The sequence below is a fragment of the Salvelinus fontinalis genome, chromosome 24 (assembly GCF_029448725.1).
Source record: "Salvelinus fontinalis isolate EN_2023a chromosome 24, ASM2944872v1, whole genome shotgun sequence".
NCBI classification, from domain to species: Eukaryota; Metazoa; Chordata; class Actinopteri; order Salmoniformes; family Salmonidae; genus Salvelinus; species Salvelinus fontinalis.
Window position 1 is genome coordinate 21,248,332 of NC_074688.1, and position 288,358 is coordinate 21,536,689.

A 288,358-nucleotide genomic window follows, 5' to 3' on the forward strand; every position below is an offset into this window, starting at 1 on the left:
CTTCTACTGTTTTGCCTGCACGTGACATCACCACCTGATGAATTTTCCCACACCTTTCTTGGGGCTCATCCGAGATATAAGTTAACAAAAATAGACGTGTGAGGACGAAGATAAGGACAGATTTCTGGAAGTTTTTTAATTTTTTAATTTTTAATTTCACCTTTATTTAAGTTGAGAACAAGTTCTCATTTGCAACTTGGCCAAGATAAAGCAAAGCAGTTCGACACATACAACAACACAGAGTTACACATGGAATAAACAAACATACACGCAATAATACAGTATAAAAATCTATATACAGCATGTGCAAATGAAGTAGGATAAGAGAGGTAAAGCAATAAATAGGCCATGGTGGAAAAGTAATTACAATATAGCAATTAAACACGAAGTGTGCCTCTATCAAACAAAATAGGCTTCATGGGGACTGTAGCCACCTTTCCTAGGCGGCTGTGGTTAGACCAGGATACTGCTCTTAGGATGGATCATGTAAGCTTACACCAACACTGTTGGCAAACTTAGCGTCTAGATACAAAGATTATAATAACATTTTCATTACTCACATGAGTAAATGTGGTATAGAGATAGAGAGGGAGAGAGTGAATCAACAGGTAAGCTAGTACAGAATGGGGCTTTGTGTATCCTGGGGCAACTGTAATACGGTCCTGTTTGCTGTTAATTCAGTAATAAATAACAGCTATCCTCTGACAGGCGTTGATAATAACCCCACACCTCTAAATCCCTCAGCCAGCAGACTCACAGTAGCACAGGGAAGAGAGTAAATCAACATGAGGAGAGGGACTGAGGCAGGCCTCAAGATGTGTCTGAGCACTCAGGGGCAGCTTGTGCTCACCAAGACCCTGTAGCTAGACCACACACACACACACACACACACACACACACACACACACACACACACACACACACACACACACACACACACACACACACACACACACACACACACACACACACACACACACACACACCTTGACATAGGTGTATGGACAGCTAACAGTCTAAAAAGCCCACTTTACAAGAAACAGTCAAAAATCCCAGCCCCTCTGGAATAATTCATCCGAGGCTTATGGGGGACATTACGGAAGTGAATGAGTGAAGAGGGGCAAGTCTAAGCTGTTATGTATGTTTCACAATGATAGTCAAGCACTGTAAATCAATCCCAGACCTGGGCCTCCCAAATCAGCACACTGTGGGTGATCAAGCAAGATAGCAAGGTAGAGCCGCCACCCTGTGAAATAAGGTTGATGCCCCCCCCCCCCCCCACACCCCACACCCCCACCCCAAGGCACCTGCCTGTTTCTTCCCAGTAAGCCAATCTCCCAATGTCTCAGTACTGTGCAGATAATGTCCATCTATGTCTCTCACATGCATTTGTAACGGATGTGAAATGGCTAGCTAGTTAGCGGCTAGTAGCGTTTCAAACAGTTACGTCACTTGCTCTGAAACCTAGATGTTGTGTTGCCCCTTGCTCTGCAAGGGCCGCGGCCTTTGTGGAGCGATGGGTAACGATGCTTCGTGGGCGACCGTTGTTGATGTGTGCAGAGGGTCTCTGGTTCGCGCCCGTGTTGGGGCGAGGGGACGCCGTAAAGTTGAACTGTTACATTGATGCTGTTGACCCGGATCACTGGTTGCTGCGGAAAAGGAGGAGGTTGAAAGGGGGGTGAGTGTAACGGATGTGAAATGGCTAGCTAGTTAGCGGCTAGTAGCGTTTCAAACAGTTACGTCACTTGTTCTGAAACCTAGATGTAGCGTTGACCCTTGCTCTGCAAGGGCCGCGGCCTTTGTGGAGCGATGGGTAACGATGCTTCGTGGGCGACCGTTGTTGATGTGTGCAGAGGGTCCCTGGTTCGCGCCCGTGTCGGGGCGAGGGGACGGTTTAAAGTTATACTGTTACACATTCATTCTCCTCTCTGTCACCAAGAGGTCTACAACAGAGTTACCTGTGGGTCTGTGTCTGCCAATATTTGCAGTGATCGCTGATATGTAGCCTAAAGCTGTGTGTCCGGGACCTAAAAACTTGCCACTTCAATACAGCTACAACCGGAAGTTACTTTTTGTTGCAGGTTTTTAGGGAATCTCCTGTGTGTTTTAAGTATCAAATGACATGTTCTTTCTCTCACAAATAATCGTTTTCTTCTAAAATCATCTTGAGATTAATACGAATAAGGTCTAAATTATAGTTAATTTACTCTACTGCATTCTACAATTGAGACAGCATTTACATCATTGCATAATTAATACAAATGTATCCAGATAATGTATTCTAAATAAATATTAAGGCGACCCGGAAGTTATTGCAATATTTTTAAATGGGACCCGGAAGCCGTTGGTCAGACAACACACGAGTGTAGTGTGGAGCGATTAAAGAAGCCGGCAAAAAGCTAACCTATTTACAAGCTAGTTTTCCTGCTAAAATCGCCATTCGTTGAAGAAAATATGTAAGTACTTAAAAAAAGCAATGTGTGCTTTGTTTGGATACAGTAAAAGAGAGGCCTCATCGCTGTGGAAAGATGTGTAGCTAAATTTGGCTAGCTGGCTGGCTAACGATAGCTGTTCGTTAGCCAGCCATGATGATCTAACGTTATTAGCGATAGTAACTACTGTAGCTAGCTAACATGTATTGTAGATGACCCATGTTGATCATAATAAAAATAGTAACTTATTAGCCAGCAACCTAATACATCTTTTCTTTGGCGTCTTCATGTTAAACAGTTTTCAAACTTTTTTAGCAGCTAACTGTTGGTCTGAATTAACTTTAGTTGTGTCAAGTCGCCATCATCATAATGATGTCTATCAACAATGTTTGAATTGCCTGGAGTTGAACTCTGTTAACAATGAGTATCCTCAATAATCCTTCTAGGAGCCTGTTAAATAAACCCAAGACTGAGATGACTCCTGAGGAACTCCAGAAGCGGGAGGAGGAGGAGTTCAATACTGGGCCCCTGTCTGTGCTCACCCAGTCTGTCAAAAACAACACACAGGTCCTCGTCAACTGCCGAAACAACAAGAAGCTGCTTGGCCGTGTCAAGGCATTTGACAGGTATTTATGTATTTAGGCCACTGAGTTGGGAAGTCATCCATTGGAGTTATACGGTTAATCACAAATGTCCAGCAAATAGAGACAAGATAATGTCTGCATTTTGTCATCACATGTTACCCATATCCTCCCAAAGGCTTTATCCTTAATAATTTTTGTTTTTGTTTTAGTTAACTGCATACATTTGTATTACCTTCTCAATGCAGACACTGCAACATGGTCCTGGAGAATGTGAAGGAGATGTGGACAGAAGTTCCCAAGAGTGGCAAGGGCAAGAAGAAGTCCAAACCAGTAAACAAGGACCGTTACATCTCCAAGATGTTCCTGAGAGGAGACTCTGTAATTGTGGTGCTGAGAAACCCCCTCATCACAGGAAAATAGACTGTTATTTTGCCCACCTCACCTGTCTTTGTCAAATAGATGATGGCAGGCAGTGGGTGGACTGTCATTATGTGAAAATTATGTTTTGTTTTGGGTCAGAGAGGAATCTGAGCTGTGTTTAGAATTTAGTGTGAGAAAATTATAAATTCACTCTTTGGATTGCTGATTAGGATCGTTCTTGGCATTCTATTTTGTTTAGGGCGCTCTTTTAGTTTTTGATTTTAATAATAAAAGACGAGAAGTATGGTATTCAAAGTGTTGTATGTCTACACACTCTTAGATCATACAGTAGAGAATACATCTGGCTATCTCAAAATAATTTCAGGCTCGAAAGCAAGGGATATGTTGGGATGAACAGAACTCTGACTCTTGACTCCTTTCTCTTTCCTTCTCTCCATCCTCTAGCCTGTTTCCCCTGGCAGAAGCTTGGGTGTCAGTGTTGATTTCAGGCGGCAGCTCTCAATATGTGACAAACCTCCGTTTTAAAGACCCATGCATTATAGATGAGACCAGATGTGATGACTGTCACTTCACACCCCGCTCTGCGTTCTCCGTATCATCTTGTCCCTCGCTGTGGCTCACTTTCTACTGACCACTTTGTTAGATAATTGTCTCAATAGCATCTATTTCTTCTCAAACAGTTGGCACTTAAACCAGTGTGGTTGGCTTGAGTGCCATGGTTATTTTCCATTAAGTGGCATATGTGCAAGAGCACAATCATTTTCATTTTACAGGGCTCTTAAATCATACGTCTGAATTAACAGACTGCATGTCTATAGGTTTGGTCAAAGGTCAGAGTATTCCCTGCTGGGCATAAAGAATAGGACAGTTTTTATTTTTTATTTCACCTTTATTTAACCAGGTAGGCTAGTTGAGAACAAGTTCTCATTTACAACTGCGACCTGGCCAGATAAAGCATAGCAGTGTGAACAGACAACACAGAGTTACACATGGAGTAAACAATAAACAAGTCAATAACACAGTAGGAAAAAAAGAGTCTATATACATTGTTTGCAAAAGTCATGAGGAGGTAAGGAATAAATAGGCCATGGGAGCGAATAATTACAATTTAACACTGGAGTGATAAATCATCAGATGATCATGTGCAAGTAGAGATACTGGTGTGCAAAAGAGCAGAAAAGTAAATAAATAAAAACAGTAGGGATGAGGTAGGTCAATTGGGTGTGCTATTTACAGATGGACTATGTACAGATGCAGCGATCGGTTAGCTGCTCAGATAGCAGATGTTTAAAGTTGGTGAGGGAAATAAAAGTCTCCAACTTGAAAGAGATTTGCGTCAGTTCAAATCTGGCATCAGGACAAAATGTGATTCAGAGTCACCGAATATATTTTAAGTATTTTAATTAAACTCAAACGATAAATGGTAAATGCAATTTTCGTATATACGGGTTCACTATCTCCGCGCAGGGTAGATCAGAGAACTGTGGAATGTACTCAAATAGTAGTTTTTATACTTTAACAATTTTATTCCCAACTCGTCCAGTTGGCAAATCATAGTAGAGGCTTAGCTGTGTTAATACTCTTGCTCCGCCTTTGGGGGCACCCGAACTTGTCCAAGCCCCTTGGCGCTTTTCTTTGTCCACATCTGGTTGCTGGGTAGAGTAGCTCCGTCTTGTGTCTCCCCTTAATTCTTCACTCAAACAATTCCTAATATGGTACTGAACAGTCTCTCAACCACCCTGGTTGGCCCAGAGTGATGCACCCCTCCACTCTCCAGACTGTTCACAGCTTTTATGGCCTGTGGTGGTCAGTCCTTACACACCTACACACACACACACACACCCCTCTGTACAAAACAATATTCATCTTCAAACAATATGCTAACAGGCTATAGTGCATAAACATAAATCCTAACAAACTTCAGCGATTTTTGCAATTCGTTCCAGTCACAGGCAGCAGAGAACTGTAAGGAAAGGAGGCCAAATGAGGTGTTGGCTTTGGGGATGATCAGTGAGATATACCTGCTGGAGCGCATGCTACGGGTGGGTGTTGTTATCGTGACCAGTGAACTGAGATAAGGCGGAGCTTTACCTAGCATGGACTTATAGATGACCTAGAGCCAGTGGGTCTGGCGACGAATATGTAGCGAGGGCCAGCCGACTAGAGCATACAGGTCGCAGTGGTGGGTGGTATAAGGTGTTTTAGTAACAAAACGGATGGCACTATGATAAACTGCATCTAGTTTGCTAAGTAGAGTATTGGAAGCTATTTTGTAGATGACATCGCCGAAGTCGAGGATCGGTAGGATAGTCAGTTTTACTAGGGTAAGTTTGGCGGCGTGAGTGAAGGAGGCTTTGTTGCGAAATAGAAAGCCGATTCTAGATTTGATTTTGGATTGGAGGTGTTTAATATGAGTCTGGAAGGAGAGTTTACAGTCTAGCCAGACACCTAGGTATTTATAGATGTCCACATATCCTGGGTCGGAACCATCCAGGGTGGTGATGCTAGTCGGGCGGGCGGGTACAGACAGCGAATGGTTGAAAAGCATGCATTTGGTTTTATTAGCGTTTAAGAGCAGTTGGAGGTCACGGAAGGAGTGTTGTATGGCATTGAAGCTCGTTTGGAGGTTAGATAGCACAGTGTCCAAGGAAGGGCCAGAAGTATACAGAATGGTGTCGTCTGCGTAGAGGTGGATCAGGGAATCGCCCGCAGCAAGAGCAACATCATTGATATATACAGAGAAAAGAGTCGGCCCGAGAATTGAACCCTGTGGTACCCCCATAGAGACTGCCAGAGGACCAGACAACCAGCCCTCCGATTTGACACACTGAACTCTGTCTGCAAAGTAGTTAGTGAACCAGGCAAGGCAGTCATCAGAAAAACCGAGGCTACTGAGTCTGCCGATAAGAATATGGTGATTGACAGAGTCGAAAGCCTTGGCCAGGTCGATGAAGACGGCTGCACAGTACTGTCTTTTATCGATGGCGGTTATGATATCGTTTAGTACCTTGAGCGTGGCTGAGGTGCACCCGTGACCGGCTCGGAAACCGGATTGCACAGCGGAGAAGGTACGGTGGGATTCGAGATGGTCAGGGATCTGTTTATTAACTTGGCTTTCGAAGACCTCAGATAGGCAGGGCAGGATGGATATAGGTCTGTAACAGTTTGGGTCCAGGGTGTCTCCCCCTTTGAAGAGGGGGATGACCGCGGCAGCTTTCCAATCCTTGGGGATCTCAGACGATATGAAAGAGAGGATGAACAGGCTGGTAATAGGGGTTGTGACAATGGCGGCGGATAGTTTCAGGAATAGAGGGTCCAGATTGTCAAGCCCAGCTGATTTGTATGGGTCCAGGTTTTGCAGCTCTTTCAGAACATCTGCTATCTGGATTTGGGTAAAGGAGACGCTGGGGACGCTTGTGCGAGTAGCTGCGGGGGGGGGGGGGGGGGGCGGAGCTGTTGGCCGAGGTTGGAGTAGCCAGGAGGAAGGCATGGCCAGCCGTTGAGAAATGCTTGTTGAAGTTTTCGATTATCATGGATTTATCGGTGGTGACCGTGTTACCTAGCCTCAGTGCAGTGGGCAGCTGGGAGGAGGTGCTCTTGTTCTCTATGGACTTTACAGTGTCCCAGAACTTTTTGGAGTTAGAGCTACAGGATGCAAATTTCTGCTTGAAAAAGCTAGCCTTTGCTTTCCTGACTGACTGCGTGTATTGGTTCCTGACTTCCCTGAACAGTTGCATATTGCGGGGACTATTCGGTGCTATTGCAGTCCGCCACAGGATGTTTTTGTGCTGGTCGAGGGCAGTCAGGTCTGGAGTGAACCAAGGGCTATATCTGTTCTTAGTTCTGCATTGAATGGGGGCATGCTTATCTAAGATGGTGAGGAAGTTACTTTTAAAGAATTACCAGGCATCCTCAACTGACGGGATGAGGTCAATATCCTTCCAGGATACCCGGGCCAGGTCAATTAGAAAGGCCTGCTCGCAGAAGTGTTTTAGGGAGCGTTAGACAGTGATGAGGGGTGGTCGTTTGACCGCGGACCCGTAGCGGATACAGGCAATGAGGCAGTGATCGCTGAGATCCTGATTGAAGACAGCAGAGGTGTATTTGGAGGGCAAGTTGGTCAGGATAATGTCTATGAGGGTGCCCATGTTTATGGATTTAGGGTTGTACCTGGTGGGTTCCTTGATGATTTGTGTGAGATTGAGGGCATCTAGCTTAGATTGTAGGACTCCCGGGGTGTTAAGCATATCCCAGTTTAGGTCACCTAACAGAACAAACTCTGAAGCTAGATGGGGGGCGATCAATTCACAAATGGTGTCCAGGGCACAGCTGGGAGCTGAGGGGGCTCGGTAGCAGGCGGCAACAGTGAGAGACTTATTTCTGGAGAGATTAATTTTTAAAATTAGAAGTTCGAACTGTTTGGGTATGGACCTGGAAAGTATGACAGAACTTTGCAGGCTATCTCTGCAGTAGATTGCAACTCCTCCCCCTTTGGCAGTTCTATCTTGATGGAAAATGTTATAGTTGGGTATGGAAATCTCTGAATTTTTGGTGGCCTTCCTAAACCAGGATTCAGACACGGCAAGGACATCAGGGTTGGCAGAGTGTGCTAAAGCAGTGAGTAAAACAAGCTTAGGGAGGAGGCTTCTGATGTTGACATGCATGAAACCAAGGCTTTTTCGATCACAGAAGTCAACAAATGAGGGTGCCTGGAGACATGCAGGGCCTGGGTTTACCTCCACATCACCCGAGGAACAAAGGAGGAGTAGGATGAGGGTGCGGCTAAAGGCTATCAAAACTGGTCGCCTAGAGCGTTAGGGACAAAGAATAAAAGGAGCAGATTTCTGGGCGTGGTAGAATAGATTCTGGCCATAATGTGCAGACAGGGGTATGGTGGGGTGCGGGTACAGCGGAGGTAAGCCCAGGCACCGGGTGATGATAAGAGAGGTTGTATCTCTGGACATGCTGGTTATAATGGGTGAGGTCACCGCATGGTTGGGAGGCGGGACAAAGGAGGTGTCAGAGGTATGAAGAGTGGAACTAGGGGCTCCATTGTAAACTAAAACAATGATAACTAACCTGAACAACAGTATACAAGGCATATTGACATTTGAGAGAGACATACAGCGAGGCATAAAGTAATCGCAGGTGTTGATTGGGAGAGCTATCTAAGACAACAGGTGAGACAACAACAGCTAATCAGCTAACACAACAACAGCAGGTAAAATGGCGATGACTAGGCAGAGAGGGTCGGATTAACTACACACAGAGCCTGAGTCTTCATGATTGGCATCCTCTAACCTTTAGAGTCCCAGAGGAGGAGGGACATGATACATGAACATTGTTGAGGAATTTTTGCAAACACTTCCTTTTCCCCAAAATAACAAGTTAACTTTCCCATCTTGAATGTTGTGAAGTTGATGCCATTTTCATTTAAGTTTAATTGAATGTGTATTGGAATTTTAGCATGTTTGCAGAGCAGTCAGAAGCAAGATCTCACAGTTCCCTGTATGCAATTTAGCCTAAATCTCACTCAGTCTTAAGTGTTGATTCCTATTCCATATTTCCCATTGAGGCAAGTCCTCTTATAGCTGACTATAACTATTGTGCTTCTCTATTCCAACAGCTACTCCATTCCTATTCATGGTTGTTGTTCTGCATCATACGTTTCCTGCTTTTGAGAGTTTTCCCATGCTCTTTTTGGCCCACCTAGCCCTTCAAAGCCTGGGGCTGTCCTCCAGGTCTCCCCCATACGAAGGAACATATCTTGGGCAAATACATCCTCTTCATGTTCCCCACCCCCTTTCCCTGTTAATTGCTCACCCTAAGGGCCTCTGTACTTGTGGTATCACTTTGTGTGTGTGTGTGTGGAGGGGGGTTTATTACTGCAGTACATGTTATCACCAATAATACAGTACATTCAGTCTCTTGAGTGTTCTGTTTAGTTACAAACATGCACATCTATTCATTCATTCCTATTGAGTTCTAGAAAAGGGTGCCATGTGTCTTTACGTGAGACTTCTTGAGTCCAGTTCCCAGATTTTGGGGTGTGTATCTTCAGCAGGAAGGGGGATGTTTTATTCAGTAGGCCGCTGGGGCAGAAGGCGCATAAGAGGGGAAGTGTGATTATGATAGCATTCGGGCATGTGTCGATACTCCGCGCAACGCGACACCCTCGCCCGGCATGCGTCTCACACTCGCCATCAATCGTGCCCGGTAACCCGAGCTGCCGCAGTTTGTTTCCAAGCAGATCCCTGGTCGGGGTGTCAGTGCAGTGAGGCAGGTGGAGAAAGAGTGATAGAGTATCAACTCTATAACACAGCAGTGGAGGCTGCTGAGGGGAGGATGAATCATAATAATGGCTGGAACTGAGCGAATGGAATATTGATACATTCCACTTATGCCGCTCCAGCCATTACAATGAGCCAGTCCTCCCCAATTAAGGTGCCACCAACCTCCTGTGACACACACTTGAGGTCACCTCATCCCAGTGAAAGAAAAAGTGCTGCTACCCCACACATCAAGGCCAACATTATTTAATGATTTTTTTGTTCATTTAATTAGGCCTACATATAGAAGTATTAATACATAGACATCCCATATGTTACTGGCAGACTAAAGGAAAATGTGGAGATACAATGTGTACTGCTACATGGCCAGGCCAGCTATGTTGCTCTGCTATGTGTTGTTCTTTTTCCTGTTATCAATCAGATAAAGGGGCAATTATAGACTACATGGAGACAAATGTATTTTCTGTATACAACCTTACTGGAATGTTTTTTTTCTCGAACAAAATAGTAGTTCTACACTTCATTATCAATATCAACCCATAAAACCATTCTCCTCTTAATTAAAACCTGTAGTATCTTCTGCCATCTAGCGGTGTATATTAGTAGTGTATGTTGTTTGGCCGCCCAGTAGAGGGCGTGCTTAAACTTTTTAACTACTGCAGGCTACATGAGTGCAGAATGCGGAGTAACACTCAATGTGCCGCCTGTCAAACACCACCAGTCTACAGACCGAACAAAAAGTTAAAGAGGGATAAACCTCTAAGGTTTGATAAAGCATTGTCCTCAAGAAGACAAAATTAAGATTTTCAGCTGTATATCTTCCTTAAGGTAGACCTATCTTCTTCCACTGTGCAGTGACTTACATATTTGTGCCTTATTTGTGCCTGACTTACATATTTGTGCCATATTTGTGCCTCCCCAATTCCCCTTGTAGAGGTCATAGACCTAGTCCGGGTCAACTCATTTGGGCTAAATTTCTTTAGCTTCCCTCTGCCTGGCGACCAGCCCAGATCTCAAACACATAGTGTCTCAACCCCTCCCCCGCTCTCCTGTCCACGCATACTACTTTTAACTGAATGGCATGTTATTATAATTAAAATGTCCTTATGAATCTAGGATGTATTAACAAACAATATTTTGGACATTGTGTAAGGTGAGAAGATCATTACCTTGTCTAACCTGTTTCTGAAAGTTCCAGTGGTTACTGCCAACATTTCATTTCCTGAAAAATAATCTGTGGTCAAAATAAGTCTTGCATATGGTTCTATTATCTATTATGCACAGTGAAATAATCCATGACTCATATTAATCCCTATTAAAATTATTAGTATTCAAGCCTCCTGCCTCTACCACCATAAATTTTTTTCCCCAGACTAATTTTCAATCTCTTCTCCTCTCGTTTTTGCTACAGTCCTAGACTCACTGACATGAGGGCGCACACACACACACACACACACACACACACACACACACACACACACACACACACACACACACACACACACACACACACACACACACACACACACACACACACACACACACACACACACACACACAATGTACCCGGGTCTTCCTCTTATTTCTCAGTCCAGCCGCTCTAACATAACCTTGGTCTCTACCTTAATCTAACTCTCATATCTAATCACTGGTGTCCAAGTCCATCAGGCCCCATGTGAAACTGTGCCAACTATGGAGAGAGCTGACGTCACACTGGAAAAGTGGTACAGAGGACAGGAGGGGAGAATCCTAACACTAACTAACATCCTAGCACAGTTTACTTCTGGGTGAACCACTTTCTGCGAGTAGAGGGACTGTCTTTGACACACATACGTTTTCATTTTCACCCCAGTCTTCCAAAATATGACATGCTTGTCTGAGGAAAATCTGATTATATAATTAACATGAGCTTGAAAATGTGTACTCTATTTTTGGGTGCAGTTTCAGTAGTGGCCAGCAGAAAGCAGATTGAATGGAGGGTGCTCAAATTGTGTGACAGGCTGACAGTTGCTCAGTAGATTGTAGAATAGTCAGCTGTCGTGTGTATGTGCGTGCGTGCGTGCGTGCGTGCGTGCGTGCGTGCGTGCGTGCGTGTGTGTATTAAGGCCTATCAGTGCTTCAGATGTTTACACATGCCATCGAGACGTAATGCATTCCTCCCTTTTCTGCTCCAGTTCCCTCTCCCCATACAGAGAAAATAGGCTACACTATCGCTCAAGAAGTTTTAGGAATACAGTGCAATATTTCATGGTGGTGACAACACTGTTTAATTAAGCAATAAGGCCCGAGGGGGTGTGGTATATGTTCAATATACCACGGCTAAGGGCTGTTCTTATGTGCCTGAACACAGCCATTAGCCGTGGTATATTTGCCATATATCACAAACCCCTGAGGTGCCTTATTTCTATTATACACTGGTTACCAACATAATTAGAGCAGTAAAAATAGATGTTTTGTCATACCCGTGGGATATGGTCTGATATATCACGGCTGTCAGCCAATCAGCATTCAGGGCTCAACCCACCCAGTTTATAATTCACTTGCATCCTGCCAATGAACAGTCCTTAGCCGTGGTATATTGGCCATATACCACACCTCCTTAGGCCTTATTGCTTAAATAGTCTTTCCCATTATCTTCCTCCTTCATTATGTATGAAGTTAGTAGACCTATAGTGGTGGCAGGTAGCCTAGCGGTTAGAACGTTTGGCCAGTAAACAAAAGGTTGCTGTTTTGAACACCCGAGCCAGGAGGGTGAAAATCTGTCAATGTGCCCTTGAGCAGGGCACTTAACCCTAATTTGCTCCAGGGGCACTGTACTGTACTTTCTGGTGTATGTGGAAATATAATTATTTGTTTTAGCCTATATAGAGTCTACAGCTAGTTTCTTAAACGAGTTGTTGTCTCACCATTATTAACGTTATGTGCACAACGTTGATTATAGATAGGGCAGTCTTGTTTAGTGCAACAGTCCTATGTTGCTTAAATTCTAAGTACAGTATGTTCCCAACTTTCCACCAACTGCCTTGAACACCCGAATTGGAGTTATGCCTTTCAACCACTAGGGAAAGGCAGAGTGGTGTGGATTTTTCCCAAGGTTAGTGCTATCCGGGATCCTTGGGACATGGACATCCCTAGCCAAAACCCAAACCTTAACCCACTTAAAACGTCCACTTCAATGGGGGGGTAGGGACGTCCTAAGGATACCGTATTGCAATAACTTTTTTTCTAACTACACAGAGGAGGTAACGGTGAACATGGAAAGAAAGCCTACTTCGAGTTGAAAGCTGGAGGCGGGTTGAGTTTAAACACCAATGAAATTACACAGACCGGGAAGGTCTGGAGAAGATTCACAGCATTACCGATCAAGAGTAGTTCCCACTGACAAAATTGAGAAAGAGGCTTTAGTTTGTCCTGACAGTGTTCGCTCGTTTATGGTAGTCTGTTTAGAAAGGAGAGATGAGTCTCGGATCCTGATTGGAGTTGGCAAACGCGCTCCACTACTGTATCCAGTCTTTCAACTCCTCTCTCTCCGAAACCAGGAAATCATCGAGGTGTGCTTCTCTTTATCCTGCTTGTGGGTCGTAGGCTATCCCTTTACGTGTATATAGATGTGTATCTTGCCAATATCGTCGTTTTTATTTTGTTTTTGAACCCCGGGCTTAGATCTGAGGCCGAAAAAACTGCATCGGAGAGGATCTCCACTCTCTAACAATGAGGTAAAGCGATTCAAATCTGATCGGTCTGTTCATTTTGTTTTGTGACTACAACATATCGATTTTGTGCGCTTGTAGTGATCGAGCATGGCTGGTGCAAGTTTTTGTTTGGAGTCATATGATTTATCATATTGTAACTTCGATAGATCTCGAACTGTTTTGGTAGTCTAGTTTTGACTCGAGACCGCCAGACTAAATCAACTTGTTTCAATGCAGAACACCTGATACAATGTATCACTTTGTAGACCTTTGGCATTTTGGAACGGTGATGAGTGAGAGAAGAATCAGAGAAATGCCTGCTCGAGCGGTGTCTGTCCCCTTGTCATACGGTAGTAGCCTGTTGCTCTGTCATAGTTGAACATATTGTCAAGTGGCCTAATTCCAGTACAATAGGCCTAAGCCTAGAGGGCATTAGACCGGGTAATTTGTACTTTACTTGAATTACAATTTGTGTCCCATGGTGATTTACATGTATCATGGAATCAATATTCATTGTGTCCTATTTTGGTGGGAAATGGAACTGCTATCTGTAATGGTGCCCCGTGGTAGAGCACGCTGTTGTGTATCCTAGACATGGAGTTGTCTGGTCAGCTGGCCGGCCATAGTTCCACGTATCCATGCAAGGACCCTATTCCCCCCGTAGTTGGCCAACCAGGCCTGTACACACAACCAAATTGCGCCGAGCATGGAACAAGCCAGTCTACGAATTCCACATCCTGTTGCAGCCTGTGAAGTTGGCAATTACACGCTTTGAAGCCAAGACTAGTTAGGCCTTTTTTGGAATGTTATTTTTTTCCTAACTCAAACACAATGCCCCCTCGCATATCACCTGGGCCTATGTACATTTGTATTCTATAATCTATCTGGGACTCTATCCACAATGTATATTTTTTGTGATTCCATAACCTGTGCAACAAGTTATTTATCTTGAATCTCTCACTGCTTTTGCAAAACCAAGTTGGGTAAGTAAGGCCTTGTATTGTTTTTAACCTGTTGCTGGTCACTTTGGTTTACTTTGTTAAAGCCAACACTGATTTCTAGTCCTAATGAATGAATGGACTCTGGCCCCATCTAAAGAGGTCATGTCATTTACCTTGCTTACATAATGGGTGAGGAATGTAATGTTGTCTGTCACGTAATCAAGTTCATTGTCCTCAGCATAGTTTACCATATGTGAATGTTGAGACAAGTGTAGCCAGCTGGTTAAATGTCCTATGGTTTCTCCCAATACAGGTAGGCCTAGATCCTGAGGTGACCCAAATCTAATAAATAGAAACCTCAGTCAATACATCCTAGGAAGTTTTATTACACAAAGATAACCATATTCTGTGTCCACCCTGGCTGTGCATACATCCTCCCTATAACCATAATCAGCTGAGACAGAGAAACATGGAGGAAACTGTCTCAGACTACACTGTCACACAGGAAATGCATCAGTCTTCGTTAATGGCAGCTGGAGGATTCATTGTTGTTATCAAAGCGACGCCTGCTGTGACTCGCTCCAGGTGTCTGGTACTAACTGACTCCCCCCTGGGCTGGGCTAGCATACAGTAGGCCTACACAGGACACCCTTCAGGTGTAAGGTGGGTGTGAAACATGTCACATTCGATCTAAGAAGTTGCTCCATGCACTGTGTCAAACCATTTTATTTGGTTATGTCACATGTGCCAAATACAACAGATGTAAGGTCTACCTACAGTGAAATGCTTACTTACCACGGTTGGGGTCAATTCAAATTGAAGGGAGGCAATTCAGGAAGTGAACTAAAATGATCAAATCGAAAAAAGGGAATTTGTTTACAATGACTTCTCAATCAAATTAAAAGCAGAAGCTGTTTTATTTCAAAAGTTATTTGTATATATTTTTGTAATTTTAAATTCAAGACACTTCCTGAATTGACTGCCATCAATTTGAATTGAGCCCAACCTGGTTACTTACAAGCTCTTTTCCAACGATGCAGAGTTAAATAATAGAAAACACAAGAATGACGATATATACAAGTAGTACCAATACAGTATCAATATGTAGGGATACATGGTAATTTAGGTAGATATGCACATGTAGGCAGGGGTAAAGTGACTTGGCATCCGGATATATAGTGTCTAGCAAGGAACTGTGTTTGGGGTGATGAAAGGCTGCTCTCACCAGTTACAAATGTTCTCCTTTCACTCTTACCATGTTGCGCACAGTTAAAATGTATATATATATTTTTTTTTACATTTTGGGGAATATTCAGAGGTGGAAACTTTCTGTGGGAATTAACGGGAATATATGGGTATTAATACCATTTAAATGTAGATGGTTTTTTGCATTGGATATATTTACCATATCATATGGAGACAGAAACATAAACCTTTTATCTTATCATAATTAGACATAATTGCAAATAATTAAATCCTTCCAATAGAAAAAATAATAATTTGGTTACGAATTGAACTTTAATTAAATGAGTTGACTCTTCACAGGGGATGATTTCAATGAACAACAAAAGAAAGGAAATATTGAATGATCCCCATTGATCCATTGCATCTCCCAAAAACGTTTTCTGTAAAATGATAGTCTAGAAACTCAAGCTTTGGTTGTCTTCCTCTCAGGCTTCCATGTCTTTTCCCTGGGCGTCCTCAATGTCCACCTCTTGAACATCAGATTCTGAGGCCTCATCTTCATTGCCCCTTTCCACACGTGTTGAGGATGGCTCGTTGTCAGGCTCAAAAAGCCGCAAATTTGCCCAGATGGCCACCAATTTTTCAACCATTGTATTGGTCAGCCTGTTGCGTGCTTTGGTGTGTGTGTGTGTGTGTGTGTGTGTGTGTTCCCAAACAAGGACCAGTTGTGCTCTGAGGCAACAGGGGAAAGAGCCTCAGATCCACAAAGTCCCTACCACCAGGTGGCTGGTGAGATATGTTGGCACGACTGCCATATTGCATCTCCATCCCAAAGCCCTTGCTTGGAAGTGTACTAAACCAGACTGCCAAGAACCTTGCCCTCATCCAGGTCAAGGTGGTGAGACACGGTAGTGATGATACCATAGGGCTTGTTGATATCTGCTAGAAAATAAAGGAGAGCCGCACACTCTAGGAGCTCAGATGCAAAAATATTTAATTACCAACGTTTCGACAGGCAAGCTGTCTTCATCAGGGTACAATCACAGACACTGCGGGATGACTCGTTTATATATAGTGTCAAGACACACAGGTGTCTGTAATCATGGCCAACAGTGGCCTAATATCATTGGTTAATTACTCATATTAAAATGGCATAGAATGAGCAACATACAATTAATACAAATGGATAGCATACGATCATAGACACACTAAAGACCACACAAGCCTACAAACAACCACAATGGCAAAGTCACAACAATCACAAGAATGGCTTCAGATCAAAGTCCACATTAAGACCGAAGGGAGCAAGGGTCTTTAAATTAAATATCCAAGCAGCCTCTCGTCTTAACAATAAATTATCAAGGTCACCCCCTCTCCTAGGGAGGGTGACATGTTCGATGCCAATATAACGCAAAGATGAAATCGAGTGGCCTGCCTCCAAAAAGTGGGCCGCAACTGGGTAGGTCAAGTTTTTGCACCTAATGGTGCTACGATGCTCTGAGATACGTACTTTTAATTCACGCTTTGTTTTACCCACATAATTTTTACCACAAGGACAAGTTATGAGATAAATAACTGCCTTAGTGGAGCACGTAATAACACCTTTGATTGGGATCGATGTCCCTGTTTGTGGATGTTTAAAGGATCTGCATTTATAAGTGCCATTGCATTGGGCACAGCCATTACACTTATAATTACCATCCAATAGGGGCGCAAATAGACGTTGTTCAGGAATATCTTGGGGGGTTAAATCAGTGTACCAATTGGTCTCGGAGATTTCTGCCCCGCGAAAATACGACCAAGGGAAGGTCAGAAAACACATTACCGAGACTATCATCGGATTTAAGAATATGCCAATGTTTGTGAACGATTCCCTTAATTTGTTCAGAGCGCTTTGAATAGCGGGTAGTTAAAATGCAAGAATGCGTCTTTTTGCGAGACTGCCCTTGAAAAAGGTCATGTCTCGTTTTGTTTTGAATTTTCTCAATGGCATTATTAATCTGATCATTTTTGTACCCCCTCTCCTTGAACTTTCTTTGCGTCTCAGCCGTATTTCTGTCGAAATCTGATTGTTTTTTGCAAATTCTTTTGATTCGACAGAATTGGCTGTAGGGCAAACTATTTTTCAAGGGAAGTGGGTGACAACTGTCAGCCCTCAACAAACTGTTACGATCAGTAGGTTTCCTGTAAAGATCAGTGTATAGAACATTATTTTCACACAATATCAGAAGATCAAGAAAACTGATTTGACGTGTATCAGATTGCATAGTAAATCTCAAATGTTCAGAACAGGAGTTAAGAAAATCATGGAACGCCTGGAGCTGTTTTACATCACCCCTCCATAGAACAAAAATATCATCAATATACCGTTTCCAAATAATGATGTTAGGCAAGAAAACATTTTTGAGAGGATTGAAAATAGACTGTTTCTCCATGTAACCAACATACAAATTAGCATAGTTAGGAGCCATGGGGGATCCCATAGCAGTACCCTTCGTCTGAATAAAGAAATCATTTAGAAACATGAAATAGTTGTGTGTAAGTACTATTTCAGCCAATGTTATAATGCATTCACTGGAAGGTAGTTTAGGACCAGTTGTGCTCTGAGGCAACAGGGGAAAGAGCCTCAGATCCACAAAGTCCCTACCACCAGGTGGCTGGTGAGATATGTTGGCACGACTGCCATATTGCATCTCCATCCCAAAGCCCTTGCTTGGAAGTGTACTAAACCAGACTGCCAAGAACCTTGCCCTCATCCAGGTCAAGGTGGTGAGACACGGTAGTGATGATACCATAGGGCTTGTTGATATCTGCACCAGACAGGATGCTCTTGCCAGCATACTTGGGGCCCAACATGTACGTTGCGGCGTGTATGGGCTTCAGGCAGAAGTCTTCACGATGTGTTTCAGAACTGCAGTTTCCTCTGCTTGGAGCAACAGTGACGTGGGCAGGGCAGTATGGATTTCTTCTCTTACATCTGCAAGCAGAGTCTGAACATCAGACCGGATGGAATTGTCTCCCTCAATCTGTGTAAAGGCTACTGCTATAGGTGTCAGGAGTTTCAGGCTGCTTACCACTCTCTCCCAAAATACATCATCCAGGAGGATCCTCTTGACGGGGCTGTCCATATCAGCAGACTGTGATATGGCCATTTCTTCAAGAGACTCCTTCCCCTCCAGGAGACTGTCAAACATGACAACACCACCCCAACGGGTGTTGCTGGGCAGCTTCAATGTGGTGCTCTTATTCTTCTCACTTTGCTTGGTGAGGTAGATTTGCTGCTATAACTTGATGACCCTTCACATACCTAACCATTTCCTTGGCTCTCTTGTAGAGTGCATCCATTGTTTTCAGTGTCATGATGTCCTTGAGGAGCAGATTCAATGCATGAGCAGCACAGCCAATGGGTGTGATGTGAGGGTAGGACACCTTCACTTTAGACCAAGCAGCCTTCATGTTCGCAGTATTTTCTGTCACCAGTGCAAATACCTTCTGTGGTCCAAGGTCATTGATGACTGCCTTCAGCTCTGCAATGTAGAGACTAGAGGACAACCGATTATATTTTTTCAACGCCGATACCGATTATTGAAGGACCGAAAAAGGCTGATACCGATTAATCGTCCAATTTTTATTTATTTATTTGTAATAATGACAATTAAAACAATACTAAATGAACACTTATTTTAACTTAATATAATACATCAATAAAGTCAATTTAGCCTCAAATAAATAATGAAACATGTTCAATTTGGTTTAAATAATGCAAAAACACAGTGTTGGAGAAGAAAGTAAAAGTGCAATATGTGCCATGTAAGAAAGCTAACGTTTAAGTTCCTTTTTAAATTTTTTTTTTTTTAATCCCATTTTCTCCCCAATTTTTCGTGGTATCCAATCGCTAGTAATTACTACCTTGTCTCATCGCTACAACTCCCATACGGGCACGGGAGAGACGAAGGTCGAAAGCCATGCGTCCTCCGAAGCACAACCCAACCAGCCGTACTGCTTCTTAACACAGCGCGCCTCCAACCCGGAAGCCAGCCGCACCAATGTGTCGGAGGAAACACCATGTACCTGGCCCCCCTTGGTTGGCACGCACTGCACCCGGCCCGCCACAGGAGTCGCTGGAGCGCGATGAGACAAGGATATCCCTACCGGCCAAACCCTCCCTACCCCGGACGACGCTATGCCAATTGTGCGTCGCCCCACGGACCTCCCGGTCGCGGCCGGCTGCGACAGAGCCTGGGCGCGAACCCAGTCTCTGGTGGCATTTGGTTATCATTTTGACATGTGCAGCAACCACGTCCAACACAATTAATGTTTCAAGGGTATGTGAAAATTCCTCCCGATTTTAAGACTGTCCATTCCTTGTTTGAGTTAATTTAATCCTCAGCCAGCCAGTGACCTATTGGCTCTCTCAGTACAACACCTCTTTAGCGAACTGGTCAGCTAGTTAACGCTTAGCTTAATTGCTAGTCTGGACTCTTAATAACTAACCTCCAAGGACTGCATTATGTGTGCTGCTTGGACACTGTCACAGGAATAAGTTGTTTATGGACTTTTTTCCCATGGTTCATTCAGACGTTAACGTGTGGAAAAACATGTGCGCCCATGTAGCATGCCTGCCAACCCCTTGGACTGTGTCGACGTGTGTGTGTGTTTGTGGCCTGCTTTAACATGGGAGTCTCAATGTCTAGATGTATCAATAATTCACTCCTCACTCTGTCCTCCTGAGCCCCTGCTTTCTCTCCTATTAAAAATGCATCCATTTCCCAGTCCCTTTTCTCTGCCCTCACTGTTCCATACCTGGGTGGATTGCATTCACTAAAAACAAATGTGAACAAACCTTTTTAAATTTGAATATTGGAATTCTTGCTGGAAACGTTCAACTTGCACTTCTGTTTCTGTGTCTACTGACCACGATCCACATCTCTTTCCTCACACCGTTGTCCCCAGGCAGGGACATCTTTATTTAATTTTTCTTTCTATCACTTCCTCCTTTCGTCACATGCCTTACCTAACAAACATTTAGGTCAACAGTGGGCACATGAGTGGGTAAACTTGAAAGGGTGAGCTTGTGTGTATGTATGAGCGTGTGTCTATTGTTCACTGGTCAGGCTGAGTCAACCCTTATTAGGCATTGCTGGGAGCAGGAAGTGGGCTGTGGCTACAGAGCTGTGTCACAGGAAGTGGGAGATTGTATCACAGACTGGAGAGCGGTGAAGTGGGAGAAGATATGAAAAAGGAGAGAAATGAGGCATGCTCTCTGACAGTCTGCTCCCTCTCCTTCGCTCTGTCTTCCTCTCGGTCTTCACACTTACTAGACTTTTAGCCAAAATACCGTGGGCTACACATATACTGCAATGTAAACTAGCAAACTTGTTGTGAAAGAGCAAGTAAGGCATTTTACTGTAATAGTGAACGTGACAGTAACTTGAAACTAGCTAGCAGGAGTTAGATGTGTAATGTCAGCTAATTTGATGTGTAGGGATGAGAAAATAAACCCTTTTAATTGTCTGCACATGCTTTTGGATTGTTGCTTTATTCAATATTGTAATGTTTTAGAAGAAAAGTTGCTCAGATTGTTAAGTAGTTTGCTTAGTGGCTACTGTGAAAGATAGGGCAAGGATGTAATGTGAATTGAAAAGTAGATATCTACAGTTGAAGTCGGAAGTTGACTTACACCTTATCCAAATACATTTAAAATTAGTTTTTCACAATTCTTGATATTTAATCCTAGCAAAAATTCCCTGTTTTAGGTCAGTTAGATCACCACTTTTTATTTTAAGAATGTGAAATAGTGGAGAATTATTTATTTTATTTATTTCATCACATTCCCAGTGGGTCAGAAGTTTACATGCACTCAATTAGTATTTGGTAGCATTGCCTTTAATTTATTTAACTTGGGTGAAATGTTTCGGGTAGCCTTCCACAAGCTTTCCACAATAAGTTGGGTGAATTTTGGCCTATTCCTCCTGACAGAACTTGTGTAACTGAGCCAGGTTTGTAGGCCTCCTTGCTCGCACACGCCTTTTCAGTTCTGCCCACAAATGTTCTATAGGATTGAGGTCAGGGCTTTGTGATGGCCACTCCAATACCTTGACTTTGTTGTCCTTAAGCCATTTTGCCACAACTTTGGAAGTATGCTTGGGGTCATTGTCCATTTGGAAGACCCATTTGCGACCAAGCTTTAACTTCCTGACTGATGTCTTGAGATGTTGCTTCAATATATCCACATAATTTTCTTACCTCATGATGCCATCTATTTTGTGAAGTGCACCAGACCCTCCTGCAACAAAGCACCCCCACAACATGATGATGCCACCCCCGTGCTTCACGGTTGGGATGGTGTTCTTAGGCTTGCAAGCGTCCTCCTTTTTCCTTCAAACATAACGATGGTCATAATGGCCAAACAGTTCTATTTTTGTTTCATCAGACCAGAGGACATTTCTCCAAAAAGTACAATCTTTGTCCCCATGTGCAGTTGCAAACCGTAGTCAAGCTTTTTTTTATGGCGGTTTTGTAGCAGTGGCTTCTTCCTTGCTGAGCAGCCTTTCAGGTTAATTCGATATAAGACTTGTTTTACTGTGGATATAGATACTTTTGTACCTGTTTCCTCCAGCATCTTCACAAGGTCCTTTGCTGCTGTTCTGGGATTGATTTCCATTTTCGCACCAAAATACATGAATCTCTAGGAGACAGAACGCGTCTCCTTCCTGAGCGGTGTGACGGCTACGTGGTCCCATGGTGTTTATACTTGCGTACTATTGTTTGTACAGATGATCGTGGTACCTTCAGGCGTTTGGAAACTGCTCCCAAGGATGAGCCAGAATTGTGGAGGTCTACAATTTTTTTTTTTTAGGTCTTGGCTGATTTCTTTTGATTTTCCTATGATGTCAAGCAAAGAGGCACTGAGTTTGAAGGTAGGCCTTGAAATACATCCACAGGTACACCTCCCAATTGACTCAAATGATGTCAATTAGCTTATCAGAAGCTTCTAAAGCCATGACATAATTTTGGGGAATTTTCCAAGCTGCTTAAAGGCACAGTCAACTTAGTGGATGTAAACTTCTGACCAACTGGAACTGTGATAAGGTGAATTGAAGGTGAAATAATATCTGTAAACAATTGTTGGAAAAATGACTTGTGTCATGCACAAAGTAGATGTCCTAACCGACTTGCCAAAACTAGAGTTTGTTAACAAGAAATTTGGAGTGGTTGAAAAAACAGTTTTGACTTCTCCTGTATGTGTGAGCCTTGACATGAGCCAGAGCATCGGGGAGGCCCTCACCATCTGTCATTGTCACCCTGCCAGCACCATGTCACCATGCCTGGCTCTAGGTAGTGACACTGGTCTGTCAGTGCCACTGCACATAAGCCTACTTGCGTAACACTGCAGGCCTCTGCTATAGATCGGTTTGTATTTCCATTAGTGTCTACATTTTGTTTAATTTCTCTTATATACCAGGTGCTGTGAAAGTGCCATGGTTTGTATGTATTTGCTGTTACATTTTCCCTAAGAACATGTTGCATTTACAGTGTTATTTTTCTGTCTGTGGGACTTAATGCAAAGCTGCCCCAGGAGCCTGCATGGCAGTCAGCTGTCTGTAGGGGCTCTCCCTGTGGGTGGGTGGGAGGAGATGTTGATGTTGTGCAGGTGGAAGGTTCCAGATCCTCCTCTCAGACCCGGAGCACAGCAGAGCTTCCGGTCTTTGTCAGCCTTCATTGTTGTTCCCAAACAATCTTATTTTGGATCAAACCATCTCTCCTCTTGTCATAAAATTTGCCATTTAATGGGCCCCTCCATGAAAAGAGTGCATTTTGTGTCCCTTTTGATATTTTAAGTAGAAATTGTGGACCAATATTGAATTTTAGAAGCCTGTTATATTAAATGAAGTGCATTTTAACATAGACCACATGGCGAATTCAATAAATCAGATTTTAAATATGAATTAAGACTTGCTAAAGTGCCGAAATTCTTCATTTTGACATGTCCCTTTGTGTATCCTCTTTATTTATTTAACCTTTATTTAACTAGGCAAGTCAGTTAAGAACTCATTCTTATTTTCAATGACAGCCTAGCAACAGTGGGTTAACTGCCTTGTTCAGTGGCAGAACGACAGATTTGTACCTTGTCAGCTAGGGGATTCTAACCAATAGGCTACCTGCCGCCTCTGTGTTCTAGGAAGATTTTAACCCACTTAACCCCAACATTTAACCCACTTAACACCAAGTTTTGACAATCATTGTAAAGCCCAAGTTATTTTCTTGGTTGACGAAGTAATTTCTGAAGATGACATAAATCCTAATCTGATTTAGTGATTAATTTACATCTGTCCCTCTTTAAGGCCAACCCTGTTACTTTCACTGAACTCCTGTTTTAATACGCTGAAATTATTCCTTTTTTAAATAGTATTTTCAAAGGAAACATTGAAAATCAAACATCATCGTGTAAAAGCAGGTGAGCTGGTTCTATTCTTTTTGTCCAATTTCTGCTGTTTTGTGTTGGAAAACCCAGCGGGTCGAGTATAACACGTCAACCCTGTTACTCATAGGAGGTTAGAAATGTTTTAACAATTTGAAACATTTTTATGAAGCTTACATTCAATTGCCACTCGCTGTTGCAAACAAGTTTCAATTCCTCATCACAAGGAAATTCATGGCTGATTTTAAGATGAAGTCGTCAACTCTAACGTTCAATTTGGCACTAACTATAGTAATTTTTAATTTAACTTCTTGAGATGGGTAAACATGTTTTTTATGAAATTGAACATGTGCTTTTTATGACAGATTACACCTAATTTTAACATTTGATCAAAAGTATATATATTTTTTTACCAAGTTACACTTCTCAAAAGGCACCAAATTGGTGGAATGACCCTACTGCGTTCCTGCTCTTTTACTCCCTCTGTGTCTCTCCTTGTCTGTCTGGTCTGTTTCACCTACTCTTCCTCTATCTCTTCCCACACTGTCTTCCACTCTTTCACACACACTAACATCTGGTAAATGCATCAGTGCATATATTGTCATAATACACATGTCAAGGGAGGGCCTACACTTTGACTATACACTCACAGGTGTATAAATGGCCTGTTGATTGTGATGAAGAGTAGGTAATACACCATTCAATATGGTGTATTACCTGTTGCCTCCCCCCTTCATTAAGAGTTTATTGTGCTGGCTTGCATCAGTGGGTCCATTGACAGCCATAGTGTGACAGTGGCTGGGTGAGTTTGACCAGAGCAACTGGATGATGGACTGGCTCAACTCTCAAGCATGTCTTGTTTATGGCAGCATGTGACCTGGCTAATGTTTCTGATTCTTTCTCCCCCTCTGCTCCCTGTTCCGTCTTCTCCCCTCCCTCTCTTCCTACACCACTGTACTCCACCATACTTGCCCCTGGTTCCCTCCTCCATCATTGACCCCTCCCCCAACACATCCCTTAAGTTTGTTTTGCATAATAAATAATTACATTGTACAATAACTGATTTTTCAACTCCCGATACCGATTTATTGGAAGACCAAAAAAAGCCGATACCAATTAATCGGCCGTTTTTTAAATATATATATAAATTTGTAATTAATGACAATTACAACAATACTGAATGAACAATGAACACTTTTATTTTAACTTAATATAATACAGAAATAAAATCTATTTGGTCTCAAATTAAATAATGAAACATGTTCAATTTGGTTTAAATAATGCAAAAACAGTGTTGGAGAAGAAAGTAAAAGTGCAATATGTGCCATGTAAAAAAAGCTAACGTTTAAGTTCCTTGCTCAGAACATGTGAAAGCTGGTAGTTCCTTTTAACATGAGTCTTCAATATTCCCAGGTAAGAAGTTTTAGGTTGTAGTTATTATAGGAATTATAGGACTTTCTCTCTATACCATTTGTATTTCATATACCTTTGACTATTGGATGTTCTTATAGGCACTTTAGTATTGCCAGCCTAATCTCGGGAGTTGATAGGCTTGAAGTCATTAACAGCGCTGTGCATCCCAGCATTGCTAAGAGCTGCTGTTTGAATGAATACTTACGAGCCTGCTGCTGCCTACCACCGCTCAGTCAGACTGCTCTATCAAATCTTATACGTAATTATAATAAACACACAGAAATACAAGCCTTTGGTCATTAATATGGTCAAATCCGGAAACTATAATTTCGAAAACATAACATTTATTATTTCAGTGAAATACGGAACCGTTCCGTATTTTATCGAACGGGTGGCAACCCTAAGTCTAATCTGGCAAATTAATTAGTCTTTGTTAGGAATAAATTACCTTTCAACAGTTCGCAACGAGCCAGGCGGCCCAAACTACTGCATATACTCTGCTTGCAATGAACACAAGAGAATTTACACAATTTCCCTAGTTAATATTGCTGCTAACATTAATTTATTTTAACTACATATGCAGGTTTTAAAAAATATACTTGTGTAGATTTTAAGAAAGGCATTGATGTTTATGGTTAGGTACATTATTGCAACGATTGTGCTTTTTTCTGATAAATCAAGTTGAAGTAGGCTGTGATTCGATGGTAAATTAACAGGCACCGCATTGATTATATGCAATGCAGAACAAGCTAGTTAACCTAGTAATATCATCACCATGTGTAGTTAACTAGTGATTATGTAAAGATTGATTAAAAAATAATAAGTTTAATGCTAGCTAGCAACTTACACCTTGGCTCCTTGCAGCCACAAGGTCATTTTGATGCTGCACTCGCGTAACAGGTGGTCAGCCTGCCACGCAGTCTCCTCGTGGATTGCAATGTAATCGGCCATAATCGGCGTCCAAAAAGGCAGATTACCGGTTGTTATGGAAACTTGAAATCGGCCATGCCGATTTAATCGGTCGACCTCTAACAATAACTCTCTTTCTGTCTCTCCATTAGTGAGTCCAGTATCTGCCAGGCTCGGGCCACGGTGATGATCTATGATGATGGGAATAAGAAGTGGCTCCCGGCAGGAACAGGGCCCCAGAACTTCAGCAGGGTCCAGATCTACCACAACCCCTCTACTAACGCCTTCAGAGTGGTGGGACGCAAGATGCAGACAGATCAACAGGTTGTGTGTATGTGTGTGTGTGTGTGCGCATCTATTTACATTATCTATTACTATGGGTTTAAGTCTGTGTGCGTGCATGTTTCACTGATTGTGTGATGTTGTACATCAACAGTACCAACAAGCCCTACCAGCTGTACAACTGTGAATCAGCCATTTTTCCACCTGTGGCCATGCGCAGGCAGACTAACACCACTAACTTCCTCAGTAATGCAAGCACAGACTCTACACCAGGTTCTCTGTGCTGGGTCAAAGAGCTGTGTTCTGTCTACTATAGTTCCCCCATAAGGGCCAATAGGCTAATACAGGCCTGGGTGGCATGGAGCACATGGGGCCGATCAATACTTATACCACCTCTACTGTTACAGCTTTAACAATAAAACTAGAAAACAGCACTATATATACTGAACAGAAATATAAATGCAACATGTAAAGTGTTGATTTCATGTGCTGAAATAAAAGATCCCATAAATTATCCATACCCACAAAAAGCTTATTTCTCTCTAATTTTGTGCACACAGTTGTTTACATCCTTGCTAGTGAGTATTTCTCATTTGTCAAGATAATCCATCCACCTGACAGGTGTGGCATATCAAGAAGCTGATTAAACAGCATGATCATTACACAGGTGCACCTTGTGCTGGGGACAATAAAAGGCCACTCTAAAATGTGCAGTTGTGGCACACTAGACAATGCCACAGTCTAAAGTTTTGAGGGAGTTTGCAATTGGCATGATGACTGCAAGAATGTCCACCAGAGCTGTTGCCAGAGAATGTATTTTTTTTTAGAGGATTTGGCAGTACGTCCAACCGCCCTCACAACCGCAGACCACTTGTAACCATGCCAGCCCAGGACCTCCACATCTGGCTTCTTAACCTGAGTGATCATCTGAGGTCAGCCATCCAGACAGCTGATTAAACTGAGGAGTATTTCTGTCTGTAATAAAGCCCTTTTATAGGGAAAAACTGATTGGCTGGGCCTGGCTCCCAAATGGGTGGGCCTATTCCCACCCATGGTTGCATCCCCCTGCCCAGTCATGTACAATCTATTGATTAGGGCCTAATTTTTTTAATGATTTTCCTTTTATGAACTGTAACTCAGTAAAATCGTTGCATTTATGTTCAGTATAGATACAGTAGCTCACCACCCCATCCCCCTCCCTCTTCTCCCCCTCTCCATACCATCCTCTCATTAAACATCCAGTCGCCTGAGTGTTCCCCATAGACGTATGTTTCCTGAAAGATGGTTGGCCAGCTCAACCACTTCCTGTGACAATTTTAAGGATGCCTTCCCCATCTCTCATCTCTGTCGTCTCTGTTTGCGTCTCTCTCCTCCCTCCCTCTCCTTCGTTCTCTTGCTCTCTCTCTTTCTGAGTATCTTTGTCCCTTCTCTCTGTGTCTGCGTCTCTCTCTCCCTGACTCTTTTGGCGCGGGGAGTTAAGGTGCTCTCTCCTCCGCTCTGTGGAATTCAGGGGTTGTAAAACAGAAACGATGCATCAGCACATTCAGACTGAGTCACTCAAACCCAGAGCACCGTGACTTGTATTGAATCACCAGGTTGGTGCCACCTGCTGGATGGATATAAACCTAGGGTGCATTTATCTTGTCCAAACTGGCTTCCTCTCCTTGATCTGAAAGCACAGGCTGAGTGCAATATGGAAAAAGCTTTCAATTAGGGAAGTTTAGACTGAGATGCACCCTAAACACGAACACTTAGAGCTGGGCGATATATCCTCTATACCGGAATGGATCCACATACCGGTATGGATTTTTATCACTGAGTGTCAGTATTATTGTCTAGTATTGCCATAACCAATGTAGTTCCATACAACATGAGTAAAGACAGTTCTCTTATCTAAAATCTGCAGTTTGTCCATTTCAACCTTGTGGAGCATCACCTTGTTTTTTGATAAAGAAGTGGTATCCATGATCTGCCAATGTTGGGAGTGTCTTGACTCCGACCCCCTTCTCTCTCTAAGGTGGTGATTAACTGTCCGATTGTGAAAGGCCTGAAGTACAATGAGGCCACGCCCAACTTCCACCAGTGGCGGGACGCGCGGCAGGTGTGGGGGCTCAACTTTGGCAGTAAGGAGGATGCTGCCCTCTTCGCCAACGGAATCACCCACGCACTGGAAGTACTCAATTCCCTGTCAGACGCAGGTACTATTAGAATGGCTCCTACATGCAGCCTCAATATGTTTTGCAATTATTCTAAAGGCACAGCACTGTCTGAGAAAGAATTGCGAGAGATGCATGTGTTGAAACATGAGCATGACTTGCACCTCACAGCTTTCTTCCTAAGTCATACTCTCTTTCCCCTCTCTACCTCCAGGTTACGCTACCCTCCCCCGCCCAGTGTCAAATGGACCCTCCCCAGAGGAACTGGAACAGCAGCGGAGGTACCAAGTGTGGGATATCTGGGGTGGGGGGGAAGAGTACAGTACACTCACCTTTACTTCCAGATTGAGTTGTAATTAAGGGTCAATACAAGTATCATGACAAAATATCTTTGTATGACCAGAGTCCCACTGGCCTGGTTTTACATAACCACACATGCACACTGACTCAAAGGATTTGTCGGCATTAGCCTTACGCTGCTTAGCCCTCAGCCAGCCTCTTGAGGACGGAGTCTGTAAAGCAAATGAAGGTCAACTCTTTGATGTCAAAATCTATACTTTCCCACCAACTCCTCTCCCTGTGGACCCCACACTCGCCAAGGATACACCCAGCTTTTACCCCTAATCTCATTTAGTCTAATGGGCAATATATAACACACTGGGGATACTCTGGGATAGGCTGGCGAGATTGTCCATCAAATGCTGGTAGTAATGGTCACAGATAAGATTGTCAAAATGGTACCGACGGTAAGGGGCGACATCTTACGAGGTCCAACTCATTTGCTATATAGTGACTTTTATCATGTTTATCTTAACTTCTTTTGTACAGAAAGTTCATAATATTATCACATATGACCGCCTAAGCACTTCTGGGCATCAGATCGACAGTTACTTACCTTTATTACCTTTGATTTCAACTCAGCTGTTCCACTGTTCATACCAGACCCTATTACCATTGTTCCATGGGCTACCAAAATGCTGTAGGCGTAGACACTGGAGGGGATGGCTTCCGTCTTATCGGCTCTTAACCAACCATGCTATTTTGTTTTAGTTTTTTCGCGTTATTTGTAACATGTTTTGTACATAATGTTGCTGCAACTGTCTCTTATGACCGAAAATATCTTCTGGACATCAGGACTAGGATTACTCACCTGAAATTGAGCAAGGAGTTCTTCAATGAGTCGGACGCGAGGGATATTCTACAGACACCTGACCAGGCCCAGATCCCCGTGATTCGCTGGAAAGGGAGATGTAGGTTTCGCGGAAAGAGATCCGGATGCTTTATGAGGATCAGGCGACGAGTGGCTAATCTGCCCTTGCCTTCCGTTCTGCTAGCTATCGTTCAATCGATGGAAAAGAAATGGGACTAACTGAAAGCACGTATATCATACCAACGGGACATTAAAAACTGTAATATCTTATGTTTAACCGAGTCGTGGTTGAACGACAACTACCTCTTATGGCTGAGATCGGCTAAGATCCCGTTAACGGGATCGATTTGACAACAGCCAGTGAAAGTGCAGGGTACCAAATTCAAACAGATCTCATAATTAAAATTCCTCAAACATACAAGTATTTCACACCATTTTAAAGATAAACTTGTTAATCCCACCACAGTGTCCGATTTAAAAAAAAAAAAAAAGGCTTTACAACGAAAGCACACCAAACGATTATGTTAGGTCAGTACCTAGTCACAGAAAAGCACAGCCATTTTTCCAGCCAAAGAGATGAGTCACAAAAAGCAGAAATAGAGAGAAAATTATTCACTAACCTTTGATGATCTTCATCAGATGACACTCATAGGACTTCATGTTACACAATACATATATGTTTTGTTCGATAAAGTTCATATTTATATCCAAAAACCTGTTTGCATTGGCGCGTTACGTTCAGTAATGTTTTGCTTCCAAAACATCCGGTGATTTTGCAGAGAGCCACATCAATTTACAGAAACACTCATCATAAATGTTGATGAAAATACAAGTGTTATGCATGGAACTTTAGATAAACCTCTCCTTAATGCAACCGCTGTGTCAGATTTCAAAACAGCTTTACCGAAAAAGCACATCTGAGTACAGCGCTCAGAGACCAAAACAAGCCATACAGAAAGTCAGAAATAGCATTATAAATATTCACTTACGTTTGATGACCTTCATCAGAATGCACTCCCAGGAATCCCAGTTCCACAATAAATGTTTGTTTTGTTCGCTAAAGTCCATCATTTATGTCCAAATACCGCCTTTTTGTTCGCGTGTGAGTTTGTATTTGTGAACTCAACGACTCAAGTCCAGGCGAAAGTTCAGACGAAAAGTTAAAAATGTTATATTACAGTTTGTAGAAACATGTCAAACGATGTATAGAATCAATCTTTAGGATGGTTTTAACAAATCTTCAATAATGTTCCAACCGGAGAATTCCTTTGTCTTTAGAATTGCAATGGAATGCAGGTCGCTCTCACGTGAGCGCGCGTGATCAGCTCATGCCACTCTGGCAGACCTGTTACTCAATCAGCTCTCATTTGTCCCCACTTCACAGTAGAAGCATCAAACAAGGTTCTAAAAACTGTTGCCATCTAGTGGAAGCCTTAGGAAGTGCAATATGACCCCATAGACACTATATTTGATAGGCAATGACTTGAAAAACTACAAACCTCAGATTTCCCACTTCCTGGTTTGATTTTTTCCTCAGGTTTTTGCCTGCCATATGAGTTCTGTTATACTCACAGACATCATTCAAACAGTTTTAGAAACTTCAGATTGTTTTCCATCCAAATCTACTAATAATATGCATATATTAGCAGCTGGGCCTGAGTAGCAGGCAGTTTACTCTGGGCACCTTATTCATCCAAGCTACTCAATACTGCCCCCAGCCATAAGAAGTTAAGACCATACAGCTGGCGGGTTATACACTCTGCAGGATAGAACAGCAGCCTCTGGTAAGACACGGGGCGTGGGCCTATGTATATTTGTAAACAATAGCTGGTGCACAATATCTAAGGAAGTCTCAAGGTTTTGCTCGCCTGAGGTAGAGTATCTCATGATAAGTTGTAGACCACACTATCTACCTAGAGAGTTTTTTTCGTAGCTGTCTACATACCATCACAGACTGAGGCTGGCACTAAAACCGCACTCAATGAGCTGTATTCTGCCATAAGCAAACACGAAAACGCTCATCCAAAGGCGGCACTCCTCCTAGTGGCCGGGGACTTTAATGCAGGAAAACTCAGTTTTACCTCATTTCTATCAACATGTTAAATGTGCAACCAGAGGAGAAAACCATCTAGACCACCTTTACTCCACACACAGAGATGTGTACAAAGCTCTCCCTCGCCCTCCATTTAGCAAATCTGACCATAATTCTATCCTCCTGATTCCTGCTTACAAGCAAAAATGTAAAGCAGGAAGCACCAGTGACTCAGTCTATTAAAAAAAGTGGTCAGATGAAGCAGATGCTAAACTACAGGACTGTTTTGCTAGCACAGACTGGAATATGTTCCGGGATTCTTCCGATGGCATTGAGGAGTACACCACATCAGTCACTGGCTTTATCAATAAGAGCAACTAGGACGACCCCACCACAGTGACTGGGCGTACATACCTCAACCAGAAGCCATGGATTACAGGCAACATTCGCACTGAGCTAAAGGCTAGAGGAGCCACTGTCAAGGAGCGGGACACTAACCTGCAAGCTTAAAAGAAATCCTGCTATGCCCTCCAATGAACCATCAAACAGGCAAAGCGTCAATACAGGACTAAGATCGAATCGTACTACACCGGCTCCGGGGATGTGGCAAGGCTTGCAAACTATTACAGACTACAAAGGGAAGCACAGCCGAGAGCTTCCCAGTGACACGAGCGTACCAGATGAGCTAAATAACTTCAATGCTCGCTTTGAGGCAAGTAACACTGAAACATGCATGAGAGCATAAGCTGTTCCAGACAACTGTGTGATCACGCTCTCCGTAGCCTATGTGAGTAAGACCTTTTAAACAGGTCAACATTCACAAGGCCGCTGGGCCTGACGGATTACCAGAACGTGTACTCCGAGCATGCGCTGATGAACTGGCAAGTGTCTTCACTGACATTTTCAACCTCTCCCTGTCGGAGTCTGTAATACCAACATGTTTCAAGCAGATCACCATAGTCCCTGTGCCCAAGAACACTAAGGTAACCTGCTTAAATGACTACCAATCCGTAGCACTCACATCTGTAGCCATGAAATTCTTTGAAAGGCTGGTCATGGCTCACATCAACACCATTATCCCAGAAACCCTAGACCCACTCCAATTTGCATACTGCACCAACAGATCCACAGATGATGCAATCTCTATTGCACTTCACACTGCCCTTTCCCACCTGGACAAAAGGAACACCTATGTGAGAATTGACTACAGCTCAGCGTTCAACACCATATTGCCCTCAAATCTCATCACTAAGCTAAGGACCCTGGGACTAAACGCCTCCCCCTGCAACTGGATCCTAGACTTCCTGACGGGCCGCCCCTAGGTGGTAAGGGTAGGTAACAACACATCCGCCACGCTGATCCTCAACACAGGGGCCCCTCAGGGATGTGTGCTCAGTCCCCTCCTGTACTCCCTGTTCACTCATGACTGCACGGCCAGGCACGACTCCAACGCCATCATTAAGTTTGCAGATGACACAAGTGGTAGGCCTGATCACAGACAACGATGAGAACCCTGACTGTGTGGTGCAAGACAACAACCTCTCCCTCAACATGATCAAGACAAAGGAGATGATTGTGGACTATAGGAAAAGGAGGACCGAGCACGCCCCCCATTCTCATCGACGGGGCTGTAGTGGAGCAAGTTGAGAGCTTCAAGTTCCATGGTGTCCACATCACTAGTTCCACATCACTAACAAGCACACCAAGGCAGTCGTGAAGAGGGCACAACAAAACCTATTCCCCCGCAGGAGACTAAAAAGATTGGGCATGGGTCCTCAGATCCTCAAAAGGTTTTACAGCTGCACCATCAAGAGCATCCTGACGGGTTGCATCACTGCCTGGTATGGCAACTGTTCTGCCTCCAACCACAAGGCATTACAGAGGGTAGTGCGTACGGCCCAGTACATCACTGGGGCAGAACTCCCTGCCATCCAGGACCTCTATCAGGCAGTGTCAGAGGAAGGCCCTAAAAATTGCCAACGGGGGCCTCCCGGGTGGCGCAGTGGTCTAGGGCACTGCATCGCAGTGCTAACTGCGCCACCAGAGTCTCTGGGTTCGCCCCCAGGCTCTGTCGCAGCCGGCCGCGACCGGGAGGTCCATGGGGCGATGCACAATTGGGCCAGCGTCGTCCGGGTTAGGGAGGGTTTGGCCGGTAGGGATTTCCTTGTCTCATCGCGCTCCAGCGACTCCTGTGGCGGGCTGGGCGCAGTGCGCGCTAACCAAGGGGGGCCAGGTGCATGGTGTTTCCTCCGACACATTGATGCGGCTGGCTTCCGGGTTGGAGGCGCGCTGTGTTAAAGAAGCAGTGCGGCTTGGTTGGGTTGTGCTTCGGAGGACGCATAGCTTTCGACCTTCGTCTCTCCCGAGCCCGTACGGGACTTGTAGCGATGAGACAAGATAGTAATTACTAGCGATTGGATACCACGAAAATTGGGGAGAAATTTTAAAAAATAAAAAAAAAAAAAAAAAAATTTTGCCAACGGCTCCATCCACCCAAACCATAGACTGTTCACTCTGCCACCGTCCGGCAAACAGTACCGGAACATCAGCTGTCATACACTACATACGCACACACACATGCATACCGACACAGCACGCACACACATACACACTTTTACACTTATTTGCTGCTGCTACTCTGTTCTTTATTTTACTCTTATTATATATCCTGATGCCTAGTCACTTTACCCTGCTTGTACATACAGTATCTACCTCAAGTACCTCATAGCTCTGCTCATTTTATTTGGTACTGGTACTCCCTGTATGTAGCTCCATTCTTGTGTATTGTATTCCTCTTGTTACTATTTAATTTTAAACTGCATCATTGGGAAAGGCTCGTAAGCAAATGTTTCACAGTAAAGTCTACACCAGCCTTCAGTCAACCAAGAGTGCTTTTAAAGTGTGTGTGTGTGTGTGTGGCAGCTGCAGGTCCTGTGGGTGACAGATGTGCTGGGGTAGGGGGCCTGGATTGACCCGGATTAAGGCTTCTTGGCCAAATGTGTACTTTCATTAAAGTCCTGGACTAATCAGGAGCTCCTTCACCAACCCAGCATAGCCGCATAGTCAGCACAATTTAATAACAGATATGCTCTTCAGTCTAACGCTGCTCCAGAGCCATTTGTCACAATTAGACAGTGCCCACAAGGATTGTTGGAAAATGGTTGTTGCTTTAATTCAATAATTGCTGGTACAGTTCACTTGCCATGTCATGAGTGTGGAAAGATGAAAGCCAAAATGTAATTTCTTTGCCAGGTCACCTCTGGCGTGAGACCTCCTTTTCAGGGAGGATGTGGTGCCTTCCCATTCATCCCTTCACCAGATACATTGTTATATTATTTGTGCCTCTTAATCTGTTGACTGTTTGGGTGTGTTTAGTGTATGTTTGTTTGTCTCTTTGTGTTAATCCCCATGAGTTTTATCCCTGTAGGCTGGAGCAGCAGAGGCTGGAACAGCAGGAGACAGAGCGTCAGGAGAGAGAGAGGCAGGAGTGGGAGAGACTGGAGAGAGAGAGACAAGCTGCAGCAGGTCAGAGGTCACACTGACGGCAATACAGTTAGCCTTTTTGAACACACCATTATTTGTTTTACCCATTCCCTGAACGTAGTACACCGACTGTCTTAACTTTTTTTTATTTTTAGTGCCCGCTGCACCGTTGGCTCCCCCAGCACCTCCGGGCCCTCCTCCACCCCCCGGCCCTCCTCCGTCTGGGCCCCCTCCACCCCCGGGACCTCCACCCCCAGGACCCCCGGCCGCAGGATCAGGACCCCCGCCCGCCCCACCGCTGCCCTCCCCGGGAGGAGATGGGGGCCTAGGGGGAGGTGCAGGGGGCCTGGTGGCAGCCTTAGCAGGGGCCAAGCTCCGCAGAGTGGCCAAGGTGAGAGAGAGAAAGGAGAAAGTGGGATTAGAATTAGCATAACGATAGATACAGAACTATCTCCACATTTATGCAACCACCATTCATTTCTGATTTGGACTTCAATGCCATTCATTTTGAATGTCGAGCCTCTCTTTTGCATTGCTAGCAAGAGCTAAAGTGTTGTTGTGTCGATACTGATACTCTTAACATCTCCTGTGTCTTCTACCGCCCTCTGTAGGATGATAGTGGTAATGGTGCTGCAGCTGCCAAGCCTGATCAAAGCCGCACCAGTGCCTCCATCGGTGGTGGTGGAGGAGGCTTGATGGGTGAGATGGCATCCATCCTGGCACGGAGGTAGGTGGCACTGAAGAACGCACTCCTATAAATGAACAGATCCATACGCCTCAGTCTATAGCGCTGTGTATGCCCCTCTATGGCTCTGATCTAGCTTAGTGAATCTTTAAGCGTTGCCTCATACTCTTACTCTCCTTTTATGTCCGTCTGTCTTGTTCAGGAAAAAAATGGCAGACGGTGGGGCTAAGCCACCTGCTAAGATGGCAGATAATGTAAGTATTTGTTAGTTTATTGGCCAACTATGTTGTGAATACAGATTTGAAAGATGTCCATGTAGTCAGAAAACACAAAAGTTTGGCCGGTCTAACTATGTTTCCTTTCTCCCTACAGGATGACTCAGAGTCCCAAGGCCAAAGTGGTGAGAACTGTCCGTGTGTCTGTGTGCCAGTCTGTTTTGTTTGTACCTGGAAGACAAATTTGCTTAATATTAGACTTTTATACAGTTTGGATTTAAAATATGCCTCTCTGCTTTTTAGACACTCTTGGACGAAGACCTTGGGAGAAATCAGCCACTATGCCAAGGTAAGGTTTCAGCTTCCTATGCTCTCTCCGTGTCTGTAGTTAGAGCAGTTTGTGTGGACGCATGCCAGTCTCAGAATTCAAAGAAGTGTGTGTTGATTAATTGATTGTGTCCCGTTCTAAGAGCAGTGTGTGTCTCACAAACAGGAATCACTCCATCTCCAAGAGCATGGACTCCACCTCTCCCTTGTCCCAGGGTCCCAGGTACAAAGTCCCTCCCCTGACAAGACAACAGGAATGACGCTTTGCTGCTCTCCCTAACATACCGTCCCACCTCCCTTCCCTCTGTCAGGTCAACAGGGGCACAGCTTCAGAGCGTGGTGCTGGGCCATTGTTCTGTTGACAGCACCACCTAGTGGACTGCAGAACGCTGTGACTTCTGTGACAGCTTTTATCATCCCTGCTCAAAAAGCTGCAGGATTCCATTCTGATATGTGAATTGATATTTTTTTTATTTGTATTCATTTATTTGTATCCTATAAAACAAGTGATAGACAACAATACAGATTTGTTTAAAAATTATTTTTTTAAACGGTATGGAGGTGTGGTTGGAAGCCCAAGGACTGATATGAAAACAACACCACAAAAAAACAATATCCAATACATGAGTACAAGGTAATTAGAGGAGCCAGGTAATTAGAGGAGGTAGCTAGTCTTGAGTAATTTGTGTAGGTAGGAGGCATGTGTACTGGCCCAGACAATATTACAGTAAATGAGATATCGGTAAATTTAAACTATAGTATAGATTTAGGAAGCAAGCCTGATTACCCAAACCACTATTCTTTCTGATGATACCAACAGATTTCATCACTTTGCTGCAAAAAAAATGTAATATGGTCTTTCCGGGATAACTTTTCATCAATTAGAACTCCAAGGAATCTAGTGGATGTGACTTCCATTTCATTCCCACCAATTGAGATTCTGGCTATTTATTGTTATTATTTATTTATTTTACAATATTTCTTATTCATACTAGTGAATACATTAAAGTTAGAATTTTTTAGATTTATTTTTTACATTTTAAAGATAATTTGTTTATCTGGAACCATTCAGAAAATTTGACCATGCTTAAGTTGGCTTCATTAATTAGTGAATCAAAATTCTTCTGTGATGATAAAAATCAAATTGGTATCATCAGCAAAGAGAATGGGAAGTACGGTAGAAGACACAGCTGCACGGTCATTGATATAGATTTGGAATAACAAAGGTCCAATTATCGATATCTTGACCCTGGTAGATGCACAGCCATTTGAATAAACACATTGTTCTCTAGCAACACACACCTATAAACACACACCTATAAACATAACTATATAACGAATTATACACTACCATTAAAAAGTTTGGGGTCGCTTAGAAATGTCCTTGTTTTTTAAAGAAAAGCACTTTTTTTTGTCCATTAAAATAACATCAAATTGATCAGTAAATTCAGTGTAGACATTGTTAATATTGTAAATGACTATTGTAGCTGGAAACAGCTTTAAAGAAAATGTTTTTTTATGGAATATCTACATAGGCGTACAGAGGCCCATTTATTAGCAACCATCACCCCTGAGTCCCAATGGCATGTTGTGTTAGCTAATCAAAGTTTATCATTTTAAAAGGCTAATTGATCATTAGAAAACCCTTTTGCAATTATGTTAGCACAGCTGAAAACTGACCTTCTTTAGACTAGTTGAGTATCTGGAGCTTCAGCATTTGTGGGTTCGATTACAGGCTTGAAATGGCTAGAAACAAAGAACTTTCTAATAAAACTTGTCAGTCTATTCTTGTTCTGAGAAATGAAGGCTATTCCATGCAAGAAATTGCCAAGAAACTGAAGATCTCGTACAACGCTGTGTACAACTCCCTTCACAGAACAGCGCAAACTGGCTCTAACCAGAATAGAAAGAGTAGTGGGAGGCCCCGGTGCACAACTGAGCAAGAGGATAAGTACATTGGTGTCTAGTTTGAGAAACAGATGCCTCACAAGTCCTCAACTGGCAGCTTCATTAAGTAGTACCCGCAAAACACCAGTCTCAGTGTCAACAGTGAAGAGGTGACTCCGGGATGCTGGCCTTCTAGAGGTCCTCTGTCCAGTGTCTGTTATTTTGCCCATCTTAATCTTATCTTTTTATTGGCCAATCTGAGATCTGGCTTTTTCTTTGCAACTCTACCTAGAAGACCAGCATCCCGGAGTCGCCTCTTCACTGTTGACATCAATTTGATGGTATTTTAATGGACAAAAAATTAGCTTTTTTTTCAAAAACAAGGACATTTCTAAGTGACCCCAAACTTTAAGTATTCAGACCCTTTACCCAGTACTTTGTTGAAGCATCTTTGGCAGCGATTACAGCCTCAAGTCTTCTTGGGTATGACACTACAAGCTTGGCACACCTGTATTTGGGGAGTTTCTCCTGTTCTTCTCTGCAGATCCTCTCAAGCTCTATGAGGTTGGATTGGGAACGTTGCTGCACAGCTATTTTCAGCTCTTTCCAGAGATGTTCAATCGAGTTCAAGTCTGGGCTCAGGCTGGGCCACTCAAGGACATTCAGGACTTGTCTTGACTGTGTGCTTTTGGTCATTGTCCTGTTGGCAGGTGCACCTTCGCACCCATCTGAGGTCCTGAGCACTCTGGAGAAGGTTTTCATCAAGGATCTCTCTGTACTTTGCTCTGTTCATCTTTTCTTCTCCTGACTAGTCTCCCAGTCCCTGCTGCTGAAAATCATCCCCACAGCATGATGCTGTCACCACCATGCTTCACTGTAGGGATTGTGCCAGGTTTCCTCCAGATGTGATGCTTGGCATTCAGACCAAAGAATTCTATTTTGGTTTCATCAGACCAGAGAATCTTGTTTCTCATGGTCTGAGAGTCCTTTAGGTGCCTTTTGGCAACTCCATGCAGGCTGTCATGTGCCTTTTTACTGAGGAGTGGCTTCCATCTGGCCACTCTACTGTAAAGGTGAAGTGCTGCAGAGATGGTTTTTCTTCTGGAAGGTTCACAGAGGAACTCCGGAGCTCTGTCAGTGACCATCGGATTCTTGGGCACATCTCTGACCAAGGCACTTCTCCCCTGTTTGTTCAGTTTGGCCGGGCGTCCAGCTCTGGGAAGAGTCATGGTGGTTCCAAACTTATTCCACTTAAGAATGATGGAGGCCACTGTGTTCTTGGAGACCTTCAATGCTGCAGAAATGTTTTGGTAACCTTCCCCAGATCTGTGCCTCAACACAATGATGAATCTGAGCTCTACAGACAATTCCTTCTACCTCATGGCTTTGTTTTTGCTCTGACATGCACTGTCAACTGTGGGACCTTATATAGACAGGTGTGTGCCTTTCCAAATCAAGTCCAATCAATTGTATTTACCACAGGTTTACTCCAAGTTGTAGAAACATCTCAAGGGATGATCAATGGAAACAGGATGCACCTGAGCTCAATTTTTTGTCTCATAGCAAAGGGTCTGAATACTTATGTAAATTAAGATATTTCTGTTCTAAAACCCTGTTTTCACTTTGTCATTATGGGGTATTGTGTGTAGATTGCTGAGGACTTTTATATAATCCATTTTAGAATTAAGTTGTAACGTAACAAAATGTGGAAAAAGTCAAGGGGTCTGAATACTTTCCGAATATACTGTAGAAGCCTTTTTCTTATTCAATAGTTGAGGGATGATTTTCCAAGTTTACTTTATATTATTTAAGGATTCTTGGAATTTGTTATCCCTTGATGTAGTATAGAATGGAATATTGTGTGTTTGGCCTGTCATTTCTGGACATTTGGTGGTGTGGTCAACAGTCAAATGTCATTGAAACTTTGAAAGCCATCCTTGGGTTGTCTGTTTTTCACAGAATGTGGTTTTGTATGTGTGGTGCTTCCTGAGGCCTCTCTGGTGGTGCTATGGTGATGGGTTGGATTGACAGCGTAGGTTGTCACAGTGATGAGACTATGATCGATCTTAATCAGTCCCTCCCTTTCTCTCTCTGCCTCCCCTACCCACTCGCTTTCTTTCCCCCCCATTGCCACACCTCATCCAGGGTGAAGCATGCAGGTGCTAATAATGATGCTGGAGGTGGTGAAGAGACCGATATTGAGAGGATTAAACAGGTAAATATTATTTTCTGCTGCACCTCTAATGCCAAGACTAGTAAAGACATAATCATATACAATACTAATACTGTAAATGATAGAATGTTTTGATTGCTTCCTGCAGGAGATTCTTGACGAGATGCGGAAGGAGTTACAAAAAGTCAAGGAGGAGATAATCGGAGGTGAAACTGCAGATATTTGTTTTGGGCCACAACCATGTTTCACACAGACTGATCCAATGACGTTGGTATAAAAGTCAAAATTAAGTGAGGGGGATAATAGCAAAGGCACTACTTATTTTGTCAATGTTGTATTGATTGTTTCTTGTCTCCTCTTCCACAGCCTTTATTGAGGAGCTACAGAAGAGGGGCTCCACATAGTTCTGCTAGCGTGGCGGGAGGAACGGAGGGATAGAATGGATAGAGGAGGTTATGGCCCTGTGTGGACCTCTCCCCTATCACCCCCTCCAGTGTACCCCAGGGATATTTCTTTCTCTTCCTCACACATTCACACACCTACATAATTGCACATAATTGTACCTTAACCCAGGGAACTGATTTAACAACCACATCCAAACAAAGGACTAGATCACCTGCTGCGATGATACCAGCTCTCCTCGCTCATCCCTTCTTGTATCCAACTTTTCCTTAATTTCATGACAACCACTGCAGAGCACATAATCACAGCTGTTGTTGCTCTTACTCCTTGTCATGTACAGTTGTATCTCTCCCCCCATGTATCTGTCCCATAGAAATCCTGCTCCTATTCATTCCCTTCGTCAGACAGACCATTGTATTTACTGGGGTATTCAGTAATCAGGGAAGATCATATAATTCATTCTTGTTACTGTAATGGCTGAGTGGATGGTTGGCTTTTGTAAGAATCCTCTTTAACCTGGCACAACTTCAACCTCATACTGCCTTCAAATAAAAACTTTTAGATAACCCTTGAAAGCTAGGCCAATGTTTTGTTGTCTTGGCCCATCTTGAGAATGTGGGAAGACCCTACCAGATTGTTCATGGACCCTGTGGTTGAGGGCTTTCATCCACAGCACACACTGCTCCCTGCAGGCCTGGTGCACAACAGCAAGAGCTTATACTGCCTTGAAGCAAAGTCTACCGCTCCCAAGTGGACTGTTCTGTCAATGGCCAAAAGAGAGACTACACAAACTTCAATCCTACAGACTTGGAGGAGAAGTCAGAGGAGACATGCAAAGGGAATGTGATGGACGACTGCCCGGAGTGCTGTGAGAGAGGAGAGTGCTGTGGTTCTGTGCTATGGAGGGAATCCTTGTTCTTTCTGCAATGTACTTGGCCTAGAGAAGGAGTAGCACACAAAATACACACTATGTGCCACTCACACTCTCATCTTTACCTTCTGCTCAAAAGAAGACACTAATCAGTGGTCCTAAACTGTACTGTTTTCAATTTTAGGTGTGTTTTTTAACTACATTGAAATATATATATATATATTTTAATGGCCATAAGTAAGTCAATTGGACATGACCAACTGCCTTGGAGAATAGATATAGATATATTTGTTTTGAGGGAAATCATTAGCAAAACTGTAATATTAGCAAAGCTGTTTCTATTTTAATTGAGGTGAATGGGAATTGTTTTGATTGTTTTCTTTTTAAGATATATTATTTTGGGTTACTGTTTTTTTCTACTAGAGTTTAAGCTTTTTACACTGAAATATAAATAAAACATTGTAGAGACACTGGATTGGAGATGCATTTATAGTCAAATACAGCCGCTTCTTGTAACGCATCGGAGTCTTGGATTTGACCTTTTGTTGGTCTTTCCATTGAAGTGCATTTCCATCCTTTTCAAGCCTTTAATATTTTCAGGATATTCTGGCTGCCAAGGCATTGAATTGAATTACGATATTGTGCATGTATTCAATACAGCTCAAATGCATGTATGAACATTTTAAATAGAAAATAATTAAATGTATTTAGATATTTTCAATATGACTCACAGCATAGGGGTGGGGGATATAGGAATGTTTCTCTGGTTTTGTTCCTTCCAGAGTGAGGGATCCAATGTTTTTCTCTATTAAAGTGTGATGCTTGGAACATCCCAACTAAAACGGTTGTGTACGGGTTATGGTCAGGGTTAGAGTAGGATCCCACTTATGATCAACTGGTCCAATGATTCAGACCGGGCATACATGAGACCTTATGCATGCATGCTACAGGACAGTAGCATGCATGATAGAACAGCACCTATGAGTTTAGAATTCATTTCATGACTTAACGCGTCATTCTATAGCTGAGACCTTGTGACAAACACGATATTTAAACATATGAACATGAAAATCCTACACTATGAACAGCATGCAGAGAGGACATATCCACTTTTGAAGTCAGCTGCCTCTGATGAAGCGTGAATTATCCGGAACTGACGTAAAAGGGCGAATGATGTGGCACAAATTGGAAGTCAATGTGAAATAAATAAGTATAAATAAGTGTTTGCCCTCTTAGATAAATTAAGGTTTGTTTTAGACTGTTCCATGTCAAAGATGAAATCATAGGTGGAACGATCATATTGGTTTGTCTGTCCTTCCAGAGATATCCCCAGCGGCTTCCGGATTGATAACATTCTGACAAAGATGGTGGCTAAATGAAGACGTCTAACTCAGGCCGTTTACCTTCGAAAAAAATGTCACAGTTCCGGTTTACTTAAGGGGGTGGCTCTCAATGCGATAGCAGCTGTGTCTTATTGGTTAAGTTCACTGACTGTATATGAACAAAAACAATTAGGGAGTTGGATGTCTTGCTTCCTCTTCCGTCTCAGATTTTGAGCCGTTTCCGCCGCCATTGCAGGTTTGGACTGAGATCAGTGTTTAAGACACTGCCATCCATCCATTCCGGCAGTGGAGAAAACGCATAAACATCCGGCGGCTACACTTGACATAATATTTTGGAATCACAATTTAGAAAATATTCACTGTCTGACTACGACTTGCGAATCAGTGAGTGAGGAGGTCGTAGCTAGCTCGGTGCTAAGCTAGCCAGGTAGCTTTTTTAGCTAGAATTCCAGGACTCCGTAGAAGCAAAGGAAAACCGCAATGGCTCAAATACTACCTATTCGCTTCCAGGAGCACCTGCAGGTATGAAAACAATGTAACTAAATACTAGTCGTGGCGATGGATCGTAACTATAGCACTAAACCCCTCCAGATCTTTATCGGCTGCTTGACGATTTTCGTTAACTGTTAGCTAGCTAAGCTAACTGTAGCTGGCAGTCCAACACCCGCAGCGAAATGAATGACCTCTCCCCGTTGCCATATTATGCTAGCTAGCGAAAAGACTAGCACTGACAGTGAACGTTAACTTTCTGTGGTTGCCATCAAACGTAACGTTAACTGCTTTTATATGATAGCTGCTATTTTGATTCCAATTGGCCTGCTAACTCAAACATGTCATTTTAATTAATGACTAACTACTTAACTAGATAGATACGTTTCTGTTTGACAGTCCATTCAATAACAGCCAGATAGATACATTTAGCTATTTCTGCTAGTGTGACACAGATCTTCGATTACCCCTACCCTGACATTCAAGTGAGCCAGTTGTACAGTAAGCTAAATTGGTTTAAACCACAGACAGATGCTCTATGGTTAAAACAACATAACTATCTACAATACCTAGCTGGTTAGTATTATTTATTTTTATGTATTTATTTTTATGTAGTTAGCTATATCTATGGCCATAGGATGATAACAGGGTAATGTGTTTGAGTCAGTACAAATGGATAGCTACAGTACGAATTATCATCATCATAAAATCTTAATCTCTGCAATGATCATTAACCTGTGCATGAGTCTTAATTAAGGTCGGTTAGTCCACTGAACTAAAGTGTTGGCATTAGTTCCAGGACAGGAGCCAACACGTTTTCATGTCTCAGACAAGATCACTCACTCATCATGCAAGTGTAGTTCACTGAACCACCTCTGTTACACAGTCACACTAGCAATTGTTTTTTTCAATCAAAATCTTTCTAACAATGTAATTTCATTTCCTTTAGCTCCAGAACCTGGGGATCAACCCAGCTAACATTGGATTCAGCACCCTGACTATGGAGTCTGATAAGTTCATCTGTATAAGAGAGAAGGTGGGCGAGCAGGCACAGGTTGTCATCATTGATATGGCCGACCCCAACACTCCCATCCGTAGACCCATCTCTGCAGATAGCGCCATCATGAACCCTGCTAGCAAAGTTATTGCCCTCAAAGGTAAGGACTTCCACTGAGCCTGACTTGTTTCCTTTGACTGAACTAATATGTACAGAGGCTGTATTTTTAACAACTTAATTCACCCAAACTAAGTGGTTAACTTCAACTTTATTGACTGCTGTAGGCCATCATTTCCCTATGTGTTGCTGTCCTAATATTAAAGGGAGTTTGTGTACGTACGATTTTGTTTGTCAGCAAGTTATTGATCTAGGCCTGTCACATTCTGCTTCACCTGTTAATTACCATATACAGGCCTGTCCATTTCTTTTTTTTTTTTTTAATCAGCAGTATAACTGCTTGTGAGTTGCAATTTATAGACTACATTTGAAACAATTGAACCCCTTTTGTACACTGATAAAATTGTCATACTATCATGAATGCTTTTTCTATTTTTGCTTGTTTTTGCTCTTTTCGTTTCTTAATGCTTTCTTATATGTTTGCAGACGGTGAGTTGGATTTTATATATCATGAGTTGTGGAAGTTGTAATCATGTTTGCACTGTGTTGGAATGTCTGCCCAGTACTGTATATGTTCTGTTCTGTTTACATAGGAAAGCGTGTTAGAAAGTAGAATGGAAGCACAAGAGGGTTGATTTAAAGAACAGGAGGCTATAGGGTAAATGACAAACAAAATAGGTAAATTCAAGGGAGTTCATTAAGACCTCTAGGTTTGAGGAAAAAAGGGTTAAAGTAAAAACATCTGAGAATGCCTTGTGCACCTTTTATATTGCACACTACTGTCTCAATGGCGTAGAGGTCAAGGCTAATGCACAGGCTGAGATGGTGAAACATTCCTCTGAAGCAAGATCCTTGTGATAACTTTTGGTAATGTATTATTCATGGCCCTATTATGACTATATCCATTTTGAGAACTGGTCTTGGACTATAGGCCAAAATAGTCATGGTTTGCATGATTTTTGTCAATGCATCCTGGGCTGCAGTGTAAGAACCTTGCATTCCGAGACCAAGTGTATTGCAGATTAGACTTCAGGAAAATCAGATATGCAATGCAACATTTCAATACTAGACTATCGTAGACAAATTAATTTGTGTTGATTGATTAATATTGATTTGACACTTTATGTATTCTATAATGTATTCTATTTTAATCGTTCACTTGTCAGACAAGATACTTTTGGTTATTAGTGTATGTGGACACCTGCTCGTCCAACATCTTATTAAAAAATAATGGGCATTAATATCGAGTTGGTTCCCCCTTTGCTGCTATAACAGCCTCCACTCTTCTGGGAAGGATTTACGCTAGATGTTGGAACATTGCTGCGGGGACTTGCTTCCATTTAGCCACAAGAGCATTAGTGAGGTCGGACACTGATGTTGGGTGATTAGGCCTGGCTCAGTCGGCATTCCAATTCATCCCAAAGGTGTTAGATGAAGTTGAGGTCAGGGCTCTGTCCAGGCCAGTCAAGTTCTTCCACACCGATTTTCTTCAAACCATTTTTGTATGGACTTCGCTTTGTGCACGGGGGCGTAGCATTCTCCTGGCATCAGCCAAACCCAAATTTGTCTGTTGGACTGCCAGATGGTGAAGCGTGATTCATCACTCCAGAGAACCCATTTCCACTGCTCCAGAGTCCAATGGCGGCAAGCTTTACACCACTCCAGCAGAAGCTTGTCATTGCACATGGTGATCTTATGCTTGTGTGCAGCTGTTCGGCCATGGACATCCATTTCATGAAGCTCCCGACGAACAGTTATTGTGCTGACGTTGCTGCCAGAGGCAGTTTGGAACTCTGTAGGTAGTGTTGTGGCCGAGAACAGATGATTTTTACGTTCTACGTGTTTCAGCACTCGGCGGTCCTGTTCTGTGAGCTTGTGTGGCCTACCACTTCACGGCTGAGCCGTTTTTGCTCATAGACGAGCAGCTATAGCAGGGCATAAATTTTACGAACTGACTTGTTGGGAAGGCGGCATCCTATGACGGTGCCATGTTGAAAGTCACTGAGCTCTAAAGTAAGGCCATTCTACTGCCAATGTTTGTCTACGGAGATTGCGTGTCTGTGTGCTCGATTTTATACACCTGTCAGCAACGGGTGTGGCTGAAATGGCCAAATCCACTAATTGAAGGGATGTCCACATACTTTTGTGTGTACAGTACCAGTCAAAAGTTTGGACACACCTACTTATTCAAGGGTTTTTCCTTATTTTTACTATTTTCTACATTGTAGAATAATTGTGGAGACATCAAAACGATGAAATTGCACATGGAATCATGTAGTAACCAAAAAAGTGTTAAACAAATCAAAATATATTTGAGATTCTTCAAAGTAGCCACCCTTTGCCTTGACAGCTTTTCACACTCTTGGCATTCTCTCAACCAGCTTCATGGGGTAGGCACCTGGATTGCATTTCAATTAACAGGTATGCCTTAATGCGTGTTGGGACACGGTAGGGTGGTATACAGAAGATAGCACTATTTGGTAAAATACCAAGTCCATATTATGGCAAGAACAGCTCAAATAACCAAAGAGAAATGACAGTTCATCGTTACTTTAAGACATGATGGTCAGTCAATCCGGAAAATGTCAAGAACTTTGAAAGTTTGTTCAAGTGCAGTCGTGAAAACCGTCAAGCGCTATGATGAAACTGTCTCTCATGAGGACCACTATAGGAAAGGAAGACCCAGACTTAACTCTGCTGCAGAGGATAAGTTCATTAGACTTACCAACCTCAGAAATCGGCAATTAACTACACCTCAGATTGCAGCCCAAATAAATGTTTCAGACTTGATGTAACAGACACAGCTCAACTGAATCAACTGTTCAGAGGAGACTGCATGAATCAGGCCTTCATGGTCAATTTGCTGCAAAGAATCCATTACTAAAGGACACCAATAAAAATACTTTCTTGGGCCAAGGAACACAAGCAATGGATATTAGACCGGTGGAAGTCTGTCCTTTGGTATGAGGAGTTAACCTGTGAGATTTATGGTTCCAACCGCCGTGTCTTTGTGAGATGCAGAGTAGGTGAATGGATGATCTCCGCATCTGTGGTTCCCACCGTGAAGCATGAAGGTGGGGGTGCTTTGCTGGTGACATTGTCAGTGATTGACTTATTTAGAATTCAAGGCACACTTAACCAGCATGGCTACCACAGCATTTGGCAGCGATATGCCATCCACTAAGCGCAAACCAGATGGGGACTATAATTTGTTTTTCAACAGGACATTGACCCAAAATGCACCTCCAGGCTGAGTAAGGGCTATTTGACCAATAATGAGTGTGATGGAGTGCTGCATCAGATGACCAGGACTCCACAATCACCCGACCTCAAACCAATTGAAATGGTTTTGGGATAAGTTGGACTGCAGAGTGAAGGAAAGGCAGCAAACACGTGCTCAGCATATGCGGGAACTCCTTCAAGACTGTTGGAAAAGCATTCCAGGGGACTACCTCATGAAGCTGGTTGAGAGTACAAAGCTGTCAAGGCAAAGGGTGGCTAACACTTTTATTTGGTTACTACATGATTCCATATGTGTTATTTCATAGTTTTGATGTCTTCACTATTATTCTACAATGTAGAAAATAAGAAAAACCCTTGAATGGGGTCTGACCAAACTTTTGAAATATTACTGTGTATATACAGTGGCAAGAAAAAGTATGTGAACCCTTTGGATTTCTGCAGAAATTGGTCATAAAATTTGATCTAATCTTCATCTAAGTCACAACAATGGACAAATAGTCTACTTAAACTAATAACACACAAACCATGATAAGTTTTTATGTCTTTATTTAAGACACTGTGTAAACATTCACAGTGCAGGGTGGGGAAAGTATGTGAACCCTTGGATTTAGTAACTGGTTGACCCTCCTTTTGCAGCAATAACCTCAACCAAATGTTTTCTGTAGTTACGGATCAGACCTGCACAACGGTTAGGAGGAATTTTGGACCATTCCTCTTTACAAAACTGTTTCAGCTCAGCAATATTCTTGGGATGTCTGGTGTGAACTGCTCTCGAGGTCATGCCACAGCATCTCAGTCCGGTTGAGGTCAGGACTCTGACTGGGCCACTCCAGAAGGCGTATTTTCTTCTGTTGAAGCCATTCTGTTGTTGATTTACTTCTGTGATTTGGATCGTTGTCATGTTCCATCACCCAACTTCTGTTGAGCTTCAATTGGTGGACAGGCCTAACATTCTCTTGCAAAATGTCTTGATAAACATGGGAGTTCATTTTTCTGTCGACGATAGCAAGCTGTCCAGGCCCTTAAGCAGCAAAGCAGCCCCAAACCATTAAGCTCCCTCCCACATATTTTACAGTTGGGATGAGGTTTTGATATTGGTGTGCTGTGCCTTTTTCTTCTCTTCACACAGTGTTGTGTGTTCCTTCCAAACAGCTGGACTTTAGTTTCATCAGTCCACAGAATATTTTGCCAGTAGTGCTGTGAAACATCCAGATGCTCTTTTGTGAACTTCAGATGTGCAGCAATGGTTCTTTTGGACAGCAGTGGCTTCTTCCGTGGTGTCCTCCCATGAACACCTTTCTTGTTTAGTGTTTTACATATCGTAGACTCGTCAACAGAGATGTTAGCATGTTCCAGAGATTTCTGTAAGTCTTTAGCTGACACTCCAGGATTCTTCTTAACCTCATTGAGCATTCTGTGCTGTGCTATTGCAGTCATCTTTGCAGGACGGCCACTCCTAGGGAGACTCGCAACAGTGCTGAACTTTCTCCATTTATAGACAATTTGTCTTACAGTGGACTGATGAACATCAAGGTTTTTAGAGATACTTTGTAACCCTTTCCAGCTTCATTCCAGTCAACAATTCTTGATCTTAGGTCTTTGATATCTTTTGTTCGATGCAGGGTTCACATCAGGCAATTCTTCATGTGAATAGCAAACTCACATTTTGTGTGTTTTTTTTAAATTTTATTTCAGGGCAGGTCTAAACAGCATCTCTCATCTCATTGATTGGACTCCAGGTTAGCAGAGTTCTGACTCCAATTAGCTTTTGGAGAAGTCATTAGCCTAGGGGTTCACATACTTTTTCCAACCTAAACTGAATGTTTAAATGATGTATTCATTAAATAGACAAGAAAAATACAATTTGTTTATGATTTTAAGCACACTGTCTATTGTTGGGACTTAGAGGAAGAACAGATCACCTTTTTTTTTTTTTTTTTTTACAATTTATTTAGAATTCCAGGTAATTCTCATACTTTTTCTTGCAATTCTATAATGTAAGTGATCAATGTGTCATTTCTCTTTGCGTTAGATGGGCTAGTTTAATTTTTTTAATGGAGCTCTCATTTGTAGTCCAGGTGTATAGCATTACAGAACAGGAAATGTAGGCCTATAGACTTTTGAGTGGTGAAATTTGAAAACAATAGCAGGTTCATCAAAGGCTACAGACACAGGAAATGAATGAATAGGAAACCCTTTCCTTGCTCCAATAATAAACCAGTGATTGGAAAGCCTGAAATGGAATGGTTGTCAGTCAGTGCATCCAAAGACACTTCTCGTACGTCATCACATCAGTTTGTGTTTTGTGGTCTTGCGTTAATCAGCATTCAGACCCAACCCCAAACTCCTTAATTCATCTCAGGATGAGCATGCTGCGGTTAGGAATCATGTAGAGCTGCTTGAACTCCCTGAAGTTCACCTATGACTAGGCACATACAATATTAGGACTTTTTAACAGTAATTAATAGAAGGACCTTATACAGTTCCTTCAAAGTATTCAGACTCCTTGACCTATTCCACATTTTGTTTTTACAGCCTGAATTCAAAATCTATCTACTTTGACATGCACTACATGAGGCATGGTGGTGGCAGCAGCATGCTATGGGGATGCTTTTCAGCGGCAGGGACTGTGAGACTGGTAAGGATGGAGGGAGCAATGAATAGAGTCAAATACAGGCAAATCCTTGATGAGAATCTGCTTCAGAATGAAAACAACCTTAGACTGGGGACAAGATTTATGTTCCAACAGGACAATGACCCTAAGCATTCAACCAAAGCAACGATGGAATGGCATCAGAACAAGAATGTGAATGTTCTTGAGTAGCCCAGCTAAAACCCAGACTTGAATCCCATTGGAAATCTGTGGAAAGACTTGAAGATTGCTATTCACTACTGCTCCCCATCTAACTTAACAGTGCTTGAGGGAATGGGAGAATCTCAAACTCCAGATGTGCATTGCTGATTGCTCATACCCAAGACAACGCAAAGCTGTAATCGCTGCCAAAGTTTCTTCTACAAAGTATTGACTCGGGTGTGAATACTTATGTAAAATAGATATTTCTGTATGTCAATAAATTAGCAACATTTCAAAATATCCTGTTTTCCCTTTGTCATTATGGGGTATTGTGTGTAGATGGGTGAGAAATCTGTTTACCCCATTTTCAATTCAGGTTGTAACACAACAATGTGGAATAAGTCAAGAAGTATGAACTTTCTGAAGGCACTGGTTTGTAAATGATCAGTTCACCCAGCCACTAGTGGTTGCTGTTTATTAGCCTCATGTGGATCGGTGATGTCTTATATTTTTTTTGTATTGAATATTTTCCTTCCTGAATGCGGATCTTACCACGTTATTGGTTGCCCGTCGTTGTGGTCTTGCTTTCTGCATTGCAAGTGCTGTTTTGTTTGGTCATTTGGTGGCACTCGCACCAAACCATGACTACCACTATTTCTAAATCAAGTGAAATTTGGTATTACAGTATTTTCATTTCCCCTCTAGTCTGTTTGTGTGTGGTGATTAGTAGTTTACATTAGTTAGTGGAGATACGGTGTTAGATCATCATATTGCTAAACCTTTTGTGTGAATTTTCAGCGGCAAAAACCCTCCAGATTTTCAACATTGAGATGAAGAGCAAGATGAAGGCTCACACCATGACTGATGACGTCACTTTCTGGAAGTGGATCTCCCTCAACACTGTAGCACTGGTCACAGACAACGCCGTCTACCATTGGAGCATGGAGGGAGACTCCCAGCCAGTCAAAGTCTTTGACAGACACTCCAGCCTAGCAGGCTGTCAAATCATCAACTACCGCACTGACGCCAAACAGAAATGGCTGCTTCTCATTGGGATTTCAGCACAGGTACTGAAATAGAGGGGATTGGATTTATGGTTGACGCTAGCTGTATTCTACTGAAGTGACTTGCGTATATTTAATTTTTTTAATGAGTTTGTCATAGAAGTTAATCCGTGTGAGTGTCTACACTAATGTACAGCAATACACTGACCTGATAGATGCTAATAACTTGCTTTTGGGCTGTTTTGAAGCTTGCAGAGCATTATGAAATCTTCTGCCTGATAAGGCTTAATGTACCACTGGAAAAGACTGCTGTAGCACAAGCTCTTGTACAGTATGTGTATTCCTTCATTTCAGCAAAACCGTGTGGTGGGAGCCATGCAGCTGTACTCTGTGGACAGGAAGGTGTCCCAGCCCATTGAGGGCCACGCCGCCGGCTTCGCCCAGTTCAAAATGGAGGGTAACACAGAGGAATCGACACTGTTCTGCTTCGCTGTCAGAGGGCAAGCTGGAGGAAAGGTAGGAATCTCCAATCAGCATGGACATGGAGTACTCAGGGAGGGCTGGAATGGAATGGAAAAAGAAAAATGAGCAAAGAAGACCGGGAGATGTCAAAAAAATAATTCTCCTCTGAATGTGTTTTGCTTTTCAAGTTACACATAATTGAAGTGGGAACCCCACCAACAGGCAATCAGCCATTTCCAAAGAAGGCAGTGGACGTGTTCTTCCCTCCTGAGGCCCAGAATGACTTCCCTGTAGCCATGCAGGTACTGGAATCACTTCACAGACAAGAACTCAAACCTGTTCCATATAGTCATGCAGGCCCTCTGCATTAATACCTGTTATGATACAGCTTCTGAAGCCTTGTGTCCCTGCTCTCTGTCCTCTAGATCAGCTCTAAGCAGGATGTTGTCTTTCTCATCACCAAATATGGCTACATCCACCTGTATGACCTGGAGACTGGCACCTGTATCTACATGAACCGGATCAGCGGGGAGACCATCTTTGTTACAGCCCCACATGAACCAACCGCTGGCATCATTGGAGTCAACAGGAAAGGACAGGTAGGTCTCCACTGGGTAAATGGGAGTGTTTTAATCCTTTTATCAGGAGTAACCAGATGCCGGTGGGCTGATCAATGGGTTTCCTGTCCAAAACACACAGAGCCATTAAATATTCAGAAGGATAGAAAGCTGATCCATGTCTGTAGAGCCTACTGCTCCAGCTCTCCTCCTCAGAATTCACAAACACTGTACCTAGGTGATGATGGCTTGAGAGTCCCATATATGTGTCAGTGGAAAAACAGGGTGTGTTTGTGTGGAAGTGTGCTTTTGTAAACAAAACAAAAAAACAAACAAATACCTTTTTATTTAACTAGGCAAGTCAGTTAAGAACAAATTCTTATTTTCAATGACGGCCTAGGAACAGTGTGATAACTGCCTTGTTCAGGGGCAGAACGACAGATTTTTCCCTTGTCAACTAGGGGATTCGATCTTGCAACCTTTCGGTTACTAGTCTAACGCGCTAACCACTAGGCTACCTGCCGCCCCAAATTGACGTGTGTGTGTCTGTCACTTGATGACCTTGGCTGAGGGAAGCCTTGTTTAATACTGATCTAACGGCACCTCCAGTAGAGAGCAGCATGTGAAACAGTTGGAGATCCTGTCAGGCCAGGCGTCCTAATCTCCTTTAAGCTCCTGGCTCTCTAACCCTCCAGTCTGCTGCTCCTTTACATCTTAATGTAACACACACACACTGCTCCATGGGGATGTCTATCTGTGTAGTTAATTCACAAATGCTATTCTCTAGTCTAGCAACATTATTTTTACACATTCAATTCTGAATAAAAATGTGAGTTTAACAAAGGAATTATATACCAGTTTTGTTACATTTGTCAGTACATATAAACCAATGTAATAGTACACATATTTTCATGTCTGTATAGGAGTGGACTCTCTAACCCTGTCTGTGTGTTATGTTTGACCAGGTGTTGTCAGTGTGTGTGGAGGAGGAGAACATCATCCCCTACATCACCAACGTGCTCCAGAACCCAGACCTGGCCCTGCGCATGGCCGTGCGCAACAACCTGGCCGGGGCCGAGGAGCTGTTCGCCAGAAAGTTCAACACCCTGTTCGCTGCAGGGAACTACTCTGAGGCTGCCAAGGTGGCAGCCAATGCTCCCAAGGTACTGCCAATGCACCAAAACGCCCAAACAATGAAAATCATGATCTGGTAAATGTTTTTTGTATGATATTTCAGCTGTCTTGTGTATAATAAGGTTTCTACTACTACGGTCTTCTATCTATCATGTTCACATTTTTTGAAAGTCAGAACACTCCTTTCCTCCTCCCCAGGGTATTCTGCGCACCCCGGACACCATCCGTAAGTTCCAAAGTGTGCCGGCCCAGCCGGGCCAGACCTCTCCACTGCTGCAGTACTTTGGCATCCTGCTGGACCAGGGCCAGCTCAACAAGTTTGAGTCTCTGGAGCTGTGCAGGCCCGTCCTACAGCAGGGACGCAAGCAGCTACTGGAGAAATGGCTCAAAGAGGACAAGGCAAGGAAACCATAGTTATCATATTAAACTGAGTCTATAGTTGTCTCTTACTGTTGAGTTTGGATGTTCAACATTGAGCTTAACAGTTTTATGTTCCAATTATGTGTTGCTGAATATATAGCACTGGTCTGTTCAAAGATCCCTATAACTATTGGGCTGGCTAGGACTTTATTCAAGACAGTGTTGGTTAGGGATTTACAGCTTGTAATGTGGGAATGAAAATTGCATGTGTTTTTTACAGCTGGAGTGTTCAGAGGAGCTGGGGGACCTGGTGAAGTCAGTAGACCCCACTCTGGCCCTCAGCGTCTACCTCAGGGCCAACGTGCCCAACAAGGTCATTCAGTGCTTCGCTGAGACCGGACAGTTCCAGAAAATTGTCCTCTACGCCAAAAAGGTTAGTTGTGGTGTTTCTATTTCTATCGACAAGTCCTTTCCAATATAACACTTGACTTGACACAACATGGAATTCTTTAATATGGTCAAATTAGATTGTATTCAGTTTTTAACTAACGGATGCGTTTTCCGTATTTCCCTTCTAGGTGGGCTACACTCCAGACTGGATGTTCCTGCTAAGGAATGTGATGAGGATCAGTCCAGAACAAGGCCTGCAGTTCTCCCAGATGCTGGTGCAGGACGAGGAGCCACTGGCCGACATCACACAGGTCAGATAGCCAAACGTCTTCACCACCTCAACCCTACATTTATCGTCCTATTTCCCTTACATTTTCTGAAGGGAAAAAACCTTGTTCAGTGCTGTGTTGTATACAGTAACATGATTGATGTGTGGTAGCTGATGTATTGTCTGTCTCCCTGTTCAGATCGTTGACGTGTTTATGGAGTATAACCTGATCCAGCAGTGTACCTCCTTCCTCCTGGACGCCCTGAAGAACAACAGGCCTGCTGAGGGGCCTCTGCAGACACGCCTGCTGGAGATGAATCTGGTCCACGCTCCACAGGTACACACACATCACACCCAATTCCACACAGACCCAACACTTACACAGCAATTGTATGTATTTTTTTTAGTGCCACACTCTTATTTGCTTCTCTTCCACTGACTCGTGATGTCATGGATTTTAAATTCATGTATGATGTTTTTTTCCTGCTTCAGGTGGCCGATGCCATCCTGGGCAACCAGATGTTCACCCACTACGACCGTGCCCACGTTGCCCAGCTGTGTGAGAAGGCTGGCCTGCTGCAGAGGGCTTTGGAGCACTACACCGACCTATACGATATCAAACGGGCTGTGGTGCACACACACCTGCTCAACCCTGAGGTATAGGACACTAACACAACCACAAACTGCGTGGAATAGAATGTCCTGGAGGGTTCATTGTCTTGGAGAACAGTGTGTACTTGCTGTGTTTTGCTCTTAATAAACATAAGCTTTATCGACTAATGTGTGCATACTGGTATTTCTCCTGTCTGCACTGACTCTGTATGTATATTGACTCTGTCCTGCAGTGGCTGGTGAACTTCTTTGGCTCCCTGTCAGTGGAGGACTCTCTAGAGTGTCTTCGGGCCATGCTGTCGGCAAACATCCGTCAGAACCTGCAGATCTGTGTCCAGGTGGCCTCTAAGTACCACGAGCAGCTCTCCACCAACTCCCTCACCGAGCTCTTTGAGTCCTTCAAGAGCTTCGAAGGTAAGCAGGCCATACACCTGACGCAAACCACCCAGTCTTGTCCTCACCCGCATGGAACATGGTCATGACTGTCTCAACAACCACAGTTGTTCATCCTACCTCTCTGTCTATGGTGACTAAGTTCTGTCTCTATTCATTCCAGGTCTGTTCTACTTCCTGGGTTCCATTGTTAATTTCAGCCAGGACCCAGAGGTCCACTTCAAGTACATCCAGGCCGCCTGTAAGACGGGACAGATCAAAGAGGTGGAGAGGATCTGCAGAGAGAGCAACTGCTACGACCCCGAACGAGTCAAGAACTTCCTCAAGGTAAGGGAGAAAAGTAGGCATGCTATAGCATGACATCACAGTTCAGCTTACTTCAGTCTCTATTTGTTTAATTATCCTGAAAGCCAAGTCTAGCTGTTAGTTTAATTCTGTGAGCTGATATCAATATTTCCTCTCTTCACAGGAAGCTAAGCTGACTGACCAGCTCCCCCTGATCATCGTGTGTGACCGCTTTGACTTTGTCCACGACCTGGTCCTCTACCTGTACCGCAACACCCTGCAGAAATACATTGAGATCTACGTGCAGAAGGTACATAAACTCATATTAACCTGCGTAACAGCTTTTTTGTGTATACACACCATTGTACGATATGTGAATTTTCTATAAGAAAAATGTGTGTGTCAGGTGAACCCCAGCCGTCTGCCGGTGGTGATTGGAGGGCTGCTGGATGTGGACTGTGCTGAGGATGTGATTAAGAACCTGATCCTGGTGGTGAAAGGACAATTCTCCACTGATGAACTAGTGGCTGAGGTGGAGAAGAGGAACAGGTAAGGACTGTGGGGACCGGGAGAGGGATGTCTCAGCCCAGACTGGCTTTATGCTGTAGTGCATTTAATTGTGACATTACTTCTGAAAGTAGGATGAAGGGGTGCTGTTTGACCCATTTAAAAGTGTAAATATATCTAATTTATGAGCGCCTGAAACTTGAAGCTGTGTATATATTTGTTGGCTCCAGACTGAAGCTGCTCCTGCCTTGGCTGGAGGCCCGTATCCATGAGGGCTGTGAGGAGCCAGCTACCCACAATGCCCTGGCCAAGATCTACATCGACAGCAACAACAACCCAGAGCGCTTCCTGCGTGAGAACACCTTCTACGACAGCCGCGTAGTGGGCAAGTACTGTGAGAAGAGGGACCCCCACCTGGCCTGCGTGGCCTACGAGAGAGGACAGTGTGACCAGGAGCTCATTAATGTGAGTGGGGAAATAAGAATTACATTTTCACTTGACTAATACATTGAAATGTTAATTTTACACTGTTTGCGTTTGTTTTCCCTCAAATACTGATCATCTTACATTTCCTGTACAGGTGTGCAATGAGAACTCTCTGTTCAAGAGTCTGTCTCGCTACCTGGTTCGCCGTAAAGACCCTGAGCTGTGGGCCAGCGTGCTGCTGGAGAGTAACCCGTTCAGAAGACCCCTCATCGACCAGGTATGGACCTGTTCCTGCCTGTTTGAAATGCAAACCTCATCATCCTCACTAAAACCATGGCCCAAAATGTTTTGCGATGTCCCACCTAAACGTTGCTTATATTTCTCGCGATGGTTAAATCGTTTTTTGTGACTTGTTTGGCTATAAGTTTGCAGAATGGTGACTTTTCTCTCCATTCTGGAATGACGTTTGTTGTCTATCTTTCTTTCAGGTTGTTCAGACGGCCCTGTCTGAGACACAGGACCCAGAGGAGGTGTCCGTCACAGTCAAGGCCTTCATGACTGCAGACCTCCCCAACGAACTCATTGAGCTGCTGGAGAAGATCGTTCTGGATAACTCGGTCTTCAGTGAACACAGGTACTAGGGCTACTGAAGCTCTACTATCTGTGCTCACTGGCAGACTGAGCTGTCCATTGTGTGTCTGCTCTTTCAATACCAGGCTTGTTTGGAACTTTAAACTTGTTGTTTTAGTTTGTCATGCTGAGCAGAGTTCATCTGTGTTTTTATTCAGAAACCTGCAGAACCTGCTGATCCTGACAGCCATCAAGGCGGACCGTACCCGTGTGATGGAGTACATCAACCGCCTAGACAACTACGACGCCCCCGACATCGCTAACATCGCCATCAGCAACGAGCTCTTCGAGGAGGCCTTCGCCATCTTCAGGAAGTTTGACGTCAACACCTCCGCCGTGCAGGTCAGTGGTTGAGTCTTTTGCTCTGGCAAATTGACCAAAATGTTGCTTGTTCAATTCCCATTGTGGGCAATGCTACTGTTCTGTCTGAATTCTATGGATTAAGAGGTGAACTTGACAAAAGTTATTTCTGTGTTTTTAGGTTCTGATTGAGCACATTGGGAACCTGGACCGGGCCTACGAATTTGCTGAGCGCTGCAACGAGCCTCCAGTGTGGAGCCAGCTGGCCAAGGCTCAGCTGCAGAAGGGTCTGGTGAAGGAAGCCATCGACTCCTACATCAAGGCTGATGACCCCTCTGCCTACATGGAGGTGGGCCAGGCTGCAGCCCAGAGTGGTAAGAGACAAAGAAAAGATCCACGTATTGTCCAGCATACAACCAACATTAGGGTTTTTCAATGTAGGCTTGCTATTGGAGGGGAAGGTATTCACCTGCATCCAATTTGGAAGTTGCAGAAACAAGGCTAGCAGAAAAGAGTTTAGTGAAGTAAATATAAATGTTCCTCTACTATCCTCAGGTAACTGGGAGGACCTGGTGAAGTTCCTTCAGATGGCCCGTAAGAAGTCCCGTGAGTCTTACGTGGAGACAGAGCTCATCTTCGCCCTGGCCAAGACCAACCGCCTAGCTGAACTGGAGGAGTTCATCAATGGACCCAACAACGCCCACATCCAACAGGTACACTCTGAACACAAAATACACATACTGGCGCATACACACACCGGCATACCCCCACACAGGTTTACCTGACACATCTTTCTCCATCACTGCTGACCAGTATCATACCTTTTCTTATGAAGTATTTCTCTATTCCAGGTGGGTGACAGGTGTTATGATGAGAAGATGTATGATGCGGCCAAGCTGCTCTACAACAACGTGTCCAACTTCGGGCGGCTAGCGTCCACCCTGGTCCACCTGGGAGAGTACCAGGCCGCCGTGGACGGAGCCCGCAAGGCCAACAGCACCCGCACCTGGAAAGAGGTGTGCTTTGCCTGTGTGGATGGAAACGAGTTCCGCCTGGCACAGATGTGTGGCCTGCATATTGTTGTCCATGCTGATGAACTGGAGGAGCTCATCAACTACTACCAGGTAAGGCCCATTTGGTTCAATTACTACCAATATTCACTCTCATAGCAATTGCCTTATCCTGGCCAGAGTTAAAGAAAATAATTTACCAAATCATACCATAGCATGCGATAAATGTGTTTTTAATGGTCCTGTGTTGATTGAAGATGCCATGGTTGTGTTTGTCTCTAGGACCGTGCTTACTTTGAGGAGCTGATCACCATGCTGGAGGCAGCCCTGGGTCTGGAGCGGGCTCACATGGGCATGTTCACCGAGCTGGCCATCCTCTACTCCAAGTTCAAACCCCAGAAGATGAGGGAGCACCTGGAGCTCTTCTGGTCCAGAGTCAACATTCCAAAGGTAAGCGAGAGAAAGAACGCTACGAGATAGATGTCTATATGCAAGCGGATTGAAATGATCTGCATAGTCTTTATATTTTTATATTTGTTCATATGTTATTTGAATGCAGCAATGTGTGTGATTTAGTGATTGTATCTTTGTGTGCGTTGTTTTGGGGGTGGGTGAAGATAATGTTAATGTGTGTCTGCAGGTCCTGAGGGCTGCAGAGCAGGCCCACCTGTGGGCGGAGCTGGTCTTCCTCTATGACAAGTATGAAGAGTTTGACAACGCCATCCTCACCATGATGAGCCACCCCTCAGACGCCTGGAAGGAGGGACAGTTCAAAGACATTGTCACCAAGGTAACTGACTGACTGCAACAACACACAAGCTCAGCATTGACTGCATGTTATGTTTTAGATTTGCAAACATTTCGTGTTGGTTGTTGTCATGATGTATTCATGATGTTTTCTTTGGTCATTGTATTAGGCCAAGTATTTGTCACTGACTAGAAATCCACATCCTGCAGCTGAGTGTATGAGGCTTTGTGATTCCAGGTGGCCAATGTGGAGTTATACTACAAGGCTATCCAGTTCTACCTGGAGTTCAAACCATTGTTACTGAACGACCTGCTCATAGTGCTGTCACCACGACTCGACCACACCCGCGCAGTCAACTTCTTCATGAAGGTACTAGGACACTACTCTGTCCATACTTGATAGCTTCTTGTATGTCAATCTTTGGCATTCAGAACGACCTGCTTGACTGTTCACTGACTGGACTTTTCTCTGTCCACCTCCAGACCAAGCAGCTGTCACTGGTCAAGCCGTACCTGCGGTCAGTGCAGAACCACAACAACAAGGGTGTCAACGAAGCACTTAACAACCTCTTCATCACAGAGGAAGACTATGCGGTACTAAGATCTTTTAACATAAGCTTAGTTTTTCATACTTTGGAGAAAAGAATCTGTGAAAACACTGAAATTACCATTGTGAAAAGAGAGAGTTCCTTTGTTGAAAAAAAGTGTGCATTCATTTTCTGTCATGCAGAAATGACTTTCGCTCTTGTTGTTACTCCTCTGTCCTGTCCAGGCCCTGCGTGCCTCCATCGACGCCTACGACAACTTTGACAACATCACCCTGGCCCAGGGCCTGGAGAAGCATGAGCTGATTGAGTTCAGGAGGATCGCTGCCTACCTCTTCAAAGGCAACAACCGCTGGAAGCAGAGCGTGGAACTCTGCAAGAAGGACAAACTCTACAAGGTCCAGCTTCTCCTCAACTTTATATCAAATACTAATATTTTGTCTAAAGACCAGTGATCATCAGCTCACACAGATCTTTCCCCGTGTCTCCCCTGTTTTGATGTGTATGTCTGTGGTGTATTGATGTATGTCTGTGGTGTTTTGTGTGTAGGACGCCATGCAGTATGCGTCTGAGTCGAAAGACGTGGAGCTGGCTGAGGAGTTGTTGGCCTGGTTCCTGGAGGAGGATAAGAAGGAGTGCTTTGCCGCCTGCCTCTTCACCTGCTACGACCTGCTGAGGCCTGACGTAGTGCTGGAGACGGCCTGGAGGCACAACATCATGGACTTCTCCATGCCCTACTTCATCCAGGTCATGAGGGAGTACCTCTCCAAGGTGGGTTAGTTCTGCCACGCCTTGGATGGCAGTTCACCCCATAGGGTATTTTATACAGAGTCTGGTAAGAGTTTTTTGTGCTTAGGTTATCAGTGTCTACAGTAAAAAGTAGGTTACTATTAACATGGTGAGACAATTTGTTGTCAGTTGATGTTTTTAATGTACCAATTTACCTTCTTGAGGAGGTCACCTTTTTAGGATCTTGTAAACAACCACAACTTCAGCCAATCACATCCTCATCCTGTTCCGTTTCTCTCAGTCATGTTTCCGGTAATCATGTCTTCCGTTTTGATTTGGGTTTTCATCTCTGCTACTTTTCCATACAAATGTTAACGTCAGGAGATTCATACTGCTTAGTATTCTTCCATGCCACATATATTTGTCATATGGCAAGAAATAACAGAAGTATCACTTCTTGTGATAGAACATAATGGTAGTATAGGCTATAGTCTGCTGGGATCGAGGACAAACAGGAAAAAATAGACCGCTATGTAGACCAAATGTACATAATTATGCATGTTGTATGATGCTTACTGTAATGATATTTTAAAAACAGGTCTGCTGATATAAAATATCTAACTTAAAAGTACCACATTTGTATCAAAAGTGGCTTATTTCCATCTCTCACTTTTTTCTTTTTTTTCTCTGATTCCACGTTGTTTGTTCTCTCTGTTGGGAGAGAGTTTGTTTTGTTTTTCTCCTTAAGTTGCCTCTCTGAATTCCCTTTCAGGTTGATGCGATTAAGGAAAAGGTGAAAGTCCAATCCATTTCCAGTCATTATTTTTGACCCTCTGTAGTCTGTAGTTTGGAGGAGTGAAACTAGAGGAAACTGCATGAGTCTGTCCCCTCCCCATGTCACTGCTGCTTCTGACTCCACACTCCACACCTTGACTAGACCCAGAATGGTCTGGAGTGGGGCTCTCCCACCCTGCCTCTGGGGAGCTGCTGGGCATGCTGGGGTTTGGAATGGCTCTATTAGCTATTGCTCTTTGTTCCAGGGTTGAATCAGTGACTGACCATTCAGGAACTCATTCACCCCAGCAACACCCAAACAGAGGGATGTTCCGTTCCATTGAGGCTGCCCACATAAACCAGCAAACTCAGTAACTGTCCAGGAGCAGGAAAGGAGAGCTCTACTCTGGATAACCTACTGTAGTCAGACAATACTCTCCCTTAGCCCTGTAGATACTAATGAAAAACTACCACTGTCTGTAATATCACTGATCTGTGGTCTGCTGTTGGCTTGAGGCTGTGATAATCTCTACCACTTGCCATTTAGTGGTCAACCTTGGTAGAGTACTGGGGTTTGATTTGAATGCTGAAACAGCCCTGGGACCACATTGAATGTGGTTTGACCAGAGCTTAGGGCCAACATTGTTCAATTTTGTCCTTTTATAGTGAAGTAATGTAGCCTCATATTTGGGCTATGCACAGCTGGAGACAGCTGCCAAGTGGGAGAATAGAACACATTGTGTATGGAAATTGTGATCATTCTTTGAGTACCCTCTTATGTAACGATTTATGGAATTAACTCTCAAAGTAAAAAATGCTTAGTTTTAGATGTAAATATCCTCAACAAATTGTGACGTATGTAGATGTTTTTTGCATTTGATTATAATTGTGTTCCTTTTTTTATTTGTTATATTAGTTGTAGTGTCTTTGCTACTCCAGAACTGTAAAGTGTGGGGTACTGTGTGTAGAACGCGTGTAACATACTTATATTGTATTCAGGGCAAGCATGTGTTTCCCCCTCCCATAACATTAGCAGCATTTTTGGACAGGCTTGGAGACATTGTTGTTGGCTGTGCCTGCTTCTGGACGCCTTGACTGGCCGTACAAACCATCCCTCCATCCTCTCACTCCCTCCACTGTGGCTCTCTGCCTCTCATGCACTCTTCTAAACAGAGAAATGAACCTAACTGCCGCTTCAGCATGTCTTTTTCCCCTTCAATGAACCTACAGCCTGTTAACCTGTATCTTAAAACAACTTACTGACTGTTTTGCCAGAAGGCAAGTATGTAGAGAACTGAACCCTACGTTGTGTTCTGACAGGAGAGAAGTATATTCATAGATGACTTATGGTTTTGTTGAAGTGATCTTGTGAAGTTTCAGAATGCATAGGTTGTGTATGTCTCTCATATTCAAGATGCTGCTTGCTTGAACCTGTGAATTGTCAGCCTTGCCTTTTTCTTTTATAATTCCTGCTCTAAGCTGCTTAACAACTAATCAAGCAGACCAACATGATAAAGATGTCCCTTATTTGCTGGTTATTGACAATTTTAATATAAATGTCATCTTTCCATTTAGAACATTTTATTATTATTGTTGATTCATTGAATCATCTGTTTGTTCAACTTCATGGTAGGGAAAGTTTCTTATTGGTGTTAACACTGTGATAGTGCTTGTAATCCCTGGTAGTTACATATCTGTGATGTTGGCCCATATTAGAGCTGTTGAAATGGGTTTGGTTCTCTACATACTGTCCAAACACATGGAAATAGATGCATCTGGTGGCTGGATGGTGGGACCATTTTTATTTATTTATATTTACAGTGCCTTTGGAAAGTATTCCGACTCCTTGACATTTTCCACATTTTGTTAGGATTCAGCCTTATCCTAAAATTGATTAAATAGTTTCCCCCCCATTCATCTATACACAATACCCAATAATAACAAAGCAAAAACAGGATTTATTTTACATTTTTGTTCATTTATTTAAATTTATTGAATCCATTTTAGAATAAAGTTGTAACGTAACGACGTGGAAAAGGTCTAGGGGTCTGAATACTTTCCTAAGGCACTGTGTGTATGTATACAGTACCAGTCAAAAGTTTGGATACACCTACTCATTCAAGGGGTTTTCTTTATTTTTACTATTTTTTACTTTGTAGAATAGTAGTGAAAACATCAACTATGAAATAACACATATGGAATCTTGTAGTAACCAAAAAAGTGTTAAACAAATCTAAATATATTTGAGATTCTTCAAAGTAGCCACCCTTTGCCTTGATGGCAGCTTTGCATTCTCTCAGCTTTTGCTTCATGAGGTAGTCACCTGGAATGCATTTCAATTAACAGGTGTGCCTTGTTAAAATTGTATTTATGCAATTTCTTTCCTTAATGCGTTATAGCCAATCAGTTGTGTTGTGACAAGGTAGAGGTGGTATACAGAAGATAGCCTTATTTGGTAAAAGACCAAGTCCATATTCTGGCAAGAACAGCTCAAATAAGTGAAGAAAAATGACAGTCCATCACTACTTTAAGACACGAAGATCAGTCAATTTGGAGTAAGGATAAGGAGGATGAGTTACCTGCACCTCAGATTGCAGCCCAAATAAATGCTTCACAGTTCAAGAAACAGACCCATCTCAACATCAACTGTTCAGAGGAAACTACGTGAATCAAGCCTTCATGGTCAAATTGCTGCAAAGAAACCACTACTAAAGGACACCAGTAAGAAGACTTGCATGGGCCAAGAAACACGAGCAATGGACATTAGACCGGTGGAAATCTGTCCATTGGTCTGGAATCCAAATTTGAGATTTTTGGTTTCAACTGCTGTCTTTGTGAGACGCAGGGTAGGTGAACCGATGATCTCCGCATGTGTGGGTCACACTGTGAAGCATGGAGGAGGAGGTGTGATGGTGCTTTGCTGGTCTGTGATTTATTTAAAATTCAAGGTACTCTTAACCAGCATGGCTACCACAGCATTCTGCAGTGATACGCCATCCCATGTGGTTTGCGCTTAGCAGATTTTCATTTGTTTTTCAACAGGACAATGACCCAAAACACACCTCCAGGCCATGGTAAGGGCTATTTGACCAAGGAGAGTGATGGTGCTGCATTAGATGACCTGGCATCCACAATCACCTGACCTCAACCCAATTGACATGGTTTGGGATGAGTTGGACTGCAGAGTGAAGGAAAAGCAGCCAACAAGTGCTCAGCATATGTGGGAACTCCTTCAAGACTGTTGGAAAAGCATTCCAGGTGAAGCTGGGTGAGAGAATGCCAAGAGTGTGCAAAGCTGTCATCAAGGCAAAGGGTGGCTACTTTGAAGAATCTCAAAATATAAAATATATTTTGATTTGTTTAACACTTGTTTTGGTTACTACATGATTCCATATGTGTTATTTCATAGTTTTGATTTCTTCACTATTATTCTACAATGTAGAAAATAGTAAAAATATAGAAAAACCTTTTAAATGAATGTGTGAACTTTTGACTGGTACTGTATATATATTAATTAGTGTTTTGTTTAGGCTTAGCTGTGTGTATCTAATCTGAAATTAGACTCCTTTACAACCCTAATGCTGGGCTGTTGTGGTCAAGCTTGGTAGCTAGTATCGCCAGTAGCCACTAGTAACAGTGCCTGACTAAAACCCTCCCACACACCGTAGCATGGCCTGTGTCTTGCGGCCTGTTTTTTAAAATCTTGACTTTATTCATCTCTGCCTGTCAGGAATGGTCCCATCGGCCAGCCAGTGAAATAACCCAGAGGTCAGTTATAATGGCATCTCATTTGAGCTCCCCTTGTTGGTTGTGTCTGTGGTTAACATGCTCACCTCTCTTCCTGCCTCTCAGGTCGACAAGCTTGACGCCTCCGAGTCCCTGAGGAAACAGGAGGAGCAGAACACAGAGTCCCAGCCCATTGTTTATGGTACGGTGGCCTGACCTCTACATAACCCTGCCGCTCTATTGGTTGAATATGTTAAAGGGGGGTCTATAATGTTTTGAAGTTTTAGCACCTGGGCAGTGTTAACCCTTTGGAGTGTGTTTGTATATTAGTAGTCTTGTCACGAAGCTCATGCTAGTGTCCTCCGTGTTTGTGTTGCAGGCACGCCCCAGCTCATGCTCACTTCAGGCCCTGGTCAGGCTGTGCCCCCCCAGCCTGGCTATGGAGGCTACGGCTACCCAGCAGCACCCACCGGCTACGGCCAGCCTCCCCAGCCTGGCTTTGGCTATGGCATGTGAACGCCCACCACCCTTGACCCCTGACTTAGTCACCTGTTTGTCTCTCCTTGTGTTCCTCACCAGCTTACCATGCTCACAATAGGGGATACAAACAACAAGAAAACCTGCGCTCTTTTAAATTATTTGTATTATGTTCTCCTTTAAAAACTGCAATGGACTTTTATTTGTTTTGAACAGAAATTTGACCACTTTTTTTTTTTTCTTCACATTCCATATTTGACTACATAACACTTACTGGAATGATGGTTTTTGTGTGTAATAGTTTTTTTAATTGGGTTATGTATGTAAGTGGACTTGAGAAAGAAGCAATTAACTTTTTTTGAAGTAGTTGGAGAAGCATCTAATTTGCACTCTGTCGTGAGAAGAAACTAATATAGAAACTCTTCATTTTGATGTACTGAACGTGTGAACAGCTTACATTGTCTATTCTTCTGTCTGTATAATGCATTTCATTATTGTATATTCTGAAAAAAGGTTACATATAATATTTGAACATATATTGCCACTTCAACACTAAGTAACAATAGTATATTCTGCACAGGTGTGTAGATTTATTGAGTTTGAAATGCGTACGGACGTATGTATGTGTGTGATCTAAATAAGAATTTTAATCCCCCTTGTTCTATACTGGCTCTCCAGTCAACCACAGTAGATGTTAGTCCTCCTTTGTTGGCTCCATGTGTTTAATCTAGGTGACCTTCTGTTGTGCCGTGTACAGTGCTTGTGTGAGACTGTCTGTGTATGTGCAGGGGGATCGAAGGCTGAATCTTCAGACCCGTACGTTTGTATTTACTCACCACCCTCCTTGTGCTGAGGTCTGTGTATGCCAGCTGTTGTGGTGTTCTAGGTCACCATATTTTTGTGTGTACAGAAGAACGATCATTTAAAAAAAGTGGAGATCCTGCTCGTCGTCCTCCACGGCCCTGTCCCGTTCGGTCAGTGCGATTGGCTCTGAGAACAAATGGAGGAATTGGAGGACAGAGCCGTTCTCCTTTGGTGTCCTAATGTCAACTTGTTTAGATCAGTAACACTCCTGTAGGTTATGTATTTCAATGGTTATTATGAAGAATTAGTTCAGTACTACAGCATACAGTTCTTTGTCAAGAATGGTCTGAAATAAAAGCCTGTATTTACCTTGATGTATTCCCAAAGTGCTTCGAGCTGTGTGTAATGTATCATCCTAATCTCTGAACATTCCTTTCTATTATATTAACAATAAAACATTTTCATGAAGACCGTGCTGGAAGAGAATTATAAAAGACTGAAGTCTAACCTGTAGATAAAATCTTGGTCCCTGTATGACGAAGCTGTTAGGCACAGTCAAATTATTTTATCCTACAAAGAAAACATGTCATAACAGAATTTACATTTTCACAATCACATTTTAAGTCTATATAAGCAATCAATTTGTATTTTTCCTTCAATTAGTTGAATAGTTAATGTGCACTGCTTAATCAAGGTCATGCCTACAGTAAAATAAACATTCATAGTATGTCATGTATACGGTCATCTTTATTCAGAAATTACATGATAAATAATGTAAATGTGCTACATTAGATTTCTATCCTGTACCAATTCATTTTCATTCTACCCTGTCAAAAAGTGATGGGGGTGCCAATTTATCTCCATTGAAGTCTTTCATTAGTATCAGGGTTTGTGTTGTAGTCAGTCATGCTAGTGAGCCAGAGCATGAAGAGCATGGACCCTTCTCTCCACTTCATTGCAATACTTCTCTGGAAGTCCAGCAGCCCTACAAGTAAAATTAACAAACATTAATTACAAAACTAAACCTGACCATCCTGACTATCCTCTGTTCCTCTCAATTCTACGTATCACCTTGTTCCTGTATGTAGTTAGTCCCCTCCCAGTCCCTATAAATGGTTAGTCCCCACCCAGTCCCTATACGTAGTTAATCCCCATCCAGTCCCTATACATAAGAGTTAGCCCCCTCCCAGTCCCTATAAATGGTTAGTCCCTACCCAGTCCCTATACGTAGTTAATCCCCATCCAGTCCCTATACATAGAGTTAGCCCCCACCCAGTCCCTATACGTAGTTAATCCCCACCCAGTCCCTATACATAGAGTTAGCCCCTACCCAGTCCCTATACGTAGTTAATCCCCACCCAGTCCCTATACATAGAGTTAGCCCCTACCCAGTCCAAATACGTAGTTAATCCCCACCCAGTCCCTATACATAGAGTTAGCCCCCACCCAGTCTCCGTACTTACTTGAGCTCCCTGAGCTTCTTCTCCTTGATCTCGTCGAGGCGGATGCGGCAATGCCGGGCCTCCTCGTCCAGCCGGTCTCTCTCTTTGTAGACCTCCCTGCGCAGGGTGATGGCCTGCATCTCTTGCTCCCTCACCTGCTGGTGCACCCTGTCCTCTTGACGCAACATCTTGATCCTGTGTTTCTCCTCCTTGTCCTTCTCCTTACAGATGGAAGCCTACTGGGCTCTGGGGTGAGGGAAAAAACGGTCAGTAAAACTCTACTGCTAATACAGAGGCCTTTGCTAACATTTTAAAACCTGGTTGTCCAAGACATAGCATAGTGTTAAGCTTTGATTTCTGAAACCGCCTAACTGTAATACAAGTACAGTGATTGAGTTAGTACAGTGATAACTACCCACTGGGCACAGACGTCAATTCAATGTCTATTCCACGTGGGTTCAGCGTAATTTAATTGAAATTACGTGGAAACAACGTTGATTCAACCAGTGTGTGCTCAGTGGGTACATTTACATTCTGTCATGGTGTACCTCAACGCCCTCTCAAACTCAGCCCTCTCGCCCAGTCTCGATAGACAGGAGATACTCCTTGTGTGTGACCTGCTCCAAACGAGCTGCCTTCAACCTCTCCTCAACATCCACCTTCTTCTTGAACTGCTCCTTCTCTTTTCTCCTCCAATCCCTCTCTGCTCCCTCCTGGTTCCTCCTGACAAAGTCATACACAAAACCACTGTAACCATTCCTCCATACCTTTTATGACCAATTACGAGAACAACAGGTCAGTGTGAGCCACTGTGAAACAAATTGAACTTTGGTGCTGCTCACCTGCTCTGCCTTGTGGTCTTTGTCTCTCTCCTGTAGGGCTTGCAGTCTGGCCACCTCCTTCTCCTTTCCTCTCTTGATGCGTCTCTGTTCAGCCTCGTACTCAGCCTCCCGCTCCTGTAGGAGTCACACAAAATTCTATTTGGCTGCTTTAACACAGGCAGTCCAATTCTGATCTTTTACTCAATTATTGGCAAAAGAGCTGATCTGATTGGTCAAAAGACCAATTCGTGGAAAAAGATCAGACTTAGGCTGCCTGTGTAAATGCAGCCTTAGACAACTATTTTGCCCTTCTGCTTTCTGACCCAAAAACAAGAAGGCCAAAGACCTATAATGAAGAAGTTCATAATGGAGTACCTCTTACCATTTTCTTGTGGGTGTACTCCATAGCCCGGAGGTCGGCCAGTCTCTCCTCTTTCTTGCGCTCCTTGGCCAGCAGCCTGTCCTCGTTGATACGGAGGATCTCCTGCTGCAGACGCTGCTGCTCCTCCTTCTTCCTCTCCAGAGCCTGGGAGACACACACACCACACCATTTCTGTTGTTTATTATTCATTATGCCTACAGTAACTGCATTACGATTCATTCATTAATGATATTCATGAGTTGCAAGAGCACTAACAGATCTTGGACCAGGCTAATTCGTGAGAAATTTCTAACTGAAATTCAAAGTGGAAATACATAAGCCTGGCTATAAGAATGTTGTGCTGTACAAAGAGACTTGTCTCTAGCTAATAATACTTCCAGCTCCTCCATCTGCATCCTCTCCAGGTTCTCCAGCATCTGCTGGGCTTCGTGCTCCTTCATCTCATTCTGCAGCATCCTGTCCTCCAGACGCTCCTCAATCTGGTTTATAATCAGCTGATTTCCCCTATAGACACACACAGGGAAGACAGCTGAGGTGTTACAGTATGGAAAAGAGATGTAGTGTGTGTATTTCACTTTAAATGGGCCATTGTGTGGGTGTGTATGTGTGTGTAAGCATGTGTGTCCTCACTGGATCCTCTGGTGTTTGCGCAGCTCGTCGATCTGCTCCAGGGCCTCCAGTGCTCTCCTATGGTCCACCTCCATCATGGCATTCAGTCGCCTCTCCTCGTCCTGCTGCTCAGCCAGGATCTGCTGCCTCTCTAGGATCTGGGCATCCCTCACCGCGTGGCACTGGGCACCCAGGATCAACTGTCCACAACAATAAAGTACCATACACAACACACACAAGGACACAGAGATGGGAGAGTCTGGACAGGGCCTGGGTAGAATAACTGGGTAAATGTGTGATATTGCAGTGATGTTGGGACTGAAGCTGAGATAAAATGAATAACAAAGAGTATCAAAGTAAAGAGAAAGGGTGAGCAATGAGATTATTTTGCTGTACCTCATTGAGTTTCTTGACCTCGTCCTCCTGCTCCATCCTCATGGCATTGGCCCTCTCCAGCAGGTACTGAGCTCTTTCCTTGGCCTCCAGCTCACTTAGGTCCTGGTTCTTCTGATGAGACAGCTCAGTCTGGCGGATATGGGCCTTCCTATCCTCAGCAGCATCCTGGTCAGGAAAAACAGCAACATTGGAACAGTGCAGAAGTTAGTTTGGTTTATTACTGTTACATCTCCACAAGGGTGTAGTGCTGTAGCTGGGACCCTGTACTGCCAGTTAGTCACTCAGCTTTCATGAGGGAAAGGTTGCTTACAAATTCATCAGGTACATTTGTCCTTTCTCACCATAGCTGCTTCTCTGTCTCTCCTCTGGGCTTCCAGCGTGGCCTCCAGCTCTTCCTTGGTTGAAACCCGAGTAGCTGTTGTGATCCGCTCGATCTCAGTTGGGTGGAGAATGACAGACAGCCCAGACGGATCCTTACTTGGGATCCTGGCAAAATGACAACATTGTTTTTATTATGTAATTCACCACCACTTGTAAAATGTGATTGTGGGATATGTTTATTGGTGCAATGTAGGTTTATGGAACTTGATGGCATTCTCTTTTATAATAAGTAAACCGTGATAAACACTGCCAAGTGTAGTACTGGTATGTTCACAAAGCATTAGACTTGATGATCACAATGCAACCAAATGAGAAATTGGGGTATAGACTGATACTTGCTTCAGGTCTCGGATGAGGTCCCTTGTGATGATGCGAACTGTCTCTGGTTTCTGAGTTTTCTGACTTGGAGAAGACATGGACTGGCCCCTGGGTCCAGACCGGCCACCCCTCTCAGTGTCCTTGACATCGCAGGCTGACAGCACCTTGAGTGTGAAAATCCAACATACATTTCCACCAATTCTCTCTCTCTCTCTCAAAAACACACACACACACAGACCTTGCACAGTTCAATTGTCACAGGTTACTGATATGTGTTTTATGAAATGCAGATAAAGGAGATGGCTGACATATGCCGGTTTTGTGGTTCCAAAGAACCAGTTGTGTTGTGACAAGGTGGGGGTGGTATACAGAAGATAGCCCTATTTGGTAAAAGACCAAGTCCATATTATGGGAAGATCAGCTCAAATAAGCAAAGTCCATCATTACTTTAAGATATGAAGGTCAGTCAATACGGAAAATTTCAAGAACTTTTAAAGTTTCTTCAAGTGCAGTCACAAAAACCATCAAGCTCTATGATGAAACTGGCTCTTATGAGGACCGCCGCAGAAATGGAAGACCCAGAGTTACCTCTGCTGCAGGGGATAAGTTCATTAGAGTTACCAGCCTCAGAAAATGCAGCCCAAATAAATGTTCAAGCGACAGACACATCTCAACATCAACTATTCAGAGGAGACTGTGTGAATCAGGCCTTCATGGTCGAATTGCTGCAAAGAAACCACTACTAAAGGACACCAATACTTGCTTGGGCCAAGAAACATGAAGAATGGACATTAGACCAGTGGAAATTTGTCCTTTGGTCTGGAGTCCAAATTTGAGATTTTTGCTTCCAACCGCCGTAAGACACGTCTTTGTGAGACGCGGTGTGAGTGAACGGATGATCTCTGCATGTGTATTTCACACCGTAAAGCATGGAGGAGGAGGAGTTATGGTGTGGTTGTGCTTTGTTGGTGACACTATCAGTGATTTATTTAGAATTCAAAACACACTTAAACAGCATGTCTACCACAGCATTCTGCAGTGATACGCCATCCCATCTGGTTTGGGCTTAGTGGGACTATAATTTGTTTTTCAACAGGACAATGACCCAACACACCTCCAGGCTGTGTAAGGGCCACAATCCCCCGACCTCAACCAAATTGAGATAGTTTGGGATGAGTCTGTCCGCAGAGTGAAGGAAAAGCAGCCCATAAGTGCTCAGCATGTGTGGGAACGCCTTCAAGACTGCTGAAAAGGCATTCCAGGTGAAGCTGGTTGAGAGAATGCCAAGAGTGTGCAAAGCTGTCATCAAGGCAAAGAGTGGCTAGTTGAAGAATCTCAAATATAAAATATATTTAGATTTGTTTAACACTTTTTTGGGGTTACTCATGATTCCATGTGTGTTATTTCATAGTTTTGATGTCTTCACTATTATTCTACAATGTAGAAAATAGTACAAATAAAGAAAAACCCTTGAATGAGTAGGTGTTTTAAAACTTTTGACGGGTAGTGTATGTAATTGTTAGGTCATGCAAGATTGTGGGCCTCTCTGATTCCACTTACCATGATGATCTTCAAAATTCGTCCACTCTCATCAACTGAAAGAAATAACAGCTATAATATTGACAGGAATGTCACCATTATAATAACACAACGAATATCCAATGTTGTGAAGCACCTAGTCAGCTATTTTTCAGTCTTTGTTATGGGAGAAGTGCCTGGCATGTCCTTAAAAATTAGAGATCTTTTGTTGTTGTGTATCCATGGAAACCCCCATATTCAACAGGGGAAGAGTCTACGTGGCCTCTGTGCATGCCTTTTTGGCACAAGCCATATTAATCATCTCTTGTCTTGGATACTTTGTATCAAGGTGAATCAGATGTGCTTTGATACAATGTGAAATAATATTTGGCTTCAGTACATGCATGCATGTAGCATGTGCGATATTATATACAGTATGTGCAATGCATGTTGCTGTATGGTGGAGGTGGTGCATCACACTTTATGCTCACTAAGTGGCGCTAAAGTATCTCATCTCTGCAAATTAGACTACCCAACAACCACGTAACATACCGTGGTTATGACAAAACATAGTTCATTGCATTTTCGATAGAAGGTGTATGTGGTGGCGTTGTCATTGAGTCGAATATCGGGTTTGGTGTACAGAGATTGAAAGAAATAGCCCACTGTGCACACACATCAGTCAATTCAACGTATATTCCACATTGGTAGCAGAAAACAAATTGCATGAAATTCAGAGGAAATGATAATGTATTGTACAGTGCCTTCAGAAAGTATTCACACCCCTTGACTTTTTCCACATTTTGTTGTGTTACAGCCTGAATTTAAAATAGATTACATTTTGATTTTGTGTCACTGGCAGACACACAATACCCCATAAAGTCAAAGTGGGATTACAGTATGTTTTAAGACATTTTTACAATTTCTTTTTTTTTTTATGAAAAGCTGAAATGTCTTGATTGAATAAGTATTCAACCCCTTTGTTTTTGCAAGCCTAAATAAATTCAGGTCAGGAGTAAAACAATGTGCTTAACAAGTCACATAAGTTGCATGGACTCACTCTGTGTGCAATAATAACATAATCATATCTGTACCCCACGTATGCAATTACATGTAAGGTCCCTCAGCCAAGCAGTGAATTTCAAACACAGATTAAACCACAAAGACCAGGGAGGTTTTCCCAAAAAATAATGAAAAAAAAACAGACATTGAATATCCCTTTGAGCATGGTGAAGTTATTAATTACACTTGGATACAGGCGTTCTTCCTAACTCAGTTGCCGGAGAGGAAGGAAACCACTCAGCGATTTCACCATGGGGCTAATGGTGACTTTAAAATAGTTACCGAGTTTAATGGCTATGATAGGAGAAAACTCAGGATGAATCAACAACATTATAGTTACTCCACAATATTAACCTAAATGACAAAGTGAAAATAAGTACAGAATACAAATATTCCAAAACATGCATCCTGTTTGCAACAAGGCACTAAAGTAAAACTGCAAAAAATGTGGCAAAGAAATTAACTTTATGTCCTGAATACAAAGCTTTATGTTTGGGGCAAATCCAACACAACATGTCATTGAGTACCACTCTTCATATTTTCAAGCATGATGGTGGCTGCATCATGTTATGGATATGCTTGTCATTGGCTAGGACTAGGGAGTTTTTTGTTGTTGATAAAATGGAATAGAGCTAAGCACAGGTAAAATCCTAGAGGAAAACCTGGTTTAGTCTGCTTTCCAACAGACACTGGGAGACAAATTCACTTTTCAGCAGGACAATAACCTAAAACACAAGGCCAAATATACACTGCAGTTGCTTACCAAGATGACATTGAACGTACTTTAGTGACCTATTTAGAGTTGACTTGAATAGGCCTGAAAATCTATGGCAAAACTTTAAAATGGCTGTCTCGCAATGATCAACAACCAACTTGGCAGAGCTTGAAGAATTTTCTAAATAAATAATAATGTGCAAATATTGTACAATCCAGGTGTGCAAAGCTCTTAGAGACTTACCCAGAAATACTCACAGCTGCTAAAGATGATTCCAACATGTATTGACTCAGGAATTTGAATACTTATGTCAATTAAATATTTCTGTATTTCATATTCAAAACATTTGCCAAAATGTTAAAAAAATAAAATGTTTTCACTTTGTCATTATGGGGTATTGTATGTAGATGGGTGAGAAAAAATATAAATTGAATCCATTTTGAATTCAGGCTGTAACACAACAAAATGTGGAATAAGTCAAGGGGTATGAATACTTTCTGAAGGCACGTGTGGTTCCCACCGTGAAGCATGGAAGAGGAGGTGTGGGGGTGTGGGGGTGCTTTATTGGTGACACTGTCAGTGATTTATTTAGAATTCAAGGCACACTTAACCAGCATGGCTAACACAGCATTCTGCAGCAATACGCCATCCCATCTGGTTTGCACTTAGTGGACTATCATTTGTTCTTCAACAGGACAATGACCCAAAACACACCTCCAGGATGGGTAAGGGCTATTTAAGAGTGATGGATGGAGTGGTGGAGTGCTGCATCAGATGACTTTGCCTCCTCAATCACCCGACTTCAACCCAAATGAGATGGTTTGGGATGAGTTTTTACAATGTAGAAAATAGTAAAAATAAGGAAAAACCCTTGAATGAGTAGGTGTGTCCAAACTTTTGACTGGTACTGTATATATAAATCAAATCAAAGTTTATTTGTCACATATGCCGAATACAACAGGGAAATGATTACTTACAGGCTCTAACCAACAGTGCAGAAAAGGTATTAGGTGAACAATAGGTAAGTAAAGAAATAAAAACGACAGTAAAAAAGACAGTGAAAAATTACAGTAGCGAGTTTATATACAGTAGCGAGGCTATAACAGTAGCGAGGCTATAGACAGGCAGCGGTTAGTCGGGCTGATTGAGGTAATATGTACATGTAGATATGGTTAAAGTGACTATGCATATATGATAAACAGAGAGTAGCAGTAGCGTAAAAGAGGGGTTGGTGGGTGGTGGGTGGCGGGACGAAATGCATATACCCCGATTAGCCAATGTGCGAGGGCACTGGTTGGTCGGGCCAATTGAGGTAGTATGTACATGAATGTATAGTTAAAGTGACTATAAATATATGATAAACAGAGAGTAGCAGCAGCATAAAAGAGGGGTTGGGGATGCACACAATGCAAATAGTCCGGGTAGCCATTTGATTACCTGTTCAGGAGTCTTATGGCTTGGGGGTAAAAACTGTTGAGAAGCCTTTTTGTCCTAGACTTGACACTCCGGTATCGCTTGCCATGCGGTAGTAGAGAGAACAGTCTGTGGCTGGGGTCTTTGACAATTTTTGGGGCCTTCCTCTGACACCGCCTGGTGTAGAGGTCCTGGATGGCAGGCAGCTTAGCCACAGTGATGTACTGGGCCGTACGCACTACCCTCTGTAGTGCCTTGCAGTCGGGGGCCGAGCAATTGCCGTACCAGGCAATGATGCAACCAGTCAGGATGCTCTCGATGTTGCAGCTGTAGAACCTTTTGAGGATCTGAGGACCCATGCCAAATCTTTTTAGTTTCCTGAGGGGGAATAGGCTTTGTCGTGCCCTCTTCACGACTATCATGGTGTGTTTGGACCATTCTAGTTTGTTGGTGATGTGGACACCAAGGAACTTGAAGCTCTCAACCTGCTCCACTACAGCCCCGTCGATGAGAATGGGGGTGTGCTCGGTCATCCTTTTCCTGTAGTCCACAATCATCTCCTTTGTCTTTGTTACGTTGAGGGATAGGTTGTTATTCTGGCACCATCCGGCCAGGTCTCTGACCTCCTCCCTATAGGCTGTCTCATCGTTGTCGGTGATCAGGATATGGAGGGGACCGCGTACTCTCATCATATCAATATCTGGAGAGGTACCAGTGGCCCTGAACACATGGCAAAATGAATTTTGCAAATCGCATGCACGTAAGCAGAGTTAGAGCATAACCGGTAAACCAATGTTATCCTATGGGAGAATTCTGCTAGCACGTCGTGGAACACACCTTCCCTGCCATTCATTATTGTCAATAGAATGCATAGCCCCTCGTTAATTAACCCTTATTTATTGTATGGATCATAAATAGGGTGAATTCAGAAAAAGTGGAACACTGTTTTGCATTTCTGTCATCTGTAGCCTCTTTCGACATCTATCCAACATATTAGCCCAACCAACACATAATAGCTACATTTCTGAAATACTCACGATATTTCCTAAATCACACAAACAGGGCAAATGTTAATATCATATTCACAGGAGGTATTACACACTGATTTGTGTACACTGAGCCAAAACCCTATTTTCAGTGTGAGTTCGGTAAATTGGGACCACAGGTTAGATAAACTGGGACACAATTTTTATAGTCCTAATTGTACCCCAATGATAACTAAATTCATACTTTGTTGTTATATTATCATCTTGAAGATTTCAGAAATGTATCATGTGTTGGGCTAATATGTTGGATAGATGTCAAAAGATGTTAAAGAAGACGCAAATGCAAAAAAGGAAGACATCACCCTACTATTAGTTCTGTTTGGTGCCATTATACTCTGGAAGATATCTAAATTAACCAGGATAACAGTACCTCAAAAACCAGAGCCCTGCCTTGCAGTATGAACCTGGCTGGGAGTTTAGGCCCCATTATTGCAACATTGATGGCCCAGAGCTACAGCTGGAGGACGACCCTGTCCATCTCAGGCCTCTCCTGTTGTGTGGTCTCCTTCGTCTGCCTGCTGTTGATCAGGAACGAGCCCAAGAACGTGGGCTTGCCCAACATCGACACTGGGGGGACCAAGAAGGTCAAAGCAGGTCAGAGCTTGGAGCTAACCTCATTTGGTTCTGTGGTTGAAACATTTAAAAATGTGTGTGAATGTGATATGCACAAGTTTTCATTTGAACACATGCTTTTCTGAGTATTGTCTGCATGTGAAATTGTGTGTAAAATCAGTGACACTCTAAGAGAATTTACTCTGCACCCAGTGTTCAAGATTTTATTTAACCTTTACTTAACTAGGCAAGTCAGTTAAGAACAAATTCTTATTTACAATTACGGCCTACCCCGGCCAAACCCTATCCTGGATGACGCTGGGCCAATTGTGCGCTGCCCTATGGGACTCCCAATCACGGTCAGTTGTGATACAGCTTGGAATCAAACCAGGGTCTGTAGTGACACCTCTAGCACTGAGATGCAGTGTCTTAGACTGCTGCGCCACTCGGGAGCCACTCTCTAAGTGATGTGCTAGTGTGACTTAAACCTCTTTCCTTTCCCAGGCTCATCCAGTGATGAGACCACCTTCAAAGAGTTCATCCTGTCCTCCTACCAGTGGCTGCTGTCTGTGGGCTACCTGGTGGTGTTCGGGGTGAGACGGCCTGCACATTAAAATAGACATCTACCTGTGTAAAACAGAGGGACAATGCCGGTGTTAATGTATCAGACTTCCAAACCAATGAGTGTTGACTGCCCCTTGATGAGGAAGAGCTGGGCCAGCTCTTCCTCATCCGGGACAAGGGGCAGTCAACACTCATTGGTTTGGAAGTCTGATACATTAACACCGGCATTGTCCCTCTGTTTTACACAGGTAGATGTCTATTTTAATGTGCAGGCCGTCTTCACCCCGAACACCACCAGGTAGCCCACAGACAGCAGCCACTGGTAGGAGGACAGGATGAACTCTGATGACTATTTTCATGTCTTGTCCTGGAGGCAGAACAGCGATTTCCCCTTAGGTAGGCCAGCTGCAAAGTCAGAATGTAGCTATATTGTGAAAATTCATGAAAACAAAAATGTGCTTTTTGGTATTAATTTAAGGTTAGGGTCAGGCATTATGGTTAGCAGTGTGGTTAAGGTTAGGTTTAAAATCAGATTTTATGACTGTGGCTGTGCCAGTTAGTGACCACTCTGCAGAGCTGCCTCCAGAACAAGATGCATGACGCAAAACGCTAACCTGCCTGTTTTACAAGTGTGCAATAGCTTACTGTTGATAACTCAATAATAATTGCTTCTTGTTAGGTTTGCCTAAATGCAGCTCTTTTTCACAGGCAGTTCCTACATGAGTGCCCTGGAGGTTGGAGGCGTTTAGCTGCAGGATACTTCACTGACAAGGCTGTGGCACAAGTGGGTTGACAGTGGCATCATACATTAATTCAGAGATCTATAAAAAATTTAAGCAGTGTTTGTAAGGTACTATATTAATTTTTGTACAGCAAGGCATGAAAAGCCATGGAAACCCCTGTCATTTTCTCTTGATCTCCATGATGGCTGGGATGTTTGGTTCCATGTAACTATTCCGGGTCACTGTCACTCCAGACAGCCCAAAGGTATAGTAAAGACACTATGCTACTCAAATCTCCTTTCAGAGCCAGCACACTATCAGTCTATGTTTGTTAGTTCATGGTTTTCTTTTTTATGTTATAAATTCAGATACGGATCCTCTTCTTAGGGGCTACTTTTGGCTTCTCATCTTACGGACCAATAGCCTTGTTTGGCGTGATAGCCAATGAGAGTGCTCCTTCAAACTATTGTCGAACATCACATGCTATCGTTGCCCTAATGGCCAACAGTAAGTTTATCTCAACCTAATCGTCTCAAATTCTAATGAATGCTTTTCACACATTTTTGTGTAATGTCTTGGCTTTACTAGCAGTACCAGACATGTAGTTCAATGACTAAATCTGTATATCCTATTATTTATGAGAACCAGCCTAATTGACATCCCTGTATTTTTATCAGTTGGTGGCTACTGCTCTGGACTGCCATTCAGCACCATCGCCAAGCACCACGGCTGGGAAATGGCCTTCTGGGTAGCAGAGATCACCTGTCTCGTCCCTACCATCAGCTTCTTCTTGCTGCGGAACATCAGAACCAAGATGGGTCACTTCCCAAGGAAGGCGGACTGATTATTACACCTCATAACTCTCTGTTGCCAATATGGGAAACTTAGGATAAGAATGTACATTTTCTTATTTGTGAAGTGTTTTGGAATTGACAGGAGACATGGTCCTGTATATTCTTGTTTTAAGAGATGGTGAGACATGGAGTTGATCCAGGGATAATTTATTTTCACTGAAGATGTATTCAGAGAGTATTCAGGTACAAGTACATCAACTATGTTGTGCTACTTAAAACTATTTTCAATGCTCATGGCTTAAAATAGATCCTAGATTTAATTATTGAAAATGTGTGTCAATATGATTTTAATTTGAGCATAATCTTATAATTTGAAACCAAGGCATTTTAATGTACTGTTCATTTCTGAAAATGGCACTTGACACATCTCATTATATGGGTGCAATCTGTTTGATTCGATAAAAGACTTGAATAAAATACCTTATGTTGTGCTTGACTTTACTTCTAAAGGATTGCATTGAAAAGAGAGATGAGATATCAAAACATAACATAGTGGTGTTTAATCTTAAAGTATGTAAAAAAAAATCTTTAAAAAAAAATCAGTATTTACATTGTATCCCAGTAGAACATATCCTTATCATATACAAGTTAATCAAGGCTCCTGAGTGGCGCAGTAGTCTAAGGCAGCGTTCTAAGGCACTGCATTTAGTGCTAGAGGCATCACTACAGACCATGATTCGATCCCGGGCTGTATCACAACCGGCCGTGATAGGCCGTCCCATAGGGCGGCGCACAATTGGCCCAGCGTCGTCCGGGTTTCACCGTCGTTGTAAAATAAGGATTTGGTCTTAACTGACTTGCTAGTTAAATAAAGGTTAAATAAAAAATAAAAATAAACATTAGTTCTGAAATAGCAGCACTGCTTGGAGACATGTTGACCCATATGCTTGTACTGTAGCTTCCCAGTCATAACAAACACAATTCATAAACAACATTTCAGGAGCAATTCATCCTTGTTCCTACTCTAGATCCAGGTCCAAAGTTACCAGCTTTATCTGCTATCTCCAATGCACCCTTCAAATTCTGATCAAAGAGTTCACACCTGTAACAAGAGAGGGCAAAATATATCTTGCCATGATTGCTCATCAATGAAATGGATAACTGATAGAGACTCATGTGACAGAGGGCAGATATTTAACATGTGAAAGTTACCTGATAGGCATCTCCAAAGAGTAGAAGGTGTTCTTGAGGGCGAAGTCTGAATAGATCTCGTAAATCTTCCTCAGGAGTGCATCAATGCCAGACTGCCGGGGGTCTGTCAGCACAATGAACTTTATAGCTGAAAAATAAGTTGACACTGAGGCAGATTTCGTTTTTCAAACCAAGTGCATTGCATGTAGGCATCGCCTACAGAGACTGATTGCAGTGTTTGAATGCATGGCTTTACCAGTGAGTGTCTGAAAGCAGTGCAGTTTGAACATATCTGTCTCCAGCATCTCAATTCCTGTACTGCCAACTTCAGGGGACAGCTGTGAACCAATAGCAAACAACCTAGGGAAAAGTAAAACACAACATGTAGCAAGATCATGGAAAAGCAAATGTAACCATAGACCAAAGGATTTATCCATGTCAGAGCTGACAGTTGTAATCACCTGAGAAGTGTACCTACTTACGAGAAGTGTAACTACTTACGAATGAAAATTTGAAGCCAGGATTAGTTTTTAATTGGAGCTCAAGCGAGCCCTTCCGAACCGTATGGACAACGGATAGTTTGTTGAGTCTTTCAAGTATTCGATGATCTCCTTCCCATCCGCCGTGAACTTACCGTTGACGTTCAATCAATCGATGGACAGTAAAGCATGGCCCACTAGATTAATAGAAGTATGCGTGCACAATGTTAACAATAAATAGAAGCATACAGAATGCAACATTTGAGTTCCAGCCATGACATGTACTACCAGCTATCACTATGTCAACTTTGTAAGCACTGATGTGATCACTTGACAGTTGCGGACAACCTACCTCGGATTCCATCGCGTTGACCAAATGATACAACAACTTTATCATCGTGGATCTTTAACACCAAATCTAAAGGATAGCTGAATGTTTTCTCTGCTTCTGCTCTCGGTACATAATTGTCATACTGGTAAATTTATCCCCCAGCCTTAATTACAACATACACACTGAATATCGCCCTCTTTGCCCTTTTTTCCGCACAGCTGACAAAATTGTCACGTGACAGGAAATATTTCAGACAAAATCTAAAATAATCTTGAACAGAGGTAACTTTACATGCGTGTTCATTCGTATTATTTGTTTTGTTTAATATGGCATCTATATTTATTTTGCAGATTTGTTTATTATTCATTCTAAAACCAATCTATAGAAACAGTATAGCAAAAATAAACTACATTACCCCGAACCATACTTCCACATCCACGTGTACGGGTTCTATTAGGGGCTCGTGCACGGGTTGAACTTCCTTTCACTCCGACATCTTAACGGTGGGACATCATGGTAAGAGTATTAGCGTAATTTTTCTTTAAATTCGAGGGCGAACAAAATATTTGACTCGAAAAAGTTCAGTCTGGATAGATCGGGATGGGTAGGTGGAAAATATTCTTTGTCCGCAGCGTTCTGACCGTGATTATGGATGGAATAGCTCACTTTACGATTCCTAGTTGGACATGCTTTCTAGCTAACGGTAGCTGGCTTGGCTACGTTAGCTGACTTGCGGCTGATGGTGCACTGCGTGATCAGCCAACCACCGGTTTATGTTGCAGACAATCGGTTGTATTATCATGCCCCAATGTGTTGATATCTCATAGTCTGACCTTTCCCACACATGTATCAATTGATCAGAATATGCAAACTGCCCGCGAGTTCTCTGCAGACCACGGTTGGCTGGAGTCTAGACGAGTCAATTGTTGATTAGCTGGCTAGTTGTTAGCCTGTGACTAGGCCGTCGCTGGTTAATTTAGGTCTAACTAGATTTACAGACACTACTAAAATATGCACAGGCGTACATCCTATTTGGTTCAATTCCAATTGATGGGCTAACGTTAGTGGCTATCTGAATTAGCAAACCAACTGACGTTGTCTTCTGTAAGTTATAGTGCACTTACAAATTACCAGCAGAAGTTTGCTAGTTTTAGGGAATGTGTGGTCGTTCATTCCGCATAAGTAAGATAATGGTACTGTGATGTGGCTTATTCCAGCCTCCCAAAGACGCCAAGGGCAAGGGGAAGGATTCCGGGAAGTCCAAAAAGGACAAGGATCCAGCCAACAAATCCGGAGGCAAAGCCAAGAAGAAGGTATGTCCTGATATCCATTTATCTTTTCTTGGGGGTTTATTCCTTTGGTGTCATAAAATGGTTGCACTGTCAGGAGTGAGCAACCTCTCCCATTTCCCCTGAGCAGAAGTGGTCCAAGGGAAAGGTGAGGGATAAGCTCAACAACCTGGTCCTCTTCGACAAGGCCACCTATGAAAAGTTGAACAAGGAAGTGCCCAACTACAAGCTCATCACACCAGCAGTTGTGTCCGAGAGGCTAAAGATCAGAGGGTCTCTGGCCAGGGCTGCCCTCCAGGAACTGCTCAGCAAAGGTAAACCCTGACCCCTGCTCTGGATTCTCAACCACAGTGTTTACTTGTAGTGAATTTGCTTAAATTAAGAACTAGTCGGGTAACCAAATCTGACTATGTAAGGCAGGGCCCTAACATTAAAGTGCGGATGGTACATGTTTGTCAGAATAGGCATATACACTCTTTTGCATGGACTGCTGGTACACTACTGTCATGGTTGTCTACGATAGTTTTTATTTTTTTGGCATGCTACACTCTGTGTCAGTAGTCTGAGGACAATGATCTGGTTCAATTTTGAGCTTTGCTACAGTGAACCCCAGTTTGACTCAACAAGGCACTGACTCTTGTGGGTCTGCCGCAGAGCCAACTGGTACAGATACTTTTACAAAGCCTGTTAAGCCCCACTTACATATACCGATGTTTAGCGCTCCTCTCACTTGCCTTCCAAATGAAACACTAAATATTTCAGAATTAGAACTCTTACTACAAAATTAACATGTTTTGTAATGTTCGTAAGTCCTGTTCCCTTCAATGTCACTTCTAACCCCTGTCGGCAGTATGTCTTCCTTCGGGGGGGGGGGGGGGGGTGTACTGTCGTTTTGGTCAATATTGGCTCTGATCAGTGACTACTAAGACTGGCACTGTAACTTGATGTCTGCTCTTTCAGCATCAAGTGTTGTGTATATTGTCCTAACTTGTCAGGGCAGTGGGTGGGTCTGACTTTTCTGAGTGAGTTGGTAATGTGGGACCATAGTATTTCAATATCTGTACAAAATAAATGGCACGTTCCATTCTGCAACCCCTCTAGGCATGATCAAGTTGGTGTCAAAACACAGATCGCAGGTGATCTACACACGTAACACCAAGGGTCCCGAGGAGGAGGGTGGTGTTGTGGTTCCAGACAAACCAGAGAAGCCTGAGAAGGCAGCTAAGGCATCAAAGGCAGAGAAGGAAGAGAAAGCATAAACTGGTATGTTATGATAGTAGTCCTGATGGAACTGGCCTACATTTTATTGCGACAAACTGAATATTCCTCACTGCAATTCACTGTTGCTGGTATTATCTGATTTTAATGTTTTGGCGTTAAATATGTTACACACATGTTAACAGGCAGGTTGGAGGACTACGGCTATAAATACCATCTAAAATCATCTTGTTTTTTTCAGGTTGTGATTCCTGTGTTCAGATGTGATGTAAGGCGAATAAAATTCTTAAAGGAGATTTGCATTTTGTTTTTTTGTATTCCTTGTGATATTCTCCCTGATGTCTGTGTACTCTTAATTTTGAAGGACCTTTTAGCTCCAGATCATTTAGCTTGAATGAGTTGACACTCGATTGCATTTGGCTGGAGATCTGTGAATCTAGTTTCAGAATGACAACTCTTATTTGATATATTCTAATGTACACAGCAATTGATCTAGCAATATCCACAAGGTGCAAACCTAGACTTTGAACAAATTGGGGTTACAATATCACATACACTGTTTCCTCTGCATGAACACACTTCAACTCACTTCAACTTCACTGTGAACATCGTTGCCAAATCAAGTCCAGGGCCTCAGACCTGCCATTGACTGTTGGTGGTTTTTCAGTCTTGCCCTTGCATCAAATAAGTTTGAAAATGTAATTCGGTGGGAGAGGACAGTGCTGTGGCGTGTAACATAAAACTAAGTGGTGTGACGTGTTGTGGCGGTATTACACTATCAAAATGGTGCTTTGGGACAGAAGACGAGCGGGCTGAGGCGTCCCCTTGGAGGCACGCTGCCGAGGATGTTTACACCTCACTTAGTGTGTTGTGTTCAATTAGTATCAATGCTTCCTTTATAATGGAACTCGGCCAACCCTACATTTGTGCTTTCACTTGAGCTGTATTTGTTAATTTTGTCACCCATTAAATTCAGTAGGACCTCCAGGTTCCTGTATTCAAATTAAGGTGGATTGTTTCCGATGCATTTCTGGTAGGGTTGGAACGTAACCATAACCCCTACTGTAACCTTTTAACTTCAACTTCAATGTTGGGGGGGGGGGGGTCCCAAAGATCCCGGATAACGAGAGACCAATGTGTTTCTGCTTTCATCCGTGTTGGAGTCAGCAGTGGATGCATGTAAAGAGCTGCTACAGGCAACTGAAGAGTGAGTTATTTATTGACAAATGTCATGAAATAAATGAACTTCTCTGCTTCAGTTTAGGGGCTTGAGCTGGGGGTGGGTGAGACGCAGGGTAGCTTACTGATGGATGCTGCCGCTTGTCATTGCACAGCACTACCTTGAGCGACGATGGAAGAAAGAAAACAGTCCACGGAACACTGACTGATTCTCACCCTCATCTGCCACCATCGGGTCCTCTGGCATCACGCCTATGAGAGCAAAACAACTTTTGCTTTCCTTAATTTTTCTCCCATTACTTATTGGTTTATATGGATAACTGTATGCTGTAGCGGTTAAATGTCACATGTAATAGTCACGTGTAATTGTTTAACTTTTTGTCAAATGACCAAGAAATGTATTTAAAGTAAATATTTGACCAAGAAACAGATTAGCATATGCACTAAGCTGTTTATATTTTGTTACTGTTCCATCTCTGCTGGTAGCAATTTGCCATCTCTTCATATAATAGTATGAATCAAGGTTGAGTGAAATGATACAAAGCTCTGCATAACAAACTCCCCACACTGCTTCCATTTCAACTTCTGCTACAGTAACGCCACTATCTATTAATACAAATTGTATTAGTCATATGTATGGGATACACATTGTATATATCATCCAAATAAACGTGTGTTTCGTGTATTTGATACCATTCCACTTATTTAACTCCATCCATTACCACAAGCCCTTCCTCCCCAATTAAGGTGCCACCAATCTCCTGTGGAACATAATGTAAATAGTAGAATAGAACTAAAATGTTTTAGCGTAAGTATTTAATACATGCTCCTAGTTGTAGCCTGCCTGTCTCTTCTGTTACTGACAGCCCTCCACAAGATCGACCAGGTCTACCTGTCATACTGAAGCCGTCAAGAAGACCACTGCCAAACTCCCAAGTGAAAGCTATAACTGAAGCTTCTTAAATTAGACTCAAGCTCATGCTTTGCAAGTGACACACTGGTATTCATGGTGGCTAAGGGCACATCAGATTCCAGACAACTGATTTCCCACCTCGACACTTTTGAAAGTATTTCCCAGAGTCACAGATACCCTGCTGTATCAATGAGCGTTGGCTGCTCGCAGAGATGATTTGAGAGGGTAATCAAACTAAGAAGGGAAGCCCAAGGTAGAGAGAGAGGCACATTTGATATGCAGGAAGTGGGAGCGCCGTCTCATGGTGATTAGTTGGGGCAGTTCCATGGCTAGATTTATGGCACGCAGCTGTTGAACGCCTGACAGACATCCGAGGCAAGGGATCCACTGCTGCTACCTTTTTTACTGCTGCTTCAGAAGAGCTCTGTTTGCTACCGGAGAGGAAGCTCGTTGTCTCAGCACACAAAGGTAGGCAACATGCTCTCATTGTCATTGCTACTGTACTAGTCAGTGCTCTGTGAATATCTGCAGCTTTTGAATACTCTAGTGTTTAAACTCAAGTCTTCACAGTCTAAACTTTGACCTGTCTTGTGATTGTCTGGTGGTGACATTGGTGTCCTTATTGTTTTGCTTATTTTCACTTTTTTATTTTAGATGTGTGATTTTTTCAGAAAGAAAAACTCTTGAATTTAAATGTAAGTGGATTTATTTTCCCAGAACTATTGTTTCATGTGCTGGTAATAATATGACCATACATGGTCAAGAATATTCGAAGACAGAAAAAAGTTGACAGTTGACAGTTACAATTTAAGTTAATTTCCCTTGTTACTGTATCATACCATTCTGTTGATTAGTTTTGCTCATGTTATGTCCTGTGGCTCTTTTAAAATTTAGAACCCAATGCTATGCCCTATTTTTAGAAGTGGAAGCATTACAGCAGATGTGAGACATGGACACAGCAGCTTAGACAGAGACAAAACACTTAGCAGAGAACTGAAAGGGCTTGGCCTTCGATCGCCTTCTTTCCGACAGCTCACATTTGAGCTCCTGAGTATTGTTTTTTCCCCCAGCAGTCTTTATGTGAATATCCTCCAGCTAACTCACTATGGGGCTTTGGAAGTTCTGCTGGCACCTGAGCAGGTCAAAGTGAGGTGACAGAACATGGCAGTAATCGTAGCATCACTGGTTTGAGGTTAATGGACAAGGGCCCCAAGATAAAAAGCAATGTTAAAGTCTATAAGGTGAACTCAATACTCTTCATAATAGGAGAACAGTGAAGTCTTATTGGGCTTTTTAAATTAGTTTTAAAAGCCTTTTCATGTGATCAGGCATCATAAAGAATTGTGTTCAACTACTAGGCTTCTGTGAAAGTGACATGACTAGCATTTTGTTTCCTAAAGCATATTAGCTGAGGAGGATTCTTTCCATTGCAGTCCAGTGGTGAGGTTGTTTAAGGAATGTTTATTTGGGTTGCTATGGTAAGATTGGTCTGTGGCTGGGCTGGCACGCTGAAACTGTAGCCTGAAAACCTTAAGAAATTCTGCCACCAGGCTGCTCCCACACTGTTGTTTTAGCAGTAGCTCTCTTCCTAATGCTTCTCTTTAAATTAATTAGGGATAGAAGATTCATTAACACCTCAATTAACATTTCAGTTATTCAACCTTTATTATTAATTTTGGCACTCCACAGAGTATTATTACAGTGTAATTTTTTTTGCACATATATGCACTTTCTTAAATTCATACTGCTAACACACTGTATGGGCATCTCTAATTTATATTCTATGGTACCATTTTATAAAGAAAGGTTATAAGCCCTGTGTGGATGGTTCTTTTCAGTTAGTTATAGTTTGTATTCACTATAAGATGGGTCAAGAGGAAACCAATTTTGGGAACTGTTGCAATCCAATTTGTCATTATGATTTATTCTGATGAATCAGTCCAATTAAAAATACAAATGAGCATTGGTATAAAAAAAAAGCATACCACACAACACAGATTACCTCCACATTTCCTTGGGTTAGTTTTTTTTGCTACATCATTTGTGTGAATAAAGGTTATTTATCACTGCTAGTCTGTGGATACAGTGTGACAGGTCCTGAGGAGAGGTGGGACCTGGTGGTGAGAGATACTCTCTATCCTTTATTCCAACACACTTGCTGCCTTTGCAAGTTTGCATTTTTAAGGTAACAGCAGGAAACAAGCTGTTTGTATACGCAATAACTAGGCGTTTATCATCTTCTCTGAAACATCTCTTCCTAGGGGACGTACCCAAGTAGGGAGCATGTGTACTATTAATCCATCTACCTTTGATATAGTCACTAAGATATACCGCTGAGGGAGCAACATGGTGGTATTCAGTAAAAAAAATTGTCTTAACAAACAGAAATGAGGAGTTATAATAAAAACAAAGAGCTATAATAGTGCCACACATTGCCAGTTAACTTCCCCAGCCTCTCCAGGTAGGCCTAACCTTATTATTATTGGTTGGGAGCCAGCCAAATTACACTGAGGTGCTGTACTAGCTTAGCATCTGTTCATGTCAGGAAAGAATTATAGATCACAATGAAAAGTTGCTCCTTAAACATGGTGGAGACCATGTTTATTCCTCCAATGAGGCGGAGCATCTGTCCATATGTAAATCACCCAAGCTGCTATGTCTCCATTACACGCTGGCATGAAACAAATCAACTAGACAGTCAGTTTACCATTTGTTTTGTTTTTGTCAACAAGCTAATGTCAGTATGAAGTAAACAGCAGATCTTGGGGAAACTGGGATGATACAGAAACTATGTTGTGTGAAATAATTTGCAGTATTGGTGTTGACCAGTGGAGGCTGGTGAGGGGAGGATGACTCATAGTAATGGCTGGAATGGAGTAGATGGAATACATCTATTCCATTCTAGCCATTACTATGAGCTGTCCTCCACTGGTGCTGACAGAGATTAAATTAAATGAACAGATTAATTCATTTGTATCACCTTTATCAGTCACATTTAATCATGGTGTCTGTATATACTTTATTCACGCAGTGTTAAACATGACTCTAGGATTCAGGGTGGAGATTATTTGGTGAAAGGGCTTGTTTCATTGTCATTGTTCGTGAAAGGCATTTTTTTAGCTACTGCCTACAACTCAATTAATTTTCTTCAGGCATTGACTTGAATGAAAGTATAAACGTTGATTAATCAATTAAATGTGACACCAGCCCTGGCTCCATTCCTGTAGGGCAAAAAAGCTATGGCTTTGTGCTCAGCCCTCAGACTATATTCTCAGCGCATTCTTTAGAAATATTACTGGGCTTTTCATGTCTCTGTTTCATATCATCGATCCACCCTTTACAGAAGAGTAGAATGCTTGGAAAAAAAAATGTTAGCTCTAACTGGTCAATAATTGAGATCATTTTGCTCTTATATGACAAAAATATGAAGAAGCAGCAAAGCCTTTGCTATTTATATCTCTGGTACTGTTGATTTATATGAGTGTGCATTCCGATAGAACCCAAGAATCACGCTCTGTTCAGTTCTACAGTATATGGTCTGGACTTAAAACTAAAGCCAATGGAATGAGGAGTTCTCTCTCTTGCCATCTTTGAGATGTCAGAAATATATTCAAGTTTTACATGTGTTCTGGCCAGATATCCAGCTGATCATTAGTGACGGAGGTGTTTAGAGTAATTAGAACAGGCATTGTACTGTACATGGTTGCTAATAATATGAGGCAATTTCCAATAGATTTTGTTTTATTCAACCTTTATTTAACTAAGCAAGTCCACTGGTGATGCATGATGATGATGATTATAAATAACTGACACTTCAGGGTAATGTATAGTCAGTCAGACATGTCCATTGATCTAAACTGCCTCTTTTCTTGTCCATGTGTTTTCCCCAGCAGATGGTGAGGGAGCAGTATGTCAACACCACCCAGGACAGCAGTGTCCCTGCCCCGGTCCCTGACTCAATTTATAAGATCGGGATCTACGGTTGGAGGAAGCGCTGCCTCTACTTGTTTGTCCTGCTGCTCATTATCATCCTCACTGTGAACTTTGCCCTTACCATATGGATCATCCGGGTCATGTGGTTTAACACGGTATGTTGGGTCACTGACATGGCTCTCCAAAGACCACTTAGCTCTAGCTCATTAATAACACGTTACCTGACCTTTACTATAGACTACAGACAGATTTAAAATCAAATCAAATTCTACCTTACAGTGAAATGCTTACTTACAAGCCCTTAACCAACAATGCAGTTTTAAGAAAATAAAACCTGGGGGGCAGTGCAAATAGTCTGGGTAGCCATTTGATTAGCTGTTCAGGAGTCTTATGGCTTGGGGGTAGAAGCTGTTTAGAAGCTTCTTGGACCTAGACTTGACGCTCCTGTACCGCTTGCCATGCAGTAGCAGAGAGAACAGTCTATGACTAGGGTGGCTGGAGTCTGACAATTTTTAGGGCCTTCCTCTGACACCACCTGGTATTGAGGTCCTGGATGTCAGGAAGCTATATTTTGGGGTGGTTATATGGACAAAACGCCATATGATATTTTTCCTGAATCAATTAAAAATTAGAAATGTTTGTTAATGAGACAAAGAAACATCCCTCCAGATGCAAATGTGGATTTATGAAGATGCTCTAGAACACTGGTCACCAACCGGTCCATCGCGATCGACTGGTCGATCACCAAACATTTCTGTAGAAAAGCCAACGATAAAGGCTTTTGCGCTTCTTTATTTATTTTTTCATTCGACTGCGTTTTTTGGCGGAAGGTGCATTTGATTTAGAAGCTCTGCGCGCTGGGTACGCAGCGTGTTCCCATTTTTAACCTTTTCATTTGTCTGTAGTGACAAACTCGAATCACCGTGCTTATAGGTTCCACGACCCACAGAGTTTGATATTATTATTTAACTAGGCAAGTCAGTTTAAGAACAAATTCTCATTTACAATGACGGCCTCCTGCGGGGACAGGGCAGGGATTAAAACATAAATATAAAATAGGACAAAACACACATCACGACAAGAGAGACAACACTACATAAAGAGAGACCTACAACAGACCGACAACAGCAACACATGAAAACACAGCATGGTAGCAACACATGACAATAACATGGCAGTAGCACAACATGGCAGCAGCACAAAACATGGTACAAATATTATTGGGCACAGACAACAGCACAAAGGGCAAGAAGGTAGAGACAACAATACCACGCGAAGCAGCCACAACTGCCAGTAAGAGTGACCATGATTGAGTCTTTGAATGAAGAGATGAGGATAAAACGGTCCAGTTTGAGTGTTTTTTGCAGCTCGTTCCAGTCGCTAACTGCAGCAAACTTAAAAGATGAGCGACCGAGGGATATGTGTGCTTTGGTGACCTTTAACAGAATGTGACTGGCAGAGTGTTGTATGTGGAGGATGAGGGCTGCAGTATGTATCTTAGATAGGGGGAATGAGGCCTAAATAAATAAGCATCAACAAGTGGATCTTGCGACGGCTATACAGAGATGACCAATTACAGAGTAGTATAGAGTTCAGTTACTTGAGATTGCTGTTTTTATAAGTGAGATTCTTCTTCTTACTTCCATCTCGCACTGCAGCTGCAATGATTAAAAGGCACCGCAAACTCAATCTGACGCCTGCATTGGCTGTATGGCATTTACGGTAATACGGCTTCTGCAGAAGTCAGAGCAAACATGCGTTTTGCGCTTCGCGGTGCTGTTGTCAAGGAAGTGAGTTTGTGTTTAACAGGACCTCCCGCCCCACCTACTGTCAACCAATCATATCAATGAGGAGCTTCTGAGCCACATATAGAACAATGAGACATATATTTCACTAGAAATATAAATGTAACGCATCCGTTTGGCGTTTCTAAGCCCAGGGGCGGTAGTGGGAGAAGATGGAACGAGATGGATTTTGGCCGACATTCTACACATTTTCCCATCGATTAAACATTTGATATCAACACAGTTTTCTGTTCCTAAAACTAGAATCTGTAACGAACAGAGTGAACTACGTTTTGAAGACTTTCCCCGTCGCCAACATTTAAAAAAATTGTGTTGTTTAGAAGGAGTGCAAACGCAAATTGAGTTATTGCACACGCGCACTTCAGAGTACGCGTTCCCTAACGGAAATATGCGCATGCATGCTAAAACTCGCCAATAGTATCTCTCTAGCCCGTGCTTGGCTCTATCCCCTTCTTGCTTGTTCTGCCCACTATGACTCATTTGTTCCCGTTTGAAACGACAGTCTGTGGTCTATCTTGATTTAGTTATAAGTATATTTGACTGAGCCCTCTGCATTGTTAAAAAATGTCGGAGGCGCACGACGATTCTGTAGAGAGCTCAATTTGGTCTCTGCATTCCTCTGGAGGCTCTGCAATTGCGTCACACCAACCATACGGCGCCCCGACCTAATTTCTGATCAAACTGGCTCTTAGTAGCGAAGTGTATCAATTGGCCAGCGTTTTTATTACTAGCAGCTCCTTCTGTCTATATTAATATCGAGGAATATTTCACATTCTCTGGTCATAGGAACAACATGAATTTGTCAATGAGGCAGAAATAATGCGGTGCGACTCGAGTTTCGACATCAATGGGAGGAGGTGTACCCTCTCTGGTCACTCAACTGGAGGAAAGAAGAGAGCAGGGACCGTGAGAGGCGGATCCTCTGTTGCTCTCTCCTTCCCTCCGCTGAGACTGACCATCCAGTTCAGTAAAATAAAAAGCTACTTATTTCAATTTATGCTCAGCTGTGCCTCAAGTGATACAACAACTAATCTATTTTGTTATGAAAGCTCGAGTTTTGAAATATAATATGGTCTGAGATGAACAATATTGGCAGGCCAAGCATATAGCCAATATGATGTGATAATGTATTAGGCAAAAATGTTTTGATTAATTTTGCATTGATTTACAATTTAAGTCATGTTTAAAAAGTGATAGAAGCCCCATTTATACCTGCTTCTAACTTACGTCCTTTGTCCTGATTTTGTCCACATTCTTATTGTGCCCACATTTTTAGACAGGTGTAGACAATCAAAAGACACAATTGTGATCTGATTGTGATCAGATCATCCTGCAACCCTTCGGAAGTAGTCAGAAAACGCATTGTGTCTGGATATCTTACACGTGTAGACAGATCTGGACAGAGAAACCATTTAAATCATCATTATTCCGCCCTCTAAAATCTTAGACAGGTGTAACCATTAACTTATTACATCAATATGTGTCTTACAATAAATGCATACTATTTAGCTGTGAAATCATTTATATAAAGGAAGAGACCAGGAAATCAGGTCACAATGCAGACACAGTGGACAGATAGCAGACACATTTTAATACCATGTGTAGACACATTTCTGGAAATGAAGGCACAATTAGAATTTAGACAAGATCAGGACAAAGGACTCATGTTAGCACCAGGTATAAGTAGGGCTTAGGAGTAACTGAAACATCACAACACAACACACCCTGGGAATGTAGTGACTGCATTGGCAGAGCAAACACATAGATCGCTGCTGCTTTAGTTTGAGTTTACCCTCAGTCCTGGAGAGTATAGCCACATGTCTCTTATCCTTGGCATCCAATGGCTGCCTGGTGGGATGAATAAAAACCAACATTTGCCCTCTAGCACAGTAAGCTTAGTTTTATACACATTTCATGATTCCTCCGTCCTTTTGGAATGTAGCCTGAGAGAAGTAGTTATTAGGTGGAATTGAAATCAGAGATTCTGCTTTTCTTTCACACTGGATCATTATCAAAGTCACTATTGCCTGGGGTGCTATGAATCATATATTCACTACAGTGTGTTTAACTCCCAACACTATACCCAGCAGAGACCAGCACCTAAAATAGATTCACTCACCATCCAGAGTTAGAAACAACACATGGTGTCACAGAAATCCTTGGGGACACAGTATGGTCATGGTTACAGAGTGAATTTCTTGTAGGACCCTGTGCACTGCCTTTTCTCTGATGCCTTGCTGAGTTAATGCTTTCTGCTTGTCATTGCAGGAAGGGATGGGACACCTAAAAGTAACATCGGACGGAGTGAGGCTTGAGGACGGCGAGTCAGAGTTCCTCTTTCCTCTCTACGCCCTAGAGATCCACTCCAGAGAGGTAAGCAAACAGGCTCCTACACTCCTCCTTCCCCTCTTCCTTCCTCCTCCTGCTCCTCCTTCTCCTCAAACACTCATACCCAGTCCAATAGGGTTGTGTTGATTACAAGTGGTCTGGGTTCCCAAGCTCTGACTCATTGTCAGGAAACCATAGAAATCAATGTTGATTGTTTGTTGAATCTAGGAGCGCTTCCTGTTAAAAACACTGGGCAATTACATCAAAACAACTTTCCTGAGGTATAGTCAGATGATCTATATTTTGACATCGTTCTCTTGCGTAGTTGGGAAATGTGTCTTACTCAATAAGCTTTGGCAGTCCCTGTGGATGTACAGTGCAGCAAGTTCCTTATTTACCTCCTGGATATTTGTGGTGGAAAACAGTCAATGGTGTGCAATCGAGCAGCAGATGGTAACACTTTGCAGCAGTTGTCTACATGTTTATGGTTTTTCCTCACTGTGCTGTGTTTTCCCCCACTCTGTCTTTGAGCTTCATTAAAAAGGCAATGTATTCACCATTTATGGACTGACACTTTCATCACTGAAGTCGACAGTTTTGAATTAGATTCAGTGTTCATTATACACAACCTGCTTTTCACGACTTGCCCAAATAGGCTACATCTCTTTAGCCTATTGTAACTCAGTAGTGCTTTCTGAAAGGTATGAATGAAGACCAGATACTTGAACCTGTGAGCATAACGATGCATTTTGTAGCATTCATTGGCAATGCATCATTTTGTGTTGTGCCCCATGTTCAATTAAAGTCCTGTCCAGTGATATCTGACATGCACAGGATACTTATTGATGACCAAAGACTTTTTTTTTTTCCAGGACTCCTCTCTCTTGGTGAACTCGTCTGAAAACGTCACCCTCAATGCCCGCAATGAAAAGAATGATGTCACAGGAAGTCTCTCTGTAGGTAAGTGGACAGAAAACACACACACCTACACACATACAGCATGCTAGCAATATTTATAAATTGCACTATTCAACTGATATATGGACACTTCAGCAATTTCATTCATGGACTTGTCCTGCAGCTCTATTGAATGTAATACAAAATTAGCAATGACAAAACGCATCTCCCCTTTTATATTCCATCAGATTGCCATTAATACCCCATGCCCAGCTTTCTATCATCAGTACCAGAATGGCCTATCTGTTACACCAGGGGCCTCAGACCTACAGAGACTATTATTTGCGTACCTTTTATGGCTGGCCAGTGGGGTTCGTAGAGGAGTGTGCCATAATTAGAGGGGTAACAAACGACTAAACTAATTACAGTGTTTCACGAGACTGTTATGTATTCTTGGTCATTATGCCATAAAAGGCATTGACCTATCAATGTGACCCTCTGTGACGGAAGTTTAAGGGTTTTAAAGACCAGTTATTTGGTCTATTCCCCCTCAGACATACTGTAAGTCGTTTGGAAAGAACATCTTGTTCTGTTCTTTTATAGAAAATGGTATTGAAGTGTATTAAATATCTCACTGGCCTGTTTCTGCCCGGAGACAGTTGGACAGTAGGCCTACCGGCACCCTGGCTTTATTTCTTATGAGAGAGAGGTGACAAAGTGAACAAATTCATCCAAATTTTAAAGCTGCGTGCAAAATGTACATGTTTTAGTGATATGATACCTCAATTATGCTAAGCCTATGTCTCCCAGTCCCACAGCTTTGACTGCTTCTGGTCTCTAATAATTCTCCCTGGTGTCATTTTAGGTCCAAATGTGGCCCAGGGAAATGCACAGAACTTTGTCATCAGCTCCAACACCAAGATGCTGTTTTCTGCTGATGACAAAGAGGTGGTTGTTGGGACAGACAAGCTCCGTGTCACAGGTACAATCATGTCTGCACTGTCAGTGTCACACCACTTAGCCCATACATGTGTATACAGCATTACAGATATGAACTACAAACAGGGTTTTCATTCATTTTATTGTAATTTATGAGAGCAATGTACTGAATCACTGAGTGTTTTCTTACATATCAAAGTAATATATTTTCATTTGACATGGTAGTTACTGGACTGGAGCAGTTTATTACTTTTTCTGCGAAGTTGTCCTTGAAAAGGTATTGAAAGTCAAGCTCATTCATCTAAAAATGACAGGAAAGGTGACAGAAACACTGCTTTTTAATTTGTTGGTTTATAATTAAAGTATATTTATAATATAATGTAAATTGAAGCTACATTAACTAAGAACGGAAGTCAAACATATCAGAGTCCACCCAATTGTTTATAGACTGTATGCTCAAGTTGTCTATTTTGCCTAAATCTCTTTGTTGTGTCCAGTTTTAGTATTGATGGGAGGTCAGTGCCCTCGTGCTGTGTGGGGTAATTAGCTGAAGAGAGTGTCCTTTGATAGCTTCATTATGTCTCGGACATCTGGAGCCTGACGTACCGCTGAACGGTGACGGTCATTTCACTTTAGCAAGACACTGAGCAAAAGTTAAGACAACCTTGGCCAGAAAACCACAAACAGAACAAAGCTAAAGATGTGTATACTGTTACAATATCACTATCAGACCTAGTGAGACTCTATAGTGTGATGTCAGGTGAGCAGCTTTGCATGCTATGGTAACATACGATTGGCAAAGGCTGGTGGTAATAAAGATGTAATTAGCTAGCCAAGGGAGCTGTCAACCACAGTGATTAAAGCACTGCAAACATTCTCTCTCTCCTTCAAGTCTGGTGGTTGGAGGTGACTCTGAGCCAGTGCACATGTCATCCTCTCACTAACACCAGTTGACAAGCACCTAGGGGAACAATTGACTGTCAGGACCTGTAGACCCACTCACAGTACATAGCAGAATGAAATAGAATACTATATGTAACCTGTATCCCTATGGTAACACCAATGATGTTTCATTGTAATTAACTATCAACTTAATAAGGAGCACCTTGTGTGTTTGTTTTTATTTAGGTCTAGAAGGTGCCCTGTTTGAACACTCTGTAGAGACGCCCCTGCTCAAAGCTGAGCCCTTCAAAGACTTGAGGTAGATGCTGGATCCCATAACCATTGACATCTTGGAATAGGCCAATATGAAATTTGAACTCTTAATTCCAAGCAGTTAATGATTGTTTTATCACAGTCATATGTGGAACTGATCAAACTGATGTTCTCCTGTGTGTTCCAGGCTGGAGTCTCCAACCCGCTCTCTCAGCATGCATGCACCAAAGGGAGTCTTTGTCAAAGCACTGGCCGGGAACATCGAGGCTGCATCTAACATGGACTTTCTATTGCACTCCAGTGAAGGACTGGTGAGGCAATGTGTGATTTACTTGCTATTGACTGTCAGTACTGTACTTATATTTTACACTACATGTAACAGAGACATGTACATTTACTTACTGGCCTTGATATCTATAAATAGCAGCGATGCTGTCCCCTAGTGGCATGTAAATGTACAGTGCATTCGGAAAGTATTAAGACCCCCTTGACTTTTTCCACATTTTGTTACGTTACAGCCTTTTTCTAAAAATGGATAATATAGTTTTTTCCCTCATCAATCTACACACAATACCCCATAATGACAAAGCAAAAACTGTTTTTTAGAATAAAAAACCCCACAGAAAATATTACATTTACATAAGTATTCAGACCCTTTACTCAGTACTTTGTTGAAGCACCTTAGGCAGCGATTACAGCCTCGAGTGTTCTTGGGTATGACGCTACATGTTTGGCACACCTGTATTTGGGGAGTTTCTCCAATTCTTCTCTGCAGATCTTCTCAAGCTCTGTCAGGTTGGATGGGGAGCGTTGCTGCACAGCTATTTTCAGGTCTCTCCAGAGATGTTCGATAGGGCTATCTTCTGTATACCACCCTTACCTTGTTACAACACAACTGATTGGCTCAAACGCATTAAGAAGGAAAGAAATTCCACAAATGTACTTTTAACAAGGCACACCTGTTAATTGAAATGCATTCCAGGTGACTACCTCATGAAGCTGGTTGAGAGAATGCCAAGAGTTTGCAAATCTGTCATCAAGGCAAAGGGTGGCTATTTGAAGAATCTCAAATATAAAATATATTTTGATTTGTTTAACACTTTTTGGGGGTTACTACATGATTCCAAATGTGTTATTTCATAGTTTTGATGTCTTCACTATTATTCTACAATGTAGAAAATAGTACAAATAAAGAAAAACACTTAAATGAGTAGGTGTATCCAAACTTTTGACTGGTACTGTATATGTATGTTTTTCAGCAGTGGCGTGTATATGTAAACTCAGCAAAAAAAGAAATGTCCTCTCACTGTCAACTGTGTTTATTTTCAGAAAACTTAAAATGTGTAAATATTTGTATGAACATAACAAGATTCAACAAATAAAACATAAACTGAACAAGTTCCACAGACATGTGACTAACAGAAATTGAATTATGTGTCCCTGAACAAAGGGGTGGTCAAAATCAAAAGTAACAGTCAGTATCTGGTGCGGCCACCAGCTGCATTAAGTACTGCAGTGCATCTCCTCCTCATGGACTGCACCAGATTTGCCAGTTCTTACTGTGAGATGTTACCCAACTCTTCCACCAAGGCACCTGCAAGTTCCCGGACATTTCTGGGGGGAATGTCCCTAGCCCTCACCCTCCAATCCAACAGGTCCCAGACGTGTTCAATGGGATTGAGATTCGGGCTCTTCGCTGGCCATGGCAGAACACTGACATTCCTGTCTTGCAGGAAATCATGCACAGAATAAGCAGTATGGCTGGTGGCATTGTCATGCTGGAGGGTCATGTCAGGATGAGCCTGCAGGAAGGGTACCAGATGACAACAAGCTCAGTCCGATGATGCTGTGACACACCGCCCCAGAACATGACGGACCCTCCACCTCCAAATCGATCCCGCTCCAGAGTACAGGCCTTGGTGTAACGCTCATTCCTTCGACGATAAACGCGAATCCGACCATCACCACTGGTGAGACAAAACCGCAAACTCGTTAGTGAAGAGCACTTTCTGCCAGTCCTGTCTGGTCCAGCGACGATGGGTTTGTGCCCATAGGCAAAGTTGTTGCCGGTGATATCTGGTGAGGATCTGCCTCACCAGGCCTACAAGCCCTCAGTCCAGCCTCTCTCAGCCTATTGCAGACAGTCTGATGGAGGGATTGTGCGTTCCTGGTGTAACTTGGGCAGTTGTTGCCATCCTGTACCTGTCCCGCAGGTGTGATTTTTGGATGTACCAATCCTGTGCAGGTGTTGTTACACGTGGTCTGCCACTGCGAGGATGATCAGCTGTCCGTCCTGTCTCCCTGTAGCGCTGTCTTAGGCGTCTCAGAGTACGGACATTGCAATTTATTTCCCTGGCCACATCTGCAGTCCTCATGCCTTCTTGCAGCATGTCTAAGGCACGTTCACGCAGATGAGCAGGAACCCTGGGAATCTTTCTTTTGGTGTTTTTCAGAGTCAGTAGAAAGGCCTCTTTAGTGTCCTAAGTTTTCATAACTGTGACCTTAATTGCCTACCCTCTGTAAGCTGTTAGTGTCTTAAAGACCGTTCCACAGGTGCATGTTCATTAATTGTTTATGGTTCATTGAACAAGCATGGGAAACAGTGTTTAAACCCTTTACAATGAAGATCTGTGTAGTTATTTGGATTTTTACGAATTATCTTTGAAAGACAGGATACTGAAAAAGGGCCGTTTCTTTTTTTGCTGAGTTTGTGTTTCAGCAGTGGCGTGTATGTGTTTCAGCAGTGGTGTGTATGTGTTTCAGCAGTGGCGTGTGTATGTATATGTTTCAGCAGTGGCGTGTGTATGTATATGTTTCAGCAGTGGCGTGTGTATGTATGTGTTTCAGCAGTGGTGTGTATGTGTTTCAGCAGTGGCGTGTATGTGTTTCAGCAGTGGCGTGTATGTGTTTCAGCAGTGGCGTGTATATGTGTGTTTCAGCAGTGGCGTGTGTATGTATGTGTTTCAGCAGTGGCGTGTATGTGTTTCAGCAGTGGCGTGTATGTGTTTCAGCAGTGGCGTGGATGTGTTTCAGCAGTGGCGTGTATGTGTTTCAGCAGTGGCGTGTATATGTGTGTTTCAGCAGTGGTGCGTCTGATCCCGCCCTTTGTTGTGTGTTGTCTGTGTAGGTGATTCTGGATGCCGAGACGGTGCGTCTGCCTAATCTCCCCCTGGGACAAGGAGGTGTGTCTGGAAACGCTCAGGGACTCTACGAAGTGTGTGTTTGTCCCAGCGGAAAGCTGTTCCTGTCCAAGGCCGGGGTCACCTCCACGTGCAGTGAAAGCCAAGAATGCTAGTAAGCGTCTTTGGCATCAGATTATACCCTGGTGAATGAAAATGCCTTTATATTGGGTACTCTGAAACACTTTCATATGAATCCTCAAAAAGGCAAAACAAACAACCACAACTTTTCATATCTGAACAAAACTACCAGTTAAACTGAAGACATATCCTCTTAAGTAATTATTTCATGGTGCATTTTATTTATGGAAGTTAAATTTGAGACTATATTACTATGTAACTGAAACAGTGACATGACAACTTTATACCACAATAAGCAGTATAGTTGTTAAATCCATCTTATGTTTACACTGAGTTGAGATTGTTTATTTTATAATTATGGTATTATGGCTGGGCAATGAGGAGCTGGTTAACAGATTACATCCTATGCAATATGTTTTTTTGTGATGCAATAATATAGGACTTTGTGTGGGCCCAGTTTCCTGGACCCAGATGAAGCCTTGTCCACAATGGACAATCTCCCATTGAAAGTGATTTTTAGTGTAGGCTTAATCTGGGCGTGGGAAACCGGCCCTTAGTGTATTAATATGTTGTGCATATGAGCAGAAAAGCATTATATGATCTAGTCTGTAGATAAGCTGAGTATACCAAACATTAGGAACACCTTCCTAATATTTTTGATACACACAGGAAACTGTTGTGTGAAAAACACAGCGTTGCAGTTCTTGAAACAAACCGGTGCGCTTGCCACCTATACTACCATACCCCGTTCAAAGGCACTTATAATTATGTTGTCTTGCCTATTGACCCTCTGAATGGCACACATACACAATCCATATCTCAATTGTCTCAAAGCTTAAATAATTATTCTTTAACCTGTCTCCCCCCTTCATCTACACTGATTTAAAGTGGATTTGACATCAATAAGAGGTCATAGCTTTCACCTGGATTCACCTGGTCAGTTTGTCATGAAAAGAGCAGGTATTCTTATTGTTTTGTATACTAAGTGTATAATATAGTTAGTACAAATACAACCTAGTTATTGTCTAAGAAAGAGAGTAGAAAATAGGGGTACAGTTGAATGCCTTTGTGTTTGTGTTACACATTCATTATGCAACATTGAGCAATCTGATACATCTGATCCTGTTGCACCAGATTTTAAAAGTTACTGTTTTCCCAAGTACTTAATTTCATCTCACAGTTCACCAGCTGCCACTGTGTTTTTTTTTTTTTCATTTATGCATTTACTGTGTGAAATGTTTTTATATTGGAGTTTAGAGTATAGTCAGTCAAACTAATCAGTATTATAAGTAATAACTTTGTAATAATGGGAAATTAAAGGGATAGTGTGACATTTTGGCAACTTTTTCTACTTACCCAGTCAGATGCACTCATGGATACCATTTGTATGTCTCTGGTGCAGTTTGAAGGAAGTTGAAGGTACTTTCTGGAGCCATTGCTAACCTGTGCTGTGACTGGAAGTGTACAGGAACAGCAAGCATGCATTTTCAACACTCTCTCAAATGTTCTATATTTTGTTTATCAATACATCATTGTGTTTCTATCTTCTGTCTTGGTATAGGCTCTGAAATGAAGTAGGCTATGTCGCACTCCTAATACTATTGCACTGCAATACTGTAGCCTTCCCATAGCCTACTGTCACATACTATCAAGGCTACCGGTCTATTTACTTTCGAGCATGCTTGGCTATTTTATTAGCGATTGATAAATGGTAGTCTACTATTTGTTGCGTAGCGGGAATAATTTAAATCAGTTATGTCAGAAAAGGTGACATCCTGCCTATATAATAAAAGTAAAATAAATATTAGACGACATGCAATCTCCTTACCAATGGCAAATGCAACTGTTTTATCATTAGGCCTACATTTGAATGTTTTTATTTCCCGACCTTCATTATAATTCCTGTGCATCAAACACCTCCCATTTTCCCCAAACAAACAATAAGCCTATTTGTTGCAATACAGTTGATCAACCTTCGAAAAGTTGTGCACACGCATGGTTTGAGATTTGCGTGGAGATATGCACACTTTCCTGTCATGTTCACAATTGATAAATACCAACCTTTGCAGGAAAAAGTGGCATAAGCAAGGTTTAGAGTATTTTTTTGTGCGCACACACCTTTGATAAATGAAGCCCCTGTAGCCTGTGTGTTCTACTACTTTAGGGAATATTTATTGTACATTTAGATTTTAGCAAAAATGTTAGCTTGTTAGTTATCTTGTCACCACTTTGACTCTTACATAGATTCTAATGCATTACTGTTCGCTGTTAACCCATGTTTTATGTGCGTTTGCTTGTACTTATACAGCACGGTATGAAATATAATATTATATAATATTAAAAATTGTGAAGTTGAGGATGTTTTGATAAATTGTGGAACATGTGTGCCAGGTTTTGTATGTTTGAATAAAACATGTGATATTCTTGTAAAAAGCTACTGTCTTTAACAGAATAAAATGTATATCATTGTTTGAAATGATGTATCTGAAAATACATTTCCCATTAACATTATAAATACCAGGGGGGGGGGAGAATGTCTTTATTTGAAAAGTTCCATAATCATCTTATTATTTCTGTCTTGAGACAATTAATAGATTGGAAGCTTTTCTACAGTGATGTCCAATGCGTATTACTTTTCTTCCATAATGTATAGCAGTGATGCACTCTAGTGGAGCACCTCTGCAACAGTAGTACATCATGAAAATTCCCCAGCCATGGCTCAGAGACAAAATAGTCAAACATGCAGTATTTCCTGTTCTTTGTTTACATGTCTATAGGCAATCCCATGTCACTGCCTATAGTCACAGAATACATTCCCATACATTCTTGTTACTTCTCCAGTGTTTGTACTTAATTCCTGTTCCAGTTATAACCAATCCATTAGTTATGCTATTACAGTTCAAATGAAACAATATATATATATATATATATATATATATATATATATATTTGAATGACAGCAACTGTACCTTTAATTCTTTAATAGATTCTCACTTTTAAGGTTACCATTAAGTGTATTATACAGAGGGAGGATTGACTCAATTTATGTGGGGGAATTTATTAACTATGGCACTGCATACATCAAGATTGACAAACTTTAGCAGAGGAAAATGTAAAAGATCTCTTCAAAGGATTCCCCTTGGCATTAAAATAGATATGAAAAAAAGCATGACATTTTAATGTATCAACAATATGTTGCCTGTGGATTTCTAGTCCCAAACATCATTCATGAAAATTAAAGCACAAAAAGACAAATGAAAATTGACAAAAACAAGCACCACACAAGGATGCCACCTACAATATTCCTCTAATATGAAAAGATCAGACAACCAAATGAAACAGAGCTTGATTCAACTTCGGCAAAATAAACGTGTTACATTACCTATCTATAGAACACCATGGATCTTCGTTACGGTAATCAAGATTTTTCTTAAGGATGAATCCTTGCCCTTAATCATTTTGGTCAGCCCAATCCGTAATTAATAATTTTGACCCATGGACGTTTTCAAATCAGGTAACTGCTTTCTTTTCATGAGTACTACAAAAAGTACCTGATGTATCATACATACTCGTCAGCATACAGATAATTACAGTAGATGTAGTGTACAGTTGTGCTCCTAAAAGACCCCATTCAAAGTATGATAAACGGACAATGGTTCAGTGGAGACACGGTCAATGATGATAAGACAGAATCTAAAGTATAGATGCATGAAAGCTAGAAGTAACATTCATCATTTTCCATTCAGTCTATTTCTCCCAATCTGCTGGGGTGTCACAAGCGCTCTACAAGTGCAAGTACCGGAGGAGTTTTGAGAAAGTGCTTTGTTCATTTACAAGCAAAGACTATGATACAGAACATTTACAACTTATTAAAAATAAAAATAAACCACCCTCAAAATATAAAAATTACATTTTAAAAGTACAAATATGATTGTAATTGTGTTGGTTGATTTTCAGATGTTGCAAATAGAACACATTGCATGACAACAGTGACAACATGAGAGAATTGTCAAGAATCAATAAACTTGACTTTTTAGATGGTAACAAACAAAATACAGACAAATGGCAGGAAAAATATACTTGTATAAAAGGTCAAGTAAAAAAGCAGCATAGTTGTACTCAATTATCTGAGAGCAAATATATTCAACATGGGACTTTGGTTAAAAAAGTATTGCTGGGGCATTTGTATGTACAGCATTGCAGCTAAAGATAATTTCTGTATTTGTAGAATGGTACAGCCACGTCAAATTACTTTCAGGCAGCTTGTTGTTAGGATATGAAGAGCCATACATGTATACATTGGCCACAGAACCAATATTGGTACTGGCGTGCTGCATATCTAAGCTGCCAGCTGGATACTTAATTTTGCCTCAAAACAATAATATACTAATCAGTATTGCACACAGCTACTATAATCTTCTGTTGTTCAGTGGATCTATGCATATTTGTTTTATTTAAATGGTCTAATATGTTCCAATCACATGGCAACATTAGATTTTTTGTTGCACAAAAGTTTCAAGTTTGATGATGATCCGTGCTGTACATTCCATCACTCTCATTGCCACCTCAGACGTGAATCTGTCATTGGGGATCTGGGGAAAGGGCAAGAGGTCAGGATAGCGAGTTCTTAGGCTGTCCACACCATATCCCTCCAAGATGTTGACATCCTTGGCAAGTCCTGCTAGCTGTGGGTTGTACTCCTCCACTTTCTGTGCCAGTGATGTGGGTTTCACATCCTTGTCTGATTTTCCTCTGACAGAATAGTCGGCAGCTATCAAGGCTAGTTTCGTAGCTAGGTAGCATTTGAAACACACCCACTCATTGGCATTTTTGTGAAGGTCATTCCGTGCAGCAGAAAAGTTGGCTCTTGCTTGCCTGAGCCACCTGCGGGCTTCCATAGGATTGCCAACAGACTTGAAGGTTGGGGGCACAAAGAAGCGATTAGAATGTGACGAACCTGCATAAGTAGTGAACTGCTCCCGGAACTGCTGTTTCTCAGACTTATGGTTTGTTGCCTCTTGGTTCCACGATGTGTAAAATCTTTGAAATGAAAACTTCTCTGATTGGAAGCGGGTGGAAGAAGTTGAGAAAGTTCTCCTGGATGCTCGGTCAGTGTTCTGCTGATCTGTCAGAGTCTGCTTCTCCATCCTGTTGATTTCATTCTGTAAATGCTTGAAGACCTCTGTAGCTACATCTAGATTCTCTGCATTCTTGTCCGGATGCCACTTGAGATACAACCGGCGAATTATCTTCTTCCTTTCCGTTTCAGCGAGTTTCCAAGCTTGCTCAATAACTAAAGTCACATCTTTTAGGATTTCTGGCAATGCACTAAGTCTTATCTTTTTGGGAGATTGTTTTGTGGGAGGTACTTTGTGGTTTTCCTTTCTAGTAAAAAGGGGAGGCACCAATCGTGGACCAGGACCAGGAGAGTGACATTCTAGGGGGGTTGTTGGAGTCGATGGGGCTCTGCTATCTCGGATATGAGTACTTTCCTCTTGTCTAGAGAATTTGTACAGATCAAGAGAACTGACTATTTTGTACTCACTATATCCAATGTCAATTTGGAAGCATTTCCCAAGGAAGCTTGGGTTGTCCTCCTCTTCTTTCTCTACTTCTTGAACAATAATGGCATACGTGTACGTGGGCTGATATCCGCCATAGACATCCCCTCCTTCAGAGTCCACAAGGTAACCCACATATTCTCCTGGGTAAAACACATTCATTGGATCCATAAGGAGTATATGGTGTATCTCAGCTGGTATGGGTGTTCCAGGGAGGGGAAGCTCGAGTTTTGAGGCCTCTGTGGAGTCATACTTGACGCCAAGGTTGTCCAGCTTCTCTGTGATTCTGTAGATGTCGTTACAGCCCAGCATAGCAATTAGATAGGAGGTGTCAGATATCAAGTTGTCCGTTGCAGATTTTAGTGTCATCGCCAGCGCTAAGAGAAAATTTATGTCTTTGCTGTCTGAGTGTTGGATGTAGAGATGAATCACAGCTGTCCCGTACCTTTTCAGGAAGGCAAGTGTTTCACTCCGGCTATGTGGGATAGGGCTGCAACCTTTCACTCTTAGTGTCGTCTGGAGTTTCTCAAAACAAGACACCTTCAATCCCTCACAAAGTGCTTTGCACAATCGTATGGCTTTTTCTTCATTCACAAGGAATGCATTGTCATTTTCATGCTTCATTATTCGTATCAGTCCTGTGATGAACTGTTCTGAGGACAGTAGAAGTTGAAGGCGACCCTGAAGCGAACAGAGAGCTCCAAACTGGCACATTTTGGGAGACTCCTCATCCAGTTGCTCCTCGAGGATACTACTCAGGAGTCTTGGCCTTAGCTTCTGTGGGAGCAGCATGATCAGCTTTGTGTGGAAGGAATGGTCCTTGCCAAGATAACACTGACTCATGTCCACAAGCATCTGAACGCCTACATTACCCTGAATTCTGCTCTTGTAGTGTGGGGCATCGTCAAACACTAAACTGTTGGATTTGGTTAATCTACCATCGTGACTTGGCAGGTAAAATATAAAATCTTTGAGGCTCTCAAGGTCTTTGCGTATCTGAACTGGGTCATTCTGTAGGCTTTTGAATAGCCCTGAGACAGCCCTTTTCACAGTTCTCATTTCATTCGGATCGAGCTGCTTACCCTCTGAATTTCTGTGAATGCGGCACAGCACTTCAGCATATTGTTTTGTTGATACAACATCCTCTGTGCCCAAAAGCTTAAACATCTGATGAAAGATGCCAAGCTCTAGTGGTAGTTTGTATAGGTATGGTTTGAAGTCAGATTCATTGTCCAAGTTGATGACAACCTCCTCTGGCTTTAGAAGTTTCCAGCCCTCCTCAACCATGACAAAACTCACCCCTAGTAGCTGGAAGCGAAACTCTCTTTTATCTGCATTGAGAAATTCATAGGTGGATCTCAAGACTTTGTTTCTTGTTTTCACCATGTCATCGTCAGGATTGGATATGTTGCAGATATTTTTGCAGTTGCTTATCACTTTGTCCAAGGGGGGTTCCAAGTTGACACTTAATATCCGCAGAACTAAGTCCAGTTGTTCTTGGCCAGTCAGTGTGCTTCCCTCCTGGTCTTTAATGGCTGCTGGTGTGGCCTTCTCTGGGAGAATGGGACATGATGTCCATAGCAATTGAATGATATCAGTTTGTTTGAATTTTGGATTAACTTGAGACTCACTGAAACGTATCAGAGGGAGAGTGCCATTCATCTCTTGGAATTGAGCATGGAGCCGGATCAGCTCAGTGGGTGCACGCTCAGGACAAAGGAATGCTATCATTGACAGCTCTTTGAGGAAAGCTCCAACAAATAGGTCTGTCCTCTCATTGAATATGTGGTTAAGGAGAACATCAACAATCATTTGGGCTTTTTCTTTGGACCAGTTCTCTGTTTGAGCTTTGATGCTGACTTCTTTTGCATACTGGAGAATTTGCTGTTGAGAGACAATGTGTTTGAGACCTATATTCCTTAGGAATGTTATCCATGAGGTGAGGAATGCTGTTCCATTTTTTGGCTTTGACACTTGTTCAACCTTCTTGAAAAAGTCATTGGGTATGAATGCTTTTGGAGAGAGCATCACTTCGAACACCTTCACAGTTTGATCATAGAACATTTTGGTAGACCTGAGTCTGTTGGTGTAGTCATAGATTAATGGCAGACCTTCCAGTTTCTCATACAGCTGATCCTTCATCCCACATGACTCCTCCATTGCCAAAAGTCTCTCCTTCAGATATACAAGGTGCTCAATTTTTGCATCGTATGACAGGCTGTCAAACTTTGGAAGGAGATGCCTCAGGTAGAGTTCCAGATCATCTATTGGGAAACATCCAAGGAAACTGTACAGTTCCTTCAATTGTGGATTGTCAGCAAGAAAGGCGAAGGATGTTGTATGGGCCCATTTTTCCATATCTGCAGAGGGAATGCTTTTTGCCAGAACATAGCATGTCCCAAAGTTTGCAATACTGATGTATCTGCCACTGACTGCTTTGAAGCATGGGAGCAATTTCAGAGTTTGAATGTCCTCTTGGGAGAGGTTGATCAAATTACAGTTGAAGTACAACAGAAGAGCCTCAAAGTCTTTGTCAGTTAAGCTTCCTGTTTTGAAAGCTGCTGTCTGAATCATGTACTCCAGTGCTTTCAGGATGCTGGAAGGATTGTCTATGTTTGCTGTATGCTGTGCCAGAAAAGGCAGGACAGGATTCTCTTTAAAGCATATTTTGTTGACAGCAAGCTGAATGCATCCCCCTTTCATTATGATGTGAAAGACTTTGTCATTTTGCCCGTTTGGAAAGATAGCTGCGCTTATCAAACTCAAGGGAAGCAACACATCGTGATCAGGGACAACCAGCTTGTTGCTTGAAACCATGAATTTGATTCCTGGCAGCAAAGCCCAGTCTTTCAATAGGTCAAGTACAGTCTCGAAATTGGGTTTGATGCCTGCCTGCTCTTCCTTGACTGCAATGTTCTCACTGATGAAGTGCCACACACCTTTCAGCCAAGACTCACTGGCGTAGCTGTCTCTCCACTTCACAGGGATTCTTGTTCTGTATTCACGTGGTAGAACAGAACTCAACAGTTCCCCAAAACTGCTGATGTCGAAGACCTTTGCAACACCTGAATTAATCAGGATGTTGTTGTACTTCATGTACAGTGTATTCATGAACAGCTCTTTCCTTGATGAGACCAGTTCATGGTGTGTGGACAGAAACTTTGGTTTCTTAGAATCAAACACCTGGAGTATGTTGTCCATTGTCATCAGCAGTGGTAGCCCCTCTATGTTGATTTCATTCTCCTCTACGTCTTTGAAGCAGTAGTCAACCAGAAGCTTCAGGCTGTGGAAGAGCTTGTAATTCGACTGCTGGAGTCGACAGGGAAGTTTCCCAACTTGGCAAGATGTGTCTAGGGACGAGAATGTGAGGAGAAATGTTCGTACATCCTCTGGGGTAACATAGCTCACAGGAATGCCTGCATCATCCAAACAGAAGTAAAGACTTGCTGTTTCATCACAACTGTGGACCAAGTTGAAGCCCACATCCGAAAGCAGGGCCTTGAGTCGGAAGACGTTTTCTGCAACAGACTTGCGTGAGGAGATGTTGTATTCTGTGTTCTTCAGATGTTGAAGTTCATCCTGCAGTAAATTGTCAAAGAATGCGCGACCTTTGTTGGCAGAGGATGTGTTCACCCAGGAGATGTATACGGCAGAGTGCATGTCTGTGTTGTCAATGTGGGGAGCCCTAACGACAGGAAGGAGACGTTTCAGGTCAGCATGAATGCAGGTGTACACTGCTTTGACAAGACAGTACCAATCTGGCTGGATGTCAAGTCTGTTGACTGGGAAGAAGTACAGGAATTTCCTCAAAGTGTCTTTAACGATGTGAATTGGTGTTCCCTGTAACACAGTCATGGTGGGATCGGGTCCCGGGAAGTACTGTCGTTTCAGCTGAATCAACAGCTCCACATAGGCAGGAGCTATCAACGATGTCATCAAGTTGTTGTTCCAGTCACTCCTCACTCCTACTCCATTGTCGTCCCTCCATAGGTTTCTCCTGGCAGAATCTAATGCAAAATGCCCATTAACATGAAAGGGCAAGCCAGTCTCCATTGAAAGGGGCAGAAAGCAGAATGCTCTGTGGGGCTTCTTGTAGTTGTGGCTTACACATGCAGCCACCCCTCCACGTGGAAAGAGAGTAATGTCTTCATTTTTGTGGGCTGAAATCACACTCTTTGAGACTTTCTCTATGCAGGAGAAGCCAGATTGATTGCAGACCATCCAAGTTGTTAGATTGCCATCGGAGTCCTCTATATCCATTGAGTAGGTTATCTGCTGGACTGGAATTTGAGTGAGCTGCTTCCTTTTTGTCACACTATCCACCACTGAGGTGTGAAATTGCTTGCGTTTTAGACGGTCACCATCTGTGATTTTAGCAGTCACAGAGTATAGCACCTTCAGGTCTCCTGAGGCTTTCTCTATTTCACAGATGGAAATTTTCTCCATGTGGTTGAGGAACATGAGGAGTTCTGCCCCATCGGTTTTTAGTTTATCCAGAAGGTTTTGCACCATTCTGTCTGATGCAGGAACAGAGCTGATCTCTGATATTTTGGCCATTTCTGTTGAGCGTATGGGGAATCTGAACATTGTGCAATGTTCAAGCTTGAAATGAGATCCCAGGTAAAGATTTAGCACATCAGAGAATTGAGATCTAAAGTCAGAGTCCAAGTCCCTAAACATTCTTCCCGGACTAACAGATGTCGCCCCGGGTGCATATCGTGCATGTGGATCGAAGATGCAAAGAATGTCATTGTTTGACATGAAAGATGGGCAGTCTGTGATGTGATATACAGAGTTGAATCCTATCCCATATTGTCCAGTTTTGCCAGGGTTTGCTTCTTTTGTTCCTCTTCCTAGGTTCTGGATTCCTCTGACATCATCCTCAGTGAAAGGCTGATTGTTATAGACACACAATGATGGGCCTTGCATTGGCAACCATTTGTCATCAAATATTCTGTCTGTGGGGTGGGTTCTTGGATCAAACACAAAGTAGATTTCAGTGGCTTTAGCATCATCTGCATTCTGTAAGAGTTCCTTTAGCATTTCCTTTTCTGATGGGTAAGCGTTGAGAATACTTTTAATTCTACTTGTGAGTTTCTCTTTTTGTCCAAACTCACTTCCAAGAGTAGTGAAGCAGATATTTGAGGCATACCTTTCGAGAGCTTTGTGACGTTTGGGAACTGCTCCTAATTTCACAGCAACCTCTCTTGGAATATCTGCATGGCAATATTTCACAGTTGTGTCTCTGACTTTGATCCAAGGACAGTCATTGTAACACAGAGACTTTGATGGCTGCAGTGTAAGATGGATGTCAGGAAGGAGAATTTCCCTGTAGGTAGCTTGGCAGAATTCTTGTTTTTTGTCTCTGATTAAGCCCCATATTCCTTCACTAATGATTCTGCGAGAGAGCTGAAAGTTATCCTCAGAGAGTGCTCTTGTCCCACACTCCTGTTTCACTAATTCAAGGACAGCTGAAAAGTTTTCAACTGTGAAGCTTGACTGAACCCCAATATTCTCAAAGAGCTCACGGCAACTGTTTCTGTACTTGTTGGGAAGCTGGTAGAGATATGGTGCTGCATCAAAGTTCTGGCAGAACGCAACTTTGGAGGGCTCAACGTAAGTGTTCTCCACCAGAATGGAGCAAAAGGTTTTCAGCTCCTCATTGATCTGTGTCTTTGCTTTGGCATCCTGGAGCATTTCTTCGTGTAGGTATTTGTAGCAGGCATTGGTAATATTTTCCTGATATAAAGTAACTCCGTCAAATGACTTAGCAAGTTCCTTAAGTTGACTGACAACTAGTCCAACTGTTGGCTTTCTTATCAATCCGAGAGAGTCTTTTACAGCCAATGTGATCGGGCCACACCCTTTGAAAGATGGAGAGTTCTCATTAAGGATGGGCTTCATCAAGCACACTGTGTCCTGGTGGTCAGTCGTAAAGAGCTCTTTGGCAGAAAACATGGTGGACGGGGGGAATGTATTCCCATGCCATGGTAGTGAAAAGCCTGCAGGCTTTGTCAGAAAAGGAAGGAACTTTATGTCCTGTAGCTTCTCCAGTAGTTTACCTGCTCCTGAGTCTGTCATTTTCAGCTTCTCATCAATGAGACTGAGAATAATGCTGCTCCGAAGACATGCAGCAGTGTGATCATTTTCATTTAGATCGAACACAGATTCAGCACGATCAATCAAATCCTCCCAAGAGAGGTCATCTTTGACCATTCCCAGCTGTACTAGCTTGACCAAGCACACTGGATTCATGTAGTCTTTAGAGGTTCCTTCTGGAAATCTTCCATCATCAGCGTTGTACAGTTTTGCAACTCTTCCTTCTGGATGGATTAGTCTGGATGGTAAGACTAATTGTTGATTGGGGCCAGAGCATGGGATGCATGGAGTCTCCCTAAGAATTGATGCAAATTCCTCCAGTTTGTCATTCAAGACATAATGCATTAGGGGATTACGAAGTTTGTTGTCGATGTCTTGGATATGGGGAAAAAAGACATCTAAGAAGAACTGCTTTTCTGTCAGGGTGTTCTCTATCAGCTTCCCTTTGCATCCAGCATCATCAAAACCTTCCTTGACCCATTCAGGCAGCTCAACAGCACAGAGGTCTTGTGAGCTGCTCTTTTTGAGGTATTTTAGGAAAATCTTGAAAGCAGCAGGACCAATGTCTGGTCTACAGAGCAAGGAGTCATCTAGGAATCGGACATACTTGATTGATACCCAGGTTTTGCCATCTGAGAAAACTTTTGCATGGTCACAGTCACCCCCTTTGGCAATCTCTTGGTAGACTCCTTGGCTGATCACTGTGAAGTCATCGTGTACAACACTTGGATCAGGCCATGCTACGTAATAGCTGTAGTCAAGTAGTTCTCCACTTTCTGCCATTGAACGCAGCATATTGAGTGCTGCTAGGTATGCCTGGACAATCACATGTCTCATGAACACTGAGTTCCAGTGTCCTTTGGTGTCGGTCTTCCAGATCTCTTTGCGGTTAGATGTCACAGCAAAACAGCCGTTTATATGAACTGGCAAGCCTGTCTTGATCCTGAGAGGTAAATAGCAAAACACCTCACCTATCGGGTTGGTGTGGTTGGTGTTTGCCTTCACTGTCCATTTTCGATTCTCCTCCTCTGAGAGCAGAACAGCTACACCCCCACAAGGCACTAGTCCAAGTCGTTTTCCACTCTCACCAAGTGAAAATTTGAGAGCTTCGGTCACATCCATACATGAACAAATGAGCCAGTTTGTTAGATCAACTGCCTTTTGGGGCATTTCGTCTGTGAGTCGTCTGTTCTTTCCGTCTTTGGCAGCCATTTCAAAGTATGAGGAAGGATCCTCCTCTGAACCTCTGAAGAGGGGTGACTGGAGATCAACTATGCGCTTGAACACATTGTGAAACTCCTCCACCACAATGCGTATGATACAGCCAGACTTGGGAGTGTCAGCCGGTACCCTGTTGGTGGCTGCAACTTTTTTCATGACTTTTGCTGCAGATTTCAGGATGCTCAGAGGCCCATATGCAGCTTTGGATGACCATACACTTTTATTGATAGTAACAACATCCTGTGCTGCTGCTGGATTGGGCTCTTCATATTTCAGGTACTTCAGTACCATGGAGCCCACATGCTGCGTGAAGAGAATGAGCCGGTGGCCACATATACTGAACTCATCAACAAGGGAGTAGATGTCTGGGGTGTTGTAGTAGACACTGCTGATTTCACTCACTGATGCCTCTTGCTCAGTCCTGAAGGGGAGTCTGAACAGTGTTCCATCGTACTTGTACGGAGACTCTTGTGCAAGAGGAAGTTGGCAATTGAAGACATTGATGAAGGGTTTGAATTGATTGGGGAACTTTCGTAGCCGTTTCTGTTGTTTGCTCCAGTTGATCTTGATTCCTGGGTTTGACCGGTCTCTAATGTGCTTGCTGATGTGGTTGATGTTTGGATCGAACATGATCATGAACTCTCTGCTCATTATGATGGGGATGTCAGTGATGTGATAAACTGAGTTGAAACCAAGGCCAAATTTGCCAACTTTGTCTGCCTCACATCTCTTCATTGACCCACCTAACCTTGTTATGTTCAGAAAGTCAGTGTCAGAGAATGTAGAGTTGTTGAATGACCACAAGGAGGGGCCATGGCATATAATCATGCCAGGGTCAAGCAGGTTCTCTCGAATGTCAATATTCTTCCGCATGTCTATCAGGAAGCTACACTCTGTAGCACTCGCATCATCTGCATTCTGAAGAAGTTCTTTGAAAATATCTGCGACAGATGGATATTCTTCTAGAATGTTCTTTATTCTCACTGTCAGAGGCTCCCGTTGGCCTGACTGTTCAAAGCCAAGGTTTTCTGGGTTTATCAGTCTTGTACTCAAACATGGTACGTTAAGCCATTCTGCTGTTTTCATGGGGATGTCATCATGGACTAAGATAATGGGTTCTGATGTATCATCAAGCAAGTCATGCAGATCCTCCACTTTAATGTCGCAGTAGGTGCATTCATGAATGGGTTTCATTGCCAGTTTGCTTGGATCCTTGTAGCAAAGGATTGGTACATGCATGTCAATGTCCACAGAAATGTGACTGTTATACAGCCATCTCAGAATATTTATCAGGAGGAGGAGATCATGCTTACTTTCTTCTTGTGTCATTTCTTCCTCACACCTTTGCCTTACTGTTTTGATCACATCGAACACATGGTTTGGGACAACCTCTTCAACCGAACCACAGAATTTGAAAAGTTTGTGAAACTTTGCTATGGTCTTTGGCAAAGAGTACAGGTAGGGTTGCAAATCTAGGTCAGGAATGGGTTTAAGAACTGTGTGGCTCGGTGATGAGAAGGTCTTGCCAGTCCACACCCAATCAAATGGCAGTGACTTCATTGCCTCTCTTGCATCTTCAAGGTGTGCTTGCATGAAATCATAAATCTCAATAAGGATCTGTTGGAATTGATACCAGTCTTCCGTGGTAAATGCTTGAGATCTGTGCCAGTCATTCACTGCCTTCAAATGCTGTAACACTTGATCAATCTGTGGCTCTATAGATAACTTCAGGGCCTTCTTCATGCCGGAAGAAGTGCGCTCCACAAGTGCAACTGAAGAGCCTACCAGCACTGCATGGGATATATCGCACATTTCTGAAAATGAGCCGATGTTATGGGTGTCTCCCATCCAGGCAAGCGACTTTGGGTAATTTACAGGTCTGTCCTTGCAGACTGGCACCCATTTCAGTTTTTGCAAGGATGTCTGAGCTTCTGAAGACTTGACCAGCTTGGTTTGTCTATTCAGAATTTGCAGCAGTGTTTTCGCTTTCTGTATAACTGGTTCCCATTCTGGCTCATTGCCACCCTGTAATTCCTCGATCTTCTGTGCAACCTGAAGTACATCTTTTTCGCTAAGTTGTACTTCACTTTTAAGTCCAAGTTGTCTCAGTGAATGTAGCATATCAGGAGAGGATGCATATGTATTTGTGGGAAACCTATTCTTCTCCTCCATGTAGAACAGATTCTGTAAAATCTCCAGCTCAGGGTCAAAAATGTCTGTAGCAGCAACAGATTTCCCTGCAAATGTATGAATGAACTTCAGAGCTGAAAGCCATCCAATCACAGCTTTGTTTTCATTCTTTAGGAATGACAGATGCTTAAGGGCCCAGAGCATGATTTTAGTGATATCCTCTTTTGAGTAAAACCCTTTCTCCATGTCTTGAACAACCAACTTCAAGCATTCAGTGGTTTTCACCTGTTCCACGGTCAGCATCTTAATGAGACGAATCGATGCTTCATCACTGCAGCCCACAACATTGATGGATAGTTTGACATCTGGTGGATACTTGGCAGTATGGTGTAAAGCCCTGGCTCCTCTCAGTGAGGTATATGTTGGGATGCCTTTCTCTGAACAAGGCCCTACTTTCTCAAAGATGGTCAGCTCCAGGAGGATACGCTTCTCTTTCTCTGTGATGTCAGACAGTCCTGCCAGGAAGTCCCTCAGTGCCACTTTCTGTTTGCTAGAGAAAGATGAGACCAGGCTGGCCACTCTCTGGGTTGATGACCTGTCCATGATTTGCAGTAGCATACTGGGAGATGAAGGATGGATGTAGTTCTTCAGTAGAGGATGCTGCAAACACAGGTCCAACTTTTTCATTACTACTACTCCAAGTTTTTTCATGATTTCAAGAAGGCTTTCAGAGAGTGGGGCCTCCTCCTCATCCACAATGATAATAGGGGATGGAGTTTTGAGACGATGGAGCTCGATTGAGTTCACACTTTCCACCAGGGGCACATTTGGGATCAAAGGCATGTCTTCAAAGGTACTAAGGTTATCAGCAAAGTTAATATACAGATGCTTCCAAACCATCTTTAGCCAAGAGTGTGTAGGATGCTTCTTCTCTGGGTTCCCAGGTTCCCACTGGACTGTGAAGTCTCTGGTAGGCCAGACTGTTGAGAGCATCTCCTTTATGAGTCGAGCTGACCGTTCAGGAGTTAGCAATTGTACCTGAGTGCAGGGTCTTCCTGTAGAAGATAAACATACAAGTTAATATAAATCTTAACTTTCTCAATTATAATTTACAGGAACTACATACATTGCATTCAGAAAGCACTCAGATCCCTTGACTTTTTCCACATTTTGTTACGTTACAGCCTTAATTCTAACATTGATTAAATTACATTTTTCCTCATCAATCTACACACAATACCCCATAATAACAAAGCGAAGACAGTTTTTTCAAAAATGTGGCAAATTTATTACAAATTAAAAACAGAAACACCTTATTTACATAAGTATTCAGACCCTTTGCTATGAGACTCGAAATTGAGCTCAGGTGCATCCTGTTTCCATCGATCATCCTTGAGATGTTCACCATTTGATAAAGGTTAAATAAAAAAACTGTGGTTCACCTGTGGCAAATTCAATTGATTGGACATGATTTGGAAATGCACACACCTGTCTATCTAAGATCCCACAGTTGACAGTGCATGTCAGAGCAAAAACCAAGCCATGAGGTTGAAGGAATTGTCCGTAGAGCTCCGAGAGAGGATTGTGTCGAGGCACAGATCTGGGGAAGGGTACCAAAACATTTCTGCAGCATTGAAGGTCCCGAAGAACACAACACAGTGGCCTCCATCATTCTTAAATGGAAGAAGTTTGGAACCACCAAGACTCTCCCTAGAGCTGACCGCCCAGCCAAACTGAGCAATCGGGGAAGAAGGGCCTTGGTCCGGGAGGTGACCAAGAACCTGATGGTCACTCTGAAAGAGCTCCAGAGTACCTCTGTGGATATAGGAGAACCTTCCAGAAGGATAACCATCTATGCACCACTCTACGAATCAGGCCTTTATGGTAGAGTGGCCAGACGGAAGCCACTCCTTAGTAAAAGGCACATGACAGCCCGCTTGGAGTTTGCCAAAAGGCCAAAAAGACTCTCAGACCATTCGAAACAAGATTTTATTTTCTGATGAAACCAAGATTGAACTCTTTGGCCTGGATGCCAAGCTCCAAGTCTGGAGGAAACCTGGCACCATTCCTACGGTGAAGCATGGTGGTGGCAGCATCATGCTGTGGGGATGTTTCTCAGCAGCAGGGACTGAGAGAATAGTCAGGATCGAGGGAAAGATGAACGGAGCAAAGTACAGAGAGATCCTTGATGAAAACCTGCTCCAGAGCGCTCAGGACCTCAGACTGGGGTGAACGTTCACCTTCCAACAGGACAATGACCCTAAGCACACAGCCAAGGCAACGCAGGAGTGGCTTCGGGACAGGTCTCTGAATGTCCTTGAGTGGCCCAGACAGAGCCCGGACTTTATCCCAATTGAACATCTCTGGAAAGACCTGAAAATAGCTGCAGCGACGCTCCCCATCCAACCTGACAGAGCTTGAGAGGATCTGCAGAGAAGAATGATATAAACTCCCCAAATACAAGCTTGTAGCGTCATTCCCAATAAGATTCAAGGCTTTAATTGCTTCCAAAGGTACTTCAACAAAGTACTGAGTAAAGGGTCTGAATACTTATGTAAATGTTATATTTCCACTTTTTTGCAAACATTTCTAAAAACCTGTTTTTGCTTTGTCATTGTGGGGTATTGTGTGTAGATTGATGAGGAAACAACACAATTTTATCCATTTTAGAACAAGGCTGTAATGTGACAAAATGTGGAAAAGGTCTGAATTTTCCGAATGCACAGTATATAGAATTGAATTTTCCGAATGCACAGTATATAGAGTTGAATCTAACAATGTTTGTCCTGCAGGCATGCTAGGTGATTTATTAGCTTTACTGCACAGCCCCAGGTTCATTCCAATCAACACCACCTGTATCAACAAGAGATATTTGCATTTTGGCTCTGCAATGTAGTAGGGATCGACAGGACATTAGAAAATCAAGTTTAATAAAATATGATAATTTCTATCAAGACCATATGGGCTCAATTAGGCAAACAACAACACTTTCATTTCAAATATTTCTAGTAAATAGATTTTGATTAACTACAACACTCAAAAAATTCAAAGCACAGCAAAACATGACAACTACATTAAGTTACCATGCACAGCATGGCAAGCTTAACACACACTTAATATGCACATTTGTATTTTTTATTTATTTATCTGTTATTTTACCAGGTAAGTTGACTGAGAACACATTCTCATTTACAGCAACGACCTGGGGAATAGTTACAGGGGAGAGGAGGGGGATGAAAGAGCCAATTGTAAACTAATATTTAGTAGACTCACAATGCCACATCACAATTCTATAATGAGTTCTAACTAAATAACTGATACACAAAGATTCCTGCAATGAGCAAAGACAAAATGCGTTCCAATATGGGCACTATGAAATGGGACATTTTTCCAATTAGATGGACGGGAACATCATTTTTCAAATGCTCCCACTTTCACAAAGGTATTCTATTGTCTTTATCAATGTTGAGGCAATGTTAGCTACTGTTCACATTAAATGTATGATATAGATTAGAGTTTGCATAGTGTCCATTAAAAGCAGTGTATTGGTTTGGGTTAATGTCAAAAATGATTCCGGGACGCAACACAACATGTCGAAGTACCTACCTGAACACCCCCAAAGAAATTGTTGCACTGCAATTACATTTAAAGTACATGTTTTAAACATTTAGGTTATCACGTTGATAACCATTTCAATTTAAATGTAACTACATCCCCTGATTCGCACAAATCAAATTGTAATTTTAGTTGTATACATTTTATTTTAAAATGTAACTGTAGCCTCCCGGGTGGCGCAGTGGTCTAGAGCACTGCATCGCAGTGCTAGCTGCGCCACCAGAGTCTCTGGGTTCACACGCAGGCTCTGTCGCAGCCGGCAGCGACCGGGAGGTCCATGGGGCGACGCACAATTGGGCTAGCGTCATCCGGGTTAGGGAGGGTTTGGCCGGTAGGGATATCCTTGTCTCATCGTGCTCCAGCGACTCCTGTGGCGGGCCGGGCGCAGTGCGCGCTAACCAAGGGGGCCAGGTGCAAGGTGTTTCCTCCGACACATTGGTGCGGCTGGCTTCCGGGTTGGAGGCGAGCTGTGTTAAGAAGCAGTGCGGCTTGGTTGGGTTGTGCTTCGGAGGACGCGTGGCTTTCGACCTTCGTTTCTCCCGAGCCCGTACGGGAGTTGTAGCGATGAGACAAGATAGTAATTACTAGCGATTGGATACCACGAAAATTGGGGAGAAAAGGGGATAAAATAAAAAATAAAAAAAATGTTTTTAACTGTAATGGATTTTACTTTGAAGTACTAGTTTGCATTGATAGCAGAGGATACAATCAATCTACCAAGAGACTCTGATGATGTGGCGATTCTGAGGATGAGCCCATAAAGCCCTATTGGGTGGGGTAGGCCTTCAGGCTGCAGCAGCAGGATACAGGGCTGCAGTAGCAGACAGTCAATGCCTGTAACAGCCACTGTAGGGCAGCGATCATACAACACAGCTGAGGTAGGGGAATTCTAGTGTCTCTGGCTGAGGTTCATACAAATGCCGTTCTGCATGGGTATGTGTGAAGGGTCTATTGTGTGAGACAACCTTCTATGTGACCCACTTAATTAAGTGTAATGGGGATAATACAATCCCTGATGCATGCAGTAGCTCCCAAAGTGGTGTCCTAGCTATGAGGTGGCATTGACAGACCAGCAGAGAGCCAGAGAGGCGCCAGGAAAATGACTGAGTAGAAAGTTAGAACTGTGTCAACTCGTAAACCTAAAAGTATAAATCTGATAATGGATCAATATTATTCAGGTTTGTAGTCTTGTTCTGAAAGGCAATATTCCAAATTAATCCACAACGCTTACTTACAAAAATGCAATGGCTACAGTTAGAGCAGCCTTACCCCTTCATATTATCTACCACTGGCAGTCAGAATGATGTGTACCTCTCTGCCCAAGCTAGACCTTTCAACAGTTTCACAGACAACTAGCTCAATACAAAGAATCCTTCAATGCCATATTATGTCCAGATTATACACACTGTGAAAACGATGGTTTGGATGTGGACATGTTGTTTTCTCTACACCGCGCAGCATTGGGGCTTTAACGGACAAATCTAAAAATTCAGCATATTCCCCGACTGGCTCCTGGCCCTTTTGGCAAACTCCAGGTTGGGTATGGGAGCGAGCATGTCCAGGATCTGATAGCAGTGAGTGGAATGTGAGGCACAAAACCAACTCCCCCATCTGCCAGCTCACACACGCACTCTGCAGTTGTACAGTGGGGAGAACAAGTATTTGATACACTGCCAATTATGCAGGTTTTCCTACTTACAAAGCATGTAGAGGTCTGTAATTTTTATCATAGGTACACTTCAACTGTGAGAGACGGAATCGAAAACAAAAATCCAGAAAATCACATTGCATGATTTTTAAGTAATTCATTTGCATTTTATTGCATGACATAAGTATTTGATACATCAGAAAAGCAGAACTTAATATTTGGTACAGAAACCTTTGTTTGCAATTACAGAGATCATACGTTTCCTGTAGTTCTTGACCAGGTTTGCACACACTGCAGCAGGGATTTTGGCCCACTCCTCCATACAGACCTTCTTCAGATCCTTCAGGTTTCGGGGCTGTCGCTGGGCAATACGGACTTTCAGCTCCCTCCAAAGATTTTCTATTGGGTTCAGGTCTGGAGACTGGCTAGGCCACTCCAGGACCTTGAGATGCTTCTTACAGAGCCACTCTTTAGTTGCCCTGGCTGTGTGTTTCGGGTAATTGTCATGCTGGAAGACCCAGCCACGGCCCATCTTCAATGCTCTTACTGAGGGAAGGAGGTTGTTGGCCAAGATCTCGCGATACATGGCCCCATCCATCCTCCCCTCAATACGGTGCAGTCGTCCTGTCCCCTTTGCAGAAAAGCATCCCCAAAGAATGATGTTTCCACCTCCATGCTTCACGGTTGGGATGGTGTTCTTGGGGTTGTACTTATCCTTCTTCTTCCTCCAAACACGGTGAGTGGAGTTTAGACCAAAAATCTCTATTTTTGTCTCATCAGACCACATGACCTTCTCCCATTCCTCCTCTGGATCATCCAGATGGTCATTGGCAAACTTCAGACGGGCCTGGACATGCGCTGGCTTGAGCAGGGGGACCTTGCGTGCGCTGCAGGATTTTAATCCATGACGGCGTAGTGTGTTACTAATGGTTTTCTTTGAGACTGTGGTCCCAGCTCTCTTCAGGTTATTGACCAGGTCCTGCCATGTAGTTATGGGCTGATCCCTCACCTTCCTCATGATCATTGATGCCCCACGAGGTGAGATCTTGCATGGAGCCCCAGACCGAGGGTCATTGACCGTCATCTTGAACTTCTTCCATTTTCTAATAATTGTACCAACAGTTGTTGCCTTCTCACCAAGCTGCTTGCCTATTGTCCTGTAGCCCATCCCAGCCTTGTGCAGGTCTACAATTTTATCCCTGATGTCCTTACACAGCTCTCTGGTCTTGGCCATTGTGGAGAGGTTGGAGTCTGTTTGATTGAGTGTGTGGACAGGTGTCTTTTATACAGGTAACGAGTTCAAACAGGTGCAGTTAATACAGGTAATGAGTGGAGAACAGGAGGGCTTCTTAAAGAAAAACTAACAGGTCTGTGAGAGCTGGAATTCTTACTGGTTGGTAGGTGATCAAATACTTATGTCATGCAATAAAATGCAAATTAATTACTTAAAAATCATACAATGTGATTTTCTGGATTTTTGTTTTAGATTCCGTCTCTCACAGTTGAAGTGTACCTATGATAAAAATGACAGACCTCTACATGCTTTGTAAGTAGAAAAAGCTGCAAAATCGTCAGTGTATCAAATACTTGTTTTCCCCACTGTATATGATCTATCAGCAGTGCACCAGGTTTAATGTCCCACGGGGGCAGGAGGGGAATGGGATGACCAGGCGTTACTACTACCTGGCTACAAACCTTACACATCCCTCACAGACCACAGCCTTTGAGTTTATGAACTAGGCAGTGAAGTCAATGAAGCTGCCGTGTAACCCTTCTACTGTAAGTTGAGCTACAGTTTAGAGTGCATGTCTTCTAGAGTCATCGATCTTATTTCCTATAAATAATGTTGGTATCCAAATCTAATATTAGGACTAAGGTGGCTCCTCCGATGACAGACACATACCAGATATAAAAATAAAATGACATTCATGTAACATGTGAGTGGGGGTTTACCTCTGCTTTTGGCTGCATCCTTCAGGCTGCTCATAACTAATGGTTTAATGCCCTCCAGTATGAATCGTCCCTCCAGTCCAGGGTAAAGAGACCTTAACACAAAACAGAGAGTACACACTCAGGCTGCAATCTAGCATATTGCTGACAGTCAACAATACTTGCATTCAAATATGAGGATTTTTGTGGTTTTGAAAAGGAGAAAGTCTCAGAACTTTAATTCTGTACCTGGGGTACTCTTCCGAAGCAATGTAAACTGCATCCTTATCACTGACAGAGGAGGAGAACGCTGCAAATGTCTCATCTTGCAAAGGCAGCAGCTCTAGACCGATTAGGTCGCTGTAAATGTTGTCGCTGAGGACAAACTCCAGCAGAAGCAGCTTCTCCTGAGAGGACCCTTTGTGTTTGGCCTTCCTGATCACCTGCCGCACCAGGGGAGGGGTCACCTTCTTCACAGAGGCAGGACCAGTCACGTACGTGTTCACAACCGCATCCACAGCAGCAGGCACCGTGGCCACCTGCATCCCTGAGCTTTGGAGGTAGCTGATAACCATCTCTGTGATGTGCACATCCGTGTCCAGCTCCGAAAACACAGCCTCGTCCACCTGGATCCAGCTGTTAGTGAGAGAGTAGATGACCTGCTGCTGTAGCAAGTCATGAAACAGAGGCTCCAGTATGGGCTTCCAGCGAGGCTTGATATGGTTGGGGTCTGGCCAGGCCCCATATGCACCTCTGGGGGAGAGGGGGAAGTCTTGGTCCTTCTTGGTCTGTATCCTCTTGATGGCCTCCATGATGAGGGTGAAGTAGGCCCTGGGGATGACGGTGACGATGAGTAGCTCATTCCAGAGCGCTGCAGGGTCCCTCCACTGGTCCACCTCCCGCCATTTGATGCTCCTGCGATTGTCTGTGAGGCCGAAGAAGCCGCTGACGTGGACCGGCAGCCCCGTCAGGCTCTCCTCTCCAGGGGGGAGAGGCAGGAAGCAGAACGCTCGCCCCGAGAAACCAGACGTGGCGCCCTTGTCCTCGTCAATGCGGGTGAGAGGAAGGGCGATGCCGATGGTAGGGATGAACTTCAGGTCATCTGCCAGGGAGTCCAAGTCACTGCACAAGCCCCGACCCCCCACTCCATTACACACCAGCCAGGTGGTCTTCTGGGTCTCCTTGGCTGTCTCGTCCTGGGTCTCGATGTTGACCTGGTAGGTGGCGCACGTGACAGTACCGTTGGGCACTCCATTGCTGTAGCTGTCTGTGGCCAGGCCCAGGGTCTTTAGAGAGTTAGGACGCTCTAGCTTGTCTTCTGGGTTTTCTCCTGCTGTCACCTGGAAAAGCATGCGTTCTGTACCGTCTGACTCACGCACATGCAGGGAGACCTTCTGAACGCTCTTGAGGAAGAGAAGAACTGTGTCAGCGTCGGCTTTGAAAGACTCAAAGAGCTCCAGCACCTTCTCTTTGTTGTAGATGTTGGCGCTCAGCTGGGAGGGTTTAATGCGGAGGGGGAAGCGGAACAGAGTTCCAGAGAAGCTGCCGTCATTGATAGTTTTACCGGAGTTTCCAAATAAGCCAACGTAGGGTGCAAACTGGTCAGTGAGCTCTGTGATCTCCTTCATGTCTGTCTTCAGATTCCAACACTGCCCAGACTCATGGGCACCAAACAGCGTCTGGTGAGGGTCCAGCATGCCGATCTGTTCTCCACTGAATATACTGGGGACATCTGAAACATTCAAAAAATATTTTTTTTATTTACTGATTAAATGTAACTTTAAAAAAGTGCAGATTGAAAGATATATGAAACATAATACTGATTAATCACCTTACTCATATGCAGGTAAAATAATATTTAAAAAAAAGCCTCACCTGTTATGTGGTATACAGAGTTGAACCCAATACCAAATCGTCCAACTTTCAAAGGATCCTCTCTCTTTCTGCTCCTTGCTATCTCCTGAATTCCATTCCAATCTTCAGTCGTGAACACTGCATCATTATACACATACAAGGCCGTTCCTAGAACCAAAACAAGAAATAAGATCATCCAAATAAGATAAATCTTGATGACAGTTTTCAGATGTTTGGTAAACCAACGAAACAGCACAATATCTCACTACACTGCAACTTTTATTACTGAAAACAAATATGGCCCTATATCTGGTAAACTTAATAATCTGTGAGAATGACTAAAACCTACCTTGATACTGAGCCATGTCATGTGACCAAAGTGACTCCACTCCATACTCTTTCTCATCGTACATAAACTTAACCTCTGTGGCTCCAGCATCCTCGGCATTCTGTATCAGCTCCTGCAGAGAAAAATAGTGAGCTCATTTAAAACAACTTAAGGTTCAGGGCATTGTTTTATAACATTAAGATGCATACGTAAATACTGTATATACAGTACCAGTCAAATGTTTGGACACACCTACTCATTCAAGGGTTTTTCTTTATTTGTACTATTTTCTACATTGTAAAATAATAGTGAAGACATAAAAACTATGAAATAACACATGGAATCATGTAGTAACCCCCCAAAAATTGTTAAACAAAGCAAAATATATTTTATATTTTGGATTCTTCAAAGTAGCCACCCTTTGCCTTGACAGCTTTGCACATTATTGGCATTCTCTCAACCAGCTTCACCTGGAATGATTTTCAAACAGTCTTGAAGGAGTTCCCACATATGCTGAGCACTTGTTGGCTGCGTGTCCTTCACTCTGCGGTCCAACTCATCCCAAACCATCTCAATTGGGTTGAGGTCGGGTGATATTTTATTTATTTTCACCTTTATTTAACCAGGTAGGCTAGTTGAGAACAAGTTCTCATTTACAACTGCGACCTGGCCAAGATAAAACAAAGCAGTGCAACACAAACAACAACAGTGTTACACATGTAATAAACAAACATACAGTCAATAATAAAATAGAAAAAGTCTACATATACAGTGTGTGCAAATGAGGCAGGATAAGGGAGGTAAGGCAATAAATAGGCCATAGTGGCAAAATAATTACAATATAGCAAATTAACACTGGAGTGATAGATGTGCAGAAGATGAGTGTGCAATTAGAGATACTGGGGTGCAAAGGAGCAAAATAAATAAAATAAATAACACTATGGGGATGAGGTAGTTGGATGGGCTATTTACAGATGGGCTATGTACAGGTGCAGTGATCTGTGAGCTGCTCTGACATCTGGTGCTTAAAGTTAGTGGAGGGCCAGGTCATCTGATGCAGCACTCCATCACTCTCCTTCTTGGTCAGATAACCCTTAAAAAGCCTGGAGGTGTGTTGGGTCATTGTCCTGTTGAAAAACAAATAATCCCACTAAGCGCAAACCAGATGTGATGGCGTATTGCTGCAGAATCCTTTGGTAGCTATGCTGGTTAAGTTTGCCTAGAATTCTGAATAAATCACTCACAGTGTCACCAGCAACGCACCCCGAACACCATCACACTTCCTCCGTTATGAGACCAAATGACAAATTTCCACCAGTCTAATGCCATTTGCTCGTTTTGCTTGCCCCAAGCAAGTCTCTTCTTCTTATTGGTGTTCTTTAGTAGTGTTTTTTCCCGCAGTAATTTGACCATGAAGGCTTGATTCACACGGTCTTCTCTGAAAAGTTGATGTTGAGATGTATCTGTTACTTGAACTCTGAAGCATTTATTTGGGCTGCAATTTCTGAGGCTGGTAACTTATCCTTTGCAGCAGAGGTAACTCTCGGTCTTCCTTTCCTGTGGCGGTCCTCATGACAGCCAGTTTCATCATAGCGCTTGATAGTTTTTGCGACTGCACTTGAAGAAACTTTCAAAGTTTTAGAAATTTTCCGGATTGACTGACATTCATGTCTTAAAGCAATGATGGACTGTTGTTTCTCTTTGCTTATTTAAGCTGTTCTTGCCATAACATGGACATGGTCTTTTACCAAATATTCTGCATACCACCCTTACCTTGTCACAACACAACTGATTGGCTCAAATGCATTAAGAAGGAAAGAAATTCCACAATTTAACTTTTAAGAAAGCACAACTGTTAATTGAAATGTATTCCAGGTGACTACCTGGTTTTCGAGAATGCCAAGAGTGTGCAAAGCTGTCATCAACGCAAAGGGTGGCTACTTTGAAGAACCTCTATAAATTGTTTAAAAGGATACGCCCCTTTTTTCAATTTTCACCTAAAAGGACATACCCAAATCTAACTGCCTGTAACTCAGACCCTGAAGCAAGGATATGCATATTCTTGGTAACTTTTGAAAGAAAAAACACTTTGAAGTTTGTGGAAATGTGAAAGGAATGTTGGAGAATATAACAATAGATCTGTTAAAAGATAATACAAAGAAAAAAAACGTTATATTGTATTTTATTTTGTACCATCATCTTTGAAATAAAAGAGAAAGACCATAATGTATTATTCTAGCCCAGCTGCAATTTAGATTTTGGCCACAAGATGGCAGCAGTGTATGTGCAAAGTTTTAGACTGATCCAATGAACAATTGTATTTCTGTTCAGAATGTTGTATCAAGACTAGACTGATCCAATTAACAATTTATTTATGTTCAAAATGTTGTATCAAGACTGCCCAAATGTGCCTAATTTGTTAATTAATAACTGATCATGTTCAAAACTGTACACTCTCCTCAAACAATAGCATGGTATTATTTCACTGTAATAGCTACTGTAAATTGGACAGTGCAGTTAGATTAAGATGTCTTTGGTACATACATGGCATTCGAAAAGTATTCAGGCCCCTTCCCATTTTCCACATTTTGTTACATTAAAGCCTTACTCTAAAATGTATTAAATTATGTATTTTTTCATCAATCTACACACAATACCCCGTAATGACAAAGCAAAAACAAGTTTGGAAATTTTAGCAAATGTATTAAAAATACAAAACAGAAATACCTTATTTACATATGTATTCAGACCCTTTGCTATGAGACTGGAAATTGAGCTTAGGTGCATCCTGTTTTGATCATCCTTGAGATGTTTCTACAACAAGATTGGCGCCCACCTGTAGTAAATTCAATTGATTGGACATGATTTGGAAAGGCACACACCTGCCTATATAAGGTCCCACAGTGCATGTCAGGGCAAAAACCAAGCCATGGGGTAGAAGGAATTGCCCACCATTCTTAACTGGAAGAAGTTTGGGACCACCAAGACTCTTCCCAAACTGAGCAATCGGGGGAGAAGGGCCTTGGTCAGGGAGGTGAGCAAGAACCTTCCAGAAGGACAACCATCTCTGCAGCACTCTACCAATCAGGCCTTTATGGTACAGTGGCCAGACGGAAACCACTCCTCATTAAAAGTCACATGACAGCCCGCTTAGGACTCTCAGACGATGAGAAACAAGATTCTCTGGTCTGACGAAACCAAGATTGAACTCATTGGTCTGAATGCCAAGCGTCACGTCTGGAGGAAACCTGGCACCATCGCTACGGTAAAGTATGGGTGGCAGCATCATGCTGTGGTGATGTTTTCAGTGGCAGGGACTGGGAGAATAGTCAGGATCGAGGGACAGATGAACGGAGCAAAGTACAGAGAGATCCTTGATGAAAACCCGATCGAACATCTCTGGAGACCTGAAATTGTGCAGCGACGCTCCCCATCCAACCTGACAGAGCTTGAAAGGATCTGCAGAGAAGAATGTGAGAAACTCCCCAAATACAGGTGTGCCAAGCTTGTAAATTCATACCCAAGAACACTCAGGCTGTAATCACTGCCAAAGGTGCTTCAACAAAGTACTGAGTAAAGGGTCTGAATACCTATGTAAATGTGATATTTCAGTTGTTTTATTTTAATAAACTTGCATAAATTTTGAAAAAACAGTTTTTGCTTTGTCATTATGGAGTATTGTGTGTAGATTGATGAGTGAAAAAACAATTTCATCCATTTTAGAATAAGGCTATAACATAACAAAATGTGTAAAAAGTGAAGGGGTCTGAATACTTCCCCGAATGCACTGTCACTGGTCTAGACCAATAGTCCGAAGTTAAACAAATTCGAGTAATTGCCTTTGAGTGTGGACTATATTATTATGTATACTGGATGGACTGGTTACCTTATGCTACACTCCAACATTTCTATCCATGAGTCTGGGAGAACATATACAATGCTAGGCGATGCTGTTGGTTCATTGATTGTGCAGGGCGGCTTACAGTTAGTCTACAATTAGTGCATTTCATTTTGAATAGCATAGTAAAAGGGAATATTAACACTTTAATAATGAATTGGGGGGCACATTACCTTTAACTATACAGAATATCACGCCATCACGCGTTTCCTTCTCCCCCCTCTTCTTTTTTATTTATTTTTCGAGCACGCAGACCGGTTGTCAACAGTTTAGTAAATATGTTTCGTTGCGAAAACATGTTACTATCGATGTTCCCGAATAGATTTCACTTTGCTTCCGAAATTAAGCACTGGGTTGCTGCAGGAACAAGGTTGGAGAGCCCATGGCATACAGAGTTTGGTCGGAATATCACCTTTCAAGCAGAGAGAGCATGATCCTCAAAAAGTGGCTGATGCTTGGAGTGTAATAAGAGTTCTTATATTAATTTTTCAGCTGCTCATATTAAGTACAAATCCGCTATAAAACCGAAGTAGACTACAAAACGGACAGGCGGGAAAACGCTTGGCCTCCATTCGCGATTCGAGTGCACACAGATCACATGCAGTTTTTCCCCTGTCCATTTTACAATGGACCATTCTAAATCGAAAGTACTTTGACATATTAGTAAAGACAATATTACATTTAGAATAGTCTGATGTGAAAATATAATCACTTGAAAGAATAGCTGTGCGGCCTGAGGCAAGGAACAGAGCGCAAGCTTTTTTTCCTACTTTCTCAAATCATAAATAGCCGATAGTAGCATCATGCAGCCCATATATGTGTTTTGATTTCTAAGACATTCTAAGGTTTGTATAATTCGCAAATGAAGTTGCCAAATAGGTCATAAATGCTTAATTTTTTTGTTATTTCAAATGATCACTTTTGCGCTCAACATTGTCACTTCATATGCGCACTCACTCTGGAATGGGAAAAATACCCTTTCTATTTCATTCAGCTAAGTTAAATTATATTCTTCTTACTATAAAATCATCTAAAATAAAATAATGGCACGGGAACTTAGAAGCATATCTTGTCAACTAATGAACAAGCCTACAGCCAATGCCATGGAGAATAGACAGACAACGTAGGCCTACAGTTTAGGCCAACTCATATTCTGTTCTCTGAAATACATTTTCTTCATATCATAATGTTTATTTAGAGCTGACTAAAATAAATAATGATTTTTTTGTGATTGTGTATATTCAATTGCTTTATTAGACTTTTTTTTAAATGTATATATTCCACAGGCGCACATAAGCGGCTTGTATGAATGGAGGCATAGATATTCTAAATTGGTTATGTTAATTAACGGTCAATTTTCGTGAGACAAGCAGACCTTTGCATGACAATAACCGGTGGAAAAAATGTCATGACCCCCACAGCCAATATGTGTTCCTCTCAAGAGTATAATCACCTTTACCTGGATGTAATGCTATTAGACATGGTTGTTCATCATCACCATCAATGAATCCATGTGTTGGGCTACTAAGGACTCTTACAGGGTACAGTAAATTAAAGTCAGACACCATTAATACATTGAACTTACTTTCAAAATTTGTCCACCTTCAGGATACCTCCTTAGAATATCTTTCAAAAACTCGACCAATGGTGGTGTCGTCTGTCCAAACCGCCCTGTAAAAATAGCAGTGCAATAGAACGGCATGTAAAACATATACTACGCATGTAGAACTAAACTAAAGGATTATGAACACCTATGTGAGAAGTAAGAATGAATTAATCCCAGAACTATTTCCAGTTATCTATTATTTTTACCTCCCCCTTTCAGGCCCCTTCCCTCCAGTGTCATGGATACTTCAGGGCTTCCCCTGGGTACCAGGGTCCCAATCTGCACTTTGTCATCCAGCTTAAGTAGGGGGAGACAGAACACACCATGAGTACTATACAATATGCTTGTCCTTAAGCTTTAGTAACTGCACTGGAACTATAATGAACGTCTTGTATACAAAACCCTAAATATTAATGCTTCAAACGATGAAACAACCTGATAAATATCTTGAATTGCACATCAGATCACATTTGTTTATTTATTCGCTGCCATAGTAGCAGCCTATGATCATAATGCAAGACCATTAAATTGAACAACCTTCACAGCATCATAAAGAACATTCAACTGTCAACCAGGCTAAATCTTGGGGTGGTGTTATTGCATAGGTGTCAATGTGATACACAATCCCACTCTGCACCTAACAGGATCGATACTGAGCAGAGCAGGCTGAACGTGCACCAGCAGCAGGCAGGCTTACAGGAAGTCTGTTATCTCTCGATCTCCAAGGTGAAACCCCTCATCTGCCGTGTCACTCGCTTCGCTCAGCACTTCTGGCACACGAACAAGCAGTCCTACACAACTGTAACTGACGGACTAATGCTGATGGTCACTGATTGTCACTTTTTCTTGCTGGCCATGGTTTGTACAATATTGTGTTACTGATATGTAAAAATCAACAACTAAATTCAACACAGGTCAGGTACTAGGCCAGGACTAAATTATCTTTTCATTTAACCTTGTGAATGAGAGTTCATTAAGGTTGTTGGTCTTAACCTGCCAATGAATGTCCTTTTGTTGCACTAATGAGATGTGTATAATAATAGCACAAAATAAAAGGTGTAAAAGGTTGACAGAGAGGGCAGGGCTTTCAATCTGATTAAAGCAGGCATGAATTGTAGTATATGCTGACTGACCATAATAGGCCGGTTCCCCTCTCTCCACTGGGATTCTCTGCCTCTAACCCTATTACAGGGGCTGAGTCACTGGCTTACTGGTGCTCTTTCATGCCGTCCCTAGGAGGGGTGCGTCACTTGAGTGGGTCGAGTTACTGACGTGATCTTCCTGTCAGGGTTGGCGCCCCCCTTTGGTTTGTGCTGTGGTGGAGATCTTTGTGGGCTATACTCTGCCTTATCTCAGGATTGTAAGTTGGTGGTTGAAGATATCCCTCTAGTGGTGCAGGAGCTGTGCTTTGGCAAAGTGGGTGGGGTTATATCCTTCCTGTTTGGCCCTGTCCGGGGGTATCATCGGATGGGGCCACAGTGTCTCCTGGCCCCTCCTGTCTCAGCCTCCAGTATTTATGCTGCAGTAGTTTATGTGTCGGGGGGCTAGGGTCAGTTGGTTATATCTGGAGTACTTCTCCTGTCTTATCCAGTGTCCTGTGTGAATTTAAGTATGCTCTCTCTAATTCTCTCCTTCTCTCTTTCTTTCTCTCTCTCGGAGAACCTGGTCCCTAGGACCATACGTCAGGACTACCGGGCATGATGACTCCTTGCTGTCCCCAGTCCACCTGGCCTTGCTGCTGTTCCAGTTTCAACTGTTCTGCCTGCGGTTATGGAACCCCTACCTGTCCCAGACCTGCTGCTTTCAACTCTTAGTGATCGGCTATGAAAAGCCAACTGACATTTATTCCTGATTATTATTTGACCATGCTTGTCATTTATGAACATTTTGAAAATCTTGGCTCTCTCTAATTCTCTCCTTCTCTCTTTCTTTCTCTCTCTCGGACGACCTGAGCCCTAGGACCATACGTCAGGACTACCGGGCATGATGACTCCTTGCTGTCCCCAGTCCACCTGGCCTTGCTGCTATTCCAGTTTCAACTGTTCTGCCTGAGGTTATGGAACCCCTACCTGTCCCAGACCTGCTGTTTTCAACTCTTAATGATCGGCTATGAAAAGCCAACTGACATTTATTCCTGATTATTATTTGACCATGCTTGTCACTTATGAACATTTTGAACATCTTGGCCATGTTCTGTTATGATCTCCACCCGGCACAGCCAGAAGAGGACTGGCTACCCCTCATAGCCTGGTTCCTCTCTAGGTTTCTTCCTAGGTTTTGGCCTTTCTAGGGAGTTTTTCCTAGCCACCGTGCTTCTACACCTGCATTGCTTGCTGTTTGGGGTTTTAGGCTGGGTTTCTGTACAGCACTTCGAGATATTAGCTGATGTACGAAGGGCTATATAAAATAAACTTGATTTGATTTGATACTGGTAGTGGTGCAATATCCTACTTCTGAGCTTGGAAAGCGTCAAAGCCCATAATTCTCCAAATAATTGGAATCATTCATTGCCAATTGTCCAGGTAAGCATTTCAGCTGTAACATGTCTGTCTCTCTACTCCTTTCCCCGATCAAGATGTTTTCAGTTTACATTCAAAGTTTTTTTTCCTTCAGATGGTTAGCTAACCTTCTTAGTTCATTTGTTTTCGGAGAATCAGCTGACCCTCAGAGGCACACTGAAGAATATGTTTGGGGAGTATGGAGACCAAGACTAAACTTGTTACTGCCTTTAAGTGTCCCCCAAAGCAAGACATTCCCAAGCTAAGTATGGACGCTGGGACAGAGCCAACCCTTCAGATGGATAGCTGTGTTCATAATCAAATAAACTAGATCTCAACTTGCATGAAAGTCAGTCAGACACCCTTCTCAACTCTGTTGGACAGGACAGAGGGAGGGCTCCCTGTGGGTATAGAGTACCACAGTATGAGTCATAATACCCATAAAACCTAGCAGTCAAACAAGGAAATGGTTCTAATCGGTTTTCCACCATTCATTTTTCCCATAGGGATTTTAGAAACACTTAAAATAAGGGCTGTGTTTCGTGTAGGCTTAGCCTGGCGTGACGTTTTGATAACCGTGTAAATCTTTCTAGGACAAGGTGACTTTCATCACAATATATTCGCCTATATTTAGCCCCCCAAAATAAAATGCTAATTAGCTGCTAATGTGGCTATCATAAAGAAGTACAAATGCCATGATAATCTGGACGAGACTGCCGAATTGAGGCAAAGGTAAGAATCTCTGGATTAACTATGTAATGTTAGCTAAACTTAGTACTGAATAAATTGGCAATATTTCTTTAAATTGACAATTCTGTGAACTGTCTCGGCCAAGTTTTAAATTGACACAACAGCTGTTAGCAAAGGTGTCAGCTAGAGATGACGTACAGGAGTTTGCAGGGACTTGTAGTTTTGCATAATGTCTACCTTGATGCTGATTAGCATTTTCGAATCTGAGAGTAAATAGGGCCGAATACATTGATAAAAGTCACCTTGTCCGAGAGAGATTAACATGGTTATAAAAACGTGAAGCTAGGGTAAGCTTACGCGAAACTCAGCCCTTATTTTAAGTGTTTCTAAAATTCCCTATGTGAAAAATGAATGGTGGAAAAATGATTGGAACTATTTTCCTGTTTGATCGCTAGATTTTATGAGTATTTGAACACCTCCACTGTGGGGCTCTATTGCAGCTGATTTAGGATAGTTGTAGGCGTGGCATGTGGCTAATTTCTGAGGGTGACATCAGAGGGGCTGACGGCAGGGATCCACCTGCTCCTTTCCCTCTGTCAGTAAAGGCTCAGCAGAACAGTGGGTCCTTATATCATGTTAATTATGGCGCATTACAACCCAACATAGAATACAATGCTGCTAGGCTGTATACATGTACCTAATACAAATAATGTAAGCATTGATCAAATATATGAATAGCTATAAAATGTAATGCATAACATAATTAGAGCCAAAGTGACAGAGCAAGGTGTCTACACAGTCATTCTTCCTATAATATGAGCCAGGCCCACAGGAGGGGTTTCCATGAAAGACAGAATGGGATCTGAAACTCTATCCCATACTCCACATAGCCACAGAGCATGGTGTTCAATCTGTAGCAGCAAACACTCAATTGTCTAATCCCAACCTTAATCCTGAGTTGTGGTGGTCTAATGGAGTGTAAATACCTGTCCTTAGCAGTAGGCCTATCATACCATCTGTAGGACTTTAAACAAACTAGTTGCCTAGTTTATCAATAGGTGAGACCTGTCAGCAAGCAGCACTGATAATGTATGTGAATGTACATATCAGAATAAATGAGTTATCCTAAATGTCATATTAGAGAATACATCACAGGCTACATCACATAGAGCATACTTTTGCAAGACATGAAAAGGAACTGTGTCTGTAATCATAGGTGCTCTTGATCACCATGACTGGAATTCTATCAAGAGATGAAAACCAAAGAGCCTTGAGACTATTGAATCAATGCACAGTCCTATCAGACTGGTGATACACTAAAAAAATGTAGTACTCTCAATGATGACATTGTTAATGGTGAAGATTACGTCATTGTAATGTTGTTGTGGCAATGGAGAGCCATTAATTACTTTGGACAGTTATCTGTTGGGAAAAATATTATTAAAGGAAATATATCATGTTATTCCCTCAGCCACTGTAGTAAGGAGAAATTTGGCCAGGTCATGCACAGGATGTGCGGTAATGAAGAGGGTATTAACATGTTCCAATATTGAATTGACAATGCAGATGGACATGTGTTGGAAAGAGACAGGCTTGACTGCACAAAGAAATTGACACTAAAAACAAACTTGGATGTCATGAGTTCTAATCCTGCCCTAGCAACACAATAGGTATTTACTCAGTAGCACCGGCTGAGATACAATCCCTAAATCGCTACATTTCTGGATGTTGTTGTTGTTGTTATTATGCAGTCAAACAAAGGGGGCAATGTTGCTTACTAGTAGAACACATATTTTCTAACAATCTAACCAGCACTGATGTAGCCTACATTGACACTGTCAGGATGGAGCACTTTAACTTACACTATTAAAGACCTTTTCAATACATCACAAAACAATAAACAATGGAGGAGTATGAGTATGAGATGAGATGAAACAATGGGGTCACACAGGATGTATGCACAGACAAGGGATGGTCTCTTATCAATTAATCTTACCATTGTGCTCTCATGCCAAGCATGCCATCTACTATAGTCAAACCTTGCCACAAAATATTTGTACATGTTCTGTAATGAAAATAGCTACAATTTGTAAAATTGCGTTTCACCTACCACTTTCCCATTGTGAACCAGCTGCTGCTCGATGACAGGCAGGTCAGTTTCTTCATAGATAAGTTGCTTGATGTCCCTGACAGCTGTAGAATGAGGGATCTGGTAGGCTTTCCGGCCAATATACTCATGACGGACTGTCACCCATGGCAACCTAGAAAAAAAATATATAATAATAATAATAATAATCATTGCACTGTGAATCATAGATGGCATTGCATTGTTCATTTGGTAGATCACAAGCATAGAGCAACACCAAGCTAACGTGATGATTTTCAGGGAAGATATTTTTCTGGCAGTGGACTGATTTCATCACAAATTGAAATGTATGTGTAATTGCAACTACATGTTTACTTGGTCATCCTGAGTTCATGAGATCAGATGGCTCTTCTATTGATATGTAAAGGACACAGATTGCTGGTAGCACTTAAACATAAGGAACAATGGGTCAGCAAGGCTTGCTTGCAGTTTGTATTGATTAAAGAGAAACCTGAGTGTATAACCGTATCTAACATTTCAATACTGCTTGTGTTTCAGCTGTTTTCTGCTCTGCCTGTGAGAAATAATGTCATAAAAAAACACCAATCCCCAAAATGTTTTCAAGACGGTGCAAATAGCAGCACTTTCCCCAAAAGAGAATCGCTAGATCCTGACTTCAACATCTAGTGTAGTCATAACACTATTTAGGCTCTGTCTGAGTCATTAAATACAGAGACCTGTATGCATATATTTACTTATGCAACAAATATTGATTGTGTAGGCAGCACTAAAGATTAATAGCTTTGCCTATTCTGCAAACCACTTGACTCAAGCTACCATCTCTGCAATGTCCATAGTTCTATTAAAAAAAACGGGTGGGGCATTCAACAGGGGGATGGATGGAACACAACATGTTCTAGACAAAGGTTCACTATAATGGCAATGCGTCTTCTATAGCCGCTTCAGAAATTACATTAGGGCTATAATTAACAGTTGTATGTGATATCTCACACCAGGGTGTCAAGACAGGTAGAGAGAATAATGGTGAGTAAACAACTCAACATAGTTTGACAGCAAGTTTGAATGGGGATCTTGATGAATAGACCTACTTCAGCCCCCATGTTTCAATCTGAAATGTGTAAAAATATAACTTACCATGGGTCTCGACAGTTTGCCATCACTTCTAAGCCGTTTTTCGTGCTATGTCCCCGCGTGCACATTCATTGGACTTCTATTTTATGCTCTGAGCGCTGGGAAACTCCACCGAGAAACTGTCGCACAAACAAAGAGGACCATTATTTTCTCACAATACACCTCACAACGTTTTCACTCTATCCATATATCTACTGTAGGTTTATTGTTATTAATTTACATTCCATGAATTAAGTGCAGTTAGACAATGTTGCGGTTGTAAGAAGCTTTATTTAGCCATTCCCCCTTAACGGGTCTGCCGCTAAGGCTACAATGTATCAATGCGGTGCTCAGTTATCCGCTACTCACTTTTGTCCCGCCAAGACATTTGTTTCATGATCTTGTAATCCAGTTGTATCTTGTCAATATAATCTGCGTTTCTGAAAATTATCGATAAAACAGTCGTGAGCTAGCAAAATTGTTACTTCTTACATGGTAATTCCTTCAAAGGCGCTGTTTCTAAGAATGTATTATCAGCGCACGTGATAACTGCGTCTGTTGTCGGTTGGCTGGACTGCTGGTGGAAAGCTACTGAACTCCGGTAGTTGTAGTCACGACAGTAATACGATTAGAAACACATTGCAGTCTCTCTCAAATTTCGTCCATCTAGATACTTTCTCACAGAAACCAATATTATTATGGGGTGCAAAATATGCCATGGTTATAATAGCAATATTTTGCAGGTGATTCATTCGGTTATATGTTACACTTTCTATGTCTGCAGTAAATATATTTCACATAGAGTTTCTCATCTATTCTATAGGCCTGTTTTTCGAATGAAGTAGTTGCATATTTGTCAATATAAAGTAATCATCTATGAAAATGTTTTGATAACATTTTAGGATTTTGGTGCAGTGCAATTGGCACCAGTATGCAACGCAACGTAGAATAATTACATCATCCAACCTTTAGTCAAGGACTTTCAGCACTTTAAAATCATCCATCTGCACTCGTTAAAATATTTTATGCTTAGCATGTCAAAAAAGCTTTTCGCAAGATATGATCTATTAAAGACTGACAATGTTGTATGCAACAAACATAGGGCAGACACACATTGTTCGGCCTATTTGGCTACCCTAATCGTAAATAAACAACATCATATTCATGATGCGGGGAAAGAACAGCTTGACCCAGTTCGCTATTTTCAGAATATGTTTGATGCCGCAGTAGCCTATACCAACAGGGATACTTACATACTATACCAACAGGGATACTTACATACTATACCAACAGGGATACTTACATACTATACCAACAGGGATACTTACTTACTATACCAACAGGGATACTTACATCGGAGTAAGGTTCCACCAGAAGCATCACTCTCACGCATTGTGCGGCATCTGCCCTTTCCTCTCCACCCTCTCACATGTGCATGTCGCTGCTTGACAGTCTCTGAAAAGGGAGCCCTGTCCTGGGGTGATTACACGAATGCATTGGCCTATCCAGTATCTTTCCAACATAAATATTCAGAGAAACTGTAAATGTGATAAAGAATCCTATATCGAATGGTCTTGTCCAAACATCTCTGACAAGTTCAATACTGCAACACTCCCGCACGCATTTCTTAAAGCTACAGTATGAATGGGTGACCCGACTGCACACCAAATCAAAATCAAATCACATTTTATTTGTCACATGCCTCGTACATAACAGGTGTAGACTAACAGTGAAATGCTTAGGCTACTTTTCCAACAATGCAGAGTTAAAGATAAAGATAATACATACACTACCGTTCAAAAGTTTGGGGTCACTGAGAAATGTCCTTGTTCTTAAAAGAAAAGCAATTTTTTTTGTCCATTAAAATAACATCAAATTGATCAGAAATACAGTGTAGACATTGTTAATGTTGTAAATGACTATTGTAGCTGGAAATGGCAGATTTTTTATGGAATATCTACATAGGCATACAGAGGCCCATTATCAGCAACTATTACTCTTGTGTTCCAATGGCACACTGTGTTAGCTAATCCAAGTTTATAATTTTAAAAGGCTAATTGATCATTAGAAAACTCTTTTGAAATTATGTTAGCACAGCTGAAAACTGTTGTGCTGATTACAGATGCAATAAAACTGGCCTTCTTTAGACTAGTTGAGTATCTGGAGCATCGGCATTTGTGGGTTTGATTACAGGCTCGAAATGGCCAGAAACAAAGACGTTTATTCTGAAACTCGTCAGTCTATTCTTGTTCTGAGACATGGCTATTCCATGCGAGAGATTGCCAAGAAACTGAAGATCTCGTACAATACTGTGAACTACCAGAACAGCGCAAACTGGCTCTAACCAGAATAGAAAGAGGAGTGGGAGGCCCCGGTGCACAACTGAGCAAGAGGACAAGTACATTAGAGTGTCTAGTTTGAGAAACAGATGCCTCACAAGTCCTCAACTGGCAGCTTCATTAAATAGTACCCGCAAAACACCACTCAACGTCAACAGTGAAGATGCGACTCCGGGATGCTGGCCTTCTAGGCAGAATTCCTCTGTCCAGTCTCTGTTCTTTTGCTCATCTTAATCTTTTCTTTTTATTGGCCAGTCTGAGATATGTCTTTTTCTTTGCAACTCTGCCTTGGAACACAGGAGTGATGTTTGCTGATAATGGGCCTCTGTACGCTTATGTAGATATTCCATAAAAAATCTGCCATTTCCAGCTACAATAGTCATTTACAACATTAACAATGTTAACACTGTATTTCTGATCAATTTGATGTTATTTTAATGGACAAAAAATTGCTTTTCTTTCAAAAACAAGGACATTTTTAAGTGACCCCAAACTTTTGAACAGCAGTTTATATATTAAAAACAGAAATACTGACATGAGGAAAAAATACACAGTAAATAACGAATAACAATAAGTACAAATAACATGCCTATATAGAGGGAATACCAGTACCGAATAGTCAGTAGCAGCAGCATATGTGGTGAGTGTGAAAGTGTGTGCGCATACAGTATGTAGTGTGTGTGTGTGTGTGTGTGTGTGTGTGTGTGTGTGTGTGTGTGTGTGTGTGTGTGTGTGTGTGTGTGTGTGTGTGTGTGTGTGTGTGTGTGTGTGTGTGTGTGTGTGTGTGTGTGTGTGTAGGTAGAGTCCAGTGTGTGTGCACAGAGTCAGTGCAGGAAAGTTAGTGCAAAAAAGTGTATGTGTGCGTTGGGGTGTGTATGTGTGTTGGGGTGTCAGTGTAAATATGTGTATGTCACATCCTGATCTGTTTCACCTGTCTTTGTGATTGTCTCCCCCCCCCTTCAGGTGTCGCCCATCCTCCCAATTATCCACTGTGTATTTATAGACGGTGTTCTCTGTTTGTCTGTTGCTAGTTTGTTTTGTTTCATCAAGCATACCAGTGGTTTTCCCTCTGTTCCTGTCTCGTGATTGTTCCTGTTTTCTAGTTTTCCCGGTTTTGACCTTTTCTGCCTGCCCTGACCCTGAGCCTGCCTGCCGTCCTGTACCTTTGCCCCGCCTATCTGGATTACTGACCTCTGCCTACCCTGACCCTGAGCCTACCTGCTGTCCTGTATCTTTGCCCCACCTATCTGGATTACTGACCCCTGCCTATCCTTGACCTGTCTTTTGCCTGCCCCTGTTGGATTAATAAACTGTTGTTAATTCGACATTGTCTGCATCTGGGTTTTACCTGAAACGTGATAGTATAAACTGGCCATGACTGACCCAGCAGACCCGGGCCCGCTGCGCAACGCCATCTCTTCCCAAGGAGCCACCATCGGTAGGTAAAAATAATTGCTTCGTGACCTTAAGGGGGGGGTCCAAATGTTGGCTGAACGCCATGACCGGGCATTGGACATCTTTTGCTGGAGCAATTCTGCGGGTTGTCTGGGAGGCAGCCTACCACGGTGGTAACCTCACAGCACCTCAGTAACTCTACTGTGAGCAGAGCTGTCTCATCGGTCACTCCACCTTCTCCGGAGCCCTGCTTACCTCCCCCGGGAACGCTTCAATGGAGAGCCGCGCACCTGTCGGGCGTTTCTAGCTCAGTGTGCCCTCGTCTTCGAGCTTCAGCCATCCTCCTTCACCTCGGATCACTCCAAGTTAGCCTACCTCATCACGCTGATATCCGGGAGGGCTCTCACCTGGGCTACTGCTGTATGGGAACAATAGCCGGCCATATGCGTTAGTCTGGAGGGGTTCGTGGGAGAGTTGAAGAAGGTTTTTGATGCCCCATTCTCCGGGAGAGAAGATGTCCGGAGACTAATCCAGCTTCGGCAGGACCCCCGCAGTGTGGCAGACTATGCAGTGGATTTCCGCACGTTTGCAGCGGAGAGTGCTTGGAACCAGGAAGCGCTGATCGATATGTTCCTGCACTGCGTCTCTGAGGAGGTCAAGGATGAGCTTACTGCTCAGGAGTTACCTACGGATCTCGATTCCCTCATTGCATTGATCATCCGTATCGTTTGGCAATTATGGGAACGACGGCTGGTAGGGGAATTCGATTTCGCTCGCACGTCCAGGGATTCCACCTCCGAGTCATCCCGGAAGTCCCCAACGGTCCCGTTGCAGAGAGTCGCCGAAGACGGACAAATCACCGCTGCCCAAGCCTATGCAACTAGGCAGCGGAACGGCAATACAGGATCAACACATAGAGTTGTCTATATTGCGGGACTCTTGGTAATTTTGTGTCCTCTTGTCCTAAAAGACCAGGCTCACCGGTAGGAGCGAGCACCCTGGTGGGCCATTTGGAGAACTTTTCTGCTTCCCTTGCTCGCAACCCTTTTTATGCTATTCTGCTGTGGGGAAACAAGTCTAAATCTCTCAGGGTCCTCATTGACTCTGTGGTCGATGAGAGATTTTTGGATGCTACCCTGGCTTCCTCCTTGTTTGCACTCACGTCTACAAAGGTTCCGTTCACGTGGTCCTCTGCTGCTGACCGGGAATTCTAGGACCTCAAACACCTCTTCACCAGTGCTCCTATCTTGGTTCATCCTGACCCTTCTGTGGTGGAGGCCGATCCTTCGGATGTCGGAGTGGGGGCTGTCCTGTCCCAACGTTCTGCCCTGAACCTTAAGCTGCATCCGTGCACCTTCTCCCACCGCCTCAACGCCACGGAGAGGAACTACGATGTGGGGAATCGAGAGCTTCTCGCGGTGAAGATGGCGTTAGAGGAATGGAGGCACTGGCTGGAAGGGGTCGGAACATCCGTTCATTGTGTGGACCTACCACAAACACCTGGAGTATCTCTGCACCGCCAAGCACCTCAACTCCAGGCAAGCGAGATGGGCTCTGCTGTTAACCCGGTTGAACTTTCCCTGTCTTACCAACCGGGGTCCAAGAACGTCGAGCCGGATGCCCTGTCTTGCGTCTATAGCCCCACGGTTACCACTCCGGAGCCCGAGACCATCCTTCCCACTTCGTGCCTGGCGCAGCGGTCCTAGCCGAACCCCGGGGGGCCCAGATAACCGGATGTTTGTGCCTGACACTGTCCGCTCTGCGTTCTTGGAGTGGGCCCATTCCTCCAGGCATGCCTGCCATGTGATAGCAGAGAGAACAGTCTATGGCTTGGGTGGCTGGAGTCTTTTACAGGTTTTTGGGCCTTCCTCTCACACCGCCTGGTATAGAGGTCCTGGATGGTAGGGAGCTCACCCACAGTAATGTACTGGGTCATATTCATCACCCTCTGTAGCGTCTTGCATTTGGGTGCCTTGCAGTTGCCTTACCAAGCGGTGATGCAGCCAGTCAAGATGCTCTCAATGGTGCAGCTGTAGAACTTTTTGAGGATCTGAGGGCTCATGCCAAATCTTTTCAGCCTCTTGAGGGGGATGAGGCACTGTCGTGCCCTCTTCCAAACTGTGCTGGTTTGTGTGGACCATGTTAATTCCTTAGTGATGTGGGCACCAAGGAATTTGAAGCTCTTGACCCGCTCCACTACAGCCCCATCGATGTGGATGGGGGCATGCTCGCTCCTCCGTTTCCTGTAGTCCATGATCAGCTCCTTTGTCTTGCTGACATTGAGGGAGAAGTTGTTGTCCTTGCACCACACTGCCAGGTCTCTGACCTCCTCATTAGGCTGCTTCACTGTCGTCGGTGTTCAGTCCTACCACCGTCATGTCATCAGCAAACTTGATGATGGTGTTGGAGTCGTGTGCGGCCACAAAGTTGTGGGCGAACAGGGAGTACAGGAGGAGACTAAGCACACACCCCTGAGGGGCTCCCGTGTTGATGGTCAGCGTTCATAGATATGTTGTTGCCTACCCTCACTATGAGGTGTTCAGTCCCAGTGTCCTGATCTTGGTGATGAGCTTGGAGGAGACTATAGTATTGAATGTTAAGCTGTAGTCAATGAACAGCATTCTTACATAGCTATTCCTTTAGTCCAGGAAGGTGAGGGCTGTGTGGAATGCAATAGAGATTGTGTCATCTGTGGATCTGTTGGGGTAGTATGTGAATTGGAGACGGTCCAGGTTGTCTGGGATGATGGTGTTGATGTGAGCCAACCTTTCAAAGCATTTTATGGCTATAGATGTGAGTACTATGGGGCGATAATCATTTAGGCAGGTTATCTTGGTGTCTTTGAGTATGGGGACTATGGTGTTCTGCTTGAAACAAGTTGGTATTACAGACCGGGTCAGGGATAGGTTGGAAATGTCAGTGAAGAAACTTGGCAACTGGTCAAGGCATGCTCTGAGTACGCTCGTCGGAGGTCGTATAGTGGGATTTCTTATAAGCGTCTGGATTAGTGTCCCGCTCCTTGAGAGCGGCAGCTCTTGTCTTTAGCTCAGTATGGATGTTGCCTGTAATCTATGGCTTCTGGTTGGGGTATGTAAGTATGGTCACTGTGGGGATGACGTAGTTGATGCACTTATTAATGAAGTCGGAGACTAATGTGGTAAACTCCTCAATGTTATCAGATGAATTCTGGAACATATTCCAGGCTGTGCTAGCGAAACAGACCTGTAGCTTAGCAAACGCTTCATCGGATCAGTTCCGTATTGAGCACGTCACTGGTACTTCCTGTTTGAATAGGCCAATAGGCCTGTGTGTTAGTACACCTTAATTAACCAATCACCAGATGCAATTAAAAAAAAACGTAATTGTCCAAAAGTGAAGATACATGGGGTTATAATTTGTGGTTCAAATCAAGTTGCACCATGGTGGTTCAAACCACAACAGATTTATCAAAACATTTGACATTGTGTTAAAAACATCCATCTTATTTTAGCACACATTTCTATGGATATCAACAAATAAGTTTATTCAAAGTGGTCCCTCACACCTGAGACAAATATAGGCCCAGGCATATACCTGCATGTATTCACTTTAGGGAGCAGAGATTTTTGAAAATATGATTTAAGTTGCAAACCTCTTTAGGTCATGAAGAAGAGAATGGTGTGCCAAAACAAACTAGCCTACAGCTGAGAAATCCCCATGGATGAAATTATCATGACATTTTATATGCACTAGATGGAGACAATGTATAAACCCAAATCAACAGTCCCACAAAGAGATAATATGGAAAAGTATTGAATGATGCATTGAAACAACTTGTTGGACATTTTTATAACTACAGCTCCATAACAATGTGCCCACCAGGCTGAGATTAACACATACTTGTAGAGGTGAAAGCACCTACAGTTTTCCCTGGTTGCTATACTTGTGTATTGGAAGCAGGTTTTATGTACATGCACAAAGAGCAGAAGAGTGTTGTTTTTCTATTTGTGACTGGCTCCATTATAGATGTGTGCCTTATAGATGTGTGCCATTCATTAAAAAGTAAAGGACTGCAACCCTATAGTACACACAAATATATACAACAAATTAAATATTATAAACACAGACATATAGAACTTTGCATTTCTGAAATATGTCCCCATTCAACTTTATTATAATGCATTCAAACCAGAGATATTTGCCAGGTGCATTATTAGAGAAATAGTAAGCGAAGCAACATTCCACTGTAAAAATACTGTAGATCCATTATTTGAAATGTGGGGCAATAATGAAAATATGCAGCGCCTACCTCAAGTTTGTACAATCATGACACAAATCTCTAGAATTTATTTACAACACGCCCTGACATGTCCACAAATTGGCTACTCTGACTGCAAAATTTAACTTTTCGCTCACTCTGCCCCCTCCCTCTCTCTCTCCCTTCCCTCTCTCCCCTCCCTCTCTTTCTCTCACTCTGTGTTTGAGTTATTCCTATTTAAATAGCTTTGAAAGCAGAAATGTTAGTAGGCCTAGTTAGGACTGAAGTAGAATTATGATTTTTGGGAAACACTGAAGGCTAGGCCTAGGTGAGAAGGGGCGCTATTTGTTAAAATTAGCATTAGACCTACATGTACTATATTGTAAGAGTTCATAGGTTGTTAATAATCTCATACATTATTTACAGGTAATTTGTAAATGTTTATATGGTATTATTGGTCAGGTCAATGTTGTTGCCTTAACAATTTAGGCCTAATCCACAACATTAATGATTTGACCTTTATTGTAACAATTTACAAACGTCTATAAACATCTTATGAGCGCTTTATAAACTGGTTATGAACCCTGCATAAACTCTCAACGTAAAGAGTAGCTACTGCAGCCTATCTTATCCAAACTGTCCACTATAAAGTAGAGACAGTTTGCTCTCAGCCTCTTTCAGATTGTTAACTTTCTGGCACTGGCTTTCGCTCAAAAAACTGCAGACTGTCCCCCGACCAATCCCAGAACAGCGGAGTGGCGTCATAGCATCTGCAGTGCATTGAGATGAAAGGGAATGTTGAGGGCTGTCCTCAACTTCAAACCCAAGCCTGGCATCAAACAGCGAACCCTCAGATAAACCAAACAAACAGACCAGGGATCGCATAGAGGGAGGCGGCGCTGGAAGCGCATTTCAAAGGAGAATAACAACACAACCAGATCTCGACGCCTTGCACTTTGCAAACTCTTTGCATTTACACATTTTAATGAGCCCTCTATCTTGTATGCAATTGTATCGACATGTGAGGTTATTGTCATATGATCATAATGACCTGTTTGTAGCAGTAGTGTCCAGTAGTAGTAGTGGCGCTTTGATATAGGCCTAGTGGCCGATCAGAGATCAGATTACATGCTTTAGATCGCAGCTATCCCTGCCTTTGATCTCCGCTCTGATTTTGTCTTCAATCCGGGGATTCGCCTGGACTGGAGTAGCGCAGTCGAGCAAAGAGCACATCGCATGGCTGGAATGGTCTGGAGACCTAGGCAGAACGCACAGGGGTGGATATCTGTCTGAAACTACACTCATTCAGGCAGGGAAAGGACAACTAAAGAACCCATCAGACTACAGCAGCACATACCAGGTAAAACGTGCAGAGGGCTGCAGTTGTTTTGTAACCAATATGATTTTGAGACATTCAAAAAACTGAAACCATTAACACATATTTTGACTTTTGACAAGATCATTCTGTCATAGCCCTGGCTGGTTTGAGGAAGGATGAAGCATCATTGTCCTCGCTGAAAATATCAACTAGCTCATAAAAAACATTGTTACAATGTTACAACATAGTTGAATATGTTGCAAAGCTGGTATGTTGTGTCTATGTTGTGATTGGTCACTATGTCAACCTGTTTGGAGGAAAGTGGCTGAGAACAAATATAATTTACCTGCTCATGAGTATTGTGGTAATTTTCACTGGCCATACATTGAGCTTTTTGACAGCAATCCGAGGTTCCACAGTATTCCTTTATGTTTGTTTTTTGTTGTTGAACAGAGAAGAAATTCACATCTTCATTCTATATCTTTCTCTTTTCTAGAGTCATTCTGCAGTAGCCCCTAAAAATGGCCTTGATACCTGGGCACACCTGGTTATTTCTACTGACGTTACATGTAATATACTCATCTCTGGTGAGTTATTTCTGCTTTGAATTTACCCAACTAGTGTGATTCCAAGCTTTTGACAGGCCATTTATAGTCCGATCTGCGATCTGTAATGCCCACGTATAATAGATTCTGTAATAGTCTCCATTTTAAATGACTGTTGTCAGATCTGGCATGGACATCAATGTGTGGACGGACAGATATAATAGTCTACATAGTTTGAAGAGTAAAAGCCAGTGGGTAAAATAGTGGCACTATTGTAGGGGGATTACGCCCGCTCTGGACTCAGTCCACATGATCTCTTACTGATGAAACGCAGGAATCACTAGCTGTTCAGTATCAAATGATTATTCCCTCCCAGGTTCCTGTAACAGCGGAGGAGGAGACCAGAGAATGCAGGGAACAGGAGTACAAGGATCAGCTTGGGAACTGTAAACCCTGCAAGCAGTGCGACGCCGGGCAGGAGCTATCAAAGGTTTGGAGCCTAATAATGTATGCTATATAGACAGTAAAACTCAGACATCAATAAATTATGACCTCCTTATGAGTGCTCTTAAATGTACTGCACTTTACATACAGACTTTAAAAATCTGTGGAAAATGTAGTTGGCCCAATGATTCCATCTCAGTTGAACGAGTTTTTAGGATGCTTCATCACAGTTGAAAGGAAAACATTTATCACTGTTTCCCTTGATCTATAAAAAGGAAAGAGACTAAAACCATGATAATACTAGATACAACCAGACTACTTAAATCATGTTGTAACTTCCTAAACCTGAATAACCTCTGGATAAGATATACCCTTGGTAAAAAAACACAGCTTTTTTCTGAAAGACAACCGTTCATGAATAGAATGGATTTCAGTGTTTAGAATAGTGAATCTTATCCAGGGGACTGAGGTTATTTATGACTTCCTCTGTTTAATGGAGAAAAGGGCCAAATGGCTTTTGTAGAACACAGACCGCTCTTTAATCAGTCACACCCATACTTCGACCCTCTGTTGCTGAATGGATTCCATTGTTTTTCCCAAGTTCCCTGTCCAAGTTATTGTCTCCATTGTTTGATGGAAACCATGCATAAACGTGCTGTACAGTGAGAGGGGTATGCCTTTTACCACTATTCTTGCCAAAGACATGGTGCTCTGTGTGGGCTGTGTAGAAATGGGTTGGAAGGCCCTGAGCAACATTAGTTCAGCAATGCTTTCCCTCCTACCACTTAATCATATGCTCAACTAAGAACAGGTAAAAAACCTTCCATCTTATACTAAATTTCCCTCTCGTAAACATCTGTTGCACACATACTTGTCTACCAGTTTGCCTTTTATCTTGGTACACACAGACATGCAGTCAGTGGTGGTACGCTTCAGTGGGCCTCATGTTCCTCTGCCAGTTCAACAGTCATGAATACTGTGTGCCCTGGGGTCCTGGTTAATAATTGGCTGCCTCATTCATTCTAAGTGGTTGTGGGAAGCCATCTCACAGTGTAGGGAAGCTCCGAGCAGGTAAATAGTGCACCTCAGTGGGGAGACTTTTCTAATATGGAATGTAATTATACCAACTTCACAAACCTATTAGATCTTCGTTCAGGGAACCACCCAAGCATCAGGGAAGTCCTTTATTAAAAAGTAGAACCCCCGGGCCACCGGTGGTTTCATGTGACAGATATAGCTAATATACGATTCACTCTGACCCAAGTGGTCTCGACAACAACCGTCATTAAAGTTTTGACCAGGGCCCAGGAACTTGGAGAACGAACAGAGGATGGTATTTAACAAGCTTCCTGGCCTTGAGAGTCAGATTGTTGCGAGCTCTTCTGAGTATCACACAAATCAAATCAAATAACATTTTATTAGTCACATGCGCTGAATACAACAGGTGTAGACCTTACAGTGAAATGCTTACTTACGAGCCCCACAGCTCTCACTGGTGCACTGGTTTCTTCTGTCTATTAAATCCTCGAACGAAAGTTATAGAAGTCTTCACCTTGTCTTTCATCCAGCATTTCTTCACACTTGAGCAAATCTACAATTCCTAACAATACATACATACAGTACATACATACATACATACATACATACATACATACATACATACATACATACATACATACATACATACATACATACAGTACATACGTACATACATACAGTACATACATATTTACAGTACATGCATACATACATACAGTTGAAGTCGGACGTTTACATACACCTTAGCCAAATACAATTAAACTCCGTTTTTCACAATTCCTGACATTTGATCAGAGTAAAAATTCCCTGTCTTAGGTCAGTTAGGATCACCACTTTATTTTAAGAATGTGAAATGTCGGAATAATAGTAGAGATAATGATTTAATTCAGCTTTTATTTCTTTCATCACATTCCCAGTGGGTCAGAAATTCACATACACTCAATTAGTATTTGGTAGCATTGCCTTTAAATTGTTTAACTTGGGTCAAACGTTTCGGGTAGCCTTCCACGAGCTTCCCACAATAAGTTGGGTGAATTTTGGCCCATTCTTCCTGCCATAGCTGGTGTAACTGAGTCAGGTTTGTAGGCCTCCTTGCTCGCACACACTTTTTCAGTTCTGCCCACAAATGTTCTATAGGATTGAGGCCAGGGCTTTGTGATGGCCACTCCAATACCTTGACTTTGTTGTCCTTAAGCCATTTTGCCTCAGCTTTGGAAGTATGCTTGAGGTCATTGTCCATTTGGAAGACCCATTTGCGACCAAGCTTTAACTTCCTGACTGATGTCTTGAGATGTTGCTTCAATATATCCACATAATTTTTCTGCCTCATGATGCCATCTATTTTGTGAAGTGCACCAGACCCTCCTGCAGCAAAGCACCCCCACAACATGATGCTGCCACCCCCGTCCTTAACGGTCAGGATGGTGTTCTTCGGCTTGCAAGCCTTCCCCCTTTTTCCTCCTAACATAACGATGGTCATTATGGCCAAACAGTTCTATTTTTATTTCATCAGACCAGAGGACATTTCTCCAAAAAGTACAATCTTTGTCCCCATGTGCAGTTGCAAACCGTAGTCTGGCTTTTTTATGGCGGTTTTGGAGCAGTGCTGAGCGGCCTTTCAGGTTATGTCGATATAGGACTTGTTTTACTGTAGATATAGATACTTTGTACCTGTTTCCTTCAGCATCTTCACAAGGTCCTTTGCTGTTGTTCTGGGATTGATTTGCACTTTTCGCACCAAAGTACGTTCATCTCTATGAGACAGAATGTGTCTCCTTCCTGAGCGGTATGACGGCTGCGTGGTCCCATGGTGTTTATACTTGCGTACTATTGTTTGTACAGATGAACGTGGTACAAGGATGAACCAGACTTGTGGAGGTCTACAAGGTCTTGGCTGATTTCTTTTGAGTTTCCCATGATGTCAAGCAAAGAGGCACTGAGTTTGAAGGTAGACCTTGAAATACATCCACAGGTACACCTCCAATTGACTCAAATTATGTCAATTAGCCTATCAGAAGCTTCTAAAGCCATGACATAATTTTCTGGAATTTTCCAAGCTGCTTAAAGGCGCAGTCAACTTAGTGTATGTAAACTTCTGACCCATTGGAATTGTGATACAGTGAATTATAAGTGAAATAATCTGTCTGTAAACAATTGTTGGAAAAATTACTTTTGTCATGCACAAAGTAGATGTCCTAACCGACTTGCCAAAACTATAGTTTGTTAAGAAACTTGTGGAGTGGTTGAAAAACTAGTTTTAATGACTCCAACCTAAGTGTATGTAAACTTCCGACTTCAACTGTACATACAGTGGGGCAAAAAAGTATTTAGTCAGCCACCAATTGTGCAAGTTCTCCCACTTAAAAAGATGAGAGAGGCCTGTAATTTTCATCATAGGTACACTTCAACTATGACAGACAAAATGAGAAAAAAAATCCAGAAAATCACATTGTAGGATTTTTAATGAATTTATTTGCAAATTATGGTGGAAAATAATGGTGGAAAATAAGTACAGTTGAAGTCGGAAGTTTACATAGGCTACCCAAAACGTTTGACCCAAGTTAAACAATTTAAAGGCAATGCTACCAAATAGTAATTGAGTGTATGTGAACTTCTGACCCATTGGGAATGTGATGAAAGAAATAAAAGCTGAAATAAATCATTATCTCTACTATTATTCTGACATTTCACATTCTTAGTTAGAATAAAGTGGTGATCCTAACTGACCTAAGACAGGGAATTTTTACTAGGATTAAATGTCAGGAATTGTGAAAAACTGAGTTTAAATGTATTTGGCTAAGGTGTATGTAAACTTCCGACTTCAACTGTACATACATACGTACATACAGTACATACAGTACATACATACATACAGGAGTGACTGTCACACATATAGTGCATGCATACTGGGAACTTTGCCATTGGCAAAGAGGCAATATGTCTTTGATTTGTAGACACTAGACATTGAAAGAGTGTGGCAGTGTGTGGGGAACGTTAGATGGCACACTGCATTAACAAACTCACATTGTTTTCCGAGCTTGTTCATTACTGGATCAGATGACTGGCCCCCCTGGAGACTCTCGTGATTCCCTGCTGATCTCTCCCTGTCTGAACATGCTTTAACCCCAGCCAACCAGCTCCCTCTCTTCCCTCCACACAGCTCTACATCTGTGCTGTTTTGCTTGGCATTCTCACCAAAAACTAGATCTGGAGATAGGAGTAAAATGAGACGAGTAAGCACTGGCTTTTGTGCTCACTTTGAGGCTAGATCATCCTAAGCCCATGGAAGTAATGACACACTTGAAAGCTAATTTGCCTATACCCATTAGCTCCATTTAAATGAGACTGTAGCATTTTGTGATTCCTGGCTGCATCCCAAGATGGGATACCTTGACAGCATCTTTATTGTAAAAACAAAATGTGTTTCCATGCAATTATCTGAGATGTTTTCTCACATTAGACACCTGATCAGGTCAGGGTGTTAGACCTTGTTTTGATCCTTTGTTATTAATGCAAAAAGACTGAAATACAGATCATTTCTTGATGTTACAGCACTGCCTGGGTGGAGAGGGGACAAGTTGGCTGAGTGCTACTTTTGTTCTGTGCCCTACCCTGGCCTGTGTACGTGGCAGCCCCTCTCCTGCCATGCATTGCCACATGGACAGCGTCTTTGCCAGCACACAGCTTTGTGGGGATCAATCCTCCTAGGGCCCCTTCATCTGGAAGTGGGACGATGATCCTCCATCTAAAACCACTCTAAACAGCTCTGCTCTGACTGCTTTGCAGCGGATAGCCTTCCGTGGCGTGCACTAGGAGAAATTCAGGCTCCAGGGTTCAACATCATCCACAAATCTAAATTCAAACCGTATTTCCTTCTCTCTGTTGTCATCACGCCCTTCCCTCCCCCCCTCTCTCTCTCGCCTTTCCACTGTTCCCTGCTCTGCTGGTGTGAAGGTCCTTATATGGAGAGCACACAACAACAGCTGCAGCCCTGCCCTAGCCCTCCTCTGGCCAGAGCCCAGGTCCAATGTCGTCTCATTTGTTTGGCTGAAATGGCCAAATTCCTTTATCTTCTGCCCTGACTCTGTAGGGCCATAATGCAATCCCCTCTTTGCCTCCCTTTTTTTTCTTTCTTTGCCAGTCTGCCTAACCCCCGGGCTCCTGTGCCCACATTCCCATTCTACTGCATGCCCAGGCGGTAAAACGGGACACGGTCTAGGAGAGAAGTGCCCTGTTTGAATCTGACCTTCACGTTAATGATATATGAGCCCCCCCCCCGCCCCGCCTGGGAATGCAGTGTGGTAACAGTGGTTTAACAGTGGATGGGGGCAGCTGCTGCAGACAATAAAATGACTGATGTCATTCCAGCAGGGTCCTTTTACTTGGCGTGGGATGCGATGATAAGCAGGAATGTAAATGTTGCTATTACCATAGGAAATCAAGGTTGCCAGCCTCTGCGTGCCAAATAAATGCTATATAGTACCAAATAGGAATCACATTAACACTAGACCTACTACATACACCTCATTATATATTTTTAGACAGAACAGAAAAGGCTATATTCTCGTGTCTAGAGGAAAGCCATGAGAGTTTGTGCACAGGCTAGAATGAAAGGTAACCTGTGCATGGGAGAGAAAATAGAACTACTGGTACTCAGGCTGATTGGCAAAAACAATATAATTGTCAGGACCCGGTGCGAGAAAGTCACTAATAATCGTCAGAACCCAGAAGATGAGGCAGACACAGCAGTACTAGAGATGGTGGTTTAATAAAAGAAAGTCTTCAGGCAAAGAAACTAAATCCACAATGTCCAAAAATAAAGCCAAGAGGCACAAAATGGAAATCCTCCAAAATACAAAAGAAACTCCACAAAGTGGTAAAAAACAGCAGGGAAAAACAAACCTCAAAAGACTACTCAAATAATACACAAGAACTAAACCAGAGAACCTCTGGAAAATCCAACAAGAGAAACATCTGTATAAAACAAGGCTGGGGCTGGGTGCTAACTTACAAACACTGAGCAAGGAACTGAGGAACACACAGGGTTTAAATACTAACAAGGGAATGACCTACAGGTGCAAACAATAATTAGAGCAAGAAAAACAAAAGGTACAAAAAAGGTGCAATGGGGACATCTAGTGACCAAAACCCGAACAGTCTTGGCCAAAACCTGACAATAATGATATAATATATATATATATATATATATATATATATATATATATATATATATATATATATATATTCTCGTGTCCCCATTTATTGAGGTGTACCCATGAATCCAATAGTAAACAGATACACGCAGGTTATATAGATAATATATTCAGGGTGATAATATATCCAATATGGGTCTAGTAATATTGCCATTTTGGATTCGCTATAGGGGTTAAAGCCTGACAACTAAGCTGGTTCCATATTAGATCACTCATTCAGTAATGAGATGCTGTGCTTTTTAAGTGCAGGTCCCATTGTAGAGACCATGAGAGGTTTTCAACTTCTTACGCTTGTGCACCTCTCCATAATCCCTGCCCCCAGCTAACTGAAGCGTTGCCTACATACACTGGCCTCTCAATCACCAGGACACTCACTGAGTTGTTCCAGAAAGAACCAATCACACAAAAACCCAGCAATAAACTTGCAATAATACAACAGTGGGTGTCCCCGAGGGTCTTTTATCATTCAAATACTTGGCCATTCTGGGGCCTGCAGCGGAAGGCCCCTCATTGATTCTGAGAGAGTCAGAGGGATTATTGCCAGTGTAAGATGGACTCTCAAAAGATTCGGACCATTGTTCCCTTACGATCTTGGAAGCCAAGATCATTCTTTAATTCTAGACACCCTGGTATCCCACATTCAGAGCCTTTCTCCAGCTGCCCCCAGCCCCACCTCTCACCCAGGGGATTTCTCCTGTTAATCCCTCCAGGAATGTGGCTTTGGTTACGGAGAGGATGCCAGGTGTGTGCCCTGCAGAAGCAACCGCTACAAAGAGGACCGGAGCCTGCAGAAGTGCAAGCCCTGCCTGGACTGTGGCCTGAACAACCGCTTCCAGAAGGGCAACTGTTCCACCACCAGCAATGCTGTGTGCGGAGACTGTCTGCCCGGGTGAGGGAGGGGCTTAATCTCTTACAACTACTCTACTTCTACTACTAGTGAACTACTGCTCTGTTACTACAGATAATGGTCAAAGTATTGGTTCATTACCTCATACAATCAATTAAGCAGATTTATGAGAACTTTCATAATAATTCAATGCTATGTTGTGTTTAACAGGTTTTACAGGAAAACTAAGCTGAGCGGATTCCAAGATATGGAGTGCATACCATGTGGGGACCCTCCACCTCCATATGAGCCACACTGTGAGCACTCACACTCTCTTGTGTAACATCAGTTTATGAGTACTATCTGTAGCTTGAATGAGAAGTTGAGAACATCATTAATTGAGAAAACTATTGAACTCCATGCTAAAAGTACAGCCAAGACCCCAAGAACATGGCAGGCCATAAAGTCATAACAAAACACAATTATTTTTTTTTGCCTTTATTTAACTAGCAAAGTCAGTTAAGAACAAATTCACATACTGTACCTTCATCTAAAACATGCCATCACAAGGCCCTTAGAGTAATCAGAACCACAACCCCAATGGGTGTAGAAAATCATAGCTCATACAGTAAAGTCTCATTGAGCCAGCCAACTATGTTTATTGCTCAAATTAATGCTTAGTTTTACAACCAGGCCCATAAATGTTGACATGGATACTGCTAGCATAATAGTCGGTCTTGCCAGAACTGGATTATTTTAGCTGGGACCATACAATACGACCCATCATCATCGCTCCATTCTCATGGACTGCTGAAAACCTCTTAAGTTAACGTCTCCATCCACATATTTCAAGACAAAAAGGACCTGCAATGTTTCGAAATACACTATATTTACAAAAGTATGTGGACACCCCTTCAAATTAGTGGATTTGGCTATTTCAGTCACACCTGTTGCTGACAGGTGTATAAAATCGAGCACACAGCCATGCAATCTCCATAGACAAACATTGGCAGTAGAATGGCCTTTTTTAAATTTATTTTTATTTCATCTTTATTTAATCAGGTAGGCCAGTTGAGAACAAGTTATCATTTACAACTGCGACCTGGCCAAGATAAAGCAAAGCAGTGCGACAAAAACAACAACACAAAGTTACACATAAACAAATGTACAGTCAATAACACTAAATAAAATAAAAATAGAAAAATCTATGTACAGTGTGTGCAAATGTAGAAGAGTAAGGAGGGAATAAATAGGCCCTAGAGGCAAAATAATTACAATTTAGCATTAATACTGGAGTGATAGATGTGCAGATGATGAATGTGCAAGTAGAGATACTGGGGTGTAAAAGAGCAAGAGGGTAAGTAATAATATGGGGATGAGGTAGTCAGTCGGGTGTGCTATTTACAGATTGGCTGTGTACAGGTACAGTGATCGGTAAGCTGCTCAGACAGCTGATGCTTAAAGTTAGGGAGGGAGATATAAGACTCCAGCTTCATAGATTTTTGCAATTCGTTCCAGTCATTGGCAGCAGAGAACTGGAAGGAAAGGCGGCCAAAGTAAGTGTTGGCTTTGGGGATGACCAGTGCAATATACCTGCTGGAGCGCGTGCTACGAGTGGGTGTTGCTATGGTGACCAGTGAGCTGAGATAAGGCGGGGCTTTACCTTGCAAAGACTTATAGATGACCAGGAGCCAGTGGGTTTGGCGACAGATTAGTAATGTGAGGGCCAGCCAACGAGAGCATACAGGTCGCAGTGGTGGGTAGTATATGGGGCTTTGGTGCTAAAACGGATGGCACTGTGATAGACTACATCCAGTTTGCTGAGTAGAGTGTTGGGGGCTATTTAGTAAATGACATCGCCGAAGTCAAGGATCGGTAGGATAGTCAGTTCTACGTGGGTATGTTTGGCTGCATAAGTGAAGGAGGCTTTGTTGCGAAATAGGAAGACGATTCTAGATTTAATTTTGGATTGGAGATACTTCATGTGAGTCTGGAAGGAGAGTTTACAGTCTAACCAGACACCTAGGAATTTGTAGATGTCCACATATACTAGGTCAGAACCGTCCAGAGTAGTGATGTTAGTCAGGCGGGAGGGTGCGGGCAGCGATCGGTTGAAGAGCATGCACTTAGTTTTACTTGCATTTAAAAGCAGTTGGAGGCCACGGAAGGAGTGTTGTATGGCGTTGAAGCTCGTTTGGAGGTTTGTTAGCACAGTGTCCAAAGAAGGGCCAAAAGTATACAGAATGGTGTCGTCTGCGTAGAGGTGGATCAGAGAATCACCAGCAGCAAGAGCGGCATCATTGATATATACAGAGAAAAGAGTCGGCCCGAGAATTGAATCCTGTGGCACCCCCATAGAGACTGCCAGAGGTCCGGACAATAGGCCCTCCGATTTGACACACTGAACTCTATCTGAGAAGTAGTTGGTGAACCAGGCGAGGCAGTCATTTGAGAAACCAAGGCTGTTGAGTCTGCCAATAAGAATACGGTGATTGACAGAATCGAAAGCCTTGGCCAGGTCGATGAAGACGGCTGCACAGTACTGTTTTTTATCGATTGCGGTTATGATACACACTGCTCAAAAAAAATAAAGGGAACACTTAAACAACACAATGTAACTCCAAGTCAATCACACTTCTGTGAAATCAAACTGTCCACTTAGGAAGCAATACTGATTGACAATAAATTTCACATGCTGTTGTGCACCTGGAATAGACAACAGGTGGAAATTATAGGCAATTAGCAAGACACCCCCCAAAACAGGAGTGATTCTGCAGGTGGTGACCACAGACCACTTCTCAGTTCCTATGCTTCTTGGCTGATGTTTTGGTCACTTTTGAATGCTGGCGGTGCTCTCACTCTAGTGGTAGCATGAGACGGAGTCTACAACCCACACAAGTGGCTCAGGTAGTGCAGTTCATCCAGGATGGCACATCAATGCGAACTGTGGCAAAAAGTTTTGCCGTGTCTGTCAGCGTAGTGTCCAGAGCATGCAGGCGCTACCAGGAGACAGGCCAGTACATCAGGAGACGTGGAGGAGGCCGTAGGAGAGCAACAACCCAGCAGCAGGACCGCTACCTCCGCCTTTGTGCAAGGAGGTGCACTGCCAGAGCCCTGCAAAATGACCTCCAGCAGGCCACAAATGTGCATGTGTCTGCTCAAACGGTCAGAAACAGACTCCATGAGGGTGGTATGAGGGCCCGACGTCCACAGGTGGGGGTTGTGCTTACAGCCCAACACCATGCAGGACGTTTGGCATTTGCCAGAGAACACCAAGATTGGCAAATTCGCCACTGGTGCCCTGTGCTCTTCACAGACGGAAGCAGGTTCACACTGAGCACATGAGCACATGTGACAGACGTGACAGAGTCTGGAGACGCCGTGGAGAACGTTCTGCTGCCTGCAACATCCTCCAGCATGACCGGTTTGGCGATGGGTCAGTCATGGTGTGGGGTGGCATTTCTTTGTGGGGCCGCACAGCCCTCCATGTGCTCGCCAGAGGTAGCCTGACTGCCATTAGGTACCGAGATGAGATCCTCAGACCCCTTGTGAGACCATATGCTGACACATGCACATTTGTGGCCTGCTGGAGGTCATTTTGCAGGGCTCTGGCAGTGCACCTCCTTGCACTAAGGCGGAGGTACCGGTCCTGCTGCTGGGTTGTTGCCCTCCTACAGCCTCCTCCACGTCTCCTGATGTACTGGCCTGTCTCCTGGTAGCGCCTGCATGCTCTGGACACTACGCTGACAGACACAGCAAACCTTTTTGCCACAGTTCGCATTGATGTGCCATCCTGGATGAACTGCACTACCTGAGCCACTTGTGTGGGTTGTAGACTCCGTCTCATGCTACCACTAGAGTGAGAGCACCGCCAGCATTCAAAAGTGACCAAAACATCAGCCAGGAAGCATAGGAACTGAGAAGTGGTCTGTGGTCACCACCTGCAGAATCACTCCTGTTTTGGGGGGTGTCTTGCTAATTGCCTATAATTTCCACCTTTTGTCTATTCCATTTGCACAACAGCATGTGAAATTTATTGTCAATCAGTGTTGCTTCCTAAGTGGACAGTTTGATTTCACAGAAGTGTGATTGATTTGGAGTTACATTGTGTTGTTTAAGTGTTCCCTTTATTTTTTTGAGCAGTGTAGTTTAGGACATTGAGCATGGCTGAGGTGCACCCATGACCAGCTCAGAAACCAGATTGCATAGTGGAGAAGGTACGGTGGGATTCGAAATGGTCGGTGATCTGTTTATTAACTTGGCTTTCGAAGATTTTAGAAAGGCAGGGCAGGTTGGATATAGATCTATAACAGTTTGGGTCTAGAGTGTCTCCCCCTTTGAAGAGGGGGATGACCACGGCAGCTTTTCAAACTTTGGGGATCTCAGACGATACGAAAGAGAGATTGAATAGACTAGTAATAGGGGTTGCAATAATTTCGGCGGATAATTTTAGAAAGAGAGGGTCCAGATTGTCTAGCCCAGGTGATTTGTAGGGTTCCAGATTTTGCAGTTCTCTCAGAACCTCAGCTGTCTGGATTTGGGTGAAGGAGAAGTGGTGGGGGGGCAAGTTTCTGCAGGGGATGCCAGCCGTTGAAAAATGCTTATTGAAATTATCGTAGATTTATCAGTGGTGAGAGTGTTTCCTATCCTCAGTGCAGTGGGCAGCTGGGAGGAGGTTCTCTTATTCTCCATGGACTTTACAGTGTCCCAAAACTTTTTGGAATTAGTGCTACAGGAAGCAAATTTCTGTTTGAAAAAGATAGCCTTAGCTTTCCTAACTGACTGAATATATTGGTTCCTGACTTCCCTGAAAAGTTGCATATCGTGGGGGCTATTCGATGCTAATGCAGAACGCCACAGGATGTTTTTGTGCTGGTCAAGGGCAGTCAAGTCTGGGGTGAACCAAGGGCTATATCTGTTCTTAGTTCTACATTTTTTGAATGTGGCATGCTTATTTAAGATGGAGAGGAAAGCACTTTTGAAGAAAAACTGACGGGATAAGGTCAATATCCTTCCAGGATACCCGGGCCAGGTCAATTAGAAAGGCCTGCTCGCTGGAGTTTTAGGGAGCGTTTGACAGTGATGAGGGGTGGTAATTTGACCGCGGACCCAGTATGCACGCAGGCAATGAGGCAGTGATCGCTGAGATCCTGGTTGGTAGACAGCAGAGGTGTATTTAGAGGGCAGGGTCGTCAGGATGATATCTAAGAGGGTGCACATGGTTACGGATTTAGGGTTGTACCTGGTAGGTTCATTGATGATTTGTGTGAGATTGAGGGCATCTAGCTTAGATTGTAGGACGGCCGGGGTGATTAAGCATGTCCCAGTTTAGGTCACCTAGCAGTACGAACTCTGAAGATAGATAGGGGGCGATCAATTCACATATGGTGTCCAGGGCACAACTGGGGGGCGAGGGGTGTTTGTAACAAGCGGAAATGGTAAGAGACTTGTTTCTGGAAAGGTGGATTTTTAAAAGTAGAAGCTCAAATTGTTTGGGCACAGACCTGGATAGTATGACAGAACTCTGCAGGCTGTCTCTGTAGTAGATTGCAACTCCGCCCCCTTCGGCAGTTCTATCTCATCGGAAAATGTTATAGTTAGGGATGGAAATTTCAGGATTTTTGGTGGCCTTCCTAAGCCAGGATTCAGACATAATTTTCTGGAATTTTCCAAGCTGTTTAAAGGCGCAGTCAACTTAGTGTATGTAAACTTCTGACCCAATGGAATTGTGATACAGTGAATTATAAGTGAAATAATCTGTCTGTAAACAACTGTTGGAAAAAGAGATTTGTCATGCACAAAGTAGATGTCCTAACCGACTTGCCAAAACTATAGTTTGTTAACAAGAAATCTGTGGAGTGGTTGAAAAACTAGTTTTAATGACTCCAACCTAAGTGTATGTAAACATCCGACTTCAACTGTATCTTCAGAGAGGACGTTCTTAAACTATGTAGTGCAATTTGCTAGCACTTTCTATGTATCCACGGAGGTCTATTAAGCATTTCTTAAAGGGGGTTTTGTTCATAAAGCAGTGTATTTAATTCCAGTAGGCCACTACTACATCTCATTAGCCACCTTTTTCCGGCCATTACCAGTGGTTAAGTATAGCCTTATGATTTTCGGGCACTCACACAGAGAGAGTGGGCTAGCTAACTTATACCTTTGGTAATTGAGTGTCACTTCCTGATGCTTGTGGAGGCCACAGCTGTTCCTTGAGAAGGTTTGGCAGCCTGTGTGTATGAGCCGTCCAGCCAGGTCTAGCACCCCTCTGTTAGATAAATGAAGACGTCTCCAGGATATCAGACAACTTGAACTCACAAACTCAGTTTACATTTGCTCTTCCTGGAGATGTAAAATTGTTTGCTCAAATGTAGTATGTAAAGCTGTGTCCCACCCTCAATATGAGGTAGTTTTATTACTACCAAAATATTGATTTTCAAGCAATAACTATAAAGCATGCAGTATTAGTAAGAGAGTCTACATATGATTAAACCATATGTAATCACTCTGAACATGGGCCTTGGGACATCTAAGCTCTGTCTGTCTGTCTGTCTGTCTGTCTGTCTGTCATTTTTTTAATATGCAATCATTGTACTTTTAAATATCTACAGTTACATTTATGAACCTCTTAAAGAACTTTGTTATAAAGAACTTTAAAGAACTTTGTTTGTCCGTCCGTCCGTCCGTCCGGCTGGCTGGCTGTCTGTCTGGCTTGCCATTTTGATTGCAGAGGCCCATGAAACAAAATGGCCATTGTGTCCCAGAGAGAGCAAATCTGGTAGTTACTACAGGGAGTCTCAGTGGAATGCTTCCAAATGTTTGAAAGTCTTCATATCTCTTCCTCCGGTTTTATCTTGTGGACGGTGGTGAAAACTTAAAGGGCAGATCATTCCAGCCATACTGGCTCTGGGCTAAGCTGCAGCTGTGCAGGATGGCAATTCAGTCTCCTAGCCAGTTTCTGGAGCAAAGTAAAAATGAGATTGTGTTTAATGGACTCCTTCAGCCGCTTTAATGTATTTCCTCTGCTGTTGTTTTTATCTGTGTCATGGTAGAGTTGTATTAGTTGTCTGGCGAGAGGCCGACCATATTCCCCCAAATCCCCCCACTCCCCAGCTCCAGAAACGTTTCGCCATTTTTACTCATTCCTAACAGATTTACGCCAAAGTGAAATGGGAATTTAGTCTGTTGGTTTGGTAATAGAAAAAACAATCATTGCTTTGGCTATAAGCTGTTTTTTGTTCTACCCCCTGATATTCCTTTTATATAAGTTGGAAGCTTAACTGTCAGAAAAATATTTTTTGGCACATCAAATCAATTCAAAACGTATTTGTCACATGTGCCAAATACAACAGGTGTAGACCTTACAGTGAAATGCTTACTTACAAGCCCTTAACACTTTTTTTCTTAAAACTGCATTGTTGGTTAAGTATTTACTAAAATAAACTGAAGTAAATTTTTTTGCTACTAATTAAGGATCAACAATAAAATAACAGTAGCGAGGCTATATACAGAGGGTACCGGTACAGAGTCAATGTGCGGGGGCACCGGTTAGTCAAGGTAATTGAGGTAATATGTACATGTAGGTAGATGTAAAGTGACTATGCATGGATAATAAACAGAGAGTAGCAGCAGCGTAAAAATGGGGGAGGGTGGGACAATGCAAATAGTTCGGGTAGCCATTTGATTAGCTGTTCAGGAGTCTTATGGCTTGGGGGTAGAAGCTGCTAAGAAGCTTTTTTGGACCTAAACTCCGGTACCGCTTGTCATGCGGTAGCAGAGAGAACATTTGGACCTAGACTTGGCGCACCCGTACCGCTTGCCGTGCGGTAGCAGAGAGAACATTCTATGACTGGGGAGGCTGGAGTCTTTGGCAATTTTTTGGGCCTTCCTCTGACACTGCCTGGTATAGAGGTCCTGGATGGCAGGAAGCTTGGCCCCAGTGATGTACTGGGCCGTACGCACTACCCTCTGTAGTGCCTTGAAGTCGGAGGCCGAGCAGTTGCCATACCAGGCGATGATGCAATCAGTCAGCATGCTCTCGTTGGTGCAGCTGTAGATTTTATTTTTTTTTAAATTTAATTTTACCCCCTTTTCTCCCCAATTTTCGTGGTATCCAATTGCTAGTAATTACTATCTTGTCTCATCGCTACAACTCCCGTACGGGCTCGGGAGAGACGAAGGTCGAAAGCCATGTGTCCTCCGAAACACAACCCAACCAAGCCGCACTGCTTCTTAACACAGCACGCCTCCAACCCGGAAGCCAGCCGCACCAATGTGTCGGAGGAAACACTGTGCACCTGGCTCCCTTGGTTAGCGCGCATTGCGCCCGGCCCGCCACAGGAGTCGCTGGTGCGCGATGAGACAAGGATATCTCTACCGGCTAAACCCTCTCTAACCCGGACGGCGCTAGGCCAATTGTGCGTTGCTCCACGGACCTCCCGGTCGCGGCCGGCTGCGACAGAGCCTGGGCGCGAACCCAGAGACTCTGGTGGCGCAGCTAGCGCTGCGATGCAGTGCCCTAGACCACTGCGCCACCCGGGAGGCCAGCTGTAGAACTTTTTGAGGATCTGAGGACCCATGCCAAATCGATTCAGTCTCCTGAGGGGGAATAGGCATTGTCGTGCCCTCTTCACGACTGTCTTGTTGTGTTTGGACCATGATAGTTTGTTGGTGATGTAGGCACCAAGGAACTTGAAGCTCCCAACCTGCTCCAATACAGCCCCGTTGATGAGAATGGGGGCGTGATCGGTCCTCCTTTTTCTGTAGTCCACAATCATCTTCTTTGTCTTGATCACATTGAGGGAGAGGTTGTTATCTTGGCACCACATGGCCAGGTCTCTGACCTCCGACCTATAGGCTGTCTCATCGTTGTCGGTGATCAGGCCTACCACTGTTGTGTCGTCTGCAAACTTAATGATGGTGTTGGAGCCGTACTTGGCCATATCTCAAACCAGGATTTCACAGCATATACAAAAGGAAGTCAGTTCAATTTTGTTTGAAGCAATCCGATGCAAATTCCACAAGCGTGCAGGTCAGCCTGTTGAAAGACAATGCAGCCTCTTTTCATCTCTTCATACAATTGTAACAGTTTTCCTAGAGATAGGGCATGTGGCCAGGGCTACTCAAGACCCTAAAACTCATGACCCGACTGATATCCATCCTCATTTCTCTCAATTTGTTTATCTCATTTCTCTTTAACTCAACCTTTCATTTATTCTACTTTCCTCACTTCAAAGGTCCATGCCATGTCTCCTAACCACTGACTGTAAAAAAGTACAGCGTTAGCAGCATGCAGGAAATTATCTAGATTGATTTGCAAACCAACGCATGCCAAATGAGAGCGGTCAACCCTTAAAATCAACTCCACCAAAACAAAGTCACTCAAGAGCCAATCAAGACTTGTGACGTGTTTACGCTCAGACAAACAAAACTCCTCACCACTGCCGTAATCATGTATCCTTGCAAATGTATAAAACCACAACTGCATAGCAATGCTAGTTTGCTTTTCTTGCAACACTAAAAGGGGTGTTGGCTGTATTTATAATAGGAAGATCTGTTTAGCCTAAGACAAACTCTTGGTTGTGGAGGGCTCATACCTCTTTGGCAATGGGAAGTCATTCCAGTCAAAATCTCCAAAGTTTCACAAGTGATGTATGCAGATGGGGTCACCATTCGTTTTCAGAAGGGGCCATTCATACTTCCCACTTGGCAAAAACTGGTGGAATCAACATTGTTTCCACATCATTTCAACCCAAAAAAGGAATGTGATGATGTGGAATGTGGAAAACTGATTTGAAAAAAGTTATCAATGTAAGAGAATTTATATTTCTTTCACCTTACCTTACCATTTTTTGTTGATTTCAAAACTAGATGTTGAACTGACGTATGTGCCCAGTGGGTTGGTGGTTCCCTGTCTCTTTGTGGCCTGTCATACATAAGGCCATGGCTTTAAGTTTGGCATTCCTAAAAGTCAACAGGGAGAGAGGAGAGCATATATCAAAACAAGCAGTTTATTGGCAGAGTGCGGTGGGTTGATACGATCAGCAAGTGAGGTCTCCTCAATGGGCCAGCCTTAATCTGTGTTTTCTGCAGCTGTCTGGGAGTGATAAGGGCTGCCACTGGGCTGGGGTGTGGGGAAGACACAGCTGGTTGCAGAGGGGAGTGAGGAGGGCTGACTGGATCAGAGACGGGACGGCTTTGACATTGGGTCTCAACAACTGTACAGTGGAAGAAAAAGTCTGAGAGGGTGTCTGCACCATGGTGAGAAAATGATGTGCCTTGCTTGTGTAAGCATGGGTTTAGGTGTTCAGTCAAATCTTTCAGCAAGTCATTTTGGATTCTTTTGATAGACGACGTTCCAAAATGTTGATAGGAAGCACATTCCAAAGATGTTTTTTCAAGTTGTTTTATTTAGTGGAGAATGTTACTGTATCCTCACAAAATCATGTCAACCTATATCAAGTAATATTCCGCTATATAAACTGCCTCGTGTAATTGATGTATTTTCCTTGATGTGAGCAGTGCACTCCTGTTGACTCAATTGTCAAAACTGTTAGAAAACGGCACTTGGTTTCTGTCATAACAGTTTTGAAGACCTACAGTATCTCCTCTGAAACGTCCTAATCTTGTTTTAATAAGCCGTTATCACCTGTTTGTTTACAATTAAATATTTAAATGCTTATTTATTTAGCCCCCCGGATCAAACTGAAATTTTAAGCTTCGCTGGCAGTTTGGGATTTTTTTCTTCCTCAGATGGAATGTACAAATACCCTTATCCCCTATCCTCTATCCCGCTGGAATATAAAACCATTGGCCAATGCTAAAGTAATGTTTACATTGCATAACAAAGGGCTCTTGAATTTGAAAAGGCTAAACTCACTTTGCTTTATGATTTATGATTAATGTACTAAAAAGCTAACAGCGATTGAAGGGGCCTATTGAAAAAGATTTTCTATGCACAGGTCACAACTCACTTTAAATTCTATAAGAATGTCATTGTTGTGATGAGGGAGAGTAAAATTGACCAAAAATTACAATCACAGATTATACAATCATACTTCTGTTGCTTGTTGAAATAATATCAGTGGCCTTATTGGACGTGTTTACCTTATGACTAGACATTCGTCATGTACCAAATTATTCCTCAACAAAGTTTGTTTGCTTTGTTGAGGAATTAAGCAGATAGTTATATCCGATAAAGAATCATTACATTTTAGTCATTGAATCATAATTTAGCATAAGGAGATTGTATCTAATTTGTTATGACATCTGGCACATTAAGCCCTGATGTTCCATATTTGTGGGAAAGTGTTTAATGAGAAGCTGTCCTCAAGGCCAGGTTCCTTGATGTGAGAGTGTGTGAACAGTTTGGGGTGGGGAGCCTAGACAGTGACATCAGATTTCCCTGGGGGCTAGCCTAGGACAGCGGCAGCAGTTGCAGTAATGGGATAAACACACATGCACAAATGTGCGCACACACATACACACCAGGCTTGTTTCAAACGTCTGGCCAGACTGTACAGACTTAATGATGGGCTGTCTGACTGGCATGAGCGGGCCTTGGGGTAGGGGGAAGAATGACTGTAATAACTCATCCTCTCGAGGAGAACTCATCCTCTGGAGGGAGAACGAGCGAGAGAATCTACTCCAGGCTTTCTTCTTTGAGTCTCTGTCTCCTTGGAGGACTCAGTGGGTCAAAGACAGCTACTACATGCCAATAATAAACATAGACCTAGAAAGGAGACATAATTCAGGTGTAGAAAAATACTTGTTTTCAATTATGGCCAGATTGTACTAGCAAGGTTATGACACAGTCGACTCTAAAATGTAGTCGTTCTTAAACTAGACAGTTCAAAAAACATATTTTATTTTCCTTTTTACAACTTCGCTTGAAAATTCCCATGTTATTATGTCAGAAGAACCACAGTGGGGACGTTTGTTGATCATATTGACCGTCTCCATCTCTGCCCCTGCAGGCAGCGGGCGGGTGAACCTGGTCCCCATCCCCCCGGTGGTGACCAGCCCTCGGGACATGGCCCTGGCAGCAGTCATCTGCAGCGCTCTGGCCACCGTGCTGCTGGCCCTGCTCATCCTCTGTGTCATCTACTTCAAGAGACAGCTGCTGGAGAAGAAGCCCAGCGGTGAGTGACCAACTTGAGCTTGAAAGAAGTTATTACAATGTTGTGGAAATCTCAGTGCAGCATTGGGACCAACAGGTGGCTTTGCTATAGAAATATATACTTGTTTAGGGTCTCCATTATGAAAGTGTATTTTTGCCTCAGCAGCTCTAAGGTCCCAGGACAGTCCATACAGTGGAGCAGAGTTGTCGTGCCTGGACCGACGGAGGCTCCGTGATTTCTCTCAGCGCCCATGCTGCCAATGTCACCACGGGCCAGGCCACACCTGTGGTAGGTCCTATTACTGGTGGGCTTCTACATTCACATCACTCTTTATGAGCCTTGGTTCTCAAGCCGGTCACTCTGTCAAGTTGTGTGGAGCCTTTGACTGTATCACTATGGTACTGGCATCGCTATATGCTGAGGCTTCTTGGCAAGGTCATCCATGCTTTCTGATGGTTGGTGGTCGGTACACGTTTTTTCCTGTGTGATCTCCAGGCCCAGTGCACCTGATCCCCTCCCTGTGCTGTGATGAAATCTGCAGTTTGGGCCGAAGCAGAGACACCAGCCCCTTCCAGTCCCAGATCAGCCTCAACGAGGGGTGAGGAGCATGACACAACACCACTCACCTCACCTCCACTCAAAACCATCAACCACCATTAATTAACCACCGATCTACATCATTTAACATTGTTCAACACCATACACCACCATATTTCATCAACACCAATCAACATATATTCTAGTACATGGGTGCCCAAATATGACAGTCAAAAGAACCAGTAACAAGTACAGCAACTGATATTGCTTGACATCATGTCTCCTGGATTCCCAGAAAGACCTAGAAGTGTAGACAGACATATACAGTAAACCATTTCTGTGGTAGATAATGTTTGCGAAACCAAACAACATTCCTTTACACACCTCTGGTTCAGAACAGGAAGAGAAACACAGACAAGGCCAAAAACAATCTTGTTATGGTGTTAACTTTGGGTCTGTTTGGGAGATTACTGTCAGAGAAGTGCCTCCCTGGGACTGTGGTTGGATCATTACAGCTGGGACTGGGAGAGATTTATGATGCTGACACGGCCTCCATTTTGCCCTACAGATGTGGCGTGAACCCCTGTGAGGAGAATGTTCTGGCCTATCTGAAAGCCTATCCAGAGCCCTGCATCTCCAGAGAAGCCGACGAGACATGGCTGCTCATGCAGAACCCCGACTGTGCCGAAAGCTTGGGATCACCCTGCTGCAACCAAGAGGAAGAGGGTGAGGAAGACGAGGAAGAAGAGGAGGGGTGCAGGTCAAGTGAGGACACACAGGAGAAATCAACTGAACAGGCTAGACAGAGCCAGGAGAAGACTGGTGCCCTGACAGAGGTCCTCCTTCCAAAGCAGCAGCCATCTACACTGGAAGGTCAGTGGTGTCTTGCTGTACTGTATGAACTTTAATGTAGACACACACAGAATGATCCTTTACAGTTTGAAATTGAGCGATGCTTGGTGTATAACATACTTCAGATGCTCACTTAGGGTAAGCTTTCCCAGTAGTTATACATGAACCAAGCCAATGAGCGATTAACAAACACAGTAACACACTATTCTTCACTTTGTCCAGGAAAGAGGCAAGTATACGAGTGCAAACACTATTAAGTAAAGAAGAATCACTGCTTCTCCTTCCCCTCAAAAACGATTTAGAATTCTTCTGCATAGCATACCTGTTTAATATGAAATTGGAACGATAAGAAATGATTTAGTCCATTAAAACAAATACACATTACTTATGGAAAAAGCTTCAGTGTATCTGAATATCTCAATACAGATTGTCTGAACTGATGGAATCCAGTGAGTGAGCTCAGAGTAGAGCAGTAGAAGCCACAGCAAAACACAGTCAAGTAGAAAGCTACAACACAGAAGCATCAGGACAGAGGAGACATTCTGTGTCCTAACAGCATAGTTCAAACACACACATGCATACACTTATTTTACCACAACTGTTGCACTCCCTTTGATTGGCAGGGACAGTGTTGTGTCCATGGAAACTGGAACTAGTCAGAAGCAAAGAAAGGACCAGGCAGCGATCCCAGCTGAGCTTTCTGATGTTGGGACTCGGTCCCTGCCTGACCTATGTTAGGTAGATAGATTACTAATGACCGTGTGTGCTTTTCTCCTCTCTCTTTTTCCAGGATGACATGGATTTACTTGGCTCGTGTTCCACCCTTGAACCGCCCTGGACCTGAAAACAGTCCAGAAAGATCCCGTTTCAGATTACACTAGCCCACAGTCCAATTCCCAAAAAGTGTGTGGTACACAATCTCTTTCAAGCGGTTTGTGACCCACAACCTTCCGTCACACATCTGAAGGGACTATGTACAGTGCTGTGAAAAAGTATTTGCCCCCTTTCTAATTTTGCATATTTTTTAAACTAAATGTTATCAGATCTTCAACCAAAACCTAATATTAGATAAAGGGAACCTAAGTGAACAAATAACACAGCAATCACATACTTATTTCATGAATAAAGTTATGCAACACCCACTGCCCCTGTGTACAGTAAAGCATCCCCACACCATCACACTACCACCACCATGCTTGACCGTTGGTATAAGGTTCTTACTGTGAAATGCAGTGTTTGGTTTTTGCCAGGCATAATGGGACCGATGTTGTCCAAAAAGTTATACTTTTGACTCATCTGTCCAGAGAACAAGAGTCTTGATGATCATCCAGGTGCTTCTTAGCAAACTTGAGTCAACTTTTTGGACAAGATGGGTTCCATTATGTCTGGCGAAAACCAAACACTGCATTCCACAGTAAGAACCTCATACCAACGGTGTTGGTAGTTTGATGGTTTGGGGATGCTTTGCTGCCTCAGGACCTGGACGACTTGCCTTAATAGAAGGAACCATGAATTCTGTTCTGTATCAGAAAATTCTACAGGAGAATGTCAGGCCATCCGTCTGTGAGCTGAAGCTGCAGCTGGGTCATGCAGCAAGACAACAATCCAAGACACACAATCAAGTCCACATGAAAATGGTTAGAAAGCAACACATTTGAAGTTTTGAAATGGCCTAGTCAAAGTCCAGACCTAATCCCAATTGAGATGTTGAGGCAAAACTTGAAACGAGCAGTTCATGCTTGAAAACCCACAAATGTCGCCGAGTTAAAGCAGTTCTGCATGCAGGAGTGGGCCAAAATTCCTCCACAGCGTTGTGAGAGACTGATCAACAAATAAAGGAAGCATTTGGTTGCAGTCCTTGCAGCTAAAGGTGGTACAACCAGTTATTGAGTGTAAGAGGGCAATTACTTTTTCACACAGGGGAATTGGGTATTGTATAACTTTGTTAATTAAATAAATAAATATCTTTTTTTGGTTATTTGTAAATTCAGGTTCCCTTTATCTAATATTGGGTTTTGGTTGAAGATCTCATAATATTCAGTATAGAAAATATGCACAAATGTAGAAAATCAGAAAGGGGGCAAATACCTTTTCACAGAACTGCAAATAAATGCTAACAAATGACTTCACGGCAAAATAAAGCACAAGAGCAGAGACTGAAAAGATCTATGCACAACGCGAGGTTGCCGGGCCAGAGGCTGATGTAATGAAGTTGAAAGCATGCAAAATGATTGTTGACTGGTACAAAGTAAATAGATGCCTTCCCCTTTGTTTCTGATGTCTGCTTAAGTAGGTGACTAGCAGCAACAGTACCACAGTGTGACTGTGACTATTGATGTGTTTTGTCATGAAGTCGCTGTTACAAGTTAATAACTGGCAACATCTCCTTAAAGGGCGTAAGAGAAGCATGTCAAAACGTACATCTGTGATTTCTGGTGCACATGGAAGACAATCTAGATAATACTGAACAAGTTAAGACAATGAGGAATGTTTGTGTGTGATATCAAATTTGTTGTAGATATTGTAAAATAGAAAATAGGTTAATATTTTTGTAATGTAGACATGACTGACTAGTGACAAATATGCCTGCTTTTTTCAGTTGTAGTATTGGTGGTTGTGCATATACACTTTCATTTGATATATTTGTAAATAAACCACTTCAACAAGACAACCTATGTGATTTTGATTGTTGTTCAAATGTCTCTAGTGACTAACATTGAAATCTTTAATCCTACACCAATTGCAACAGACAACCTGCAATCTTCACTACATCACATTCACCACATTCACTTCAGTATACAGTGGCGTCTCTCTGAAACTCAAAGATATTACTTGCCACAAAATATTATGATTGAATTTGGTTCAAAACTAGATACGAGTAATGAAAATAAAGCTTCCATTAGTGATTTCCTATTTAGGAATTTATTTATGGCTCTGTGCGATGTACAGTAGGCCTACATGTGGTTACAGCTACCCAGCTCACTCCCTTTGATAGCATGTTCACACCTTGATTAACCATCTGAAGTAAATCCCACCTTGATGGGTGATTCCCCAGGTCTGATATCAGTGCTAGGCAAGTAAGGACATTGTATGGGGAGCAGCTGTAGCCTCAGCCCCTGGTAATTAGAGGCAGAATCTGTTGAAGCAGATGCAATAGCCGGAGGTACTTGATTTAGCTAGTCGTCACAGTCTGGATCACGTTCTGTGTGAATTAATCAGAAATCCCTTAAATCTCCAATTCACAACACCTAAGAGACTCTATCCTTCCTTCTCAGCCCATAACCTCCTATCCCACCCCCTCCCCTCCCTCCTTAACAGAAACACAGACAAATCAGAGGGAGCACATTTGCATTTAAGTCAAAACACTATGTCAGGAATAGCAGGTGTTGTATTTGTCCTGTCTGATCTGAACAAGAAATAACAATGAACTGCTCATACTTTTGCAGAAAATGATATTCAACGCTCACAGATATGAGTATTTTCTCTTGGGCAGATTATACAAATAATGTCTACATACTTCAACGTATCTATTTCATGGATATTGGAACAGATATTTCAAACATACATTCTCAAAGTGCTGAAGATTACATAGCTCAATATTGCAATATTCGGAATTAAATGATGTACTTTTTGTGCTTTCCATAATTGATATGCATCAATGACAAAAATATGTGTAAGACAGTATGGTATATTACATGTGGTATATGCACAGATCTGCACATACTTTCATGAACCACACAGAACCTATGGTTGAGCCAAATCACTAAATAGCTAGCTCGTATACAAAAATTGCATACAAATACACATGTTTACAGTGACTGCATACAGCTACAGTTATCTGCCTTTTGAAAGGATTAATAATTAATTGCATTTTCTGATCACGTGAGTCCATTCCACAGCAACACAATTCAAGTCGTGGCTCAAACTGAATTGAAGAGTTGAAGATCGATCAAGCTAATCAGCTTGTAGAGTCCATGATGAAGGTCTCAAAGTCTGGGTTCAGGTCAGTCACCAGGGCGTCCACAAAGTCCTCAATGGTGGGCTGTCTCTGCAGCATCCCTGTGTCACACAGATACACGGACAGGGATTGAGCATATTGCCCTTTAAAAAAGGTTTATATGCTATCACTGAAGTAAAACTCCTCCAATGAATTGAAGTGAAACACCTTAGTTAAAATATAAAAGCAGAACTTTCAGTTAAATAAGATATAGCTTATGGCCTGTAGTGGATATCAGGTAACACGGAGCTAATTCATTAAATGCAAGAGTACATAGAGAAGTGTATTAATGTACCTTTAAAGTTGTCCTCAAGAGTAAACACTCCTAAGTTCTCATTTGTTGTTTCAACACTGCAACAGTACAAACGTCAAAAGGTGTGATATTTTGAGGGGGTAGAGTGTCTCTATACACATATAATCTCCTTGCTAGCCTGCTCCAGTATGTTTCTAACAGGCCATTCGGAGCAGCTCTGGGAATATGTGTCTGTGTTATGAGAGTGTCTGGTAGCTCATGCACGGAGCGCACACTCTCTTCACAATTCCGCTGCACTCTCGCTTTGAAGTCAGTTCATTTCCCCCTTGTGTTGCTGCCAATGTAAATAGGCACTCCCCTCTCTCCCTCTTTCCTGCATGGGTCACCTCCAACACACACACACACGCAGTAGACAGGCACTAAAAAGAAAATGTAGATACAATTTTTTATCAAAATTCAGGAACAACACACTTGCATTTATAACCACATGCAAAGGGTTCCAATAATAAAACACACACACACACACACACTGAGACTCATTCATGCATGTATCCCCCCACCACACACACACAGCAGGGAGTCCTTAGGGAGCAGGGAGGCTCTGAGAAGTTCCCTTCCTAAAACTGGCTGAGCAGTTGGAAAATGAGCCCTGAATGAGCTTGGCCCTGGCCTGCATTAAACTGGCTGCCTCCCACACTGGAGCCTTGTGAGAAACAGACCAGGGTTCATCTTCCCCTTTAGCCACCAGTCAGAAGCAGGTTTCACGCTGCCCACCCTCCCCCCTCTCTCCCAACAGCTAGATAGGGGTATAAACCAGAGCACAGTCACAAGGCCTCCGAACCAAGGTTCTAAACCCACATGAAGGTGGTGGTTTTCGGGCACTCGTATGATAGGGGTTTATTAAAAACTAGATCACACTTGATGTTCTGCTTGTAAGCATTGTGGTTTGCCGATAGTGGCATAAGATAACATGTTCTCTGGTAGAAAAACATCCACCGAATCACCGAGAGCAGGTATTCCCAAACAGGGGGGGGGGGGTACGCGCACTGCCATCGGGGTACGCCAAATGTGATTCGCAATTTCTTTAAGAAAAAACAAACATTTTTGCCTTCACATTTTTAAACAGTCCACTTATATTTTCCAATGGGGCTATACATTTGGGTGAGGTTGTTTTCTCGTCAGAGTAGCCTCGTTTCACTGCCAAAAATAAAATTAAACCATCTAGTGTTCAGTGAAATAACAACACAATGTCAAATACAGGTAGCCTAGTCAAATAATTAACATCCAATCACATTAACCATTACTCTCTCGTAGGAATTCCACTAACGGTCCGTATGTAGCCAAACGTAGCTGCTGCTCATGTTGGTATCTGTACTGATGGTGCAAAAGAAATGATAGGTAGACATAGTGGAGTGGTAACGCGCGCTGCTCCCAATGCCACTTGGGTACACTGCACCATCCACCGAGAGGCTCTTGCTGCCAAGGGAATGCCTGACAGCTTGAAAGACGTTTTGGACACTACAGTGAAAATGGTTAACTTTGTTAAAGCAAGGCCCCTGAACTCCGTGTATTTTCTGCACTATGCGATGATATGGGCAGCGACCATGTAACGCTTTTACAACATACAGAAGTGCGCTGGTTATCAAGGGGCAAAGTGCTGACATATTTTTTTTAAATTGAGAGACGAGCTTAAAGTTCTCTTCACTTACCATCATTTTCACTTGTCTGACCACTTGCATGATGACGAGTTTCTCACACGACTGGCCTATCTGGGTGATGTTAATTCTCGCCTGAATGATCTGAATCTAGGATTACAGGGCTCTCTGCAACTATATTCAATGTGCTGGACAAAATTGAGGCTATGATTAAGAAGTTGGAGATCTTCTCTGTTTGCATTAACAAGGACAACACACAGGTCTTTCCATCATCGTATGATTTTTTGTGTGTAAATTAACTCAAGTTTACGGACAATGTCAATTGTGGTATAGCGAAGCACCTGAGTGAGTTGGGTGCGCAATTACGCAGGTACTTTCCCGAAACGGATGACACAAACAACTGGATTTGTTGCCCCTTTCATGCCCTGCCTCTAGTCCACTTACCGATATCTGAACAAGAGAGGATCATCGAAATTGCAACAAGCGGTTCTGTGAAAATTGAATTTAAATCAGAAGCCACTGCCAGATTTTTGGACAGGGCTGCACTCAGAGTACTGTATCCTGCCTTGGCAAATCGCGCTGTTAAGACACGGATGCCCTTTGCAACCACGTACCTATGTGAAAGTGGATTCGTGGGCCTCACTAGCATGAAAACTAAATACAGACACAGACTGTGTGTGGAAAATTATATAAGACTGAGCACACCCTTCTCATTAACCTGTGGTGAGTTACTCACAATTTTCGATGAACAAAAGGTTTTATATGTAAGATGGTTAAATAAACGAGCTAAATTATTGATTATTATTATTATTATTATTATTATTATTATTATTTCAGCCTTGGTCCTATAAGAGCTCTTTGTCACTTCCCATGAGCCAGGTTGTGACAAAAACTCACACTCATTCTTATGTTTAATAAATGTATCGTATAGTGTGTGTGTGGCAGGCTTACAATGATGGCAAAAAACAACATTTGAGAGTGTGCTGACCCTGGTGCTAGAGGGGGAACGCAGCTGGAGGTTGAATGTTTGAAGGGATACAGGACTATAAAAAGCCACTGACCTAGAGGATGATACTGCAGTAGTACAATATTTGGCTAAACCTGTTATTTTCAATTGCAGAAATCTATGGACTATTCTAAGCTACATGTTTTTCTTTCCTCACAAAACGATGACATTATACGGCAGTAATATAATACTGCATATATGAACCTTAGAGGGCTAACCACTAAATGCTATGCATGCACGGTTTAACTCAAATGGATTTTCACAAAAACATGACATCATTGGGCTGGGAATGGTGAGCTCATCTAAGTATCTCACCATAGATCTCACTCTGCAGTCACTGATCTGGATCCACAAGGCTGTCTGCAGCATCACTAGCACTTTCTCTAATGACAGCTATTTCCAGACACCTCTCCACAAGGGGATTTGCAGTGGACTGGCCGGGAGCCTGCAGCCTGCCGTGCTGCAGGTTAGTGTGTTGAATAAGCATGGAGACTAATCTGCATAACCAGTCACACAATGTGACAAAAGAGCAACCAGCAGGTAAACGCCAATGATGTATATAAACACCAGAATGCAAATTCTATGTATTGGCCAATGAGAGGCTTTGAAGTCACCAGTTGGCCATATTGGTACTCCTCAGAAGGAGTAGTCCTCCATAGGAATGAATGAATTTCTACAGTATTTTAATTGTTTCAAGGACAAAATTACAAGTATTTTTTGTTGTTGTAGTGGGGACAGTGATATTAACACTAATACACACACACACACACACACACACACACACACACACACACACACACACACACACACACACACACACACACACACACTACCAGTCAAAAGTTTGGACATACCTACTCATTCAAGGGTTTTCCATTATTTGTACTATTTTCTACATTGAAGAATAATAGTGAAGATATCAAAACTATGAAAAAACACATCATGTAGTAACCAAAAAAGTGTTAAACAATGCTAAATATTTTTTATATTTGAGATTCTTCAAAGTAGCCACCCTTTGCCTTGATGACAGCTTTGCACACTCTCGGCATTCTCTCAACCAGCTTCACCTCGAATGCTTTTCCAATAGTCTCGAAGGAGTTCCCACATATGCTGAGCACTTGTGGTCTAAGTCATCCCAAACCATCTCAATTTGGTTGAGGTCGGGTAATTGTGGAGGCCAGGTCATCTGCTGCAGCACTCCATCACTCTCCTTGGTCAAATAGCCCTTACACAGCCTGGCGGTGTGTTGGGTCATTATCCTGTTGAAAAAGAAATGATAGTGCCACTAAGCGCAAACCAGGTGGGATGGCGTATCACTGCAGAATGCTGTGGTAGCCATGCTGGTGAAGTGTGTCTTGAATTCTAAAAAAAAATCACTGACAGTGTCAGTAGCAAAGCACCCCCTCACCATCACACCTTCTCCATGCTTCACAGTGGGAACCACACATTCGGATATCATCCGTTCACCTACTCTGCGTCTAACAAAGACACGGTGGTTGGAACCAAAAATCTCACATTTGGACTCAAAAGAACAGATTTACACCGGTCTAATGCTCGTATATCTTGGCCAAAGCAAGTCTTCTTATTTGTGTCCTTTAGTACTAGTTTCTTTGCAGCAATTCAACCATAAAGGCCTGACTGACGTAGTCTCCTCTGAACAGTTGATGTTGAGATGTGTCTGTTACTTGAACTCCGTAAAGCATTTATTTGGGCTGCAATTTGAGGTGCAGTGAACTCTAATGAACTTATTCTCTGCAGCAGAAGTAACTCTGGGTCTTCCTTTCCTGTGGCGGTCCTCATGAGAGCCAGTTTCATCAAAGCGCTTGATGGTTTTTGAGATTGCACTTGAAAAAACATTCAAAGCTCTTTTAATGTTCCACATTGACTGACCCTCATGTCTTAAAGTAATGATGGACTTTTGTTTCTCTTTGCTTATTTGAGCTGTTCTTGCCATAATATGGACATGGTCTTTTACCAAATAGGGCTATCTTCTGTATAGCACCCCTACCTTGTCATAACAACTGATTGGCTCAAAGCATTAAGGAAAGAAATTCCACAAATGTACTTTTAACAAGGCACACCTGTTAATTGAAATGCATTCCAGGTGACTTCCTCATGAAGCTGGATGAGAGAATGAAATGAGTGTGCAAAGCTGTCATGAAGGCAAAGGGTGGCTACTTTGAAGAATCTCAAATATAAAATATATTTTGATTTGTTTAACACTTTTTTTGGGTTACTACATGATTTCATGTGTGTTATTTCATAGTTGTGATGTCTTCACTTATTCTACAATGTAGAAAATGTAAAAAATTAAGAAAAACCCTGGAATGAGTAGGTGTGTCTGAAATGATTCTTCATGCAACGAGAGGTACCGGATCCGGGCAAATGGTTCTGGAACTAAACAGTCCAAAACAGAGGTGCCGGATCCTGTTGGAAAACATCGGCAAAGGAAAAACATAAAAGTGAAATCATAGCCGTAGAATAATCATTCTTGTTTACACAAAAAGAGACAACCCTGTCAAACCCTGGGCCAGGCCTGTAAGCTATGTTCTGCTCCTGCCCAGTCTGGCAACCAAGAATGATGGATTTGTCAAATTAGTCATATTGCCTTTAGATATTGGCATTCTCCATTCACAATGGCACTGCTCTGAGGTATGAGGCTATGCCCATTACATGTCATTATATATGCCAATAATGTTAACAAAAGTGGCTAGTAAATAAAAGTATTTCCAAAATCAAATTACCACAGGGTGGGGCTTTTATTATTTTACACAAACGCCAAGATTTAACACTAAACAGGGTTAGGTAAACAGGCTATTAGGTTAAGTTTAACCAAGATGTCCCTTGATGAAGGTTATTGCACAACCTGCTTAAAAGGCTCCCAAGACACTCCAAAATGACCACTGTGCCCTGAGGACTTTAAAGCAAACCAGACTCATACATCAATAGGTCTATATGGCATTAAATGTGTAATCCATTAGTTCTGTATTCTGAAAAGGAGCAATTTGCTGGGACAGCAGAAGTATTGTTTCAAAAGTCTTTTATCCATGGAAAGAACAATTATTTGTCAGTCTGAGCTTTCTACAGAAGAAAATGTTAACAGTATTCCAGCTGAGAGTCTGTATGCACGATTTGTTGTACAGTGAACTTTTGTTGAAAAGCTGCGTAACTAACCTGTGCTTAAAATACAGGTACATACGGAAGAACTAAGGTCCATTAAAAACATTCAAATGACTGAAATAAAGGCTGCGTTTAGGTAGTATGTGCAGTGCAGCACTATTTATTTACTTTACAGAGGGTGGTGATGTGTATCTCTGTGGCTGGCTAACAGCAGAGTAACAAAAGGGTAATGAGGACTCGGGGATGGACGGAAGGGAAACGGACTCCGTCTCAGTAGAAGCTGCCTGCATCAAAGTGCCAGGCTGAGCCACATTTGTTGATCAGCCATTAATCCCACTACTTCTAGAGTGCTGCTCTGCTGTGTCATCTGGTGCTGGGGCAGCCCAGCCTGGCCACACCTTGGGATTTAGGCTTGTCCCAGACTGACTGACTGACTGACCACAGAAGATTAGAGCAGAGACAGACATTAGGAACTGCCTTGGCATCGCTGAGATAGTTTTTTTTATGTGTTGAAGTTATTGTTGCATGTGTTAATGTCACTTTCACCAGTAGAAAGTAATAGATCACTATTACATATTTGCAAATACCATATTGCCCCTCCTACTCAATAACATAATGCTGAGTACGACAAGCTCTTTGAACAAACAGGGTTGAGCAACAATCATTCTCATAATCATACAGTTCATAACAGATTTCTGGTTTCTCTAGCACTTTACCTTTTGATCATAACCATTTAAAACATGTCAAGGTGTTTAAGTAATTACCTCTTTCTAACCTGGCGGCAAACTATCTTCTTATTGCCACTATAATTATGTCTTTGAAGTTAAGGAAACTCGTTCTTTCTTGAAACAGCTTTAAAAAACAGTTCAAAAAAACAACCATGACAAGAGTGATGACAAACATTGCAAAGAGCAGTTTGGAGGAGGATGTCTAACTATTTGAGGAGGAAAATACATTTAGAGCATTGATTGAACCTCTGGTAACTTAGAATGACTACATCAATGTGACTATAAATTAAATCCTCCTAAGTTCATAAGGACTCATTCATACTGTACTATGGTGATTAAGACTCATACTACGCATACAGTGATCCTCTGATTAAACCAGAGGGAGACAAAGGAGTAGCAGACTAGAACCAAGGCCAATAGAACCAGGCTCAGAAGGTTTATTAACTTCAGAACAGGGTCATTATATCCACACCTGATTAGGCCAACTGGGCCAGGCTGAGCTGAGAGGCCAGGTCCTGGGACCTGCTCCATTGCTTAGGTAGCTCCATTGTCCCATGTGCCCCTTCTGATCCGTGGTGGGCAGAGGCTATGGGAAACAGCAGGCCCATGAAAGCCCCCTCTGTGGCGGCCTGGGCCCTTGAACAGAGGGCTTCAGTCAGCATGGGCCGTCAGTCGATCACCTTTCATGCTCTCTGCTGCCATTTAATCCCGGGGCTACTTTTCACCACATGCTGGCTGCCTGGGAAACGTCCAGACGCAGCATGGAGCGGGCAGGGAGCCACCCAGATAAAGAGACCAGGCCTGCCTCTGAGGAACCTCTCTGGGCTTGCTCCGGGTTCCCCCAACCTGCCCCTTCACCTTTCAACCAAGATCCTCTACCCCCAGACCACGGACCCTTACTGCAGGGAACAGCAGGGAAACAGACCACTTTATCTGCAAACTTCTGTAACGGGGTTCGGTTTGCTCAGTGTTGGTTTATGTAGGTGTTTCTAAAATGATATTGCCTTGAGGCTGTGCAAATACAAAAATCTTCATAGTAAACATGTCACTTCCAATGACTAATTACTGTACTCACTCAAAATGTTCCGATTTTTTGTTAGTTTCTCAAAACCAGTACACCATTTCTAAAGGCTTGAACAGACACATGTAAACAATCCTTACTTTATTACAGTAATTGAAGTGGTCATGATGATATAGTAAATCATGTAGACAAGATGATGTGCACGCACTGCCATAATGACCTACTGTACAGTAATATGGAGTTGATCCCCTTTGCTGCTATAACAGCCTGCACTCTTCTGGGAAGGCTTTCCACTAGATGTTGGAACATTGCTGCGGGGACTTGCATCAATTCAGCCACAAGAGCATTAGTGAGGTCGGGCACTGGGTTTGGGCGATTACACCTGGCTCACAGTAGGCATTCCATTTCATCCCAAAGGTGTTCAATAGGGTTGAGGTCAGGGCAATGTGCAGGCCAGTTAAGTTGTTCCACACAGAATATCTAGAATGTCATTGTAAGCTGTAGTGTTAAGATTTCCCTTCACTGGAACTTTGGGGCCTACTGTAGCCCGAAGCATGAACAACAGCCCCTGACCATTATTACTCCTTCACCAAACTTTACAGTTGGCACTATGCATTAGGGCAGGTAGCATTCTCCTGGCATCGACCAAACCCAGATTCATCTATCGGAGTGCCAGATGGTGAAGCGTGATTCATCACTCCAGAGAACGCGTTACCACTGCTCCAGAGTCCAATGGCGGTGAGCTTTACACCACTCCACCACGCTTTGCATTGTGCATGGTGATCTTAGGCTTGTGCGCGGCTGCTCGGCCATGGAAACCCATTTCATGAAGTTCCCGACGAACAGTTATTGTGCTGACGTTGCTTCCAGAGGCATTTTGGAACACGGTAGCGAGTGTTGCAACCAAGGACAAAAGATGTTTATGCACTACAGCACTCAGCGGTCCAATTTGGTGAGCTTGTGTGGCCTACCACTTCACGGCTGAGCCGTTGTTGCTTCTAGACGTTTCCACTTCACAACAACAGCACTTACCGTTGACCGGGGCAGCTCAAGCAGGGCAGAATTTTGCCAAACTGACTTGTTGGAAAGGTGGCCTCCTATGGCGGTGCCACGTTGAAAATCAATGAGCTCTTCAGTACAGGCCATTCTACTGCTAATGTTTGTCTATGGAGATTGCATGGCTGTGTGATCGATTGTATACACACTTCAGGATTGGGTGTGACTGAAATAGCCCAAACCACTAATTTGAAGGGGTGTCCACATGTAGTGTATCTTAACAGTTAATTAAAGCGACAGGACTGTTTCGCTAGCCCAGACTGGAAGCATTGATGAGTTTACCACATCAGTCACCGGTTTCATTAATAAGAGCATCAACGACGTCATCCCCACAGTGACTGTATGTACATATCTCAACAGGAAGCCATGGATTACATACAGGAAACATCCATACTGAGCTAAAGGACAGAGCTACCGCTTTCAAAGAGTGGGACACTAATCCGGACGCTTAAGATATCCCACTATGCCAGGGGTGGGCAATTCCAGTCCTCGAAGGCCTGATTGGTGTCACAACTTTTCACCAGCCCTAGCTAACACACCTGATTCCAATAATCACCTAATCATGATCTTTAGTTTAGAATGCAATTTGATTATCCCCGCTGTGTTTGCTAGGGAAGGAGAAAAAGTGTGACACCAATCAGGTCCTCGAGGACTGGAGTTGCCCACCCCTGCGCTACGCCCTCCGACAAACAAGCAAAGCATCAAGAGGACTAAGATCGAAGCCTACTACACTGGCTCTGATGGTCGTCAGATGTGACAGGGCTTACAAACAATCACGGATTACAAAGGGAAACCCAGCCGTGAACTACCCAGTGACGTGACACAAGCCTATCAGACGAGCTAAATGCCTTCTATGCTAACTTCTAGGCTAGCAACGCTGAACCATGCATGAGAGCACCAGCTGTTCCGGACGACTTTGTGATCACGCTCTCTGTAGCCAATGTGAGTAAACAGGTTAACGTTCACAAGGCTGCAGGGCCAGACGGATACTCAGAGCATTCGCTGACCAGCTGGCAAGTGTCTTCACTGACATTTTCAACCTCTCCCTAACTAAGTCTGTAATACCTACGTTTCAAGCAGACCGCCATATTCCCTGTGCCCAAGAACGACAAGGTAACATGTCTAAATGACTACAACCCAGTAACACTCACATCTGTAGCCATGAACGCACCAACAGATCAGACGACGCAAACTTTATTGCACTCCACACATTTCCCACCTGGACAAATGAACACCTACAGTTTAAGTCTACATACACCTTAGCCAAATACATTTAAACTCAGTTTTTCACAATTCCTGACATTTAATGCTAGTAAAAATTCCCTGTCTTAGGTCAGTTAGGATCACTACTTTATTTTAAGAATGTGAAATGTCAGAATAATAGTAGAGAGAATGATGAAAGAAATAAAAGCTGAAATAAATCACATTCCCAGTGGATCAGAAATTCACATACACTCAATTAGTATTTGGTAGCATTGCCTTTAAATTGTTTAGCTTGGGTCAAACGTTTTGGGTACCCTTTCACAAGCTTCCCACAATAAGTTTGGAGAATTATGGCCCATTCCTCCTGACAGAGCTGGTGTAACAGTCAGGTTTGTAGGCCTCCTTGCTCACACACGCTTTTTCAGTTCTGCCCACAAATTTTCTATAGGATTGAGGTCAGGGCTTTGCGATGGCCACTTCAATACCTTGACTTTGTTGTCCTTAAGCCATTTTGCCACAACTTTGGAAGTATGCTTGGGGTCATTGTCCATTTGGAAGACCCATTTACGACCAAGCTTTATCTTCCTGACTGATGTCTTGAGATGTTGCTTCAATATATCCACATCATTTTTCTGCCTCATGATGCCATCTATTTTGTGAAGTACACCAGTCCCTCCTGCCGCAAAGCACCCCCACAACATGATGCTGCCACCCCCGTGCTTCACGGTTGGTATGGTGTTCTTCGGCTTGCAAGCTTCCCCCTTTTCCTCCAAACATAACGATGGTCATTATGGCCAAACAGTTCTATTTTTGTTTCATCAGACCAGAAGATATTTCTCCAAAAAGTACGATCTTTGTCCCCATGTGCAGTTGCAAACCGTAGTCTGGCTTTTTTATGGCGGTTTTGGAGCAGTGGCTTCTTCGTTGCTGAGCGGCCTTTCAGGTTATGTCGATATAGGACTCGTTTTACTGTGGATATAGATATTTTTGTACCTGTTTCCTCCAGCATCTTCACAAGGTCCCTTGCTGTTGTTCTGGGATTGATTTGCACTTTTTGCACCAAAGTACGTCCATCTCTAGGAGACAGAATGCGACTCCTTCCTGAGCGGTATGACGGCTGCGTGGTCCCATGGTGTTTATACTTGCGTACTATTGTTTGTACAGATGCACAATGTACCTTCAGGCGTTTGGACATTGCTCCCAAGGCTGAACCAGACTTGTGAAGGTCTACAATTTTTCTTCTGAGGAGTTGGCTAATTTCTTTTGACTTCCCCATGATGTCAAGCAAAGAGGCACTGAGTTTGAACGTAGGCCTTGAAATACATCCACAGGTATACCTCCAATTGACTCAAATTATGTCAATTAGCATATCAAAGGCTTCTAAAGCCATGACAATTTTCTGGAATTTTCCAAGCTGTTTAAACGCACAGTCAACTTCTGACCCACTGGAATTGTGATACAGTGAATTATAAGTGCAGAAATCTCTGTAATCAATTGTTGAAAGAATGACTTGTGTCATGCACAAAGTAGATGTCCTAACCGACTTGCCAACTATAGTTTGTTAACAAGAAATTTGTGGAGTGGTTGAAAAACAAGTTTTAATGACTCCAACCTAAGTGTATGTAAACTTCTGACTTCAACTGTATGTGAGAATGCTGTTCATTGACTACAGTTTAGCGTTCAACATCATAGTGCCCACTAAGCTCTTCATTAAGCTAAGGACACTGGGACTGAACACCTCCCTCTCCAACTGGATCCTGGACTTCCCGATGGGCCGCCCCCAGGTGGTGAGAGCAGGCAACAACACATCCGCCATGCTGACCTTTAACACAGGGGCCCCTCAGGGGTGGGTGCTTAGTTCCCTCCTGTACTCCCTGTTTACCGCGACTGCTTAGGTCGTGCACGACTCCAACACCATCTTAAGTTCGTCAACAACACAACGGTGGTAGGCCTGATCACCGACGACAATGAGACAGCCTATAGGGAGGAGGTCAGATACGTGGGAGTTTGGTGGCAGGACAACAACCTTTCCCTGAACGTTAGCAAGACAAAAGGAGCTGACCGTGGACTGTAGGAAACGGAGGGCCGAACACGCACCAATTCACATCAATGGGACTGTAGTGGAGCGGGTCAAGAGCTTCAAGTTCCTCTGTGTCCACATCACTATGGACCTAACATGGTTCAAACATACCAACACAGTCGTGAAGAGGGCAGGACAACGCCTTTTCACTCTCAGGAGGCTGAAAAGATACCGAAGCGGTACTGGAGCGTCAAGTCTGGGACAAAAAGGCTCCTGAACAGGTTCTACCCCCAAGCAGTAAGACTGTTTAACAGTTAATCAAATGGCTACCCTGACTATTTGCATTGACACCCTTTTTATTTGCACTGACTCTCTTGCACCGGCTCTATGCACACTCACTGGACTCTACCCAGACACTCACACATACTACACTGACACTCCAACACACACACATATATTGACGCTACACACATCCTCACATAGACACTTTTAAACTGTTCACATACACTGCGGCTACTCTGTTTATTATCTATCCTGATTGCCTAGTCACTTTTACCCCTAGCTACATGTATATATTACCGTAATTGCTGGACTATTAAGCGCACCTGAATGTAAGCCGTACCCACTGAATTTTTTACAAATATGTATTTTGTACATAAATAAACCGCACGTCTATAAGCCGCAAGTGCCTACCGGTACATTGAAACAAATTAACTTTACACAGCCTTTAAACGAAACACGGCTTGTAACAAAAATAAAGGCTTTTAAACGAAACACGGCTTGTAACAAAAATAAAAAATAAATAGCAGTAAACAGTAGCCTACCAAGAAAGTCAAACTTCATTGCGGTGGCGATTGTTTTGGCTTTCAGTCGGATCGGCACAGTTCCAACGTCTTATCATCGACTCATTAAGGCCAAGCTCCCGTGCAGCAGCTCTATTTCCTTTTCCAACAGCCAGATCGATCGCCTTCAAAAGCTGCATCATATGCATTTCTCCGTATCTTTGCCATGATGAGGGTGACAAAATGACTACCGTAATCAGAATGATGGCAGGTTTGAGCGAGCTAGTTCGATTTACGTCACATTATGTGACGGTGCTCAGTTTTTTGGCGGCATGAATCTTGTGGAAAAAAAAACAAAAAACATAAATTAGCCGCGTCATTGTATAAACCGCGAGGTTCATAGCGTGGATAAAAAGTAGCGGCTTATAGTCCGGAAATTACGGTACATCAATTACCTCAACTACCTCATACCCCTGCACATTGACTCAGTACCGGTAATCCTTGAAAAAATGGCGCCGGAGAAGAAGGCTGACGTTTTACATGTCCCCAACCGATTGTGTTTTTCGTTCGTTTATTTGCGTTGTTTGTAACGTATTTTTTAAAACTTATTTGTACATAATGTTGCCGCTACCATCTCTTATGACCGAAAATAACTTTCGGACATCAGGACTGCGATTTCTTACCACTGGCAGAATCTTTTCGCCCGAAGCGAATGATATACTGCTTTCTCGAGAACAGGAAAAGATCCCCGTGATTTACGTGAAGACGAGGTTGAGAAAAAGGGCCCAGAGGGTGGGCTGCCTTCTGAGAATTCGTAGGCGATGAAATTATATATTTGTTTGTACCGTTATTTAACTAGGCAAGTCAGTTAAGAACAAATTCTTATTTTCAATGACGGCCTAGGAACAGTGGGTTAACTGCCTTGTTCAGGGGCAGAACGACAGATTTTTCACCTTGACAGCTCTGGAATTCGATCTTACAACCTTTCGGTTACTAGTCCGACGTTCTAAACCCCCACTTCCTTCCATTCTGCTAGCAAACGTGCAATCTTTGGAAAATAAAATCGATGACCTACGCGGAAGATTAAACTACCAACAGGACATTCAAAGCGGTAATATCTTATGCTTCACGGAGTCGTGGCTGAACACCGACACTATTAAATACAGCTGGCTGGTTATACGCTGTACTGGCAGGATAGAACAGCGGCATCTAGTAAGACAAGGGGTGGCGGACTATGTATTTTTGTAAATAACAGTGCACGAAATCTAAGGAAGTCTCGAGCTATTGCTCGTCTGATAGAGTATCTCATGATAAGCTGTAGACTACACTATCTACCTAGAGAGTTTTCATCTGTATTGTTTGTAGCTGTTTACATACCACCACAGACTGAGGCTGGCACTAAGACAGCACTGAATGAGCTCTATTCAGCCATAAGAAAACGCTCACCCAGAGGCGGCTCTCTCCTAGCTTTTTGGCTCCTAGCAGCCAAAAAGTGGTCAGATCAAGCAAATGCTAAGCTACAGGACTGTTTTGCTACCACAGACTGGAATATGTTCCGGGATTCTTCCGATGGCATTGAGGAGCACACCACCTCAGTCATTGGCTTCGTCAATAAGTCCATCGTTGACGTCGTCCCCACAGTGACTGTACGTACATACCTCAACCAGAAGCCATGGATTACAGGCAACATCCGCACTAAAGCTAAAGGCTAGAGCTGCCGCTTTCAAGGAGCGGGACTCTAACCCGGAAGCTTATAAGAAATCCCGCTATGCCCTCCGACGAACCATCAAACAGGCAAAGCGTCAATACAGGACTAATCTCTAATCGTACTACACCGGCTCTGACGCTTGTTGGAAATGGCAGGGCTTGCAAACCATTACAGACTACAAAGGGAAGCACAGCCGAGAGCTGCCCAGTGACACAAGCCTACCAAACGAGCTAAACTACTTCTATGCTCACTTTGAGGCAAATAACACTGAAACATGCATGAGAGCACCAGCTGTTCCAGAAGACTGCGTGTTCACGCTCTCCGCAGTCTATGTGAGTAAGACCTTTAAACATGTCAACATTTACAAGGCCGCAGGGCCAGATGGATAACCAGGACGTGTACTGCCAGCATGCGCTGACCAACTGGCAAGTGTCTTCACTGACATTTTCAACCTCTCCCTGTCCGAGTCTGCAATACCAACATGTTTTAAGCAGACCACCATAGTGCCTGTGCCCAAGAACACTAAGGTAACCTGCCTAAATGACTACCGACCCATAGCACTCACGTCTGTAGCCATGAAGTGCTTTGAAGGGCTGGTCATGGCTCACATCAACAGCATTATTCCAGAAACCCTAGACCCACTCCAATTTGCATACCGCCCTAACAGATCCACAGATGATGCAATCTCTAATGCACTCCACACTGCCCTTTCCCACCTGAACAAACGGAACACCTACGTGAGAATGCTATTCATTGACTACAGCTCAGTGTTCAGCACCATAGTGCCCTCAAAGCTCATCAATAAGCTAAGGACCCTGGGACTAAATATCTCCCTCTGCAACTAGATCCTGGACTTCCTGACGGGCCGCCCCCAGGTGGTAAGGGTAGGTAACAACACATCCGCCATGCTGATCCTCAACACAGGGGCCTCTCAGGGTTGCGTGCTCAGTCCCCTCCTGTACTCTCTGTTCACTCATGACTGCACGGCCAGGCACGACTCCAAAACCATCATTAAGTTTGCATCGAATGGCAGGAGGATGACCTCCACTCGTGGCACTGCCACCATGTAAAAATGCTTGTGTTCTGTTATAGCTTACCAGTTACCACCATACAAGACTAACCACTACCAAACAAGGGGCTATATAGCTCTATAATGACAGAGCCCCTATAAAACACAAGGTAAGAGGCAGTAAAACATGCTGGAGAGCTAAATATCCTCCATTCTGAGGCCCCTATCGCAGACCAGACTAACCACAACAGCAGCAGGTGTGTATACCTGGGTGAATGAATTATGATCCAACTCTGGTGGGCTACTGCTGGCTCTTTCTAGTTCCACCGGGTTGTCAAGGATCACCTAGAGCAGACATACCTAGTCTCTTCTGAACACAATTCATTGAAATATAGTTAGAAGTTGGTTGACACCTTCCTTCCTAGTCTAATGGACACTAAAAAGGTAAATCAGGGGGGCTCCTGAGTGGTGCAGGGGTCTAAGGCACTGAATTGCAGTGTTGCGGCATCACTACAGGTTTGATCCCAGGCTGTGTCACAACCAGCCGTGACCGGGAGTCCAATAGAGCGGCGCACAATTGGCCCAGCATCATCCGTGTTAGGGGAGGGTTTGGCCGGGGCGCTTTACTTGGCTCATCGGGCTCTAGCGACTCCTTGTGGCGGGCCGGGCACCTGCAGGCTGACACCAGTCGTCAGTTTAACGGTGTTTCCTCCAACACATTGATGCAACTGGCTTCTGGGTAAAGCAAGCGGGTGTTAAGAAGCGCGGTTTGGCAGGTCATGTTTCGGAGGACGTATGACTCGACCGTTGCCTCTCCCGAGCCAGTTGTGGAGTTGCAGTGATGAGACAAGATCGTAATTGGATCGCAATTGGATATCACGAAATTGGCAAGAAACAGGGGGTCTAATTTCAATAAAATATTTTTATAAAGTAAATCAGCCTGAAGTGGGCCACTACATGACCTGTCCAGAGGCTCAGGTCAAGTCTAATATTCCCTCAAATGTTTTGGGGCACTGAGCAAATCTTAGGTCTTGTGAGCGGAAACATGAACATTGTGACAACTTTTTGCAACTTCCGGGGCACGTTTGTACCCTTACAGTTTTAAACAGTGGCCAATAGGCTATTGTGGCTATTTGACCATACCAACAAAATCAATGGAGCAAATCCCATATTATTTTAACATGGAAAAAGCTTTTGATTTCTATGATATAGCTGTGGTGTTCAATGCAGGCCAACATTGCACAAGACTTTTAAAAACATTTTTACATTATGAAGGGCCAGACATTAATTTATGATTTTTTACTTAGTCTGTAACACCATGGGCCAAATAGGTGACTGTAAATTGCTAAGGTGTTTTATGATGCAAGAAACCACTTTATAAAATACAATTAATTATTACTACCATACAGAGAATTAGACAATGTAGGCTACCCCTCTGCCTAATGGCTTATTTGCATATTCAAGCCTGTCTCAAAATATAACACTGCCCCTTTAATTAAGACAAAGCTTTTTACCTTACTGGCTTTTCAAAGACAGCTTGAAATATAGCCTAAGCCTACACGTATTGTGCTCTTGTAGGAAGCAGTAACTTCCCATTGCTGAAGTTATACTTCTTTGTAACTGAGCTAATAACTCGCTAACAACTTGCTAACTAGCAAAGAATATAAATAAATGTGCACACGCACAGCTATGCGCTTTGATCTGAAAAGCGGATTTACTCATGGGTGATTGAAAGAATGCTTGTCAGCTACCCCCACCAATAGAATTCTACTCCTTTGCGCTCTGGCTCTGCCTACAACAAAATCACAGACTCAATCTTGCAAAGTTAGATTTGTTTTGTTTCATTGAAAAGGGGCTAATATAATGTTGATTTGACCACAGAAAAAACATTAATCTATATAGCGCAAACTAATGGGGCAAACTCGGTGTAGTTCAATCTCTTGTGTCTCTGCGAGGCCTGGCCTTTCTTCCTCGCGGCATTCCTGGAGGAGGTGCTCGGCCACGCAAGTGCGCAGCTTAGAGGGCACATTGGTTAAGACCATGACATACCTTCCACCATGAGCATGGGCTCCTTCCCTCCCCCATGGGCCAGCATCTCCCTACGGTAGCGCTCTCCCATGTCCCTGGGGGAGAGAGAGGAAAGATAAGATTACAGCCACATGCAATCTCTTCCAGCGGCTCCTCTTCTCCTTCCCTGAGCCCTGAGCAAAGTCTCAGCTCTCTCCTCACAGGGCTGATGATAGGAAACAGAGGTTCGACAACCACAGGTGGAACATAAACAATGTCAAAGGGAAAGGAGAGAAAGTAAGACGGAGAAAAAAGGGCTGCGGGGCTCGAATCTCTGAGGTGAATCTCTAAACAAAGCCTCTGTGAAGTCAAAGTCAGAGCAGAGCTGAGAGGGAGGACTGTGGGGCTGTGTAATGTGGACGCTGGTGGCTCTAACTGGATTACAGTACCACACCTGCTGGTGTGGATTTCATATTAATGTCATGTTCAATGTCAAGCTGAGAGACTTAACACTACTCAGGGAAGGTTGCTTGTCAGAGAGCATTTGCCTCGGTCTTCTTGGAAATGCAAACAAGTTTATACCTTGCAGTCAAATGTTATATCACTGAAAGTTACAGTACAACAGACACACTGTACTATCATTGAATGTAGCATAAGTTCCCGGTGTGTGATTACACATGGCAAAAAATCTTAAGGGACACACAAAAATACATCACCAAATGGTCCTGATATATTTTTACATTATTAATAAAGTCATTTTTCACCGATTTATGACTGCCTCGGAGGAAGTTCATTGTATTGCTACAGTTTTTTTCTTCCGTAGGGACCCTGCATTTAGTCACACCTATAAAAGTTAAGTGCAGCAGACAGCCATGCCTTGATATTGTGTGTATTTCCTGATCAAGAGTTTATGTGAGGACACGCTGAATGGCTCACCTGTTTAAAGGATCCTGAACAAAACACTGTTTCCACACCATGGAGGCCACAGCGCGGGACATGAGATAGGAGTAGTACTTGGCCCCGTAGCCAATGAGGTGGCTGAATCTCAGCTGCCATGCCTGCAAAAGAAAAAAAAGCATTTCACAAGATCACTACATCATTGACAACACCATACCCAATAAATAACCCAAATTAAACTGGCTTTTCAACAGGTTCCACTGAATACCATGATTTCAGAAAGACCACCACTGTATGTATACTGACAAATAAACATTTTATCTCACATAAAAAAACAATAACAAAAACAGACAGATTGAATGCAATTAAAATAGCTTACGCATGGCGGCAGGTAGCCTAGTGGTTAGAGAGTTGGACTAGTAACCGGAAGGTTGCAAGATCGAATCCCCCGAGCTGACAAGGTAAAAATCTGTCATTCTGCCCCTGAACAAGGCAGTTACCCCACTGTTCCTAGACCGTCATTGAAAATAAGAATGTGTTCTTAACTGACTTGCCTAGTTAAATAAAGGTACAACATGATTTATTTTTTTAAATGCAGAGTGTAGTTTGGAGAGAAAGGCTAATTCAGCTTTGAAGACTTAACTGTTCCTGCTCATAAAGGTTGCTAAAGGAAAAGACAAGCAGAGACATTCTTCTGTCATCATCATCTACTTCCCCCTCAGGAAAATACCCAATATTATTCGGGCCATTAAAGAAAGTCTATTGAAGTTTGTTCTAGTTACTGTCTGGTCACTGTTTTTTCTGCTTCAAAATTCATGCTACAGTTCAATTGGCCCATGATTAAGTCAAATATGGACTTTGATTTAACTGTATACATTTTACTTTAAACCTTTTACTTTGCTTTTAAAAGGAACAAAACTTGGAAATTCCTAAATGGCAGAGTGCATACATTTCCTTTCCCCCTTGTTGCCTAGAGGGTCCAACTTCCTATCTGTAAAGACAACATGCTCTATGATCAGGCCTGATTTTGGACTCCGGGGAAATTCACCTGGCAAACACTCAGTCATTCAGTCAGAAAGCAGCAGTGGAACAAAACTAAATTATACCCTATTCTCCACAGTGGTTGTAAAACACAAATGAAAAGCTAAGTACTGTAGGTATTGTATCAGAGCATTGAGCCTGTAATGCATAAGGAACCTTACGAACCTTGCTAGAGTCACATAGATATCACCAAATGAAGTTGCCCTAACTAACATCAAAATGTGGGCCCAGATCTTTATAAATTAAAACTTTAGCTCTTAGGAGAAGGTTTTTCCCCGACTGTGCTCTTTACAGTACCGTCTTGGATAGGTGCGATAGATGAGTTTAAAGGGGCTAATGTACTCTGCCTTTGAGAGAGGTGCTGCTTATTTAAACAGCGGGCAGTGTGAAAGAGTTCTCCAGGCTGGGTGGATGATCCTCTAGCGTGAAACAGGCTTAAGCCGCAAAGTGTCTGCATGACGGGTCCCATCTGGGCCCTAATGACTTTAATAAGGGTAAACAGTACTCCTGACAGAGGTAGTGCATTGGGGAAACCAAAATATTGGGAAACTGAGCACAAATCATGAGGAGAGTTCACCAGCCGCCCGGACGGCAGTACCAGAGGCCTATAGCATATATCAGGTCACCCGGTTTGAACTCACCCTCATCTTGCTGTGGCAAGATATCCCCAACCGCACAAGACCTTAGAACATGAAACGTAATTACAGGTATGACAAAGAATGGCTGAAACTTAGAGATGGACAGTGAACATTCAAACTAATCAGTTCAGACACCATTGCTCTGCTTTATTTTTGAGCCGTCCAACTTGAGAAGGTCATAGTCCAGTCAACATCTCAGCGAAAGATCCCTTTTGATCCACACAGACAAGGACCCGGAAAGTCAGAGCAGCATGGGATTCCCATTTGGTCCATGTACTCAACAACAGCTGATAGTCTTTCTCTCCAGTCAGAACTGATACCCCTGGTCTATAAACCATACACATGTCACAATCACCCCAGTGTTTATCATTTGGGTCTCTCTGTAACCTATTAGCCATTGAAATGTTCAGTTTAGTGTGGAAAGTTTGGCTTCACTGCTTTTTTGCGAGCGCAGGGAGAAGAGAATAAAAAATATGGTCCTTTTAGCAGAATATAAACAAATCTGTTTCCACTTGCTCCAATCCCATGACAGATCCTTTAACAACACAATTAGGAATTTTGTAAGTGGGGCTAAAAGGAGGAAAACTACTCATCCCATCATAACATATGTAATTTGAGTGAAATGTTGAGTTTCGGCATCGTTCTATAGTTAAAGAAAAATTACTCAGACAGAAAGGAAAGTATATAACATTAACCACACTCCCCTGGGAGGTCGTTAGCTGCATGGATAAAAGTGGAAGTATGACTTTTAGCGAGGGTAAAGCAACTATGGCTTGTAAGCTCAATTAAAGAAGGTGGAACTGAGTGCCGTCTATTCCTGATGGCCCACATAATTACAGATGAGGATAAATGCCTTATGATGACCATTCCTGTTAAATGATGGCTGTGTTTTACATTCTCTATTCCCTCCTGACTATTTTCATTAAAAGGACCACAGAAAGAAGAGTTTCAAATATTTCCCCCAGGGAGTGCTCATTCAAAGTATACTTTTGCTTTGTTATTTGAGCAGGGCCTCCAAAAAAGCTTTAATCCCTTAAACGGTGCTGCGCCTGGGTAAGAGATATAAAACCACAAAGCCAGAGAAGAATATCCAAAAAATAACTCCTTCTCTCTGCTCTGTTTTTGTCCCTCTGTTGCATGGGAGAAGGCAGACACTGTGGTAAAGATTTGGGGATTAAGCAAAGAATGTCCCCTAAAACATTCATTAACTGTAAAGGCTGTAATTGAGCTCTTAATCAAAGTTCTATAGACCAACTCAGTGAAGGCAAAGAGCATTTTGACACCGAGGTACCCACCGTGTTTGGAGTGTACGGTAGGCCGTAGAATTTCTGCTGCATGTCCTTTAAGATATCAGTCGTTGATCGGTTTTGTGGTTTTCCATGATACATTTGATCCAGAGCAGAGTAGAAAATCTGTCCACATAAAAAATAAACATGCTGAATCATTCATGTAGTTACATGTTAAACCTTTGAAACGTTCCCAAATATCCCACTTAGAGTTAAGTAATTTTCTGTTGCCTGAAAAAGGCTGATATCTGTTAAGTCTCTACACTTATCTACCATCAATCACTCAGGCAAAGCACCTACAGGATATGTGTTATGTCTATTGTGTTTAAGTGAGTTTTTAAAACAACGCTAACAATATAGGATACCTTGTTAAAAAACTACTATAAAGATTAGCAGATAACAGTTGTCAGTGTTTGCTGCCGTGCCAGTACATTTGAAACAGTTTGAGAGCAAAATGTTTTGCCCTTGTAATGTGCATTTGCATGAGAGTTCAGTGTCAACGTAACTCATGAGTGTTAATGTATCCCATTCAAGGAAAAGCTGTGACCCATTTTGTTTATTGTTGTTGTATGTCAGGGGGATTTACCTGTAGCTGAGTGTCTGCCGCACCACACACCTTTTTGGACTCACACAGACGAGCCACCATGCTCTGAGGCAGAGGCTGCAAAAACACAAAGACATTCATTTCTCTGCAGGACTACAGCACAATATCTTTACAGTAACCCATCTAGTAACACAAAAAAAATGGTGAGTTTGTACCTGTCCTGTTTGATAATGGCGGGCAAATTGGTTCACTACACGATAATCAGTGGCAAAGTACTCCATGAGAATAGAGGGGACCTCAGCAAAGTCAGTGGCACATCTGGTTCCTGAGAAGTCAAAAGCAGTCTCAAGTTGCTCCATTACTGATCTATGTTATCTAAGTGGATGACATTTTATAGCATCTTGAGTTACTTGCTAAGGCTTATCCTTAGTCTTTATCTAACAAGTAAAGGAGCATGCAATCAATCCAATGATAACCAGTGTGGATTTCCTCACCAAGCCGTATCATTCGGAATTGTATTTAACAGGCCTTTTCAAGTCTCCACACCATGACTGAACACAGCCTCTACGCATGCCATTCTAACCTGTGACCATCATTATAAGATGTCATTCACAACACCACCCACTACACTAGCAGAGGATGAAACCATTGATACTAAAATCAATCCTCCTCACTATTAGGACTATTGACTTGAGAGAGCTTTACATACAGTCATTCCCATATTATTATTCACATTAACAGTACAAATACATAGGGACAATACCACGGTAACAGAGTGATGCTAAGTTTCCGATTTTTCACTTTAAAATGTATGTCAAACAAAAACCAATGATTGCAAAGTTAAACAAACCATACAACTCTATGGACAAGGACGACTTGGATGTTTCAGCATCACTTTGGAATTACCCATAAGCACAATGCCAGGCTAAAGCTGCTAAAGTTAACGGTTCAACTCTGAGAATGTCAGATGAGCATGGCTGACCTGTGATGTGTTGGTAGCGTGTGCGCCCTAGCATGGAGTGCATGGCATGACCCATCTCGTGGAACAGGTTCTCCATCATGCTCGGCGTGAGCAGGGTGGGGGCGCTCTTGGTGGGGAGGGGCAGGCTCAGCATCAGCACCACTACAGGCAGCTGGTACTGTCCGCTCTCTTGGCACTGCCGCCCACCGCGGATGGTGAAGTGGCAGTCCTGAGGAAGGGAGAGACAAAGAGAACATTGAGGCCCTGCCTTGAATACATTCTATGTACTGCTGGTTTCAAGATCAGTGCCACAGGGCCAGAGACATTTTTTCTTTTGAACACGCTAGAAACAGCAGCCATGGCGGCATTTTGAAATTCTTAAACTTTTTTTGATCTACTGAAACTCATATCATCTTTAAAGAAAGCCAGGTTGTGTTGCGGGCGTGGCGTGTGAGGCGATGTCTACCTGGTGAGGTTTATTTGCTCTGTGAAAGAAGTCACAGTAGATGTATCCCAGCAACCCCTCTGTCTCATGAACTACAGCCTGGACAGGAAGTGACAAAACAGTAAACTTAGGAGATCACACCATAGAAAACACAATTTAGACTATGTAATCACAGCAAACAAATTAAAGCTTCAACACTAGGAACATTTGAATAGTTATACAAGTTTTTTTTACCAGTTTGCGGACATCATCATTCCACACCTCTCCTACACTTGGATGTTCGGACATGATAGAGACTCCATAGAGCTGGGTGAAGAGGCTGTTCAGTCCCTCCATACAAGACCCCAGGGAGAAGTAGGGGCTGTAGAGGCTGGGCTCAATGTTGTACCTGTAACCAAAACACAACCACAATATGACAAACACTTCAGCACAATCTCAGTTGTGTGACTGTGACAAGCTACTGTAGACGATTGCAGGAATCTCATGCTAAAACCAAATGGGCATCTATTAGCAAGGTTCCGTAGTTAATTATGGTGTTTTACAGATTCCTCTTATTTCCCCCCTAAAGCCACTTGATGCTCTGATTAACACTTGTCATGCAGACTCTTTGGACTAACGCTCTCAGACTAGTAGACATAAAAGGGGAAATCTTGGGGAGCATGCACAATTACTCACTTCTGGTGTGGACAAAGCAAGCCATTTGAAGCAAGCAATGCCTGCCCTGGAGGCATATCCAAACGTAATTTGAATTTAATTAAAACCAGTGAGAAGCCCATTTCCTACGCCCAGCTTTAGACATGATTACCATGATGTGGCCTCCTTGCTTGTTGTACAGTGCATTCGGAAAGTGTTCAGACCCCTTGAATTTTCCACATTTTGTTACGTTACAGCCTTATTCTAAAATGGATTAAATAAATTACAATCCTCAATCTACACACAATACCCCATAATGACAAAGTGAAAAGATTTTTTTATATATTTTTTTAATAAAAAACTGAAATACCTCATTTACATAAGAATTTAGACCCTTTGCTATGAGACTCAAAATTGAGCTCACGTGCATCCTGTTTCCATTGATCATCCTTGAGATGTTTTGAAAACTTGATTGGAGTCCACCTGTGGTAAATTTATTTGATTGGACGTGATTTGGAAAGGCAAACACCTGTCTATATAAGGTCCCACAGTTGACAGTGCATGTCAGAGCAAAAACCAAGCAATGAGGTCGAAGGAATTGTCCGTAGCGCTCCGAGACAGGATTGTGTCGAGGCAGAGATCTGGGTATGGGTACCAAAACATTTCTGCAGTATTGAAGAAGTTTGGAACCACTAAGAATCTTCCTAGAACTGGCCGCCTGGCCAAGCTGAGCAATCGGGGAGAAGGGACTTGGTCAGGGAGGTGACCAAGAACCTGATGGTCACTCTGGCAGAGCTCCAAAGTTCATCTGTGGAGATGGGAGAACTTTCCAGAAGGCCAACCATCTCTACAACACTCCACCAAATCAGGCCTTTATGGTATATTGGCCAGACGGAAGCCACTCCTCAGTAAAAGGCACACGACAGCCCGCTTGGAGTTCGCCAAAAGGCAACTAACTTCGCCAAAAAGAAACAATATTCTCTGGTCTGATGAAACCAAGATTGAACTCTTTGGCCTGAATGCCAAGCGTAACGTCTGGAGCAAAACTGGCACCATCTCTACGGTGAAGCATGGTGGTGGCAGTATTATGCTGTGGGGATGTTTTTCAGCAGCAGGGACTGGGAGACTAGTTAGGATCGAGGGAAAGATGACATGAACAAGGTACAACACAGGAATGGCTTCGGGACAAGTCTCTGAATGTCCTTGAGTGGCCCAGCCAGAGCCCGGACTTGAACCCAATCAAATATCTCTGGAGAGACCTGAAAATAGCTGTGCAGCAACGCTCCCCATCCAAACTGACAGAGCTTGAGAGGATCTGCAGAGAAGAATGGGAGAAACTCCCCAAATAAAGGTGTGCCAAGCTTGTAGAGTCATACCCAAGAAGACTCGATGCTGTAATTGCTGCCAATGGTGCTTCAACATAGTACTGAGTAAAGGGTCTGAATACATATGTAAATGTGATATTTCCATTTTTTTTAAACTTGTAATAAATGTGCAAATATGTGAGCAAGACAAAGGAGCTGATCGTGGACGACGGGAAAAGGAGAGCCGAACACGCCCCCATTCACATCAACGGGGCTGTAGTGGAGTGGGTCGAGAGTTAAGTTCCTTGATGTCCACATCACCAACAAACTATCATGGTCAAAACACACCAAGACAGTCTGGAAGAGGGCACGACAACACATTTCCCCCCTCAGGAGAATGAAAAGATTTGGCATGGGTCCCCAGATCCTCAAAATGTTATACACCTGCACCATCGAGAGCATCCTGACCAGTTGCATCACTGCCTGGTATGGCAACTGCTCGGCATCTGATCGTAAGGCGCTACAGATGGTAGTGTGTACGGCCCAGTACATCACTGGGGCCAAACTTCCAGCCATCCAGAACCTATATACTAGGCAGTGTCAGAGAGATCCTTGATGAAAACCTGCTCCAGAGCGCTCAGGACCTCAGACTGGGGATAAGGTTCACTTTCCAACTGGACAACAACCCAAAGCACACAGCCAAGACAATGCAGGAGTGACTTCAGGACAAGTCTCTGAATGTCCTCGAGTGGCCCAGCCAGAGCCTGGACTTGAACCCGATCGAACATCTCTGGAGATACCTGAAAATAGCTGTGCAGCGACGCTCCCCATCCAACCTGACAGAGTTTGAGAAGATCTGCAATGAAATGTGGGAGAAACTCCCCAAATACAGGTGTGCCAAGCATGTAGCGTCATACCCAAGAACACTCAGGCTGTAATCACTGCCAAAGGTGCTTCAATAAAGTACTGAGTAAAGGGTCTGAATACTTATGTAAATCTATTTCATTTTTAAAAAATACATTTGCAAAGATTTCTAAAAACCTGTTTTTGCTTTCTCATTATGGGGTATTGTGTGTAGGTTGAGGGAGGATAAAATATGTAATCAATTTTAGAATAAGGCTGTAACGTAACAAAATGTGGAAAAAGTCAAGGGGTCTGAATACTTTCCGAATGCACTGTATATGGGACAAAGTCTGGCAACAATAAGCTTTTTCACCGACTGCTAATGGAATAATAGCAGTAATCATATGATCTTTCCTAAAGACTACTAAAGGGAGTAATTTATACCATCTTGCACATGATGTGCTACTGGGCCTTCATTTACCACACATAATCTGAAACTCCTTTCAGTAGGACATGAACATTCTCCATCTGACTTCAGTAGGAACTGCAAACCACTAATGCTGCTGACTAAGAGAAAAGGGCAACAGGAGCCACTTAGCGGTGGTGGTAACTCTGGGCAACCAGCCATCCTGGGAACCGACTGCATTCTAAACCCAACTCCTAACAACCAACACAGCACAGCATAGCACACCAAGAAGAGGGCTGAGGGGAAAGTGATTCGGAAACAGATTTTCCTCAGTTAAAAGAAGAAAAAAAAAAAAACTCTCCAACATATCTCCCCCTCCTCAGACAGAGGTTGTGCCAAACCCCATTGTGGAAACAGCCATTGAGTCCATCCCCCAGGACCTGGAATGTCTGCATTAAAGCTTTAATAAACCGTTAGACTTATTGGACTCTGGTGAGCGCCTGAGTGGAAAAGCAGTTCATTAATAATGTCCATAAAAGGACGACGTGAGACCGGCGCAAAACTGGATATGCTAGATGTGACCAACCACATCTCCCATTCACTCAAATGTTCACAGCAGATTAGGCCATTCCACTTCTCCATCTGTGAATCATGACATTTATGAATTACCCTTGACAATAAAGATAATACGTTTTCTTAACCACCCAAAGCCCATTAATCAGCATTAAAACTGCAGAATATATTACGCACACTAGAACAAATGCATAGGGTCTCAACAGATAATACATAATATTGTATATGCTATTGGAGATATCCTTTCCCAACAGACTAAAATGCGATTTACTCCTGCAATGAGTTCAGGTTGAGTTGAATGCTGTCTGGGTCCTCACTGTATTCTGGATGGTTCTCATCTGCCTAACACATTCAAACTCTGTCTTTCTATACTGTAGCATGGCAACAGTGATTCAGGTTGCATATTCTAATCCATTGTTTTGGATATCTTCCATCACATAAATAAAAATGACAGGGAACATGTATTACGCAAGGATAATTAGTTAAATTATATAAACGGAGAGGGGAAAATCTTCAGGTAAAATGAGGTGACAGCGCACCTTAGCAAAGGAAGTTGATCCGGCTTGATTATATTGAAAAGAATAAACAAAGACCTACGTAGCTCCCATTTATTTAACCAGGCAAGTAGTTAAGAACAAATTCTTATTTACAATGACGGCCTACACTTGCCAAACCCGGACGACGTTGGGCCAATTGTGCGTCGCCCTATGGGACTCCCAATCACGGCCTGATACAGCCTGGATTCGAACCAGGGTGTCTGTAGTGACGCCTCTAGCACTAAGATGAAGTGCCTTAGACTGCTGTGCCACTCGGGAGCTCCCATGCTCCTCTCCTAACACTAACAATTGATACCCGAGGAAGACCAGGTAAAAAAAATAAAATGATGCGCTACACTGAAATATGAAGTTGCCACCCACCCCAAATACAGACAGGTAGATAGAAATCAAACAGATTTATCTAATTGACAGTTGGCGAAGAATAACTGGATCAGTTGCTTTGTTTGAATAATAGATCTAGGACTGTAATACTCACCTTTCAGCACGCAACACACCACTGAAGTATGGAGGATCCCATGGCATGAGCTCCTATGGAAGATAAACATATTACTAATAGCTTGTGACAAGAATAAATAACACACCACCATTTGTATTCACCTTTTTTAATCTCACTATGGACTCATATCTTTACATGTACATTGCTACATCAGCTGGAATATAAATATTTATAAACGACAACAAAGCAGTATTTACCGCATTACGGGGGTTGAGTTTTGTCTTCATGTCTTTAATCATCTCAAAGTCTATTGCGGTTCTGTATGGGAAGAGATTTAAAATGAGTGGCTGATGTGATTGCTGACTTCACTGTCAGGCCTAATTCAAATTCAACTAAATATGTGAAAAGTGTATTCATCTATTTAACAAACTATTATTTCTGCTTCATAGTCAATTCTGTATCCAAATAACTGGATCTCTGAAGGCTCCAGCATATAAATTGGAATTCAAACATTATACTTTTTTTCAAACCTTCACTTCACTAAACTTATAAAGCTCTTTCACTCTTTCAAGGTTATATCGTCACCTTGTGGTAGAGAGGATACATGTCAGCTTTTCAAGACAAGGTGGATTATATATTTCCTTATAGCTATATACTGTATATAAGGTGAACAAATTGTGTTGATTTTGGCATAGCTCATTTTTTATTTTACTTGTATTAAGTGCTGTACCTTTCGGAGAGTTTGTCCGTCAGTAGCTGTAGGAAGTTCATCACAGTCTCTGTGGGCAGAGGAAAGGAGGGCCATGTTATATCAGTCACACACAAAGGCTTTATCATTCCCAACATCAACAGTATAGCACAGTTGTAGTGTAATATTCTAACTGGGTGACACAGTTTTTGCCTGGGTCATTTATTGTATATAATAGAGGGCATTGGTTGAATCATTCATTCATTCATGTAAACTGCTGGTAAACCTGGTTGAACAAGTATGTTTACTAACTTGGCGGTATCTGGCTGAAATGGTAGTCATTGCTAAATATCCTTCCTAATCATACACTGAAGCACTACCAATGCTTCTACATATGATTCCAAAAAAGGCCAAAGGTTTACTAATTGAAGGGAAAGTCATTGTTGGGGACAGGGGCGGAAGCATATTACCTGGGGTTTTGGCCATGGTCCCCTGTAAAGCTCTGTGTGCGTAAGACTCATAGCCCACCAGTTTGGCCAGTTTGTTCCTGCATTTCAACAGCTCTTCCAGACACTCCATCAGATCTGCATTTGGGTAGAGGAAAATCCTATAGGCAACCTCCCGAACCTGAAAAGAATGTAAAAAGCCTGTGTTTCAGGTTCTTCACCCCTTAGCCATCCCTATAACAGAGAAACCCTCCCAGCTATGGAGAATCAAATAAAATCAGGACAAATCAGGAAATGGGACAGAGAGAGTCTGACTATTACTCAACAATAGCATTTCACACGTGCAATCTCTCACAGCATTAAGTAGGCATTTCTACAGATAGACTGCAGCGCTAGCAGTACAACTGGATATCATGTGAGATTGGCGCTACCTGGTGGGGAAAGAGAGAAACATTTGCAAATGAAAACATACCAGGTCATTAGAGGACTCAGCGTGTAGACCCCCAATCTGAATGAAACTGCCCTCCGTTGCAAAGTGGCAATGAATGTGCTCAGGTATAGCTGACTTTGCTATTCTGTTTGGGAGGTGAGAGCCCATAAGAAACTCATTGTTTAGATCCAAGAGCTTGACGTGAAGCTTGACAGCCTCTTTCCGCTGCAAAATGTAAGTCAGAAAAGAGACAGTAAGGAGATGAAAGAAACATGTGACAGGGGTGGTTATCAACACACTAAAAACCAATTAAAAGGGGTACCTTACCAGTTTTTCATCCAGATGAATTCCACTGATCGCAAAGTCAAACATGAACAGCTCAGCCACTTTCCTAGGTAGAAAGATACATTTACATTATCTGAATGAAACTGTCAAGTCTACGCCAAATTAAATACCGGTAAAAGGATTTAGGTTGGAGAGCATACCTTGTTTCTGGGTCCAACTGAGCTAAAACTTCTTTGTTATCCAACAAATTCTTTAAACTTCTACAAAGGTCAACATTGGTGTTGAGTCTGTGAGATAAACAAACAGTGAATAATCATTATGTAATATGCCACTCAGTAACATATATTCTACTAGACCTAGTTCAATGGCACTTACTTTTCTACAACTGTGCCGATCTCTATACATGTCTTCTCTGCTGCCTCACGGAAGGACGGGTCCGGGTGTGCCACTTTCACAAAGTCAGCCTGGTTTGAGGAGAAAATAAGTGTACCTGTCAACTTAAATTGATTGGTTTTTGACTCTATCCTGTGCTTTCTATATTAATAAAAAATAAATATATACAGTACCAGTCAAAACTTTGGACACACCTACTCATTCCAGGTTTTTTCTTTATTTTTACATTCTACATTATAGAATAATAGTGAAGACATCAAAACAATGAAATAACACATAAGGAATCAGGTAGTAAACAAAAAAAAGTGTTAAACAAATCAAAATATATTTTATATTTGAGATTCTTCAAAGTAACCACTCTTTGCCTTGATGACAGCTTTGCACACTCTTGGCATTCTCTCAAGCAGCTTCATGAGGTATTTAATATATATTTAACTAGGCAAGTCAGTTAAGAACAAATTCTTATTTAAATGAAAGCCAACACAGGCCAAACTCCCAAACTTTTATTGTCGGATCTACACGAACCACGTAGGTCACCTATTTTGGATTCAAAACTGCAAATTCTGCCGAAAGGTGACTAGTTTGCATTCCTGATGATGAAACTGTCTATCCTGAGGACCGCCACAGGAAAGGAAGACCCAGAGATACCTCTGCTGCAGAGGATACATTCATTAGCCTCTAAGGGGTGAAGAATTGCAGCCCAGATAAATGCTTCACAGAGTTCAAGTGACAGACACATTTCAACATCAACTGTTCAGAAGAGAATGAATGAATCAGGCCTTCGTGGTCGAATTGCTGCAAAGAAACCACTACTAAAGGACACCAATAAGCAGAAGAGACTTGCTTGGGCCAAGAAACACAAGCAATGGACATTAGACCAGTGTAAATCTGTTCTTTGGGCTGTCCTTAGATTTTTGGTTCCAACCGCTGTGTCGCAGAGTAGGTGAACGGATGATCTCCACATGTGTGGTTCCCACCGTGAAGTATGGAGGAGGTGGTGTGATGGTGCTTTGCTGGTGACACTGTCAGGGATTTTTTTAGAATTCAAGGCACACTTAACCAGCATGCCTACCACAGCATTCTGCAGCGACATCCCACCCCATCTGGTTTGCTCTTAGTGGGACTATTATTTGTTTTTCAACAGGGCAATGACCCAACACACCTTCAGGCTATGTAAGGGCTATTTGACCAAGAAGGAGAGTGATGGAGTACTGAATCAGATGACCTGGCCTCCACAATCACCCAACCTCAAACCAATTGAGATGGTTTGGGATGAGTCTGACCGCAAAGTGAAGGAAAAGCAGCCAACAAGTGCTCAGCATATGTGGGAACTCCTTCAAGACTGTTGGAAAAGCATTCCAGGTGAAGCTGGTTGAGAGAATGCCAAGAGTGTACAAAGCTGTCATCAAGGCAAAGGGTGGCTCCATTGAAGAATCTAAAATATATTTATATTTGCTTAACACTTTTGGTTACTACATGATTCCATATGCGTTATTTCATCATTTTGATGTCTTCACTATTATTCTACACTTTAGAAAATTTATCAAATAAAGAAAAACCCTTGAATGAGTTGGTGTGTCCAAACTTTTGACTGGTACTGTATACATCTTACCAGGTCTGCTACTTTGCACAAGCCGTCTGAGAGTTGGTCAAAAGTCTCGACAGTAACAGCTCCAGGAGGGCTGCTGCAGACTTTATCCACCAGCTCCTGTGTGTCCTTCAGAGCCCTTTTAGTGGTCACCTCGAAGCCAGCAGGGGAGCTCAGCTCTGGGACTCCAAACAAGCCCTGTGAAGGTTTTAGGATACCGTTTGACTACATTATGTGGGTAGGAATTTAAAATACTGTTACTAGTCTCGACCAAAAGCTATGTGAACTGAAAATTCTGACTATTAGCTACATTTCTTGACTGAAGGACAAACCAGTGTTTGTAAAAACAGTATAGTGACAAGTGCAAATCAAATACAGTCGTGTTAGATTAAACAACAACTAGCGACATCACATAGGCTAAGATACATTTGGGAATACTGTAGTTTCATGACTTGATCAACATACCACATTTTTTTCAAACAACTCAATTCTTCTGTGAGGTTTGGCATTGAAGGCAGCTCCTACAGGTGACCAAGTGGTGACATTTCTCCTCCATATCGATGGCCATATCCCTCTGTGTTTTACAATGTAAAGCAAACGCTTGCAAGCTGACATGATAATGCACTTACGTTAATTAGCGATCTACAGATGACTTGACTGACTAACCCACTGACTCGGCTAGTATTGTAAACAATGGAGAAAAGACTTCGAGGACATGCTAGCTAACGTTAACCAATAATTTAGCTACCAATCCACTTTCAGTGATTAGGCTGAAGAATAAAGTTAAGTATTGTACACGAAAAATCCAGATATCTTCAGATGGGTTGATAGCTAACTGTCCAGTGATAAACGTAAGATATGTTTTTAGCAAGCATTTGGTAGAATTTGACAGTCAAGCGAACAGCTTCCACATGTTAGCTAATGATTGGGAAATGCATTTTTGTGCTAAAGAATACTATAAATTGATCAAAATATATATTGCCACATTTACTTGATCAACTTGGCACTACATTAATATTCCAAAATATGTCTTAATGGTGCGGAATGGTAGGCATAACTATAAATAATTGTTTTGCCTGTAACAGATAGCATAATTTATACCGAAAGTGCTGAAAGATTTATAAAATGGGTTATGCCTTGTTCATGTCCTGTCGGAAACTTGGGATCTCCGAGTTAAAATGAACGTAAGTTACTTGCGTAGAGCTTCCTATTGGTTAATTCTGAAGGTGTTTTCACATATAGTCCTCTTTAAAATAAACGATCTCAGTACTCTTTACTGTGAATTCTGGTGAAAAACAAGAAGCAAAATAACTCTGTTATCTTTGTATTCACACTGCCCTTGCCTTTGAATGAGGACTCAAGTCTTTTGCCAGTTCACTTCGCCTATTTTGTGGTCTGAGTCGTCTTTGCATTCACATTGGTACTGTATGTTTAGAAAGGACATTCAGTCAAAGTGCAGGACAAGCCATTCCATCAGAATGCGTTATTGGACAGCTAGATATAACTAAATAAAATCAAATGTATTTATAAAGCCCCTTTTACATCAGCAGATGTCACAAAGTGCTTATACAGAAACCCAGCCTAAAACCCCAAATAGCAAGCAATGCAGATGTAGAAGCACGGTGGCTAGGAACAACTTCTTAGAAAGGCAGGAACCTAGGAAGAAACCTAGAGAGGAACCAGGCTCTGAAGGGTGGCCAGTCCTCTTTTGGCTGTGTCTGGGGGAGATTATAAGAGTACATGGCCACTACTTACATTTTGGAAACTAATAGATTGCAAATAAATTAAAATATGATAAATAATTGTAATCAGAAGATACTATTAACATTTAAATATTATTGGTAAAATAATAAATAACAGAAGAATAACTGCAGATTAAATAATGCTGTAAAGGGTTGCAGCGATGAGACAAGATTGAAAAAGGGGGTAAAATAAATAAATAAATAATGCTGTAATTGAAAATTGTACACTCCATGTAGGCTACTGCCTCTTTAAGAGCTATAATTGATTAGTACTCTGTTGTGATTCTCACCAAATATGCTGGTGTCTTCTCACACTATTCAAACCCTACAATCGAATAAACAGTTTATGCAGCTTTCTTAGCCTAAAGATCACATATTGTAAACAAATAATCTGAACTAAAAACTCATATTTAGGAATTTCTGTGCATCCTTGACAATCACTAATCAATAGGCCTGTCCAAAAACAGCACCCATTTTTTTCTGCCAACCTGCACATCATCAACTTCTTTCTTTTGTGGCACCAATGTGAGAGGGTTTATGGTAGGGGAAACGGCGTTGCAGTAGTCTAGTGATCACCGACAATGACGAGAGAGCCTATAGGGAGGTCAGAGACCTGGCCGTGTGGTGCCAGGACAACCTCTCCCTCAACGCGATCAAGACAAAGGAGATGATTGTGGACTACAGGAAAAAGAGCACCGAGCACCTCCCATTCTCATTGACGGGGCTGCAGTGGAGAAGGTTGAGAGCTTCAAGTACCTTGGTGTCCACATCACCAACAAACTAACATGGTCCAAGCACACCAAGACAGTTGTGAAGAGGGCACGACACAACCTATTCCCCCTCAGGAGACTGAAAAGATTTGGCATGGGTCCTCAGATCCTCAAAAGGTTCTACAGCTGCACCATCGAGAGTATCCTGACTGGTTGCATCACTGCCTGGTATGGCAACTGCTCAGCCTCTGACCGCAAGGCACTACAGAGGGTAGTGCGAATGGCCCAGGACATCACTGGGGCCAAGCTTTCTGTCATCCAGGACCTCTAGGCGATGTCAGAGGAAGGCCTTAAAAATTGTCACTCCAGCCTCCCTAGTCATAAACTGTTCTCTTTGCTACCGCACTGCAAGTGGTACCGGAGCGCCAAGTAGGTCCATGAGGCTTCTAAACAACTTCTACCCCCAAGCCGTAAGACTCCTGAACATCTAGTCAAATGGCTACCCAGACTATTTACATTGCCCCTCCCCCTCTCTTTACACCGCTGCTACTCTCTGTTGTCATTTATGCATGGTCACCTTAACTCTACCTACATGTACATATTACCTCAACTAACCAGTGTCCCCGCACAGTGGCTCTGTATCAATACCCCACTGTATATAGTCTTGCTATTGTTATTTTACTGCTGCTCTTTAATTACTTGTTACTTTTATCTTATTCTTATTTTTTTGAAACTGCATTGTTGGTTAGGAGCTCGTAAGTAACCATTTCACTGTAAGGTCTACACCTGTTGTATTCGGCGCATGTGACTAATACAATTTGATTTGATAGTGTGTGGTGCAGGAATAATGACAAGCGAACCTGGGGAGCCTTGTGTTCACATTGTCCCCCAAAAAAGGGAACAGAACTCAGACCACCTCTCGAGATGGTCTCAGTTTGGTTCGCTTCAGGGGCTTTTGAGGGGTCTGAGTTCCTTTGGACTATTCACACTGCACACAAAAAATAAGCAAACCGTACGGAGTTCACAAAAATGTTCTGAAAGGGACTAAGTGTGAAAACACCCTGATACATCCCAAATGGGTAACTCGGGATCCGACACTGCAGCCTAGATTAGCAAATTGACATTTCCGAGATAACAAAAACGAGGCATGAGCCCTAATAATTTATGCTGCGTTCAAATGCTAGTTGGAACTAGGAAATGCAGAAATTTCCTACTTACTGATTCATTGAACGCAGCACATGTATAACTACAACCAGTTAGAAAGTCGAACATTTCCGAGTTTCCTAGTTCCGACTAGCACATCAACGCAGCATTATATATTGGTGCTGTCACTTAGTTTTTGAACTACTGCTTCAAATACAATCGACACAGTGGCAAAAGCATTGATCCACTCTGCATTAGTGGGATGTATTAAATGTAAAGTGTTAGTCCCATGTGTCATGAGCTGAAATAAAAGATCCCAGCAATGTTCCATACGCACAAAAAGCTTATGTCTCTAAATTGTTAGTGAGTATTTCTGTCTGTAATAAAGCTTTTTTTGTGGGGAAAAACTCATTCTAATTGGCTGGGCCTGGCCCACCCATGGCTGCACCCCTGCCCAGTCATGTGAAATCTATAGATTAGGGCCTAATAGAATTTATTTCAATTGACTGATTCTCTTAAATTAACTGTAACTCAGCAAAATCTTTGAAGTTGTGTTCATATTTTTGTTCAGTTTAAGGAATGGTTAAGAATGCATATGACATTGATAACACATACAAAGTGAGCCTTGAATGTATGTCTTTATTAACCAGAAAATAAGAAAAAAAACAGCCCTCTTGCACTCCACAACCATACGGAGTACCAGTAACATATTCCTATGAAATCTGTTTGTATCAAAGTGTATGAAAAACATTTAGCAATTTCAAGACCGCCGCAACACAACTAAATTGTGATTAGCAAAAAGTTAAATGCAATTAAGTTCTCTCAAAAATAAAATGTAATACTGAGAGTACATAACACAGAACACTAGAGTGTCTTCCCAATATGAGAAATCACAGTATTTTGCTATAAGTACTTTTTGGTTTCCTGTACTTGGCAAAAGGGTACCAATTTCTGACATGTGGCAAGACAATGCGTTGTAATGACATAAAAATGAAATTAATGCTCAAATTTAAACAAGCAATCATTTGCTACAGAGTGATCCTCATAAACCCTTCAAAAGATGCCATTCTCAATCCCATATATTTACACTTGATTCCATGACTAGAATACACACCACCCCCCCCCCCCCCAAAAAAATGAAAACAAAGGGGAGGAACACTAGGAATTCAAATTTGTACATTTTGGCTCATATCAACAAGTTACCTCACAATACAGTAAAGGATAATTAATGTGGATTTACAAAGGACTTGAAGTCAAAGGAGGGTGAAGTGGATTAGTTTTGTCTCAGTAAGTGTGCTTGGACTGAAACCGCCATCCTGGAAATGTTTATTGTCCCTACCTACTCTAGCTCCCAAGACTGAATGGCTGAGACTACAGTAAACTTAGTTGACCCCTGAGTTCCTAATGTGAAACTAGTGTATGAAATACCTCTTTACAGTGTGTTTCTTAGTGCAAGCCAGCAAAATATGCTTGATTAAACAGAGGTATATTAAGATAGCACCCAAGCTGACAATGCTCCCCCAAACAGTTATTTAGCTCGCCAAATCACAAAAGCAGAATGGGAGGTGGTTTGCGCTATATTATATAAACGACTTTTTTTTTTCCATAGAAAATATAAATATCCCTGAATGAAACAGATTCACAGCATTTCCTCTTGAAAAAGCTCCAGTGCTACTACCTTTAATGTGGCGATCAAGTGTCTTCAAGGTCTCCAGTTAGTCTCTCTAGCTAAGCCTCACTTGCTAAGCCTTCATTCGCTGTCATGATATGTCACCGTTCGTTTGCCACGGTTTCGGGTCTTGATACGCGTTCCACACGCTCCTCTCTGGAATTCTGCGTATGACTGGTCACTGTCTGCCTCAGAGGGGTCCCTCCGGCGTTGTCGGGCGGCACCCTTGTTGCTGACCCTTGACCTCCTGTTGTGTTTTTTTCTCTTTGGACTGCTCTGGGACCCTGAGCTGGCAGAGGACTTTTCGTCCTCCTCGCTTTCAGAGGCAGAACTGTGGGCACTGCTGCTGCAGCGTTCCTTTCGCTTGCGTCGCTCCAAACGTCTCTTCCCCCTTGGACACTCAACCTCCTTCTCCTCCTCTGACCCTTGGTGAGAAGAGGTGTCTTCCTTACTACTACAGTCCTCGGGTTCAGACTTGGATCTAGATTCCTTCTTGGGATACTTGTAGTTGGATCTTTTTGTTTCCCTCTCGTCCTCATCTTCGCAGTAGCTCTTAGCCTTGGGCATGCACCGTTTCTTTTCATAAGGGTTGTCTGAGGAGTCTGAGGTGTAAATGCGTTTTCTCTTGGAAGAGGACTGTTGTTTTGTAGTAGCTGGGGAAGCTTTTCGGTTGCGTCGATGTCCTTTATCTGAAACAGCATTGCTATTCCCATTCTTACAACTGCCTTGCATCTCAGAGTTCAAGTCCTCCTCAGAGTCTTCATTGATGTATTTCTTTTTTGGTTGGGCTCGAAGGCAAGGCCGCCTGCTAGGGCTATGCTTCTCCTTCCCATCAGATTCTTCCTCTGAGGAAGCATGCAGTTTTCTCCTTGCTCTCCTGTTGGGTACAACTTCCTCCTCGCTCTCTGAAACAGAGTCATTGTGACTCTGTCTTTTGGGTTTGTTGTTGTTTCGCAACTGACGTTTATTGAATTCTCCCTTAGATTCATTATCTGAGTGGTTGCTGTCTTCTTCCTCCTCCTCCTCTTCAGACCTCACTCTTTTTTTGCGAGAGCTTGATCTCTTTCGAGTGTCACTGAGTTCCTCTGATTCAGGGACATCCTGTTTGTGGGTTGAGGCAGATGTTTGTTCTTGGCTTTTTGAATGTAATTTACTATTTTTCTCAGAGCCTTCAGCATGTTCTTTCTCCACCTTTCTCCCGTTTTGGTGAGGGTGCTTTTGAGCATAGTGTTCTCGGTATTCCTCGTCAGAGCTTGCCAGAGATTTGGGCTGTCTCTTTCTGGAGCCAGTCTTCTCTTCCGCCATATAACTGGTAATGCACGTTCTAATTTTGTTCACTGCAGCGGTTGTCAAGCTTCTGGAGGACTTCTGAGACCTAACAGCTTCTTCCTCTATTTCTTCCTCTTCTTCACAATCAGAGCTCTCCTCCTCCTCCTCAGAAGTACTGTCATGTTTTGTGCTGTGCCCATTTACATGAGACATATCATCTGAAATAGAGATAAATACAAACATTAACACATGACTGAACTTGGAGAAGGCAGAGAAAGTAGCCATGACTGAAAGCATCTACAGTATTCCTGTAGCTCTTACCCTTACCACCCGTCTCTGCAGCTTGTCTGGTCGTTTTGCGGCTGCTGGAGTTCTTACTCTCTCCATTCTGATGGCAACGAGAGGATGAAGCTTCACTCTCAATACTGTCCTCATTGTTCTCCCAATCACCCAATGAATCCTTGTCTTTTTTAGAACCTAGGGGAAAGAAAGCGTATGTTACCCAACTGTGTTAAACGTTTTTTCAATGAACGCCCCCTTTTGTGGCTCTGGTACAGTAGATCCATGATCAATAAAAGTTGATTCAAACCAGTCTAAGCTGACTGTGTGCTCACACTGTGCTGATGACTGCTCCTCTGATTCAGAGCTGCTCTGGATCACGGCAGTGCGTTTGCTGACTCGGGTCGCATGGTGGCTGCTTTTCCGCCTATGTTTATCCTCTTCCTCAGAGGCTGAACCATAGTTTTCCTCAGAGGCTTCCAGAAGCTTCATCTTGTTGACGGCCGCCCTGGCAGTCTTCCTTTTCATTGTCCTGCGGCCAACATTCTCCTCCTCATCCTCCTCCCTGTAAGTGTCTGTACCCTGGGATGGTGATCTCTCAGATTCGCTGCTTAGCCGCCTCTCTCGCCCAGATTTTCTGCTGTGACCATTCACCTGGGCACCCCTCTCTGGATACACACAGAGCAGCAACAACATTTTAAATGGCTAATAATCATAATAACTAAAAAAAGATCTGCTCCTACGGGCAGTTCAGACCTTTAACCATAAGGGCAGTTGTCTGTCTATTTTTTATAATTTGTAAGGGCATTTGCCTGACCACTCCCTGCTCTAGTTACCTCTCCTTTCCCCTGCTCTATGGTGTGATGGTGTTTACCTGGCTGTTTGGTGCGTTTCCTATGGGCAACAGCATTGTTCCTGGTCAGCCTGGTGCTCCTGCTGCTGGTCCTGCTTGGGAATCGACGAGACAAAGAGTTGGACAACTTCCCGCCATCCTCACTCTCCTCCCCCTCATTGGAGGACTCTTCCTCGCTCTCGGCAACTGAAATAAAACGTAAAAAACAGGGATTTTATTAGAGGGACAGAGACTAAGGGATGTCTTGCAAACTGCCTTCTACCAGATTTATGTGAAATCCTAACTTTTTTTCTTCTTTGCCCCCTTGTTCCTGGTGACTCTTCTGGTTCCCCTGGTCTCTCTGCTGTGATGGTGCCGTGAGGACGCCAGGCGTTTCTCCTCTTCCGAGTCACTCATAGATAACTCACTCTCAATCTCAGAGTCTGACCCGGAGGAGGCTTCAGAAGAGCTGTGGCCTGAGCTGTCACTACTGTGGCTCCTTCTCCTGGTTCTCTCGGGAGCAGACACTTTGGCTGAGGTAGATTTGGTCGTTGACGCCGCTTCCACTTTTTCCTGAGTTTTTAGAGCAGCCCTCTTTTGGCTGAAGGGAAAGAACAATATCATTAGTAGTGCTGTAGGTCCTGTGGACCACACAAGTACATTTCCTTAAGCCCAATGAGGTCTGTGGGCAGTAGAAGTGAGGTCTACCTTGTGGTGTTAGTGCTGGGTACAGCAGACTCGTGGTGCTGAAGCTTCTTCCGGAACCTCTGGCTGCGGCGGAGCTTCTCGCTGCTCTTGACAGAAGTTTTGTATTGCGATATGATTGTTCTGATTCGCTCTTCGAAGAATGCAGAAAGCCGCAAAGTCATACTGTAGATCTGGGGACAGAGGAGATAAAAATATGTAGAGCACAGCAACTTGGCATCAGGTCCTAGTCCCTACATTGATGACAATCCAGAACCTGACCAATGTCAAATCAACTCAATAGAAGATTGCTGAATTTCTTACACTGGAATCGCTTGTATGGTTTGGAAATGCAAGAGCGGAAATACCTTTGAGCGTTTGTTTGGCGTGAAGGCTTTAGCGTTGGCAAATATCAGACGTATGTCTTTGCAGAGCTCCATGGGGTTTTCATAGCGGTCCTCCTCAAGGGTCCCCTTCACAGTCCCAAAGTCCATGGGAGTGTCAATGATGCTAAGGTAGTCCTGCAAACAGACATGAGCCACATTAGATCAACAGTTGTCAAAGCCAGAGTCATTATTACAGTAGAACTCTGTGTTCTCTTACTGGGTAGGAGGTAGGATCCACAGGCTTTCTGAAGGGCTCGGAGTCCTCACACTCAAAGACATAGTTCATCAGGCGCTTGCACTGCCCCTTCCAGGAGTCCTGGTCAGGTACCTTCTCCACAGAGCGCTGGGGTGAAGGGAGACTCATACATAAGATATAAGACAACATCCCAGCCACTTCCCTACATTTTCATTGCTGATTTTAAGACAAAGATGTTCTGGTTTTTACATCATCATTCATTACTTACCTGGCGCAGTCTGTGTCCAGAAGAGGGGCCTGGTGCCTCTTCCAGGTCCTGGGAAAGACATTCAAATCAATATCAGTTCAACCCAAAAGTTACACAGCAAGGTTTGAATGATTTCATGATCAAACCTGATTTACCTCGTCATCCGTATAGTCCATGTCTTCAATTGCACTGTAGATCTCCATAATATCTGTACAGCTAGGTCGACTGAGGAAATAAAAAAAATCAACATAAGTTGTTAAATACAGATACATTTATCTGTGTAAGTTAAAGCTCAATAACACTTGGCCAACTCACTTGATAAATTTTAGCAGGACATCTGTGATAAGTTTTGCTGAATGGGCTATCTTGCTCCTTGGCTCATTGAAGGTCCGGGCGTTGTGCACAATGTATCTGGCATCCCAAACTAAAGAGGACAGTCGCCTGTAGAACCTATTTATAAGTCTCAGTCTGATGGTGCTCAGGTCTGTAGGGAAGGCTATAACCGTGCAGTAGGTTGGGTACTGAACTATGTCCACCGGGCCAGAAAATGGGGCTACAATATCTGTAAATTAAAAAAAAATTAAAAACAGAAGTACTGTGAATTTCAAATTCAAAACCTCACTAGCCCATCAAGGAATGGTATACAATCCGAGGTCTGCTGAGGAGGAAATAGTACCAAAATGCAGTGGTGAGGTGAGTGTTCTTACCGACGGTGATGAGTTGCTCAATGCCTGCTATGATGCGTTCACACTCGTTGTCTCTACTCCTCTCACCCCACTCTCCTGTCTGGGGTTTATACATGACCTCTCTCATCTCCTCTGCTGTCACTGGAACCCCCCCACCTACACACTCAGGTTGCTGGGCTGAAGAGCACAGACACACACCATTGTTACCATACAGTACTTCTGTCCGAGAATGAAACATTTCCAACAACAGAGTCTGTTAAATTACCATCCTCTGGAATAGCTTCCACATCCCAAGGACTTAGCTTCTCCGTTTCTCCATTGTCCCATCTGGCCACAAAGCAAAACCAAGCAGTTTAGAAGCATGCAATCCACCGCAGAAGGCATCAACCGCTGGGAGACCATTTTGACTGGTTTCCAACAACGCAGACCCAATCATACATTCTCACCTGACTTTGAAGCCCTGGAAATGACTGTCCGGATATTCAAGCTGATATGGCTCCTGACAAACAATGATCCCAAACCACCAGGCATCATCTATTACAGACCGGAATCTGTCATCTGCAGTGAGGAATACTACCATTTTAGATGGGGGAAATGCAGAACATATTGCTTCGAAATGTTGACCCATTCATCTCACGCATTACTGTACCTTGAGTAGTTAACTTACTTGGCTGCCAGACTCTACTGCGTGCTTCGTCATAACTCTGCCGAAGCACGAGGAAGTCAATCACATCCGGCATGTCATGGTACCTGAGGGGAGGCGTACAGAAGTCCAAAGTTACCAAATGTCTCTGGTAATGTCTGTAAAAACGTACATGTATCTTCAATGTTAGACACTTTGAATTGGTTGCATCATTTACTTGACATAAAATGATTTGTCTGTGATTTTGCCCGTGCCATGGTCAATGAGCGTCAGTCTCAGGCGGCACAGTGTCGGAGGGCATACTTCATACTTGATCCCAGTTATTTTGACAAACTCTTGGTCCTGTAGCGAGAAGGAGAATTTCAAGTTACTCTTCAACAATGTCCTTTCAGACACTGGCCCTCTCAACACACTAACCCATTTTCTACTGCATCGGCAGAAGACAGATTTATCTGTTTCCTAGTTTGGAGCAGAGTGGATATGATGTTCTTACCCTCAGCTCCATCTTCCTCCAAGGCTGTTTCTCCATGTTAATGGGGTACAGGTTGTTCCTGTTCACTGCCTCCACATACGCCTCGTGACCCTGGCGGAAATAGATTACCTGAGGGAGAGAGGGTAACATTAATTAGACCAGAGGGGGCTGGTGGGGGGAGCTATAGGAGGACGGGCTCATTGAAATGGCTGGAATGTAATTAATGGAACGGGGTCAAAATTGGTTTCCATATGTTTGATACCGTTCCATTTAATCCATACCTATAGCTCCTCCCACCAGCCTCCTGATTTCAACCCCAAAGATGCACACAACAACAGTAGGGAAGCCATATGGTCTAGACAGTCACGTACCTCATCACCCATCTGGGGAACAAAGGGAGACTTCCTGGGAACGACATCAGTGATCCACGTTGAGGGTCTGAACTCGTTGGACACTTCTCTGTTCATCGACGGCCTGGCTTTAGGCCGCTGTGATACACATGTACAATTACATAAGATTGATTTAATATTCAATATGAAAGTGAAACTACTTTTTGTCATACGAGAGCAGGATACAAGCATTGACAAACAAAATATGCAGGTTAGTACAGTGGCTAACCTTGGGCATCTTGCTTTTGGGCTTCTTGGATTTCTGCTTGCTAGTCTGAAGAGGTCGTTCTTCCTCGTCACTTTGCTGCTTCTCCTCTTCCTCCTCATTATCTTCCTCCGAGCTGCTAAGCTGGCGGCGAACTCGTTTCCGTGATGACACGGGAGTGGAGGGCTGCAGGTTAATCCCAGCGTCTGCTGTCCAGTCAGAGTACTCACTGGACGAGTGGCTGTCATGGGCAACATAAGTTATGTTCAAATTAAGCCAAGCGAAATGACAATATGACATACGCCATGTACCCCTTTGCAAGTAATCAAGAGAAGCAAAGAGCTTATCTGTACCTTGAACTGTCACTTTTCCATTCCTCTTCCTCATTGGATGAATTCAGTTCACTGCCCTCCATCTCATGGTCCTAGAGGTGGGGAAGGAGATTGCAAGATTGACCTCTTTCATCAATATTCCAAATAGCTTGTTATTCTTTAATGGACATGTCAAAAGCATATTTCTTATCACACAGGTTTGTAGAATATACCTCAGATGTTGCAGTTTCCTCTCCCTCCTCACAGGAGAACTCAATGAATTCTTCCACAATCCCATCTTTGCTCTGCTGGAAGACTTTTTGCTTTTTGCGGGACTGTGCACGTTTGATGCAAGGCACCTCATCTTCAGAATCATCCTGAGGCAGAAGCAAAGCAGAAATTATGTCAGTATGACGTCAGTATCATTTTAAAATCCCTGTGGTCAGTCATGATTTTTTAAATTAATAAATATGTCTACTTACTCTACAACTGCCGTATGTCACACGTCGTTTCTTTGCATTGTATATGGCAATCTCCTCCTCTCCTTTTGTAATTCGGAAGTCCTCCTGGCAACTACAAGATCATTTACACATTTAATTTCAACTTGCATTTCAGGAATAATGTTCCGGAGATTAACCATTTAGGAGTAGACTTGTTTATAAATGACATCCTTTTGTCTTATAACAAACTATACAGATGATCTCCCCCTGTTGTTTGAGGAATGTCTGTCTCACCTGTACCCGCTGGATGAAAGCTCGGGTACCACCACTCTGCGTCTCCAGGCCTGCAGGTCCCTCTCCGTGGCCATCTGGCTACGAGGGGCATTCTGGTGCATCTGTCTCACCCCCTCCACCTGCCCACTGCGCCGCAGACCCACGTTAGGGGACGACTGCACCTCAGCTGCACCTCGCTCATTCACTGATGCTGGGTACAGAGAGGAGGGAAGACAACATGACTACTTGTCTAGGACCCAATCATTAAATTTAACCATAACAGATGAGAGGGTATTTTCCATTTCCAATGGAGTCCTTAATCATCTACATGTAGGAATGTGAAGTATTTGAGCATGCCCAAGAGCAATGGTAGTTTATGGAAAGGAAAAGAGAGCTAGGAACATTATCTTGGTACCTCTACGTGGGGTGCTGGGGGCTGGGAATGCTGGGGCCTGTTCTGGGGCCTGTGTCCCTGGTCTGCTCTGCCTGTCCTGCTGCTCCTGCAGCTGCCTGATGGCATCGTCCAGAACGCTGCGTCTGGCCGTGGCCTCCTCGTGGTCCGTGGTCAGCTGACTGATCACCTGCTCCATCACCTCGCCATCACCTGAGTTGGACAACATGGACAGTGTGATGGAGGGGCAAGGGTATTAAGTAACACCCATTTACTCACTCAAACAGATTAACCCACCCATCCACAAACTCTCGGGGGAAACAGCTGGTAGTTGCACTGGTCATACAAAACCCACCCATCCACACAAACACACATGCCCAACTGCTCTTTCAATGTTGTTGTACTGCTCCAATAAACACCAGGATCATACTGCCTTACAACTGCCTCAAATGCTGTATAAATAGTCAAATTAACTCAAAGATATGGTCAAAGCAGGAAGACTGAGATAGTCAAGTAATGAGGTAGTTAACATACTTGTGGCGACATATCCCAGCTGAGGCACCAGGTGTTCGTCTGCAATGTTCTCCCTCCCGGGGACCAGCCGCTGGTATCTGGGTGGGTGGGGGTTCCCATCCACATCCACCAGGAAGGGAGGGGGCATGAGGTGGGGTGCCTGCTGGGTCTGCTCGTCCAACACAAAGCCGTTGGCGTCACGGATCAGAGGCCGATAGTCGGTGTGGAAAAACACCTGATCTGGAAGCTGGACAAAGACAGACAGTTACACAGCAAGGTTCAGCAAGGACAGTTACACAGCAAGTCAATCTCACTGGGATGTCATCTCCAACCATTGAATAGAGGACTCTTTCTTATACATAGACGTAGTAGGAGCTGTATCCTTACCTTCTCATATGGCTTGGAGCTCCCAAAGCCGAATATGACCAGATGGCCGTGGGAGTCTGTGCAGGCAAAGCGCTGGCCGTCGGGAGTGAACTTGCAGTCAAAAACAGCACCATGACCCTGACCCTCAATCTGTAGGGCAGACAGAGCAACCAAGATGGAGTTAGTCATAGTTGGAGAGAATGGATGTTACTGTTAAGTCTTCTGTGGTGCGTGGCTCCTCCTCACCATGTTGAAGTAGTGCTGTGTCTTTGTGCCCCGGACGATGTCCCAGATGAAGACGTTTCCGTCGTGGCCAGCAGACAGAATGATCCTGGGATCTGAGGGGTGGGGCTCCAGGACAAACACCTCAGCCTCATGGCCCTGTACAGAGCATCACACAGCTGTCAGGTCAACTCACTGTCTGATGGTATTTAGCTATTTTACCAAGTCATTGACCAAAAATATTTGAGGAACTGTTCCTGAAAAGCATGCTTACAGCAACAAGGGAAAAAAAAAAACTGTAGAACTATTATGTCTTCTTGACAAAGGAATCTAGGACTATACTTCAACTATTCTTCATTACAAATACAGTGCATTCGGAAGTATTCAGACCTCTTTACTTTTTCCACATTTTGTTACATGCAGCCTTATTCTAAAATAGATTGAATACTCCCCCCCCCCCCTCAATCTACACACAATACCCCATAATGACAAAGCTAAAACAGGTTTTTAGAAATATCTGCAAATGTATTAAAAATAAACTGAAATATCACATTTACATAAGTATTCAAACCCTTTACTCAGTACTTTGTTGAGCGCACTACAAACTTGGCACACCTGTATTTGGGAAGTTTCTGCCACATTTCTCTGCAGATCCTCTCAAGCGCTATCAGGATGGATGGGGAGCGTCGCTGCACAGCTATTTTCAGGTCTCTCCAGAGATGTTCGATCGGGGTCAAGTCCGGGCCACTCAAGGACATTCAAAGACTTGTCCTGAAGCCATTCCTGCATTGTCTTGGCTGTGTGCTTAGGGACATTGTCCTGTTGAAAGGTGAAACTTAGCCCCAGTCTGAGGTCCTGAGCGGGTTTTCATCAAGATTCTCTCTGTGCTTTGCACCGTTCATATTTCCTTCGATCCCGACTAGTCTCCCAGTCCCTGCCACAGACCAGAGAATCATGTTTTGGCAAACTCAAAGCGGGCTGTCATGTGACTTTTACTGAGGAGTGGCTTCCATCTGGCCTTCTACTATAAAGGCCTGATTGGTGGAGTACTGCAGAGATTGTTGTCCTTCTGGAATGTCCATCTCCACAGAGGAACTCTGTAGCTCTGTCAAAGTGACCATTGGGTTCTTGGTCACCTCCCTGACCAAGGCCCTTCTCTCCCGATTGGTCAGTTTGGCCGAGCGGCCAGCTCTAGGAAGATTCTTGGTGGTTCCAAACTTCTTCCATTTAAGAATGATGGAGGCCACTTTGTTCTTGGGGACCTTCAATGCTGCAGAAATGTTTTGGTACCCTTCCCCAGATCTGTGCCTCAACACAATCCTGTCTCAGAGCTCTACGGACAATTCCTTCGACCACATGGCTTGGTTTTTGCTCTGACATGCACTGTCAACTGTGGGAACTTTATATAGACAGGTGTGTGCCTTTCCAAATAATGTCCAATCAATTGAATTTACCACAGGTGGTCTCCAATCAAGTTTTCAAAACATCTCAAGGGTGATCAATGAAAACAGGATGTACCTGAGCTCAATTTCGAGTCTCATAGCAAAGGGTCTGAATACTTAAGTACATACGGTATCTGTTTTTAATAAAGTTGCAAAAAAATTCTAAAAACCTGTTTTCTACTTGTCATTATGGGGTATTGTGTGTAGATTGAGGGAAAAAAGACTTAATACATTTTACAATAAGACCGTAACGTAACAAAATATGGAAAAAGTGAAGGGGCCTGAATACTTTCCGAATGCACTGCAGTTGAAGGATGGAAATCTACACTACTAGTAGTTACAGATACAAAATGTCCTCAGTTATCTTTGTGAAACAGAATGTTCACGAAAATGGAATGTAAGACAATGTGGTTACTCCTACTTTAAGGATATGTAGCAGCTGGCCCGTGTAGGAGTTCCACACTTTTAGGATATGGTTGTTGACGGCTGTGATTACTGAGTTGTCATGGCGATCCCACGCTACCATGGTGACCTTGGGCTTGAAAAAGCTTTCCTCATTGGTCGTGTGTTCCGAGCTGATGAGAAAATCGATATGAAAGGAGGAAAACATAGATACAAGCATGTGTAGGTGTATGTAATGGTGCTGACAAGCTGTTCATTCCTTACCCTGGTAGAGTGGCGTTCATATTGAGAAGAAGGCTCCTCCACTGCTGACGCTGAATCAGCCTCCAGATGCGTGCTGTGCCATCTCGACTGCCACTCACAAACCTACGAGACGAGGCAAATCAAGACAATGAACTCTAGACCAGTGGTACAAGGGTCCCTGGGGGTACTTGGCTTATGCACAAGAGGTACTTGATAAGACTCATGAGACTATAGGCTTACTGGTAAAATGCAAATGAGGGGGTACTTCAGGGGTACTCCAGGCAGAGCAAAACTCAGTTAGTGATACAGTGACCAAAAAAGGTTGGGAACCACTGCTCTAGACAATCCTCATGATTCCTTATGTTATAAAGTAAAAAACCATTGGGCTAAGGTGAGTGCTTCAACTAATCACATCGATCATACCTTTCTCCTGAGTGGCAAAATTGGATGCTGTCGACCTTGTCCTAAAAATGAGAACATATATTGACAACAATGATTGGAATATTACGTCAACATTTTTGTATTTATTGTAAATTGCAATTTTTTGTATTTATTGTAAATTAAAGCTTGGATGGATTTAATGATTGTTTTAGGAACTCATTATTTTCTTGTGTTCAGCTTTTTGCTGCTATGTGATGGTTTATCTTCAAGGGATCTTACCGTGTGTTCATGAAGCTCTGATATTTTTTCAGGGTTCCCACCTCCCAGGTAATATATTCTGATGACATCATCAGTACTTCCCGTCGCTAAGAACATGCCACCTAAAATGTTTTACAAAACACAAAAACTACTATAAATGTATCCCAATTTGGTTCATAGCCTCTCTATACCCATGTTAGAGTAGCTTATACTTGTAACAGTTGGCGAGGTAAAAAGCTGGATCAATACATCGGTTGAAAATCGTATCAGCTATGGTGAGTGTAATAGGTACCCTATGATGAATTTGTAGGCATGTATTTAAAGATCCAAAGCATTCTTTTACACAAAACTTCTATCTTGACATCATTACCTGGACTGAATGATGAGCACACCATCTGAACTCCCGGCCTGGGTCGCTCTGTAAACTTCTGTGGGCGATCACTTTACAACCAGAGTGTAAATGTTTCAGACTTATGATGTAATTTTCAGGATGCAATTATTATCTTGATCAAATTACCAGCAATTGAAACTCACCTGAAATTGATGTTATTGACATCCCACTGCCAAAAGCAGATTGTTGCATCAGTTCCAGTGGACACCAGGTATCTCTTTGAGCCCTTGGCAAATGGTGAGAACTGAGGACAGATGTAATTCACCCAGTTAAATGATGTTCCAGATAGACAGACTTATGCACCCACATCTATACTGAGAGCAACACACTAGTGGTCCAATGTGAGCTTCTGAAGCAAACCAGGTTTAGTATTTGTATTTATTATGGATCCCCATTCAGCTACTCTTCCTGGGGTCCAACAAAATTAAGGCAGTTTTAAATGTTTTAAACATTACATTCACAACAGATTTCACAACATTATGTACAAAATGGGATAAAAAGAGATGTGTGCAGTTATCACATTATACTGTTGCATGGTTTTCTACATTTGCAAAACTGTGGACAGCATTAGCTTATATACTATTTGCCCGGCTAACATTAGTCAGATAAAAACATAATAAGGGTGTTGGAGGAAGATATAACCTCCTACCTGTAGGGAGGTAATGGATCCACTGTGCCCCTGTAGGACAGCCATAGGGGCACAGGTACGAAGGCACCACACTCGGATGGTTTTGTCACAGCTGCCAGCTGCCATCAAGGTATTCTCAAAGCTGACAGCCAGGTCTGAGATCTCAGCAGAATGTCCTCTCAGGGTGGAGTGAAGCCTCCCGTCAAACGAAGACCATATTTTCACCAAGCAGTCATCCGAGCCCTTGAAAGTAGGTTTGATAAGGTAGATAAAGTGATGAGCCTAAAATGATTTCCCCCAAGAACTTGATCTTTATGATGACTCACAGTGAAAATCCTGAGACCGGTTCGATCAAAAGCGATGCAGTAAACTGCAGACAGATGACCCAGAATCCTCCTGTGCATCCGCATGTGTTGATAGTTGCTCACAGGGTTCACAGTGCTAAACCGTTGAGTACCGGTTAGCTCCCTTCCTCTGTACACCTCCACTGTGAAGGACAAAACACTATGATTTAGAGTCCAAACATGATAATAACAGAATCACGTTAACAGAAAACAAAAACACATGTGTAGAGTTATAAGCACACATTGAATTTACAGTACCGGCATAAATAGAAAAGAATAATGTGTGAACCTGTCAATCCTGTGTCAGAGAATACTAACCTAGATTTGGAGGATCCCTGCAGGTCAAATGCATCTCTGGTGGTCTCCCTCTGTGCAGGGTAGCAAATGATGAGCCTTTCCTCCGAACATTGCCGTAATCTGGAAGAGGTGGAAAGAAGGCAATTTAATAATTACATTTTACAATTCGATTCCAGAAAGAATAGTTGCTGATGTATACATTTAGAATTCACGCTCAAACAAGACACATATAAAGTTGAACACCTTTTGATGTTCTGAGTAAGGACTGCCTCCCGGTTCCCAGTAGGGAATGTACGCCTGGAACACATGGCACCTCTTTGTCCAGAATCGGCCCAATCTGCTTACAGATCTGCAGCAAATGGTCAGGTGCAATGTGTCTGTTGGATGCAACCTATGGGATCAAACAGTGTTGATGAGCAGAATGACTCATCCAGCTTTCATTGTTACAAGTTAAACCACTATCTATGCTTTGTTCCTCAAGCCATCACAACATTTGTAGGTTGGGTAGCAGTCGAAAGGTTGCTGGTTCGAATCCCAGAGCAGACTAGGTGACAAATCTGTTGTTGTGCCCTTGAGCAAGGCACTTAACCCTAATTGCTCTTGTAAATCGCTCTGGCGCATCTGATGACTAAAATGTTAAAAATGTAAACAATGATGACACAAGGAATCACAAAACTACAGTACTGCAACCACATTGATTTAAATAATAAATAGACAAAGTCTTTATGTCTAATATTTCAGTACACTGTCAGCCAGTGGCACTGTAAGAAAATATAATTTCTTAATTTTTCTAGGAGCAAAAAAACATAACTGACATGTACACCTGATCTCGTTCCACCAGTGTGCTACATTCCTTGTGGGCAGAATGTTTTATGTAAAACACATTCATCAACGGACGAATCACAACACAGGTCACAAGGAAAATAACGCAACGACAGCCTTTCTAGGGCGTGGATTGGTCAACAGTGGTGTCCTGACGTAGCCAGAACCACAAGAGTCCCCACCCTATCTGCAGTACAACAGATATATTTATAAATGCTCTATCAATTTTGTTTCTATACTACAGTGTCAAGCTTTCGACACATACGAAAATACGTAATCCTACATACCGATAAAAGTTAAAATCTGGTTATTATGCAACAACAATGTAACAACGATTCAATCTGATTGAACAAAGAGTACATGGCCCAAGCATGGACACACAACGTGGTTGTCATTCAACAATAACAGATATTCGACAATGAGTTTACATCTATTGATTATAGACTTACCAAATCTTCGTAAGATCTTGGATGTTCATGTCCTTGCCAGTCTAATCTGCAGGGTAAAAGCTATCCAAAATGGTGCGCATTAGTGTAAATCACAACACTGAAGATGCTAGAAACACTGCCAGAAATTAAGTTAGTAAAAACGTGTGATGTCAAACGAGTGAGGCGGTCAGAGAAGCATTAAAAGTCGTGAGTGAGACAAGTTCTACGTTCCAGTCCAATCGGGATCGCTAGCTACATACATCGACTGCAGAACGCCGCTGCTGCCGGAATACACACCTGATATTCTTCTAGTTCGCTCGCTAGAACCTGCAATTGATTAAAACAAATAGGTGTTTCGAATGTGCTCCTTTCATTTACTATTCGCCAACAATTTTGAATAGTAAGAAATTATGTCAATAAGGCACGCCAATTTACCTCAGCCGCTCTCCGACATGGACCCGTTGTCAGAAAACGTGAAATTAGGTAATATAGCTCTGTAAGTGAATAGCAGACAATAGTACCACAATTGGATATCAATTAAATCAAGCTTTATCTATAATTTAAGCAATTAATTAGGCAACTATATGCGCCTTACCCGATTCAAGGAGCGAAATATTCCGACTGTTGGCCATTGAATCAGCCGTGATTTGGTTGGTGTACAATTGTAAACTAACTTTATGACTAGTGAGAGTATGATATATTTATTTAATTTCGGTTACACTGCTCTGACCCCCTCCACGGTTGCTCCCGCTTTCTAATCAGCCTGTTTTCAGTCGCCATTGGAAGGATGAGGCCTCAGCAATACTAGTTACTTCCGCCACAGCAGAGGAAATAGGGGGTGGGGAACAACTCTTACATTTTTGTTCGACTACAACAAAGACAAAGCGAAGCTCGGCCGCTAATTGCACTGATATTATCTTTAAATACATAAGAAAGCTTTGGATCAATGTAAATAAAAATGCTATTTCTATATGCGGAATTATAGTTTGAAGACCGCATTGTTGTCTTTTCTTCGACAAAGGTGTCTTGTTGATGACGTCACATGTGTTAGCGAGACAAATCTGTCACGTTTTATTATCCTTTATTTTACTCTGTGCGATTTGTCTTTAGTGCACTTCGCTTCACTACTTAGGCTTTGTTTCAATAACTCAACTGAATAAAGAAAAACATCCCTGTGTGGTGTATAGACAAATGGGCCATGCAATGCTTACGAGAACAATGCATTATTAGCATGTGCAGTGCAGGCTTCAATTGCATTGACAAATTGGCGAAATACTGTAGTTCTGACAATTACTATATATATATTTTTTTTTACATGTGTCTGGAGATATGACATGATAGACCCGCTTTTCTTACATCATGTAAATACAGTATATTGTTCTCTAGTCTCGGATGTGGTGTCTGTCTATCCCAGCCTGCACTCGCATTTGAGGGGTCTTGACTAGATGGGATAATCCGCTGTCAGAAGTGACTTCGCAGCAGTTTAGGATAATTAGGTTAAGGTTAGTTAAAACACAAAAATGATCCCGATACTATTTGAATATGCAAGTTTTGATGTCACTGACATTACCCATTTCAGGCGATGTATTTATGGTACAACAAATGCCATTTATTCAACAAGAAAAAACACTATGCAACAGATAAAGTTTAATAAGTATGTATAACAGAGTAGTTATTTACAAAACATCTTAAGGGATAGTTATGTTATTAATAGTTAACTCATTGGTTTAAAATAGTGCAGGTGTCTTTTCTTGAGCGGACTGTAGCCAGAACATAATTATAAATAGAATTGATGCAAGCAGCCTAATGGATCATTGTAGGCTATTCGAATGTATTAAATAAACTCAACGGGGCGAAATTGGTCCGCCAGTTGACGACCCCTGAAATAGTGCGATTGTCATGCAGCTGCTGGTCGAATAACCTACTGAGTTGGTGTATGGCTGCACTCAATAGAATTGCAGACATATGCTCAATAGTTGGCAAGCACCAAAAAACAATCACACATTTTCAAGCAATATGGTATCAAAGAAATTACAGAGTATTTAATCAATGCATAGTGAGTGTCTGAATTATAATATGTTTACATTTCACTTGTGATCAATAAGAGAACAGCAAAAACAAAGAAATGACAATCATTTTAATTCAATTGGCATGTTTATACCAATCATAACACAGATACAGCCACACAAAAAAAGAGAAACTGTACATAAAATTCTAAAACCACATGGAAATCTACGGCTGCTATGTTCACTTGAAGGATTAAGTGAAAGTACAGTCAATGTTTATCAGTATCCTCAAAAGGATAAGCTACAACCAGTATGTTTAACACTGTAATGTATTTCATGTTATTAGCTTGGCTAATAACACATGAACCATCCTCAATCGTACCATTACATTACATACTGCATAGAAATTATGAAAAAAAAAAAAAAAAACTAGTTTCACAGCAGCTATATCAAATGTTATTGCAATGCCATCACCGAACATAGACAAAAACCATTTCACATAATGCACAGGTCTGATGAAAAATCCAGTACATGTACTAGGGAGGATGAACCATAACTGTGGATTCATAATACGGTGCGGATAGTTAAAATTCATAGAGCACAGCTTAAACAGAATTACCACCTTCCTACCCAATATAAACAATAAAACAAGTATTATTGTGTATAAACCCCCAACCCTTCCCCATACAATACAGGTTAAATAAATTGTCCCTCATAAAGCCTATGGAATGTTAGTGTCAGACAAGCTCGCCCAGTTGAATAACAAGTTCCTGATATTGGCATGATTGCATGTCATTGCTACAAACCTCCCTCTGACAACTGAACCAGACCACAAAAGAAAAGGGAAACACACAATGACCATAACTTTTCTTCCAGAGGGGAAAAAAAATAAACATGTTTCTACAATCTTACTATCACACAACCTACTTTTTCTTAAGAAAATAGTTGATAAAAATATTCTTCTGAATTGTACAAGAAAGGAGGTACAGGGAGCACTGGCAAAAGGGTAAGGATGTTATTCTGCCTCATCCTCCTCTTTCTCGGGCTCATCTGCATCTTCCTCTTCTGCTGCCTCCTGGTGGATGAAAAAGTTACGTTCCCATATTATAGAACAGTTCTTTTAGGTCTTGTTGTTTACACAATATTTGTGAGTGGGGTACAAACAGCTGCAATGCCAATTATAGTTGGTCTGTTTGTAATACCCAATACTCCTGATATTGAATGGCATATCGTATAATTTAAACTATGGTAACAAGTCTTACCTCAGCTTTGGCCTCTCCGTTTTCTGCCGGTGCTGCTTCTTCCTCAGGATCTTCTTTTTTCTCCTCAGGCTTGGCCTTCTCTACTACCCCCTTTACCTTTTTGGGTTTGGCTGCTGCCTTGACTGGTGTCTACAAGAATCAGAAATACATGAGATGCATTTCAATGTACAAATGCATAATATGTATAATAATTGAGTGTTTTGGGGTTTGAAATTACAACATTTATTTTACCTTTGCCTTAGGCTCTGCTTTAGCCGGAGTAGTGGGTTTCTGTAAAATAATGCATATTAGATAATTAGTCCAATTACAAATACACAATAGCATCTATTCATAGAAAACATAAATAGGATATACAACATATAAATATGATAATATATAGTAAACTTACAGATGACAACCTTGTGGATCTCCTCTTTGGCTGGTGAGAAAAAGACAGTTAAATCAGCTATTGCAGAAAAATAATTTATTCATAATATAAATTGTATAAGAGCATTAAATACTAACCTCAACTTCAGTGTCATTATTTGCCTGTGAGGGGGTGGTGGGAGAGAAGAAGTAAAATTCTTAGTAAAAACCAAGAACAACAATCCCACAATCATGGGTCGGGAGCCGAAGGGAGAAGTGGGTGTGTAATGCTAAAGGGGATGGGCTCACAACCGCTCCATCCCCAAATTAGAGCAAAATTATGTAATCTGAAAGTGAGTGGGGGAGGGGAGGGTAAACATTTAACATTACTATGCCTTTTGACCTTTCCCATTGTCATGGTGCAAAATGGAGCCTTTGTGGCACCAACTACCTTGAGAGCGACAAGTAAAACTGTATGTTATAATTAGGCTTTAGTAGCCCATACGAATAAAGGCCTATAGCAGCCCCTCCCCCATCAACGGACGGAGAATTGTTATATGAAGGCATCCATCCACACGTTACGTCAACCAGTCAACTGTATGTTCCCGCCATTAGTTGAATATCTATAATTCCCTGATACCACCCAATATGCGCTGTGGAGCATGTCTTCAGAAATTCGCTGTTACATAATGCAACATTTGTTAGGGAAGCAAAGGCAGGGAATGCACACAAACAAATAGCAAATCCCCCTAAATTTAACACGTGACCAGCTATAAATCATGTGGTCGTTTGAATTATAATTACTTTCTCGAAAACCCCATTAAAGTGATACACGGCGCTGAGTTGTCGATGCCGTTCCTATTTGCAAGGGCTGCCATGACACCTCAAAGACCGTACCTTTCCGTGCCATAGGGTGTCGCGCATTACAATACGCTTTACTGCACACAGGACACATAGTGATAATATAGGATGCCACAAGCATGGGCTATTAAAAGTATTTGAATACAAACGTGAACCAAATATATAGGCGATTAAAGCAATCCCAATATTCACAAAATATCCTTTAGGTCATGGACGCATTTCTGCAATGGCAACATGTAGCTTAGTTACATTGCTGGTGGGTTACACCCCTTTGTCTGATCTCATTGCTGAGAAGGCTATTAAGCTACTTTACATTCATGAAAGACCCGGTATGCGTCAAATTAAATTATGATTAAGTAACTTATATAAAAAGCACAAGCTGCGATAGTTTATCATGTAACGTTACAGGTTACTAAAAGGAGAAAGTGAGATCGAACGCAAAATGTTACCACACTAAGTAAAAAGGCGCCACTTCCATTTCGACAAGACAGACACACTAAAACACATTCATACTTTAGAGAAAACGTGTTACATTGTATCAAGCATATTTTAGCGTACATGCAATTGTTGCAGGTATTTATAAAAACACTTCATGTGAGAAATTATACATTGTAAAATAAGGTTTAAATTAAAAGGTAAACATTCCAACTTACTTTGCTTCTTTTCGGCATGGCTGCTTTGCTTGTATTGTCTATAGAATTAGAACACAAATTATAGCCTTCTCAGTTACTGAAAATTCAGTGCAGGCTTCTGAATGTGTCCGATGCAACTCACTCAATTCCTTCAGAACACACTGTAACTAACATAAATATCTCATCAGTAGGCCTACGTACAGAAACTAGCTGAAACCGGATTGGATCCCCCCTCTTTATATTGTATTCCTTATCCTACCAACCTGACTGGCAATTTATTCTCCGCCCCTTGTTGCCATTGATTGGCTTTAACATCCAGGCAACAGATTTTTAAACCAAAGCAAGTTACCTGTGTGGGTAGGTCTGTATGCCAATCAGTCGTTCCAACGTAACATTTTGACTAAAGGGGTGGGAATAGCTAGATTCAAAATGATGTGTTATTTTCTTTGATATTATATCAGAATAATGTACACATACTGTAAATGACCCTTATAGAATTGTCAGTATTTTTAAAATTGAATAAAGTAATGTAGTAAATTTAGCACATTTGGATACTGAATTTATATTTTGAAGTTAATAAAATATGCTGTATTTGACTTTAATACGTTCTAATATAAACTCAGCCCATAGTTCAGCCTGGATGTGGCGTCCCTTTATGACGAGCGCAGCAGCAACAAAGGTTGATAAGAAAAATGGCTGCTGGGTGCGCTTGGTTCCTGGTGTTGGGATCTGTCTTTTTGTGCAATCTCTTCAAAACACTATTGCCGACTATTTCCTCTTTCGTAAGTAGGGGTTATTTAGGCATTGGTCGTGTGAGAAATGCAGGGTTGGCTTGTAAATCATGTCATGTTTTGGCAGATTTGCCCAGGTTATATTAGCTAGCTAGCTATTTCACCTCTCGCGCCCCTCATAAACAACAGCGAAGCTAACCAACCATTCCATGCTGTTGGCAAATGTTAAACTGTTACATTGTATCATGTAAGGTGTGTTAGACTGATAACATTGCCAGACAGAACCAGGTAGATATTGCCGTGTAGTTATCTATTGGGCACAGATTAAAATATCAACCATAACATGTAAATAAATCTGAGGTCGTCTGATGACATTTCTAGTCTAAATGCATATAATATGGGTTGTCATAGACTGGGTGGTTTGAGCCCTGAATGATAACTGGCTGAAAGCCATGGTATATGAGACTGTATACCATGGGTATGACAACATGTATTTTTACTGTTCTAATTACGTTTCTACGTCTACAATAGCAATAAAACACCTCTGAGATGTTGTGGTATATGGCCCATATACAATGGCTAAGGGCTGTATCCAGGCACTCCACATTGCATAAGAATAGCTCTTATATGTGGTATATTGGCCATATACCACACCCCCTCGTGCCTTATTACTTTATTAAGCAATACACTACTAAACCAGGTGTTGCATGTTCTCATGCAATAAACTATAAATTACCCAAGGAGGCAGAAAAATACTTGTCACTTGAAGAGGCAATTTCATTACAAAGAAAATGTACTTTTTAAACGAGTAAACATTTTTGCATCTAAATGCAATTCATGATCATCATTGTATCTGAACAACACATTTAACAGGATGACTGACGTACAGTGTTTATCGGACATAATACAACTTTCCACTACCTTTGCACTTTTGTTGCAGTAACATACTGGTAACTAGTTCTCAAACTAGGCAGCATTCTGCGTTCTCCCTACAGTTTTCAGCCATTAGCTTCATCCACGACTACCTCATGTGGACTACAATCCTGACGCTGTGTTTTAACGTTTAGAAACAGCGAGAAAGAATGCACTTACTGTAGCAGTTTTGCACAGATTCATACAGCTATGGGTACCTTCATCCAACGAAACTACACTTCCGCTACACTTCCCGAGTTACGCATACACACAGGTGTTTAGAGCATGCTAGATAGCTAATTAGCACTGATGGCAGCCTCTTGGCTTCCATAAACAAGTGCTGTAACATGGCGTTATGGCCGCATGGGAACACTGACCCTAAACCTATCAAGGGGTGTAACAATTTAACCTTTATTTCTTGCTGATATGAAAGATAAGGTCCTTATGTTCAGATTAAGCGTCAGGGATCTTAACAAAGCTCCACCGTATAGAAGACGCCTTCGTCCAATGACTCTTATGTGTAATGTAATGAAACTTAGAGTCATGATCAAGAGCTAACTGGTAACCATCCTAGAGTGATCTCATATCAGAAACATGGCTAAATTTGTAGTGTAATAGCCCCGCTGCAGCCAGATGGTGCTGTTATTCCTAATGTATTTAAAGACATAAGGAATAATAGCACCATCTGGTGGCAGCAGGCCTATTAGTGTGTGTTTGCTATGTTATAGCGAAATTTACAATTAAATGTTTGTCTGTTGGAATGTGAAGCTATCGAAGGTCCTTCAGAAAGATGCTGAGCAGGAGAGGGATATGAGGGCTGAGATCCAGGAGATGAAGAAGGAGCACAACTCCGTTAGCATGATGGATGAGTTTGCCAGATACGCTAGACTAGAGCGCAAAATCAACAAGATGACTGACAAGCTGAAGACACATGGTAAGAGAGACAAACAATTGAAATTGATGTCCACACTACATTTTTTGTTTTTTTTTCTGGATCAAAAAGGGGCTTATGTGGTGGGCGTGCCAATGGGCGTGGTCGGGTCAGTTGACGTTTGCATTTTAAGCCAATTTCCTGCAGTTCTACAATCCATGGAGCTGAGATACATTTTTGCAGTATTAAAGTTAACAACATGCGATTCCACATTCTGCCATGAAGCTGAGGGAAAATTGTGCAGTTTTAAAGCGTTTTTTTGCCATGGCTAATGCTATGTTCTTATGCTCAAACATAATAACAAAATCAATACTGCTGAATTCATTGCTTTTGGATTTTTCAATTCTCCCCGGCTGTCTAGCTTTTATTTAGGTTATTGTTAGTTCTTAAAGATTATTTAATTAAAAAATATAGGTCTATTGTCTTTTCTACATACTTTATATCAGTTTTTAGTCATTTAAGTTTACACTGAAAGCATTTTTCCATACCGGAAATTTTATTTAACACTGTTCGGTGGCCCGAAAAAACGCCTGCCCAAGGATTACAATGACAGAAAAATCCCTGATATAGAGATAAGAGTTATCATTATCAAATAAGAGATAAGAGTTACCATTATCAAAAAAATCAAATACAATTTTATTTGTCACATGCGCGAATACAACAGGTGTAGACCTTACCGTGAAATGCTTACTTACAAGCCCTTAACCAACAATACAGTTCCAAGAAATAGAGTTAGGAAAATATTTACTAAATAAAATAAAAAGTAACACAATAAAATAACACAATAACAAGGCTATATACATTGACTAGGTTCCCGGACCTAGTCAATGTTCGGGGGTACAGGTTAGTCAAGGTAATTTGTACATGTAGGTAGGAGTGAAGTGACTATGCATAGATAATAAACAGCGAATAGCAGAAGTGTAAAAACAAAGGGGGGAGGGCAATGTAAATAGTCCGGGTGGCCATTTGATTAATTGTTCAGCAGGCTTATAGCTTGGGGGTAGAAGCTGTTAAGGAGCCTTTTGCACCTAGACTTGACGATCCGATACCGCTTGCCGTGCGGTAGCAGAGAGAAAAGTCTCTTATGATTTTTTTTTGCCTTCCTCTGACACTGCCTAGTATATAGGTTCTGGATGGCTGGAAGTTTGGCCCCAGTGATGTACTGGGCCGTACACACTACCATCTGTAGTGCCTTACGATCAGATGCCGAGCAGTTGCCATACCAGGCAGTGATGCAACTGGTCAGGATGCTCTCAATGGTGCAGGTGTATAACATTTTGAGGATCTGGGGACCCATGCCAAATCTTTTCATTCTCCTGAGGGGGAAAATGTGTTGTCGTGCCCTCTTCCAGACTGTCTTGGTGTGTTTTGACCATGATAGTTTGTTGGTGATGTGGACATCAAGGAACTTGAAACTCTCGACCCACTCCACTACAGCCCCGCTGATGTGAATGGGGGCGTGTTCGACTCTCCTTTTCCTGTAGTCCACGATCAGCTCCTTTGTCTTGCTCACATATTTGCACATTTATTACAAGTAAAAAAAATGGAAATATCACATTTACATATGTATTCAGACCCTTTACTCAATACTTTGTTGAAGCACCATTGGCAGCAATTACAGCATCGAGTCTTCTTGGGTATGACTCTACAAGCTTGGCACACCTGTATTTGGGGAGTTTCTTCCATTCTTCTCTGCAGATCCTCTCAAGCTCTGTCAGATTGGATGGGGAGCGTTGCTGCACAGCTATTTTCAGGTCTCTCCAGAGATATTTGATTGCGTTCAAGTCCGGGCTCTGGCTGGGCCACTCAAGGACATTCAGAGACTTGTCCTGAAGCCATTCCTGTGTTGTACCTTGTTAATTTAATCTTTGCCTCGATCCTGACAATTCTCCCAGTCCCTGCCGCTGAAAAACATCCCCACAGTATAATGCTGCCACCACCATGCTTCACCGTAGGGATGGTGCCAGGTTTCCTCCAGATGTGACACTGCATTCAGGCCAAAGAGTTCAATCTTGGTTTCATCAGACCAGAGAATCTTGTTTCTTATGGTCTGAGAGTCTTCAGGTATCTTTTGGCAAACTCCAAGCGGGTTGTCATGTGACTTTTACTGAGGAGTAGCTTCCGTCTGGCCACTCTACAATAAAGGCATGATTGGTGGAGTGCTGCAGAGATGGTTGTCCTTCTGGAAGGTTCTCCCATCTCCATAGAGAAACTCTAGAGCTCTGTCAGATTGACCATCGGAGTCTTGGTCACCTCCCTGACCACGGCCCTTCTCCCCTGATTGCTCAGTTTGGCCAGGCGGCTAGCTCTAAGAAGTGTCTTGGTGGTTCCAAACTTCTTCCATTTAAGAATGATGGAGGCCACTGTGTTCTTTGGGTCCTTAAATGCTGCAGAAATATTTTGGTACCCTTCCCCAGATCTGTGCCTCGACACAGTCCTGTCTCAGAGCTCCTAGGACAATTCCTTTGACCTCATGGCATGGTTTTTGCTCTGATATGCACTGTCAACTGTGGGACCTCAATGATGATCAATGGAAGCAGGATGCACCTGAGCTCAATTTCGAGTCTCATAGCAAAGGGTCTGAATACTTATGTAAAAAAGGTATTTCTGTTTATTATTTGTAATACATTTGCAAATGTTTTTTTAAACTGCTTTGTCATTATGGGCTATTGTGTGTAGATTGCTGAGGACTTTTATTTATTTAATCTATTTTAGAGTAAGGCTGTAACGTAAAAAAATGTGGAAAAAGTCAAGGGGTCTGAATACTTTCCGAATGCGATGTAGGTGTTCCCTTTGCCCAGGTGGGAAAGGGCAGTGTGTAGTGCGTTTGAGATTGCGTCATCTGTGGATCTGTTGAGGCGGTATGGGAATTGGAGTGGGTCTAGGGCTTCCGGGATGATGATGTTGATGTGAACCATGACCAGCCTTTCAAAGCACTTCATGGCTACCGAGTGCTACTGGGCGGTAGTCATTTAGGCAGGTTACCTTTGCTTTCTTTGGCACAGGGACTATGGTGGTCTGTTTGAAACATGTAGGTATTACAGACTCGGTCAGGGAGAGGTTAAACATGTCAGTGAAGACACTTGCCAGTTGGTCCACACATGCTCTGAGTACACGTCCTGGTAATCCGTCTGGTCCCACGACCTTGTGAATGTTAACCTCTTTAAAGGTCTTGCTCACATAGGCTACGGAGAGCATGATCACACAGTCGTCCGGAACAGCTGGTGCTCTCATCCATACTTCAGTGTTACTTTGCCTCAAAGCGAGCATAAAAGGCATTTAGCTCATCAGGTAGGCTTGCGTCACTGGGCAGCTCGTGGCTGGGTTTCCCTTAGTAGTTCGTAATAGTTTGCAAGCACTGCCACATCCGACGAGTGTCAGATCTGGTGTAGTACGATTCAATATTAGTCCTGTATTGACGCTTTGCCTGTTTGGTGGTTTGTCTGAGGGCATAGAGGGATTTCTTATAAGCGTCCGGATTAGGTTCCAGCTCCTTGAAACGGCAGCTATATCCTTTAGCTCGGTGCGGATGTTGCCTGTAATCCATGGCTTCTAGTTGGGATGTGTACGTATGGTCACTGTGGGGACGACATCGTTGATGCACTTATTGATGAAGCCAGTGACTGATGTGGTAAACTCCTTAATGCCATTGGATGAATCCCGGAACATATTCCAGTCTGTGCTAGAAAAACAGTCCTGTAGCTTAGCATTCGCGTCATCTGACCACTTCCGTATTGAGCGAGTCACTGGTACTTCCTGCTTTAGTTTTTGCTTGTAAGCAGGAATCATGAGGATATAATTATGGTCAGATTTGCCAAATGGAGGGCGAGGGAGAGCTTTGAACGCGTCTCTGTGTGTGGAGTAAAGGGGGTCTAGAGTTTTTTTCCTCTGGTTGCACATGTGACATGCTGATAAATCGGATTTAAGTTTGCCTACATTAAAGTCCCTGGCCACTAGGTGCGCCGCTTCTGGGTGAGCATTTTCTTGTTTGCTTATGGCCTTTGCTTATGGCCTACAACTTGTTGACTGTGGTCTTAGTGCCAGCATCGGTTTGTGGTGGTAAATAGACGGCTACGAAAAATATAGGTAGATAGTGTGGTCCACAGCTTATCATGAGGTACGCTACCTCAGGCGAGCAATACCTCGATACTTCCTTAATATTAGACATTGCACACCAGCTGCTATTGACAAATAGACGCACACCCCCCCACCCCTCGTCTTACCAGACGTAGCTGTTCTGTCCTGCCGATGCATGGAACACCCAGCCAACTGTATATTATCAGCTGGTGGTGCAGCTGCTGCCTGTTGCTGTCCTTCATGTCCGGGCCACAGCTCTGAACTCTATAGAGGCAGGACGCATAGTATATAGCTCCATTACGAGCTGGTGTTATACAGACACACTACATTGGCTATCAGACAACAACCAAATCTCTCCAACAGCCATTTGCCAAGAGTTAATGTTATATGAATGACAGCCTTTCTATTACACTATGGCGCCTTCCCTGCAACCGTAAGGGCTATGACAGAGCAAACAAGGAAATACTATAATCAGATGTGGGGTTTTTTTGTTTATGAAAAATTGACAAATTCTCAGGAATGACAATGGTTTGTTTAGAAAGCAATCTTCAGTGGTGTACTGTTACAATATTATATTTTTATAGGTTGTGACAAAAACAAGGCAATTTTTATGTTTTTGTTAGAAAATATCTAGTTTTGAATTTGTCAAAAAGGTAACAAAAAAAGCTACAAGTTCACTCTTTACCACATTGTTTAGATGAGTCACAATGCAGGTGACTTTGAAATATGGTGTTTCGTACATTGAGAAAATCTACTTTTTGTCTCTACATCCTCCCTACTGTACACCCAAACAACTGTCTCTAACTCTCTCCCACGCTGTGTCAGTTCAGGGCCACTGCCTATCAAGCAACATGCCTTCAAGTTCAAATCCTGTTGTTCAACAACAGGAATATTTCACTACTTTGGAATGAAAAGTGTTTTCACATTGAAATGCACCACATGCGTATTTCTCCAGTCATATGCACTGGTCACACATCAGGCTTATTTTCCCTGCCAACCCCTCCCTTATGCCATACCATACAAAACAGGTTATATTCCAATGCATGTTGTGTAGTATTTACACTGAAATTAATTGAGAAGAACACACAAAAGGCAACTGTTATTATATCTGTCAAAATTCCTATATTTAGAGTATGGATACCAATAATTAATTTAGATGGTTCATGTGCAGATAAGATCTGTTTTTTTCTTCTTACAGTCAAGTCTAGAACTGCTCAACAAGCCAAAATGAAATGGATGGTGAATATAGGTTTTTACATCCTCCAGGTGAGTATTAAACATATTGAAATTAGAAATATATCCTATATTCTTTAATTGGTCAAAAATATACATACTTTTTTAAAATGTCAGTTTTCACCACCGGTGACATGCACAAGTGATTGTGTTGCATTTTGATGCACTGAATCAGGTTGTTTTCTGTTGTCTCTCTAGGCTGCTCTGATGATCTCACTGATTTGGAAGTATTATGCTGACCCAGTGACTGTTGTACCCAGTAAGTGGATTGCCCCCCTGGAGCAGCTGGTGGCATTCCCATCTGGAGTAGCAGGTAAATTGTATGATTACAACGCCTGAGGATTGAGGCCCACACTCACTTTTGACTGTGGGTAAATTCATTGTAATCAAGTTTAGTGTTTAATTTGTAAACATGTTTAAGAGTTAGTCTTGGCTAATCATAGACGACTACTGAATTTCTCTTCTATTCGTTCTCTTTAAATACTGAAGATAGAATCACATGACTCGTTTCCTCTCTTAACATGGAATTCTCATTGAACTGGTTCTAAATGCCATGTTGAATGCACATTTTTGTTTTTACTTACATCAAATACTACTAACTGACAACTCTGACGATTACTATTTGAACCCAGCCTTTGTATCCTTTCAGGTGGTGTTGGAATCACATGCTGGCTGGTGGTATGCAACAAAGTGGCGTCTATTGGTCTACATGCAATTAGCTAAGGAATGGGATTTTTTTATGTCTTATTTATTCCCCAAATGCTCTGAGAATGAAGTCAGGCATTGTTACTCAGCACTTTGATATGTGTAAATCGGTACTGTTGGTAAGCACTTTTACAAAGCACCCCATATTCAAACATTGCCTTACATTGCCAATGTTATTGCACATATTTTAGTGTCTCTTATGTTGGCTTCGGAATCGGATGTTACACTACATGGCCAAAAGTATGTTGACACACCTTCAAATTAGTGGATTTGTCTATTTCAGCCACTCACGTTGCTGACAGATGTATAAAATACAGCACACCGCCATGCAATCTCCATAGACAAACATTGACAGTAGAATGGCCCATACTGAAGAACTCAGTGACTTTCAATGTGGCACTATCATAGGATGCCACCTTTCCAACAAGTCAGTTCGTCAAATGTTTTGCCCTGCTAGAGCTGCCCCGATCAACTGTAAGTGCTGTTATTGTGAAGTGGAAACGTGTAGGAGCAACAATGGCTCAGCTGCGAAGTGGTAGGCCACACAAGCTCACAGAACGGGACTGCTGAAGCGCATAGTGCGTAGAAATCGTCTGTCCTCCTTTGCAACACTCACTACCGAGTTCCAAACTGCCTCTGGAAGCAACGTCAGCACAAGAACTGTTCGTCGGGAGCTTCATGAAATGGGTTTCCATGGCCGAGCAGCCGCACACAAGCCTAAGATCCCCATGCGTAATGCCAAGTGTCGGCTGGAGTGGTGTAAAGCTCTCCGCCATTGGACTCTGGAACAGTGGAAACGTGTTCACTGGAGTGATGAATCACCATCTAGCAGGACGACGGACAAATCTGGGTTTGACGGATGCCAGGAAAACGCTACCTCCCCGAATGTATAGTGCCAACTTTAATGTTTGGCGGAGGTAGAATAATGGTCTGGGGCTGTTTTCCATGGTTTGGGCTAGGCACCTTAGTTCCAGTAAAGGGAAATCTTAATGCTTACAGCGTACAATGACATTCTAGACAATTCTGTGCTTCCAACTTTGTGGCAACAGTTTGGGAAAGGCGCTTTCCTGTTTCAGCACGACAATGCCCCTGTGCACAAAGCGAGGTCCATACAGAAAAGTTTTGTCGATCGGTGTGGAAGAACTTGACTGGCCTGCACAGAGCCCTGACCTCAACCCCATCGAACATCTTTGGGATGAATTGGAAAACCTCACTAATGCTCTTGTGGTTGAATGGAAGCAAGTCCCTGCAGCAATGTTCCAACATCTAGTGGAAAGCCTTCCCAGAAGAGTGGAAGCTGTTATAGCAGCAAATGGGGGTCCAACTCCATATTAATGCTCATGCATTTGGAATGGGATGTTCTACGAGCAGGTGTCCACATACTTTTGGCAATCTAGTGTATTTCACAAATTGCTACACTGCGTAATGATTGTATGAGCATGTTTAATGACCATTTTAAATCTCATTTCAACTGATTGAAATGAGTTGAGCAAGTGTTACAATTGCTTCACATTGTTATGTAATTTTGTTAATTGTTATTCATGTTAATTGTAGGCATGGTCTGTAGCACATTTTCATTTGTTGAATGAAACTTGAACTGATGTTAAAAAGTTTACTGTTTGGATTTTGGAAGTGTTGAAGTATGCATAAGAATTATGCAGACTTCAACACAATAAAGAATTTGAAAACTGAAGGCCTACAGTGTTGGTTGTTCTTAACATCTTGGGTATTTTGCCATTGTGGCATAGGGATGGTCTTCATTGAATGTTGCTTTCATTACAATCTGATTTCAAGGGAGTTAAGGAATTTGTCATGAGCAATACAAATACTCCATTTAGTAATGTGTTGAGTTGCCATGGCAGATAAAATATTTATTAAAATAAATTATCATTTTGTATACTTCTTGGGTCAATAAAAAATTATCTTGGTCTCCCAGGTGAGACCGGGCTAGCGTCTCCTGTATGGTAAGAGGACATTCTGTTCAGGTCTGTGCTTTGAACTGGATCTGCCTTTCTGCATGGCCATTTGGATCAGTGATTGGGGCCTGGCCAAAAAGCTCTTTCATCAAGATGCTCTTCTTGCTGCGGACTACGCCATCTTCCGGTTGAGGGTCCATGGTGTCACGCCTTTGGCACTTCTCTGCTGGTAGAGTGACAGAGGGCTCATACGCTCTAGACCCCAGGTTCTCCACCCTGGCCTGGCTCTTGATGTATTTAGGAGGGCTCTTTCTCAGGCTTTGGCTATGGCTGGCATAGGCAGGATTCCCACTGTGTAGGTTCTGGATGGTTTCTTTGAATGTGTAGAGGCGCTTGGTCCTGGGAGGGGATTCGAGGGCCTTGTTGGCACGTTCTGTATTCAGAAAGTCATCCAGAGTGTACCGGACCTGGCTTTCAAATGGCTCTGTTTGCTCTTCTTCTGAAGCCTTCAGGGAACTCTCTGCCTCCTCTGCAATGCAATACTCCTCACCCTGAAGTTGTGGATCCTCCTTGTCATAATCACCATGCAGCTCTCCATCATCTGTTGATAAATAGGATAGTTGCTTGCACTTAAAAAAAAAAATTGGGGCCATCATTTTCTTGTTTTTTGGGGGGGATATAACATGACACAGGAACGGTTATTTCAGTCCTGTTATTTACTATGATACGTGAGCTTTAATTAGTCCCAATGTTTGGGAGTTTTTTGTGTTTGCTCTCTTGTATGCATATACTCTGTGACTGGAGAGTACATACTGTACACTTCAGAATCTAATTTAACCATTTCTTTCCTCAATATCCCCTTAACTTTGCATCTGTTTATTGGTAGTCCCAATAGGCTGTAGTAAAGTTGAAAAAATCCTTACCAGCAAAGTGTTCATTATCGTATGATTCTCTGTCATCCACTAACGTGTCTGCTGTGTCACTTCTGTCTGGGAAGCCGATTGCAAAGGACTCCTGAAAAAAACAAACAGATATCAACTTTACACTGGAACTCAATACACAAACTTTTATCAAGGAGTTAATATATACACTGCTCAAAAAAATAAAGGGAACGCTTAAACAACACAATGTAACTCCAAGTCAATCACACTTCTGTGAAATCAAACTGTCCACTTAGGAAGCAACACTGATTGACAATAAATTTCACATGCTGTTGTGCAAATGGAATAGACAAAAGGTGGAAATTATAGGCAATTAGCAAGACACCCCCAATAAAGGAGTGGTTCTGCAGGTGGTGACCACAGACCACTTCTCAGTTCCTATGCTTCCTGGCTGATGTTTTGGTCACTTTTGAATGCTGGCGGTGCTTTCACTCTAGTGGTAGCATGAGACGGAGTCTACAACCCACACAAGTTTCTCAGGTAGTGCAGCTCATCCAGGATGGCACATCAATGCGAGCTGTGGCAAGAAGGTTTGCTGTGTCTGTCAGCGTAGTGTCCAGAGCATGAAGGCTCTACCAGGAGACAGGCCAGTACATCAGGAGACGTGGAGGAGGCCGTAGGAGGGCAACAACCCAGCAGCAGGACCGCTACCTCCGCCTTTGTGCAAGAAGGAGCAGGAGGAGCACTGCCAGAGCCCTGCAAAATGACAGCAGGCCACAAATGTGCATGTGTCTGCTCAAACGGTCAGAAACAGACTCCATGAGGGTGGTATGAGGGCCCGACGTCCACAGGTCGGGGTTGTGCTTACAGCCCAACACCGTGCAGGACGTTTGGCATTTGCCAGAGAACACCAAGATTGGCAAATTCGTCACTGGCGCCCTGTGCTCTTCACAGATGAAAGCAGGTTCACACTGAGCACATGTGACAGTCTGGAGATGCTGTGGAGAACGTTCTGCTGACTGCAACATCCTCCAGCATGACCGGTTTGGCGGTGGGTCAGTCATGGTGTGGGGTGGCATTTCTTTGGGGGGCCGCACAGCCCTCCATGGGCTCGCCAGAGGTAGTCTGACTGCCATTAGGTACCGAGATGAGATCCTCAGACCCCTTGTGAGACCATATGCTGGTGCGGTTGGCCCTGGGTTCCTCCTAATGTAAGACAATGCTAGACCTCATGTGGCTGGAGTGTGTCAGCAGTTCCTGCAAGAGGAAGGCATTGATGCTATGGACTGGCCCGCCCGTTCCCCAGACCTGAATCCAATTGAGCACATCTGGGACATCATGTCTCGCTCCATCCACCAACGCCACGTTGCACCACACTGTCCAGGAGTTGGCGGATGCTTTAGTCCAGGTCTGGGAGGAGATCCCTCAGGAGACCATCCCCCACCTCATCATGAGCATGTCTAGGCGTTGTAGGGAGGTCATACAGGCACGTGGAGGCCACACACACTACTGAGCCTCATTTTGACTTGTTTTAAGGACATTACATCAAAGTTGGATCAGCCTGTAGTGTGGTTTTCCACTTTAATTTTGAGTGTGACTCCAAATCCAGACCTCCATGGGTTGATACATTTGATTTCCATTGATAATTTTTGTGTGATTTTGTTGTCAGCACATTCAACTATGTAAAGAAAAAAGTATTTAATAAGAATAGTTCATTCATTCAGATCTAGGATGTGTTATTTTAGTGTTCCCTTTATTTTTTTGTGCAGTGTATAATAATAATAATATTTATCTGTCAATATTGAATCATTTTTTTTATTTACCGTTACCCATTTAAACAGCTTTCTGCAGAGAACGAGAGAGAGAAGGAAACTCATTTACATACCCAGCTCAAACTCTTCTGCTTCTCCAACTTCAGATGCTAGAGTGAACAGGTATATTCTAGTTCAAATTGGCACAGAGCCTCGATGGGGAGAGAGGATAAGTCATCTGTTTGAACAGATTTAGTTTCTCTTGCTCCTGTTAATGGCAAAATATACACTGCTCAAAAAAATAAAGGGAACACTTAAACAACACAATGTAACTCCAAGTCAATCACACTTCTGTGAAATCAAACTGTCCACTTAGGAAGCAACACTGATTGACAATAAATTTCACATGCTGTTGTGCAAATGGAATAGACAAAAGGTGGAAATTATAGGCAATTAGCAAGACACCCCCCAAAACGAGTGATTCTGCAGGTGGTGACCACAGACCACTTCTCAGTTTCTATGCTTCCTGGCTGATGTTTTGGTCACTTTTGAATGCTGGCGGTGCTCTCACTCTAGTGGTAGCATGAGACGGAGTCTACAACCCACACAAGTGGCTCAGGTAGTGCAGTTCATCCAGGATGGCACATCAATGCGAACTGTGGCAAAAAGGTTTGCTGTGTCTGTCAGCGTAGTGTCCAGAGCATGCAGGCGCTACCAGGAGACAGGCCAGTACATCAGGAGACGTGGAGGAGGCCGTAGGAGGGCAACAATCCAGCAGCAGGACCGCTACCTCCGCCTTTGTGCAAGGAGGTGCACTGCCAGCGCCCTGCAAAATGACCTCCAGCAGGCCACAAATGTGCATGTGTCTGCTCAAACGGTCAGAAACAGACTCCATGAGGGTGGTATGAGGGCCCGACGTCCACAGGTGGGGGTTGTGCTTACAGCCCAACACCGTGCAGGACGTTTGGCATTTGCCAGAGAACACCAAGATTGGCAAATTCGCCACTGGCGCCCTGTGCTCTTCACAGATGAAACCAGGTTCACACTGAGCACATGAGCACGTGACAGACGTGACAGAGTCTGGAGACGCCGTGGAGAACGTTCTGCTGCCTGCAACATCCTCCAGCATGACCGGTTTGGCGATGGGTCAGTCATGGTGTGGGGTGGCATTTCTTTGTGGGGCCGCACAGCCCTCCATGTGCTCGCCAGAGGTAGCCTGACTGCCATTAGGTACCGAGATGAGATCCTCAGACCCCTTGTGAGACCATATGCTGACACATGCACATTTGTGGCCTGCTGGGGGTCATTTTGCAGGGCTCTGGCAGTGCACCTCCTTGCACTAAGGCGGAGGTAGCGGTCCTGCTGCTGGGTTGTTGCCCTCCTACGGCCTCCTCCACGTCTCCTGATGTACTGGCCTGTCTCCTGGTAGCGCCTGCATGCTCTGGACACTACGCGGACAGACACAGCAAACCTTTTTGCCACAGTTCGCATTGATGTGCCATCCTGGATGAACTGCACTACCTGAGCCACTTGTGTGGGTTGTAGACTCCGTCTCATGCTACCACTAGAGTGAGAGCACCGCCAGCATTCAAAAGTGACCAAAACATCAGCCAGGAAGCATAGAAACTGAGAAGTGGTCTGTGGTCACCACCTGCAGAATCACTCCTGTTTTGGGGGGTGTCTTGCTAATTGCCTATAATTTCCACCTTTTGTCTATTCAATTTGCACAACAGCATGTGAAATTTATTGTCAATCAGTGTTGCTTCCTAAGTGGACAGTTTGATTTCACAGAAGTGTGATTGACTTGGAGTTACATTGTGTTGTTTAAGTGTTCCCTTTATTTTTTTGAGCAGTGTATTAATCCTCAAGTTAAAAAAATATCTGATCTGGATCATGGGTTGAACATGTTAAAAGTAACTCATAATGTCTTTGTACCTTTTCTGTTCCAGCCTTTTGGAAATCTATGTGAGTAGATATTGTGGATCTCCAATTCTCTCTCTCTTTCCTATATTTCGTGTTAAATGCAACAGTAAGCCATTTCTCAAGAATGGAATATGTACACTAAATGTTCATTTCTCAAATGTAGTGTAATCATCCTGATATCTATTACCAGGCAGGTTTACAAGTTGCCTGATGACTCAAACTGAATTTGTCCGCTGCTCTTATGTTCGCTACATACTTCAGTCTGAAACTGCCATCTTTTAAGTCGTTTGTGGGGATGTCAAAATGAGGGGTGTTGTACAAAACAAAGTAATCAGCGATTGGATCATCTTTAACCAATTAGAGTATCAAAGCCAATTATGAATTTTCAAAACGCAGTTTACCCATGTGTGTTCTGGCTCTGGTCCAACCCATCGTTTTCTGAGACCAATTAGAATGGTTATAATGTATTTACATTATATAAATCGTCGGGGAGGTACTCAGATCCAGATTCATTGCGATGAAAAAACTAACTTCCGTGGGCGTGGTGTAGCGTTTGGGTAGCCAGGCAAGTTTGGGAAAATGGGTATTTTACTTCAACCTTCAATTATGCCTTCAGAAATATAGCTGTATTAGACTCCCTCTTGTGTTTACATTGCAGTACTGCGAGTTAAATCACATTACCATTCTTTCAAACAACAGTACTGTTCCAAATCTACTAAGATCTGACTGATTGTACAAAACATTTCTGAACACCTGCTCTTTCCATGACATAGACTGACCTAGTGGGGGCATATTAGGAAGGTATTTCTAATGTTTTTTACACTGTATGTTGCTGCTCTCAAGTTCTTTATAAACTTACTTAGATTTATTTGGTCAACAGATTGATCTGTGCCTGGAGGTAATCAGACAGCTCTCTGGCTTCATTGGTCTTCCTTGTTTCTGTGGCAAGATGGTGATTGAAGGATATCTGGCTCAGCTCAAGATTCCTTTCTAAGTCCTGCAACACAATTTATTTACATTTCACTACAGATATAACATTGTGGTACTATGTGTACAGTATCAATCTAGCATAACTGTGTTGACCCTGTCCACCTATATCGGTCTCCCCATAGAAGACCAATACAAATAGACAGAGTTGAAAACCCAATCAGTTTCAATACAAACATCCACCTGGCCTGTGAACATTTATTTAACCCTCATTTTACCAGGTAAGTTGACCGAGAACACATTCTCAGTTACAGCAACAACCTGAGGAATAGTTACAGGGGAGAGGAGGGGGCTCAATGAGCCAATTGTAAACTGGGGATGATTAGGTGATCATGATAGTATGAAGGCCAGATTGGGAATTTAGCCAGGACACCAGGGTTAACACACTTACTCTTAAGATAAGTGCCATGGGATGTCAGGACACCCGTTTAACGTCCCATCTGAAAGACAGCACCCTACACAGGGCAATGTCCCCAATCACTGCCCTGGGGCATTGGAATATTATTTTTAGACCAGAGGAAAGGGTACCTCCCACTGGCCCTCCAACACCACATCCAGCAGCATCTGGTATCCTATCCAGGACCAACCCGGCTTAGCTTCAGAAGCAAGACAGCAGTGGGATGCAGGGTGCTGCTGGAGTCAGCCCTGCCATGTGAGTGCATGTACTGTACCTGTATCCTCTTGTTCTTCCTGTGTAGGTCCACAGTGATCAGGGCCAGCCTATGGCTCAGCTCTTCCCTCTCTTCCAGGCTGCGGTCCTTGCTGAGCAGCTGCAGCCGGTGCAGAGCGTCCTTGGTGCGCAGCAGCTCCTCCTCTGTGCCCCTCAGGCGCCTGGATAGACAGTTGCGGCGGTTGCGGGCTTTACGCTGGAGCTCCTGCAGAGCGCGCACCTCGTTGCCGTGCTTGGCCAGAACCTGACGGTGTGGGTGGGTGCAAAACATTATGACCTTAGCCAATGCTACAAGATCAGATTATTGTTGTTAGCTGATAATGAGTTTGTTATAGCTGTGTTATAAATCAATTATTCAAGCCCAATTTTCTTTTAGTGCAGCATACCTGGGGAAGGCCACTCTGTGAATCCTGGAAGCGCTGTAGCGCCACCGTGTGGCGGCCCTGGAGCTGTTTTAGCAACTTGTTCTCTGTGGTGACACCACTCAGCTGCTGCTGTAGCTCCCACAATTGGCTGTTGACTTCCTTGATGTGGTGCCTGTGGGCAGAACTGATGCGCTGGTTTGAGCCCTGCAGGGGCTTGATTGGAGGGAAGCGAGAGGCCTTGTGGTTCCTTGAAAGAGTGTTTTTCTTCTTTTTGCACCACTGCCCTCCCTTGTTTTGAGCTGAGAGGAAAAAGGCACCTAAGTGTGATGCTTACATGGGAATATGCTGCAAACCATCTCGGCCTATAGGCCTACACTTATGTCATTATAGGTAGACTGTCTGTAGTAATGAGAAGATATGTAATATCAGATTGATATCACATACTTCGTGCTTTCGCTGTCTTCGTGCTTTCGTACTTCGTGCTTTCGCTGTCTTCGTTAGACCTGGCTTCTTGTTTGGTGAGAGGGAAAGGGTCCTATTTGCAGTAGTGTCAGCCTCCTCCTTGTAGTCTGACTGGGTGCATGACCCCTGAGAGTCTTCCCTGCTGCCGGTCCTACTGCTGTATCCCTTGCTTGACCTAGAGGAGGTGGACTGGCCTGAGGAACAGCTCGAGTCTGCATCGCCTGCACCCACTTCATAGTTTGCATTGTCCTGCTGCACTATGCCTCTGCTGTGGTGTCTCAGCCTCAGAGACATGTCTCCCCCAAAGATAAGCCCGCACCAGTTTCTGTAATATAGTAGACAGATATCCAATGAGCTGGAGTAGTTAATTTAGCCACACTGTATGTGAAATTATAAGAACCAAAACAATCTATACTTTCAACTATAGCCTACTTACATTCATTAATAGTTTAATACATTTAGCTAATCTAACGTTATCTAGCTAGGTCTAGAAGACAGAGTGACAGACATTCCTTGCCTTGATAGAAATCTTTCCTGACTTCAACTATTCTACAAAGCTAACAACCATGCCTGATAATTCCCCATGCCAATGCGATCCTTACATTAAATTATTTTTTAAAAACTAAATGTTTTTTCCCCCCACTAACTTGCATTCAGTTAAGTTATTATGTATCTTCATGAGCAAGAGAGTCATTGACAGATTATGTTGTTGGCTGGCTGTCTCTGAAATTGTATTTTGTGTTGCCGTAAAAACAAGCGTTCTCATTGAATAGGACGATGGGAAATGTAGTTTTCTGGCTACTAAGCGCTTAATACATTCGGATTATATGAGCAAATCATAGCCAAGGAATGTTATTACATTCCTTAATCATGGGAAATTTCTTAGAACTGACTGCTTTTGGGAGAATTAAAGACCACACCATCCTAATTTGTATATAAACTAATTGTTTTTTAGTAAAACAATTACATTAGACTTTGCAATTGTTTAAAAAAAATTACCTTTCAGTATATACTACAACAACAAAAATATACATTAGCCTATAATAAGTTAAACAAATAAAGATGTGCCCTGTAGATTTACAACAACAACAAAAACTGTTAAGCCTATAGATAATCATGGTCCAACAATATGCATAAATTTCAACTGCCCGCTTTAACTCTTGGTTTTATTTTCACTAGTTGCTCTGTTGGTCAGTGGCTATTTCTGTCGATATATGCACGTTGCATGTAGCTGCAAACGAACTTTGTGGTCCCCATATCGACAGACAGCTCAAGTTGCCAATCACTCGGTCAGCGCTGCACCCATAAAACCTGGCCCACCAATCCTGCGGTGATGGAGGGTTTGGGGACAAAAATAGCCTCAGTGGTGTGGCTTGTGTTCGCAGAGTAATGTCCTGGGTACGCTATACTATTAAGGGAGGCAGCCTGTATCTTTAATAACCCACGTTAGTACCCCATTCTACAGAACACGTCGTAACAAAATGGTTATAAAAGTATTTCTAGCTTCTTCATCAGGATCGACAGCGGTAAGCATTTACCCGAGTCTTTGTTATTAAATGCAAAATTAACTTTGTTGACCGGTTTCCCATGACTATTGTTCAGCTCCTAGTACATGCATTTATGTAACTGGCAAACAGATTAAAATCGGTTTAGGTTATTATAGGCCTAGGCAATTTAGCGGTTTGTCAACTTTTAGTACCGTTATTTGGTCTAACTTCTCAGTTGAGGAGCACTAGGACAACTCGAGTTTCCTTATATATCTCGACCGTCGCTGAGAACACATTCCAAACCTGCAAAAGCAATCTGTTGAAAATTAATCACCATGCATTCACTTGCAGAACATTCTGGAATATATTTGGATGACTTCAGACCTAATCTACAATATCAAAGAATATATATGATATGTGAACTGATTCTTTGTCCAGAAAATATAAAACAAAAAGTAAAACTGTTTCCTTAATGTATCAGTGTCTTCTACTCTGCTCTCCCCAACCTAATGATAGAAAAAAGCAGACAAACATGATCTCATAAAGAAGAAGCCTATCTATACTGTGTTGTCTGTCTGTACACCTGTGTGATGGTCCAGATCAAAAAGAAGCAACAGGATGTGCTTGGGTTCCTGGAGGCCCTGAAAGTGGACTACGCCTCATTGGACATTGCCTGCAATGAGGACAACCGCATGTGGATGAGGGAAAATGTCCCTGTGGAGAAAAAGCCCACCAACGGGATCCCCCTACCCCCTCAGATCTTCAATGAAGAGAGCTACTGTGGGGTGAGCATAACAAGATCATGTAGAAGGTGTGGTAACTAATAGGCCAGGTAAAGCTGGGGAGAAAATGTCCATTAAAATGCTGAGAGAACGATTAGAGACTAAACTGAAATGTCTCATATGTCTTTTACCACAGGACTACGAGACATTCTTTGACGCTAAAGAAGACAATGCAGTGTTTGCCTTCCTGGGTCTGCCACCTCCTCCAGGATCCAAGGTTGGAATTCAACTTTCACTTACTTTTCTAAAATGAAAATTATGTTTATATAGCTTTTGAGTTTAAGATTACAACAACACAATCTGTTTTCCACTCAAGGGATTTTATAATGCAAATAAACTCAGCAAAAAATGGTTCACTTCCATGTCAGGCTGTTTTAATGTTTATTTAGCTGAAATTCTCAGCCATGTATTGTTCTAGTTTGTTTTTGCTCAGACATGGCTGCTTACACTCCATACTGTATATCATATTCATTTGGAGGGCAAGCAGGAGTTAGTGAGGTTAATTGTGTGAGAGGGATACGATGTGACATGTATGCTACGCTAGTTGAGGATGATGCAACTGTGTTAAACAACCTGACAATTTTCCTTGGTGCAGGAAGCAAAAGAGGCTGAAAATGCATTTATCCTTGAGAATGGGCCTGTTGAAAATGGGACTGTTGAGAATGAGACCGTTGAGAACGGAACTGATGATGCTGAGGATGAAGAGAACCTTGAAGCTGAGGAGGTTGAGGAGGAGAACCTTGATGATGACTCACTAGTAATGCCTTTCTTTTACCCGGTTTCCTCCCATCCAGCATAACCTTAACCATTTCTCCAGTTAACTCCTCTTGGTTTTATTTTCCATTGACAATTACGAAGTAACCAGTAATGTTGCTAATCCTCTCATTGCATGGATGAGTGTCAATTTAGAGTTGGTTTAAGCACAGTGTAACCATCTCTCATTAATTAACGTGTACATTTCTCACTTTAATAGTTTTTCATTGGGTTTATATTTCATCTGTAGTTTTTGCAAAGCATATAAAGTGCTTATAATAATTTCTATGATATTATATATCTGATTTCTATTCAATAGATAGCAGATGATTGGGAATCAGGTCATTCTTTTTCAAATTAATAATTTGTATAATAGGATTGTTCTTACAGAAGAGCATGCTGATGCTGTTGTAAAAAAAGATGATATTAACAATTATATGGAGATTTTTTATTTTTTTAAGTACATCAGGCAAACTTAAACTTCTCAACTCACTTTGGGATGCTGCCAAACCGGAGAGATTTACCTGGTGCATGTGTAACAGTATAACTTTAAACCGTCCCCTCGCCCCGACCCGGGCGCGAACCAGGGACCCTCTGCACACATCGACAACAGTCACCCACGAAGCAGCGTTACCCATCGCTCCACAAAAGCCACGGCCCTTGCAAAGCAAGGGGCAACACTACTTAAGTCTCAGAGCAAGTGACGTAACTGATTGAAATGCTACTAGCGCGCACCCGCTAACTAGCTAGCCATTTCACATCCGTTACACATGAGCATCACAGAGAAAGGAATTGTTTCTGTTTTTCAAGGAGGGGGCCAGGGACAGCAGATAAATATTGCCCAGCGGAACCTGTGATTTTCCTATAATAAATCCCACTGGCTTTTAGATGGTGCGGTTTCCAGAAGAGTGCAAATTGAGCTGGACCAACTTCATGGGTATTTCTGGGAAATGAGGGCAGCCGCCCTCTGCTTTCGCTGTTCTCCAGAGTACCAGGCCAGTTTATTTTCCATTTAAGTTGCGATGTTGAGGTAATGACAGTTATTTTATTGATACTGTTGACTGTACTGATTTAGCTGGCTTCCGGCAGTGTGATAATATGCAGTCTTCCTTGCTACACTATACATCATTGCGAATCTCTCATTTCTCTCCACAGCACAATATACTGATATTCATCATCTTGCAACCATATATAATTTCCCTTCATTTATTCATGCATTTTTCTTTACTCAGAGGAGCTGCTGATCCTGATGCCTTACTCTGTGATGTCTTTGAACATGAGACTCCAGCAGTAGGGCTGCTCCCCTCTTGGTGTTTGATGTGTGCCCATGACAGCTGCTGTGTCATTCCTATTCTAAAACATCATTTTTTCCCCCTTGATGGCACATTGTTGTTTTCACTCTAGAAAAGAGAGGTTCCGATGGAGGAGTTCAATGGAGATGAACACACAGATGAGGTGGAAGCAGAGGTGGGAGGAGAAACAGGAGAGGAGGCAGCAGAAGAAGACGCCGCCGCAGAAGAGAAGGTGGCAAAGGAGGAGGAGGAGGAGGCGGTCGAAAACACAGAGGAAGCCGCAGAAGACACTGTAATTGGCTCCCAGAATCCCGTGCTGTGGCATCTCCTCTCCTCCATCTCTTTAATATGGTCTTTTCCTCTACCTCAGGGTTTTGTTTCCTTCGAGCTCTTGTTGTCTTATTCTCCTTCTCAACTCTGGACCATACTAACCCACCCCACTGTTATATTGACTGTCCCATAACTGTTTCAATTGACTGTTCTGTAGCTGTTTCTATTGACTGTTCTGTAGCTGTTTCTATTGACTGTTCTGTAGCTGTTTCTATTGACTGTTCTATTATTCTTTCGATCTGTTGGATGTTTAACCACTTTTCTGTTCTGGAGCAGTTAACTGTAATCTCTTTGTTGGCTGTTTTGTATTTCTGTTTTAATTGACTCCATTTGCAGCCTTTGTGTCGTCATTGTTCTTGATTTTCCTTGATATGTACTATGTTCTTTGTTCCACATCAATGTCTAGGTGTGTATGTATAGTATGTCAAAAATCAAATCAAATTCTATTGGTCACATACACATGGTTAGCAGATGTTAATGCAAGTGTAGCGAAATACTTGTGCTTCTAGTTCCGACCATGCAGTAATACACATACACATACATGTGTCTCCATGTCTAGGTGTGTATGTGTAGTATGTGTCTCCATGTCTAGGTGTGTATGTGTAGTTCTACTGTCCATCCATGTCTAGGTGTGTATGTGTAGTTCTACTGTCCATCCATGTCTAGGTGTGTATGTGTAGTTCTACTGTCCATCCATGTCTAGGTGTGTATGTGTAGTTCTACTGTCCATCCATGTCTAGGTGTGTATGTGTAGTTCTACTGTCCATCCATGTCTAGGTGTGTATGTGTAGTTCTACTGTCCATCCATGTCTAGGTGTGTATGTGTAGTTCTACTGTCCATCCATGTCTAGGTGTGTATGTGTAGTTCTACTGTCCATCCATGTCTAGGTGTGTATGTGTTGGTGGGGGTCCTCTGGAAATCCCAACATGTTCTTCAATGTGCCTGATCTGTGAGATCTGTTCAAGTTGCACAACCTCCCATGTATAAGTGTCTCATTCAAGTTTGAGGAGAGGTTCTCTGTTTCCCATATGCCTCCTTGAGGTCATGCTTTCATTGTAAAGATACTGATACACAATTTTTTCTATTTTCTCTTTTTCTGTCAGAAGGCCCCCGTGAAGCAGGAAGAAGCCCAGGTAAAATGTTTTTACATTTTTGAAAAGTATTGAAATCAAATACAAATTTGGGAGTCAGGTTTCAGTCTCACTCTTTTTCTTTCTTATCCGAAACAGGAAGAAGTAGAGGATGAGGAGGCTAAGGTAACAGGCGACACTGTGTCCACCGGAGTAACGACTGATATGAAGGGCATTGTCATTATTAACAACAGCCACTGCTCTCTGTATTGTGCCATCTGCCCCACTAAAAAACGCTCTTAGCCTGGATCCAATAGACCTGACACATGGTTCCATACTACAGTACATTGCACCTTTATTTAACTTTAATATTCTGGAATAAAGTAAATTATTATCTTGTATATATTTTAGTCATTGAACTATTCTCAACAAAGCATATACATGTAGGTCTAAAAGGGAAATAAGCATGTTAGGTCTAAGTTTTCCTGGCCATAGTCACTGATTATAAATCAGTACTATGAAGTTTCTCTGCCAATGCCCAGGCCCAGCTATGTCTGCTAGCCATTGTAACAAAACATGATTACGTCATACATGCTTAATAACATGCTATCTGTATACACTTGCAAAGTTTCCCAACTCAACAGCAGCTTAATTCATTAATAAAAGTTTTTATTGTGACTTGAAAGCTGTATTGAGAATGGTAAATGTTATATGAAGGCAAAAGCCTGACTGATCAGAAAAGGTCAAATATCACATTATTTTAATGTCTCATACCACTGTTGTGTTCTGTTGGGTTCAGAAGTGCCTCAGAAGCGATTGCTGGTATTGTGCAATGCTGGTATTGAATACAATGTGCTGTGGCACAAACAAACAGACGCAGAGTAAACCAAGACGTGTTCGTGTTACCCAGGGCACTGTTAGTCTCTACAGAGTGAACCACTATAAACTCGTTATTGATAAGATATAAAGTTATATGCTATTGAATAGGTTCAACTGAATATATCCATCAGTATTTATGTGCAATGTGTCAATAGATATCAAAGCACTTGTGATGTTATTGGATTGTAGTAATAATCAATTTGTTAAAATCTCTATTTCCTAGTTACAGTAACCTGGTGAAAGCTAGCGAGTTGATCCAAAGCTAATCACTGCTATTCGTTGTTTTAGGGAGAAGACGATCACCCGGTTTCTGAGGTAGATCTACTTTGAATGTTCTATAGCTGTAGTGTTCAGTCCTTAAATCGTATTCATTATATACTGTAGTGTCAATGTCTGTGCTAAGGGCCTTGGGTGTTCAGTTTTAATGTGTTTGTTTGCATCCTTGTGATTGTGATCTATATCTGACATCCAGACAACTAACCTCACATTCTTCTTTGTTGTAGCTTTTCTTGTGCAATATTGAATGCTTGAAACCCCTCTTCCTTCGAAGTCCCATGACTTACAACTCCAGATCCATTATTGTTGTTTTTGCCCCCGTCCCATTTTCCACAGGTCTGCTGTGGATGGATTGCTGTATGTTCGGATGCATTTCATCTTAATCCTTGACACAGTTTTAGAACACTACTGATTTGTTCTATGACATGCCACCTTAGAGATATAATCATTAGATACCCTAGTCAATAACATTCATATTTGTCATTTGATAAGATATTTTTATGATTGTATTTAGAAATATGTCATGGTCGTTTAGCTGCTACTCTGTTTAGTGTCTACATTGAAAGATATCTTGTATGAGTAGTTAAAACAGATACAGTAAAAAGGATTGTACGTCTAAATAAATCCAATAAAGTCACATAAAGATAATTACGTTTATCTAAATATTTTAGGGCTCCAGCTTGGTTCATGTTGAATCATGCATGTAAAGCTATTTGCAAGAGGGTCTCCTCCAGCATCTCCTTGTACCTCCTCCACACATTGACCCCTCCCCCCTTTGCCCTTTCCCCATCTCTTGGTTTGGTTTTCCAGGGAGAAGAGGATTTGGGGTCGGAGGTAACTGGGTGTCTGCGGCTGTGAATTTATCCGGTTGTTCCCTTAGTCACCAGCTGTGGTGGTTTGTCTGGCAGAGATCAGAAGGCTTTGTGTGATCTATCTGCCGTTTGCCCCTCATCCGTAGCCTGTGTTCACTCCCTCCGAACCTCTGTCTGTCTGTCTCCCCTCTCTTTTAGCCGCCTTCCTCATTTCTTCCCTAGTCCTGTAGCTGCTTCCTTCCTGACAGCCTGAACTATCCCTGTAGATTCCATTAAAAAAATAACGGACTTTTCCTATAGCGCATGCCTCTGGTGTCACCTCTGACCTCTCCATTCACACCACTGACACTTAATCTCATCCTTTCTAGGAGGAAGAAGAGCTGCGACAGCTTGAGGTAGATTGATATGTGTTTTTAAACTACATTCGTCCCCCCTCTACCTCTCCACCATTCTATCAATGCTGCTTTTCTTGCTTCCAAATCTTGCAGAGTTTATTCAGCATTCCTTCAATTTCCTCCTCCACTACTTTTTATGTAGATTAAAACAAACCTATCTCACCGACGTATGGCATCTGAACAGACTGTAGCCCTTACTGTATATCTTTAGCCCTCTCACTCATTCCAGATAATGATATCTCAATCGTTGGATGAGCAACATGGTAACTCTGATAGCCATCAGAACACAGACCATGATAGAGAAACCCAACATTGTCATTCATACTGATTTTAGAATAGTCCTCACTCTCTCTCTCTCTCTCTCTCTCTCTCTCTCTCTCTCTCTCTCACTCTCTCTCTTTCTCTCTCTCTCTTTCTGTCTCTCCCTCTGTCTCTCTCTCTTTCTGTCTCTCTCCCTCCCTCTGTCTCTCTCCCTCTCTGTCTCTCTCTCTCTCACACACACACACACACACTGCTTTTTGCTCTCTCTCTCCCTCGGCTCTGTTCTTTCTCCCCTTTCTTTCTCTCCTCCACCTCCTATACCTTCATTGCAGGAGCAAGAAGAGTCAGTCAATGAGGTTGAGATAGTTCCCTCTGGTTGTAATTTGTGGCGTCTTCTGTGGATCTTAGATTGGAAACACCCTTTCTCTATCTCTATCTCTCTATTTGTCTCTGCTTCTGCATGGGTGGTGGTCTCTGTGGTACAGATAACTGATGGTGTGCAGCATGACAGACACAACATCGCGAACACAGTCATTCGGTACACTTATGGTAATAATAATAATAGTGGGAACATTAAGTAGCACAGGGTTTTCCTCCCGCTTGTAGTCTCCTTAGTGACATGCCGTTTCACTTATCTCAAATATAGGCCGTTGTATCTCTTGCTTTTTAAATGCTCAAAACCCCTGATATCCCTATCCTTAGGAAGAAGAAGAGGCCCCCGAGGTATATTCTGGCTGTGCTCCCAGCCCATTGCATGGTGTGGCCCCTGACGTGGAGTAAATGGATCTTATGCATGACGCTACTCCTTCATATGTGGATTTAGTGTGGGTTTGTGAAGAGCTCTCTACTCTCTTATTCCCCAAGGCTGCCAGCATCACTCCTGTGCTATGCTGTCTTTAATTTTTGGAAATGATTGGATTTTCTCTGGACTCTGGTTCTGGTTTTGATGCAGTGTGACTGGGATGAGGTCATTGCCAATTGGTTTACGTGGAGGCTTGAGTATTCTGTAGCATTGTGCCAGTGGATGTTTCATAACAGGTGACATGCATCGTTTGGTGTCAAGATCTGCCTCTGTGCACATGATCACAAGTCTGACACATAGACATGCTTGTGAATTGGATCTTACGTTGTTGCATAGGGATCCCTAGTGACTTGACCAGAACTTGATGACAACCGGGATGTTTAAAAAGCCATTGGCATGGCTTCTCTTTCGGAGGAGAGTCTTGAGACTGAGTGTGGACAGGACAAGCACAGCAAAAGATGAATGACTGTTTGTTATTGTGCAATGCTCCCCCACAACAAGATCTTGGCAGTGTCAGATATGTTGCACCAGATTACACTGCTTTAAATTATTTGTTACTGTGGACATTATTTATCAAATCTTGAATACACAGCAAGCACTATATCCACAAGCAAGTTGTCCGTTACGTAGTCAGTAAAAACAGTGAATTACTTGGTCACAGGACTAAATAATTGCACTGTATCACCTTTTTAAAATGTCACCCATAGCGTAAAGGCTATTTACCTTTGTAGAAATGTAGCTAATTGCATTAGAGCAACACCATGCTCAACACAACAGATGCACCTCGGAGTGAATGTGGTCTGATGATTTGTGAAGTATGCAGTGCCTTGCCGTTTCACATCGTATGACACCACCTCATAGAGGGCCTTGCTTAAAGGCCCACACTACTCTTACTACTTCACTGGCAGTTAAGGGAATGGTGCCTTATCCCTGTGGATAACTTGTTCCCTTGGCCTAAGTAATGGATATATTCCTAATGTCTTCCCATCCTCATCTCTCCTACCTGTTTTCTTGATGCCTCCCCTGGATTGTAATATGGTTTTACTCCCTTTTAACCCAACTATACACAATAACTTTTCCTTTTCCACCTCTGCTGGACCTCACCCCCCTTATGCAAAGGAGAAAGAAGAAAAAGTTCTCACCAGTGTTCACCTTGGTGCAAAGACTCTTGTTCCACTTTGAGAAGGCTTCTACTGAATATTCTACTGAATCTTTGTTATGGTTATTGATGATGATGACTGCCTTATCTAAATGAAATCAGTTTCTCCACTTCTCACTAATCTTTCTAAACTGTAATCAAGCACAGCTGAGTGATATCACTTAATTAAAGACGGGCGCTTTGGAGTTAAACTACAGTTGGCTCTTATATTGATAGTACTGAGTGGGATATCTTGGTTCTCCTCTCTTCTTTTTTTATTTGTTTTTATTTAACTAGAGAAGTCAGTTAAGAACAAAATCTTATTTACAATGACTTGCTTTACCTTGTCATCAACGTTGCCATTACTCACTTTTCTTTTCTCAGCAGGAAGAAGAGGACGAGTAGTTACAGCCAGGAAAGGTTTAGGATGTGATTTACTACTGCCCAGGTAAAATACACTTATTTATTGCTTAATTGGAATTATTTTCTCTGCCACTGGGTGGCAGTATTAGAGCACGTAGTTTGCAGTGAACTGATGGCTGCACCTCATAAACATGTCTTCTTGTTACTGAATGTCTTTCTAGAGTAATTTAAAAAGAAAAATATTCAGTACATGTATTACTCTGTGCCCTTTTGACCTTTTTATCAAATGTCTTGTCATACTGGAATTATTAAACCATTGTATTGTTTAGTTCCATACATGTACCTAGGTTATAATCTGTTTGATATCATACAGATTACATATATCGATCCTAAAAAAACACATAAACCAACCAGTGTAAAGTGAGGATATAAACCCTGTATGTAATGTACACTGTTGCTGTTATGTATTGGTAGCTGTGTGTTTTCATAAGTGTTCTGTCAGAGAAGCTAGAGAGAACAGAGCATTGGTCTATTTAACAGGGACTGTCACCAGTCTCTACACAAAAAGCTTTAGTGAGCACAGAATGCCTGAAGGATCCAAAGAACAATCAAATAAAACTATATCTCATGAATTCTCGTTTCTTTTCCTGCGGCAGTGATGATAATAATAATAATCGTAATCTTCAAAGCCGCACTCATCTCCACTCTCCAGTAGTGTAGGAAAAGACTGCTCTCTTCAGGAGATATTTGAGTTGATGAGAGGGAACAGCCTGAGACTTTGATCGGATGGCATAGCCCACCACACCCCCTCCCTGAAAAAAAAAACAACCTGTCACGCCCAGTTAGAGAAAGCAGTTAAGTGAGCTACTGAAGAGCTTCGGGAGGGACTGGCACTCAGGGAGGCATGGGCAGTTTGGGCACCATGGTGACTGGAAGCTTAGGACCCACAGCCACTAACAGCGGCGCATTGGTGACCTTTTTTTGTCTTCCAGCCTCGAGAGACCCCCTGTTCCGATCCTTCCTGACCCCCCCTGACCCCTCAGACCGTCCCACACCCATCCCACTACCCACAATGCCCCCACCTGCTCACTGGGAATGCACATGTCCCCCTGCTGGACCCTGCTGGCTGAAACCTGCCAATCCCACACTGTCTGTACGGCCTACCTATACTCCAGAGATAACCCCCTGTTTTACCAGATGTTTATATTGCGTAGGGGACTAGGACTAGAGAAGATGTGTTGCTGTACTTCATTTGTATAACGTTGTTAGTTTATGGTAGCTTCCATCCAGTGTGTAGCTCAATTACATAGTGTTATCAGTTTGTTTTATTCAGCAGCTTTTCTAATTGTACATACACAGTCATATGTTAAGCGTTTTAAAGATTTCAAACATACTTCTCATGTTTCAAATTGAAAATGGTAGTTTTATACCACAGTTTGTATAGGATGATGAGCATGTCACCAACAACAACTTAGCAGTCAATGACGGACAGCTATAAACCTGTGAGTATCTGAGTGAAGATCACTCTACTATGAACTGCAACCAGTGAATGGATTTATAATCTCAGCCTGAAACAGATCTATCAATGCAGTGCCTCTCACTTGATGCCAGCAAAGATGTTAGATCTATATGTGTGAATGCAACCCAGTGACTCTTATGTCTCAATCCAACATGAGAAAGACCCTTGTGTAGTGTTTCCACTAGCTTTCATAGCCACAAAGTCAGATTCCACAAATTGCCTTTGGTCTTACTTTAAGGTTAGGGTTAAGCATAAGGTTAGCAGTGTGGTTGGGTAAAATGTTAATTGTAGAAATGGGCGGGGTTTAACCATAATTATGACTTTGTGGCTGTGACAATCCTCATGTAGCGTGCTTTATGACTGTGTTTGCAGCTACTGGACACCATTCACTGAACGTTACTATCTGCTGATCTACTGTGCACTTTGTTGAATGTAAAATTATGTGGATGACTAAGAGATCCCCCTAGATGTAAGAGAAGTGAAATGCCAATAAAGTTGAATGGTGTGAACAGCTCCCCATGGCCTATTATGTTCTATTTTCAATTCATTGGGTTTTATTTATAGATCCGTGTACAATGTTAGGGCTGGGCAGTGCAAGGTCAAGTCAACAGGATGTAGGTCAGTGTAAAGCCTATCTCTGGGGACTCCAGAAAGAGGTATGGAGGAGGGTATTGCACAGTAAAAAGAATTTGGTGGAAAAGAAAACCAAGAACACATTTCTGTCCACATTTGCATAAAGTACTACAAGTGTGAGTTTTGTGAATTTGTCCTAGAAATGTAATATTTGGTGCTCTCTTTTGAAGACATACCTTGCAAATCAAAATCGGCAGAGCTCTGAGTCCTTACCGTATGTGCTCTCCCTTGGAACACAGCATACTTTTGGTCGGTTGGCATTACAGGGATCAATGTTCTCCCTCTAAATTCACACACAGGTCATCATGTCTGTCCAGACCCATTCTCCTGAAGAGGGAGGGGAGCTGCCATGAAGCCTCTGTAGACTGGGGGAATTTCAATGGCATTGTTTTCACTGGGACTGTGGGAATGAGTCATGATGTATGTTTGCCGCCATTTGTTCGAGGCAGGGACCAAAGTTCCCATTCGTCTGTGGTAATGTTTAACAGGCTGGTTTTGGGTGATATGGTCGCTACAGTACACAACCGTCACACAAGAGGAAATAGCAGAAGCATCGTCAATAGTGTTCCTCCACTAACAGCCTGTGGTGCAGTACCTGTCAGAAATCCACAAAGTCACACTGCGGTAAGTGAGATAGATACTGTAAAAAATCTGTATTTTGTTCAACAATAAATTCACCCAGTCAACATATTTCTGTGGGATATAGCAGCTCTGTGGTATCTAGCATATACAATAGGAGGACAAACATAGCATATTACCATAAAGCTATAATATGAGGAATGATTTATAGGATATCTATGATTATTACAAGATATAGGGTTGAGAAGTTGCATCGAGATTACACAATACAAATCTTATAGTGCATATCGGTGTGTATCTCTTCAGTATATTTTTGGGGACTTACTGTACTTATTTTACTGAGATTGTATCTTCTCAAACTATACCGTAAGGATTAGAGAACAATTAGAGAACAAACTTTAGGGATGTGTTTTTCTTATTTGAGATAAGTCAAATTCACTTTTATGAGAAGAATGTACTCTGAAGCGGAAAAGCAGCTTGAATCACCTTGATTTAGTTTTGGTACATTTAATCAGAGGTAGTAGATGTTTATATTTGAATGACAAATTCATTTCACAAAATAAATTGTGTTTTTCTTGCCAATTTAGAAAAGAAAGCAATCAAGATTACTGCCTTTGACTGCCAAAATGGTGTGCATGATTGTATCTGTAACACACTGCCATTTCCATTCTGTAAAGAATGGTTTACCATCAACACATGTTCATTAATGTCGTTTTTATCTCACTCTCTTGTCTCTGTGTCATTTCAGCTTGGAACAATGGTTTGACTGTTCTCTGGAAAGTATGGGCAACCTCATCCCCTTGATACTGCTGGCCTGTGTGGCTCATGGTGAGACTGTCATACCAACAAGGGCTACACTTGGGTTAGATTCTTATATCAGAAGCCAGTAATTTGCCTGTGTATCCCCCCCACCACAATGTGCTTGATCATTGAACCCCTTGACATTAAACCCACAGGCACACTAATTAACTTCCTAATGATATATGTGCTCTGCATAATTAATTTCCTCAAAATGGTGGTGTTTCTTGTTAGTTGGAGGATATAGTGGTCAGGGACAAGAGTGTCACTGAATCCCATCTCAAATTAGAGCATGAAAATGTTCATTACTTCATTCATTCTCCCATAAAAGTATGAGCTATATAAGCTGCCCTAGATATTTCTCAGACCTAATTTCCCAAATGGATACATCATTTATGACTCCACACAGGCCATATCAGCTAACACAGTTAGCACTGCACAAACAACTTATACGTCACCCAGATTACTTGGAAATGAGCGTATTATTTAATATTCCAAAGTTGCACCAGACATATTAATATTTTCCCCTTTACACCTCCCTTTATCAATGGAATTAAGTTGTGATGCACCACTGAAATTGAATTGGGGGATGACTTTTCTAAAGAAGGAGAGTAATGTAAATGCCTCACAGCAGAGCTTTTCTCCTCACAGACTATAGTCTATCTATTCTTAATCAGGTATACGGTCTTGTTGGTTATTAAATCTAACATGGCACTTCAGCTGTTAATGTGTTTGTTTACCTATCCCAGCGCAGTGCTACTTATAGAGCACCCATCCATTGCCTGCTGCTGCTATGGGCCCTAATTTACACTGTCCTTTTTGTCTGTACTAATCCTGGTTGCCCAAGCCAAATCCTGCTTGCCATCTGGACAGTTCGGCACAGATTTAGAGTTGCTCTCCTCATTTGGACCCACTGGTTTAACATATTTGTCTGGAGCCGACAAGCATGTGACTAATGTTTTACGTCTGTCTGCATTCAAAAGATGTTTATGCAAATTTTGGGTAAGAAAGATAGAGATAAGCTTGAGTAGGTCACATTTCAAAAGTCTTCTTGAGTCAGTTTTACGCAATGCTTTTTCGAGGATGAATCTTAGTCAGATTGTGCTTGTTTCTAACAACCTCACAATAAACCAGGACAGTCACACCTCATATACCATATCAGAGAGTGATTCAGTGGGATTCAAACACTGAAATGTGTCATTGGTTTCCATTACAACTCAATCATGATTTTATCACAACACCCCAATGTCACCCACATTCCCCGACCACCACGCTTCTGACGCCCATGTCTCTGTCTGTCCCTGTTAGTGTTGAATTCCCAGATGCAGCTGAATCCCAGAACCATCACTTTGCTGCGAGGTGACACGGCCCGGCTGATCTGCAGCACGGCTGAGCCCTGGCAGGTGATGGTGTGGATCCTCAACGGTGGCTCTCTGTTGACCATCTCAGCCCAGTACGGTATTCTCTCAAACAACCCCAATGTGAACGCCATTAACTGCTCCACCAATCAGCTCTCCAGCTGGGAATTTACACTGAATAGAGTCCAGCGCAGCTACCAGGGACAGGTGACCTGTGACCTTCAAAACATCCAGAGGCAAACTGCCGATCTGTTTGTTCAAGGTTTGTGTGCTTTTCTCATTCGGCTGTCCTTGAGGTGGCTGCCTACTGGCTGGCTGACAGTATTCAGTATGGCAGAGAAACAAAGGAGCCACAGTTACTGTACTGCAAAGGTTTTTCAAGAGAGGATTTCAAAAGGCAGCTGTGAAGTGAGATTTTAGTTTCTTATGGATTCTCTCTCTCTTTCTCTCCTTGTCTCTCACACATGTACGCACAGTCACGTGTACACGTGCATACACACACAAAGAAAACAAAAGAGTGGCAACGCCACTCAGGGGCATCTCAGTGCAAGAGACGTCACTACAGTACCTGGTTCGAATCCAGCCTGAATCGCATCCGGCCGTGATTGGGAGTCCCAAAGGGCGGCACACAATTGGCCCAGCGTTGTCTGCGTTTGGCCTGGGTAGGCCATCATTGTAAATAAGATTTTGTTCTTAACTGACTTGCCTAATTAAATAAAGGTTAAATTTAAAAAATGAAAGAAGACAGGAAGGAAGAATTTAACCTTGACTAGGAGAAGAAAAGCAGAATAAACAAAAAGTTATCCTTGATGATGCCACCCACACACTCCTAGAGACAAAAACTCAATGTATGCCTAAGTCATATTGGCTTGTTGTTTTAATTGAAAGCTTTTGTTTGAACTTGTTTGGGGTTTCATGCGTGATGCAGATTTTCTCTAGTTTTTCTCACAGCTGCTGATTTGGTTGTTGGGCATCGATCCAGGTGTATATCAATGGAGGGAATTCATTTGGGGCCTGTCTCAGAGGAAGACTGCTGCATTAGCTGCTTTGATGGGCTGTATGACATTGTTGGAGTGTGTGGGATGGAAATCGATTGGGCCAGTTATAAATACAGGGTGGAGGGCACTCTCCTGAGCGCCAGTTATAACAGGCGTCACGGCTGTACCTGGTTCGAATCCAGGCTGCATCACATCCGGCTGTGATTGGGAGTCCCATAGGGTGGTGCACAATTGGCCCACCGCTGTCCGGGTTTGGCTGGGGTAGGCCGTCATTGTAAATAAGAATTTGTTTTGAAGTGACATGCCTAGTTAAATAAAGGTTAAATAATTAAAAAAATTATAATTATATACCAGCCAGGATTTAGTCTGTCATCCCTCACCTGATACGCCCTCCTTCTATCCTTGTATTCCTCTATTGCTATATCCTTCTTTTGCTGTTTCCCTCTATCCCTATTTCCCTTTTCCCCCTCTATCTCTCTTTCCATATGTTTCTCCATCACTCTTTCTCAACTTGTTAATGCCGATTAAGGCAGCCCCCAGCACCTCTCTGATTCAGAGGGGTTGGGTTAAATGCGGAAGACACATTTTGATTGAAAGCATTCAGTTGTACAACTGACTAGGTATCCTCTTTCCCTTTTCCCCTCTCTCCCTGTTTCCCTCCATCTCTCATTTCCTGTTTCCCTCTTTCCCTTTTCCCCTCTCTCCCTGTTTCCCTACATCTCTCATTTCCTGTTTCCCTCTTTCCCTTTTCCCCTCTCTCCCTGTTTCCCTCTATCTCTCATTTCCTGTTTCCCTCTTTCCCTTTTCCCCTCATCTCTCTTTTCCTGTTTCCATCTATCCCTCTTTTCCTGCTTCCTCTATCTCTCTCTCTCTTTTTCCCCTCTTCCTTTATCCCTGTATCCATTATTTTGTTCCATTAGGAGGATTTAAACCACTGTTATCTTCTAAGTTATAAGGGTGGTGTTTCACATAATGGATTTCCTAGACAGGCATGGTTTCCAAAGTATCACTGTCTGTGCTTTGAACTATTGGTTATCTTGTTCAGATATATTATGTTTATATATTTGGAGCAAGTTCATGAATGACTGAAAATACTCTTCTTGAACTTTTATTTGGATCTTGAGGACATTACTGTTTTCCTTTTCGTTATTCAATTTCTTATCGTTGATGCAGTGCTTTGCGCCACTGTAACCACAGTGCATTTCTCTGATTTCAAATATGCAGATAGACTGTTCCACAAGGGCGAAGGTGTGGAGAGATTGAGTAACACAAATATTGAATAGTGTTCAAAAGTCAGGGCAGGATAAGAATCAGAGCCCCTCCTCAGATTTAGCTGAAATTGTTATTTCTCCAAGCCAAAAGTATTCCAGTGAATCATCTCTGAGAGTTTTCTGGGGATGCCCTGCATGGAAAAGAATTACCACAGAGAATACTCAGCCAGAAATGAAGAAAAATGAAGAATGATTATAACCCATACACTGGGCCAGGATTCACCAGAACTGATAAGCTAGTATGGACAGTAGCAATGCTAGGAGGTGTTGCTGATATCTCCTCTACATTTTTCACAAGTCCTATAATCTTATTATAAACTCCAATCATATTGGAAAGTTGGACCAAAGACAATTGGGTTGGTAACAAGAAAAGCTGTGAAATGTATAATTCATTTTGCGATAAAAACATAAATATTGTATTAATGATGTTTACGTTTTAGCATAAAAATGAATGAGATTGTTATGATGATGATATGTAAAAAAAAAAAAAAAAAAAGGAAAAAAAAGATGATGACATTACACAATACAAGATATTCAGATATTCCCCTCTCCTCTCTCATTATTCAGCTAATTTTGCCCTGCTGCAAACTGAGAGCTCAGCTAAAAGCCTGAACAAAGTCAACCATGCAAAAAGTAGGGAACAAAGCAATGACCCATTGCCTTCAGTATATTACAGGATTCCTCCTTTATTGCCAATGCTACACATTATAACTGACATACACTGAGTATACCAAACATTAGGAACACTTTCCTAATATTGAGTTGGACACTCCCTTTTGCCATCAGAACAGCTTCAATTCATTGGGGCATGGACTCTACAAGGTATCGAAAGCATTCCACAGGGATGTTGGCCCATGTTGACTCCAATGCTTCCCACAGTTATGTCAAGTTGGCTGGATGTCCTTTGGGTGGTGGACCATTCTTGATACACATAGGAAACGGTTGAGCGTGAAAAACCCAACATTGTTGCAGTTCTTGACACAAACCGGTGCGCCTGGCACCTACTACTATGCCCCGTTCAAAGGCACTTAAATATTTTGTCTTGCCCATGCACCTTCTAAATGGCACACATAAACAATCCATGTCTCCTCCCCTTCATCTACACTGATTTTAAGTGGATTTAACAAGTGACATCAAGAGGGATCATAGCTTTCACCTGGATTCACCTGGTCAGTCTGTCATAGAAGGAGCAGGTGTTCTTAATGTTTTATATACTCAGTGTATGTAACCACTACCCATTAACAATAGTGCATGGTGGATCAAGCCCTCCAGTGTGGATGCAGAGGATCTCAGAGCCTTTGAATTAATTGTGCATCTAGGCATTTTCCAGTTACCAGTCAGCAATTCTGCTGGTGATTTGTGGCCTGTTGGTCCAAATATACCATCGGAGGAAAGCCACAAATCTACACTGGAGACTGGCCCTTTGCTCTCCTCAGCCCTCTGTTCTAATTGTCCAATATGAATGTGATGTAAACACGCTCGCTCACACAGAACGTATACACACATACTGCTTGCAGACACACAAACAAACACAGACATACATGAACGTACACACATACGTGTACACACACACACGTGTACACACACACACACACACACACACACACACACACACACACACACACACACACACACACACACACACACACACACACACACACACACACACACACACACACACACACACACACACACACACACACACACACATTTTCTCTTGAACAAATCAATATGTCTGTATGTGGTTGATATAATATGAACAGAATGTGCTGTAAGGGCTAGAGCCAAGGATGACGCCACTGGTGTAAATCAGAGACGAGTGAGTATGCCTTTGGTGATTGGCTGTTCATCAGAATAAATTCACACACAGACACACATACATAACCACTAGTGCTGTTGGAACATACAATACTGCTAATCCGAGCAGAAAGTGCCCATACTTCTTCCAGATTAAATGCTGTCCCTCAGAGTTGCAATTTCCCTGCCGAGGGCCCTATTGAAAAAACGCAGCATCTTCTCAGGGAACAGTCACCAAGCCTGTCTAAGATGGCTAGGCTTACTGTGATTAACAAACCTTATGAAACCTTATTTCAGAGCTCACTTAGATTGGAATGATGGCGGAGGAGCCTCATGTTGTGAGAGACTGACTATCTTTCCTCAAATGTATCAATCTTCCATCCATAATTAGTTGCAGTAGTTTATTAGTCCATGGAAGTGAGATGCTGCTTTCTTCTTCTGATCGCCATGACTTTATTGCACTGCTGAGATTCCTTTTACAGCCTTTCCAATAGGGGAGGCGGTGTAATCAAAGTTACACATCAATTTACAGTATATGACACCAAATCAAATATGAAAGCGCAGCCTATGACGAACGGGGGAGCCGTCATTGTGCACAGAACATTGAGAGCTTTGGTCCTGAATCAACATAGACATGTAATTCGGTTAGACAAAGCGACAAAGCGTCAGTAATTATCTGTCTATCTATAGCAATTCTCTGCTGCGCCGTCTGCCTTTCACTCTGCCAGACAATAGACTTCACAGACGATATCGTCCAGTCTAAGTGGCTTATTTGGTTGCCAGTGTATGAGAGGGGAAAAGAGGCATTCTTCCATCAGCCAATTGAGACCTCGAGGCACACGATCAATCATTTAGGAAGAGTAAGAAGCCTCTATAAGTGAGCAGGTCAATTGCGATCAGAGAATCCCTATCAGTCTCAGGATACACTTGTCATGCATACAGTATACACGCAGACGGAATACTGCACACAGCGCCTTCCTGTAATCCATAAACATGTGACCAAACCTGCTAAATACCACACACTCTTGCAAAATAGCACAATGGACTAGCATGACCTGGTAAACTGTAAAAAATACATACAGTATCCCAAAACATTTACAATTTTCTTTCCAGAGAGGGGTAATGTGGCCATCACAGGGGGGAACGTGACTGTGCTGAAGGGGGAAGAGATCCTGTTCCAGTGCCTGGCTGTAGGCTGGTACCCAGAGCCTAGTCTGACTTGGCTTGTGAATGGCAGAGAGGTGGACCAGGGTCAGTACAACATCAGCACTGAAGGGCCTGTTGATGTGGATGGGCTCTACAACCTGACCAGTAACCTCAGCATCCAGGCAGCAGAGAGCTCTCATGTGGAGTGCCTAGCCTCTGTCTCTGCCCTACCCACGCCCCAGGCCAGCAGTGTACGTCTGACTGTGGGTGAGAAACATAAACACTCTCTCTCTCTACTCTGAGCTGGGGTTTGTCTATGTCCACAAATTCATCAGTGAAAGCAGACGGTGGGGAGTTGTTATTGGTGATGAGAGAAATTACAAGAAAGGCATTGCAGGATAGACACAAGGCTTTTATCACCATTGAAGTGGAGCAAAGTGTTCCCAATCTCTCTGAAGTCATCCTACATAAATAGAGTATTGGGAGCTGCAGGATTTGCTGCGTTCACTGAGTTTCCCCTCTGTGGTTTGGGTAGTCTTGAAATACATTCAATAGCGTAAACAAAAGACGGCACTCTCCCTGCCACAATCACAGCAAACCCTGATAATAGTCTATTGATTAAAACATTCATTGAAGAATGCAATTTTCAGCTTCTTTGGGACTAAACCTCATAAATGACCTTGTTTTTTTAGTTGCAGAGGTGGTTGTGGAGAATGTATGCGACGACTGCGCTGTTCTAATCGCAGTAACAGCCTCCGTGTCCACCGTGCTCCTGCTCCTGCTGCTAAGCATCTGCATTGTCCTCTGTTACTTACGGAGAAGAGCAAGTAAGCACCTTTCTTTTCTTTTTATACGGCTCAGTGAAAAATGTCCACCCCCCCACCCGCACAGGAACAATGATTAAAGTATAATGAAGGAGTTAGACTGTCACACGTTGTGATTCTGCAGTGTGCCCCACGCCTGCATCGGCAAGGTCATGGATTTTTGAACGCATACAGAACTTCACCTGTCAGCAGAATGCTCCAGTTCTAAAGTGCTGGCTTTGGCCTAACCCCCCACCTGTCCATAAAACACAGAAGCACTACCATGGAGAGATAGTTGTCCAGGAGAGACACACTGGACACAGCACCTCCTGGTGGTCACTCTATGGAAATGCAGTTATTCTGTCACTAAGTTTCACAGGTAGACAGACTCATGAATATGAGTGAGAATCACATTAGGCAGGAGTTAGCCAATCATATTTGGTTTATTTTTCATTTGCTAGGTTGAATAATCTGAGAGTTATGTCAATCATCAAACAGACTTATGATCTGAGTTTACATACACCAAGACTGATTCATTATGACTCTAATAGGGGCCACAATCCACAAACATGTCTCTGAAGTGACCCCAAAAAATCTTCAACTTCCTACCCCTGGGATTAATGTCTTTCTGGGTTACCAGCAACCAGTGACTAGAAGGTTTTGTGAGTCTTTGGCGGCTTTAGGAGTAGTGATGGTTGGTGAGGAGTTTCTGGAGAGCCATCTCAGAGGTGATCGTTGTTGTGGGTAACGAGGTGGCCGTCTGGCTGTTTGTGTGCGATAACAAAACTTGCCCCTGAGTCATACATTAGACTGCTCTAATCCCTGTAACTGATTTCAGACCAGTGAAAATCAGGGCCGTTATTTGGCAGTTGTAGGATTATCTTAATAAGGCAGGTGTGCCCTCTTAAGTACATTTGCAGTATTCACCCAATAGTCTGGTATCTTTTCACTGTCCTTGATTTGGTCCAGTTCCTTTCCCGCCGCTTTCCTTATTGTAAATCCCAGGCAGCAAAGCATCAAATCAACATAATCAGTATTTTTCCCATTTAAGAAAATGGCATGGCTCCAAGTCAGTCTTGCTCCCTGAACTAATCCAACACACTGAAGAGTAATGTATTCATTGCAATTATTCAGACAGAATGTGGATGAAATATATTCACCTTAATAACTTTGAACAGTGTGGGTTTAAAACAATAAAGGCCGAGGCAATTTCTCCTCCTGTAAAAGACACTGGTTTATCCTTTTCCTCGGGCGGCACCATCTGTACCGCCATTGTTATAGAATTGTTTTGGCTCTGGCCAGGACCTTGGGCTAAGAAAGGTAATGATGCTGTGTGATAATATGCATTAGCAATCAGCTCAGGCTTTCACTCTAACATTTCTAAAGTAACCGCAGGCTACAGTGAGTGTGTGCTGGCCCAAAACGAGTGAACGCTGCATTTACAGCTGTCCTACACTCTTAGAATAAAAAGATGCTATCTAGAACTTTAAAGGGTTCTCCGGCTGTCCCTATAGAAGAACCATTTGAAGAACCCTTTTTGGTTGCAGGTAGAACCCTTTCTTAATGGAACCCAAAAGGGTTCTACCTGAAAGCAAAATGGGTTATTACCTGGAACCAAAAAGTTTTCTCATACTGGTACAGCTGAAGAACCCTTTTGGAACCTTTTTTTCTAAGAATGTATTTGAGCTTCAGACACTGAGCAAACTAAATGATGTTATGGTCTATGCAACCACAAGCAAGGTCAGGATTACTGTATTGGTCTAGATTGAGCATTGAGACAGTGAAAATCCTGTATGATAGCCATAATGTAAGATCACATAAGATCATGACATGTATTTTTCTGTATTTGGTTGTCTTTCAGAATCAAGCCTACCGGAGGCAATAAGGTGAGAGTTTGATGCTCTTTGTGCCATTATTTCTAACTTCTCAACCTGCTTGTTAATGTGGGATTATACAGTGTTTGAAATGGTACAGATCTTTGTTTTTATTGGCGAGAGCTGACGAGTGAAGATCCAGGATCAAATGTGGCTACTTTCGAGGATGTGACTAACCATCCATAAAACGATTTATGGAAAACATTTGTGAGAGGGAACTAATACAGTCTCATCCTATTGATACAAAATTCCATTAGTCCTTTACACAAGTTACTGCTGGGACTCAGCATAAATCAGTAAATAAATCTACCCAAAGGCATGTATTTATATGGCTCTGAGTCTACCTTGTGTCTGAGAAGAGACTGGGATTTTATAGTTAATTAAATAAAGAATTGAGAATAATTTGGAACATTAGATGGTTATTAGATTATAACATCCACATTAAGACTGGAACTCTAGTTTACTCAAAAATATCCACATGGCAGTCAATGAAACAGAAAACAATAAAATACATACACAATAACATGAATAATTATAATGGATTTCTTTTTTCATAGGTATCAGCAGATTACAATGGGAAAATAAACACTAAAGCCTGTACACTGCAGTCACAAGAAAAGACAATTTATAGTACCAACATAAAGCTCACAAAACTGTTGCTTCTTTCAAGGTTACACAGTTTTCCTGCTGTAGGAGACTGAGATCTGTAGGAATAGGTCATATGTTCCATTGGGCTTTTCCTCTTGGTTTCCACAGGATAGACGAATCAAAGAGCGGGAGAAGCTCCGTTGCTGAGGCGACCGGGGGGGAGGTCAACCTGGGATACACCACAGAGGGCCACTCAGGTGAGAGTCAGGGTGACAAATACCCCTGTTCCTCATTAGGACACATTATCTTCAACATCTAATGAGATTAGTGAGGTAGGTAGGCATAGAAAATCAGAATGGATAGGCTATTCTATTTTATCTGTGATTTTTAGAATTTGTTAAAAGTATTATAGGCTACTAACAGCATTAGAGGCTATAATTGACTATGATGTAATAATAACGCCATGTTCTATGTTGGAGCCGCTGTACTATACCTCTTACATTTACATTTACATTTAAGTCATTTAGCAGACGCTCTTATCCAGAGCGACTTACAAATTGGTGCATTCACCTTATGACATCCAGTGGAACAGCCACTTTACAATAGTGCATCTAAATCTTTTAAGGGGGGGGGGGGGGGGGGGGGGGGGGGCAGAAGGATTGCTTTATCCTATCCTAGGTATTCCTTGAAGAGGTGGGGTTTCAGGTGTCTCCGGAAGGTGGTGATTGACTCCGCTGTCCTGGCGTCGTGAGGGAGTTTGTTCCACCATTGCTCTGGCACCATTGGGGTGCCAGAGCAGCGAACAGTTTTGACTGGGCTGAGCGGGAACTGTACTTCCTCAGTCCACCAGTCCACAGTTCCTTCCCCTGAGCATAGTGTGGTACAGTGAAATGGTCAGAGGGGATGTCAGGTCAGGTAAAAGCCTGTTTCTCACTCGACAGACGCTGGCCGCAGTGACCTCATCGTCACTGGGGAAACCCACAGCCAGATGAACTCCATCAGCACTCACAAGGTAAGGAGAGGGAGAGAGGGCAACTTACTGCAGCTGAATAATGCAGAGTCAGTCTCCATACTGCAGCCGGAGTCCCTGACACCTCCCAGGCTCTCACATTGATGGGGACTGCAGGGACTGCCCAGATCGTCCTCCCCTGGCCGGAGGACAGTTAACTTTCAATGACTGCATGGCATCCTATTTGCTATAGAGTGCACTAGTTTTGACCAGGGCCCATGATTCACTCATAATACACCCACTGTACTGTATATGATAACAGGCTAACTAACTGATTGTTCAAAATGTAGATTAAAGTTAGTCAATAATATATTGGATATTAGTTAATCAATGTTGATGAGCCAATGGAGCTTCTTAGATGGTTTTATAAAGATTGTTAAGAAATAACATCAGTAACTGATTGGAATATTGATCAAAGGAATGTTCAGAGTTGTTGCATGATCAGTGATGGTGATGGGAGAACGATATGGCAACCACACTCTTCTTGCCTTGTCCTTCCAGTAGCTTTGCACAAGGTCAAAAGTTCAACAGTCACAAAATATTCACATTTTCTATATTCCAGATCCCAGATGTTGTCTCTTCCAGTAACTTCTCGCTAACCACCAGTCAGAGTAATGCCCCAACAGACCACTGTGGAGATGGCTCCAAGACTGTCAGAAGAATGACTACGGTGTGATCGTCGTATGGGGTCCAAACAAGATATGCTGGATTTTACTGTTACATTAGTGTGACATTGCCAATTATGCTACACAACATGCTTTTCATTAAATGTATCACACTTTATTGTACATACTGTAGGTATATTCACTTGATGTAAACTTTTTTTTACATTTTTGTATTGTCACTGCATATTGAGGATACCTAATCCCATGGAATTAACTCTCAACACTTCGTATGTGGGTTTTTGTGCTCACACAGTTTTTGGGATCACACAGACCAAGGCATCAGATGACTGACTCTCTCAAACATTTTTGTTCTCACTCACATATTCTTCCCATGTTTTAGGAGGAGTTACCAACTATCCACCGGCTATAGTAATATGGATTAAGAAACACAATAGCCTGGACCCCACTGAGTCATGGGTTCATCATTGATATCTGTTGTGTAAGCCTATGTTAATCCTCATGTCAACAGTTACATGGCCAACTCACCATCATCACAAGGCTCAGCTAGGTTTCACATTTTCATAGGTGACAGAGTTCGGAAAAGATAAAGCATGGAACAATTTTCGGTGATATAGTGGCATGGTTTCAAGACCTCCTTGTAAGTAGACGTTATCCCGGGAGATACATGGGTCTGTATTGACCAATCATCACAATGGTCAATGATGAGGCCTGGGAAGTGAGTGACAGCAGGTGTTCTAGTGGCATTTTCCTCCAGTTGAGGTGTTATAGGATAGGGATACCTTCCTGTGTTCATTGATGAATGATGCCAACATTAATAATGTATGCTATCCCTTCCTGTGAAAATGGATACAAGTGACTTTCAACAAAAAGGAAGACAAAAATGGCTTTTTAATACGTGAGATATGTAAACTTTCTCTTCAAAAGCTGCCTATGATATAAAAAAATAAAGCATGTCCTATATTATATGAGAGGAAAGTTATGTTACGCAATACGACCATGCTGGATGGAACTCAAGGGATTCAATAATGTATGTATTCAATACACACTACTGGCATTAATAGGAAGACCATTCACTGTCTCTATCTACCCCTGAATAGAGTTAAGCAACCAAGGAGCAACCAAACCCCAGTTAACTTGCAGAGCCACAGTGTTCGGTCAGTCATTGTCCCTCACAAGGGCGGAACCAGGGTGTCATAAAATGTTTATTCTGAAAGAGCCATTTTCACCAACAATAGCTAGTCCGAGAACCTTGTTCCCCCCTCTTCCCTTTTCTTCATATAATCATTTTGACAGCTAAACCGTAATCAAATATGTGTCAGCACCTCTCCCCTCGCCTCCTTATATCTCTAACTCAATGAATTCCCTTCTCAGGAGAGGAAACGGCTACAACAGCCATGGAAGAGCTTGGAGTGGTATGCTGCTGCTGCTCCTGTGAGAGAGAGGCTCAGAAATGCATTGGAATGTGGATATTCTTACAGAAGGGATGATATCACATTTGCATTTTATAATGGTAAAGGAGAATAGTCGCGAGTGGCAGAGGTATATGAACCTGTCATAGCAATTCTATAGTCAGACTGGCGTTACTGTCACTTACAGAGCCGGCATGCATAAAAATAATGACATGCCTATGACTTCTATCTCAGAGGTCGAGGCACTTGATTTGTTACATCTTTTAACAGCATGGGGGTGGAAAGTGGCAAGGAATGCAATCAGTGGCTTATGCTTTGTGACTAGAAAACACACAGACATCTCAGTGTATTTATGCAGTCTTATAGACCCATGTAGCACATTGATTTGACTTGTCAGTGTCTGTGACCTTGGTGGAAAAGAAGGGGCCTGAAACACCACAGAGCAAAATGTTTGGGCCCTGACCTTAATACCTTTTTATATGCAGATGATGTGGTTTTCTAGTCTAATTTGTCTATCTGTAAATTGTACAGTAATTGTATCTGTGCAGCCTGCAGCTGGAAGATTCCACTTGGTGTCAGAGAGTGAGTGACAACTTTTAATAGAAAGTAAATGAAAGACATAACATCCTTATTGGGTGGCGTTTTGTTCACTGCAATTCTATTTCACCAGATGGGTGATAGTACAGATCTTCTCCTTCTTAAAAATCCCACAATGCCTGTGCCTGAGAGGAAAGTGGCCTAGCCCTAACGTGTTTGTCCCAGCCTTCTGTTTTTCCACACCAAACGCCTGCCGTGCCGTCAAAGCGGCGGCTATTAAATAAATTAAACATCCTCCAGTGGGTTCACAAAGAGGGGCATGATATGAGAGGCCTATTACATGACTCTGTTCTGTGTTTTGTTTTCCAGACTAATGTTACCCTCCCTGGAGCTCACTTGAGCTCCAAGGTTTTCAGTTACCCTTCATCAACGGTGTATTCATATCGCTAGGATACCCCAAGGTGTGCCTTTCCAGCATCAACATCTTGGCAGCATCTCTGTCTCTCCCTCACTCATTCTCCATCGCTTCTCCTCCTTTCTTTCTTAGCTCTCCACCTGCTCAGGTTCTTGTGTGAGGCTGCAGTCACGTTGCACAGTCTCTCTCAGGTGCCGTCCTGTCTCTCAGCCTTTGGGGGCAGCTCTTACGTAATAAACACTCCTCTCTACAAGGGGCTTTTCTAACGTATGAATAAATAAATGGAGCCTTTGCTAAGGGTTCTCTGGTTCTCTATTGCAGGCTTGTTTAAACAGTGTGCATACAGTAAGTATATTCTTAATCTTGAACTGTTTGTGCCGGAGAGAAACAAGGCTTGCACAAATATAGGAACACAGATTATTCTATTGAGTAAACACAAGGTAAGGTGGCACCAGATTCATCTCTCCTCATTGACCCATGAATGAAGATACATGAGTGCAACTCTGTCACTCCAATATTAACATAATAATACGGCAGTAATAGGATGTGAAGCCTGAGAGCTCTTCACCATTTCTATAAATATTTATTCATGCATATTAGACCCCAGTGACATAAAATACTTTGCCTCTTCAGGAGGGGTCTTGATTTGATGTAATTGACTTGAATTAAATTGTCCCTCTTGGCATTGGTCAGGGCAAATAAAACAATTGTGCTTGGTTTGTGCCTCTCAGGGCCAATACTGATGAATAACTTAGCATGGCCTCCCTCTCGTTATTGAAAGCCAATGCTCTCAAGTGCATCTTTCACTGGCCTGGGCATGAGTGAAAGGCTTCCAAAACCAGCCCTTTGCTACTGTATTATGTGTCTGGGTTATTAAAGGCAACTGGAGCAAAACATCCTTGACGTGACCCTGTTAACATAATTAAGGCTCTCTTAATTAGCTGATTAATGCAATTTAGAAATAGATGCCACAGCCCTTTACCAGCGTGCAAGAGAGTGAGAGCTGCATGCGGCTGTCATTTCTCTGTGAGAGATCTCTGAGAGAGGCAGACTGGTATATGTTTATTCGCTTTGCTCCAGACCCCAGTGGCTGATTGAAGATGCAATCCGGGATCTTAAGCACTTAGGAATTCGTACCATATCATACGAATTAAAAAAATAATCATGGACCTATTTTGGCTTGTGAGCGAGCGAGCACTACTTTCAAAACTACTTGCTGAAATTATACAAAAGCTCTGGAGCATTACTTTAACTGGTTGTGGCTGAATTTGGAGCAGGGTCAAGGCATGGCCACCTTCTGATTCCTAGCTAAGCAGAACACTTCCACTTTTAAGCCTCTGAGCCATCTCCAACCCTGCCCTGCCTTCCCTCTCCCTCCATTATGTGTCTCTGACTCACTGTACTTTCAGTTAGATTCAATTTCATATCCTACCATTAACATTAGTCGTAGCCAAACACACATTTTTAGTTGCGCAAGGGTTATCACCAGAATAAAAACAAGCCCTCTAGTGGGATACATCTTGGAAGAGCATGGAATGAACATCAAGGTCACCTTTTAGCCATTCTAGGAAGAATAGTATTATACAGTATACATACATTACAGTATTCTCTATACTCTAATGGTGCATTGCTAATCATAGCAATAGCATTGCATGACAACTCTTACATCTTAGCTTTGTTTTTCTCCTTTCCCTGTGTCAACAGACTGTAATCACATTAATGACTGAACGGTAGCTGGCAAGAAAGCGCTGTTCGACTTATGTGGTACAAGTTAAGCCTTGGGGACGATTCATGTCATCATGTGCACTCAAATAATTATTTGCCGTCAAATATTTTCTGGTCCATTTCTTCAAGGATCAAAGCTTCTTTTTTTTGTTGCAGCATGTGTTTATATTACCGCTGGCGATTCTCAGAGAAGCATAAGTGAACTGGACAGAAGTCTTTTGTTTCTTGAGACAGGCCCTAATATCTTGGTTTGGGGAATTGTTTTGTAGTGTGTTGCTAAGGGCAACCTGCTGTTTCAAACAAGGGTGTAGAAACGATTATATCACCAGCCAACTAAGGATGGATATAATTTTTATATCAGTGTAGACTGCATCTGATTCACATTATTCTGTCATTTTTGATGACTTCAATTGCACCCATTTTGGGCAAATAAGAACATGTTTTATCTAACAGATGTTATCTTCTGATGCCCAGTCTATTGTATTTTTTACCCTGTACCTATTCCCTGTACCTATTCCCTGTACCAATTCGAACATTACCACGGTTAGATTGGGTGCATGGGCACTTCAATGAAATCTCACTTCATCACTCAACCCATCCTTACATTGAGTGCACCCACAGTTGCTCCAATGAACTCTCTGCAGGTTCTGCGGACCCTTTTCCATATGTTCCGACCTGCGCACCTGTCACTGCTGGGCTCAGATGGCAGGGACTTTGGCAGAAAGGGAGCAGCAGTTCACGTCCCCTGACAGCTCTCGTCCTGATAAACTACACTCAGCAGTCACAGGGCAGCAGGCAAAAGACTAATGCAACACTAGAGCCCCTAATAGAAAAATCTGCATTGACTCATCGTTGCTCACTCTCACATCACAGAAGTAGCTTAGTAAAACAACTCCCAAACGGAGACCTACAGCATTAGGTAGGATGTTAGACCTCATATGTGTGGATTAGTTTGCTAACTCCGGTATTAGCCCATGGACAACAAATTAGAGACATACTATGACCAATACTGGCACATACCAATACCTGGATTGGAATTATCTAGTACTATCCCAGAGTTTAAATTCCAATGCACTTTTTTGTTAAGGTGAGTTGAAAAGCTCTTCCTAAAGCCATCTCTGAGCTGTTTTTGTATTATTTTGAGATGATCAGCAGATATAACTTGTGTCTTGTACTCTACAGTACTGCATGAAGGCATTCAGCACTTTGGCTTCTTCTTTTTTGGAACCAGGATTCAATTATTTCTAATCTCCAGAGAGACCTAGAAGAGGAAGGATGCCTTACAGTAGGCTATGAGAGAGTTCACCTCTGGCTCGGCGAGGAAAGTCACCCACACACACCATCTCCCTGGAGTGTTGGAGCCAACCTCTGTGTGCTTCAAAAGAGGGGAAAAATCAAAGGTGTGCTCACTGGTATGAAAGAAAGGACAGACATTGTTTTTTTTTCAGAGAGCTGTGATATTGGAGGGGCCTTTTGTAAAAGTGGTGGTGACATGGTTTCTCTGTGACCATCTGATGAGATATTTCCCATGGATTTAGACCTGTACCTGTATCCACAAAGCCTCTCAGAGCAGGAGTGCTGATCCAGGATCAGTTTAGCCTTTTAGATTAAAATGAATAAGATTATATGGACAAACTCCTACTCTGAGATGCTTTGTGGATACGGGCCCTGGACACATAGTATATGCACTGTCAGCAGGGTGCAGTAAAGCTGTCAGGATAGAGAGGCATACATACCAGTACAGTATGTAGGGTAACAATCGCATTGACAGTTTTCAAGTTTTTTTTTATGAATTTACTTTATGTTCTCTTCCTGAACTTCGAGTGCTGTGTCAGGTATTTTAAAAGGTGCACACTGGTTTGGAAACTGTTTATGTTTCTGAAAGAGGCTTTCCAGGTTTATCACAACATGCTAGCAGAGCTTAGCAATGGGCAGTATTTTATCAAGAGACACAGCTGTCCTTTTTGATGATCCTCTCTGCTCACAACTTGAGTAGCACATGCCCAAAATTCAAGTTTGTCAAAACCCAAAGCACACCAACACTTAATTTTTCCGGTCCGCTAAAATGAAGCTGCTCTTGACTAACCACTTGTATTTGTTTTGGTTCAGCAGCCTAACCTCTGGACGAGAGATGTCATTAAACAATCTTTAAATCCCTCATCTGAATGATCATCATTGCAAATCATAATGTGAAATAAGCCTTGTACTCTGCATGGGTTTAACAATGACAGAAAGCACAAAGCCTAGGTACTGTGTGAATCTCTCTGCCAGGCACTTTCCCTCATCAAGACCGGCTAGACCGTGATGGCCAGCTGTTTGATTCAACAACATACAAAAATGGAAAATACACAATATATGTTTATAATAGATTTTATTAATAATAGATTTTCTCTACACTGCCTATTCATCAATATGCCATGGCTCTCCGAAGTCTACGAAACTACACATCCCAGTGTGTATTTACTGCTAGTGTACCGGCTCTCATTGGTAGAATGACCGGACCAAGGTGCAGCGTGGCAGGCGTACATTTTAAACAATACCACGAACGTAAAGCTTCGTAGTGCAAAACATGCAACAAACAAAGACAAGATCCCACAAAACCCAAACGGAAACTAACAACTTATATCTGATTCCCAATCAGAGACAACGATAGACAACTGCCTCCGATTGGGAATCAAACACACCAACATAGAAACAGAAAACCTAGAATGCCCACCCTAATCACACCCTGACCTAACCAAATATAGAAATAAAAAGGCTCTCTAAGGTCAGGGCGTGACAGCTAGTGAATCCTCGAGACTATCAGTAAGCTATTGAGCAGTTCCTTCTGCTTAACTCAAACACACCAATCAATGACAGTGTAGTGACAAATATATTCATGACTGGTGACAGGAAGGATTATTGCCATAGCACCCTTATTTGTTATTGCCATAGCACCCACAACTTGTCAGTCTTCTACTATTTCATTTTTAAACCACTTTTGACAAGCAACATCCTGCAGCCCTTATTTGACAAACATTCTGAAAATATTCCATAAGAACAGTGGAAATATAATTGTTCGATTTAATATCTTTCAGTAGTAAACAATATTAGTTTTTATGTACAGTCGCTTACTGTAGAAATTGTCTCCCTCACTGTATGTTGAACATGCATTTACATTACGGATCTAGCTTCCCTTCAGGGAGAACCAAACCAGCTCCTCTTATCCATTTACATTACGGATCTAGCTTCCCTTCAGGGAGAACCAAACCAACTCCTCTTATCCATTTACATTACGGATCTAGCTTCCCTTCAGGGAGAACCAAACCAACTCCTCTTATCCATTTACATTACGGATCTAGCTTCCCTTCAGGGAGAACCAAACCAACTCCTCTTATCCATTTACATTACGGATCTAGCTTCCCTTCAGGGAGAACCTGTAAGGGCTGTCGTTCTCCTCATCCTCGGATGAGGAGAGGAGAGAAGGATCAGTGGACCAAAATGCAGCATTAGGGAAATAAGCCATCTCTTTATTCGACACGACGGCAACACGAAAACAAAACACTTACAAAATTACAAAACAAGAAAACGACGTAGACGAAACCTGAACATGAACTTAACTAACTAAACGTAAAACTCACGGACAGGAACAGACTACATCAAAACGGACGAACAGCCAAACAGTCCCGTATGGTGCAAACATAACACAGATACGGAAGACAATCACCCACAAACAAACAGTGAGAAGACCCTACCTAAATATGACTCTCAATTAGAGGAAAACGCTAAACACCTGCCTCTAATTAAGAGCCATACCAGGCAACCCAAAACCAACATAGAAACAGAAAACATAGACTGCCCACCCAAAACACACGCCCTGACCATAAACACATACAAAAACAACATAAAACAGGTCAGGAACGTTACAGAACCAAACCAGCTCCTCTTATCCATTTACATTACGGATCTAGCTTCCCTTCAGGGAGAACCAAACCAACTCCTCTTATCCATTTACATTACGGATCTAGCTTCCCTTCAGGGAGAACCAAACCAGCTCCTCTTATCCATTTACATTACGGATCTAGCTTCCCTTCAGGGAGAACCAAACCAGCTCCTCTTATCCATTTACATTACGGATCTAGCTTCCCTTCAGGGAGAACCAAACCAGCTCCTCTTATCCATTTACATTACGGATCTAGCTTCCCTTCAGGGAGAACCAAACCAGCTCCTCTTATCCATTTACATTACGGATCTAGCTTCCCTTCAGGGAGAACCAAACCAGCTCCTCTTATCCATTTACATTACGGATCTAGCTTCCCTTCAGGGAGAACCAAACCAGCTCCTCTTATCCATTTACATTACGGATCTAGCTTCCCTTCAGGGAGAACCAAACCAACTCCTCTTATCCATTTACATTACGGATCTAGCTTCCCTTCAGGGAGAACCAAACCAACTCCTCTTATCCATTTACATTACGGATCTAGCTTCCCTTCAGGGAGAACCAAACCAACTCCTCTTATCCATATACATTACGGATCTAGCTTCCCTTCAGGGAGAACCAAACCAACTCCTCTTATCCATTTACATTACGGATCTAGCTTCCCTTCAGGGAGAACCAAACCAACTCCTCTTATCCATTTACAAAATATTAGTGACCAGCTGAACAATGTTGGCAATCAATATGCACATGCAGCAGCTACTTTCCTGGGTTGCACATAAAATGTACAAATACATTACAAAGTAAAGAACAGTTATAGACAAGGACATTAAATAAAACAAATTTAAACAAAATAAAACAATACAAAAATTATAAGAAATAAAAATTAAATAAGAGTTTTATATTGGAAATGTATAGTTGATCAAGTTGCACTAACCAGAGAGAGTTGATCAATTGCTGTCAAAGTCAGTTTGACATTGTTGGTGTAGCGATTGGTTTCAATACACATCACCTATGCTATACAGACCATCATCAAGGATCAGCCTAAGTGTGAAGCTGCTGGGGAAGGGCTGGGGTCATCCCATCTCTAGCCATTAGCAGACAGAAAGAGAGATAGAAAGCAGCATCCCTGGGTGAATCCCATTCCACAGTTAATCATCGGCCTCAATTATTCATACATAGTTAAATAGACAATTTGCATGCATTAGACATGATTCCAGGGATGAGTACCTTAGATTAGGCTTCTCCCTTTAGCATTACCTCTGGCTCCTATGCTAGGTCTCAGCCCTGGTTCTGAAGACATGCAACCCTATAGTCTTTCTTCCACAGACGAGCAAACAGAGCTATTGATGACAAGGGCTGAGTAATGGGGCAAGGAAGACATGATTGACTCCCAAATGTGTCGTTCCTTTTACAGTACTCATTGGAGCCATCGATTACCACGGTCTCTGTGTTGCTCCTTTCACCGTCTGAGGTCTCATCTGGGCTAAGTAGACTAACCTTGTTGCTAGAATGTATATATTCTCTCTCCCCTTTCTTAGCGAAGACAATTGTCAGGGCAACAGGGAATGAGAAATTGCTAATGGCTATTGATAGACCATCAGTAATGCAACCTCTGCTTGCCAAGGCTTTTTAACTCCTGGTCTGGGTCTTACCTCAGTATATTCACATCTCATAAAAAACAGCTTAAAGTTATCTTCCGAAACAGTTTTCAATAAAGTAATTTGGATAGTAGATCAATCCAAGGTATTCTGGTTGTGCAGTAATTAAGCATTGACCTATCTTTCCCTTCGATCTCACTATGCTGACTGGGAGATGGCAGTCGTTGCTTCTCTCTTTCAGCACTGCATGGGCTTTGTGTTCAGCTGTACCAGAACTAGAGGCAGGATGATGAGATAGGTAGATAGTCTGTGGTTTCTTCTGTCCATCTCTGTCCTTCTCTCTCTGGTCATAACTTGATAGCATACCTCCGTAGTTACTTTGCCTGGACTGTCCACTTCAATGTGTACATTTCACACCATGATCCTTTACGGAGGAAATTAAAAGCAAACATTGGAGCCATTCCCTAGGAAACAGTGGAGGAGCAGACTTGCTCTAGTCTAACCGTTCCCTCTCTCCTGCTCCCTCTCTCCTGCTTGGTAATCTTAAAGGTGCCCTCCAGAGGAAGTTTCCACCTCCATTTCGAAGTAATTCCTGTCCTAGAACGGAAATGCTTGTTTAGTTGCACCCCCGAAGAATGACACAGACTCATACATATTGACATATTGGGGGTGTGAACGTTGTTGTGAATTCCATGTGTAGTGGAGAGACGCAACAACAAATAGGGCACTGACAGCTGTCAATCTAGCATGCTAACCTTATCTAGCTACAGTAGCTGTTATCTGTTGTTGCTGTTTTACATAGTATTCAAAAGATTAGTGAGCTGGCTATGGCTGCTTCTGGAGCTGGATTTGTCATAAGCATTTAGGGGAAACTTCGCCACAGATGAAATCAGTAGCCTATCTTTGACTTCGCCATCTATTGTTACCTCCAAAGTTTTGGCATCTTCCATAAATTGTGGCCGCGAATCCACCATAGTAATAAGATCAAGCTCTGGTAATATGGATAACTATTGAACGATTTGGGTTAGACATGCGTTATTCTACATTGTAAGGGACAAGGTGCAACTTTTGGTAGGATGCTGGTAGGCTATTCGGCTGCGGTACAGCAAAGCCAAGTCAGCCATGCTCATGGTTCCCACAGGGGAAGTGAAATGATAGGCTACAATGACTTTGCTCATGATACACACCGCTCAAATGATATGTAACAACACCCTGAGCGCATTGGACAAAACCCCAATACAAATGTAACAACAGCAGAGCAATATAGATAAACAAGTTCCTTGAATCTTCTTTCACAGGAGACTTTTCATTATAGGATAGACACTTTTGAAATAATGCTTTCTAGCTTCACCAATCAAAGCAGTGGCGCGTGTAGCGATCCAAAACGTTTGTGGTCAAAACCATTCATCTTGGGGTGACGGGGAGCAGGAATGCAAAATGGAATTATACAATTCATAAAATATAATTTTAATACAGACTAGCTAAAAAATATGAACAAATTATCCAATGCATTATGATAATTATCTGGTAAAAAAGTGAAGGTGCAAAAACATGTTTGTATCCTCTATTTTAATCTGCCCCAGGGTTAAGACGCACAAGTGGACGTTGAACGGCTGTTTGGCTCAGGTCAGTCGCGACTCGCGAAGATGAAGAACTTTGCAGGTGTTTCTTATTAATTAACAATTCCATGCTAGTGGATGGTAACATTCAAAATAAAACCCAGCCCTGAAAAGAAACGTAGTGTGAAAAGTATTTGCACGTCATGTCATAAGGGGAACACACAGCATTGACATGGATTTCCACAAAGTTCCCACTTCGGATTTCCCACTTCAAGCCCAAATATATTCATACTAAAGCAATGACTTATTGACTTAAATCGTTGTGCAACATCATGGGTAAGCTCTGGGCATCGTCTTTCAGCGGCATTTTCGCCGTGTGTTACTTTAAAGCTGCCTGGAGACAACAGTGGTGGGTGTTTGTTTACGTCGAAAGGGAACACTCTGTTTACAATCAGAAAATAATGTTGGTGCTAGGGATGATTTATGCAGATGTTATCAGTACTGTTGGAGTATGCATAATGCATTTCATTTAGAGGGAGAACTGTAGGGGAGAGTGTTTACTGGAAACCATACACAAAATTCATCATGTGACCAAATATTTAGGAAGATGCCATCATTTTATGGAGTCTGTGAAGGAAGAAAACACATGGAAAAAGTGATAAGCAAGTTAGGTCCAAAAAACATATTTTCCCAAAGTCAAATAAATGTATTGTATTATACGTTTCATGATGCTTGTATCTAAACCAAAGTAGATCATTTTAAGATTGTTTTATACTTCAGTTGGGGTCTCTGTAAGCTACAATATGAGGTCTGAAACCTAGCATTAAAGTGCATCCTTGGAGCTGTGTGGACTAATATAGTTAAAATGTTTGCCTTGGGGTAAGTTGAGCCAATGGCCACAATACTCTACACAAATGATGATGACATTTTGTCAGTTTTATGCGTAGTATTTTTGCAATGTGCCATGCATATGAACTCAAGATAGTGCATTTTTATTGTTACAAAGCAGAAACAATCATGTCCAATGTATACAGTGTCTTCGGAAAGTATTCAGACTCCTTGACTTTTTCCACATTTTGTTACGTTACAGCCTTATTCTAAAATGTATAAAAATGTAAAAAAATCCTCAGCAATCTACACACAATACCCCATAATGACAAAGTGAAAACAGGTTTTTAGAAATTTTGGCAAATTTATTAAAAATTAAAAATAAATAAACCTTGTTTACATAAGTATTCAGACCCTTTGCTATGAGAATCGAAATTGAGCTCAGGTGCATCCTGTTTCCATTGATCACATTTGAGATGTTTCTACAACTTGATTGGAGTCCACTTGTTGTAAATTCAATTGATTGGACATGATTTGAAAAAGCACACACCTATCTATATAAGGTCCCATAGTTGACAGTAGAAGTCAGAGCAAAAACCAAGCCATGAGGTTGAAGGAATTGTCCGTAGAGCTCTGAGACAGGATTGTGTCGAGGCACAGATCTAGGGAAGGGTACCAATAAATGTCTGCAGCATTGAAGGACCCCAAGAACACAATGGCCTTTATCATTCTTAAATGGAAGAAGTCTGGAACCACCATGACACTTCCTAGAGCTGGCCAAACTGAACAATCAGGGGAGAATGGTCTTAATCAGGGAGGTGACCAAGAACCCAATGGTCACTCTGACAGAGCTCTAGAGTTCCTCTGTGGAGTTGGGAGAACCTTCCAGAAGGACAACCATCTCTGCAGCACTCCACCAATCAGGCCGTTATAGTAGAGTGACCAGACGGAAGCCACTCCTCAGTAAAGGGCACATGACAGCCCGCTTGGAGCTTGCCAAAAGGCACCTAAAGACTCTCAGACCATGAGAAACAAGATTCTCTGGTCTGATGAAACCAAGATTGAACTCTTTGGCCTGAATACCAAATGTCAAGTTTGGGGAAAAGAAACAATGTAACCAATTTTAGAATAAATGTGGAAAAAGTCAAGGGGTCTGAATACTTTCCCGAATGCACCGTACAAACTTAAAACAAGCAGGGGTCTAAAACAAGCAGGCACTTGAGAGAGCAGCCAAGGAAGTCAGAGAAAGGAAGAAATCCATTCAAGCAGCAGGAAGAGATGAAAAATAGACTGAATGACACTGAAGTGTCACTGAAGTGATGCGTCAGGACTACCGGGCATGATGACTCCTTGTTGTCCCCAGTCCACCTGGCCTTGCTGCTGTTCCAGTTTGAACTGTTCCGCCTGCGGCTATGGAACCCTGACCTGTCCACCGGACGTGCTACCTGTCCCAGACCTGCTGTTTTCAACTCTCTAGAGACCGCAAGAGCGGTAGAGATACTCTTAATGATCGGCTATGAAAAGCCAACTGACATATACTCCTGATTATTATTTGACCATGCTGGTCATTTATGAACATTTGAACATCTTGGCCATGTTCTGTTATAATCTCCACCCGGCACAGCCAGAAGAGGACTGGCCACCCCTCATAGCCTGGTTCCTCTCTAGGTTTCTTCCTAGGTTTTGGCCTTTCTAGGGAGTTTTTCCTAGCCACCGTGCTTCTACACCTGCATTGCTTGCTGTTCCATTTTAGGCTGGGTTTCTGTACAGCACTTCGAGATATTAGCTGATGTACGAAGGGCTATATAAAATAAACTTGATTGATTGATTGAAGTGGTACATTGACAAAAAAGAAAACAAATATCTACCAGTGTGAAAGAGAGGCTATGACAGAGTAGCAGAGGCACATAATATCTTATATGATCATGATTATATGATGATGATGAATCTGAGCATGCTAAATACATCAAGAATTTTGTAGACTAGTTTCATGGGCATAGTAGCCTCATATGCAGAGAACTTGCCTACAAATTGGCACATTGAAACAACATCTCTGTCCCAGACAACTGGTCAAGAAATGGAAGGGTAAGTGATATTGAACAGAGATATAGTATCTATAGCTGAATGTAGGCATACATTTAAGATATACAAAATACCAAACCCCCATCCCATGAATTCAACTTTGACCTACCAGCACCATCACATACTGTCACAGGACACCATCACCCATTTACCCTGTCCCTATGCTCAATTTACCCCATACCTGGGGTAAGTTGTGCAATGATACCACTTTTTTGGGACAAGCTATGTTTTCAAAACTGCTATGTTTAAATCCATTCTGATTTATTTCTAGGGATACACAACAACCTGAAATTAATGTAGATATCTTTGTTTGAAAGAATACTACATTTCCCTTGACGTAGTGATGCTGAATGTAATTTTTTTTCTCTATTTACCCTACATGTTTTCTGCTTTGCCTTTCACAATATTAAACAGCATTCTCCTACTGGCTTTCTTTGACACATTTTGTTGAATGATAGATGCACTCACTTACTCTGTCTTCCCTACCTGCACTCACTTACTCTGTCTTCCCTACCTGCACTCACTTACTCTGTCTTCCCTACCTGCACTCACTTACTCTGTCTTCCCTACCTGCACTCACTTACTCTGTCTACCCTACCTGCACTCACTTACTCTGTCTACCCTACCTGCACTCACTTGCTCTGTCCACCCTACCTGCACTCACCTGCTCTGTCCACCCTACCTGCACTCCCTTACTCTGTCAACCTGGATAAGAGTGTCTGCTAAATGACTTAAATGTAAATGTAATGTAAATGTAACCCTACCTGCACTTACTTACTCTGTTTACCCTACCTGCACTCACTTGCTCTGTCAACCCTACCTGCACTCACTTACTCTGTTTACCCTACCTGCATTCACCTGCTCTGTCTAGACTGCATCCTTAAATACTGACGTTGTCACATTCTCGTGCATAATTCAACAAGTGTGTCAATAGCAGGACACCCTCAGATTAAAAATCAACACACTTGGCTCTAGATTACACCTATGTAAACATACTTTACATTGTTTGCGAGATCAAACATAAAATCACTATCATCCGAGCGTTCATTTTTGGAAATTGCTTTCATTTCAGAGCAACTAATTTGTAAACATTTCAACTGTATAAATTATTACTTTTTTTATTCCCCAAAAAATGAACACCCATCAAAATAAAGTTATCTTTCTTCTCTTTCTTGTGATGTAAGTGTTGAGATGATGCGTTAAATACCCAATGAAGCTTTAGCGTTCTTATAGATTCAACAGAAAGACAATGTATTTCATTGAGTCTGATTAATCAAGCTGTAGTACACAATTAATTGGTACGGTGTATTCGGAAAGTATTCAGACCCCTTGACTTTTTCCACATTTTGGATGGATTAAATAGTTTTTTCCCCTCATCAATCTACACACAATACCCCATAATGACAAAGCAAAAACAGGTTTTTAGACATTTTTGGCAAAGAGTTCAATCGTGGTTTCATCTGACCAAAGAATATTGTTTCTCATGGTCTGAGAGTCTATAGGTGCCTTTTGGCAAACTCCAAGCGGGCTGTTATGTACCTTTTACTGAGGAGTGGCTTCGTCTGGCTACCATAAAGACCGGATTGGTAGAGTGCTGCAGAGATGTTTGTTCTTCTGGGAGGTTCTCCCATCTCCACAGAGGAACTCTAGAGCTCTGTCAGAGTGACTATTGGGTTCTTGGTCACCTCCCTGACCAAGGCCCTTCTCCCCCGATTGCTCAGTTTGGCCGGGCGTCCAGCTCTGGGAAGAGTCTTGGTGGTTCCAAACTTCTTCCATTTAAGAATGATGGAGACCACTATGTTATTGGGGACCTTCAATGCTACAGAAATGTTTTGGTACCCTTCCCCAGATCTGTGCCTCGACACAATCCTGTCTCAGAGCTCTGCGGACAATTCCTTCAACCTCATGGCTTGGTTTTTGCTCTGGCATGCACTGTCAACTGTGGGACCTTATATAGACAGGTGTGTGCCTTTCCAAATCATGTCCAATCAATTGAATTTACCACAGGTGGACTCCAATCAAGTTGTAGCAACATCTCAAGGATGGTCAATGGAAACAGGATGCACCTGAGCTCAATTTCGAGTCTTATACCAAAGGGTCTGAAGACTTATGTAAATAAGGTAAAAACTTAAACCTGTTTTCACTTTGTCATTATGGGGTATTGTGTGTAGATGCTGAAAAAATATATATTTAATACATTTTAGAATAAGGCTGTAACGTAACAAAATGTGGAAATAGTCAAGGGGCCTGAATACTTTCCGAAGGCACTGTACTTGTGTAAATGTTCCTTACAAGCCAGAATGTTGAATACGATTACATTTAAACTTGCTCTACTGGTTGTCTTTGCGATTTGTTCTTCTGCTGCTCGAACATTTTCACAACATTTGGACTAACCGAACCACAGACCAAATGGCAAACACTTCCAGCTGATTGCAAGGTCGATGTGCTTCGGTCGACTACGTTTGGTTACATTGGGCAATTTTTTGCAT

At 42.7% G+C, this 288,358-nt stretch overlaps 13 protein-coding genes and 3 pseudogenes across 52 annotated transcripts; 9 read left to right on the forward strand and 7 right to left on the reverse strand.

Moving 5' to 3' along the window:
* The first annotated feature begins 2,326 nt into the window (after positions 1-2,326).
* LOC129822126 (small nuclear ribonucleoprotein Sm D2) lies at positions 2,327-3,685 on the forward strand. Its single transcript, XM_055880094.1, has 3 exons — positions 2,327-2,456; positions 2,879-3,058; positions 3,262-3,685. Coding segments are annotated over exons 1-3 (357 nt in total). The 5' UTR covers positions 2,327-2,454; the 3' UTR covers positions 3,437-3,685.
* A 9,083-nt stretch (positions 3,686-12,768) lies between these two features.
* Positions 12,769-42,385, forward strand: LOC129822130 (vasodilator-stimulated phosphoprotein-like). Of its 2 annotated transcripts, XM_055880102.1 has the most exons (15): positions 12,770-13,238; positions 13,351-13,403; positions 26,402-26,573; positions 28,549-28,729; positions 28,902-28,968; positions 35,297-35,394; positions 35,508-35,743; positions 35,964-36,079; positions 36,240-36,291; positions 36,410-36,437; positions 36,556-36,601; positions 36,746-36,802; positions 40,612-40,681; positions 40,788-40,845; positions 41,006-42,385. In XM_055880102.1, exons 2-15 carry the CDS (start codon positions 13,399-13,401, stop codon positions 41,041-41,043), a joined length of 1,224 nt encoding a protein of 407 aa, XP_055736077.1. In that variant the 5' UTR covers positions 12,770-13,238; positions 13,351-13,398; the 3' UTR covers positions 41,044-42,385. The 2 variants fall into 2 exon arrangements, with proteins under 2 accessions (XP_055736078.1, XP_055736077.1); XM_055880103.1 differs by lacking the exon at positions 36,746-36,802 and having other exon boundaries at positions 12,769-13,403.
* Positions 42,386-43,275: 890 nt separating this feature from the next.
* LOC129822129 (clathrin heavy chain 1-like) lies at positions 43,276-67,409 on the forward strand. Of its 4 annotated transcripts, XM_055880099.1 has the most exons (33): positions 43,276-43,777; positions 44,694-44,901; positions 51,694-51,962; positions 52,254-52,415; positions 52,550-52,663; positions 52,787-52,960; positions 53,884-54,081; positions 54,251-54,451; positions 54,693-54,845; positions 54,991-55,113; positions 55,270-55,407; positions 55,563-55,727; positions 55,916-56,096; positions 56,239-56,402; positions 56,545-56,670; positions 56,767-56,909; positions 57,098-57,332; positions 57,448-57,570; positions 57,782-57,927; positions 58,082-58,265; positions 58,405-58,597; positions 58,779-58,936; positions 59,075-59,347; positions 59,516-59,683; positions 59,874-60,023; positions 60,219-60,350; positions 60,464-60,574; positions 60,753-60,923; positions 61,075-61,296; positions 62,027-62,047; positions 65,759-65,796; positions 65,881-65,956; positions 66,134-66,224. In XM_055880099.1, the coding sequence occupies exons 1-32, from the start codon at positions 43,736-43,738 to the stop codon at positions 65,909-65,911; spliced, it is 4,917 nt and encodes a 1,638-aa protein (XP_055736074.1). In that variant the 5' UTR covers positions 43,276-43,735; the 3' UTR covers positions 65,912-65,956; positions 66,134-66,224. The 4 variants fall into 4 exon arrangements, with proteins under 4 accessions (XP_055736074.1, XP_055736072.1, XP_055736076.1 ...); XM_055880097.1 differs by lacking the exon at positions 65,759-65,796 and having other exon boundaries at positions 66,134-67,409; XM_055880101.1 differs by lacking the exon at positions 62,027-62,047.
* A 78-nt stretch (positions 67,410-67,487) lies between these two features.
* Positions 67,488-81,073, reverse strand: LOC129822133 (cilia- and flagella-associated protein 45-like; annotated as a pseudogene).
* LOC129821702 (trafficking protein particle complex subunit 4-like) lies at positions 79,962-82,206 on the reverse strand (annotated as a pseudogene).
* LOC129822132 (40S ribosomal protein S25-like) lies at positions 82,200-84,574 on the forward strand. Its single transcript, XM_055880106.1, has 5 exons — positions 82,200-82,287; positions 82,989-83,084; positions 83,191-83,374; positions 84,162-84,323; positions 84,520-84,574. Exons 1-4 carry the CDS (start codon positions 82,285-82,287, stop codon positions 84,317-84,319), a joined length of 441 nt encoding a protein of 146 aa, XP_055736081.1. The 5' UTR covers positions 82,200-82,284; the 3' UTR covers positions 84,320-84,323; positions 84,520-84,574.
* Positions 84,575-86,528: 1,954 nt separating this feature from the next.
* Positions 86,529-103,145, forward strand: LOC129822131 (gamma-sarcoglycan-like). Of its 2 annotated transcripts, none has more exons than XM_055880105.1 (9): positions 86,529-86,838; positions 90,261-90,458; positions 94,377-94,481; positions 95,309-95,396; positions 96,199-96,315; positions 97,401-97,473; positions 97,615-97,738; positions 100,555-100,721; positions 102,090-103,145. In XM_055880105.1, exons 2-9 carry the CDS (start codon positions 90,264-90,266, stop codon positions 102,127-102,129), a joined length of 909 nt encoding a protein of 302 aa, XP_055736080.1. In that variant the 5' UTR covers positions 86,529-86,838; positions 90,261-90,263; the 3' UTR covers positions 102,130-103,145. The 2 variants fall into 2 exon arrangements, with proteins under 2 accessions (XP_055736080.1, XP_055736079.1); XM_055880104.1 differs by having other exon boundaries at positions 90,264-90,458; positions 102,090-103,144.
* Positions 103,146-103,725: 580 nt separating this feature from the next.
* Positions 103,726-138,649, reverse strand: LOC129822127 (sacsin-like). Of its 2 annotated transcripts, XM_055880095.1 has the most exons (11): positions 138,335-138,649; positions 137,351-137,421; positions 137,006-137,121; positions 135,875-136,025; positions 130,783-130,873; positions 130,556-130,641; positions 125,094-125,205; positions 124,766-124,912; positions 123,140-124,622; positions 122,915-123,006; positions 103,726-116,753 (listed from the first exon to the last, which is right to left on the reverse strand). In XM_055880095.1, exons 3-11 carry the CDS (start codon positions 137,068-137,070, stop codon positions 105,178-105,180), a joined length of 13,803 nt encoding a protein of 4,600 aa, XP_055736070.1. In that variant the 5' UTR covers positions 137,071-137,121; positions 137,351-137,421; positions 138,335-138,649; the 3' UTR covers positions 103,726-105,177. The 2 variants fall into 2 exon arrangements, with proteins under 2 accessions (XP_055736070.1, XP_055736071.1); XM_055880096.1 differs by lacking the exon at positions 138,335-138,649 and having other exon boundaries at positions 137,351-138,290.
* Positions 138,650-145,590: 6,941 nt separating this feature from the next.
* On the forward strand, positions 145,591-170,515 carry LOC129822136 (tumor necrosis factor receptor superfamily member 19-like). Of its 3 annotated transcripts, XM_055880109.1 has the most exons (11): positions 145,591-145,978; positions 146,164-146,312; positions 146,767-146,857; positions 147,192-147,305; positions 154,221-154,399; positions 154,568-154,653; positions 166,312-166,476; positions 166,618-166,743; positions 166,951-167,053; positions 167,561-167,865; positions 168,635-170,515. In XM_055880109.1, exons 3-11 carry the CDS (start codon positions 146,792-146,794, stop codon positions 168,637-168,639), a joined length of 1,149 nt encoding a protein of 382 aa, XP_055736084.1. In that variant the 5' UTR covers positions 145,591-145,978; positions 146,164-146,312; positions 146,767-146,791; the 3' UTR covers positions 168,640-170,515. The 3 variants fall into 3 exon arrangements, with proteins under 3 accessions (XP_055736084.1, XP_055736083.1, XP_055736085.1); XM_055880108.1 differs by having other exon boundaries at positions 145,591-146,312; XM_055880110.1 differs by having other exon boundaries at positions 145,596-146,312; positions 166,621-166,743.
* A 232-nt stretch (positions 170,516-170,747) lies between these two features.
* LOC129822134 (mitochondrial intermediate peptidase-like) lies at positions 170,748-204,748 on the reverse strand. Its single transcript, XM_055880107.1, has 19 exons — positions 204,269-204,748; positions 203,828-204,001; positions 202,198-202,286; positions 202,023-202,109; positions 201,865-201,928; positions 201,580-201,762; positions 201,132-201,288; positions 200,704-200,752; positions 200,231-200,291; positions 200,013-200,065; positions 195,456-195,609; positions 195,243-195,320; positions 194,798-195,005; positions 194,031-194,140; positions 193,858-193,932; positions 193,281-193,397; positions 190,346-190,467; positions 189,452-189,525; positions 170,748-171,903 (listed from the first exon to the last, which is right to left on the reverse strand). Exons 1-19 carry the CDS (start codon positions 204,416-204,418, stop codon positions 171,803-171,805), a joined length of 2,106 nt encoding a protein of 701 aa, XP_055736082.1. The 5' UTR covers positions 204,419-204,748; the 3' UTR covers positions 170,748-171,802.
* A 3,269-nt stretch (positions 204,749-208,017) lies between these two features.
* On the reverse strand, positions 208,018-224,516 carry LOC129822137 (bromodomain and WD repeat-containing protein 3-like). 4 transcript variants are annotated; one of them, XM_055880115.1, is made up of 41 exons: positions 224,103-224,516; positions 223,943-224,001; positions 223,805-223,834; positions 223,529-223,588; positions 222,501-222,648; positions 222,279-222,377; positions 221,943-222,103; positions 221,638-221,859; positions 221,132-221,232; positions 220,968-221,038; positions 220,619-220,719; positions 220,382-220,422; positions 219,980-220,081; positions 219,735-219,888; positions 217,896-218,030; positions 217,671-217,799; positions 217,305-217,530; positions 216,795-216,983; positions 216,401-216,590; positions 216,149-216,239; positions 215,900-216,043; positions 215,709-215,779; positions 215,380-215,596; positions 215,133-215,249; positions 214,783-214,890; positions 214,507-214,631; positions 214,314-214,396; positions 214,093-214,204; positions 213,912-213,973; positions 213,668-213,823; positions 213,276-213,522; positions 213,116-213,185; positions 212,982-213,029; positions 212,735-212,860; positions 212,500-212,652; positions 212,156-212,325; positions 211,753-212,048; positions 211,490-211,654; positions 210,951-211,283; positions 210,664-210,813; positions 208,018-210,554 (listed from the first exon to the last, which is right to left on the reverse strand). In XM_055880115.1, exons 1-41 carry the CDS (start codon positions 224,137-224,139, stop codon positions 209,149-209,151), a joined length of 6,705 nt encoding a protein of 2,234 aa, XP_055736090.1. In that variant the 5' UTR covers positions 224,140-224,516; the 3' UTR covers positions 208,018-209,148. The 4 variants fall into 4 exon arrangements, with proteins under 4 accessions (XP_055736090.1, XP_055736088.1, XP_055736087.1 ...); XM_055880113.1 differs by having other exon boundaries at positions 214,296-214,396; XM_055880112.1 differs by having other exon boundaries at positions 210,658-210,813; positions 214,296-214,396.
* A 1,114-nt stretch (positions 224,517-225,630) lies between these two features.
* Positions 225,631-228,837, reverse strand: LOC129822143 (high mobility group nucleosome-binding domain-containing protein 3-like). Its single transcript, XM_055880148.1, has 6 exons — positions 228,635-228,837; positions 227,280-227,303; positions 227,164-227,193; positions 227,007-227,045; positions 226,776-226,904; positions 225,631-226,588 (listed from the first exon to the last, which is right to left on the reverse strand). Exons 1-6 carry the CDS (start codon positions 228,650-228,652, stop codon positions 226,529-226,531), a joined length of 300 nt encoding a protein of 99 aa, XP_055736123.1. The 5' UTR covers positions 228,653-228,837; the 3' UTR covers positions 225,631-226,528.
* Positions 228,838-229,264: 427 nt separating this feature from the next.
* LOC129822142 (guided entry of tail-anchored proteins factor 1-like) lies at positions 229,265-238,895 on the forward strand. The gene is made up of 5 exons (XM_055880147.1): positions 229,265-229,395; positions 231,025-231,190; positions 236,463-236,530; positions 236,696-236,810; positions 237,147-238,895. The coding sequence occupies exons 1-5, from the start codon at positions 229,306-229,308 to the stop codon at positions 237,218-237,220; spliced, it is 513 nt and encodes a 170-aa protein (XP_055736122.1). The 5' UTR covers positions 229,265-229,305; the 3' UTR covers positions 237,221-238,895.
* On the reverse strand, positions 231,661-246,908 carry LOC129821703 (lebercilin-like protein; annotated as a pseudogene).
* A 477-nt stretch (positions 246,909-247,385) lies between these two features.
* On the forward strand, positions 247,386-258,831 carry LOC129822139 (adapter SH3BGRL-like). Of its 29 annotated transcripts, none has more exons than XM_055880116.1 (13): positions 247,386-247,683; positions 248,244-248,429; positions 248,563-248,643; positions 249,022-249,183; positions 250,584-250,763; positions 251,906-251,935; positions 252,032-252,058; positions 253,040-253,066; positions 253,838-253,861; positions 254,208-254,234; positions 255,198-255,218; positions 256,820-256,883; positions 257,791-258,831. In XM_055880116.1, exons 1-12 carry the CDS (start codon positions 247,639-247,641, stop codon positions 256,838-256,840), a joined length of 831 nt encoding a protein of 276 aa, XP_055736091.1. In that variant the 5' UTR covers positions 247,386-247,638; the 3' UTR covers positions 256,841-256,883; positions 257,791-258,831. The 29 variants fall into 29 exon arrangements, with proteins under 29 accessions (XP_055736091.1, XP_055736093.1, XP_055736098.1 ...); XM_055880118.1 differs by having other exon boundaries at positions 256,823-256,883; XM_055880117.1 differs by having other exon boundaries at positions 247,388-247,683; positions 251,909-251,935.
* Positions 258,832-259,439: 608 nt separating this feature from the next.
* Positions 259,440-272,760, forward strand: igsf5b (immunoglobulin superfamily, member 5b). The gene is made up of 9 exons (XM_055880149.1): positions 259,440-259,574; positions 260,278-260,357; positions 261,636-261,947; positions 266,865-267,164; positions 267,590-267,724; positions 269,562-269,586; positions 270,331-270,419; positions 271,104-271,174; positions 271,734-272,760. Exons 2-9 carry the CDS (start codon positions 260,312-260,314, stop codon positions 271,845-271,847), a joined length of 1,092 nt encoding a protein of 363 aa, XP_055736124.1. The 5' UTR covers positions 259,440-259,574; positions 260,278-260,311; the 3' UTR covers positions 271,848-272,760.
* The last annotated feature ends 15,598 nt before the right edge of the window (positions 272,761-288,358 follow it).

Excerpts from the sequence above, each read along its gene's own strand:
- LOC129822143 (XM_055880148.1), bottom strand. Across the intron at positions 227,194-227,279 it reads ATAATGACACTGAAGTTGAG|CCAAAGAGGAGATCCACAAG; the intron begins GTTAGTATTTAA and ends TTTTCTCACCAG. Across the intron at positions 227,046-227,163 it reads GATCCACAAGGTTGTCATCT|AAACCCACTACTCCGGCTAA; the intron begins GTAAGTTTACTA and ends ATTATTTTACAG.
- LOC129822136 (XM_055880108.1), top strand. The coding sequence starts at position 146,792 with ATGGCCTTGATACCTGGGCACACCTGGTTATTTCTACTGACGTTACAT. Across the intron at positions 146,858-147,191 it reads ATGTAATATACTCATCTCTG|GTTCCTGTAACAGCGGAGGA; the intron begins GTGAGTTATTTC and ends ATTCCCTCCCAG. Across the intron at positions 154,400-154,567 it reads TGCGGAGACTGTCTGCCCGG|GTTTTACAGGAAAACTAAGC; the intron begins GTGAGGGAGGGG and ends TGTGTTTAACAG.
- LOC129822132 (XM_055880106.1), top strand. Across the intron at positions 83,085-83,190 it reads GAGGCAAAGCCAAGAAGAAG|AAGTGGTCCAAGGGAAAGGT; the intron begins GTATGTCCTGAT and ends TCCCCTGAGCAG. Across the intron at positions 83,375-84,161 it reads CCAGGAACTGCTCAGCAAAG|GCATGATCAAGTTGGTGTCA; the intron begins GTAAACCCTGAC and ends CAACCCCTCTAG.
- LOC129822134 (XM_055880107.1), bottom strand. The coding sequence starts at position 204,418 with ATGTCAGCTTGCAAGCGTTTGCTTTACATTGTAAAACACAGAGGGATA. Across the intron at positions 202,287-203,827 it reads TGTGCAAAGTAGCAGACCTG|GCTGACTTTGTGAAAGTGGC; the intron begins GTAAGATGTATA and ends TCCTCAAACCAG. Across the intron at positions 200,292-200,703 it reads ACGGACAAACTCTCCGAAAG|AACCGCAATAGACTTTGAGA; the intron begins GTACAGCACTTA and ends CTTCCCATACAG.
- LOC129822142 (XM_055880147.1), top strand. The coding sequence starts at position 229,306 with ATGGCTGCTGGGTGCGCTTGGTTCCTGGTGTTGGGATCTGTCTTTTTG. Across the intron at positions 229,396-231,024 it reads TGCCGACTATTTCCTCTTTC|CTATCGAAGGTCCTTCAGAA; the intron begins GTAAGTAGGGGT and ends TGGAATGTGAAG. Across the intron at positions 231,191-236,462 it reads TGACAAGCTGAAGACACATG|TCAAGTCTAGAACTGCTCAA; the intron begins GTAAGAGAGACA and ends TTCTTCTTACAG.
- LOC129822126 (XM_055880094.1), top strand. Across the intron at positions 3,059-3,261 it reads CGTGTCAAGGCATTTGACAG|ACACTGCAACATGGTCCTGG; the intron begins GTATTTATGTAT and ends TTCTCAATGCAG.
- igsf5b (XM_055880149.1), top strand. The coding sequence starts at position 260,312 with ATGGGCAACCTCATCCCCTTGATACTGCTGGCCTGTGTGGCTCATG. Across the intron at positions 260,358-261,635 it reads GCTGGCCTGTGTGGCTCATG|TGTTGAATTCCCAGATGCAG; the intron begins GTGAGACTGTCA and ends TGTCCCTGTTAG. Across the intron at positions 267,165-267,589 it reads CAGTGTACGTCTGACTGTGG|TTGCAGAGGTGGTTGTGGAG; the intron begins GTGAGAAACATA and ends TTGTTTTTTTAG.
- LOC129822129 (XM_055880097.1), top strand. The coding sequence starts at position 43,736 with ATGGCTCAAATACTACCTATTCGCTTCCAGGAGCACCTGCAG. Across the intron at positions 51,963-52,253 it reads TCATTGGGATTTCAGCACAG|CAAAACCGTGTGGTGGGAGC; the intron begins GTACTGAAATAG and ends CCTTCATTTCAG. Across the intron at positions 56,671-56,766 it reads TTGAGATCTACGTGCAGAAG|GTGAACCCCAGCCGTCTGCC; the intron begins GTACATAAACTC and ends TGTGTGTGTCAG.
- LOC129822127 (XM_055880095.1), bottom strand. The coding sequence starts at position 137,070 with ATGTGCACGCGGGGACATAGCACGAAAAACGGCTTAGAAGTGATGGCA. Across the intron at positions 130,642-130,782 it reads AAGGGGCCTGAAAGGGGGAG|GGCGGTTTGGACAGACGACA; the intron begins GTAAAAATAATA and ends CTATTTTTACAG. Across the intron at positions 124,623-124,765 it reads CTCTGTATACCACATAACAG|ATGTCCCCAGTATATTCAGT; the intron begins GTGAGGCTTTTT and ends TGAATGTTTCAG.
- LOC129822130 (XM_055880102.1), top strand. Across the intron at positions 35,395-35,507 it reads AGAGAGACAAGCTGCAGCAG|TGCCCGCTGCACCGTTGGCT; the intron begins GTCAGAGGTCAC and ends TTTTATTTTTAG. Across the intron at positions 40,846-41,005 it reads CAAGGAGGAGATAATCGGAG|CCTTTATTGAGGAGCTACAG; the intron begins GTGAAACTGCAG and ends CCTCTTCCACAG.
- LOC129822131 (XM_055880105.1), top strand. The coding sequence starts at position 90,264 with ATGGTGAGGGAGCAGTATGTCAACACCACCCAGGACAGCAGTGTCCCT. Across the intron at positions 97,739-100,554 it reads TGCACTCCAGTGAAGGACTG|GTGATTCTGGATGCCGAGAC; the intron begins GTGAGGCAATGT and ends TTGTCTGTGTAG. Across the intron at positions 100,722-102,089 it reads AGTGAAAGCCAAGAATGCTA|TTTGAAGGAAGTTGAAGGTA; the intron begins GTAAGCGTCTTT and ends TCTCTGGTGCAG.
- LOC129822137 (XM_055880112.1), bottom strand. The coding sequence starts at position 224,139 with ATGGCCAACAGTCGGAATATTTCGCTCCTTGAATCGG. Across the intron at positions 213,974-214,092 it reads TTCCAGGGCTTCAAAGTCAG|ATGGGACAATGGAGAAACGG; the intron begins GTGAGAATGTAT and ends CTTTGTGGCCAG. Across the intron at positions 213,824-213,911 it reads GGAAGCTATTCCAGAGGATG|CCCAGCAACCTGAGTGTGTA; the intron begins GTAATTTAACAG and ends TGTGCTCTTCAG.
- LOC129822139 (XM_055880116.1), top strand. The coding sequence starts at position 247,639 with ATGGTTATAAAAGTATTTCTAGCTTCTTCATCAGGATCGACAGCG. Across the intron at positions 248,644-249,021 it reads CACCTCCTCCAGGATCCAAG|GAAGCAAAAGAGGCTGAAAA; the intron begins GTTGGAATTCAA and ends TCCTTGGTGCAG. Across the intron at positions 254,235-255,197 it reads AAGAGCTGCGACAGCTTGAG|GAAGAAGAAGAGGCCCCCGA; the intron begins GTAGATTGATAT and ends CCCTATCCTTAG.